Source organism: Dromaius novaehollandiae, chromosome Z (assembly GCF_036370855.1).
Source record: "Dromaius novaehollandiae isolate bDroNov1 chromosome Z, bDroNov1.hap1, whole genome shotgun sequence".
Taxonomy (NCBI): Eukaryota; Metazoa; Chordata; class Aves; order Casuariiformes; family Dromaiidae; genus Dromaius; species Dromaius novaehollandiae.
This window is the reverse complement of record NC_088132.1, coordinates 78,923,968-79,165,065: the sequence shown is the minus strand read 5'-3', so window position 1 is coordinate 79,165,065 and position 241,098 is coordinate 78,923,968. Positions and strand designations below refer to the sequence as shown.

Below are 241,098 nucleotides of genomic sequence, written 5' to 3'. Positions count from 1 at the left end.
GTCCTGTTCAATGAAAATTTTTAGTGCAAAGTATAATAGAAATAGGAGGCAGTTATTACAGTTCAGCAAAGATAGAGTTTACCACCAAAAGAAGGAAGAGATTAATCTATGCTTGAGAGAAAAAGCTGACAAGTAAAGGGAGTAGCATTTTTAGTGTAGAGAAAGGTAGACATTCCATGATTTGCTATGAACCACTGAACAGCAGATTAATCTATGTCCTTCTATCAGGAAGACTGATGGCTCTCTGTTGCTCGTTAATACCAGATCCTTTTTCATCCAGAGAGTTGTCTTTGTGATGTGCATTTTATGGCTCTACAACTTTCCAAGGTTACTCTATTTATGGTAGATAATAATTTGCCAATTTTACTTCTGTTACTTGAAATAACGATCATTCTACCCTAGAATCACAAATTAATAGCCATCAATATCTACTAGGAATACTTCTAATCAATAGAAATAGAGTGGTAGCAGGGGGTTCTTACAAGGGTAATCTTAATTTGCTAATTTGGTCTTGTTAGATTGATCCAACTGGCAAATATGAAGGTGAAAAAAAATGCTTAACAGAGAAACTATTTCTAAACGATTGCAGAAGTTAAATAGAAAAACAAAAGTTAACAAAAAACAACAAAAACAAACCCTTTTTTTGGTTATTGTATTCAGCCTGTAACAATATGGTCTGTCTTTTTGTCATCACTCATTCTCACTGTTACACGTTGTAGCTAGATCTGGTTTTGGCAGCTACCTGATCATGAACCACTGAAGTCAGTTAAAGTTCATCCATTAACCTCACCAAGTTCCTCATGTAGAAAGATGAGAAGGTCATCTGAGCAAGATGTCTTGATAGCAGTGTTGGTCAAAGCTTACATTTGTCTTTCTCTGTTTCTGGGATCAACTTTAAATAATCCACAGAAGAGCAAGGGCTTTGGAGACTGGAAGAAAGCCTTTTTCACCAGCTGTCAAAAACCACCTGTCTGCCTTCGTAGCTTAACCCAGTTAGACTTCTTTTTCCTCAGAAATCCTTTATCTTTCAATTTATTTCCATAGATGCTATGCCAGCACCCACAGTAAGCAGTTTTTCTGTAGCAATATAAAATACCATAGCTTAGTTCAGCATTCACCTTATTTAATTATTTATTTATTTTTAACTAGAAAATTGTAATTGTCTTTTGGGTTCAAGTAGTAGCAGTGGCTGTTTTTGGATCTCACTGTAAGTGGATTTTTAAGTCTAGGATAAAATTACTTGTGCCTAAGACTATTGTCTACCTGACTTAAATCCAGACATTACTTTCTCTCTGTGTATTTAAATAGTGTAGTTATTAAAGAAAAAACTCTTAAAATACTAAATTCATATTGGATATTAGTTAATCATGTTCTGTAGAAGTGCCACTTGTCAAAATAGTATCTTTTTATATGAGTCATATGAGCACATTGAAAGTTTTAGCTAACTTCTGAATCAGAATTTTTTTATGACATGGAATGGGGGTTGATTATCTGTGTTCAATCAATATAATGTATTTTCTAATTACAAAGTATAGCATAGAAGTGCTAGGTGCTTGGATCCATTTTGTAAAAGTTAATATAATTATGTGATTCATCAGCAGTCCTCTAAAGTAAAATAGGACCTCTCCTCCCTCCCCACCCCCAATTTGTAGCAGTAGTATTGTTAAGGTTTTGATACCAAGTTCACTTTGAATAGAAGCTTTAAGACCTTTTTTTATAAATCTCATTGAAGCCTGGAAACACCTCCCCCCACAAAATATGGAATGAACATATACATATTAGAGTATACATTGTTCATAGCAGCTTAATGAAAAATGAATACAAGGAAAATAATGCAAGGTTAAAGTCATTTAACTTTTTCTTCTGATAATCTTGCTTTTTGCTGGGTTTTTATATAGTTTTTAAAGAAATTAAAAAGACTCTGTGACCTGCTCTTTGACCACCCTGTTATGCTTAGAATAACTTTATACACCAGTCTTGTTTGCTAGTGTTGTCCATAATGCACTTCAGCACTTTGTAAGGCTTTTGCCTGCATCTCCGACAGGTACCAAAAGCAATGTATACTTCAGCTTTGTCAGATGTCTGTTTTAAAGCAAAGCTAAATGATGACCTTAATAATAAAAAGCCCCCCAAAATGGCTCTTGGATGTCTAATGTGTAATACTAGATGTGCTGATTATGTGAAGAAGTCCTATAATGTTATTATAAAGGTGTTAACTAAGGCTGAATGCATGGCTTTGGGGCATATTTTGCTTCTGGGTTCAGCTGGCTAATGTTCATTGCTGTTTCTGTTTTTATAAAAAAAAATTAGCTTCAGCCAATCAGAAAATATTTTGAGTTATAAACAAAATTCAGCTATTCATACAGAAGTACTTTGTTTTCAATGGTACCTTTTATTATTTTTGTGAATTTAGCCACTAAACTAAAAAAAATCTATTGTTCACACAGACCTATTTCTTGGCATTTCTCAGAGGTAGATGTGTTAAACTAATAAAGTACTGGATTCCTGTGTAATCTTTTCCAAATTTGTATTTCAATGACCAGTAGCTTTGTGTTTAATATAAAATTGCCTATGATTGAACAAGACTTTCCTTCAGTGTTACAGTTTTCAGTGTTGTAATATCTGGGATGGATGGACTTTGTTTCGTTTGCAGCATTCACTGCTGTTAGATTAAGTCCCTTCTTTGTTATTTATGTATAGAATTGCTCTCTTGTCAGTTTGCATCATTATTAGCATCTCTGTGGAGAGGATACCTGTGCAATAAGGATGCTTCCCCAAATTACTAAAGTCACAACTATGAAGCTCTTTCTTAATCCAAAATCTACCAGATTTCAGAGTTAATTTATGAACTGAACATAGGTGAAACAGGGCTTTTTGTGACACTGTATGGGACATAGCTTGTCTAGAGAAGCTCATAAACGAGAAATAAATATAAGGTTATTGTTCATTTCAATCTATAGTAATTCTTATACAGTTGAGAGGAAATAGGATGTTTTCTGTCTGCTGTCCAGAATGAACTAAAACCGCTTGGGGTTTCCTAAGTGCAGTTTACAGATGATTCAGAACTGAGGTTCAGCAAATACAAGTGCTTCTGCTAAGAAAAGGTTATCTTGCCTAAGCTCATCTCTTCAGAGCAAAGGAGGTTGTCGGCATTTTTAAGAAAATCTATAGCAAGCTAAAGTCCATGAGGGATCATAGATTTAATTTTAAGCAGCTGGGTAGTCTGAAAAATCTATTTGTTTTAACAAAGGACAGAAAAATATGCTAATACTCAGGGATAAGGTTTGACATGGGGGGCCGAAACCCTACAGCAGTTTATAAACCAAGCCTGCAAAAAAATCAATGACTTAGGCCTAAGTGTTCAAATCAGTGTATGTGGGTCTTAGTCATATGAATCCTAACAGTCAATAGGATTTCCATATATCCCCAAACCATGCTTTGAAAATGCACTTCTTATCCAGAGCCTTCTGAAGCTGATGGAAAATAAAAAAAAACCCCTTGATTTCACTGGGCAGTGAATAGGGCCCTTATGAGAAGCGTATCTTTTCTAGGCAGCATCCCTGCAAAATCCATTACAAGGCAGCCACACAAATACTTTAATAGGGAAAGAAAGATTAGATAGTTTAAAAGCAAAAATGACAGGTGCTCTTCCTTGACATATGAGGAAGGATTCTGTTAATCAAAGGGTGTTTCCTAGTCCTGTACGAAAGTAATAATAGATATTCAAGAGTAACAAATGTTGTACATAAGGCAACTAAATTCTACAGATTAAACACTGGCTTATAAGAACCTTCTGTATTTTCCATAAGACAACAAGAAAGGGAACAAATGATACATATTTATGAGGATGTAAAATTCCTATTTGAATGAGATAAATTCTGTTTTTGATTCTGAGAGTTAATTTTTTTTATTGCTGTTGTTCTAGGGAAAAAAAATCTTTGTGCATTTTTTAAACTGTTTTTCACTTCTGTTTTACATAACAAAAAGCTTGCACGGAAATACTGTGTTCTTGCAAGTGTTCGATGGGTTCTGATTCTTACTACAGTATACCAATTGCTTTACAGTTCATGGAAGGATTTGTTGGGAGGGTTAGTAGGAAGACAGTGAGAAAAGATATCTCTTTAACCATTGTCCAGAGAAGTTCATGGCAAAGGAGTTGCCATGCTTGTATGGTTCCCCTGGGTATATCATGATTGCATCCAGCACCACTTCTGTAGCTTTGTGAATGGTGATTCAGTGTTTAAAAAAGTCAGCTGCCCCACCACTGAACCCTTGAACACCTAACAGTACATTTGGCTGATGTATTTTTCAATGATCAATTATTGCCAGGTTAATGACACCAGGTCTGTTTGACAAATTAAGTGTAAGGTCATTGGCATATAAATACAGTTTATGTTTTTTTCCCCCAGCATTTGTAACCCTTACGGATTTGTTCCTTCTGACTGAAACAGCCAGAGGCTCAACTGAAATAGCAAAAAGCAATTTGAAAGTGAGGGACATTCCTAGTGAGTGCCTGGGGTTAACACTGAATGAGTACTCAGATAAGATTAAGAATTAACCACTGCAGATGTATGGACTCCATCTGGGAAAGCTGCATTCAGAGGCAAGGAGAAAGAGCCAGAAAATGACTGAGAATCTTAAAATGAGACATAAGGGCATGTTTTCTTGTATTAACTGCAAACATCTACATATGAGTTAATTGTGGTCATCTCCTACAGTCTAAAGTTAGATCAGAGAAATCCTGTCTCATGTTCCTATTTCCAAAATTGTGTTTCAGGGTACTAGCATCCAAGCAGCAACCGTGCTGCAGCTGGAAACAGTAGACACCACCTTGAAACCAGCCCTGGGACTGGAACAGAACAGAGGCCTCTTTCCCTTCGTGTGTCTTAACCACTGGTAAACAACTGTTTTCTCTCTCCATCCATCACAGTTGCACTTGTATGTGAAGGAGGGGGCTCCTTCTTCTCAAACTCTCATACTAGTCTATTCCTTAGGAGATCAGTTTGAATCCTTTCAGATTTAGGAAGACTCCAAGAGCTCAAGACTCCCAGTTCCTAGGCCAACATTTCTAGGTTCTGTTGCAGAGTCTGATACAAAAATATAAGTAGCCACAGTGTCCTCTCTATCTCTGCTTCCCTTGTTTTTGCTGGAAGGAGAGACCGTGAAATTAAATGTCTTGCCCCTGAATGAAATTAGGCTCCTGAATCTGTGCATTTATTGCTTATAATGGAAGCTGTCATAAAGAAAATAAGCTTGTTTGTCAGGAACTGTAAGATCTTGCGGTGATGGTTTACAAGTGCACAGTCAAGATTCTGCTAGGGTAATCTGTATTAATTAGGGTTATGGATTTACAGGAGAATGAAAAGATCCATTCCCACTAACATTTAGTACAAGTCATGTCTCCTGGGCAATAACTGTCATTACTTGCTTTTCGTGCATATTGTTCTTCTTTGTTATGTAACATTTTTCTTCATTTGTACCTTTTGAATCTAAGCCCCTCTACAACTCTCATAGTAAACTCCCTGCTTCCCCCTATACAAGGTATAATATTTTATCTTAACTTTTAGGCAACTGTCTTCTTTCTACATTCAGCTCTTCCTGTAGATATACTTCTACAAGGAAATTAGTCAAGTGTATATTAGTAATAAAAATAATAGTGATTCCCCTCTTGTAGATTCTAGAAAGCATTTTGTCTTCCATTTCTTTTATTTAGATTTTTGGATGGATAATCTGAAGATACTAGAATATCTTGTGTAGCACTGAATGGAGTATTTTGTAGTGATCATTTCCCTGTCTCCATTCTTTATCATATGCAATTCTTTAAACATAATGATATAGGTAAAATAGGATTTGCACTTTGAGGGATGTGGAGGAATATACCTGTAACTTTTTTTTAGGCTATTTGCACCTTAGTTCTAGACATGATGGAATAAACAGGCATTGAGAAGGGGGACAAATGGAGTAGGTATAAACTGGCTCAGCTGAGACAAAGTGAAGTATTTAAATAAATGCGAGAAAATAAACAAAAAGCAGATAACTTGCTGTATATCTGAAACCACCTATACCAAAGGTGATGTAAAGAGACATAATAAAAGGAAATCATGTGACAAGACGAAATCAGATCCTGGGAAGGGCAAAAGTCAACAGCTGGAGAGAAAAACAGAAAATGACTACATTCAGACAGTTAGGTGTGAAACCCCAGAAGGGCATAGTAAGAGCATGTAAGTGGAACTGAGAGCAAGAAGAGGAGAGGGACCTCTGCTGTGAGTCTTTCTGCATATTCTAGTAACTTTAAATTGTGGTGGCTGTACAGTGTGGATAGCCAGGCAAGAATCTGATATACTAAGGTACTAACTCAGTAGCTGAGCTGATTTGGATCTGAATAGATGGGAGAAGAGCACATCGTATTTCTTTTATTTGCTCAGAGCTGTATTAAGAATTTACTGCCTAAGTGTCTGCTGAACTGCATGTTGGCTTTTTGTTGTTTTCATCTGATGCTACCGAAAAATGATTCATAGGAAGAACTGGAAGGCACAAGGGTGAACACTGACCCAGACTTTGAAAAGCAACTAATAATTTGGGATGTCATGATTTTTGCTTTTCTGAGCTTGAGCTGAGACCTGAATTGAGAAGCTTCCTGTACCAACACCATGAGCAGTTAGATGAAGAATAGTCAGTCCCTGAACTCTTTATTCCCTATATTTTTGCCATTATGTTTAATGAAAGGAAGGAATGCAACTTTCTGGGAACTCATTTTCTTATATGACTACAGAGATTCAAGAGTCATTTGATGCCTGTTTCCTTCATGATGGAAGGAATGCTTGCTTTCATCTGGTTAAGTGGAATTCATTTATTCTGCTTGAATGCCAATCACTGAAGGATTTTCGTTACAAGTCTACATCACATTTTATGCCTTCTATCATCATGTTATTTAATGCACATTCTCTACACAAGGAAATAATGATGCTGAAAGTGATGTCCAGCTTATCCCATCACCATCATTCATATCCATGTCACCAGTGATAATAAAAAACCAGACTTCCTGACAAATCTAAGTTATCGCAGAGGAGGGGGGAATGAGGAGGGGAAGCCTGGTACAGAGATCATTTAAGGAGTGCAGTATCCTTATCATTATCTGAAATGACTATAGTGAGTGTAAATGTGATTTTTGATGCAATGCAGGTGGAAAGGCATGAGTCTGTAGCTGTATCTATGTAAACCCAGTAGAATATCATGTCAGGAGTGGTGATGAATCCCACAAAAGCTAAGGAAATATCCTGTGTAAATAAAGTTTAATTGCTGGGTGAAGCTTTGGAGGTCAGCTGAAATGGGGATGAATTCTGTGAGATTTACATGCTGCCAAGGTTAGGTGGCAGCTGGCTGAAGTATTATCTCGTTCTGAAAGCAGATGCATTCTCTTCCTGGGTCTGCCAGTTCCCAGTAAAATACTACAACTTCTAATATTAATAACAATGCTTTAGAAACCATGAGCTGGTTTCTGGAATTCAGGGCTCACCCTTACTCTAGTGACCGAACAACTAGGTCATATCTGTGTTCTTGTAGTTCTGCCCTATCGATCCTATTTTTCTGCACAGTGGTAAACTTGCAGTAGAGCAAATGGAATCTGTCCTGACTCATAGCAGCCAATATTTAGTGGGTTAATGTGTTCCCCTGGAAGATGTGAGCTGTATGATTAAGTTCCTAACTCCTGAGCTGCTGAGCTGGAATATACTTCTTGTTCTTTTTCTCTCACACTCTTGATGGTGCAGAGTGCTGACATTACTAAACAGAAGTGCCCCATACCTCTCTTTTCCCTGCATTGCTTATGGACTGGAAGTAAAGGCCTTCTACTATGCAATGGGAAATGTGGTTTCAAAGAGGTTCAGAACTGTAACGGAAAAAAAGGAGGCTCTGTGTTTGAACAAAACTGGTAGAAGCTATAATGGCATATTTTTAAAGAAATCGCTTCCTTTGGTGCATCTTAGGTCCACTCTAATCATGTTGCCTGAATGGAGGTACTGAAGAGATATATCTGGAGCAAAACAAAAATGTGGAGTTTTCAAGTTGCCTTGTCATCCTGACTATAGTGTTTCAGGCCTCGATTAACACTTTGGGAAACTTCTAAACAGGCCAGGGAAGCAATTATTTTTCAGTGGCCCTGGGATTAGGTGGTGTTGGATACTGATTTTCTTACCTGTATGCATCTGTATAGCATTTAGGTAGTCTGGATTTTTAGCTATGCAATAAATACTTTCATTCTTCCTTTCTCTCTTTCTCTCTCTTTCTCTCTCCCTTTTGCTCTCCCTTCTCTGTCTCTGTATTCTCCTTAATGAGCCAAAATGCCAGTATTCTTTCCAAGTAAAGCTGGAATTTTGTTTCTGAAATCTTAATTGGAGGGACTGTTACCATTCCCACTGCAGCAAGCTAAGAAACACCAGTGCTAACACCAGTTTACCGTAGTGTTTCTTCTGCAGATAGCTCCCAAAGTCCTTTGCAAATTCTGGTTAGTATTACTAGTACTGTTCTGTTGATTAATAGACATAAATACAGATTTGTATGCTCAACCAGAGTGGCAGTGAAACATTACAGGAGTGTTGCTATAGGGCACTCTTTTAGCCTTCAAGGCATGTTATTTAAAATCAGGGTTTGTCATACATTATGTTAGGCCATATGCTCTGACTGCTCTGTGGATACTGTTCAGCTCTAGTGCATAGCCTCCAGTGTCAGATGTAAAATGAAACTCCAGTTTGAAATCTATACCTGTCATGTTTTTGTGTTTTCGGGTCCCTGAGCACTTCAGGTAATTCCAGGGACACCTGTTTGCTAGAAATACTTAAAACAGCTTCAGACTTTGAGTGTACTGTATAGGCTTATGATTTATGAACATGTCTGCCTGTCCTTATTAGCCATTTTTAAGTACTTGAAGTAAACATGCTATAAATTTGGAACTAACTGTTTGTGGACACTAAAGTATATTTTCTTGAGGAGAACATGATTGTGAAGTGTTAATATTTTCCTCTTGTAATAATTAGTGGCATGTATTGGTTTGGCTGGTCTTATCCCAGAAGAAGATTAAAGGAAAATGATAGCAAATGTGGCTTCACATTACCTTAAAAGTCCTCCAGATTTTTCAGAGCTTTTCTGAGTGGTTTCCTGGGGTAGATTTTTTTGGTCTGAGGGTTTTACTAACATATAGTAGTCCTCTAGGACTTCTAGCACTCTGTCAAGCAGCCAGAAATCAAGAAAAGGGTTAAGAAAAGTCCGTGTGACTCTCCATGTGCTAGAGACCAAAATTCTGTAGGAATTACTGTAGTACTCTCTGCTACCAATTTGTTTCCATTGGTTTTGTCTCAAAGCACATCATAAATGCCATTACTGAAATAGGCCATGCAATATTTTTGTGAAGTGGAAAGGTGCTCTCCCTTTCAGCTCAACAAGGAAAATGAGACACCTAGCGCTAAAGCTTTTTTAGAAGCAAAATGTAAACAATTATGCTTTTATTTTTCATTTGATGGAATCAGACACTTTGCAGCTTTCTGCCACCCTTTCTACAGGAAGCAATTTTTCTCAAAACTCTGTGTTCCAAGCCAATATTACATGAAAAAATTATTTGCAAATTACTATATTTTTCTTTTTTCTGCAGAATATTTTTTCCTTCCTTGCAGATGGAATTAAATGTATACCATTTTCAATACTTCATAAAGCACTTTTTAAGCTATATTAGATTCAAAACAGCCTCCCCTACCCAGATCCAGTTTTATCTCATCACTTTTTCCAGCTTGGTTGAATATCTGCTTCTGCTAGTTCTTTGAAATTTATGAACTAATTGGATAATCCAAAGTGGTGAAGAAAAAAAGAATTATTAGGTAATTACCTTAGTAATACTCATGACATTTCCCTGTCCTTCCTCACCCTACTTCTGGCTGCTTTGCTTACTTACTGTCTGCTGAAGTCACACTAAGGCAGTAACCCTAGTAGCAAGCATGTAGCCCAGGAGAGTGGATCTGTAGAGTGAATCACCTCGTGCTAAGGACCTAACACCCCCACTGTACACATTTCAAGGGAAGATGCTTCAGACTGGCTGTATTTTGATCCTGCAGAATGAATAGCCCCTACTGCCTGCAGTGCTTCTGCACATCTTCCTTGCTTAGTGTAATGCAAAATGAATGTCATCTGCACACTCCTAGATCACACCATGATAGGATCCAAAGCCTGGTTAGTGATGGCAGTCAGATGATTTGCTTCAAAAGTATACTTCTAGTCCAAACTAACGTGCTAATATAGATTAATCTTTAAAGTAATTCACAGTTGGACACCATAAAGACCATGATAAAAAGATTAGTTCAGGTGGGATCAGAACCAGTGCAGTACCATGTTTATCACTGACTTCATGGTAAGCAAGGTAAGACCAGACTATAAAAATCCCAGACATGTCTCCAGAGTCTGTCTGCTGTGTTCTGCTGTGGTGGTTAAGGTCAGAAAAGCTACGCTTGGTGACAAGGACAGCAAGAGCAGAAGGCAAGGTTTTTCCAGCTGAAAATACAGAGGAACTGATTACACAGGAAGCGTAAAAGCAAAAGACAAACACTTCAGAAAGCTAAAAATTGTAGGCCCAAACAGAAAAATCATGTAAGCACTGTTTGGTAAATTCAGATGTGCTTCTTGTCCATTTTCTGACCATTAATGTCACTGGAAAAAAACAACTTCATGGGACTCTGGAGTATGCTTGTTGTCAAAACTGCGTGGCATAGTGTTTATGAAGGCATATCTTCTCCATCCAGATGGGGGACTGGCTCTCATCAAAACCTGTCTCTTGTGTCAGTCTCAGCTGTTGGTTTTGCACAAGTTGCGTAGATCTTATGACCTTATCATCTTGCTGCAGATCAACCTGCCTGTCTGTCTTCACTCTATCACTTAGGATGACTTATTAATTGGATTTTTTTTTTTTAATAAGGCAATATGTTAGGCCATGATCCTGTAAGCACCTACTCCAACAATTAGCATTAATTCTTGCAGTTAATAAATGAATCATGCTAATGAAGGTATGCAGAATCATACTAGCTGGAGGCCTGGCACTATGTTTCGCCAGAAGGTTCAGTTTGACAAGTAAAACAGTTGCTCCTCGTTCTCTGTAAAGTTTTCTGTTAAGCAGTTTGTTGGAATATGAGATCAGGAACTGCTTCTGCATTGGGTTAATGAAACCCTGACTGTTGATCTGAAGCACAGTACCTTTTAGATTGCTCCAAAATCTGGGATACTGGAAGCCTAGCAGGTCATGATATGCTGTACTAAAGCAACATATTAACAAAGTATGTGCCCCTTCTGACAACAAAATGGGGAAGGAGGGTGGAGGCTAGAGCAGAAGACTTAAAAGTGATTTTGATAGCTTGAAAGAAGTTTTCTAGGTTGAGCCTTTGAGCCTCTTTATTCTGTTCTCCATTCCAAAAAGACTGCCAAGGAGAAAAAAAGAGAAACCTAGGGCAGTAAGATGCTACTAAGAAAGTCTCATCCAAACTTGACCACTGTAAATACAGACTTACTTTAGTTTGAATTTTTGGGTTTTTTGAAGGACTTCTGAGAAGTGATCATTCTCAGATGTACAGTGCTTTCTCAGAAAACCTTTGTCTAGCTTTCATACTTACCTAGAGGATGCATAGTCCTCATTCTCCCCACTAGAGATATGTAAACATACACCAAGAAAACATCAGTTCGAAAGTCTCCTGTGATTATGAATGATTTTGAGGAAAGCAGTATGATGCTGTCAGTGATTATCCTGGAGGATATTAATTCATCACAGAGACCTCCATTACTGGTCATGAATTTTAAGGAGAGGAATTAGAGCCCAGATAGTTTGAAAAACTGCATGACCCAGACCACTTCCATTTTACTGAGTCTGGGGTGTTTCTTTCTTCACATAAACTAAAGCCAGAGCCCAGGGAAAAGAAAGAGAACCTATATTTTTAATTGCTGAAATTTAGATGTGTTGGTCTAATTCTGTCCAAAGACAGGGGGAAGCAACAACCTAACAGACGAATTAAATATACTTGTAATACAGGGTTCACTGAATCCTATGCAAACAAATAACACGGTAGTAGATTAAATAAAGATATAATTTCAGCCGTGAACAGGATGAGTTTCTGTGATTTGCACACCAGAAGGATATGTGAAAGAAATTTTATAATGATTATGTACAATTTTCACAGAAAATACAAGTACATTAAACAAGAAAATGTTAATAGCTGAAGATTTGCATATGAATGAAAAAAGCAAGCAAGTCACAAGGAACTGCCTGTACTGTCAGTGGTTTAAGAAAGAAAATAGAATCCCATCTGAAAAATAGAATGTGATTAGAAAACTTGTATTTGACATTGTTGTCTTTGGTACAACCGAATGCAAGGCAATCACTGTGTTGTGAAGTGTATTGGTAAACAAACTGTGATTAATTGGAAAAGCTTTGACAGTATCAGTCTTAATTGTCTGCCTTTAATTTAAGATTTCCAATGATTCAGAACTCTAGAAAATCAAATCTCCTTAAGTTCCAGTGGGCTGTCAATTAAATTTGACTGATTACACTCACCCTTATCCTATAAGGGTAACCTACAATTAATTGCTATACTGTGCAAATTGCAGCAGGACAAGAATAGTTTACAGACTTAGGCAAATGTATGGTAATGTTCACCCTTGCTCTCCAGACACCTGAATCTCAATATTCCCAATGTCCTTCCAATGTCAGACTTTGTGGGTTTTATGGGACTCATTATAGTGTGTTTCTGTTGCAATTGGAGGATTCTTCAGCATAGTTCATGGCCTGTACCTGCCAGATTAATCACTATTACATATACATGAGAAAAAAAGTTGTGTAGCACCTGATTATATGAATGGGATTTATAGAAAGATTTTAATCAGGTAACCCAGTCATTTGTGCATGGAAATGAACACTGTAGTGAGCACAAATAGAAAAAAAATAACTAGAAAGTTGAACATTCAACATTCAGCAGGTGTAAGCAATGTACTCCAATAGTATTAAACAAGGATCCTCTGGAGCTAAGTATAGACTCCACAAAACCTGTGTCAGACAAGTCTTCCTTAGATTTTTTTGTAGAAATCAATGAAAAATGTGGAATAGGTGGCAGAGAAAAGGTTGTTAGAAAATAAGACATAAATTGTGACTATTCCATTTTGCAAAATGAACAAAAAGACAAAGTTTGTGTTGAGAATTTTCATGATAATTCTGCAATACTGGGAGTATAGATAGACACGACATAAAAATCCTAATCAAACTTATTTTGACTCTTTAATGGATTCAGGTAATAGAGTTATTGTCAGTGATGCTTTCTGCAGGATCAAATGCATTTACCTTACTAATTACTGAATAAGCAAGATGTCAAAGATAATTAAGGAATTACTAAGCTATGCCACTTGTTATGTAGCAATTACCATAACTGTTAGATATGGCAAAGAAATAATCTTTCTTACCTGCAAGTGTATTTACAGTATCTCAAATCCATCTTTACAGTAAATGAATCCTTACCGTGGTATTTTGCTTTCCCTTTCTGTTTCTTTTGCGCTAACAATTTTTTTTCTGAATCTGTATTTCACAATAATTGATATTTAATAGAAGGATTTAACTGTATTTAATGAGGTGCCTGATAAATCTAGACACCATTTACTCCAGGCAAACTGGGAACTACACTGCCTTCTAAAAGAGCAGAATGTCTATTCCTTTATGTAAGAAAGTAAGACATAGCTATGCTCTTTATTTTAAAAGAGAGGCTGATTTAATAAAGAATGAGAATGTTCTTTTTCAGGGTAGAGGATAATCTCTTTTCAGGGTAATCAAAAGGAGTGATGTGTTAACAGAGCTATCAGCTTAGTCATAAAAGTGGTTACCTTCTTGACTCCTCTCTAAAAAAGGAAGAAAAAAAGGAAAGAGAAGAAAACCTTCCAGTTTAAACTTACACAATTTTATAGATTCCCTTGCTGAAGCCAATGTATCTCATAAGCTTTCTGGAGAATGAGGAATTTAATTATTGTAGAGAATAGTTATGGTAGAGAAGCAATAGTTATATGAGTAGTTCAATGAAATATAGTTGTATGAATAGTTTAATGAAAGCTTTTCCAGTGGTTAAGATGCCAAAGGACACTCTTTGACAGTATTGATCTAAGACTGGGCCTTTAGATGATAGCATGAGTTGTTATATTGTCATTGAGGTACTTAGTATATTATCTACTAAAGCAGTAAGCAATGTGGTTATAAAATAGTTACTGCTCAAGAAAGTTTTGATATTCATTTAAGCAGCACAATGCAGGAAGAGAAGGTATAATAGGAGAGAAAAGGCAGTTCATTCTAATTCCGTTAGAATGTACAAGTCTTTGAAGTCATTTAAGTGTAAATGAAAGTACGAACATGAGGAGTTGAAAATCTTTTTCCACAGAAAAAGATGTTTGGGTTGATTTGAAACAGACCTTAAATTATAACTAAAACTGCATGGAAGTAAAGGACATCTTGAAAAACAGCCTAAGTAAGAATTAGGGTTAGTTTTTCAAATTAAATTTTGTAAGCTTCTTGCCCAGAGATTGAAGGGATATACATACAAAATAGAAGTGCAACCCTGTGCACATAGATTAGCAAACTTCATATTTGTAAGATGAGGATATTACCAGGATTGTCCTGAGACAGTACTGAGCTACTGAAGGATTCTTAAAATATAGTCAAGCCCCTGGAAAAGGTATGTCTTTCATCTGAATGGTGTTAGGGACTTGGCTGGATTCCAGCATTCAAGAGTCCTTTACAGTCTGTAGTTAAGTGGAAGAACATAAATTCCTCTGATCTCTTTGTTAGACTTTGTCTAACATAGTATTTGTGTGCTCCTTCCCATTAAGGATCCATTATTGTCTCAGCCTTTTCCTTTTGTTATACCGTCAAGGTACCTCTACCACAACCAGCTGCGGCAAAACCAAGGAGAATAAAGTTTTCTGTTTAGCCCTCTAGCATGAATAACTGTGGCTATGTTTTCCAGGCACATGAGCATGCCTACAGACAGCAAAATGTATCGCAAACTGTTTCACAAAGAATAGTTGCTATTTCTCTCTGAACCTGAGTGCAGTGCAGGGGTTCTGATCCTCAGGGCTTTTGTGTCAGAACTCTGGATTTGATCATATGGAAATAAAAAGCATCTGGGACTTGAGACCCAACCAGATGTGGCTCCCATTCAAGTTTTGTTCATGGGAAAATCAAGCAGGACATTTGTTGTTACTACTTTGTTCTCACAGGCAGCAAATTAAATGACTTCCAAATGATAGCATTCTCACCTCTTGGAGCCCTGGACCAATGTAGCCAGTAAGAAAATGATACAACTTAACACCAGTTGAATGCATGCCTGGAAATAATGTCGCAGGGTAATTTTTTAAGTCTTGTTTTAAAATAGTTCTTTTTACATTACACCCTGCATGCATGTGTGATTGTGTATGTGTTGTACATATGTATGTATACATTTGATTCCAATTTTCAAAAACATCATAAGGAAAATGTGTCATTTGTGGATATGATGAGGTGGAAGTTGGAAGGTAGATGTGTTTGTTAACATTAGAGTATTCCTTGTCACCAGGATGAATTTAATACAGAAGATATATTTCTTTTTGTACACAGACGTATTCAATTTATCTTCATCTCAAGGTATGAGCTCAGTTGCTTAAAAGAATTCTTGTATAGCCCTAGCTATGAGACTTCTCCATCACTAAGTAAAGATGAATTGTCAAAGCACCACCAATGGATAAGATGTATTTTCTTTCTTAAAGTGACTGTATTTCCAAATAGCTAAAAATTGAAGTACTAACAGCCTCTGTGAAATGCCAGGCCCTTTAGAGTTAGACTGGGTACTTCTGGAAAAGTGGCATAAGTTAACTTTGTTAAACAATAAGAAATAATGAGATTTAATTTTCAGTGTAAAATTAGCTTCTGTCAACAACTTGTCTACCTGGAGACTTCTACTTGATTATATGCTTTTAAAGTTAGACAAACTTAAGGTTTTCAGCTTTCCTAAAACCCTCTTAGTCCATTTACAAGCTTTGTTGACTGTGGCCTTTTGGGATTTTCCTCAATACAGAATTTATAACTCCATAATAACTTTTCAGATACATGGGTTTTCATATGTATGTAGCTCATAATTCACTTGGCAGGGCTTAAATGTAAGAATTCACCTCAGATTTGTAAAATGTAAAATTTTTCATGCAGGATTCCTGCTGTTTTCACCATTATTTTTCCATGTGAATTCAGTCCATTTAAGTAGATTGGAAACTGAAAATAGGTAGGATCATCAGAATTTCAGAACAGATATGAACTGAATATTAAGAGAAACTTTTAATCAAAAAAGGAGTGCACTACTGCTTCTGAAAATCAGTGTATCTGTAATCATTTTTGTGTCATTTCTTATAACCCATTATTCAGCCCATTAGGTAACTGAATCTAAGCCTCAGTTGCTCTGAACTCCCTAAATCGTCCTTTATTCAACATAGAAAACAATATCTCCAGTGGCAGATTTAGCTAACCAAAAGTCTGAATTTGGGGGAGTTACCTGTCATTGATATTTTAATGGAACTGACTCTATTTTTCTCATTGTCAGTAAAGTTAATCAGCTTGATTATGCACTTAAGAGATTATTATTAATTGCAACAGATTTCAAGAACTGCACAAGTACTTCTGTTCAACCAGCATAATACTAAAAAACAGTGTGATTTTTAGATGAGAACTATCTCATCTCTGATCCTAGGAAAGTCTAGGACAGAAAAATTCAAATTCATCTATTTGGTAGTTCCCTGATGAAGCTCAAGCTAATCACTGTAGGATTAGTACTTAGGGACAGCAAAATAAAAAGCATCTGAATGCATAATAGCAGATCAGATTCAAGATTACATTGTATGTCTATTGCATTTTGGTTGTTGTTTCTTTATTCTTTTCCCCCAAAGATACACCATTTGACATTTCTAGGCCTTGGTTCATTGGTATCATTCACATGCTTGAAATTAAACATGTTCCTAATTAGAAGGAAATTGTAAACCCTGAAATCTAGGTGAATAATAAACAACTTTTTGACAAATTAAAGCATTAATTCCCTTTTTTACATCCAGCATCCAGGAAGACTACTGAACTCAATATTAAACTGGAGAAATATGGAAGCATTACATTAAAGCAGCTGCCCACGCTCTTGGCACTAGAATATCATCAGCAGTATCTGTAATAGAATATCAGCAGTATCTCCTGAGATACTTTAACAAGACAATGGAGTAATTTTGGACTGTGAATGAAGTTTTAAGAAGTAAGCTTAATGAAAAGTTGCCTTTTCCAACTTTTGGGAAAATGGATGCACACTAAACAAGTAAAAATGCTCTTGAAAACTGTTATTCTGCTTGTATCAACTATGTCTAGATAATTTGTAGCTCCAAACAGGATATATTCATGTCTTTTGAATGAGTTGTTAATATGATGTCCAAGTGAGGAGAAAAGTGCTGTAGACTCCTGTGACAATATGCTGTCTTTTTTACAATGTCCTGGTGCAATTTATGGATGGAAACCTGAGCAAATTTTCTGGCAGTGTTGAATTCAAGTGGACAGAAAACACATGCATGAGAACTGAATGGTGAACTAGCCTAGAGAAAGGAGAACAGTGGGAAAGTTATAATGATATGTGATTTAATCTAAATACACATTGCAAAAATAAAGAAGCTCTGTCCATTCAATAGGTGAGCCATGTGGAATATCTCAAGGCTGAGAAAGACAATTGTGAACTAATTAAGATCTACTGCCATGATGCAACTGTAGAAAGTAAAAAGAAAGTCCCAAACCTCTCTGCCACTGTTCTTGAATACATGTCTATAGAAGAATTTGCATATAAATAAATATATATATGGGGAGATTGTGGTGTTTTGTCATATGTCTCTGGTGTGAAGAAGCAGTGATGGTCAACTAAAAGTCTAACAATGACTACAGTATAAAGCATATGACAAAGCTGAAAGAAACTTTTTTTCTCTTTAAGTGCAAAGACTCAAGGGACGCAAGCATTTCCATGATCCATAAACTCCCTCAAGGTGACAGTCAAAATGAAAGAATCTTCTCTTTTCAGAAACCAATATGACAGGGATTACTTGAAGAAAGAAAAGAGTAGCAAAAAGCTAAAAGTAGGAAACTGGCACAATCCCAGTGGATTGTGATATGTCACTGAGAGCATTCAAGAGCGGATTAGACAACACTGAAAATTTAGCATCTTTCCTTTTTGATTGCCTGTGTTTATTGTAATTATTCTAAGCTTGAAATGTGTACTAGTAGCAGTAAATCCATATTGCGTAAGACTTGAAACAATAGTGTGGCCAGATTTAGGAAGTACACTTCAAAATGGTTACGCAGTGGAGAGTAACACAACAAAAATGAGAGCTTAATAAATGACCTATGAAGGAGGATTGACAGACTTGCTTTACTGTTGAAAAAAAGTAGTTATGAACGAATAAAAAGACACTGGAAGGCCTGGAAGAACAACATTCACTCTTGTTCTCTATATTCATTGTGTTCATTTACATTCACTAGTTCACTATTTAAATATGTGTTCAGTGTGTTTGTTCACTGTACCTTTTCATAATAGCTGCAGCAGGTAGGATGAGCAGTGATAGTCTTACTGTGTAGTAAAGAACATTTGCATTTCAAAGAACTTCTTAATAGGATAGTGAGGCAATTCATTTCAGTATTTAAAAAAATCTGTGTAGTTTCTCTCACTGGAAGACTTTAAAATAAGGTTAAATAAGCATTTTTTCAAATTATTAAGGTGGATTTCTGGAGTGGGACAGGGATGAACAAGATGACTTCCTCTGAGCTCATCTAACCCTAGATTTGTAGCATTTCATATTATATTTGTGCTTATCATTTTCTTTTTTAGCAGAGTCACTGGAAGATGAATGGATTTAGAATAAACATATATTCATGCTCACAGAGAACATGCTTATGTGAAATTAAGACTCTAAGATCTTTAAGATTTGCACATTCTGGATATCAGTGTTGCATTTAAAAATATAAAAGTCTTATCTATGAATGTAATTAAAATTCAACAGAAATCCATAAATAAACTGCAATCATTAGTACTTCTTGACAGTAAGATCATAAATCATTTGTGAAACCTTATTGGAAACCCAGAGAAAATAGCTTTTTCCATTGACATACTCTAGGATGTGACCTTCAATGTTTCTGTTCAAGAAGTTAAAGAGCAGTCACTTGGAAGGACTCTTTGAAGTTACACTACTTGAATTTTCTCAAGAATGTGAGAACTGCCCCTATTTCTAAAGCCTACGCATAATATTAGTTGCATTGTTTGACCTGTGATAAACAAGGAGAATATGTTCCTCTGAACTCATAGATGAACCTCCCCTCCTTGACTACAAGACTGGAAACCCAATGTTTATCTGTTCTGTTACTTGGCGGACTTTGAAGTCGTTTCACATTTTCTATTGGTAGTCAATGTTTTGTCTCTTCTCCTTTCATTTGCTATTGCCACTCCACATCCTAATAAAGCTTAGATTGAAATGCATTGCAGCAGAGGCAGGGGACAGTATGTTGTCTGACACTAGGGATAGAAATAAGAACTTCAGAACAAAAGGCTGAACAAAATGTCTTAACAGCTTGAGCTAAAGAGACAGTTTCAAGGTAGGAGGTTGTCAAGAGTTCTGTCAAGCATAGTGAGGGATCTGTGATGCAGTGACTCATTCTACAGGTGAGTAATTTGGAGAGCATAAAAATGATGGGGATTACCTAAGGAAGTCTGAATGTCTGTGGCAGATGGGTTGTAGAGCCACTGGGTACTTCTAGTAGAAATCTGAATTACAAAAATGCAGAGCTTCTCCTGTAGTGTGTTGAAGGTCCCTTAGCAATATAATTCAGAGGTGCTCAGCATATTTAAGAATGAATATGTTAGATCTGGTAATGTAAAATTTAAGCTTAAAATTTTTGAAGTCCCCTAGCAATTACTCTATCATTCTGGCTTCACTCAGAACTGATCAAGGTAGGTTAGCGTGCCAAATGCAGCATTTCTCAGGAGTATATTTCATCAGTGCTCTAGTGCTGTGCAGTAATTTTTGCATTAGCACTCTTTCTTGTCATAGCAGCACTTCAGCAATTCAGCAAGGTAGGCTTATTTGTTTTTTTTATAAAGGATGCTTTTTACATTTCCTCTCTGCTATGCCTAATATGTAAACATGCGGGACAAAAGAGTGGTCAGTGTTTCCATAATGGAATGGCCCCCAGTGGGCTCATGCATATTCCCTTATTATTAAATGGTTCAGATGCCTTTAAACTCTTCACTTACTGGAGCACAAATCAGTCAAGATTTGCATTTTGCTTGCTGTTCAAGTTTTTAAACTCATGAGCTCTCTCCTTAATGACAAGAATTTTTATCCAGGTTAATTGATAAAATCTCGTCAACATAAAGTGCTCTAGGAAACAATTTCAGAGCATTTACATGTTGTATTAACATCTCATTATTTTATTCAACACCCCCAGAGCAAATGGGGATGCAGGATGAATGGAATGTGTTTTCTAATGGTATTCTCTCCAGAAAAAAGCTCATCTACTTCTCTTCTCCCACACCTATCTATATGCTGTCTCCTGCTTAAAACCTGGGCCTGCCTAAAGATCTGAGCATCTATTTCCATATATCTAAGATCTATATCAATATTAACATTCACAATATGAATTCAAACAAAGCAGTTCCCAGATTTTGAATATTGAATGCCTTCAATGAACCCCTTTTTTTAAAAAAAAGTGATTTTTGTATAGCAAATTAAGAAAGTGAAAAATAATCAGAAAACTGGCTATATGTTCATAAACAACATGTAAGCAGCAATAGAGTCCACATTTGTTAAATAAATGATTCATTACAGATTAAAACCCCAAGCTTATTTCCCACTTTTGTAGCTGCTCTTGTTTGCCGGAGGACAGTTTTCTATGGATTTGCATCATGATAAATGTATCCTTGAAACAGGGAAAGAAAGACAGAAAGAAAAAAGAGGACTGGAGTTTGTTGTGGAATGAAACACCCATTGTAAAAGCTCTAGTATCTTAGGATCTACTGTAGTATTTTGTATTGTTTGCTCCTATAAATGCTTCCATAAAGCATTTGCTCTGGTGATATTTTTCCTATCATGTAAGAGTTTCAAGATGAGTCATTTCAAATCATCTTAGTATTAATTTTTTTGGCAGCAGACTGAAAGCAAAACCTTGTACTTTTCTGCTTAGATGGGAGAAGGAGCACTAATTGATGTTACCATAAACTGGAATGAAGCTGAAATACTCATCCTCCACTACTAAAATAAATGAAATTAGGGCAAACAAGCTGTTTGTCAATAGGAAGTTATGATGACAAACACTTAGAATAAATTCTGCATTATGAGTGGGAATGCAGTGTCTCCTTTTTAGGTTCAGGACAAATCCCTGTCAAAGTGGGATAGTTAGGAGTGTGTCTTTGTCCAAGTGGTTATATTATGACTTATTTAACTGTTCAATAAATATGAATGTTTTTCTTTAAAAAAAGGTATTTAAATGGTTAATCCCCAAACTATAGATAGAAATATTTAATCCCACTCTTCTGGACATACAAATATTGTCTTCATTTTTCTACATTAGCTTGAAAGATAAGGAAATGAATGGCTTTTTACTTACTTCTCTCTTTTTCTTCTCCCTGCTGTAAAGTAATTCTCTTCTGTAGCCCACTTTACAGCTCCAAACAAACAAACAAAAAATTGACTTCATCAGTTTTATCTGGCAAACATTAACAGCAGGAAAAAAAAAGATTTTAATCTATTATATATACATCATTTTCAACAATATTTTTTTGAATATTTTACTTAGGCTGTCTTTTGAGTCACCCACACAACCACCCACTTTCATGACTCTTTTTAATGTCAGCCAAGAGTTAACTGCCAGCTTTTGGAATAAAAGCTCCTGAGGAGGAGGTTGCTATGTCGATGGGAGATCACCAGGAAAACCCTTGCTTCAAGGAATGGTTTTAGGTAGCATTATTAATCTAATCTAATATGTCAATACTGAGCACTTGAAGGCGATTTTAATGAAAATGAGATTCTAATTACAACAGGGATTTACTGACCTACCTGACTCTTACTGCTGGAGTTCAATATATAGGCATCATGTTATTACATTCAGAACTTCCTGTTTAAGTCCTATTTTAGTCTCTGAAGACTAAATCCTCCTGAATCCCAAAGTTCACCTCCAGGTATCAATATAGGCACCCAGCCATGACAGTACAAAGCTCCTCAGAGCATGATTATTACAGAAATCTTGAAGGTCAACAGCAGTAGACCCTTATTCTCGGGAAGCGCCCAGAGCACAATGGCTCCCTGTCTGCCCTCTTTTACTATATAGCCCCAGGGTGAACGGACTGTGATACTTTTCTTCAGTGTTTTCCCTGGATCTGTTTGTGTGTGGCTTAGGAAGTTCTTGTGCAAGAGGTAGTGGCTGTGTATTTAACAATCCATTTAACAACGGATTTTTTTGTTTGTTTTTCTGTATTTAAATTCTTTTTGACTGTAAGTTAATTCCTACTGTCCCAAACATCAAGCAGTAAGGAGTTCCTAAAGTCAGTCATGGCTCTTACAAGAAGTCCTTTGTTTGGTGTTCAACCTGGCATCTGTCTATTTCATCTGATGTTTCCTAATCTTTTTATTAGGAGAGAGAATAAGTATTCATGTTCTGTTTAGCTTCTCCATTCCAGTTATAATTTTATAAACGTACCTATATTGCTTTTCTCTTTAATCATGTATTTTCCTAGTCCAATGAACTGTTTTTCATACAGGTACCCTTCTGTACCTTTTCCTTCCCTTTCTCGTTTTCTTTAAATCATGTCCTTAATAAGGCTGTGATTTTTGTTTAGTTTTTCACTTTCTACTTTTAAATCTGGATTCCTGTGTAATGCCATATGTTTATACTCCATGAAATAATTGGAGGAGTGGAAAGATGACAATCATAAGAGGTATACGGCTCCCAAGCCTGATTACCAGTCGCTTCTCATGCTTCCATTTCTCTGTCTCCCTGGTGGTTGCATATGTTCTGTGAAAGCCCTACGCTTTTCAAAAGAGAGCAAGCTTTTGCTTTCTGCCACTTTTGCAGTAGTTGCTTTTCAGTCTGCAAAAATACTGAATAACAGTTAAAGCTGAACAAGTATCTTTGTAATTATCACATTCCTTAAAGGTACTACGTCCAGTAAAGGACTTCTTCAAAAATCAATGAAGAGCAATGATCTTTTGTTGTAAGTTTTCACTGCATAATTCTGATGCATTTTCATGATGAATGTTGTTCACAAACTTTTTGCTTTATTCATTTGTTATTTATTTGGACTGACCAAGTTTGTCAGAGAAGTAACTTAATATTACTGTGAAATACTTACAACAAAAAAATTTTTATTCTCTGCTTACACTGATATTTTTGGATGCATTATTCTTTCCCCCCCTCTCTTCACACCCAACCCCCTTCTGAAATTCTGTAAGAAAAAAAAATCTAAAATACTTGGCTTATTTCTGCAAATAACGGTGCAAACTACACTAAAAGAGAATTGATTTGGGGACAAACCTAACCTTAGAAAACTTCTCTACTTAGCAGTCAGCTTCATGAAAAAAAAAGACTTCTTTAAGTTGTTCCTCATTTTGCTTGTAATTATATTAAATGTAAATCTAGCAAACTTGATGAACATAGGATAAATAGTTAGCTCCAAGGTGGCAAGGAGGTTGTCTGGTAATTTTTTATTATTGTTTAAAATTCAAGCAAGTGCTACATGGAATAACAAGCATCATAATTAAGAAATGTGATCTATTTTCTTTTTCCGGAGGCTCTGCTCAATTTGATTCCAATGACACAGCAACACCCAGAGGTACCAGGGCTCCTGAGCCTCACAAAACTGCTTCTGTCCAGGAAGAGAAACACAGAGAATGATACAGAGCTGGGAGGGGGGAGAGAAAGATTTTTATTGGAAGCTGTTAAAGTGGTTGCTATGAGACCTTCTTCAGCTAACACAGGCACAGCAGCGAGTGTGAGGCTGATAATTCGTACCTCTTGTATTATACCTTTCCTTTACGCTTTTTTTTTAACACAGCTTTTATAGTTGTTTAAGATCAGAGCAAGCACCTGTCAGTTGCTTTTTTCTTCCCTTCTGCTCTTTTCTATTGCCTCGTGCAAGATGGAGCTAGAAAATGAAATGATCAGCTCCTCCAGCAATTCTTCAGCAGGCTCCAGAGAGTACAAGGTTGTGATGCTAGGAGCAGGGGGAGTTGGCAAAAGCGGTAAGTTTCAGCAACAACATTTTGGGGGAGAAAGGGTGAACTGGGAGTGTAAAGTTCAGAGAACAAGAATGGTTTGGTGAGAGGTTTCCTTCCTCTGTCTGTTGCACATGGCTTGGATAAAAGAGTCTATAACTGGGGACTGGGGCAATGAGTCAGCTTAATTTGTTATAGAGTGAAATGTTATAAGCCTTTTCTGTTTCTTGCTTTGTTTTGGGTTTTTTTTTTTGCAAAACCAAGCTTGGCTCTGTTGGCTATGAGGAAAGAGTAGTCGGCTTGCTGCTGTTAGTGTAATGCTTAGTTCTGCCAGCAGTCATGTCACTGTAGCACTTTGTGAGGGGTGATGGTTTGCTGGATAGTGTGAATATAACTTGTTGGCCTGCCAGTCCTTCTGTCCAGAGATGAAACTACCTGCAAAGTCAGCTCTGAAGAGCAAAGTGAGGAGGATGCCTACAGTGGCTATTTTTTCTTCCCCACATCTTTACCTGACTTTTTGGCTGAGTGTCAGTATGGCTCAGCTGGTGTTGGTCTCCCCTACAGTCTGGACAGTTATAGGATGCATATCTGAGTCTCACCTCAGGTGATAAGGTAGATTTGCAGCATATTTTAATATCACTGTCCAGTGCTGGCAAGATACTCTATTGTCTGACAGTGGTATCTCTTCAGAGGAGTTATTATTTTCTCTGGACAGTGTTTTCTTTTTCCCAGATACTATCACCTTTTGATTTATTCTCACTGACACTAGCATTCCTTTGCTGAGCATGCAGTGTCTGTCTCAGTAGCCAGTATATTGAGCTGGCCACACAACAAACCTATAATTACATCTTCTGGAAATTAAAAAAAAAAAGAAAAAGAAGAAAATAAAGTAGTCTAATACCTCAGCCTAGATTCCAAATAAGTTTCAGGTCAGGTAGGATAAATAAACTGTGACACTAAACTGTGGTAACTGTAAAGCTCAAACAAGTTTTGTTTCCTATTCAAACAACAGGACTAGGTATAGATACAAAATTGTAAGTATTGCGAGTAGATATAATTTCCCCTGTATATTCATAATCTCTGTTTTCTCGTTACGTTCGGCTTCAGGTTCAGGGCCATGTCTTTCAGTGAAAGCTATTTCCTTTCAGTAGTACCTTACCAAGCAAACAATATTTGCACAGATGTTATGCTATGATCACTATATAAAATGAGTGAGAAAAAAATATTGGTTTGCTCAGAGTAACTTTCTGCAATTTCAAATTAACTTATCCATGGTAAAGCAGATATCCAGGATGTGTCAGCTGGAACTTTCAGCAAAATGTCACTTGTCTCACATTTTTTTTTTCCTGAGTGCATCCAAAAGATGGCAGCAATTTTTTCAAAACATATTCTTGTAAGAAATATGTCATTTTTAGGACTCATTCAATGGAAAAAAAAAAAAGAAAGACACTACAAACTATGCTATATTCATAGTGTAATTGAATCACAAGGGACACATTTTATGTACACATTGAAGAAACTTCAGAGTTTCCATTTAAGAGTTTTAAAGCACAAATTAAGTTTATTCACATCTCCTTGGTCAGAAAACCTTAGCTTATTATTTTGTGTGAATAAAACCTTCAAAGATGTGGATTATGCAGTGTAATGGTATATCTCCAAAGCTGAGAAAGACCAGATCATTGTTCAAGAAGACCTGGGTGTCTATATGGTCTGGAGAAATAAAATGGCATGATGTGAATAGTTATGACATGCAGTGGGATTAATGAAGAACTTCTGTGATAAAATAGCTGAAAAAACCCCACAATTGACTAACAAGAGACCGGAATAAATGGGGTGGACAATTCATCATTTACTGACTGTGAGCTTCCAATGTGGTTTGCGCTTTAAATATTTCAGAAGAATCCTGAGACGGTCCAAATGATAGGATTTCAATAGGAATAAGGAATAATTAATGTCACTTTGTAAATCATAAATTCATTTTGACTATTGTTTAGGCAGGTCTAATTTAAACTGGATTAAAAGCAGAGAAAGGCCTGGATGACTGTCCTTTTCCAAGATGAGCTCTCCTTTCCTGTAATAATCAAGATTCACTCTGTCCAGGAAATTACAAGTCCAACCTTAAAAACAAGGTCAGGGTAGAATAGGGATGAGAGATAAAAAATAGTTCAATTTTTAACACAGAGTTTGGCAGATACATGAAATGCAGGGTGATATGTTGATAATACTCTGGCTTTCTTCTCCTTCCATCTCCCTTCTCCCTCCCTTTCTGTAAGGCATGAAAAAAACAGTAACAGCTGGAGCTAAGTTGCTGAGTGGGAATCCTCTTTTGGATGAAAGCTTTTCAGGTCCTCCTTTTGCTCAGTATTAAATAATTCATGTTTGGGAAGAATTTTCCTTATGAACCAAGCAGCAAAATTGTCTGAAGATTTAGCCTGGATGTAGTTCACTTCTTGGGATCCTCTGGGCAATTTGTTCTTCTGTTTCCTACTCTCTTCTGCTCTCTCCTTGTGGCAGTTTGTACTGTATGTCTTGAAGTCTTTGCATTGAAAACTGTGCACTTGTTTTAACTGGGCTGAGGGTGATGATTGTATGTGAAGAGTGTGGAGAGGAGGGAATAAGAAAGGGAACATCAAGAATGGAAGTTCTTTGGACCTTGATATCTATTTAATACTTGCTTTGGGGTTTCAGACTTGTTCCTTGCGTTCTGTATTCCAAGATGGCAGATAACCCAGGAGGACAGTCAGTCTCGTGTTATTGAGCTATTCAGTGTAGTAGAAGTTTCACAAGAATTGATAATTGGAAGATACACTGAGGACATCAACATCTGATACCCACCACATTCGGAATACTCAGAATATTGATATGTAAACTGCAAAATGATTTAAGAATTGTGGCGTAAGGGTCCTCCCATCTCAAACTTGGTTCCGGAAAAAAAAAATCTCTGCCTGTGTTTTGCAGAAGGAAAAAAAAAACATGCTTCTGAACAAATAGGTAAGAGTGACATTTAATTAAAATGTACAAAGCTATATGTAAATTGGCTGGGAAAGTGATTTCTGTATCATGTAATTATAGATTATAGATTCCCTAGCATGAGTTATCCCTTCAAAGAGTTCTGAAAATAGAACTATTTTGGTTTTCAGAGCAATATGCTAATTTATTATTTTGTGTAGGTTGTGGCTGACATCAGGCACTTTGCCATAGCTTTGATGCAAGATAAGACCAAAGTAAGGATCTAACCAGGAATAAAAATAAAATAAAGTAAGCTAAACTAAACTAAAATTAAATTAAATTAAAAAAACAAAACAAAACAAAATAAATATTGAAGAGCACTTGGAACAAAAAGTAAATTTTCCACTGACTTTCATTCGATTATAATCCATGCTAAAACTACGCATCTCTAATACTGTATTTATCTTTAATCTAGAAAAAAAAAGGGATTTTGACATTAGGTCTTCTCTACTTTGTTCACAAATCTCAGGTCAGACCTACGCCACGTGGACTGACGCCTAAGAATCTTTGTGGTTTTGAACAGGTTTTGCTTACAAGTACCTTCAGAGCTCTGTCTGGGCAGTGAACCTAGTACTTTCATAATTTCTAGCCAAACAGTGCAGCACAAACCACTGGGCTTAGCTCTGTTTTTCAATGTGACAAAAAATATACACAAAAGAGCCTCTAAATCCTGAGGCTGTTCATTGCTAGCTTATATTTAGCAACACTAATTACACTAATAATAATAATTAATTACTACATACTCTGCAAAACATTAGCAATAATTAACTGAGGAGGTTGTACAATGACTACCAAAAAGAACAAACAAATTGATGTACTTCGACACGTGAATAAAATGGAAAACCTCTGTCTCACGAGGAATTATTATTACCTAGGCATCCTTCAAATGCACATCAGATTGCTTCGTAATCTAACAGTACTTTCCTTTCCTTTACTGGATGAAAATGATGTTCTGTTTTCTTTCTGGTACCATTTAAAGTTGATTCATTTATGGGTAAAGAAGATCTATTGTTACTCCTGAGAACTGTAATTAGATGTTTATCCATAGAACAAGCAGAGCATAGATGCAAAATGAACTTGTGCTATCTGGCCTAAGAAAGTTTCATTTCAGATGAGAAGAGGAATTATTAAAAAAAAAAAAAAACAAAGCAACAATTTTTTTTTTCTCAGAAAATTATTTTTTACCTTAGTGACAATGTGCTTTTTCCCGAGATTTATTTTTCAAATTGATTGCCAGATTATTTTTTGCCACTTAAAGATTTGAAAGGTTTGTCAAACAATTACCCCGAGATTTTTAAAGCATATTTTTTTTAGTTTTAATAGATATTTTTTATATAAATTTTAGATATATTTTTTCCAGGCTTCAATTTAAAGGGGAGGGGAAAGGAGAAGGAATTAAGAAAATGGTTTTCCTATGGGTGTTTTAGGAAGAAGGCAGAGAAACCTGTTTCTCAAGCTGATCTGAATACAGGTGTCTTGCTTCTCCCATTCATTTCCTCCATTTTTTTGCTCATGTTGCAAAAATGCCCTATTTTATGAGTGACTCATCCCATTCATTTCAGGATCTTCTGTACAAAATTGGTGCCATAATGTATTAAAACAGCAATCCTTTTTGCGTTAGAGGAACTTGGGTACTAAAAATAGGATTAATCCTCAATTTTCTTTTGTTTGCATGATCAACTGCCTTTTTTGGACCAGTTTTGCTTATTCGGTACAAACAGACCACATTCAGTGCTTATCAGTTTCAAGTATGTCCTCATAATAAGAGTCTCAAGTAAACATAGATAGCAAAGTTATTTCTTACACTATGGAGAGCATCCTGGAGAACTGGCTCAGTCTTGCTGTTTGTTCATCCTTTGGAGATAAGCTGGCTTATGATCCAGGCTACACTGGAAAAGGGTGAAGAGCAGAGCTAGAGATTCATCTTGCTTCAAAAGAGCTCAGATTGGGAAGGATCATTTAGGTCCGTTGGTCTTCTACCATTGCAAAGCTCAGTATTCTAAGACAAACTTCATAAATTGATCAAACAGTTTCTTGTTTTTTTTTTTTTTTCTTCCCTAGCACTTAGACCACAAGGCTATGCCACAACTTCACTACTTTAGTTAAATCCTTCCTTGTCCAATTTCTATCCATATTAGTCTGTAGATAATGTATTGTACTTGTACTGGTTTTATCCTTTCACATAAGCATAAATTATTGTGGATCTCTTCATGAGATCATAGGACATAGCACAATAACTTCCATTCTAAATTAATATCTGTTTTTCAAGTATGCTGGATCAAAATGATCTCTGATGCAATTAAATAACCTCTTCATGGATGCTTTTCAATGTACATGTGATATACAATGTACTTAAAATGATATTACAGTTGTGATAAATCTTTCATGTGATAAATAAGAGCCAGCTCTGTCCTCCACAGACCAGCATGCAAGGTCACTTATACTTTTTAGCCAGTTTTGCATTAGTATATTATCGACTTTGGCAGTGACTAACTTTTCTACGTGGAAAGCAACTGGCTCTCTATGGGTGCTTTTTTGAAAAACACACCAATTCTTGCTCATCACAAAAATCTTCTTCTATCTTTTCCCCACCCAGCACATTTTCCTTTACTTACCTGCTGGGAGAACATAGTGGCATCATACTCATGAAATGTCAACTAACTTCAGTTTAAACCGCAACTGAATTCTGGCTCTACCAGCTTTGGATTGAAGCAATTCTTTTAAGCTTTGAAATAAACCTTGAGAAGTCTAATTGCAATGATCACAGAGTGATGTCGCTATTCAGCTTTCTCAGTTGCTTATGACATCCTCCATGAGCTGACTCAACTCGCCATCCCATGAGAAAATTCCTTCTCCTCTAAAGGAAAAGTGCAAAGTTTTCTTCTGTGTTACACTCAAAGGATATGAAACACATCAGAGCCAGCATATGCCAGGGGATGGTTGGCAACAGGATGAGAAGGGAGATCAAAGATTTCCATCATTTGATGGACATGAGATTTTAGGATTGCCTGAGCTGTGTTTGGAGTTGTAGTTTTTATCACAGTCAGGTATAGCCGTGCAGTATCCCTATTGAGCTACTGATATCAGATAGCGAAGGACAGGGAACATAAAATTTCTTAGGGGATATTTCTCTGCTTCCTGCACAAATAGTTAACATCTGGGCAAAGTCTTATGTTTGATCTCCAGTGTGGGGCAGACTTTGTGGAACCATCAGATATATCTCAGAAATGTATTGCCAGCCAGAACAATAGAGAGCAAGGGAAATACTATCACAGTCTGGTGCCTGGTATGCTCTTGGTTAGGTCCTGCTATGTTTCCCTAGATGTCTAGTAAAGATCAAGAGAAAGAGTCTGACTTGTTGTCTTATGATTCAAACTGATATCCAGGAGGAACCTGGAAGATTAAGTTATTGCTCAGTATGAGTTAAGGTGAAAAATGGTAGTCCCTTGAGCATTTAGGTGTGCTGTGAGTTACAGTTAAAGTGAACTGTTTTTTTTTCCTGCTTGCAAAATCAGTTTAAGTATAGTTTTTGGTGTCTAATTTGGTGCTGCTTCTCCTATGGCTGCACCGAATTCCCATCTTTCCTAACCTGAGTAGAAATTGGGCCACTAGTGTATGCATTAATAAATATACACATCTTCATCCTCCTGAAAATAAATGTCCATTGTGGCTAGGATGGTGTAAGCTGGGAATTACAGTCATTGTAATAAAGAGTTACAAATTTTGTAATAAGAGTGGTGGTAGAGTAGGCTGTATTTTCTCCACAAATAAAAGGCTTGTACAGAAGGTCCACTGAAGCCAGAGAAGCACATTCCTGAGTATCTGCAGCTTTCAGTTTTTTGCACAAACTGCACTAGACACTGGAGAATTTGCAGATGTGGAATACCGATATATCTGTGATCTTTAATAGCAAACTGTTCTGATGTTTCAATTACCTTCATAGATAGGATACTGCATTTATTTCAAGCTTGATTTTGGGTAATTTTAACTTCTAGCCATTTTGTCTTATCATTCCTTTGTTAACAAGATTGAAAAGCTCCCTATTCTCTTACTTTTCTATCTGTCAGTACCTGTAAACAGTGATTAGGCCACCCCTCAGCCTTCTCTTCAACAGACTGAGCATCTGAAACATCACTTGACAAAGCTTGTTTTCCTGCTTAGACCATTTTGTAAGCTTAATTTGAGCACCGTAGTACTTCCACATCAATTTCTAAATGTGAATTCCAAAACCTGACATGCTGTTCTATTAGTGGTCTTACTAGAAGCAAGATTGCTGGTTTCTACCTAATGTAGTCCTTTTCTGTTCCTCTAGGAATAACATGGGCTCTTTTTGTTCAAGTGTAATTCACAGAAATCATGTAAAGGGAAATACCTTCAGTAACCCTTCAGTCTTTTACTCTTTCCCCCAGCACTGCCACCTGTACTACCACATCTCTAGTGATAACCTGAATTCTGCATTTCCGTATGCATTATTGTGTTTTGGAAGTATTTTGCTAGGTTGTGACCATTGAAGCAGATGATTCAAATCATTCTGTACATCTCTGATATTCCTTGCTTGTCTTTAGTGTGTTAGTTATCCACTTGGCAGGGTTAAACACATTCCTTATTCATTAATTTTCTTGACTATGGGCAAACCTTGTGGTCAGAATTATTTGCCTTGGGGAAATAAGCTAATGATGTTTTCCTTATTTTGCCGATTCACATAATCCAATGACCGGAGGCATGGAAGATTCAATTATGGCTCTTACATTTAATAGGATGGTTTCTGCATGTGAGTACCAACTGGTTACTAAAAATGTCTGCAGTTCTAGTTCCTTCAATGCCAGAAACAGTCTGGTAAATAAGAGAAAGTTCAGAGAAGACCAACAGAGATGATAAAAGGGCTGTGGCAATACGATTTATAATCACAAATGACTATGACAACATTCAAATAGCTCTGCTAAGCCCTAGGCCTTGTTCCTGTATTGTGTAGCTTGCACACGTGTAAAGTGGTTTAATGTAAATGGGACTGGATGCAGCTGTAATGTGAATGGTTAGTCTATTCAGCTTCTACCACCATAACATCTGGATGATGAATACCTACTTGGTAAGGCTAGCAAGTGAGCTGGTCCATGTCTACGCCACTTTGGCAAATCAGATCCTGAATACCAAAGAGCACCCAGACAGTGCCAATATGGGACAGGGAAAGTTATGATATATGAAGGTTATAAATATGAAGAAAAGAAGGCCTGTTTGCAGGAATTTGAGAAGGAGAGAGACCAGAATTTCTGATAGAGAGTAATGAGTTAAGTGTGAATTAAACTTAGAATGCAGAATTGTTGTACAATTAGATAGGTAGATAAGTATTAGATATGTTGTAGAATTAGAGTGTAGAATTCCTATAGAGTTAAATATGTATGAGATCTTCAGGCACTCACTTCCTATGCTTACTAAGAGCAGTATATGTCCTTAAACATTTGCTTAAAAGCACAGTGGAGCAGATTTTGGAATAGTCTTTGAAGGGAAGAGGTTGGTGAAAGTTGTATTAGTCTAATTATTATATGCTAAGTTAAGACAGAGCAATACGTCCTAGAGATTGACCATGATGGGCAAGTACATCTGAACAAAGAAGTGTTTACAGTCTTCAATCTCTCTTATAGAGGAAAAGGAATACTGTCATGCTTCAGAATTGGCAAATGTCCTAAAAATCATCAGGACTTGTGGCTGAGGCATCCTTACTAAGCTACTACTATTAGTAGTAGCACTACTAAAGCTGCTAGTACATATGACCAGTATCTTACTTTGTGTTCAGACTGCTTAAGAGACATCCTAAGGCTGCTCTCAAGGCTAAACTTGTTTGCTGTGCTCTACTTCTGTTCTGTTGTTGAAATACGGATTCACGGATTCAGGATCTCCATCTAAACGTCTTTGGTATGAACTGTGATGTCAAATGATTATAACACATGGAAGATTATATTAATGAATCTGCTTTTCACACACAGATTTATTCCAAGAGGGTTTTACTTGTACAATGAGCATTTCAGTGAGAATTATACTGCTCTGCTTTTCCCATTCACACTGCTTGCTATTAGGAGATAGGAAACCTTTTAGGCTGTCCCCTGACAAGAAGAATTGAACTATCAAGGACCCTCTCAGCTTCAACCAGACACAAATCTGCCATTTGAAATGCCCAGATCTAAGTCTTGAATAAGGGAACAAGTACTGTTTCATGACAATGACTGGGCATTGTCGGTATCTTTCCTGTAAACAATCTGTTGAGGCAGCCACAGGAACTACGTTTCCATTCCAAGCCATCCCTGCTGTTGAGCTGAGCCATCTGCAGTATTCGGCACATGCTATCTGCTAGAATTTGGATGAGATGAAATCCATTAGGGACACTTGTCAAAGCACAATTAGAAAAGGCTTTTTTTTTTTTTTTTGCTGTTGCTTCTTTCATCTCTTCCATGTTTTCCATTTAAAGTCCCTTCATTCCTCCACTAATCCTTTTCCACTTTTAATTTGTTCATTGACTTTAATTAGTCTGCCTTTATGCCTCCAAGTCTTTGTGATTTTTTCCTTTCCAATATAAAGAGAAGCTAGAAGACTCATCATACTCACACAGCTCCACTGACAGGTATTGAATGTTATTGTATACACAGTACAGCATCTCAGTTTCACAGGTCTTGCTGTCTTGGGAAGATACTTTGCTGCAAGCTAAAGCCATTTGCTAACACATTACCCACCCATGAATCAGATCCCACCAGAGATACTGGCTAAAACCATTTTGTTTCAAGTTGTCAGGAGACTACTCAAAAGAAGGGGAGAAAAGAAAATCAAATTTGTGCTAAAGAATATATTAGGAGTTGCCAGGTTGGGCTATTGTGATGCTGGCTTCCAAAAAATGTGTGTGTTCAACTCTGTTACCTATTGTAAAGCAGTGCTTTCTCGATCTTTTCATTCAGGTAAGAAATGAGAACTAAAGTAATTATTAAATGGGATGAAAAGTTGCACCCACAAATATTTTTAAATTTTAAACAATGACTTCCATAGGATTTTGCTCAGTAAAAGCTGTAATCAAACAGCTGAGAGACTGATGCATCTGGTTCAGCCTTAGCTTACATTGACTACAGTTGTGAGAAAAGCTGTCACTTAATTTCTTTCCCTGCAATATTTTTGAAATGCTATTCAGTTTTATAATTCTACCTTGTCTATTTGCAGATGTGTAAAATAAAGGAAACCTAGCTGAAATTCATATTCTCTGTCAGATCTTGTGATTCCTTTAAGAGCTTTTCATTACTATCCTACCAGTCGGATAACAGCATGTTATAGCACACTGAACTTCTGCCTGCTGATCAGGATCTGCAACATCTTCATAGAAACTTCTCTTTAGAAGTCTGAAAAATATGTGCCATTGTTTCAGAGTTTTACTCAGAATGCTCAAGACCAAAAGCAAATGTTGTCAGATCCTTGATTATTTTAAGTCACCAGAGTAGTTTCTTAAATCATGCAAAATGTGAGGCAGGATCTAAAGTTTCCCCTTTCCTTCTCTAAACTTTTTTTTGAACTGTCTTAAATAGAAATGATGTTCCTTCCTCTCTCAACTTGACTAGAAAGTAATCATTAGGCATCTTCTGTCCAGGGAAATAATCATATTTGAGTCTCCTGGTGAGGTGGGCATTTGTTCATTCACACAAAAGGCCCAAGAGTCTGCCAGAGGTCTGCTTCTTACGACATCTGATGTCATAGATTGCTTCTCCATACAGCCGAAGAATGCGCTCCTGTGCTTTACGAGGTGTCCTTATACTTGCAGTTCTTCTCTAGAGACATTTTCCTTCTGTACTGGGAATAGAGAAGGAAGAGCAACCTATCTTAATAATCAGGTGGTCCCATAAGCTGCAGAAGCCTGTTTTCCTGGCTTATTTTCATTTACAGTAGATGCCTTTGTGAACTGTACAGCTTCTAGTAATAGCTATGAATTTGCATCATAATCTGTCTCCGTGGGGACTCCCTTTACTGATCTGTTTTTATGAAAGTTGAGCCAAAGTACTATTTTTAAAATCTCTCCTGTATGAAATTTGACTGAGATTTTAGAAAGTCATTAGATGTCTGACATAACAACAAGCAGTACATTCACAGAAGTCTCCACTTCTTCAGAAAACAGGCTCAAACTGACAATCAGCTGGGATATTCAAGGGTAGAGAAGTGGTTGTATAAAAAAGGGGAACAGAAGATACAAAAGAAAAGCTCAGCAGTGGGTAGGGGGAATGGAACAGAAATGAAAGCTAAAAATGGAGAAAAAGAACTTAGGTAAAAGGGCATAGGAAAAAGGTTAAGAAAACAGAACACTGGAAAAAGATGAGCGAAAATGGTAAAGGAGTAATGGGATAGAAGGAGAAGGGAATAATTATCCTGCAAAGAGTACTGGTTTCAGGCTCTCTCTTTTTATGGTGCTTGTCCCATTAGATGCTGCTGGCCCACTGTTATACCTCGACATCTCCTGCAGGTACTCGTAGCCAAAGAGGGTACAGGGGTCGTGTTAGTGCATTTCTCTCCTGCTGCTGTGACTTTTTATCCCATGTTTCTCACTCACTGACTTTCCAGGATGGGAAGCTGGAGAGGCATCCACACGAATCTTCCTGTCACAGCCTTTTTTTCCAACCCTTCAGGTGCTGTGAAAAAACTTGCACCAGACATAGACAAGGCTGTGTAAGTCTCACATTAATATGAATTTATGGGGTGCTAGAGCAGTGCTTCTCCTATATGTAGTTGTTACGAGCCCCAGAACTGAGAGGAGTTTGTGGGCCCCAACCATAGCAATACCCAGCATCTCCTGAAATCAGTGGGAGGCCCAGCATTTGTCACTCTTCTCTGTTCTTTGAAGAATTAAATCCTTCTGCACCCCAAACCCTCAGGTAAAATAATGAATCACAGTGGTAACAGAGATATATTTCACTCCATACTGGAGTGAAATAAAAATAGGTTCTGTTTTTCCCTGATCTGGGAAAAATGTCAAGATGCAAAGCAAAAATGCATGTATTTCTCTATATGTTTTCTCTTAGTGACTCAATTGTTAAGTTCACTTTCATTCCCTTAGCTTTTATTTCACTTCACGCTTGTCTATAAACAAACAACTATCTCCCTTGTATTCAAACGTGGACAAATGGCTGGAGGAGGAGAAATCAAAACAATGTGCCAGTGACTATAAACATTTCTAAATACACATTTCTCTGAAGCATATTTAAATAAAATTTATTTAAGTGTAAAGTAACACATATTTTCACTCTTTAATGTAAAAAAAGTTATTTTCCCCTGACATGTTATTCAAAGAAACGTTGCAGAAAGGTCTGCCAAACCCAGTGAGATAACCACTTTTTACTGATTGACAGTGACAATATATTTAAAGAACAGAGTTATTTGGTGACTGAAAGTTTTCATTCCGCAGTGTCATCTACTTAAAAAGAACTATGGATCTAACTAGTTTGTAAAGCTGTATTGTTTGTTTCTAAAGCATCACTATCCCTGCTGGATGAGTATTAGTATTTTAAGTTTCAAATATTAGTTAAAGCGATTTGGGTTGTTGGGTTGCTTTAGGGTGGCATAGCCTCCAAGTATTTAACAGGTCTCTGAATTAAGTATTTCTTCTTGTTTTATGAGCAGCAAAAAATGCAGAAATTGGAATTGTTGTTCCAAGGAGTTTTTAGCTATTCCTTTTCTTACTCTGGGTGTCTCCAGTGAAGCTGATACAAATTGTAGGCAGTGAATACTTTATAGGATTGGAACTCTTGGAAAAACCTTTTGCAGCACTGATGTTGATCTGTCCTCAGCAAATAGCAGAATCCGGAGTGGGAACACATTAGAGAGACTATAGTAGACGTGATTACTTAGATAATGCCCAAGGTACATAGAACACTGAACAACCTGCAGTATGATGAACATTCCCGAGAGAATCAAAGGCTTCTCTGGCTCACAGTTCCACTTCAGTGCAATGGACAAACACCCTGAATAATTCTTTTCACATTTAGTGTATAATCTGTTGATAAAAAATCATTAAGTGATTCATGGTAGAATTGTTCGCACTTGCTTCTGAGTTCTAATTCCTTCCTTCCTCCCACTTTGCTCCCTTTTCTCCTGCAGATTCTCAGTTTAAGCATATGGTAGAATTTATGCGGGATGTGGTAAATGTAAAACACCACCTGTTTATGTTAGTGCAGCGTATGAAGTCTATGCTATTTTTCATAATCCTTTCTATCTTTCTCATAAACTTACTTTAAGTGTATTGACTGTTAATAAAATATTTTATCAGGAATATGGCAGTGTTGAAGGGCTTAGATTGACAAACTTGTGAAATAATTTTTCTGTTCCTACTTTAAATTTTTTATATAATTTATTTCTATATTTATTTTAATTTGGGGACATTTAGCATATGATGACTTTCTCATAATGGCACAGTGTTAAAAATTTACCTGAGCCTTCTGTCTTCAGAGCCATCTCAAGTTAAGCTGATAACCATATACATATTTGTTTATGTTAGCATTAGAAAATCAAGATAGGATGGGCCTTAGTTGTTCCATCAGTGTCTACTATGTCATATCTGTTCAGCTCAATGATTATTGCCGGTATTGTGGAGTTTATAAGAGCTGAAATGCAATTTGTGTTCTGTGCTGCCTCACATATGACAAAGAAAAATGGCAGCTTAATGCAGACTCTTTGCTTGACCTTAGCGGTAGAGCAGAAAGAGCACAGCTCTTTTCTCTGATCCTAAGGCTTCCATCAAATGAGCACATCTTAATGGGGAAGCCACTCATACAGGAGTGGATGGGGAGGGGAGATAAACTGGCAAAAATCATGCAGTGGAGGAAAGAAACATGCATTTGTTCCTGACCATCTCTTTGAAATGATCATAGACTGCCTTGACCCCTGTTTTCCACCCTACCCTCTCAAATTCCTGTGTTAAAATAGTTAAGGCAATACAGGATTAAATGGGGTGGAGCAGAGAGCAGGGAAGAGGTAGGAATTGCTCCAATAATTTCTGTAGTGTTGGGGAAAGTATCAAATAGTCCCGAGTTCATGTTATAACAGGATTTGAAGGACAAAGAACCTCAGGTGTGTATGTAGGGGGATACTTGACATGATAAATGTCACTCTGGCTTACAAAAAAGTTTCTAAAGTTTAGAACATAAGTCTTTGGCTAAACAATTTGTTTATCGTCTCACAGAGGCTGAAGGGAGATTTAATTGCTATTTGTAGTTCGTGTCTGTGACACCATGTTTATATCATATTTTAACTACATGCTGGTACTGCCATGTTCTAGTGTTTTGTTGAGTTGCCACTGGGGGCCACAAAGCCAGTGGGGGCCATCATCTTTTTCTTTCTCTTTTCTTCTTGTTAATTATTTGGGCTGTTGAAAAACTGTCCTTTGTTACTTTGCTTCCTCACTTTTCTTAGAAGCATCTGAGGTGGAGTCTAACTACAGATGGTTGTCTCAGGGCCTGAAGGCATTTCTACATATGCCTTGAACATATAGGATTTACAGTTTGCTATTGGCCATCTCTGCGGTGCACAGACAATAGATTAGAAATATCTAAAAAGTGCCGGTCCAGCTGTCCCACATGTTCCTGGGGAGTACCAGGGTTGAATCCAACTGAGTTGTAATGCTGGCACTGGTAGTTCTTGAAGGTGTTCTCACACAAGAGGAAGTTTAAGACTTGCTACTTCTTTGCAGCTGAATAGAGGAATGCTCTGTTTATAGCATTATTGAATCAGTATCGGCAAAAGATGGGTCAGTATCACTACCATTCGCTGACACTGTTGCAGTACCTGTAGTTCTAAGGAGATTTAAATTTTGAACTTTCTTTCCTGGAAGGGATCTTGTGAAGCCCATGCTGCAGGTCATCACCAGCCAGTATTGCAGATTTCTGCACCACAACTTCAATTCTCAGTCTCGGAGATCTCCCCACAGCACAGTATTTGGAAGGTGCTCTGAGAAGCTAGACACCTTTTGAAGTCAAAGACTATTCAGTTCAGCTGGTCTGTTACAGCTCAGTAACTGAGCCAATATCAACCATATGTAGAAATCAGCCACAGTGGAGCATAGCTGAGACAACAGAATGGGTCAGCATCTGTCTGTAAGGCAATTTCAGTGACATACAGGATAGACACTAGTAGCAGGAATCTGATAATGCAGCAGTGCTACCTCCACACTGCAGCTGTAATCAGCTCCGATACAGGCTGGGATTTTCAGCGCCCAGGTGGTATTTCCAAAGCATAGTAGTTTCTTGGCCTCATCAGGATTCTCGGCAAATATTTTTATCTCCTGTGCAGCAGAGAGTGGCCGGTTTTGAGTGGTGATTTCCAGAGATTATTAGCACACTTATCAAAGCCAGTAGTAGCATCGAAGTACTCAGTGGACAAAATTGACTGAAGTGCCAATGACAAAACAGTGATTTAAGACAGGTGAGGTTTTGTTCCTCCTCCTTTCAGTAAAGTTAGTTTGATAGGCATAAATACAATTAAAAGAAAACAAAAATAAAAACAAACTTCTTTTACCCCCTATTTCATCTGATCTAATGCAGTACCTATGACTGTAGTTTGAGGCTGCATAATTCCCTACTGTAACCCAGTAGATGTTTCAGTTCTTACTTATTTTTAAAATCTCTATATATGTATTGATTAGTTTTTGGACACTGAAAAGGCACACAAAGTTTAGGTAAACTAGTGTTTCCCTGGCAGCCATAATCTAGGTCTGAAATTTAATTTTCAGTTTTTGAATACATAAATAATGACCTCATCTTTTAGTTACAAATTAAAAAAAATTGAATTTGCCCTAGCTGCATGATGTGTAACAATCAAATTTATTGATATTGTGGTGTTGCAGATAGTTCACATGCTGAAAGAAATCTGAAAGATATTGCAAGCATAATACATGAGTAAATGTAAATATCTATAAAGGCCTTTCTCGTCTAAACATTCTATTACCTCACACTGGAACATGGGGCCACTCTGCCACTGATCATGTAATGCCTAAAGCTTTCATTAGAACACAAAATGAGCGCTTTTTTATAGTTTTCACATTTTATACTATGTTTTGTGGTCTCATGTAGAAGGGAAATGAGAATCGGGAATCAGAGTGCTGGTGCTTTTGCATGTGTCTATGAGGGAATCACCTCATCTCACTGCTTCTGTTTCCCATCCCTAAAATGGGAACAGAGATATTTGCCTTCCTTTGTAATGAGATTTTGGCCTTAAAATGGAGACTATTCTTTTAAAGCTGTTTAATAATATACCTTAATAGATACTCAAACCACAAGGGGTCATCATGTGCAGCATAGTTCTTTGAACTTTATCCAGGAATTTCTTCGGAGTCCATACTATCTATCTCGATAAGATAACTAAGATAATATGCTAAACAGTAAGATAACTTCTGTAAAGTATCACAGCTAGATGTAATGATTAAAGCAAAGAGAATCTATAATATGTTCTGGTAAAATAAGCAGTCACTGAAATCACTGTGTATCTCCTCAAACAGAAGAGTGACTATGAATCTATCATCTATACTAAGTCACTTGTCTAAATGTTTAATGCTCCCCTTTAAATTGAAAATGTATAATCCAGTGATTAGTGTTGCATGTGTCTTCCTCAGGCCATAATCCACTGCATATGTGAGACTATTTCAGTCCCCAATCTAAACAACTTGTTTCTTTTAGCTCATGCAAACTCATGAATTTAGCTTTGGAACACCCTAGTTTAATACCAGCAGTGGTCAATACAGTAGCTTTCACATGCTCAAGAGGTGAAGCTTCCACTTGTATGCCTGTTGTGTTTCACTTTTCTTAATGCAGGTTTGATTTCTGACTTTTTTATTTTCAGTGAGGAAAACAGTAAGCAATTGCTGTTTTCCCGAAATCTTTATTTTTTCATCCATTTTCCAACTGAAACATTTTAGCTTCTACATATGATAAACGTGTGAATCAGTTATTATTTACAGAGAGTTAATCTTGTCTGCTCTTAGTACCTTAAATTTTTGTAGAGTGCTTTACAAAGCTGCTATTACTGCAAATTTCTATAAGGATCTCCTAAGTGAGAAGCATCATCACAGACTACATGTCCAGAAGAAATATTTCAAATCACATGGTAGCTAATTTTTCTAGAAATGTAGGTAGAGTTGAAAGTAACTGAAAGGATGCAGAATTTTGCTTTGCTTGCATTCAGGCAAAGAATTCTTACCAGATAAGTACTTGATATTCATAGTTTTGCTGAAGCATGTAGAGTCAGCAGCTTCAAAATGGTGTCACCGTATTTAGAAAGTTTGGTGAAAGATGAGTCAGTGCTTCATGGAGCAGACATATCTTCTGACATCAGCATCACTCTGTCTGCTGTGCTTCTCACTTTCACTGGCACTTGTTCCTGATTGATCTTTTGTTCTGTGCCACTTGATTCATCACGGTCAGTGATCCAAGGGCATGAAAAATGCATCCCATGACAACAAATAGTTTGTAGTTTATGGTATTTCTTTCCCTTTGTATTCAAGCCAAATACTTTCTCCAGAGAGCAGAATGCATACGCATATAACAATTCTGGTATTTCTACAGAGACAGCAAGTATAATTCCATGTCTCTATTCTCCCATGCAAAAATACAGATAATGTGTTGCAGAGCTGAATTATCTAAATAATGAGAAAAAGTAATTGGCCTAAGGGAGGGGGCTTGTACAAAGGATAATTCTGCCCTGACACTAAGTATCACTTAATACTAAGTACTAAATTTCCAGAAAGAGCTATAGACCTATACACTGAACAACAATTTGCCTTTTGAGGAAACTTCCTACTTTAAACCACTTAGCCAACGTAGATAAATTCCAGTTTGTGTTGATGTCTCTGTACCTTTATTTATTATTATACCTACTCATCAGCAGCATTAAAATTTGACCTTCTGCAAGCAGGTTGTCTCTGTAAGGTTCACTTCTATCTAAACTTGCAATTAAGACCCAGCTTCTTCACCAGTTTTCAACTAAAACAACTGAAGTGGTATTATAACCATAGATGCTTTTGAGAATCTCAGATGAAACTATACCAGCAGCCAAAGAAATGAATCTATAGCTCCCAAGTCACAGGACAGAGTCTTAACCCCAGGATCACCTTTTCTCTGTCAGAATGGGAGTCCAATTTGCACATTATCAGGCCTAGAAATTATATTTCATAAATGTCATCTGATGCCTTTATGTTATCTCCTGTAAGACAAAGTGACATCTGAAACAATCAGACAAATGAAATGAGAACTTTGCATAACAGACAGATGATATGTAATTTAAAATATCTAGTGGCTGACTATAGTAATTGAGCTGAACAAATTACTTTCCTGAAAACAAGTGGTGGAGTCATCTGGTGCAATATGAGTAAATAACTAGTGCACATGTGTCAAAGCTGAACATGTGGTGCAAATCTGTGGTAAGGGAGCCCAATCCGTACACCTGCTTGCTCCTAGACTCTGAATACTCCACTTTTTTGTCCAGGCTTCTTTCTGCCTCAATATATTTAGGTTAAACAGATAAATCCTGTCAGGTTTTTTTTTTCTACTGTGCAAGGAAGAAGCATTTTTTCTTTACATTTCAAAAGCTGTGTCATATTATGATGCTGGTGTGAGTATACAGTATAGGATGGTTTATGTCATATTTTTTTGCCTCATACTTTTTACCTCATGCTACGTCTCTCATGCCTTGTAAGAAATAACATCCTTTGGTTATTTTCTTCACATATATTTTTGTGCAGAACTGCTCACGTTTTTCATTCACAAACACCAAATTTTCTGTAAGTCCTAGGAGAAACATTTCTTGGAAAATAATTGATCTGTACATGTACCTTGCGTATGTTCAGGGAGGAGAAAGCGATGTTCTTAACGTGGCAGCTCCGGAACTGGCATGAATTTATGTAGTTAGTGATTAGTGATGCTACATATCAATTCCAATTCTAACTGACCAGTGCTATAATCAGCATGAGCAGTATCTCAGTAAAATTTCACAGACTTTGGACTGTCTTGTTCAGGAATCCATATTTAGTTAATCCAGATGTAAATGGATACTTCACTAGGAGGCTAAATTTTCAAAAGCAAATGGATATGATGTTATCCCTGTCACTTTCCTCTACACGTTTGGCTCCAAAAAGAATTAGGCTCCAAAAAGAAAAAGAACCAGGCCAACAAAATGAGCCATATAGATTCAGATTAACCACTGACCTATGTTTGAAGATCTGTCCAAACAGGCATGTTTGGTCTATTTGAATTCTCAAAGATAGATCAGTACTGTCAATGTATTTCCTCTTGCTTTCCCATTCTTCATCATCTCAGTGATACCTTTCCCTCATTCATTTCTTGGTACATTAGTACAGACAGTTCCATGCCCAACAGTCACCACAATCAAGATGTTCTCATTCAGATTTTTTTCTTCCCTTGGTAGCATCCATGCACCATAGTCAGCTGGTTCAGGAAAACATCATGCAATACTTTGGAGAGCCCCTGAAAACCAGTGTTTTAAAATTGACATTCAAAACAATTTGGGATCTCCCTAGAGTGTCAAGAATTCAGTTTCTATTCCTCCACTAGACCCCATCTCAAAAATAAATAAGTAATTAAAAAGAAATGGATTTAAGGAGCAATTAAAGGCTCAATTTGTTGCCCTACAGCAGCTATTGGACCAATCATATGTATTTCACTTACTTGCTTTCTATATCTTGTCCTGACTAATCATATCAGCCCCTGACATTCAGTGTATAGCCAGAGCTCAAGAAGAAACCTGGAAAAGCTGAGGCCCTCTGAACTGGAAGTAATATAGAGAAGAAGGATATCAGTATTTCTTCTTGCCCCTCGTCACCAGATAAAGCTACTTAGCGAAAAGATGGCCTGAATGAGATCAAGTGTGTGTGCTGTTAAACATGATCTTCTCAAAGACTCCAGAGAAGAGTGGTGCAAGCCACCTAGTATTTGCAAGCCTCCAGAATCAAAGCACATGAATTCTACTCTAAATCCTATTCAGTTGCCTACAGCAAAACATGTGCAGAACATTAGGGTCAAGAAGGTCCCTTTATGAGACAGAGATTGCTATCCTCAATCCCTTGAAATATATAAAAATAAACTAAAAACCAATCTCTGATAAATGGTGTACATTTCAAAACTGTTTGCGCAGTTGTTTGAAAAATAGGTCTTTGCAAAAATCAATTCAGTAATTGCAAAATGCATAAAAATACACTGTGCACCTGTCTTATTATCCACTTGAGAATATTAGACTTTCTGAGGAAGAGAAAAAAGACACAAACTTTGAAGGTAATTCTTTTAAAGTAATAATGTAAAGAATCAATAATATGACATTCAGTGTTAAAAAATAAATTGGAAAGGAGACTGTTATTCTGACTATCCAGTGAATGGCCAAATCAGTCTGACTGAATGTTTGAGATGGTTGATTGCCCTTTCTGCTACATAAAGTTGTGGCTAACATGTCAATCTTATCCAAAGCTAGTTGAAGTTAGGGGCAAGATTCATGTTGACTTCCCTAGGCCATAAACTAAGACCAAATGCCCACCTTCTCCATATTTACCTGTGCCACAAATTTTACTAATCTGTAGCTTTGTCAATTAATCTTAATCAGTCCTCAGTTCTGTTTTTTTTTTCTTTGCTGTGATAAAAATATGGCAGAAATATTACTGGATTTTGTTATTGTCCCTTGTATGATGGAGCCAGATAAGAAATGAGTTTCAGGTTTATGTGAAATTCAGTGGTCTTCAAAAAACTCATTTCTCTCTTCTTTCTTTCCAAGTTGTACAAAAATGTTGAAGAAACTCAGCTTGGTACCTCTACTCTTTAAAGTTCACTTGAAGTAAAAGGAGTCAAATTTTTCCAGCTTTAAAATATAGCAACAGAGGAAAATTACTATTCAGTCACTGAGAATTCTTCTTTGGAATAGTAACTTGATAAAGTCCATTTAATACTTTAGGTTTTAGGTCCTGATTCAGAAGTCTTCCTGTTTAGGAAAGGACTGACAGGTGAGCTCAACTTAGGCATATTTTGTGGTGGCTAGAGATGGGGTTTATAGATTCCTTGAGCAGGCATGTTGTGCCCATACTCAAAACCTGAGAATCAGTGGAAAAATCCCTGTGGGCATCAATAGGCTTTAGATAATGTCTTACTGTGAGACCTTACCTACCTTAGAGTAGATATTGCAGGAATACTTATCTGTGTCTCGTTAAATGCAAATCTTTTAAATTGTCTGCCAGCACTTTAAAGTGTAGTTTCCACACCCATAAGAGTACACTGTCAGTTCTCTGCAGGAGAGATGGTCAAACTGCAGTCTTAGGCTTTGCAAGAACTTGAAATGTTTTTCCTTTCCTTTTCCAAGGTTTGGCTTGGGTACATAATGGTGGGAGAAAAGGGACTGGAAAATAGAGATACCGGGATAAGATATTGTTTTGAAGAAACACAGAAGAGTATAGAACAAAGCTGAGCACAGCAATAGGTTGAAAATGCAAGAGCTAGGATTTCTCAGTATTCACCCAGCAAACAAATTGCTCTCCTGTAATAGGAGGCTGTAACTTGGAGGGAGTAATTGTTCTTGACATGTGTCCATTAAGAGCAGAAGATACTACTTCCAGATACAAGCACAACAATATACTGCCCTTTTGAATTAAGCACTTCAGAGACTTCTGTGCAGGCGCTCTTCTGGGGGGAAGAATGTATGACCTTTTTTTAATACTCTTCTCCAGGGTAACAAACTGAAGCAGTAATACTCAAATCAATGCCTATTCTCATATCTCATAGATATGAGATCATAGATAGATATCTATGAGATATCTATCTCATAGATAAAACCCTGGGGAGTCAGCTCTATTATTAACATAATAAAGAAAAGCCAGCATTTACATGAAGACAAAAATTAGATAGGGATTTAAAGAAGATTTCAATGGACAAATTGAATTAAATTCTAATATTTATTCTCTTTTTCAAATGATCTTTCTAAAGACTAGCTAGCCTCATGTGTTCATAATAGCCTTTAAACCATTCTGATATAGTATGTTGAGCTACTACATCGCCCTGAAAAGGTTATTTAATATTCAATATTCTTTTTCCTTTGTCTTCTTAAACAGATTTTTTTAATGAAGAATGTAGATGTTTGTTTACCAAAGTGTTGAGAAAATGTTTCACCTTAGCAGCATATAAATATAACACATCATATATGATATCCACATTCTGCTTTTGGTATACCGGTAGTTATGGTATCATATAATAATGAGGAGTGAAATCACAGTGAATACTAAAAGCAAAAAGTTGGATGAATTGCATAGATTTGTTTAAAGTAAACAAACAGGAGAGACCAGTTTGCTGAGAGCTTCGTTCTTCTTTCATAAGAACATGTTGTTTTATTAGTTTGTGTTAAAACAGAGATAGAGTGAGAGAGACAGAGACTGACAACAAAAATGGCAGGGATGAAAAATAGCTCATAGATGATGCTTTCAGTGCCTTTTCTATTTAAGACACATTTATATTCTTTTATTTGCAATCTTTAATAATTGATTCCTATTCATATGTGTGGAAATGCAATAAGGAATGAAGAAGAAAAGATTCTGCTGAAAGGAAGTAACTCAACATAGATCTCCTCACTCCCACTGTACTTCTCTATATATTGGACCATTCTTCAGGAAACAGCTTCAAATGATCAGGTTTTGATATATAACATATATAAAAACACAATCTGAATATTTGATAAAGAATCCGCTCTCAGAAATATCAGGGTTATTGGGGGAGTAACAAGACTGTCCTAGCAGAAAAGAATTGGGTTAACCAGAATGTTGTGTGTTTCAATATATCCCCACAGAAATGTTTGTTGGATACTTCTTCAGTGTAAACCAAGCATAAATTGTGCCTTCATTCCATTTTGAAGCAATAGATAGGCACCCAAATGAAAAATCCCAAGAGACATTTTTTTCTCAGGCAGACATAGTGCCTACCATTGACTTTTCTGGTTAAGGGATCTGATTCAAGAAACTTGAAATCAGGAGATAGATTCCCTTGATTTCAAAGGACTTTGCAATTAAGTTTATAAAAGGGCAGTGCTACATTCTTACTATTATGGATGTCATGTGTCGGTAAAGAATGACATGTAAAATCCTTCCTGAGTGTGTCCTTTGCTGGGGTAGTCTTGGAGAAACATTGAGTCTGTGAGTCCCAAAAGACATAGATATGAATGAATTTCATATTCTCAGGTACTTCTGAGATGGTCCGGAAACAGATATGTTTGAACAGGTATGTTGAAAGCCATTGAGATAGGGTATTAAAGGCTGACATTTTGGGCACTGCCACTTAAAGTGTCATTCAGGCCTAAACTCTCTGAGAATAAAGCTGATTATGCTTACCTAAGTTTAAAGTCGGTAGAAGTTCTACAGAAATAAACATCAGAACCTTCATGCTCTTTTAGATCTATGCTGGCTGATCTACTTATGAATACATGTTCATACACAGGTTGTACATGAGTATTGAGAGGTAACCATTGGACAAAGAACTAGTCCTAAATTATGGCTTGGGACAGGGCATCAGCCTATGAGTTAAAACAGTTGAAATCTCTCTAAAATCAGCTTAGCATCTAAGCTGAGTAATAATGCAACTGTGTGATTAAAAATAGTGATAGTTGTCCAACTACATGTGACAGAAAGCAAAAAGATTCCTACTGTAAGGTACTCAACACAATAAATGGAAATAAAGTCAAGATAAACTCCTACTTTGCTAACTTCCATCTCTGTTATTCAGAGTATTAAATGAAGGAATATTTGCCAAGTGATTTTAGCATGACTACTTTATCTTGGATGTTGCAATGTAAGGGAAGTACTATCTAATCACTGAAGTATTTAATAAGTAGTAATAAGTAAAAAACAGAATTATGTTTCATATAAATAAAATGGCCAGTGATAGCTCTTACTATACTCTCAGGCCCAGGTCATCCTTGTTGGCAATAAATCTGCTCTGTGTGAGCCAGGAGCAATTGTTATTTTCAGCTGATTTCATCCCTCTGTTGAAGTGAATTCCACTTCACCATTCTGTAGAGAATTAGCAGATTAGAGTGTTTTGATGAACAAGCTAGAGCTAAACTAAAACTATACTAACTGGCAGCGACCAGCCCTTGAAACCAAGGTAACTTTTCTTTCTTATGACTTATCCTTTTCTTCCTGATCAGATATGCTAAGGTTGCCTTCTCTTTCTTTGATTCGAATTTACCATAGATTAAAATGATTCCTGTAAAAGTCAAGGATTTGCTAATTGCTTTATGCGCAATGCGTTTGTGTTTTTGATGAGCATTTTTGTAGTATGGCAGGAGCCCTTGTCCAGCTCTTGGTCTGCCCTGCTTTAAAACTTGAATTTTTCATTGTGAAAGGGAAAAAATTTTTTGAGGTGTTCAGGAGGCGAGAGGGTGATATTGCATTTTCCACTGCTTATTTCATCTTATCATTGAAAATTCAGCTTGCTGACAGAGATGTATTAGCTTCTGGCATGGATAACCAGCACAGAGCTCATTAACCCTATGACTCTAGTATCTGGGACCTTTTGGCCCAGAGCATAACCATGGATGGCTCTAAGCTGCTTGTGTTTGAAAGTAGCTTTGCAGGCTGTAGTCATTTGGTGCTGAAGACTTCAGTGATGTTTTTTGTATACAGATCTAATGAAACAGTGCCTGTCTGTGCATCTTCTGTTGTCTTCAAGCACCTAAATTATTCATAACTCTTTTTAATGATACTTTTCTTCTGAAATGTCCTAAGTTTGTATTTTTTGGTGAAAATGTACAACAATGAGTATCTTCAAGGGGCAACACCAGCTGGTCTTTTTACTTTTTCAGAGTAACTATTTCTCTAATTTTTTTTTATTCAACTAAACTCTGTATAACAACAAATTAATTATCACAGGAATTATTCTTAAATAATTGTGTAATAATTGTTAACAGAACACATCGGTAAGATTCAAGAATAATGCTTGGGAGCTAGACTGCCTGATTTGTAATCAGTCATCTGTAAAATAGGCATAATTATACAATGCTGCACACAAAGGATGTTAACATGTAGCAATGAGCTGTATTGTGTAGGAGCTAGCTACTGCTGTCAATACGAGTACGGCAAACTGGAATTTTACAGATATGTCTCCAGTAATAAAGATACAGCATGAGTTTTCATACCAGTAATTGCCAGCTAAATCATAGGTAATCTACAGCATTTGGTTATGGGCTTGTTGATATCTGTTTCCTCAAATCTGTGGGGGTTTTTTATGTTTAATATTTTCAGAAATTCATGTGTTGGTTGAATCTCAAATGTAATTCTTGGAAAGACTTTTGTTGTTTCCTATAGACTGTGAATTAGGTTCACAGTTGTGATTCAAAAGTTTTACGATGCTGATTGCTCACTCTTTGTATAATTGAAACCAAACTGAGCTAAACACTTATCTCCTGTGCTGTATAAAAATACCCTGCTGAAATGTGAGTGAATTACCTCTAAAGAGGGAAGATAATAGAGCAAATCCTCACTGATGCTATTTCCAGGCCCATGGAATAAGAATATAAGAATAGCCAGCAGAATTTACCAAGGTCAAATTATTCTTGTTCAACCTGATTGCCTTCTTCATGAGCTGAGTGTGTGTGTGGACAGGGATCTGATCTACTTGAGCAAAGTTTTTTCATGCTCTCCCAGAGCATTCTTGTACTCAAACTGCTGAAATTTGGACTGAATGAATGAACCACAAGGTGGGTGAAAAACTGGCTGTACTATCAGACGCAAAGGGTAGCAGTCAATAGTTTGAAATCTAATTGCTGCCTGTTAAAAGTGTCATTCCTCAGGGTTTGATACTGGGAGTGATTCTGCTTAATATTTTCATAAGTAACCTGGACGCTGGGGTAGAATATACCTGCAGCAAGTTTCTGGATGACACCAAATTGCAGGGAGTGGTTGATGGCACTGGAGGGTATCACTGCCATTCAGAGGGACAGCAGCAAGCTGGAGGAGTGGACCAACAGCAACCTCATGAAATTAACTATGTCAAATCCAAAGTCCTGTACCTGGGACAGAAATAGTTCTGTGCACTGGGACAGGCTGGGGACCAACTGGCTAGAAATCAGCTTTGCAGGAAAGGAGCTGGGCATTGTGGTGGACAAGTTGAACCTGAGTCACCAATGCACTAGCAGGAATGAAGGTTAATTGCATACTGGGTTGCATTAGCAAGACTGAGGCCAGCAGTTTGAGGGAAGTAAACATTTTCCTTTATTTGATATTCAAGTGGCTGCATCTGAAGCACTCTCTTCAGTTTTAGGCCTCCCTAGTACAGGAGAACAACCTAGACTGAGTCCAGTGGAGGGCCACCAAGATGGTCAGAGTTTGATGTACAAGACTTATGAAGAAAAACTGAGGGGGCATTGCTAGTTTATCCTGAGGACTTGAAAGATAAGGGGGATATAATTACAGTCTTTACTATTTAAAGAAGGGCTTCAGGGAAGATGGAGTTTTCAGAACAGAACAGCAAAAGGACAAGAAGCAGCAATCACGAGATTTTCAAGGGAATTCGAATTGGACATATGGAAAAAACTCTTCACTGTCGTAGGGGAACAGTCCTGACAAAGGTTTCTGCCAGAGGTTAGGGAATCTGTATATGTGGAAATTCTTGAACAATCTTATGTAGCTCTGAAGCTATCCCTGCTTTGAGCAGGGTATTGCATGAAAGACCTCCAGAGGTACCTTCCAATCTAAATTATTTTATGATTCTACTTTAAATAATAAAATTTAAGATCAACAACCTCTGCTTTAAATGTAAAGGGAGTTTGTTAGCAGTTCTTTTGGATTGTCATGCACAAACATAGAAGAAGAACAGGGAAAACTGCTTTTTGAAGCAATTTGTTCAAGAGGAGGAGGTGAGTGTTTCCTGATGTAAAGAAGAGTCTATAAACCCAAATGTGTCTTTGAACAAAACATTTTACCTTAGGCAGCAGCAAGGTACTACAAGTAGGAATATACTTTCAATTAAATAATATCTAATAGCAGCCTTCCTATGGCAGTCTTCCTATATTTAAGTAGAGGTTATTGAGAAGATGAAGGTGCATGGCGGGAGGACAAGAGACAATGTTATAAGTCAAACAGGGGAAATGTCAACTTGTCACAAGAGAAAAAAAAATCACTGTGAAGTGCTGGAACATGCTATACAAAAAGGCTGTAGAATTTCTTTCCTCAGAGGTTTTCCAGACCTGATAGGACAAAGCCCCGATCAACTTCAGGAATGTGGTTTGTCCCCGCCTGTGTGTTGTTGTCCACCTATTCTTCCCCTTGGATATACCTCCTACAATGAAGATTCTTCACATGTACTGAGAAGGAAGAATGCCACTCAGTTATCTTGTGGGAGACCAAGTAAAGTGAAATGTATGAAAACTCATCTATGGATATTATGGCTCTCAACAGAAAGATGTTGCATATCTTCACAGTAGGCTTTTAGGAAGGATCTGGGATTACAGTAGCCTTTAAAATGATCCTTTAAAACTCTCATGTACATTAAACATGAAATATGTTAATTTTTTAAAGATAAAATGTAGCTTAAATAAACTGGCTTAGCTAACTCATTTCTGGAAGATTTGTACATGGTTAAAATGTTCAGATACTGCAAATAAGTTAAAATGTCTCTGCTTTCAGTCATTTAACCTATCACTCTCATAAACAGGTTTTTCATTATCTTCCAAAAATTGGCCTTTTTTAGTTGTTTTATGATGTGTTTCCCAAAATGGAGCTATCTATCATCCCCAACATTTTGAAGTCTTGGCCATCCACAATTATGCAATTATCCTCAGCTTGTTTAGCTCAGTGGGGCTGAAGATTTTACTTCTTTGATGTTGTCTATCACATCTTGTAAAGAAAATGGTCATGTCATTTTTAATAAAAAGATCAAAACCTAGAAGGATCACAGGAATAATTCGCAAAACTATAAATTATTTTTGTTCTATAGGTCCATGAATCTTTCACACCATCTTCCTTTTGAGATATTCTGAAGGAGTATGAACAACCCAGACTAATCATAGGCTAAGACGGGGACAAACTATAATCATGTAGTGAAGCACACCTGAGTGGAAAATGTAAAGTGGATCAACTTACAGAGTACAATTCCTCTTTATAGCACAGAAGAAAAGTATTTCTTTTGTCCATTTGGTTGGGGAAATTCATTCATTCTTGGGGGCGGGGAGGGAAGAAATCACAGCTATGTGCAGTGCTCAGCTCAGCTATTCCTAAGCATAGTGCAGGTGCTGCCAGCCCAAACTAATGGCCAACTACTTTCTCTGTTGTAACCTTTTCCAAAATAGCCACGTGGTTGCTAGCAAATAGTAACTATTGTATATGCTGGTCTACCTTTGGACTGTGTAACTAATTTCTTAATTTTCTTCCTACACTTTGCTGCTTATACTGCAAGAACTCTGGACTTTCCTTGGGGTGAATGGAAGGCAGGTGGGCTCTAAATCTTCTCTCTGTGTCCTCCCTCACACTACCAGCTTTCTCTTTCTGTTGCGTACAAATCCTCTCTTTACTGTGTGGCTTTTTATTTCATTTAGTACCAAAAACCTTTAGGCTTTACAGTCTCTGTTTAAAAAGAAAAGTTCTTACTATGCAATGGCAAAAAGACTATTTAAAATAGGAAAAAACTTTGCTTACGACTTCTGAGCATCATTGAGAAAAGTGGCATATTTTGAGAATAGGCACTTACCTAAGACATGCTGTCTATATTTGCATGTGTGAAATTTTCCATATTTTGTCTTTTCATTACTTAGTTTTTCAGCATTGTTTTTTCCTCAAAGTACAGCACACTGTGTTGACTATAAATCAGATAGCCCTGTGATTCAGTCACATCAACTGCATACACAATAAAACTGACAGTCAGACAAATGCTTAGCCATCAGACATAACTTGGTCAACGATTCTATTTATGCCAATCAATATCGGATCAATCTGATCACCTGTAAAACAGTCCTATATATCTTTTCTCCATTGATTGATGTGCTACATCATGACAGAGTAATGATGGAGGGCAAAATGAATCAGCATTGGCATATGTCATCTTGTATTGCTATTTTTAATATTGAGATATTCATCAAAAGACTTGCTGTATTGTTATATATTTTACCATTTATCTATTACTTAGGTTCTTAAAAACAAAGTTGAGTTTGGAACATGATTTCCACAATGAGGTTTATGGCCACAAGATCTTGCATGAATTTGTATAAAACTGATACATATCCACTTCCAGATATATGATACGGTATTGTATGCATTAAGAAAGTCTGCTATTTCTTCATTGTTTCCTCCTACTTTGTTTCTTACTATGCACTTGTTATGTGTCATCTTATTTTCAGGCTGTGAGCTCCTTGAAGACGAAAAAGTAGTATTTTTTTCTTGTTTTTGAAACTCCAGTCAAGTCAGCTTTCAGATTAGGGTCTCATCTCTTTCCTGGAAAGGAAGTGTTATTAATAAATTTAGAAGAAGATTATATGAACAACACAAATACGCACACTCAAGAAAATAACAGACAGAGAAAAATACAGATTTCACTGTACTGTTTGTGGTGCCCACTGAAAAGCTATCGCTGATACTTATGAGCAAAATTGTATTTCTGTTCTGCATATGCCCCAATCCATTTACCTAACTGCATTAGAATGGCTTCATATATTGTTTGAATTACCAGCAAACACCAGTCCAGCTATGTCCACTCAAATGCTAAGCTGTTTGGTGGTATTGATTAGCTATACCCATCAGGCATACAGAGTTCTGTATACTCCAGAAAGTAGTTCATACTAATATTAGGCTAAACCTGCACATCCAGTGTCTGAATACTCACGTTTTTTGATAAAGTGGCCAATAAAGCAACAGCATGGCAGGATATGCATGAATGTGTAGTGTGTTCTATAGTGTGTTTGGAGATGCTTTAGTGTGAAAATTTTTGTATAGGTATAAGACGTTAGTCTTATAAGCACCCATAATATGATTATATTTAAAAGAAAAACATCTTAAAGTGGCATGCAGAAATACAGTTTTCTGAAATCAGTGAGTACCTTGTTTTGAAATGTATTTCAGCATTAAAGTGAGAGTGAATGAACTGAAGTAGGAAAGCAATCACTCTGAGGATCATGTGCCTATCTTCTGTAAATGCCTCAAGAGGGACAGTGCTATCAATTCTGATGATGCCATGTATTCTTGCTAAAACTGTGTCTTGTTATTTAATTCACATGTTATGCTGAATAAAATGGCATCATTTAGTAATGGGAAGTAAGAAAACATTCGTCCTCTACAAAAAAAAAAAAAAAAAAAAAAAAAAAAAAAAAGAGCATGTTTGTTGGAAATGTTGCAGCAATGGAAAAAAGAATAATGTTTAGAAAGAAAAAAAACTTTTTTTTTTTTACCTGATTCACCCTGAAAAGGCTAGACTGTAATTTTCAGTATATATGTCCTAAAATTTTGTCTGTTCTGATTCTGTTTTCCGTGGTTAAAAACTGTTTTATAAACTTTCTTGTGGGCTGAAATTCTCCATGCTTCAGAACTGACTCTGCAACACACTTAAGTACACATTCAACTGTAAGTGTATTCCTAAATCCTGCTGAAGTCAATTTTTTGAATAAGTGATTGAGTATTCCATAATTAAATCCTTTAGCAGTTTTGTTGAATAATCCCTATATCAAAGACCCTTTCCAGGATTAGGCCTTGCAAAGACCCAGAATTTGTCCAGAATTCATCCAGTTTTGAATTTGTACTACAGGTTTATCCTGATGTTGCTTGGGACTCGTAATTGGAGAACAAATCATTTAGTTATTTCAATATGATTGTGGCACAATATATATATTTTTATATATATATAATATATATTTTTAAAGCTTCATTTTTATATTGGCCATCTTGTTACCCATTTGCTCCACCACTGTTCTTTTCAGTTTTAACTGCCTTTGCCCTTTCCAGCTTAAACAACTCTCCCAGTGCTGACAACAGTTGTCTCACTATTTTGCAGCAGATATGTGATAGAAATAAAAGGAAGATTTCTCTCCTTACTTAAACACCTATTAACACTACACCCTCAGTCATAGCATAAGGACCTAATAACTCTTCTAAATCCATATCAGTGGCTGCATATAGACTTTTTTCTCCTCTCCAATTTCCCCTGATAAGAAAAAGTCTCTCCAAAGCTAAATATCTACCTTATGTTTACAAGAAATTTTATCTAAGACAGGCCTTTTATAATCAGCCTATTAAGTACAGTGTGAAAATCAGTCATTCTAGTTCTTGCAGATTCATCTGCACTGTAGTCACATGAAATCTTTCTGTTTTTCCTCAAAATAGTGTCACTATTTTTATGCTGACTGCTGATCATGATAATTTTGCATTGGAGTAATTCCTGTAGGGCTCTGCTGTGCAAGGAACTCTGCCTGCAAAAGTATGTCAAATAAATAATATCTAAATAATACACAAGGTATAACAAGTGGAGGAAAAAGGCAACGACAAGACTGTAATGCTAAGCATAGTAAGCACTGGTGATCCTTCAGCGGCTGGATAGCTTTTGTTGTCAGGTAATTTCTTAGGTTGATGTTGTGAGAATACTGAAAATGTTCAGAATTTGAAGGAACAGGACGTGTGGCTCTTTGCACAGAATTTTACCCTGTGAGATTCACTTAACTTTTAATGTGTATCATATAGGTGTCTACACCTAAGTCTAACAGCTCTTACATCCAAAGGAGAGAATAGGAATTCTAAGATAGGATACAGCAGATTTGTTTTATCATTCGTTCAGTGAAAATGAGAGGTATCACATATTAGAAGTGCTTGTTTCTCTTGAGGGTGTGAGGAGTCCAAATGGCTAGCCCTGGATGCTGTCAAAGATTGGTCAAATAAATCTTGCCCTTTGTATCACTGTTGGGAGAAACCCAGAAAGCAATGGTCAAAAATGCAATATTATCTGCAGCATGATTTTTACTCTTGGATATTTTGTTTCAATAAACACAGATGGCTTAAGTGTTCTCAAAACTCAGTCTGAAGAGCTGGTATCAAATTCAGACAGAAGTATCTCAAGAAATGGAAATATGTAGGTAAAGGAAATGTAGTAAGCCTATCCCAGCTTTGCTAGGAAAACCCAACAACTACAAAAAATACCCAACAATTAATAAAATCATAATGGATGGTACATTTTTCATAATTTATTAAAAGGGCAGTTACAGCTCCTATGAGCCAAGGTCCCATACAAGTGTTCTTTAGTAATAAGTTTCCTTTACAATGCTGTTCCATTTTTTCTTAAGATGAGAAAACTGTCTGATGTCTATAAACTACTAATCCTTTAAATGAAAAGGTGGCATTTTCAGGTTGTGATGTTTTGCTGTTTATTGGCAGTCTCATAGTGTGAAAGTATGACATCAGCCTTGCTTTTATATGTAACTCTAACTATGGCATCTTCTATTTTGTGACATCTACAAAGAATATCTTTAGAGTTATTTTTCCATATATGTCACTGCAGCAGTAATTCTTAGGCAATCATGCTCATTCTAGATATATGTAAAAGAAGAAATTCAAATATATTTAGTAACAAGCAGTGCATAGCTTTTGGCTCCAGCATTAACACTGATTTGCCAAGCGAGCACTGTGAGAAAATGAACAGGAACCAAAGTGGATATTATGTTCTGAAACATACAGCAAAGGTTTATAGCTAATGATGAACCATCTTCTGCTGTGCTAATATGTCCTTCTCCAGGCAGTGTTTTGATAAGTTGTTGTGTATGGCAAATCAGAGAGTTTTCTTTGTCTCTTTTAAGTATTTGAAAATCTGTTTTACCCATTGGTCGTGTATTATAAACTCACCAGAGACTGCCAGCATGCTTCCTACAAAATAAAGTTGTTGATGAATAAACTTAATGGTACACAAACTACGAAATCACTGCACATCTGTCATTGTTTATAGCAGTTACTACCTTGACACAGCACTCAATGAAAATAAATCTTGTTGACTTAGAAGGCCTGTATTATTAACTAGTAACAAGCTACTATGGCAAGTTCTGTCATAATTTCAGACTGCAAAAATGTACCTTGTTCTTTACTTGCTGATGTATATAGCTCTGTAGATATAATGACCATTAAAACCAGACACAATTACAGACAGCCTACCTGCACTCTTGCTAGGACTGAAATAAAAGTGGTACGCCATTGTTCCAAGGCTAGCAGAACAGTAAAAATATGTTTAGTTGGAATTCAAAATGTCGTTATCCTGGGACTTTTTTCATTTGTTTTATGAAGCAGTTGGGAAGTATGACTTCAAAGGACCTTATAAATGAACAAATGGCAGCCTGTGGACTATTCAGAGGCTATTTCATGTCAGTAGATGATATTGTAACTGCAGATTTGCTTTCATGTGTATTTCGAGAAATTCTGTGTTGAATCCATATATTCTACCCAAAAATACAAACTTCTCTGGGAGGTATGTAAATATTGTAAGTAAAAGATTGATGGTGATCTCGTTCACCTGAAATTCTAGTATTTTCATTACCGTACAAGATATATTCTTTAGTTTTCAGTAATCAATCTATTTGTTTCCCATATGAATTTATATTCTGCAGTAAGTTAAAATGTAAATTTTACACTTTCCCAGATGACCAAATAAAGTAAAATGTTTCCATTTCATTTATTATAAAAGGCAACTTCATCATTTTTCATTTCTTCTAATATTTTTCATAACATCGTGTCTTTCTTTATCAGAAAATGCAATAAGTAGATGAAACTGCTGGCTTGTGAGATGGAGAGTGCCTTTTTAAGGAAAAAGAAAGAAGTTTCCTATAGAGTGAGTTGTGTTAGCAAACTGTAATGGACTTATTGTTATTACTGTTAGTGTACAATTTGTGTATGTTCTACAGAATCTTAAAGGAAGACATGTTTGTGGGTGGTGTCTCATCAACCCTGTTTTAAGCTCCGCCACCATCTTTATCCTCATGAGGCAGACAATATGGATTGCTGTAGTAATATTGGATTTGAAGACAGACAAGTTTTTCTTTTAGTCACATGGTAATGGTCTCCCATTCTGTCCTCTTGTGCTGCTCTGAATACCCTAGTTTACATCTCTTTTCAGTAGCTAGTGGTTCATGGGGATTATGGCAGTGCAAAAGTAAATAGTCTGTGCCTCTGGAGTATGTGTGTATACATGCTCTGTGTGTGTCTTTATATTTTTGTGTGTGTGTGTGTGTGTGCTCGCGTGCGCACGTGTGTGTGTGTGTGTCTGTGCATGTGTATTTATTACCATTTGGGCCATATGTCCTCTTTGGAGCTACCTTTACAAAGGTGCCAGAGCATATGATTAAATTGTTATTTATGATAAGCACCCTTTTTCACTCCGGGGCTAACATTTCTGTATGCAGTGCAAAATTGGGCGAGTAGAAAAAGTATGATTTGTTGTTCAATGATGCTACTAGCTACTTATTCAGTATTCATCATTTTAGATTTTTGCAGCATCCATTGCAAATTAAACCATATGATTAATGCTAAAGAACTTCAGATAAAAAATGGAATCCACATTTTTCTCTACATTTCTTGAATATATAAAAGGGATAGACCCAAGACAAAAAATGTTACTTCTTTATGATTTACTAATATGCAATGTTCCATACACATAGTAGTTTCAGCAGTAGTTAAAATAAGTGACATTCTGATGTTTAGAAACTGAAACTCAGACTCTTGTCACCATGAAGTACCATGCAAACTTCTGGCAAGTGTGAAATTATGGTAAGGGATAAGAAATCTGACCTTTCTCCTACTTGTAGTCTTCCTTGCACATCCAGACATTTATTTCATGATGCTGCAGCATTGCATTGGTAAAATTGGAGTAAAAATAACTTTTTTGTGGAAAAATTGTGAAATTATGCTTATTCCCAGACATGTGGTTGAAACTGAACTGCTGTTGATGGCCAAGGCAAAGCTCATGTATGACTTTTTTGAGGCATTAAACAAAACTTAGGTAATGTTCATGGAATGGAACGTTGTGTTGAAGGGAAAATGAGTTGTGCTGAGATTCTTGAATAAAAGGAGTCATAAAATTTTGAAGAAGTTTGGTCACGTTTAGAGGAAGTCTGAAAAGATTTTTGAGTAATCAGTTTGGGTTAATGTAAAAATTAGTATAGAAGACACAAAAAGGTTAGTGTTTCTTAGTTGTTTTTAACTCCTGAGTGAGTGTATTTTGCAAGGTTTCTTTCTGTGCGTTTTCTGCATGGGCCACTTATAATGAGAGGATGAAGTTTGTCACTTGAGTTTGGTCTGTAAATTGTCTCTTCCCAGAAGGGGTCCAGCCAGTTGTGCTGGGCCAGATGTTGACCCTCTCCAGCTGAATTCAGAAGTTTTATCAACGCCAAGAAGTGCAGAATCAGACACTCTCTGTCAGAAATCACTCCAAAATTCCAGACAGTTATTGTCTATCCTGCTGTTAAGGAAACATGCCTTTGCTCGCAGTCCCTAAATGATTTTGTACCTGACTAATAGCAACTTCAGCATTTTTAAAAAAATTACCGTGGGTGATAACAAGAAAGTGTGTAGGTCTATTAGGAAAGAAAATCCTGGAGGTAAAGGTGACAGCTTTACGGCACTAGCCCTTGCCTTATTTGCAGTAACTCATTTTGTATATAGTGTTTCATATTGGTGAAGCCAAGGGCTAGAGCTATTTGTGATTTACTTCAACCCATAAGGGGGGTAGTAGTATCCAAGAGGGCAGAAAATAGGTCTGTTGATTAGAACAGTAAATTAGGGGAAGAGGGAAAGACAGAGAAGAATAACTGGATTCCACGGACATGCATAAACATTTCATGTTGTTTGCTATTTGTTACTTGGCTTCCCTATAAACTGTGCTCTAGGAGTCTTTAAACCAATAATAAAGCTTTCTTCCTCTTCACACTCCCTGGATTATTTATCTCCCTTTGGTTAGTCAGACCTTCTGTTTGTCTAACCTCTGTCATGGAAACAAAAGCAAAGTTGTTTTGTTCAGAGTGCTCAAACTGCCAAGAAGGCAAAACTGTCCTCTGTGCAGCTGTGCAAGCGCTTGTTTTTGACACAGGGGAAAAGGAACCCTATATGTGAGGAGATACACTTGTCTTTTTTTATAGCATACTGGATTTAGTTCTTCAAAGTAATGCCCTGAAGGACCATTGGCCTCCGTACACCAATTCAAAGCCCATCATATATGTCAGTCTTCCTGAGATATAACATGTAGTCTTGATTGGAGATTTTAAGAAATTCTGTTCGGTTTCATGATTTATTTTCTCCAGCTTGTTCATGCTATAATAAACTAAATAAAAAAACTGTCAGTTTTATGTTGAGCATTTTCTAAGTGCCACTATTTTCAAAGGTCATTTTCTAAAGTGCCACCATATTAAACATTTATCAAGGTGATTTATAGGTCTGGCAGGGTATTTTAATATTTAGTTCCTCTGAATACTTAGTTTCTCTAAATAGAAATCTATTAAATATATAAAATATAAAAATACAGAAATCTATTTAATATATTCTAATCTTTATTTTCTAAATATTTAGTTTCTCTGATACTTAGTTTCTCTAAATGTTTGGATCTATGAAGAACTGTTTCTCATTTGATTTGATTTGATTTTCAACAGTGTACTTTTGCTAATTCAAAATGCTAATAGAGAAACTCATTGCAGATTGTTGAATTTTGCAAATTAGCAGATTATGGCAAAATTTGGCAATTCACATCAGCATATATTTATTTGTATACACACAAATAGCTTCTTTGTCTTAAAAGTGAAGCATGCACTCCAGTTTTAGTTGGACCAGAGCCGTCAAAAACAAACATGATTGAAAGTTGTGCTGAAGATCTATCATAAAACATATACATTTTCATATACATATATGATTGACAGTCCTAATTTTGTTTAATTCACTTACACTGTGTTCTGTTTTTATGTTATTTCTGCTTTCTTGATTTTTGTCTGCTATCTAGATATCTTTGTCAACTTCAAAAATTATTGAAAAAAATGTTAAATCAACATATTGTTTGATGTTTCAGTGAGTAAGGAGAAATACGAAAATCCTTCTATTGTTTGAATGTTTCATTGAGTAAGGAGAAATACCAAAATCCTTCTGAGAAAGGGAAGGAAAGGGAGCACTATTACTTACAAAATAAGATATATTCGTATGCACAGCCACTGGCTTTACTAGAGTGAGCATTTCACCCAATATAATTTTCTCTGACAAGGAAAATGTTAAACGTAAATGCATATATTTTAAACATAAACACAGACCAGTTGTATGAATTTAAAAAATGTCATTTTGCCTTTCTGTAGTATTTAGTTTCATATAGCTCTTTATATAGTACAACTCAAAACTCAGGTTACAAAGAAGAACAGTCACTGCGCCCATTTTACACTTGAGAAAAATGAAGCCTACAGAAAAAAAGTGAAAATCCCAGAGTCACTCATAAGATCTGTAGTTCCTCAGCTCTTTTTTGATGAACCGTCTAATGTGTTATATCACTCTGATGAGAAACTGGAAGGTGAAGTCTTTTCGTAGGTATCTTTTCTTTTACTTTTTAACCTTTAGCAAAAAATAGTCTTTATTTATATTAACATATTACTGCCTCATTGTTAGAGACCTTCTGAGGAAAAAGGTGATTAATTGATTAAAAAGTCTGCCTGAGAATCAAGGTCTCTGGAATTCCATTATCAGCTCTGGTTTAGTCAATAAGTGAAATCAACCTATGTTCATGTTGCCAGCAAATAATTTTAACATGACATGCATACTATGAATTTGCTTGGGTTTAACGCATGCATAGGTGTTCATTTGAAGATCCTATAAATGTTTCTTTTTTTTTTTCTTAGTTGACTGTAACTATGGTTGTCCAATTCAGAGGTATCTTCATTGAAGATAGACCGTTGGTGCAAAGGAACTTCCGGATACAATTCAATAGTCCACATATAAAATTTAGGTGCAGCACTGTGCTCCAGATGTGATTCTCTAGTCTAGAAAGTGCCTAAACCATTGAACACGAGCAGTAGGAAAGTATGTGCTGGAAAAGATCCCTTTATACATGCTGCTGCTTTCTGTTGGAGATAAGGTGCTAAACTAGACAGACCTTTGGTCTGACCCCATAGAGAAGCCTTTATGAACTTATCTGAGATGGAGTTGGATGGCAAAGTTCAAAAAGGATTTTAAAACCTCCAACAAAAGATGTTATTATATTTCAGACTTCCTACTTTCTCCCTTCAGTTCAGCCAATTTATGGATACTTTCAGTAAAGCAACTTCCCACAGATAGCTGTGTGGTAGACCTGGATGTTTATATGTCTTTCTTTCTTTGCAAGAAAAGGCATTTCTGAGTTTTTATATATACATATGTATATATGTATGTATGTATGTATGTATATAAAAATCACTTGTTGATTCTGTTTGTACTAAAACCTAAAAAATTATATTGTGCTTTGTAGATTTTTTTTCTTTTTTTTCCTCTTTAGAAATTCATCAGAATATCAAGGTGTGAAAATATATTTGCACCAAAGGAAAATGTGTGGGTAGTGAATATATATGTGTTTTTACAGTAAGGGAAAGTAACCACAGTCATATATTAATATCATTTAGTGAAATTTCAACCCAAATGAAGTCAAAGGTTTGCTGCTAATTTCAATGGAGTCATGATTTCACCCGTTTTAATTTCCGTTGAAAGATATTTAGCAGTATTTTATTTGACCAGTGCTTCTACTCAAGAACATTGCAGAAAGAGCATTGTGGAAATAAAAGTCAAATTGAACACTTTCCATTGGTTTCAGTGGATGTTGGTTCATGTCCTGCAAGAGCAGTATGGAAGGATCTCTCAAAGAAAGAGGTCAGAAGCTATAACACGCATGCCATTTAAAACTAAAATAAAACCTGTACTAAGTGAAATACCACACAGGAGAATATTATTTTCACAAAGAAATGGCAGAGATTATTCATCTCTGTGTGCTTAGCTGAGTGCTGTAGCAAGCTCATATCCTCTCTGAATCATGAACAAACAGAAATGCATAAAGCACATTGTACAGTGGGCTGGACGTGGACGGATACTAGTATTAGAATGGTGTTTAGTGTTAGAGAAGTAATGACCTCCTATGTAGATTTTATAGGATAGGCTTAACATAACTTTTTTCTGCTTACTTCATTTTTGTTGCATCCTGTTGTCTTCTGGTTATAAATACTTGCCATTTAGCCAAAGACTTTGCTGACTCAAATGCTGATGACGGATGAGTCATTCTGTCACATTTATATCACTGCGAGTACCTTCAGAAAAGATCTGATTCTCCTGTTTTACAGTAACTGTTGACTCATTTCTGAATCAGCATAGCACTGTGTCATCAGGCTGTTGGGAATACCCTCTCCTCCACTGAACCCTTAAAAGTCCTCCCAAAGCCTTATTAGCATACATAAGGAAACATAGTTCCAGTTCCTATAAGCTAAAGCTGTGTGCTTGCTTTGTGTTTTAGGTAGTCATAAGAATACTGGGTTTTGCACAGGTGCCTCTGCTGATTCCCAGCAGAGTCCGTTCCCAAAGCTGAGAATCCCCAGTGCTGATCTTCGGGGAACTCAGTGATGATGTCACTGCTCCACCAAGGCCAAAGTTCAGTGTAAGAATTACTGCAGGGACAGCGACAACATAGATCCCAGTTCTGTAATGAAGCAGATGAAATATAGCTCCTAACCTGGCACAAAAGCAGATCTAATTATGGAACAACCTTCTAGAGTAATCAGGAAAATCCAGAAATGGCTAAATATATCCAGGTCTTTTCTGGCCTGGGTAAGAAAATCTTTCTGTTTTAAAAAGATCTTTCAGTTTAAAATAAATAAACAAATTTTTTAGTCCTCACTCCCATCCCAATTTATTTCCTTCCCAATTAAGCTCCAGAAATCTTTAGCAGAATTTTGACCTTAATATGAAGGGAGATTCCTTTAATCCACTCTGTGGTATTTTTTTTTTTTCCTGCTGTTGCTTTTGCATGGAAAGGTCTAGGGTCAAAAAGTTTCTGTGCATCCATCAGGCTAAGCTGATACATACAGCATAAACCTCTAAGACAGCTAGATCCTCTAATACAGCAGAATAGGTGACAAGAACATCAAAGGCAGAAAGTGCATTACAAACTACATGGAAGTAAATTTATCCCAGAAGGATAAAAGACTGGGACTCAGCCCATTCCAGGGAGCCGACGTATTTCAAAGCTGGTGCTTGGGTCATGAGCCATCCCCTTCCAGCTATAGAGAAAGAACATCGCAAACTCCTCCTGTGTCGCTAACCTTAACATTTGCTATTTATACTGAAGGTACAAACCTAAATAGGCTAATGCAGACTTTCTCTGTGAAAATATAACCAGCCCTCTAGAACTTTTGTATATGTGTTTTGTAGCTTTCTGACCTTTACAGTGTCACATTAATGCTATAATAAATCACCTCTTTTGCTGCCTGGAGTGCTACCTTTCACCCCCAAATGTCTTCCAGTTGTCCCCATTGTCAATATATCATCATAATGTAGCGTGTACATGTGTAAGGCAGTATGAATGCCCTTTTGTCAGATGTAAACTTCCTGTTGGGAATGTGCTATGGAAAGGGTACTATGTATTTTTTCATCCTTTTAAATACAGTGTAGTCTCTTCATCTGCACTGAACACTTCTACTAGTTACTCATATTTGCAGTGTAAGATGTTTGATCTCATGCCTCCTGCTTTTTTTATTCTGGATAACTAAGTTTCCTTAGATCAAGAAGCACTATTCTTTCAGATCAACTTAAGCATCTGAAGAGGCTAGGTGATTCTTTACCTTATTCCTTTCCATGTCTTTAAAACATTGCTAAAACCAATGTTTAGACCTGTAGGATGCTCATTTCAGTGTGTCTAAAATCTGTAGAGGTCAGATCCTACCAGCTGAATTTGTAGGGTATCTCAGGTGTCTTGTCTCTCAGCAATATCCAGAATGCTCTGTGAAGCAAGTACCAGGAAGAGTCTTACAGAGGAATTAGAAAAGCGGCATTCTGGGCTAGGAGCCACCTAAAGTCAGCACACAAAACCTGTAGCTGTTCAGAATTTGCCAATACAAAACTCTGAGGACACGGTGTTGCTGGAAAACAGTCTTGTGCTCAGGGTCACGTGCAAGTCCTGTCCTCTTGGATTTACACTTTAGATCCACCTCCAAATGACAGATGCTTCTTTCTGAAAGAATAAACAAGGCCTGCTTGTCTATTCTGACATACACTTGGCAAAGGTTTCCACCTTCACTTAACTGCTAGCTAGTTACAGAACTCATGTAGGAAACATATTCAGTTCATACTTCTACCCCAGTGAATCACACCTCCTGCTCCCTCTCCTGCTAGAGAGTTTCCTGACACCTTCTCACAAATGAAGTGATGGAGACATGCTACCACCACCACTGGAGCGAAGCCATCGTGTACACCTGAAGCAAACACCGGAAGCAGGATTCTTCTTATCGCAAGCAGACTCTTTCTTCCTCTCTCACCCTACCAGTAAGAAGATCCCCATCTCTCTTCCCTGCCACCTCTTTGACTATGGCAGTGCTGAGGGATTTAATAGCTATTACCTCCTTGCTGCTTCCCTGGCTCCTGGTCTGAAGTGAGCAAGCTCAGCACAATAGCAACTTCCAATTGCTGTGTTTCTGCTTTCCCAGCTCGTAGCACCTCACTTGGGATGGATGCCCCTCTTGCAATGACCTTGCATGAAATCCTACCACTCTGAGAAGATGAATTCAGGATCTACTAGACCAGGAGAGAATGTGAGTATCACTCAGTTAGTTAGTGCTTAAGGCAAAGGCCCTCAGACAATGGAATACCTGTATTCCACTAGCTGCCCTGAGGGCTGTTTGTGCATTTTACCTAAAGACTATTTCATATAGCCAAACTGTAAATCGATAGGTGTTCATTCTCATGCATTTATAGGATTGCAGCTAAATTTTATATTTTAATACAAGTGTAAGAGTATTAGGTAAGACTGATAAATCCAGGAGTTGATTTATAATGAAAAAGAGTGGTGCCAGAACTTTAGAGGCTTATTTCAACAGTTTCTTAGTAATATTGTTACCTTTGTGATGTTCACTTTCCTGGCCTAAATCTGTTCTAGAGTGGTGCTACTAGTAAAACAGTTTCCTGTTCCCAATGAAAATAGCTAGTTATCACCAATTCAAGACTTTCTCAACTGCTTGATTTGCTTTTTGGATTTATAATTACTTGGAGGAAGCTCGAAGGAGATGTCAGGAGGGGAGTAAACACATGAAGAGCCAGTCCTATCCTCTGAAAATTCTCATAATCCTATGAAATTTCTCCTAATGCAATAAAAAGGCTTTAAGAACTCATTTTGGGATTAAGGATAATGTGCCAGATTTGACTTCATTATGAAGTGTTGTCTAATTAGGTGAGAGAACTTCATTGTTGAGATTTGACAAGAAAATATGTTCAGTTCAAAGTCATATCTATAGTGAAGAATACTTTTTAGCTCATATAATACAAATCGTGTGATATTTATCTCCAGTAAGATAAATGTAAATTTAAATATATGAATCACAAATAAATTGTTGGGGACAGTGTTCTGGGAATAATCAAATGTCTTTGACGAATTTGGATTTGCAAGGGATTTTAGCAGTTTCCTGGTGACAGTTCTTTGGCTTTATAACTATCTTCAGAAATATCCTCAGATGTACCTGTTTCTCTCTTAGGGTATTTACTTCAAGTATGATTTAAACACTATTTTTTGTCACTGGAAAATATTTCTCTGACTTTAAAAGAATGGATGAGAGGATTTCTAATCTTAAATCTGGAAATTTGTCTACATTTTAAGCTGAAATAAAAAGCCAGCATTTAAGCTTTCACAGGAAATAAAGATCATGAAAGTGATATTTTAAGATCATAGAAGTGATCTATATCTAAATCATATATTTATAATATATGTAAAATATAGGTAATATTCTGTAAAATTTCTAACAGTTAAATCAAGAAGTCAGTGCTTTATTTTGAGTAATTTTGATGCCATCCATGAAAACGATAATTTTACTGTTACTTGGTTTAGTTTTCTCTCCTGAATTCTATCCAAATAAATTGTGCCTTGATGAAACATTTATATTTCAATGAAAGTTCATTTAGTGGCATGAAACAAGTTCATAGTTTTAATCATCAATGCCTTTGAAAAACAGATCTGACTTTTGGAGAGAGGGACACAGATGGTCATTGTTCAGATCAGCAAGGACAAATATGCACCTAAACACTGTTAAGAGAAAGGGAATTACATGCTAATATTATCTGAGAATCTGGATGTTATTCTCTGACATTCATTTTATGCTAAATGATATTTTCAGAAAATCTAGCATTGGTAAAAAGAAAAATAAAATGTGGAACTGTGTTTTTACCAAGAGTATAACTTCAATGTGGGGTTAAATGGAAGAGCTGTATCTTCCTCTTTGAAGTGTCATCAATTTTCCAGACCATAGGTTTGAAATACAGAAAAGTTGGTACTACATTACAGAACAGCGAATATGCTCCCACTCACAAGAAAATGCAGCTGCTGTCACTGCCAATTCATCACTGCTTGACATATGGGGTATAATTTCACATAGAAGGTATCACAGGAGCTAACCACTAGTTTATGTTAGGAAACCTGCAAACAATGTCAATTTAGCACTACCTGAAACAGCAGTAAACCAAGTCAGAGCATCTCAAGTTATCATTATATAGAAACATGTCAGCAGTTAAAAAAAGGAAGAGAAATATATGCTGTTGCTGAGAGGTTTCTTTCCATGGAATGAGATAGCTTTATCCTTTTTAAGTCTCTTTTATAGTGAGCTAATAATACCTGAGACTCTGGTAGCTGCAAGCCAGGGCATTCCTGTCTAAAGAACTAACCTATTTTTTCTTGTGTTTTCTGTACTTCATTTATAAATTTAGGAGATTTATCCATTGACTTTAATGGAAGTGTGTCTATTTGTAGCACTTGAGGATTGGCTCTATTGTCCTCTGAAAGAATATGTTTTAAAAATCACATTAAACTAGATTCTGGTTTAAAACCTTTTTATGTCATTACATTTTGGATTGCTCACTAACAAAATGCTTAAGGTACCATAGGATTTTCTAGCTGAAGTACGGTAGAAGACACATTAAGTTTTCTCACTGTTTTTAACCTAATGGAAGAAACACAGTGGGAGAATGCACTAATAGCATTTGCCAGAAGTAATTTCTGTTTATTAATGCATCTTGTCAAATCTCATAAGCTGAGCAGGGTAGTAAGGGTTCAGTATTTTTGTGGGATACCTTTTAGGTTGGTGTCAAAGATATACTATGGAAGAAATGGTGTTTAAGTGCTAGCAATCTACCTTATCATTACTGTTAATTTGTATTACATTACAATGATGTCTGTTACGCAGGAAATAAATACAAGTTTTGTCTGCTCCCCTGTATCCTTAAACACTGAACTATATTTTTAACATGATTTTTACAATGCAGTGCATTCTGCCTACCTATATTGCACAGGAATTGGGTTTGGATGTAAATATTAATGCTAAATGGGAATTTTTAGTAGAACTGTTTTTCACTATAAGTTGCTGATTTGGAAGACATGCAACTTTTCTGCAGTGAAAGTGCTTTTGCTGAAGGTTTCCTGAAAGTTTCTCGAGTTAGGATGAATTTTTTCTCAATTTCTTTCTTTCTCTCCTTCAGGCCCTACTGGAGGAAGCTAAGTATTTGTTTTTGTTCCACTGATCACACTTAGAAGGGAAATAGTGAGAACTCATGTCTTTACACCTAATGCTTGTGAGAAAGAGCAATTTGAGACACACTCTGAGATTGGTAGTTTCTCCTCATTCATCCTGGGTGGCTCCCAAGACAGAATAACTTTTTGTTTGTTTATCTTTTTATTCTGTTTCTCCCTATTTGCTGTCTAATTCTTGGCTTTTACCCTGGGGGCAGATATTGCCACAATATCAAAATTTCTGCATCTAGTCGTTGCTTTCCTTCTGATACAAAAGAGTGAAAAAAAATTAAAACTGAAAATTCTCCAAGGGCAGCTGTTCCCTATCTTACATTATTACCATGAGCTCCACTTCCACATTTTTTGATTATAGTCTGCTCTCACTTTAGGGCATAGAACATACATGTGAACAAGCCTTCTTCTTGCTCTGCAATCCAAACAACAAAACCAACTCTCCTAAACCAAACACTATAAATGCTCTTTTTTGGTTTGGTTTTGTTTTTCTCTTGAGACTTACTTTTAACCTAACAATTTAAAGAGTGTTATGCTTTTTTAACAAGGGAGTCAGGGGTCAGCTGGGACCCTCTGGAGTGAGAGAAAGATCACAGCTTTCCTCATAAGAAAGTGTGGATACTAGATAGCAAATAGGATACAATACAGTGAGAGTCAGAACTGACAGCCACCAGCTTAAGGAGGGGTTTCTATGAGGAGCAAGCAGGAGATGGATAGACCTGCGAAATAATTTTCTGGAAGCCACAGAAGCCCGTGCAGTGCTTTCTGCAGCTCAGAAAGTCACTGGTTAACATCAGCCAGGTCAAAGCAGAAGGATCTATCTCTATAAATTCAATGGAGAGGGAAGAATTTCCTCTTTCTTTTCTGGCTGTACTGGTAACTCTGAATTTTCTCTATATAAAATTTAAGTATCCTAGTTTTTTTTTCATTCTAAAAACACCTGACATTTAACTTAAAAGACTTAGGCTTTCTCTGGAGAGAAAGCTGTAGGCAGATTCATCTCAAATCAGTGTCTCATCCCAGGTCCCCCAGATACCAGGAAGGGTGTACCACATACAGTTCTGACTGTCATTCTCCTCTGCCTTCTTTGTTGCATGTAACCATACAGTTACTGCTAAATATTTGTCTGCAGTTCTGAAGTTAAAAGGACAAGTTATGCTAGTTCCCAAGAAACAGTCATAATTTGTAACCCAAATGGACCATTATAGCAAACACCTTTTGTCTTTTCAGTTGTACATGGATAATAAATAGTAAAAGAGAACATTTTCTTTTTTGTAGCAATAATAATTACATTAGACTGTATTACATTGTTATATAAAAAAAAGTGCAGCAAATGTGACTTCCTTTTTATCTATTCACCTAAGGTTACTAAATTACAAATTATATGCAGAGTCAAACCTTTCATAAGGATCAGTGAACAAGTAAATATCAAGAAGTGAGAGGATTATTACCTGGAAACAATTTCTAAGAAAACTAGCTTCCAGAATGCTAATATTGGATAAGTTACTAGCTAAGTCTTGGGTATGCATGTGTGCCCATCTCTTAAGTCAGGACATCATTTTGTTTAACAATTATGCTGCATCTATAGATAATGGGATGTCGAACTTCTCACTTGGAGGCAACACCGTGAATCTGGTTGATATCAGTGGAGCACCAGGAAGCACTTGGTTCCGCAAGGGCTGTTATCTGTTGTCACTGATGCTAATCTGGTTGTTAGTCATTGAGCTCTCATCATAAAATGATATGGTACCAGCTAACTGTCTCATGATGATATCTTGGTTTTCTCTGACACTCTGCTTGCTATGGACTTTAGCTTAAGTAGTTGTACAAAACACCTGTTATCTTAGGAAAAAAACAGTGTAAAAGCCATGTTACATTGGCAGGCTGGTGTATGCAGTAGATCGTTGTATAGCAAGCTTCTGTATTTTTCTAGTATACCAGAATGAATTTAACACAGAGAAATAAAATTAGCTTGCCTTCATTTCACAGCCCATGTTCAATAAATAATACATTGTATACCTAAAAAATTAATAATAAGTGCAGCTCACAGACTTTGCAGTAGTCCTTCATGAACCTGTGCAGCAAAGCTCTCGTCCTATTTTTCTTGCAGAATATAACAATGTAAAAATGGCTGTACTGGGTCAGAACAAAGGTGCCTTTAGGCTGCTATCCCGTCACTGAAACAAGGCTGTAGCCCATAGTAGATGTCTTGAGAAGAATGTATGAACAAAATAAAATACATTAAAACTTCTCCTTGAGCATCTTCACATCCTCCAGTGATTTGCAGAGAAGGGCTACTTAAACTCGGGGTAAAATCTTTGAGTACATTAGGACAATTTTTTTCAAGAATTTTTAGAATTGTTTTTAATCAAACAATACCCTTTACCATTTATCATGTCACAGACAATAATTCCCAGGATTTAGCTATACTCTATGTGAAAAAAAATATATTGATAGATACTTATTTAGTTGATAGTATAATGCTCTCTGTACCTTGTACTGTGACAGAATAAATAATCATGCTCTATTTAACATAAACCTCTGTAATACCCCACATTGTCCATTTCTGCTCTTCTCATTCATCTTTATCTCCCAAATAAGTACCCCTCAGGGATTCTTCTGGTAGCACAACCTTCAACTACTGTATGATATTCTAGGCCCACATCTAACTCAACATGCAGCTAAACAATGTGAAAAGGTAACCCCACTGGTTCCAATGTGAGTTTTTCACATACTCATGTTCCTCCAGATAAGGGTTTTAGTCTCCGTCTAATCCAGTTCCATCTCATCACAGAAAGCTGCTGGTTAGGACTATCTTCTCTCCACCCATGTCAAAATACCTGTATTCCCTTTGACATTTTAGATGTCTTTCAGCAGTTTCGGTTCACACTGGTGTGAAGCACTTGGATGTAACAACATCAATTCATCATTCTGACTGCTTTTGTTTTGGTTCAGATGACTATTGCTGTCATTTATTTTAAAATGTACTGTGAGTCAAATGCAACATTCATAGATAAAAAGAAAAAAAAGAGGAAATATCCTTACCATACCTTAAATTCAGTTGTCCTTTGTGACCTGGAAAGCCGTCATCTGATAAAGATGTCTGCTATTCTGTAAGACCTCATTGTAAATGATAGGAAAAAAGATACAGTGCAGTACCTCAAACATGCAACACATTTTCCTTAAAGCAATAAAGGGTGTAGATGATATGGCTCTGACTATGTGAACTGTGTATGAAACTCTCTCAGATTCTTTTTTCCTTACATAAGTATATCGTAAACATAAGGTCATTTAAGTTATCCGTGATTATTACAAAACAATGTTTTCCCTTCTCCCTTCTTTAAACTTCTCCCTGAAGAGCAAGGGGCTTTTTATGAACATTTGAGATCAAAAGCGCATAGTATCTTAGGAAAGCAACTGCTCATTTCCATCGCTGATTTTCATTGAAGACCTGGTTAAAGATGCTATCTATATTAAAATATCATACATTAAATTAGAATTTTCCCACATGAAATTGAGAATATGGTACAAAAATCTCCAGAAGAACCTTCTGTGTCACTGGCACCAGGCATCCTTTAACTGATGAAGCACCTTAAAACTGAATGGGTTTCTTGCCTCTTCCATCCATGTGTGAAGTTTATTTCAGAAATCTACTTACCTGGTGGATAGAAATCTTTTCTAATTTCTAGCCTTAATTTGTTCTAAGCTAGCTTCTCCCATTTATTTTCACACCAAAATTGTCCTTTAACTTTAATTGCTCTTCTTTTTCTTTGTTGTCCTTTGCTACTTGTCCTTACTGTCCTTTACTATTTATTATACTTGCAGAAACTGAACATACATGAAATAATTCTCAGAATAACTATTTAGAATTCTTTTTTCTGATTTTTTTCTAAATTTTTCTAATTTATTCTAGCATTGTTAGTGTCTCCAGCCATTTAGATTTGCTCCATTAGTACAATTCAACTAGAAATGATTTTGAAAAAAGTACTCTTTGCCTCTTGCTGTTCCTCATGAATGTGTTTGCACATTGTTATTACAAAGTCTATTTGCTAAGATTCAATGGGCAGAAGAATGATTGCAAATGACTTCTTACCTGACAAGTCAATCTTAAAATTCAGGAATGAACTCCAGAAAGGTTAGTTATAGTGACGTTTGTCATTTTTCCAAGCCAATGAAACAGAAGTCAAGGTTCCAATATTCAACCATGAACATTTGAAAAGATGATAACCTGAGATCATGTCAAGTTGAAACCATCAGAAAGATGAAAATTGTTCAAACTATCCAGTGTTTCATAGATAAAAGAGTAGTAATAAAATGTTTGTCTAGTTGCTGAAATAGTTAAACTTCGATTGACTATAATTGTAACATTTTTACATATTTAGTTATATGCAAATAACTTAACAAAAGAATAAAATCAGACATGTTTAACATACCCTGGCCATGTTTCTAAAAAGTAATTTAATTTTAGAAATTGATAGAAGCAAGGATGTCTAAGACTTTTAGCATATTTATAGCTTTTTCATTTCTGTGACCAAATCTCTTCCTATGGTACATAGTTTGTTATCATGTTCTGCTGTTCTGCTTTTAGACTCTGTAGTTTGTGTCCCACCTTCTCTATGCTAACAATATCTATTTTTTTTATACCCTTTTACACTGGTATCATCAAAACCTCACTGGTTTATGAAAGCTAAACTAAAGATCCACTGGGATAGGAATTTTATCTGTTTAGGAAACTGAACTGAATGAACTGTATGGAAATACACATTTCTAAGTTGCAACTACTGTGATCGTTTTCATAGATATTTAGATTGTAGGATTGTAGGATGAGCGAAAGGATCCTTTTCGACATGGACTAATTCAGGATCATACACAGTGCCATGGGGAGAATATGAGTATGTGAAAATTCTTGGGTGAACAGGGAGGTGGAGGAAGCTCAAGATGAGATAGTCGCATCACGGATACTATTACTGTAAAGACTATTGTGTAAGCTTGCAGCCTATTATGCCGTCTTGAAAAACAGGTATAGGACAACTCTGGAAATTATCGGTTAAGACAAATTAGAAGGATAGCAGGATTCTACTATACTGGCTCTCAGAACTGTGGATATTGAAGCAGCATTTTTTCTACAAGTCTGTGTGTCCTCACAAACACAGATTTTAAAAAGCTGATACTCCCTTTTACATGAACTTTAATATTGTAGCACTGGTTAAAAGGATGTTTTCAAATAAATAATGCAATCTTAGCCTATTTCTAAGTGTAGCATTTCATATCGTGAGGTAAAGAAAATATTATTACGAAGAGAGTAGGAATTATATAGAAAATAGCTTGTAAGACTAAGTTTATTATTCATAGAAAATACTTATATATAATTCAATACCAACAGAGGTATCACGTATACACAGATTACTTGTAAGTATAGTAATGTAATAGCCACTGGGAAGTAATTGACATTTAATTATGGTTTTTAGTTTATGAACATTAGATAAGCATAATTTGAAACAAATAAAATGGAAGTTTGGGATCTGAGCCCCTCTTTTTAGTTTGAAAACACAAAAGAACTTTAAAGTTACATAGTTACTGATGCATATCAGACTTACATTTATTCATCTGAGGCAATCTGCATTTACTTAGCCACAGAAGGGTATAAAGAAGATGCTATTCATCTGAAACAATGATCCTTTTACTTATTGTAGTTGCCACGTGATGTACATGTCCCATTTAAATGGAATGATCTTCACACCGTTATAAAATATTCATTAAAAATTTTCAGGCAACTTGCGATTCAAAATGTTTCACAATATCTGCTGTGGATTAAAAGGGAGGGTTTTTTTTTTTACAATAAACATTTTTTAACTGGCTCCATTTTTGCATGTATATGTATTTATTCAAATAGCAGTCTTATCCATCTATACTGTTTTAATATACTGCCTTGAACCCACATTTTGCTACAGTGATTTGTGCATGGCATAAATCAGGCTTAAAGGCTCCTAATTTATACATCTGTAAAATTTTGGAGCATTGTTAATTATTTAGATTTCCAAGGGAAAATGGTCTGCAATGTCTGATGATGGTTTGGATGTTAATTTGAATGGAAAAAAGAATGGTAGGTAAGGAAAAAGAAGGGACCAAGGAGAGTATTTTCATAAAGCAGCATGAAAGACTCATACCATTTTCCTATTAGTTTCCAAAATTAATTCACTCTGGAAAATGACTTTGGAGCTGATGTTAGTACCACTAAAGAAACCCATATATTTCAGTTGAGGCAGCTGACCTGCTGGGGAGCCCAGACAGATTTGGTATGAGCAAGTCTAATTCCCTAGGCTCCAGCTGAGTCATGTGGGTTTACGCCAGCAGTGAATGAGCCCATTTTGGTCTGGGAAGTGTTCTACCAACTTCTGACCGTCATTTAGAAACTATGGACTAATTTCTGCATGTCTGGCAGCCCAGTCTGTGGAATGTCTGGTAAATCTGGACATGACTGTTGTACACCAGATGAATTGCATTCGGCCTGATGCTTTGAGGCTTCCTCGTCCTCACTCCTCGTGTTACTAGGTTTGTTGTTAGAAGCCAAAATCAAGGTGTTCCTTTCCTTTAGGAGGACTGGGCTATTATGTCTGCTCTGAAAATGCTTGCTGCATTAATGTTCAATAGGGTTTTACAGAAAATGCTATGGAAGCTGCTACTTTTTATTTTAAAGAACACACGGGAGGATGGGTTGCAATTCCCGTTATACTCCAGTTTCCTCATTTTACATTATAGTTTGGCGATTAAAAAAGTCCACTCTAAAAGTGAACTTCAAATCCTTCTGTCTCATCAAGCAAAACTATATAACCTGCTTACTGGAGAGGGTACTAATCCCCTGCAAAAGATGACAAGCACAAAGACAACGTCAAAGAGGTTCCATACCAAGGTGGTTAGGAGAAGATCTGGGGGCCAGACCCCCTCAAAGGATTGTTACTCAAGCAGCTGTGGGACAAAATGCATGTAAAATGGAGCTCTTCATTTACTGTTTCCCTAGGCAGCTGACCGTAAGAGGCTTTCATTTCATCATGCTTAGTGCTTTTGTGAAAACCATTCTCAAATTGTGTACCTCTCCAGATTCATTTTATACAGAGCCAATTCAGCTCGTTCAGAGCTCTGGACTGAGCCTGCGGTCAAGCATATAGAAATCAGTATTACTGCACTTGACGCTGAAAGACCTAAATTACTCTTCAGATCTGCCTCTAAATCACTGTGTGCAACCTAAGTTGCTGTGCAAATTTTAATGACGTGTATCCCCACACAGTGTTCTGGAAGATAGAAGTTCTACTAGTCCCAGTGGCTAACCTTTTGCACATTACAGTAAAAAGTCAGTATGATGCTTCTGAATCATTTCTATCCTTTTAGTTCCTGTGAATTTTATGAGGATATAAATGATGTATTGATTTGGATCCATCTCCGGAAAGAGGAAAAATGTTTAGCATGAGTTCTGGGTCTCCTCCTAGGATTCCAGTTTCAGTTGTGAAAACAGATTTTGCGATGCGAGCATTGGTCCAAAAGGAAACAGAATCAGATCAGATAGAGTGGTTTGCTTTTAAGAAGCTTGGCAAGAACAAACAGGGAAACAAATGGAATTCATTTGTGGTGCAGGCCCTCAGAAAGCTCTGAACGTGTAGGCATAAACCATATGAACAGTGTCTCTTCTAGCTGCCTCTGTGTCTCAGAACAAACTAGGCAAATAACATTAGGCATCAGTTTATACTTCAGAAACAGTTATCAGATGGAGGTGCCTAAAAATCTGGCGAGATTAAAAAAAAAAGATGTCCTGGAAATGGAAGTGTCCAAACATACTTAACATACTTAAAAGTAATGCATCTGAAAACAGATAATATAAGAAATGTCAATGTCATTGCACATAGATTTATTCACCTGTAGTATGTATAGGCTGAATGAGCTTTTTCTACAGCTATCCTCTCTGAGTTACTATGAATTTATAATGCTGCTCCTGAACATTTATATTTGTCTACACTAAAGATGCAATAATTTATTAACATGGTAATAAATGTTTAATACTCCTTGTCTGTATCATTTTATAAAACTATCTAGTTAACCCCATGATTCTTTAAAATGAAAGGACAATACTAAACAAAAAAAAAATGCCATTTTTAAAAAATGGATAAATTTATGCACAGAATTTTCAAAATGTGGAGTTTTTTGTTCATAACTTCTGCTATTCAAGGTGTCTGAGATATTCAAGATATAAGAGAGAATCCCATGTTTGGTTTAATGTGTATGGACTGATAGTTATAATTCAGGTGGGATTGGGTTACTTTTTTTTTCTTTTTACAAGTGGCCACGTAGCATCCGTATTGAAAATTTAATGCAGACATTAAAAAAACAGAAGTTATACCCCTTTAAAAATCAGGAAATTGGCTTAAAATCAAATGGTATTTTTTAAAATATATGTTAGGTTCTTATTTTACTTCTGGTTTCTGAGTGATTAGAATTCACCCATTTCACATTTGCAAGTTCTTTTCCTCACAGCTCTTGGTGTTGGGGAGGTACTTGTACTTTATAACTGAGCTGAGATTAGTATTCAAACACTTAAGGAAAAACGTCAGTGACAGCAGAACTTCCCATGTTGTTCTGATAACTGATGTACTACTGTGATCTAAGCGAAGCCATAGTGACAACTTTAATAGTTGTCTTCCAAAAAGTCTGTTCCATGTTCGCCACAAAGGCAGTTCACTGGCCACATATAATTTTTAAATTAAGGAGTTCTAAAAGAAGTTCTGAATCTTATTTTTTTATCCTAATGTATTATAGTACTCAGCACAATGAAGATATGATTCACAATTATGATTGTTTTGTGCAGATATCAGCTAGAGAACCTAATTAACATTAATTAGGCTGGACTATGATGCAACTGGGCAAATACTATAAAAAAATTAGTTTAGTTTAGTTTAGATTTTTCTCTAGAGACTCTAATGGGTTAAGAGTTTTTACAGAGTGTTGAAAAGATGTAACATTTTAATACAGAAATTGATAAATGATATTTTAAAAAAGAAGAAATTAAGACAAATTACAAAAGAAATGTTTAATTTATATTATTTCTATTTATCTATACTTAGTTATCATTGTAATACAACTGCATTTTTGCAGTTGTAGACATGGAACATACTTTTGACTCACTTTCTAAGCTGATATTTTGATAAATGAATTCTCTGCTTGTTCTTTTGCCTGTTGTCATTTAAAGACATTTTTCCCTTCCCTTTGTCTTTCTCCTATCCAGCAATGACAATGCAGTTCATAAGCCATCGGTTCCCTGACTATCATGATCCGACTATAGGTGAGTAAAGATTATTCTGTCCTTCATCCCTTTCAATCTTTCTGTCTGTTTGAGATACTCTGGGGTTAGAAGCGAGATTTGTGAACTTTAGAGTAAACCTTATTTGTCTGATGACAATTAGATTGTGTCATGGTCATACTAGAGTCATTTGCTCCTGAAATGCTTTGTACGAGATCTCTTTTAACAACAGATTTTTGGTTTCATGCTCAATAACTAATATTGGCTGTGTAATTATAGTCACAGAAAAGAAAAGAAAAATCTCACAAGATGGAAAACAGTCTTTCAACATACTATATTTAAATAAGGTAAAAACTGACCAATCTGGAGGGGGGTAGATGGAGTTTTGTTATTTTCATACTGCATGCATTTGGAATGCAATGAAAATCACCTTCTTCAGACACTAACCGCTGCCTAATGACTGTGTTGCTGAAGTACAATGGGAAAGTGAGCTGGAAGAGAAATCTAGGATGAATTCTGATTGACTTAGCTATATTTCTATTTCTACGTCAGTGGCTGTAGCAAAACTATATTTCATTAAAAAAAAATCAAATGTTTTTCCCTATTCTAAATGAGGTACGAATTTGGAAGATATAAACAGAGTAAAAAACTGAGTAATTTTAATGCCTTGAACAGCCCTGGATTCCCATTCTACTGTATTGAACACCATCTATTAACATCCTAATGAACTTCCTTTGGATGTACAAGCATCTGAGTCCTGTAACGCTAAACTAAGGAGGTGGATTTGGAGTGTTTGGGTGTATAATAGTCTCTACAGCTCTTTAAGAAAGCTATCTAAGGTGCTTTTTAAGGAGGATTAAATTAAAAAAAAAAGTAAAGCCCAGATAAGAGGCAATAAAAAAGAAAGAATATGACTCTGTTTTACAGCACTTGGGATGGTTTGCCAATGACCTGAAAAATGTAGGTGCCATATACAATATATCTTGACAAAGGAGGCGGACAAGAGGATCTTGAAGAATTTCACCATTCACCATTCACTCAAGAAAGATGATGACTTAGGCTTTGCATAGAGTATATCACATATGTTAGAAGTGTGTTTCACCTTCCCAGTCTGATAGAGAGAATGGTTACCTTGAAAATATCTGTCTAATATTTGTAATTCCTGTCATATAGTTAGCTTCCATGTTGTGGATGTCAAGAATGGTATAACCTCTATAAAATTACTGCACGGCTAAGTAGATCAGCCAATGGTAGCATTTCTTTTAATTTGCCCTCTCTATAGTATTCCACATTCCCTGGATATTAGCTCCTGGTGAATGGCGATTTTTAATGAAGAAGACAAATCTATTTATAAGCTGTTCACACACACAGGAATTTTATAATCATTGCAAAATCATAAAATAAAATTAAATGTACGAACTCTAAAGAAGGCAAAACTACAAGGGCATTGCAACCAGTTCATTTGTTGCACTCAGGAAAAAAAATCTAATCACATGTAATTGGAAAAGAGGAGAAGAGAATTAGTAGTTACTGACACCATTAAGTTATGTACATACACCCCTCTTTATTATTAACTATCCACCTGCCATCTATATTTATCCATATATTGTATCTTGTCAGAATCTTAACTTATTGGTCTCTAGACACTACCACAATATGAATAATAAATAATCATAAAGAGAAAGAAAGCTTATGATGCATTATAAGTACACACTACAGGAATGCCTAGAGGACCTAATCAGGATGAAGGTCTCCTTGAGTAAAAGGCAGCTTCTACACAGTAAAACCAACACTCTAAATAGGAAAAGAGATAGGGAGATAGGAAAAGGGATGTGAAATTTTGAATTCAAATTCACACAGCTTGCCAGGGGCAGAGCTGGAAGTAGGACTGTGAATTTTATCCATTCAGCACTTCTGTGTCTCAGAACATGCCGAGGACATCCTGAGACAAGCCTGTTTTCTATTCATGCTTCCAAATATGTACTAAACAGCAGGGTATAATCTTGTGCTACAAGTACGTATGTTTCCTGTTGGGTGTATTTCTGGTATGACCACTCAAAATTGGACAAAAAACAAATAGAAGGAATCATTTGTTGCATGAAATGTGATAACAAATATATTTAAAAATCTCAGTACCCTGAAAAAATTTATACGATTGAAATTACCATTAGTACTTTTCAGATATGGGTCTCAAATCGTAGGATTCATCGCACTGTTTTTTGTACAGGTAGGCATACTGTAGGTATTTTCCAGATGTGTACTAAGATATTACAGTTCAAGAGAATTTTCTGGGTTGGCAGAAAAAATGGTGACCCAGAATTAGCGTATCCAGGGCCAAGGCTGTATTGATAACAGGAGTTGCCTGAGGGGAAATTATTCCTTTAAGGTTTCAAGGAACTAGCCAGTTGTATGTAGCAGAAAAGTTATCATTTTGAGCCAGAACAGTGATCTGTCTAGTCAGAGATTTGGTTTTTTTCACAGTAACTGAGCAGCAGATGTTGAGGGAAGAAAATAGAACCAGGTCATGTATGAAATGAAACTTTACATGATACACACTCCCATTTTCCAGCAAGTGGCAAAGCACAAAAGTGAACATAGATTTTCAGCTATGTCTGAGATCACTGACCTCTCTAAAAAATCAATATATTGCCTTTCTTCTGTGTCATGCATTTTAAGCCCCTGTTTAATTTCTCAGCAGTTTGTATCCTAGTTCTGGAACTCATGAGCTGTCCTAAACTTTTCTGGACATACTGCCCTCAGATGCATATTTCTTTGAAAATAACATCTTCTGCCTATGGTATTTTAAGGCATTTTAAGCCACAGCAGTTTCTGTGAATGACACTGAGAAGGTGATATTCTGTGGAAATAACCAAAATATTGTATTATGTGACAGAATGATAATCCACAGATTTCAAATATTAACCAACCTGCTTAGTCTACTATGCTCCAGTTAATCTTTAGGGTACGGTCTATTATTTCCTTTGCTTTACATGGGCATAAGAATCTAATAAGTGCCTGCATGTTTTTCCTTAATGTTCTTGCACTAGCTGCACAATTCTCTATGTTTGGGGATGGGGTGAGAATGCTGTAGCAGTAAGCACTGTACTTGTCCATGCAAATTTAGCCTTGATTTAAGTGGGTTAGTTCTGTCAGAAAGGATATTATACCTCCCTGCATTGTGCTGAGGATTTTCCTGAGACATGTACTAATAGAACTAGGAGGAGGAGAGGGGGAGGGAAGGTAATTGGAGGTACCTTTGTAAATAACCTCATTGTCTTTCAAATCTGAGAGGCTAATCACTTTAAAATTTGGAAGAAAAACTTCAGTAACCCCAGTGACTATTAAATGAGTATAAACATTTAACTTTTTGCTGCTTATTTAACTTTTATAACCATTTAACTTCCCCATTGTTTTGTCCTCTTTTTGACCTCATACTGTACCCTGAAAACAAGTATAGTATTCCTTGTTATACAGACATTTTTTGATATGTATTATATAAGCCTATGGCCCAGTTTAACTTTTTGCTCTCCACCTTAAGCATTGACAGGGGAGTGGAATAATAATTTCAGCTGCTTTTTCATCTCTAGATTCTTGTGAACTTTACTTGCATCTAATTAAAGAAGATGGGACAATGAACTATTCCCAAGGTACTTGAGGACAGAACTGATATAATTTGGTTGATACTGTAGGTGAAAAGCAAAACCAAACCAGGTTCAGCCCATACAAAAGTGCCACAAAACCCTCTTGTATGATCAGTTTGTGATTATTAGGATCACACAGAAAACCTGGAACCAGGAAACTAATAGTTGAAATTGTAATAGCTTTGCTTACACTTAAAAATAAGTGGCTGCCAACTGGTTTTCATGTTTTATTTCATAAAAGTCCAAATCTTGTTGATTCTAAACAATGCTTTCATGTTATTTTTTTGGGTATAAAGGACACATTTTATGTACTGATCTACTCCTGGCTCCATACAAGCATACACTTGGGCAATTCACTTCCAATTAGATGTTTTTCCTCATTTTAGGGAAATATACTTCATCTCTAAAGCAGTAAGACAGTGGGCTTTAAGGACAGTCTAAATATGAGAATATGTTGCTGTGTTTTACCTATTCCAACACAAGGCTATGGTGAAAACTTCTTACTGTTACTGGCCAGAGATGCAAACAAGTCATATCATTTCAATATGCTGCCGAATGTTCTTCCCCTTCCCACTTCTGCTTGCCTCCAAACACACACTGAAGAGCTTATTCTGAACATTGTGCAGTAATGATCATGTATCATTAAAAATCCAGAGGTGTTTTTTTCCCCCCTTTTTTTGTCATAGACCCTAGTAATAGGGATTTTCCTTATCATCCCTTTTCATTATGGTTAGAGATTATTTTACTTACACATTAGTTTTTTGTTTTTCTGCAGTGACTTGTATCTCTAGCAATATAGTAGAAATATACAATTAGAATATAATGATTCTTTGTGCTTACAACATCTTTCTCTTATCCACTGACATTGGAAATGTTACTGGAGATCTTGCTGATCTTAGAAAGTTGCTGCTAATGTGAAATAATGCAACATATTTATTGAAAGGGTATTTTGATCACTACATTATAAGATATTATAGGTATATGCTCATAGACTTGTAGTATTTTTCAAATACATATACACATTTTGAACATGCTAATTTTGATCCTAAAAGAGCTATGAAAGTAGATTTAGAATCATCTGCATGTTTTTCTCCCATCTGAATTCCAGACTCCTGTGTTTGTCATTTATAGAGGGAGTAATTATACCTTTGAGCAACTTGCTGAATGTTGTGGTGGACAGTCCAACACTGGAGATTTTTAGAGACTAGTTCGAGCATTTTTTTGAGGGAAGAGGCTGCTGTTTGTTCTCTGTTTTTCTGAGTGGTGCATTTTTCTTACAATGCGAATTTATTCAGAGAAGTCCTCTGATTATTGACCCTGTCAGAATAAATGATCACAGTAAATGGTCCCTTCTACTGTATGAAACCTCTCTTTGTCTTACCTTGTCATAGTTTGGAAAAGCTGATAAGATCTTGAGAAACTCAGAATGCTTGACATTATATACAAATATAAATACATATACATACACTTAAATATATGATTAGGTGTTTGTATATTTGTTTTAAATATTGAATAAATCTGCTAACAAAGTTGCTGAGAAGTTAAAGGATATCTGAAGTGTTAATTTTAATGTTGTCACTTTGAATTTAATTCCACTTCCAGATAAAGCAGGAATAATTTCTGTATTTTAGGCTTGCTACAGCCATTCCAGTTCAGATTTTCGAGCCAGGAACATATTATTTTTTGTAAGTAAATGGGGAGGGGAGGGGGAAAAATTCTTTTAGTATTGGACATTTGTGGGCAAAATTTCAGAGGTTAGCACTTCATGAAAATGAAATGATTTCAGCGCACATTTAATATTTAATTGCAATCAACAATGGGAACAATTTCCAAATGGCAGTGAATGTGATCATTTTCTGGAGCAAATGGATAAGAGCAATTTACACTCCATACATGCTTTGGCAATATCACAGGGAGTTAATGCAAGTAGAGTGGCAGGAAAAGGAAGCATGACATAGTGTGGCAAACTGGACAGCCTCCAAGATGCTCATTAGCCATGTGACTAATCTTAAAATGAATACATAATGCAAACGAGATGCGAAAGCAGCTTCCTGTTTTGGTGAGATATCACTGCATGAGATTGTGTCAAATGAGCAGTTGAGGGCATTAAGGCTGTGTCAATGTCACACTTTAATTGAAATGGGTGTGGGGTGGGAGGCACTTTAGCATTAAACGCATGAATTTCCATGAGATTTCCTAATGTAGTAATGCATTCACCAGTGCATTAAATAAAACACATTTGAACTCATCTCTAATAAGATGATGGAAATGTGTGGGTGAATTTGAGAAAAAAGATAAAATGTGACTGCAAATATTCTAAGCTTATATAATACATCCCAAAAATGTCTGTATAACAAGGCATATTATACTTGTTGTTGGGACACTATAATGAAGAGGACAAAACAAGGGAATTAAGATGCCATTAATAAAGATAGAGTGAAAGAAGACAGAGGTGGGACGCATCTACTAGATCAGGCGAGAAGCCTCTTACCAAAAAAGTACTGTTCAGATTCCTTTTTAGGATACATACAGATTTTTTTAGATCATTTCTACTATGGTCTAAAATGTGTATGTTTATATCCCATCCTTATTTTCATTCTCATTTTCATTTTCCCATAAAAGGTAATATATTTGTGCTGGACTGAACAAGATTTCATGCATTCAAACTGGATTTGAAGTCAAGAATTATTTTTTGTTTTACAAGTTTCGTATAATCTAGAGCTAACCTGTGGTGACTACTTTTCATTTATCATTCTTCATACATCATCTGGCCCCCTGTGGATATGATATGACACAGGACCTATGGAGGCTGCATGCCTTTCTAATATAGATACTGAAAACCAGGCAAGATACCTCAGAGCATATCAAATAGCAACAGTCGTCTGTGTGTGGGCCACTGGATACAACCTATATTTCCATTAAGTATAAGGGGATCTTAGATACCTACCTCACATGTAGACACCTATTTTGTAGTGGTCTAAAGTTTGATGCCTGAATCTGAAGCACAGACCCTTCCATGGTAGATGATCAGAGCAAGAGCCATCACAAATCTTGATGGTATCTCTATGAATGTCCAGATAAATGTCCATCAGTGAAGGGAGGAAAACACAGGATGAGGGGGCCATGCAGAATCCTTGTTATGGTGGGCAGACAAAGGAGAATATCATCATTTGTGTGGCATCATGCGTGCTCCCATTGTAAGGTTGAAGAAAAGTATAAATAGAAAAGGAGTAGCATCAAAGAAAGTAGGAATGCAAGAAGCTCGTAAGCTGTTCCATTAGTTTAGACTACAACAAGGCAGTGAAATTGTCAACTCTCTGCTTAATACTATTATAACATCCTTCTATGATGGGAAACAAAGTATTTGAAGCCATGGAGGATAGAGACTGGAAAATCCTAGCAGATCTTTCTTTCTGTAGTGGAAAAAATTTGATTAAAAAAAAAAACCCTCCCATTTCCCTCAGAAAGAAATATTTGAAAAGGTGGTAGTTTCACTTTAAAGAACAGATTAATGATAGTTCGATCATCTCTCCACAGTTTTAGCTATATGCATTCTCAGTTCAAGGTGGTTTGATTCTTTGTTCCTTCCTCTCTTGGGAACTTCACTATTTTCCCCATTAATGAAACAGTCCAGACCCATTCTAAATATGCTGTGTTACTTAGATACATGATCTATAGCCCTGCTGTTAAACTTTCTTTTTCAGGACTTTTCCTTGATACACCAATTATTCAGACTTAAACAGTTTGCAGACTTCATGGAAGAAATAACCAAAGCAACCAATTAAATTTCTAGGTGCTTACTCAAGGTGAATCACATCTAAAATCCTGGACACACACTTAGAGTCTGCTACATTTTTGTCACATATTTTCTTACAAATGCAACTCATCATACAATTATTTGAGAGCTGTTTACAGCAGGTGACAGCTACTTGTCACTTAGCATTTTCAGAGGCTGAGGGAACAGTGCTTAATCAAGTAATTTTGCCGTGCTAATACCTCAGATATAAACTATACCAGACAGGCAAATGCAGTCTGTGTCTTTCTAGTGAAGGCTGGAGTAGATGGCCCAGAGAGCTGTTCCTACACCTGTCATTTTCCCCCTATCATTTCACCAGTACACTTGCTCAGAGGTGGGAGGTTAATCAGAAATCCTTCGCTAGCATTTAGGTCTGCAGTCTAAGCTTGGAAGTGCAGTTGCCTGTCTGTGTCCATCACTCATGCCCTTAGAAAACATGACGTGGCAGCTGTGCTGGCAGATGCACTTCAACCACAGTGCTACCAGGCAGTAGCTTCACCTGTGAGTATCTGCAATATGCTATGACTTCTCAGGGGGCAAAATACTATGTAGAGGAGACACGGTGTAGAAAGAACTTACTTCTTTATCCTGAACCAAGAACAAGGAAGGATGCATGAGCTATCACATCTTAGGAACAAACTTCAGAGGCTCACAACTGATTTTGATATTACAAGATGAGGTGAACCAAATCTAACATCTCATTCCTGCAGAAAAGCAGGAAGTCCCACACCTGTCTCCCCTTCTCCCAGCCTTATTGGCTACATTAGACTCCTTTCTGAGCTGATTCAACACTAGTCCAGATGAAAACTAAGCCACCGCAAAGTAAAATGGTTGTCGACCAAGTTAGTGAGTTGAATCAGTTTAGCAAACAATTTAGCAAGCTCCAAAAGTGGTGCAGGAGATGGCATAGAACCACGAATTGGGGGAACATGAGGATAAGTGAAAATGAAACAGGAGAAAAGAGACCTTTTCCTTTTGGGAGAGGCAAGCTGTGAAAATGAGTCAGCCATCTCACCCTGCTTTTCACTCGGACACCAACCTCTGAGCCAAAATCCCTTCTCAAGCTGATCTCTGTTCTCAAAGAGAATACGGATAATTATTGGTGCCAAAAGTATAGATGGATTCAAAAACCATTTAGGAAACTATTGGAGGAAAAAATCCATCAAGGGCAATTTAAAACAAAGATTCTGTTTCTGGCTCAGAAGGGCCCTTGAGGTGCAAATAACTGGAAGCTGAGAGAGCATACCAGGCAAGAGTCACTGAATGGGCTTCCTTGGGCTATTGATCACTCTCCAAAAGAGGAAAATAGATTAGATGGACTGTTGATCTGCTGTGGCTTTACTCTTTATATTCTCATTTAGAGCCTTTACCTGCTATAAATGACATTAATTGATACTCTAGCCAGTGATCTGATATTCCTTTCTCCCCTGTTTCAGAAAGCAAGCAAGTGGATGAATGACTCCTATACTTCCCAAATACCTCTGTTCAACAGCTGCCTGCCATGGCTGGAACAGGCAAGAAAATTTTCTGCTGTATGGTGCCATGAGACACATATGCTGCATGGTCACATGGAAGAAAGCACCCCTACCTCTTAACTGTTAATGATTCTTACTTATTATCATCCAACCTCCCTTAACTCTCTTTATGTTAGGATTAAGATACATTCCTGCTTTGGATACCTTCTCTTCTGCAATGAGAAAAGTGTCAGTGGAGGATTAAAGCATGGTGTATAGCCACTGTATTCCTCCCAGATACCTTATAGTTTAATGGTGTAACTGCTAAACACAGAGAGAAGAAAAATAATCAAAACCTGTTTATAACAGTGTTCTGTGGCAGTTGCTGTTCTGAAGCACTAGTTAGCCAGACTAAAGTCTAGGGAGGAGAAAAAAAGCCTTTTCTCTTAACTGTGACAAAATCAAAGGAATTCTGAGGTATATTCTCTACTACTGCTGCTACTGCTGCTTGCTGCTGCTGCTGCTGCTGCTGCTACTACTACTACTAGTAATAAGGAAACAACTAGATTAGAATCCTTTTATAATGGTATTGGGCATATTCAGAATATAGAAAGAGTTAATCAAAGATAGAAATCTTTATTAAAACCTTTTTGACTGTTCTACACAAAATAGACTGTGGGTTTTTTTCAGATCAACTGCGTACAGGAAGGGAAACAGCCTGAAGACCTGTATCTCAGCAACTTGTGTTTTTGCTTTGACTCAATGCAAAAATCCTCCCCTTCAGCCGCTCTGATTCTCCACTTAATCTATTAAACTGTAGTAGCAAAAATTGTTGGAGAGTACTTCTTTTCATCACAGAAGAGCTTTTTCTCAGAGGTGAACTCTCAAGCCTTGCTTCAGGCCTACACTGATACACCAAACACTGACCGATTATAGAAAACTGGGACAATAGCTCTTCCTAGGTTATAAGCTGCTGTGCTCTTCTTAAGTTATAAGCTGCTGTAGGGCTTTTAGTAGAGTCTGATATACAAAGTCGCATTGGATCAAGCCACTCATGTAATCTGGGGAATTTAGCTCTTAATCTACAGTTTAAGTGTGAGCAAAATGTCAGTCTGGCTGGTGAGCTTAAGGCAGGTGAGTTTATGTGTTTATACAGAACTGCAATCTGCAGTGAAGTCACACTTGGGTCTCTAATTCACAATATAAATATACAGACATCCTGGAGAATGATTCATCTCAAACCAAAATATACACCTTAAATAGATCAGATGAATAGTTTAGGTTGTTAGTCAGAGCTAAAGCTGGGCAGAATTCATCCTATCCAAAAGTATGTGGCAACTGAGGAGAAGATTCAAAGATCCTGTGAACTAGGTGACTGAGGTTGGAGTGAACACCTAAGCCATTTGTGCCCTTAGCCCTCTGGTTCTTTAAGAGGTATCACAATGCACATACAATCATGACAAATATGGTTGGGATCATGAACTTAAAAGAAGCTGAATTGAAGTGAAACTTGCATCCCCTTGAATAGGATCACAATTGGAAGATGTAGTTTTCCATTCTCTATATATTATGATTTGTAAAAATACCTCCTAAAATGATTTATGAATTTGGAGGAGACATTCATGGTGTGATATCCTAGAGGTGGATGATTTATCTAGCTCTATTCAAAATTCTTCGTCACAGGACAAATGTCTCCATTAACCTTTCTTTCACAGAAGCCGGCAGCCTTCTACATCTTACTAAATCCAAGGCGCCATCCAAGCTAATAGCCACGCAGATATAGTCAACTTGTTAATTACTCCCCCTGAAATGACAAGAAGTGAATTCGTAGCTGTCAGATCCTCCCACTTGGTAGCACAATCACGGACTTGAAAGAGTAGTGAAATTGCTACCTGCTATTCTTGTTCCCCAAGATAAGGATACTCGGACTCCTGTTAATTATCATGTTTTGATTAAACAGGAGTACTTTGTTCACTTTGTTCATGTACATCTTTGAAGTAAATGACTTTTTCCTGGAAGCAGAGAAAGTAATGATATGCCTTTATTAAATATTAGTAGTATTATCTATATTGTAAGTGGTTTCTAACAGAAAAGCAAGTGCTACAGCAACGGTTTGCCTGAGTTATCTTTAGACCTGATTTGCAAAAATATTAACGTTTGTAAGGAATCATATTTTCTTGTATAGAACTGATTCTGAAAAAAGTATTCAGGACACACATGAATAGTCTTATTCACATAGGACAATTTATAAGCAAAATTTAGCCTGCTTAAAGGATTGTAATCCAAGGTCTGATGAAGCATGGAGTGAGTTTTCTAATCCAAGGTCTGATGAAGTGCTGAGCGAGTTTTCTGGGCAGCAAGTCATAGCCTTTATAATTATTTATATAAACTTATTCACTTTTGTAAATGCTTGTAAATTAAAATCATAAATGGGGGCTTTGTTGAAAACAGTATTTGCATCACTACTGGTAGTGACTACATTGGGCCAAATTACTCAAACAGGCTTTGTCAGTCTTCTAGGCAAATCTCTGCTGTACCTCAGCATCTCTGTCAGAAGCCCATTTTTATTGATAGAGGGTGGCCTACTCCACTTCCAAGGGACTCCTGTATTTCACAGTATGTTGTTACATCATAGAGCAATCAGCTTCTCCATACATATGTCTATGAGAAAAAAGGAAGGGGTACACCTTGTTTTCTAGACTTCATCTTCATTATATGAATTGTAGTTAGAGCTTGACCATAACTCTTATGATTTTGCTTTTCATGGGCTCTTGTGAACATGTATTTTGCTTTTACTAATAACTGGTCTTCTTCCCATCATGAATTTCAAGGAAAAAAAACCTGCAACTGGAAAACAAAATATTATAAATATTATAAATAGTAAATATATATATATATATATACCACTTGTACAAAAATAGCCTGTGTTTCCATAGCAGAAGACATCTGTATTGAATTTTTTTTAATTTTCAGTCAGCTCCTGGCCCTAAGTCTTTTCAGGACTAGATAAATAGTTTTATACATTTCTGGTACTCCACATATGGATCAATTTATCATATTGTCATCTTACACTCTCAGATACTCTCAAACCTTTATGCTTCTCTGTGTTTGCATGCGTAGATAAATACATACATAATTAAACACACACACATGCAGACACACATTATATATAAGCATATATGTCTAACCTCACTATAGTAAGACACCCCCATAAATGCTAGTACTCACAATTAAAGGATTTGTTTACTTGTTGTATCAGAATATTTGAGTCTGAACTGAAGTAAAAGAAATATGATTGTTGTATCCGAGTCAATAGTGTGAAAGTTTTCTCTTTACCAAGGACAAGTACTAGTGGAAAAGGTGGATCTTGTTGGTCTTGTTACAAATGGTGGGTGTGTTTAGTTGCTTTCTATGCTACCATAAACACAGATTGAAAGTGTTATTTCATATATACTGTAGTTATAATGTATTTGCACTGTGCAAAGACTTCTGTGTCCCCATAGCAGAGAGGTCTGACTTTGTGCGGGGTGCTGTACAACTGCAGAATGTAGCAGTCAGTGGCCTTGCTATCCACTTAGGTCACACATGCTTAACCTTATTTGCCCAAAAGTTGATCTCACCTTGAATTTTCTATTTGATGTTGTGTTTTGTCTCCTTCCTGATGAGGACTTGTAGATGGAAACATCTCCCTTGCAACTTTCTGTACAGTAAATTAACTCTTAATTTTGGTGCTTCTTGAAAGTGAGCCAGACCATTGTTAGCTGGAAGTGCAAAGTCATTGTTTTCCCCTTTTCCAACAGGTTTGTTAGTAAACAGCATGACAATAAAGAGCCAATGGGAGAAGACAAAACAGTTCTGACTTAGATTCTAGTTCTATCAGATTTCTGTTCACACACACCTTTTAGAGGACAAATAATGCTTCTTTTTGTGCCTACCACAGACTAAGTGAGATTAAGTTGCTTGTGCTTCCCTTGCTTTTCAGCAGAGAATGAAAGGGTACCACAATAATGAAACAGCAAGCTGACATTGAAGAAGAGATTCTTGCACATGTCTATAAACATGACCACAAAAAAAAGGAAGACAGAAAGTGCAATGGATAATGCATTTCCCAATTTGGAAGGCACTGAGTGCATTTCAGGTCACTGAAAAAGCTGTGGCATTAGTACCTGATGCTGAAAATCAATCAGGCTCCCTGAGCAGCTGTCTTGCCCTGCAATACACAGATCTGAAACATTAAGCAGCCCAATAAGAGGGAGAAACTTAATTTGAGAGCAGCTGTTTTAAGACAGATATATAATGACATTAAAAGAAGCACTGCGGTGAGGTGAGAACCAAACAGAATGCCTATTAGGCTGAAGAAGCTTTTAGTTTTATTATTGAAACCAGACGCAGATAGCGTACAGCCAATGGCAGCTGGAGCCTAAGTTAGGAAAGGAGTGGGACCACAGTATGAAAATGAAGATGGCTCAGTTAAAAAGTAATAATAATAAATAGTCAGAATGCATAGGACTCACTGGGCCTAAACTCAAACCTTTACTATGCTGCAATAATTCTGGATGTTTTACAAGTAATCTAGGTCCTGTTCTTCAAGGTGTTTAGGCACTACTACTCATTGGCAGTAGCAGGATTAAGGGCATAAATTCACTGAGAACATGGGCATAGTCTGGCTATGCTTCTGCTCTCCACTGAAGTATTAGCACTGATTATTTTAGGAGGTCAAAATTGACTAAAAATTACAAGGTGTTCTACTCTTCTGTTTTCAGACTTACCGAACAGAAATATCTTAAGATATTTCTATTTGGATCTTTACTCTTTAAAATCATAAAGTATTTTATGAACACTCAAGGATTTGCTTTTAAGTATCACTGGAAATATAGGAAGGTCTAAAATGGAACGTGGTAGTTATTTAAAAACATGTCATAATGCTGAACGAGGGCTAAATAAAGGAAATGGAGAATTGCATCTTCAGTTGAGATTAGTAAGAAGAGCTGGAGAGCATAGCAGTAATATGCATTTGAATTTGGCAAGGTCATTTGAAAACAACATTATAGAATCTTTTCTGAAGACATATGTGGCCAAGACCTTGGTTTAATATCTTATCTGAAAATATGTTTATGCTAATCTGAATGCTAAAATGAAAACTGAAATAAAGTGCTGTGTTTCTCATCATGTAGCTCTATGTATAATGAATAAATGTATGAATTCCTTTTATAATAAGCACTTAACTTGACTAATGCTTTGTTTTCTCTTGTATTATTTTAATTTTCCCAAGGCCTACACTATATTCTTTTAGTAAGAATAATCCTAAGAGAGAGAGGTACTAACTACATCGAATGCTCCATCGATTTTCTGCTTCTCTTTCACTGAAATATAGACAACAGCAGAGATGCCCAAAGTGTGTGTAGTTACTGAAGAAACAGCTTCCATCTGTGGGTTTTGGAAGGCAGTGGTCATCTTTTCTGTGCTCTGTAAACCATAAGCAAGATTCTTCTGCCTGGAATGATGTTGTTTATTATAAACAAGAGTAGGCAACTTTTGCTGATAACACAAAACTGAGCAAAATCTGAACGATCTGACAAAGCTACACAAACAGCAGCACAGGGGCAAAAGCAGTTCAATGTTGAGAAATAAAAAGCAGCCAGTACTGGAAAGAATAGCCTGAAATATTCGTAATTGCTGGTATAGTAAAGAACTATGTAACAATATGCAGAACAGGAAATAAAATATGTATTTAAGTATTGTGACTACTAGTCTGATGTGATGTGTACATTCCTAATTTTGCTACTTGCCTTATTTTTAAGGACAGTTCTATCTATATGAGTATTTTCAGGGTACAAGGTAATCAAATATCTAAGTTCTACTGTGGCCATTCATTGCTTATCATGTGTGCATAGCTCATAGGAAGGCAGCCTCTGTGACTTGTCCTTGTCTGCAGAATGCTGATAGCAATGCTTACCCAAATTATAAGACAGTCATACGCCAGGAAAATAATTATATGCAAAAGGAAATCATAAGACCAATATATTTTGATGGGCAATTCCTATGACATACAAATTTTTATCTCAGACAGTTAAGTCTCTATCCATCCACTCCCTTCTTACTTAAAAAAATCCTTGTTTTAACTAGAAACAACACTCACCCACCCGGATTCATGATCAGTCCTATGTTCAAAAGCGTCTCTGAATTAAAATGCGTATGTAGCTGATAATCTGAGCATACCAAGAGCTGTGTCTCCTGCTGTGTCTTTGGCACACAAGGAGAACAGCAAGAGGCAGAACTCCAGGTGCGACTGTCTGAGCCTGGACTTCCTTCTGCTGGATTGGCACCTCCTTAACCAGATAAAACATATTTTGGCTCATCTATATGTGAGGGAATCTGATTGTTTTTAAGTGCAGTTAATAGTGCACAAGAGAGAGAAGGAGGGAGAATATTTGGTTGGAAGGAATATAGGCAAAATTAACTAATGGAAGAATGAGGCGACTGACCTAGATTTCAGGGACTGGAATATGTCTCATGCAGATGAAAAGTCCATTCCAGCTCCCCTTTAAGTTGTATGCCATCCAAGTCTATTTGTCATGAAGCAGTTACCTGCTCATAGCTGAAAAAGCTGTTTGATATATTTTTTATGAATCTAGCTTCTCCAGTGCTAAGATAATTGATAGCAGCACCAGCTTGCATTAATTATTGTTCTTCTGTCTTCAGAATGATGTCCTTTAAAAAGGAAAACTGAAAAAAGAAAATGTATTCATTTTACAAAAAAGACAAATAAAAATTTCTTTTCACTAATTCATTTTAAAATATAATACTGCAAAGGACAGTAGTACAATTAAGAAAACATGTTTGAAAAATACATTTCTTCTTGGTTTAAATGAGATATTCATTAAAGCAGGAGAGAATTAATAATAAAAAAAATTGGAGCCAAGCAGCAAACAATTGGGGTTCTATCCGTTGTTTTTCCCTTTGGAAAATAGAAAATGTTCAGTAATAAATCAAGCCAAATAGTATAGTTTTTAAGGTGAAAGTTTTACCTGTTTTCATTCCAAGTTTTTACTTTTTGTAGAAAATGAAATTCTTAAGGAAGCACTTATTTTTATATATGCATATATATATATATACACATACATATATACACACACATATATATACATATATATATATAAGGAGAATAATTTCCCATAAAAATTAAGTTTTGTCAGATATTTTAACCATACAGCTCGGAAGTCAGCTATTTATTATGCAGACAGTATAATTTTTTTAATTTTTTTTTTGTTTATTTCCTTTTTCTCTCTGATACCAACCATGTGCATGTACTATGTACATCTCACAGCAATGTCAATGAGCTCCATCCTCAATTGTTTCTTATAATATCCTATCTATCTGCTGCATTTTAGCTTAACCTAAGTCTGGGACCCTACAATTAGATTCACAGGAGACTAATAGTGAATTCAATTTTAAGAAATACAGAGGGCTAATTATTATTCTCTTCTTTTGTGTGTGTGTGTGTGTGTGTGTGTGTGTGTGTGTGTGTGTGCCTCATCTTAGTGCTTGCTGAAACTCCAGCCAGGGTTTGGCCTTTTATTAAATTTTAGAAAGTTCAGTCCTTATAGCTGTAGGATGTAAAATCCAGAAACATGTGGTTGAACAGCTTCCCATTAACTTTACAGGGAGTGTTATATAAATTAATTAGGTGAAAGAAAATGCAATGAACTCATACATTGTAAATAGTTTAAATATACCAGAGAGCATTTGTAATAATACAAATAGCTTTTAAAGACAGCACATTAGACAGTAGGCTTGCTAGTGCTCCTGATAGTGACTTTCCTGTTTTGTTTCAAATAGATTCACATGGCATTTCAGTGGGACATCTTCAAATTTGTTCTTTGCTGTCTATGTGTAAACAATATGTTCCTCACTGATCTTAATTCAGAATTTCTCAGTTCCTTTAGTGTGACCATAATGCGCACTATGTCGCCTGGACTATAGAAGACTAGCCACATTGTAGTCTGTTTTGAAATCCTTTAGGATAGGTGCAAAGACTCCATGGTTTCTGATTAGCAGCATTATAGTTACTTATGAAACAGAAATACATTGCCTTGGTCCAAGGGATCTAAAGTGTTAAAATCAACATATTGGCATCTCCAGGATGTTTTTGTTTACCACATTTGTGCCTTCTTCCCATAGTCCACCTAAGTCAGGTAAAGATGTTATAGATAATCCCTTACTCAGCTCTACCTCCATTACTTCCTGAGATGAAATCTCAGTTTAAAGCAGTTAATTGTAGACCAAAACCTAATCAGTATAGCATTTTATCTCTTAGTTTGTTTTCTAGGTCCACATGGTATGAGATGGAATCAAGATTTTCAATCTGGGCATCTTTCTTCTACCTCCTGCACTGGAAATACTAATTGTCTGAATAGGCCAGGACATCAGCGAATACGGAGAAAATGGAAAGATAGTGCTTCCCAAAAGTCTGAGGCTGGTTGTGTTTGAGTCTTAACAAGCTGATAGGTTATGGCTGGGATGGCCTCGCAATGATCAGCACTCTCGTATGAGGTGTGGGCTGCATATAGTACTTCCCCTGATAAATCTGAGCATCCTCTTAGGTGATTGCCATAAGAAAAGTGTGTGTTCAGTCTTCCATTTTTTTCCCATTCAAATACAGGTCAAGGATACCCCCACTTAGCACATCCCAGCTGAGGATACATTTTAGCTTTTCAAAATTCTGTCTCGTATCCTGCTTTTTGCACATATGCAGAGAGAATATTACAAATGAAAGTCATATCTCCTTCCTGTTTCATCTCTACATTTCTTGGGGCAAAGACAAATCCCACAAATAAAACTCATGTTCCAAACACAACTGCCTAGAAAATCATGTAAGTTAATGTGTTTGGTCAATGTTCAGTAGAATATGTTTCACCAAAAAGAAAAAAAGTTAGCATATTTTAAGAATGAAAATGAGATCATGATTCTGGCAGACCTTCATAAAGTGTTTTGGGGCCAGTATTTTGACACAACAAGGTAAATAAAAATGGCACATAGTTTTGCATGTTCGGTGCTATCTTTGCAAAGGAAAAGGACTGTAAACACAGTCTTATAGCCTTGTTCCAGCTTTTCACAGTTAAAACTCTACTGATTCCAGTGGCATGGTATCAGGGTACACCTGGAGTAGCTCAGCAGGGAATTAGACATTTAGATACCTGCCCATTTATTTACTGAAAGCTATGACTTATTTTCACAGAGGCCAGTGAATCTTTTAGTTATAACTAACTCTGGACTCCTAATTCATTTCTTTAGCAAATAAGACAGGAATTCTCTAGATTCCAGTTCATTTTTGTCCAAGTTCTGTATTTAGTTATGCAAATGTCTCTCTGTAGTAACTCCTTTGAAGCTACTATGTTAAAACTTACATTGGTCTAAGTGAAGTGAGAAATAGGACCACAGCACATTGGCTTTAGGGTATCCAGCTGCAGAGCCAAGAGTGCAAGCTATATTTATGTGAGTTGTATGTTAATTATATATACATTAATGTAATGCAAATGGGCACCTATCTGCATGTCAAGACATTTAGTAATACTTTATAGCATTAATAATATTTATATGAAGGAAATACCAGTATTTGATTTTGCATATTTTCGTATATTTTGATTTTCACTTTTGGTTAAAAGGTAAGAGTTCTACTACATGGAACATTATCTTGTCATAATAGATTGCTTAAACTGTCAATAACCTAATTCACTATATACAGTCCGTTTTTGGCATTGGGTTTCCTCTCCAAGAATCCCAAGAAAGAAATCCATTGACTGAAACATATGCCAGTTGGAATGCTATGCCCTGCTCAGCAAGACAGTGTATCCCACATTTAATTAAGCCTCTGGGTCATCTTAATATCAATGGAATTAGATATTCATTTAAAGCATGTCATGTGTCAAAGTAATTTACTGAACTGAGGCCTAAAAGAAGCAGGGGATCCATGGAATTTAATGCATATGATTATATTATTAAAGACAGCCTGCTATTGAGTACGCAGAAGTGGGCAGAGTTTAGGCCATCCAGAATTCTTCATAACTGAATGCTTTACTTTGCCTTTTCTGTAGATGCAAGTGAAGTTTTTACATGCTTTTATAATGTGTCATGTAATGCGGTATATGTGTGGACAAATTTGAATATCCTCATAATTCCTGCTACCTGCAACATAATATCATCAAGAGCCTAGTCCTGATGGTTCTCTGGTAGTTGGCGCTTACAGGATTGAGCTATCGGATGGGCCCAGCCATATGCTCATGCTGATTAATGACACTTCTCGGATGCATTAAATGCACTTGTCTCCACTTCATGCCTCACTGCACAGCCGAAGCATAATACCAGTCACCCAGACCATTCAAACTGCTTTGCATTATTGTTTAATTAAACACGGATAATTTCTAGGACTATTTTGAGTATAAACATGGCCTGATATCTAAGCTCCATTTAACCTTAGGAAGGAAATACAAATATCGAGAGGGGAATGAAATAGAAATGTGAGGAAAATAGTTTATGCAAATATTAGTTCACCTTTTTTGCTTTTCTCCTTCCAAATTTAACTTGACAAAATCACGAGCTAAGGGAATGGTCCACCAAGCACAGCTTATCCCTCCACTCCCCCCCAGCCCTTATGAGTGTGAGGACACTGATTACAGAATTTATTAAAAAAAAAAAATCCATTTGCATACTCTGCAGAGATATACCGAGGCTTAATTAATTGCTCTAAAAATCTGATACAGAAGCCCCCCTCAGCCAAAGGGAGATTTTCCCAGTAACTTGGACAATGTTTAGCTGAGAACAGGAGTATTTGCTTGAAAGCTTTTGTGGAAGTATGACTGAAGTAAGTAAAAACCACCCTGGTGCATAAATGAGCACAAGACCCCTGAAGCTTTGTGAATTAAGCAGCACCTATAGTCTTTTAAACATAGGCAAATTTACTGCTTTAATATTTGAGGCTGTGTCACAGAGAAGGCTAGATGACTTCCCTTTTGCTTACGCTTTTCAGCATTGGTAGGATTTTGAAAGGTGTCTCTTTGACTTGAAAGAAAGCAAAGTTAGGTCAGACTGGAGAGCTTTTGAAAAACTTACTCCACACTAGCAAAGCTGTTTCATTTTCAACTCTCTGAGCCACTGCTATGCTTAGCAATACTGCACTGTGTTTTTCAGAGGATGCCTATAAAACTCAAGTCCGAATTGATGACGAACCAGCTTATTTGGACATTCTAGACACTGCTGGACAGGTGAGTAGTTTTCCAATATAAACCATTCCACTAGAGATAAAAATAGATAAAAAGAAAGATCTTAACCTCAGATAGATGGGTCACAGGGCTAGAAACAAGCTTTCCTATTCAAACACAAAGGGAGCAGTGGCAGAATAACATTGAAGAATTAATAAAGGAGAAGATTAAAGGAGTGCTTCAGTGGTATAATATAGCTTCAAAATCTGACCAGAAGAGACAGACAGAACTGATCAGCTAGTAGGTAAAAAATTATTTGTTTCTTTTCCTGTTGTATGCAGAAACATCTGTCACAATCATGGAATGAATGACTGTTGTTCATTTGTCTTAAATGTTTTTTGTTCCTGCTTTTCTATATATAATTGGAATATCCTGGTGTAGTTAGAGATCAAGTATTTTGTTGCCATTCTTCTCCCTGCATTACATTTTATCATCAAATGTTCACCCATAAGAAAAGGTCTTACTGCCAAAAGCAACATACAGTGTACCTATAATATGTATATGTGTGTGTATGAACGTCAGTGAAGGAACTACATTTTTTGCTTATAGTAAGGCAAAGGAAGGAGTTAAATGCAAAAAGTTCTTCTACCTGATTCAATTTACTTCCTTGCCCTCTTAAAACTTTTCTAGCATTTAATCAAAATTTTGCAGCAGGTTGATCTTTTTCTGATGTGTGTCAGGTTCTCTTTGAAGGCTTTGATAGTTTCATGAGATCACTCTTTTCATAGTTTATGTGCACCTTGTACAAGAATGAGTCAGTCAACAAGTACCATATGTCCTTAAAAAACATATTTAAGAAATAAAAGCCTAGAAACCTTGATCTAGGCTGTCCAAATATCTGAGCGTAGTTAAGCTGGGCACTGCAAATTGTGGGAAATGCAATCATCTGCCAGGAACTGGAACAGCATCAAGTTATGTAAGGTCAAATGTAGTTCAGAGGGATTGTGGTCTGCATGAGTTTTACTTGTGAATGAAATATAGGCCAATTTCAAAGTGAACTCAACACAATTTCAGGAATCAAAAGATGCCCTGAGTTATTCTTCCTTGACCCAAAATTGTATAGTCCCAGCAGTTAACCGGGGATTTGCTGCTGAGTCTCCTCTGAAAGTGATTCTCCAGAAAATCTAAGCTAAATTTCAAGGCAACACTCCAAAGCTATGAATTTACTTGGTCTAGAATTTGTTATTAAAACAGGCCCAGAAGTTTCTTATGCATAGTAGACCTAGGATAGCTTCAGCCATGATTTGACGTGCAGGGGAGGAAGGAACACCACAGTTGCTACTGATTAACATGGCTGAAATTAGGTGTATTTTTTATGGAGAAGGGGATCTTCTTTGCTGAATCAGGAAATCTAAGCCTAGTAACTTCAGCTGTATATTGTCATTAGTATGCAATTACTATGGGAATTATATTTCTAGCTATTTACTCTTGTAAAGCTCTGTATGTTTAGGAACTTTCTTTGTTATCCTTTGTTATAGTTCACTATTTAGGTCCACTAATTCACTATAGTCTGATTTTGTAGGATTGCTAAAATGCTAAAAAGTAAAATACTTCTTTATCTAGCGATCAAGAGTAATTATGAATCATAATTTATCTACTCAGCTATTTGCTAATGGAAAGAGGAGCAAAATGCTCCAGAGGATTTCCTTGTCCTCATAAGTGCCTTCCCAGTTTGCTGGTGTTTTATTTCCCTGGAGACTCTGAGAGAGTGTAGGATTTATTCTCTACCAACCATAGAAACTGCAATTGTACCTTTCATTCCATGGAGGGTACGGAAGGTACAGACCTCCTTACATTGTGCTCCCACTCATAGAGCTGTGCAGAGATGAGCTATCTGATCCCAAATTTGCAACTGTCATGCAAATACCATATACACAAAGGAAACAAAACAGTTTAAAATGGAAGCAAAGAATGGATGATGAATAAACCAAAAATGGGTAATATGCTCTTATTTTGAGCTAGAAAGGTAATGGGTTGAGCTGAGGAGGTAGCATGTTGTAAAAACCAAGAGGAATCATTCCTTCAACTTTGATATTTTCCAGGTATTTTTGTTACTAGAAACATTAAAGTTGTGCTGTTGAAAAAAATTAGAACCAGATGATCAGAATTTCCTTCTCTTCCAAAAAAAGTCAAATCACCCCTTCTTTTCATTAGAATTAGTATTTTTAGGGAGAGGGGGGACATTTGATTTTCTGCCAGCTTCTTTTAAACTGAAAAAAAAAATGGAGGTAAATGGTCAACCGCTTTGAAAGATTTTTGGATTCAGATTAGAAAGGGAAAAAGTGTCATTGTGCACTGACCTTTTGATAAGTAGCTGAAAATACTAAACTTCCCAGTTTGAGGAAGGCTCATCTTTTGTCAGTCAAGTCCATTTTTAGGAAAAACTCCTCAGAACACAGTACAATTTTTCTTTCTGAATTTTGTTCATATTAAAACAACTTCACTCAAACCTTATTTTCAGATTTTCGGGGGGAATGTATTGCCAATATTATGAATTTTATCAGAACTGCCAGCTGTAAAGCAAGTAGAGAAAATCAGAAGAATGTATACAGTGAAAACTGGTGATAAGAACAGTTGAGAAAGGGTGGAGAGTTTTATTTAAGTTTTGTTTCAAGAAGGGACCAAAACATTTATAAAATTAGAGGCCTAGAGCATGTAATGACAGCATAATGAAATGTGATGCAGAGATTTTGGCACAAGCAGAGGCCCCTGCCAGTAGCACCATACTCTGTGTATCAGCCCACGACATTGTACAGCATGGGTATAGCTATACTGCTTCAAGCTCCAAGTTGAACTGATATGAGAAAATCTCTGCTTTAAATTTCCCTTTACTTCCAGTTCTGGACTATTATCAAAGAAAATGTCTCAGAGGTATAGGTGTTCTAGAAGGAAGCTCTTCCCAGTTTCCTAGGCACCTATTTTTCAGAAACTAATTATCCTGGATTTAGCTGTTTTTTCTTTGCAGATGCTTGTTAGGCTTTTTGAATTTGCTGCCTCTCTATCTTCACTACACAACTCCAAAAGAAATCAAGGCCTAATCCAAATCTCATTGAAGTCAACAGCTAAAATAGCCTGTTTCCTCACAGAGGGCTTAATGTTACTTTCACTCAAGTTCAATCTGAAACCCTCCTATGACTTCAAAAAAACCCCAAAGCATCTAGTTATGCTGATGATGGTGTGCTCTGTGATAATCTCTGTTGGTTTCATGTGAAGTCAGAGATGGTGTTACAAGTTCTAAATCATCTAGTGGAAATCTCATTTGTCTCTGGGTGTCCTCACAGTCATGAATACTTCATCATCAACTTTGTATCATGATTTTCATCTCTTTAGAAGATCAAGTAGCTAAAATTGTAATTCTCCCCTATTTAGGAAACACAAGAAGTCAACAGAGAAACCAATTGAGCTTAATATATTTTGTCACTCTTCTATAGAATATGTTTCACCAAATATTATTCTCCTTTCCCTGCTGCACATATGCACTAACAGTCAAACACTGACCAGATGTTTTGATTTGTTACTACTTAATATAATTGTATTATTGCCAAGTCCAGACTGGAAAATACACATCTGATTTCTTATCTGAAACTGGATACATATGGCACATGGAATAAATATCAAAACTTTAAGTGAAATCTGCAAATGCAAACTATTAACTGTAAAGACAGCTCAGACTGTCTTGTTTGACTTTGTTCTTGGGATATTTCTTCAGTAACTCTCCCTTGAAACTCACCCATGTGCTTCTCTCTGTCCCTTAAGACTTGGGGAGAGAGGGAAGGTGTTCTGAAGTTTTCCTTCTTCGATGAGTCATAAACCTCATCTGCTTATACACATAATTGATTTAAACTAGTATAAATTGTTTGACTTCTAGTATACCTGTGGGTGCAAATGAAAGGACATTCAGCCCTCAAGTCTTTTATTCCTTGTTCAGTTCCCTTCACAACTGTCATTACAGACTGACAACCCCCAACTGCTCCAACCAGGCACAAAAAGCCTCCACACGGAGTTATAGAAACCTTTTCTTCACTCGTTTACGCTTTCTTGTTCTCTCTTCTAACTTAAAAATATGTTGCTACTTCTGGAGCCCAGTTTGAATTCCTCCTTGTGGAACATACACAGCAGTTATCTTTTCTGCTGTATTTATAAACTGTTGACTGACACAGGAGCTTTCATTCTTGCCCCAGGTTTGCTCCTTATGACTCATTACCCAACCTCCATATTTAGACCTCAAGCCAAACTTTAAAAGAGCATCAGACAGAATTTCCTTCACTGAAAAACAATCTGAGGTGACCCAATGTAGAAAAGGCAAACTTGCTTTCAGACACAAAGCAGGCAAATATGCAGAAAAATGGATTTGTGTACCTGTCAGTGATAGTACATTTCAAGATTATTGCACCAATTTTTGCTTGTTAAAATGTGAGCTTTTTATGATAAGCTTAGTGCACCAGTATATTTCCCAAGTGTGAGTCAGAGACTTGAAAAATTGGTCTTAAAATGTGATGGCATGTCATTTCAGGGAGATTTTCCTTTGTCTGGAGCTGTGTGCACATGAATTCATTTTCAGGCAGATGCTTTCAACCTGACAACAGCAGTGTGCTCTGTAGTGAAATCCATCTCTCAGATTGCTAGCAAATCACAGGACATGTTTATCCTGCCAGCCTCCAGGACTATGATTTTTGCCCCCTGCTTCAGGCTTTGAAGAGGAACCATATTAGTCCCAAGAGCCCTTCAGATAAGACACACTTTCTCAGACTAAACACTATAGTCCGATGACTCACTCAGACTGTTATCTGAGATCCTTCTGCTTATTATCTAAACAAGCTGCTCTGTAATCCTGAATCAATGGAAGTCGAATTTCAGACTAAGCTACTGCAGCTTATCTCAAGGAAATGTAAAATGCCTTTTTGGCAGTAATTATATTTTAATGGGCCTTTACAGCTTGTACTTTTAAGAGGAAAATAATTTTAGTGCACTTTCTGCTATGTACTGTAGTGAGTGAATGAAATCCATTTTATTTTTAAGGCATAGTAGTGGTGAACTCAGTAGCAAACATTAATACAGTGTATTAGATGAAGAACATTAATTTTATTTTCTTTTTATTTTTTTTGTTTCACAGGCTGATGATGACATATTCAGAAAGTCAAATCATAGTGCTCAAAACTTGATTGATTGCTTCTCAAGTCAAGCTGTTCCCTTCTTTATAGGGGGAACTAAAATCACTCCCATGACCAGATCATTTGATTTGGGAAGGGCAGATTTTGAAGAAATTTTTATTTGGCACAGATATTGAGTGAAAACAATGTTCCAATATATCATAGATTAAATTGCAGATCTGACTCCAATTTCCTTCAAATTCTTGGCAAAATATACTTTGGCTTCAGTGGGAAAAGATCTAGGCATATACTGTGAAAAGAGAGTTTATTAGCTTAGCAAGAACAGGCAACTAGCAACTAAGATTCCTAGTTTCCTGTCCTGTCCCTGTCAATGAATGAATCATGGTGTAATAAAGGATGAATCAGTTAGTATTTCTAGTCCTACATTTATCTTTCTCTCAAAGAGGTATAATAACCTGTTGTAAGGAGTGTTTATTTAGGGTGGACGTCAGGTTTTATTGAGTCTAGAGGTACTGATTTCCTGCCCCTCACTTCCCATTCCTCTGTAGAAGAGTTAGTGCAAGCGGTTCCATATTGCAAATGGAAGAAGACTTTCCATTCTTGTCCTTTCTTTTTCAACAAATTCTTCTTTTTTTCTTGAAATCTCTCTCTCCCTCTTTATCTACTTTTTTCCCAGAAGTAGGTAAACATCTAGTGATATTGCTGGAAGGGTTTGGTTTATATTTTTTTAATAAAATAAGAGCATTTTTAAAGAAGAAAATACTCTATTACAAACATTGATAAAAGTAGCATTTTTTTTTCTTTCCAGATCTTTCCATGTGGTATTTGCTGTTTTCTATTGTATTCTGGTGTACAGTGTACTAACACTACATTTATAAGCAAATCCCATATGATTAAACTTATCCAGGTCTTCCACAAGCCTATATGATTATGTAAACATGCCTTTTCTTGTAACATTACAAACCATATTTTATGCTTTTTCTTCTCACTGTTAAATGACATTGAAGCCCTCGGAAGTCGACTTCCAGGAGACACTGGGTATGCTCTAAGTGTGTCCTAATTTCTTTATACATATGTGAATGTGCTAGATAATCCCATAGGGAATCCCATTTTACAAAGTTTTGCCCATCAAAAGCCACTTATTATGAAGGAGCTTCACATGGACCAGTGATTCCAGCAAACAGAAGATTGCTTTCTACCTGTAGCAATTTTCACAAAAGTCACATTAAAAAGACATTTCCAGAACTAAAAACTTGGCTTGCAGGCTAAGGAAACAAGTGCGTGTAACAACACCACCTGGTGCCATTTGACTTGACAATAACAAAAGACCAAGAGAGGAGCCTTTTGCCAAGGAGGATGTTCTCAGGCTTTGGATTGGTGGAAATGGAAAAGTGGGTTAGCCCAAACAACCATAACTCAACAAAACTTGTTTGTGTTTCAAGCTATTCTGTAGCTCTTGGATGCTACACCAGTACATTGAATGATGGTATCTCCAGACAAAAAGAAGAAAGGAAAAGAAAAGAGCAAGAAGTTGCATATTCAGTTTTTATCTGAATCATCCAAAACTTTGAACTGCAAAAGTGCATGAGGAATCTGTCAGTAAAAGGCATTTTAAAGATATTGTTTTTACTTCACACTAGCAGATGTGGAAAAGCCTAAAAACAAAAGCCATCTTTCACAGTTGAAGTTCCAGCACGTACTGCAGAACCTGTAAGTGGCATCTCCTAAATAAATAAATAAATAAATAAATCAGTAAATATTTCTGTTTGAACTTCATTGCTTGTCACTTCTCATGTTTAATTTTAAGAACACTCTTGCAGCTATGCAGGTCCATAGAAGAGGAAGTGAAAAACAAAGTTGAAATTCAAGAAAATAATTAATGAAAATATGGAACACTTTTTTTTTTTTTTTTTTTAACTGGATATGTTTCCGATGTGTATTTTTCTTGCTTCCTCAGTTTGCATAGATTTTTGTGCCTGGTTTTGTTTTGTGCCTAATGGCTAAGGAGAATAAATTTTTGCCACAGGAATTCCATGCCATTACCAGAACAGCAGGATGATGTGAAACAAACCATGCCAGGCAGCAATCTTTCCTTCTAAAAAGACAAAAACCGAAAGCTCATCAGTAGATACATTGGCTGTGCCTGTGTAAGAAATCAGATCTTCTGTCTTAGTTACAATATGACATTTGACTTACACCTTTAAACAAGCTAAAGAAGTCAAACTCTGCTTGCAAAATTGTAGGCAAGCTGTGTCCTTGCATAGGACAGTCTTGGTATCTCTCAGGAGCTACTCAGCATCTTTCAGGATCTATTGATCTAAGCTAGATACCTCATGACTACAGTTTTGGACCATGGTCTTTATTCTCACAGCTGTTTTCTGAAGAAATGAAAACCATTGTCCTGTTTTACAGGCAGACAGGCAGGCTGTGGGTCCAAAAATGGAACTTCATTTCGTTAACCTCACTGGAAGTAAATTATCTTCAGTTAAACTGCCCCTGATTTACTCTGAAACTTAGCTATCTTGCTAATGGATATGTGTATGCTGAGTGAAGATCAGTTCCATAAAAAGTTAGATATTAATTTGCATTGTTAGAGAAGAATTGTTCCCATTGAAGTTTCTTATCCATTCATAAGGAAAGGAAAGGAAAGGAAAGGAAAGGAAAGGAAAGGAAAGGAAAGGAAAGGAAAGGAAAGGAAAGGAAAGGAAAGGAGAAAGGAAAGGGAAGGGAAGGGAAGGGAAGGGAAGGGAAGGGAAGGGAAGGGAAGGGAAGGGAAGGGAAGGGAAAGGGAAAGGGAAAGGGAAAGGGAAAGGGAAGGGAAGGGAAGGGAAGGGAAGGGAAGGGAAGGGAAGGGAAGGGAAGGGAAGGGAAGGGAAGGGAAGGGAAGGGAAGGGAAGGGAAGGGAAGGGAAGGGAAAGGAAAAGGAAAAGGGGAAGGGGAAGGGGAAGGGGAAGGGGAAGGGAAGAGAACATGGCAGTTTCACTGCACTGAATCCAAGGCACATTGTATTTTGCCCGGTGGCCTAATCTGGCCTAATGTTTTCCCCAAAAATGCTGCTTAACATACAGTAGAACTAGTACCAAAGTCTAGGGTCAGGTACTATCACTTTGCATTCTCTGATTTCATTAGTTTCTTTGTGTATGCCTTACCTTCTTCCCCTTCCTGTCATCTCATCTCAAACCCATTCTCTCTTCTATGGGAGTTGAAGCCCCATCCCCAAATTGGAATAGCATCCAGGGGAGTGGAGACCTGCCTACCATCCTCTTTCTGCATTACAGCTCTACCTCTTCAGATATAAGACTATAGGGTGAAATTAGGGACATTATGGGTGTCCCTGCTGAGAATATCCCAAAACATGTTATTTCTATAATTTCTACTATTTCTTTCTCACTTCAGGGAGGGAGTTACTACATCTGGTAACTCTCTTTGTTATTTTGGCCTTTACTTGATATTATCTCCGTGTCCCACTTTTCAAGCAGGACTTGAAAACTGTCCCAACCGTGCTTCAGGATATATTTCTTCAAGATGACACTTGCTCTGTTCCAAGTCATTTTTTGGTGGCAAGTTTTAATGATTATAAATGCGAGGATGTGCAAGGCACAACTGCCATGGCTTTGGTGTGTGTGCTCATGGCACAAGTGCCATGCCATGCCATGCAGTAAGTGTAGGGGTATGGGACACACATCATATCTGGTGATGTGTGTTTTGGTAGTCCCAAGAGGGACTACCCTTATCTAGCTTAGGCTATCCAAAATGTAGACTTTTATATCTTAGCTGATCATTTAGATTGCTTTTATAATTGCTGAAAAGAAAGAAGTATTTCGATGGCATAGTTTCTCTCAGTTTAACATAAATGTTTAAAATAAATCAGACACCTTTCTGGGCTTGTGTCTTTTCATTGACTATGAAGGGAGTTGAGGCAACTAAATAAGATATGGGCAATTGTATTGTAAATATCTGGAGTTTATTGAGATGTGTCCTATACGCTAGTATTGAGGCAGGACCATCTTTTAGTGCAGGATAGCTACACTGCATATGAATGTACCTTGGGCACATTTTATGAGCTGTGCACAGTTGAGGTGGCACATGTTCCCGCTGTTCCAGCTAGGGCTCTGTCTCCACAAGCCCCCAGAAGGTCACTGAGAGTGGCGTTCTGTTGGACATCTGTAGATGCCAATCCAGTGACTATTTTTGTGCACTTAATTCTGCCTAGCTAGCTCACTTGTACTGGAAACATTAGTGCAAATGCAAGGAAAAAAGAATGGTAGGATCTCCTTTGTACTGGAATAAATCTTTAAGCCATAGGGACCTGACAACTCAGGCCTTTTCTGTCACAGTCATACCAGATTTTAATCCTGTGAGCAATACAAAATCAATGCAACTATAACATAACTGTTTTGCATTTATATTGGTGATGATTTATGTAGTCCCCAGGGATCACATCCTTCAGATAATCACTGAGCTAAATTTCAGTGGCAAGAATGAGTCCACAATTGACTAAATACTACAGATGTCTAAAAGAAGCCACCACACAGCTTGCTTGCTTCTTTTTTCTTTTCTTTCTTTCTTTTTTTTTCTTTGATTCTTCATTCAGATTGTATCTCTGGTGATGAGTAGGGCATGAGGGAAGGGCGAGAAAGTACCTATGTTGTGAAATTTTTAAGGTAAGCAAACTTGTTATGGAAGTCATCATGAGAGAATATATATGCAAGCCAGAATACCATTTGCAGACATTTATCAGAGCAATGGCATGTCTGACTCCGTAGACTTGTGCTTTACCTCTGCAAGGCTGCACCAGCCTCCATGAGGAAGATGGAAAGTCAGCAATCCCCATGTAAGCTGACAAGAGCTTGTTGGAATCCCTGGTGAGCCCTTGCTTGCAGCTGCAGTCATTACCTCTTCACTAGTGGGTTGTTGTCTTTTTTTCCCCTGCTGTTTACTAAAATGTAATTACCGAGCTATTAATTCTTTCCCTTTACCATTTATGATGCATTTGTGATAAAAGGTGAAAATCAGCCTCATTCTTTCTTGCATACTAATGAGGAGGGGGAAAAAAGTGTTTTACGGGGCACAATAAACTAAATGCAGTTGGGGGTTTTAGAGATGGTTAACGATGAAGATTGCTTCAGTGCATGCATTTAAGAGAAAATTACTAAGGTGTTTTTCCCTAAGGAAGAAGCCATTAGCATCAATATGAAAGAAAAAGACAGTTCTATGAGTTAGGACTGTAGTACTGAGGCATTTATACTCGCATTGTGGAGAACTGATATGGTGATTTCATCCATATTTTGGGGTGAATGGAAAGTCAATATGAACTCCCAGTGATGGACTGTATATATTCATTAGTGGATATGACAAGCTGTTTGCCATTTTTAGAAAAGCAGGATTAATAAAGCTCTGCTTGTAGCACAGGTGCAGCAAACTGGCAAATACATTATCACCTGAGGGCAGGAGGGCAATTAGAGTGGGAGCATCAATGAAGAGAAGCTACTTCTAGAGAGAGAGTCAGAGTGCCAGAGCAGGTTATTTAGTAGGTCTTTAGTGGGAAAGGGGGTTGTTCTGTGGTGTTATTTTTCAGAGTGCTGTGTTATTTTATTGGAAAATTTTTCTGATTTGTCTTTTTTTCTTTATTTGTTTTTCCTTTACTTATTTTTTTCTACAAGATTGATGTGGTTCAATCTTACTTTAAAACCTAGCTAAGATGTTTAATTTCTGTGACTAACAGAGCACTAGTGAAAGCAGAGCAGTGTGTGAATACAGAGCAGCAACTGAATACAAGATATTCTGCTACTAGCCACTGGGGCTGTGCAATAGCGATCCCTTAGTGTTCAGGGTGTGAAGATACGTCTCCACTTGCCTTTCATAAGACTTAATCCTGAAGTGTCTGTGAATGGGAGCAGTACTAGATATGATGGGAAGAAGTATCATAACTGGAAAGCGAAGAGGAACCTGAACCTTTAAGTCCTCATTTAGAAAAAGGCATGAATTCACAAGTGATAGAAAGAGATTTCTCACAATGATTTAAAGAAGCCAGTATCAAACTAACACCACAAACTCTGGTGGCTTTTAGACATGGTGAAAATTTACACTTACCTAATCAAAGTCTCAGACCCATCTGAATGAAGATGAGGCTAATGCCCACAGGAATGAACCTGGTATAGTAACTTAGATTAAGAAATAAAGACTTTTTTTTTAATTAATTCATTCTTTATTTTCACAAATTCAAAGGTTTATAAAGTCTCTCCAGCACTCAGAGATTAAAGATGTATTAACCAGTGTGGAGGAATCTATCTCTTTCCAGGCAAATCCATTAGTCTTCTTCAGAAATAAGCATGAATTGAGGTCTAGTGTAATACCAGCTCCTGTCTAGGATTGAAGGCCTTTTATTAGAGGGATCAGATTGATGCTGAAGAAGGTAAGTGTGGAAGAAGAATAGGAGAGGGAAATCTATGAATTTTTCAGCCCAAATTTTGCAAAATTAGGGCAATAAAACCATGTTTGCATTGCATGTTCAGTCTGAGCCTTACCTTGTTTTTTAACTTGTTGACTATCCATTCAGTTGACACGCTTAGTTTAGAGTGTCTTCTTCCCCATAGGCCAGGTCTTGAGGTGCTGAAGAGTCCCTTTCATTTGATCTACCTGGGTGAGCTTATCTCTTCAGTTTTCAAAGTGTGCACTTGCCCTCAGAAAACCCTGAAAAGTAGCAGCTAAGAAGTGATGCTACTGTTTGTCACAAAACCAAAAATCATACCTACATTTTCCAGCTCAGATTGCCTGTCATAAATATTCTCCTTCTTCCTGTCTGTTTCCCTCTCCAGATAAATAAAGTAGTTTAAGAAAGTGGAGAAATGGCCAAATAAATAGGCAGTGAGTTCAGCAGGGTTGATGTTGCTGTCGGTTGCCCTCCAAATTACGGATTAATTTCAATATCCGTCTCAACTTTTTATTTGTTCTACATTCCTAGAGTTAAGGAGAAGCTACTGATTTTGTACAATGTGGAGTTCATAATATTGCCTTGGAAGGCTGTCAGATTAAGTTCAGAAAGACATTAGTCTGCTAGGAACATGGACTGCATCTTTCATGTTATCTTTGTACTGTTCCCATCTTCTGTGATGTGCATTTTGTCCCCACTACAAATTCAAAGAAGAAGAGGGATATTGCTGTTTTATAACAGGATTCCTTGTTGTAGTTATAAGGCAAGAGAGACTGACTGATCATTAATCAAGGGACTGATTATAATAATAATAATAATATACTTCTACTGCAGGCTCGTGGGCTAATTCTCGTTTATACTAATCCCATTTTGAACTGTTTCTGGATCATTGCTAGAGCAGGCAAAAGGGATCTTGAGAGGGGGGTTGATATACAGCTAGAAGAGTGTGGAGACTTAGTGCAAGGCAGAATCAATCTCTGCCTTCCAGTATTTAAGTCAGAGCCCTGGCATTTTCTTTAGTCTGTGTCTGAGCTGTCCGCAGCTCTCCTCCTTCCTCTCAGTGATGTGGCAGATGGTTTCGGGTGGCACAGGTGGCCTAGTACCACCTGCTGCAAACTTCTTTCTGTACATTTTGCTGTACAATCCCTTTTGTCTGTGCTGTTTGCAAAGGATGACTGGGAAAAGGAGGGAAGCCAGAAAAGTGAAGTGATAGGTTGCGGATACCATTCAGTGCTTTTTTTTGTTTTCTGTTCCGTCATCATTGGTAACCTGTAGCTGGTGCATGGTAAGGTTGTGCAGGCAAAGGTAGCAGGTTTGAAACTTTGATATCTATTTGTTATCTCCTAATGTACCTCATCTCCTGCTGAGGAATAGCACCTCCCACTACTGCATGCCATGATGGGAAAAATCATCTATTATGTCTAGGTGCTTAAGTATTATTTCTTCCTGACCTAAAGAACTCCACTGGAAACACAACAGCCTTGCAGAAGCCAAATGAAAACTTAAAAATGAACAGGAAGATAAATCTTATTATCCAAATGTATGAGGGATATGACTGAGTGGGGGCTGTGGCCCATATGTAGGTCTCAGAGTGCGGAACAGGCACTTAGTCTGTGCTAATTCTGTACAGCTAAAGTAGAGAGGGAGGTAAGAGGGAAAGTCATCCCTGATGTCTTAAAGACGTCTCTCAGGATGGAATGAATCACTCTCTGGAGCTGGTCATCTCTGTTGACTGCAGACAGCAATTTGAAGACTGATGTAGAATAGGTGCCACCTGTTCATTGGCAGAAGTCAGATGAAAAAAGTCCTGTCCTTTTTGTCTATATTAGTAGCTGAATGGTGGTGATTCTAAGATGTAATAGCCATGCAACTTCCTGTCTGGAAGCTTGCTTATTCTGAACTTAACAGCTGCAGTTTTATTGCTACTTGCAAGAAAAGAAACTTTAAAAAGCTTCTAAAGGCTACTTGCTTTTACACACAAAAAGATGACTAAGAAAGTAGTAAAATAGCAAATAAATATCACAACACTTCTCAGTCATTGTTATAAACTTTCCTTAGTTAAATGTTTCAGAAAGTAAAGGAAAAGCACAGTTCATGATCAAACTGTGACAGATGAATGATATGTAATTCCAGTGAAGTCAGCTGTGATATTTATTAACAGAGATTTTATTAACGGAGAGATAAGGGAGGATTGCACTTTGGCTTTGAAACAGCATTTGCAGCTAAAAATTAACTTTTCATCATCTTGGAAATATCTTTCCTGAGACTGAAGAAATTTTTGTCTCATAAACAAATTTCTGAATAAAAACAGTGTATTGGTATATTTTGATGTGCTTCTTTTATGATATATGACATATAGTTTTGATTCTCTCACTTTTTGAAGGATTTATTTTTCCACACTAAGTTTCCTGTGTCCTTTTGGTTCATTTTATCCTTGTTTGTTCATTGTCATAGACGAACAATATCCTGCCTGTTTCCAGGAACACCCCCCTGGTGTTCACTAGAAATGTAAAAAAAGCCTTCATAATAAGAATGACCCCTGTGGTAATCAGGGAGACAGCTTTGATTAAGAACATCTGTTAGCAGATTCCCGCTTCTAAAGTCAAGCAGAACATAAGACAAGAAGATACAGAAAGTGGCATTTCTCAAACTGTGAGGATGGCCTCCCTGGGGACGCACTGACCTCTTCCGGAGATACAAGCCAAGATCGTAAAAAAACAACAGACATCAAAATGTGTGGAGTGCGTGTGTAGTTTGAAAAACATGACACCTTTGTTTCTGAGGTGCTGCATCTTTAAATTTCTAAACACTACACTTCTGAGGAGTGCAGACAAGCACTGCACTTCTAAGCACTGCACCACATTTCCTCCTCAAGCATACCACCATGCATGGAAAAGAGAAACATACAGTGACCCCCTGTATATTGCTTATGTCCTTTTTTATTATTATTTCTTCCCTTCCCCTCCTTCCTCTCTTATCCTTTACGTGCTGACAGGGCTGCCTATTGCCTAACGTGTAAGACTGGGATATGAGACTTGGCTTCCGTTCTTAGTTCTGCTGGTGTAAAATGGTGATGTGGAAGAAGTTATTTCATGACAATTGCTATTCTGAGCTGGGCAAAAGTTTTTCTATTTGTATGGAAACAAAATGAACTTAAAAGCTAATTAAAAAATACACATCTTGCTCTTTATGAAAAGCAGGATAAAAGAGGATAGATCAGGATGACAGAGATAAAGCAGGGGATGACTATTTTCTTCCTCACTAAGTTGTTCTCTTAAAATCTAAGACGAAAAGAGGGCATTGACAAGCAGGGACAGCCTCCCAAAGAGGAATATAGAAGTCTTTCTTGGGTATGAACAGATGGGATTAGGAAGGCCAAAGCATTGCTGGAGTCGAAACTTTTGAGAAATGTGAAAGGCAACCAAATGGGTTTCCAAATGTACCCTGGTAACTAAAGGAAGAACAGGAAAAATGTGGGCCTGCTGCTGAAAGGAGTGGGTGGCCTAATGACAGAAAGGACTAACACATGCAGGACCTTCTTTACCCCAGCCTTTACTGGCAAGTTTTGATACTAGACCTCCCACGTCTTCATGCCTAGGAGGAAAATTTGAGGAAGAGATATACTACCCTTGGGTGGGGGTGGGAGTCGTTTGGGAAGAAGTTAGTTAAGCTGAGTGAATGCAATTTGATGTAGCTGGATGGGATGCATCTCAGCATGTTGAGGGAGCTGCTTGATGTCACTGTGAGGCCACTGTCTTCTTTGAAAGATCAGATGAGATGGCTGGAAAAAGGCAAATGTTACATCCATTTGGGAATGAAATAATCATGGGGAGATTTTCTTGCCAACTTTCTTGAACAACACATTGACTTACATATTGTCATACAAGGATAAGTATCAGCTTTTTCTGCAATCAATTTTATTTATTAGAAAAAGAAAAGAAAGTTATGCTGCCTTCTTTCAACTTTGAAAAAAGTTTTATTCTGTTTCAATCAAAATTTGCTTCTATTTCTGAAGTACAGCAGTAGGAAGACGCTTTTGTTTCAAAAGGTTTCTTATCACACTTTTCAGTTAAGTCTTAGTCATAATACACAAGAGAATGTTATAGACTAATGTCAAGCTGCAAAGTGTTACAAGCATGACAAATCTTCACTTTAATTCTTAGAATTGATTTCATTTTGAGGAGGTGTGATTTCCTCCTGTCTATTCCCTTTGGCATTTACTGACATGGAAATGTTTTAGTTTTTTCTCCTATTAGTAACAAGTGGCATCTAGTACCATTCCTGAATAATTAACAAAAAAGCCACAATAATAGCAGGAAAAAATTGAAGAAGATACTAGTGTGCCAGTTGCACAGATACGTAGTTGCTTCTTTTAGAAGAGAACCAGGGGAAATACAAAAATAAAAGCATCGAGCAACTTCCAAAACCTTTGGTTCCATCTCCATCTACCTCTGAATTTCCACAAAATCCAGGTGAACATGGATTTATGTTTTGGTTCTGCTTGCTGTAGAGATGCTTGTAAGCTGTGAAATCTGGAATAGGACTTGAACTAAAAATTGATCAGAGAGATTTAATTACATCTTAGTCCTGTGTTTTGTGTTTAATATACATATATTATTGCAAGGGTTATATTATATTTATTGGGAATTGTATTTATTCTTTTTCTCAATATATATTATTATGTTGGGGTTCTTGGTAAACAGAAAAAAGGAGCATTTGGGAAATCTAAGAAAGGGCTCAAGATGGACCCAAAGGTTTTGGAGATTGTTCAGTGTTTTTATTTTTATATTTCCTCTGTTTCTTTTATATTTAACCTTGACTCTATAATGAGCCATCATGCCAAGGGAAAAAAAACTATTAGGTGAAAATCAAGGTGAAAAAAAAAAGAAAGAAAATGACTAATTGAGTTAACAACAACAAAAAATACATGTGGGTGTCCCCAGTCCACTTTGCATATGATAATTAGTGCATGCAAAAATGGATCACTGCAAGCATGACACTAAAGTATTTTGGCTGTTTAGTGTAATACATCAACTGAAATAACATGTCATAATAAAAAAATTGCAGAAGTAAATTGATTCAATCCATGCAGTCATAATTATGCCCAGGTATGAACCAGAACACCTACATAGGTGACTCCAACTCAAGAATGTCAGTGGCTAAAAGTGGAGCACTTTGTCCCTTTGGAATGATTCACGGTGCATAAAACTAGGAACCCAGACTTCTTTGGCAGTAAAGCAAAGCCATTAAGCATTCCTGGGGAGTGATCCTGGGAGTCTGCATGGTGCAGCAAGTGACTTAGTGCTTAAGCAGAAATATGTGTCTGAATTCCTTCTTTGTTTGCCCTTTAGGGCTATAAATGAATGTCTAAAGTTAAGAGCACTTCTTAGAGGTGGATCATCTCACTGAGCAGGGCTCATCTTTTGTAAAAGGCTGAGCAAGATAGTACAATGTTATAGTAGTTGACATATGAAAGCCTTAACCCAGGAAGAGGGGACATCTGGGCTGGGATTTAAGTTCCAGACCAATATATCTACTTTTAAGTGTCTACATGGGAGCTACAGGCTTGATTTAGTTGTCTAAATGCTCAGCTCACCCTCAAATACGTAAGTATTTTTCATCAGTAGAAGCAATTTGTAGTCTGCTAATTGTATTGACTGGTTTTCCATTAAATATAACGGGAGCTTAGATACCAGCCTACAACCGCACACAGGCAACTAAATCAATAAGCCTTAATCTGCAAGCTTAACTCTAGGTGAGGTTTCCATTGTCTCTCCAGCCTGAGGGGATCCTGGCCCTGTTCAACTCCTACAACAGAGGAGAGTGTCCTTCTAATCAGAGGAAAGAATAGTTCTAGGTGAGGGATGCAAATAGAAAATAAAATTGGGGGATAGGTGGAGAGATCCGTGTTCCGGCAGGAAAGCCTAGGATCTGGGGGAAATTAAGGAAGAGAGAGTATGTCTCTGTGCTTAGTCATTAACACTTTCTGCTGATAACTGGGAGACTTTGGGTCTGGTCTCTGGTTTGGTATTGCTTTGCTTAATCCAGTGGCTATCTAATGTAAATGGCAGGCAAAGATCTGAGAACAAAGACCAGCTCTCCGTTCATTTTCTTGCCCTAACCAACAGACTGTAGCATCCTTCTTGTCTGATGTGTTCTGTGTTTCTCCCCACCACTACCCCACTTCTTACACATCCAGTTTCAACAGGATGGGGTAGAGCATGGCCTAACCCACACTATCATGTAGCTCCACAGTTAATAAACTCTCCTGGGATGCCGGTGGTGTTAGCTTAGACATTCTGAAATTCTGAGTAAGTCTCAAAGCAGAATCCTACCCTTAAATTGCCTATTAGTCTGCTATTTTGGAGCTTAGTCTATTAACTTTTTCCCATAGCAGGTGAAATATTTGGAATGATATATAAGAAAGCCCTTGGGTAAAAGATACATCATGAATAAATGATAATGGTCAACACGAAAGTCTATTCACAGCAAGCATTATCAATCAACATGAGTGACTACTGAAAGAGATTTAAGGCCGAGACTTTTAAAACAGCATGAGCGATCCATTTCCCTTCAATTTTCAGTAAGAATTGAGGCTATATATATATATATATATATATATATTTAAAAAACTGAAACTGTTTTAAAAAATCCTAGGCTAAATTCTCAACAGAGTAAAAATTTCAGGACTTGATATTGTATGCTGCTGCTCCTAGGAATGGTCCAACATTGATATGTGTATTCCTTGCTTTATCAGACCTTCCTGCATCTTAATATCTCTAGAGAACTGATTCTGTCAGGAGAATTCTGATTCTGACCGACTGTTGCCATGACATTGGGTTATTGTGGGCTGTGATCAAGAAGAGCAAACAAGCTTGAAGAAGAAACTGGCTTTAAAACATATTCTCAAGCCACAGTATCTAAGACTAGGTTTTTTTTAAAATAAAACTCATTTTTCTAGAGTGTGGCACTCTTTAAATACTTTTTAAAAAATGTAATGTTAACCAAAAATGTTGCTCTGAAAATAAATACATACACAAATAAATAAAAATGCAAGAGTAGAAGTTTTGAGGTAGTTCTCTCTTTATTCAGAATTGTTCATTTCATTTTAGTGGTATTATCCCACACTGAATTGAAAACCGCAGCTTCTCTGGAAACATTTAAAAGAGCAGGTTTTTTTGCAGATTACATTCCTGTTTTTCTAGGCACTATTCCAAAGCTGGTGGGAGTCAGTGAATGTCTTTTTGATGTTACTGGGCTTTTGAATCAAGTGCATAATAAGGAGTTTGTACCTGCCTCCTATCCCTAGACAGCAGTATAGCTCTTCTTTTACACTTGTTAGTATCCGTTGAGTTGCAAGTCATCTGCGTGTACCAGAAGTGCTGTAGAAGGTTCAAGAAATATATAAGACAGCATTTGCTATATGCAGGAACCAGTACAGGAAGTTGATATTCTTAGAGGACAGATTCCTCTGAGGGGAAAAAGGAGTAAATGTCCTAAAAGAAATCCTGGTGGTGTATTATCCACGATGAGGAGCGCCAAGAATGCACGAGTGTCGGCAAGCAATATTTAAAACATTAAAACAATTATTTGGGGAATGGGGAAAGTTTTCAGGAAGTCCACTGTTTACAGATGGATAATTTTGTCTGCCAAATTGCTGTGCATGTTCTTATTCCACAGGCAGAATTCACAGCCATGAGGGACCAATATATGCGAGGCGGAGAAGGCTTCATTATCTGCTATTCCATCACAGACCGCCAATCTTTTCAAGAAGCTGCTGAGTTTAAGGAACTCATTTATCGTGTCCGGCACACCTATGACATCCCCTTGGTGCTGGTGGGAAACAAAATAGATCTTGAAGAGTTCAGACAGGTAAGTGACTTCTCTGCTGTTTTGGGTTCGTTTTCCCTTGACTACCTTAGGGATTTCTGTAACATATGTTGTGCAGTACTACTGAGAATTAGTAGCACAAAATGAGGTTTAATCAAAGAGCAACACGCTAGGATCAGTAATAAATAAAGCCTTAGCAGTACATTTGATTCAGATAATATGGATCTTTAAGTAGTCTTAGCCAAGCATCCAAATGTTCTTGCTTTTTACTTGTAAATGAATTCCACTATTTGGATGTTATTTATCTATTAAGTGTAGAAAAAGATTCAGCCAGGATCTTAGTGATAAAAAAACTGTTTTCTTTGGAAGTTCCATTAAAGCCAGATTTTTTTCTGTAAATGTACAATGTTCAGTTAAAGTTTTCTTAAGCCAGACTGAAACCAATTCTAGTTTAAGATAAATACATAAAAGATTATTTTTGCCTGAGAAGCCAGTAGTTGTGTTATTAGAATATCCATGTAAGAAGGTGAGATGCAAGACTCCAGCTGGCACCACCCATACAGCAATAGATTTCTTTGACTATGAGGGCATTGACTGTGGCTTTTAGAATTTGGAGTAAAATTTTCTCACCTTTCCCATTGCTTCTTCTCCCTTTCCTCCACGTGTGTGTGTATGTATGTGTGCAAGACAGTGAATGAGAGAAAGATCATCTTAGAAATGGCTTGGTTGTGAGCTAATACAAGATGGAAAATGTCCATAATCTTAAGCAGAAACTTTGAATGAGGAATAAAAAAGTTTCTGTGTGGAAGTCTAAGAGGCTCTTTATACACACGAAAGTTGCTTTCAAATGACTGACTTACCTTCTGTTCAGACATATGTAACAGCTTAATAAAGTGGTATTTTTCAGTTCATTAGCATCTGTGCTCACATGATCTTATCTCTCTTTTACCACTTATCCTGTCACTCTTCTCCGCCTTTATTTATCTTCTTCCTTTTGCCTTGAGAAAATCCAAGGCAGTGTTAAGCCTGAAATCAGTTTTGAAGATCTGATGAAGTACATTTTAAGAATTTCACATCTGTTTCCAGACCATTGACTTTCTCCCTAAATCAGACTGTGACAAAACCTTAATGGTGGCAATCCAATTCTAGCTTAACACTTAGCTTGAGATCTTAAAAAAAGCATCATGTGCAGCATTCAGCACAATATGTGTAGCTCCTGAGATACTTTATATACGAGATGCGGGAGGGATGTGGATTCATTTGTTCTACTGAGAGAATAGAACATTGCACCTGATACCAAGAGGGAGTATGATGTTTTTATCTACTGTTATCTACAGATCAGGTTTCCAGCAACATTATTTGTATTCATTAAGTGATATGAAGGCTCTCTTCCAGTTATCTTTGGCAGTATCATTTTCTGATCTCATGTTTTATTGGGCATTTATATTTTGATCGCTGTCAATGCAGATAGTAGACAAAATATGCAGATCTCTGACATAATTGTTTCTTGTTAGTTAGTCTTCTGGATTCAAAACTTTTAAAGTTTTGGGACTGAATTAAACTTGGACATCGAAATCTCTGTTTACTCCAGGAGACTTAAGATTTAGATCTGAGTGTTTCAATGATTGCTTATGCCAGTATTAGGCCAAGAAAAATCTCATGTTGAGCCCCTTCTGCTATAAGCACTGTGAAAGATAGCCCATCAGTTAAGCTTTGAAGTTTTGGAGCCATCTGTTAAAATATTACATCATTGGCTTGGGAAAAGCAACGGCTCCAACAGCAGTAATTTTGTATATCTCAGAATAAAAAAGGCTTTACTTATTATCAATTACCTATCTTATAAAGAGTCAATCAAATATTTCACCTATGTGCTTCAGGGGACAGTTGAAACAAAAGTGCATGCCCAATTTAAATGTTTTCCATACTCCCTAATGGTCTTGTCTGGTATCCCAAACAGGAAAACTGATGTGCATGAATGTCTGCGTTGAATATCACAAGTGACCCTCAAGACCAAAGGGCATAAGGAAGCTTTTGATAATGATAGTAAAAATGAGAGAGAGAGTAGAAATGAGAGAAATGAATCTTTGAGATGTGACAGATGCAATAAAATTGTTATACATTGTTGTCACTAAAGATCCTGCCTAAACATATATAAAGGCAATCCCAAATCAAGGTCATAATTAGTTTAAAACCCTTTAATGAGCCAAGAATTAGGTCTTCAGAACCTTTTCCTCCATAACTATTCTGCAACTGTCAATAAATGCTGCAGTGTTAGAAGAACATTTTTCTCAAATGATTTGCCATCCAGATTTTGAGCTATGGAACACCCTTACGTCAAAGACTAGTAAGATAGTACAATTCAAATCTGCTAATTTGAATAAAGCATTTGAATATGACTATGTCTACACAAGCAAGTAATGTGAACCAAGAGGAGTGAAGCTGTAGAGTAAAACAGTTTACTCTGAGAAACTGATGTCTTTTTTTTTTTCACTTTGGACTAGCTCTACTCCAGGACCATTGACTGCATGCTCAGCTAGTGCTGAAGTGTATGAGATATGCTCCTGGAGCATCTCTTCCCCTTAAGTTTCATCCAAAGTGCAGGTCATGATCTCAGAGACCAGTCCACAATTCAAAGCAAAGCACACTAAGTGAAGTTGATTAGGAGATTTTCTTCAAAGTGCCCCACTGACCCAGGCTGAAACACTAGTGTGTGGGCAGTCATCTCTGTACCCAGGTTGAAGCACACGCTAATGGACTCCGGCAGCAGTTTTGTCATGGCTGGGACCTGAATGAGCACTCTGTGTTTAAGAAACAGTGAGATAAATTGTATCTATGCTCAGCTGCTAGGTTAAGCAGTACTGAAGTAACTTGATGAACTGGAGGAAGGAAGAGGGAAAGAAATCTTTTCAAGGTCATGTACTGTAGTCATGGCTTGATTAATAGTGCTCTGATAGTCAGGAATGGAAGACAGCTGACTCTGGGATGACAGACAGCAACGAGCTGACAATGTACAGCATCAAAATGTCAATGTACAGCTTGAACAAACAGTAAGGTACACAAATGTATCCGATTAAAACTACCGAGAAATAGTAGGTAAGCAGAATGCAATTAACCAGATCGGAATTTGGCCAGGGCACCAGGACTAATATCATTGCTTTGTTTAAAGACATTTTTTGCTATGAAATTAATTAAAGCTACTGTAATATTATTCATAGTATTTGGAAACATAACATTAGGTTCAATACTCTGACATCATTTCCATTTAATGACAATTCCACAACAATCAGACAGGCTGTAGGAGCTTGGTCAGACAAAACTCTTGTTTGAAATGCGATCCCCTGTACAATACAATTAATGATGTATGTCGCTTGCCTCAAATCTATCAACAGAACTACAAGAATAAAACTAATCTCTAATTAAAATTTTGTGTAAAGTGAAACACTACTAAAAACCCCAAAAGATAAGCTTATTTTTTAAATAATGTTTTTATTTTCTGATGGTTTCAGAGAAATTATTGTTGTCTTTAAGTACATCTGTCATTTTTGTATGTCTTAAGAAATAGCTTTATCTGTACTCCTTCTTAAAATTTTTTTTTACATGTATCAGCCTAAGGAATAAACACTTTCCATTTTCTCTGAAACAATGCAGCAACTGTGGGGAAAAAAAGATTGCTAAGTCATTATCTTGATGTGTGCATCCATTCTGGTTGCAAGCTTCCCTCCAACCTCCATTCTCTTCCACCCATTCGTACTGTGGCTGCATCCTGTCCTTTCTGACCTTGTTCCGTTTTGGATAGTAAATGCACATGAGTGGCTGAGGCGTTCATCTGTGTTCAGTCCTTGTGTTTTAGTCCTTGCTCTAAGGACCTTTTAAATATTTCATGTATTTTATCCCATAGCTGTTTGATGTAAAAAATAGAGCACTAAGTGCCTGATTAGATACCAATCTAATTTCAGTGCCTTCTTACATTAAAGTCATTAGATTAATACAGATAGGCTCTATATGTGTTTTAAGTATCATTAAAGTATAAGAAACATTTAGGACCAGCTTACAAAGTGCAATAGATACTTCCACTTCAGCTAAGCTTTGTCACTTTAACCCAGACAAGAATCTGGTTCCTAATGAGGTTTAAAAGCTATCTAATGGATAAATATTTAGTTTATACAATTAGAACATATTAATCTTTAAAAAATGCAATAAACAACTGGTCCAATTGGACTCATGCCCTGCTAAATTTCAATTTTTAGTTGAAAAAAATTTTAAATAAAAACATGCAGCACTGTTGGATTGTTTGAAAAAAATTATCCAGAAGCCTTTGTCCACTGACCATTCAAATATATTGCATTCAGCAATTCAGTGGGGAGCTACATAAGCTTTTTCTAACTGGAGCTCTGAGCTCTGAGCTGGAAAGAATAGATACTTTCTAGCAGCTTTTTCAAATTTTTCATGTGGACGTTAGAAGCCCTTTGGAAATTCTACCTGTATAGAAATTGCATAGTCTTCGTGAAACATTTTTTCCTACATACTTTTCTTGGACCCCCAAAGGAATATACTGTGGGCTCGCTGGAGTCCGTAGATAACAGGTTGATATCCATCTAGTCTAAGGTTATGAGGGCAGCTCACGCTTCTTTCAGCTCTTGGCCTCTCTGGGAAGGCTGTCATCAAAATTGTTAGTTTTGCCAGTACAGTCTTGGTCCTGAGGAGAAATAGGCACTTGTTTACCGTTCTACACCCGAGCTGTCAAGCATTTATCTGAGCAGGACCAATGCTTTTGAAAGCATTTCCTTCCTCTCCTTCCCCCCTCCCTCCTTCAGTAGGAACTTATGAAATCTTTCTTTAACATGGAATAGTGTCTTATTTGGAGTGCTAGTTAATTATAGGGGTTTTCACATTCATATTCACATTCTAGGTTTTATTAAGACATATAATTTTCAAATCAGGATTGCAGTGGCTAAGTACATTCTCATGATCTGGACCAGCTGCCTGTAGAACATTCTCACTTAGGTAAGGTTTTACTGTGGAATTTGCTCAAGGTGGCCTGAATGGTTATCAGATACTGTCAGTATCAACTTTTAGATTTCTTGTTTTGACAGTTGCTCAGTTTTTCATGCTGGCCTCTAAAACCTTGAAATATTTGTCAAGTCTGAGACAGCTAATGTTCCTTTTTTTCACTTGTTTTGTTTTTGTTTTTTATATGAATAACTGTTCTGTATATTTCAAACATTGCCAGTCTATACCTTCTGGTGCCTGGCTGAGACACTGAAAATACTTATAGAATATTATATTATGTTTTGTTTTATTTTATTTTATTTTCATTTTCTGGTACATGACTAAGAAACACTGTGCTAAACTTTCTTTTATTCATATAAACCATGTAATTGCAGCATTCTGAACTTCTTATGTTAGCATCAGGATGAAGTCCTTCACTTTCAGGATAAAAATTGCTCTCAGATTTGTAAATGTTCTTCACCACAAGCAATTCCATTTTCTCTTAAAGACATTTGGGTGGAAGAGTGCCTCTACAAGGGACTCTTGATTTTCATTTGTCAGGCCAGTGTGCTACACAGAGTGAAAGCTTTCATTTTTCTTCTCAACTTTCTATTTTCAAGTCAAGGGATATGCATTTTCTGTTATTTACTGACAAAGAATAGTCTACATTTGAGTTACCTTTACTCATGTAGAAGTGATGAGACCAAAGGAATTGGCCAGATTCTCTATGTAGTCAATGGAGAAAAATAGGAACTATCACTTATCTTAGACATATATCATAAAATGAGATAAATATGCCCCTGAAGATGCCTTTCTCTCTGTTGACTGTAGAGGAAGACAGTGACAGCTAGGTTTGTTGCCTTTATACAGCAATATTTAGGTGAGAGGAAGTCTAACAAAATTTTTCGTGATCATCCTTTCATTGAGAATCTTAACTTACTGATTTGTTCTGTTGTTGTTGTTGCTATCTACAGACTAGACTTAAAACACATTCATCTTGCCTATGATTTTTTAATTGAATAAAATCTAATTAATAGTCATTCTTATTAGGTGATGATCCCTTCCAAAGATCAGTGAGGTGTGATCTTACTATATTTCAACTGCATGCAGGTAGAGTTACCCTAAATAACAAGGACTACAAAGGCCTAGCAGCATCTTTAATAGATACAAGCCAGAGAAGAATACGGCAGAATAAAGCAAGTTCTACAAAGCTCTTTGTGTGATTTATAAATGTTGGGTTGAATTTTTAGATGAATTCATTCATCCATCTTGATGTCACCTTGACTGTTCATTTTCCATGGACATTCATGCAGTTCCATTTTGCTAGGATGAATGCATGCTGAAAACGAATTGCATTTGAAAGGAGCTGCCTACATATTGCCTTTCCCATATGACATAACATCATATTCTTCCTTTGCTCTTCAAGTTCTGACTTCAAGTTCTGAATATTATAAGTCATTTTTGCTGTTTTGATGGAGCTATGACAGTTGTCTGAATATTTGGAACTAAAACCACTGAAGTTATCGGGATGTTTTATTATCTTAGAAAACTGTCAAACCTTTGATAATCACTTTCCTACATTACCAGAAATATGTATCTGGATTCTGTCATGTTCCTCTGCACCTCTAATTTCTATTTATTTTTAATTGATTTTTATTATGTAGAAATTTCTTTCATACACTTCATCATCCTGAGAAATCTTCCTTACATCATTTAAATAAAATCTTTCAGTATTAAAATATATTCCCCCAAAATGTGTATGCTTTTCTATGCCAAAACAATTGTAGAAGTCAATTTGGCAGTTATAGTTTCTTACAAGGAAATTCTATTATTATGAACTTTCTTTTCTCTAACAGATATTCATTTATACATAGTTTACCTCTTTGTCATTACAATGCTTTTATATTTCAGAAAGAAATATGTGATTATATTACCCAGGATGCAGTGAATGCAATCAGACCCACAGACAGTTGTAATGAAACTGTTGGCGCATTTCTGGATTTGTAATTGTGTTAACCTCTAGTGAAACATCCAGTACGCCCTGTAATCCTTTGAACACAGAGGAGAAGACATTTGAAGGGGGCTAAGATGCAGATAATAAGCTGCTCTGTAAAAGAAGAGACAGCAGAGAAGCAATAGCTGAGCTTCAGAAAAAAAAAATTTATAGCAGAAAGGCTGAGTAGCAGGACTGGATAGCCAGAGATAAAAACAGACAACTAACTGGTTGTAACCAAAGCAGGATAACACTTTTAGTGAGAGATCTATACTAGGGATGGTGCTGCAAGGTCAGATATTGTATGGGGATATTAAACAGCAACACTCTTTTTCTTTTATTTTAAAAGTTTCCCAGTACTTCCTACTGCTTTTATTTCACTATCCTCCTCAGAAATTTTGTCCTCCCTATGTACCAAATCCACACTTTGTGTGGCCACGTTTTGGCTCCTGTGGGAGAACCTTTTGGAGGAGAGGTGTGAAGCTGCAGAGAGCGCCTCTCATCACTTGTTGTCTTCATCTAGATTGCCCCTTAAGGTGAACTTTGGACTCTTGGACTTGTCTCTTTGATCTGTAAATACGGAGGTTAATTGTTCTGAAGACTTTAATGTGATTTTTATTTTTCATTCATTTCAACTCTTCTAGAGGAATCTTTCTTGCTGACTGAAATATGCAAGTGCAATTGGAAAACTACCTACACAAGCCTACTGCAAAACAGCCTAATGTAGTACTTGTTCATAAGTAAGTTCCGCATGCTATCGGATACCTCAGCACTCTCAGAGGGAAACCCATTGGTTATACAGTGACCACAGAAAGAGGTACAGCTTGCAAGTAAATCCACAGTGGTATCATTTTTTTGATGGCTGGTTAAAAGCCTGTGCAGATTCCTGTGCTGGAAAGCAAAATTTTTGAGGAAGCTAATTGTCCCTGAAGGACTTCCATAGCTCATTTTTCACCAGCAGAGAAAGGGGGAAGGAAGGAGCTGTCTATGACTCACACTCTGGTTCCTGTCCTACTCTAGGGACAGTGTTTCATGAATCTGATTGCAAAATTGCATTTTGTTCTATTTCAGTTCATTTGCTGCGGTCTTGATTATCCTGTCTGTGAGTCTTCCTTGCACATTGTGCACAGGCCGGGCATCAGCCTGACCTTGATGCTGAAAGGGAAGAGGCATGAACATACCACATGAGGCAGTACTAATTGGTGGACAGTTTTGCCTTTCCACCATCTATGCCTGAAACAGTATGACCTCCCATCTCTCAAGATTTATCCTCTCATTTTCTCCACAGAGGGACATGTATGTAAAATAGAATGGCATGCACTGGGAAGGTATCTTTTTAATACACATGCTGCTATTTTTACATGAGTGAAATCAAGATGTCAGCCTAACTCTTACAGTTCCAGTTCAGGAAACTATTTAAGCATACACTTAATTAGAGTAGAACTAATGCATGTTCTTCAAGTTTATCTGTACTTGAGCAAAGATGCTGTCCTGAAACTGAGACAGTAATGAGCAACTTTGTAAAAATGGAAGTCCCTTGGCAAAGCAGCAGATTCGCATAAGGGGCAACATTTACTGAGTGCATTATTTATTTTAAAAAAATGTGAATTTCTGGTAGCAAGGATAGTTTCCTGTGTGTTTTTGCAGTAGTAGCTCAAATTCCTTAAGAGAAGAAATTTTGCCAGAATTTAATTACAGCCCATCATGGTGTCACAAATAATAAGAGCATGACCTAGCATTTAAAGGAAAGAAAACTAATCAGTTTAATGATCTTATTTTTTTAAAGACTTGTTTGTATTCTTGTCTTATTGACTTGCTTTTTTTCAGATAAATTGGTAAGTTAGAGACATTTGTTTTTAACCAGATCTAACAGCTTGGCTAAGAATAGCTGCATGTTAACTTCACACACTGTGATGCTGTTTAAGCTGTGCAGTCATGACAGGCAAATAAAAAAGAACCCCAAAACCGCTTCTCAAAAACAAATCTGAAAAAGAAAAGGAAGTGGAAAATATCTCTGTCTAATCTGTCTATCTATTTCTATCCATTCCATATCATACAGGAAACCTCCAATCTCTCAGTCATACAGTATCCAAATTTTATGTTACAGAATCTATCTATTAGCTTCTAAATATCTGTCTAAATAGTTTGATATGACATAGCTAATTCAAGAAGATCCAGGAAATTGCCTATGATAAAATGACATTAAAAACATGTTACTACAGTTGCAACTCAAGATGTCAAACGTCTATAAAATGTCAGAATTCGGGTTTCTGTGTTAAAGTCATGAACAGCATTAAGCATGCAGTATATATTGATCAGAAGCCCAGACCCAGTCTCATAGCTAGGGTATCTAATATTTTGTTTATTTGGAATTAATTACCAGGACATCCATTTAGAGCACAGCACAAGTTTTGTGTCTTGAAAAAGGAATAGGATGCAGTGTGAGGTGGTTACTGTGGCGTGGTTTATTTTAATATATGTTGTCAGAGAATGAATGAACCCACTCAGATGAAACATTTCATTCCTCACATGCCCTGGGGAGAACTGAGGTGACACGAATGTGCAACCAATCTGATTTTTGAGTTCAACACTACTTCAGAAAGGCTTGTGATATGGTTTCCCATAGTATCCTTGGTGCCAGATCAGGAAGGTATGGGCTGGATGAGTTGACTACAAGACGAGTGGAAAATTAGTGGGAGCACCAGGGTCACAGAGTACCAGTCAGCAGCTCAGTGTCCAGCTGGTGCCAGGTTGTGAGTGGTGTTTCCCAGAGGTCAGTATAGGGATTGACAGTGTTTAATGTCTTGATTAAATGGATGATGGAACAGCGTGTATCCCCATCAAATTCCTGTTATTTCAAAGACAAGAAAGGACTGGAATTCTTTGTGTCATTGCTGCATTTATTTCATCTATTGCTCAGGGAATAGTCTCTCTCTCTTTTTCCCTGTCTCATTTTTACCACATACTACAATCCAAAAGATTAATAAGGAGAAAAATAATATGTCTTGTCAATTTTTTTAATTGTCTGCTACTAACACTGTCAAAAATGTGCAGGTTTTTATACACGCTCATGTGTATCTGTATGTTTTAACATTATAATCTAGCATCAACAATGTGCTCAGTATAGGATAGGCGCCAGCACCACAGGGCACCCTTTGGGTGTTCCTGTCATATATAGTTAGTCACTGAAATTTGGAATTTGTTTTATATCTCCTCTGAGGTAGGGGGGAAGACAGTGTCTTTACATTTAATGGCGCTTGTCATTACTGAAACCATGGGACAATTCTTCTATTTCTTTTCTAGCTGTGACTCATACAATCTTTCTTTTTTCCTTATTATTAAAAATGTAACATTTGTCTTTTTTTCCATTCACTTCTGCAGCCCACAATTTTGGGGAATTTTTGAATCTGAGAAGTGCATAAAATATGACATTTTTTCCTCTGAAATCCAAATAATATTATCCCAGACATTCTGAGTCCTACTCCACTATACTAAACTATAAACTAAAACTATAGACCAAAGCTAATCACCTTCCGATCATTGTACATTATTGTTTGTGTCAAACCATATAAGAGAGATTGTCACAGAAATCTTGATCTGTCTCCCATTGAAGTCAAGCAAAAGACTTACACTGACTTCAGGCTGAGAGGTATGACCAGATTCTCATAATTATCTATCTGGGCATTTTCCCTTAATACATTGCATACTGATACAGGAATGTGGGATTCAGGTGGTGATCTTGATTTCTTTTGCTCTCCTTCTTAGCATCTCATATGAAGGAGATTGTGCAGTTTTTCTGTATTTCATGAAAAATGTTAAATATGTTATATGTTGGGAAGGCTTTTCAGGTTGTTGTGTGCTTGCTGGAGTCAGAAAAGAAGGTGGAAGAGCAGGAATTTGGAAGAGGGGATAAAGGAGATGATCTGCACATTCCTTGGGGTGAAATGTGTATTGAGTATTAAGCAGACTCGGTTGCATCTGACTGTTGATTTGGGCTACATAGCTGTTTAGCTACTTTCCCCACTGAAGAAGAGATGCTAATGGGGAGGTTATATTCCCTTTGAATCCCATTTTCTCTCCCTTCTCTCTCCCCCTCGTGATTTCACTGATGATTGTCTGTGACTGCAAGATCAAGTCACGTGATGCAAGTTGTCCCTTTCTGCATATTGATATTCCTAAAAACAGGAGGAGGAGAGAATTGAACATAGTTTAATTCTGAGAGTCTGCAATTGTGACAGTCCCTGAGATCTATGAGATAGGGAATGGGAAAGGGAATGGGAAAGTTCGAGAGATCATGGATCAGCAACACTTTGTGGTCAGTGAGACTGAAGCCTGGAAATGTCAGGCAGGACACGATGGTGTCGAACACCTGAGACATCAGGGCAGACATGGTGGTGAATGCAAAGAAAATCTTTCTTGAGCCCCTGAATAGTGGCTGTATAAGACTTTAGAAGTATCTAATGCTATCACCATTCTGAATTTTGACACAAAAAGCATTTCACTAACACATCTGATGTCTTCCCTCTTGTGTTAGGGTTTTGCACACCATTTGATAAACATTTAAGCCTTTGAGGAGGTGGAAGCTAAAGGTGGGGAGGGCTCATAAATTAATTATTTGCTGCTTTTCCTATCTGGAAGCATGTGTTTCAGTCTTTTCTGTTTTACTGGGAGAGAAGCAGTATCAGAGAATTGTGTGTAAGGTTTGTTCCTTAATGAAAGGTGTCCATGCAACATGTTCACAAATCCATGGAAGTCAGTTGGATTCTGTCCTTTGACCTCAGTGACATCTGGAGTATGAAGCCATGTTTAGACAGGACAGTGATAAAAGTGCCATTATACTTGATTCTAAAATTCTTTCCTGGCAGACTTAGCAATGGGGGGGGGGGGGGGGGGGGAGTTAACACTTACGAGAACGGAATTTCCATCTATGCCAATGTTCTTTATAACGGAGGTGCAATTAGTTTTTTAGAACAACTGGAGAAGCTTACACTGTCTATACCACTGTTACATGGACACAAAGTGTGTTTCATTCTCCCGGGCTGTCAACCTAACACCATTCATGCCATTTAAATTTACCACCAAAAAAAAAAAAAAAAAAAAAAAAAAAAAAACAGAAAGAAAATCCTACTTTTACTAACCATAGTACAGCAAAATAATTTTATTTTTGTTCTGATTGCCTGACACTTTCAATATGGAGTGTCCATAAAAGAAAAAATAATTGCTTTTTATGGAGCACATGTAAAATGGCCATAAGGGAAAGAGAAGATAATTAATATAAATTTTCATAAAAAAATCTATAGGATAATTCTGCTAGGAATTTTTTAATCCTCCTGCACACTTAAATTAAAGGCTTAATGGTATGCTGAAGTTATACAGCAGTATCGAAGTCTTCTTTATTTATTAATTAGCAAGTTCCTTAAACTTGTGAATAGAGTGTCTGCTTTTCTCATGAAGTGTGTTTCATTAAAGTAAAATAGGGTTAGGATGGCTATTTTCCTTCAAAAAGCAAAAAGAGAAGCACTAGAAAGCTTCATAGTATTGAAATCTCTGGCAGAAAATAGTTGTATAAAGATGCCGATATTAAAAGAAAATTAACACATAGTAATAATAAAAAATATATACTACATTAAATTAACTAGTAAGCTATTACTAAGAAACTCCTCGATGCCATTTTGCATTAAAATGGATTAAACCTTCTGCTTTTTCACTATATGGCTTTATTTGTCTAGATGGTGACTGAAAATAGATTGATAATTTAGGACATCTTCATTTTTCTATATTGATGAGAGTATCAACCACAGCTATATCATGTCTTTCTTTCTCTGAGTATGATTCCCATTGAAATTCTTTCTGAGATCTCAATAAAGTCAATAGTGTTCTGCCTTTACCTGCTTCCATGTCTGTGGTTTTATCCTGATGACTAATATAGCAAAATGAACAGATTTTTTGATATTTGTATTCTGAACAACCACAGAAAAGACTGAAAATGATGAGGTGACTTTGAGTGATTGAAATGTGGGTACCTAAAACTGAGAAATGGGATTATGACATTAAATTTAGCTCATTATTTATATCAGAATAAGAGTGATGGTTACAGAAGGTTTTCAGTCTGAACATAATGCTCCCCAAAACTTAGAATTGGGACTTCAGTTTTTGGAATTTCTCTAATAGTTCTAATTTCAGAACTAGGGTAGCTTATAAAAATATTAGAAATGAGAAGTTTCAGAACAAACTGAAAATATAAATGGTAACAAATCATCAGGAACAGATGATAGTCACCCAAGAGTTCTAAAAGTATTTGAGCGTAAAACTGTTGAACCATTAACTGTGGCTAAAATGGCATTAGTACCAAAGGAATGGAAAATGGCAAGTGTGATGCTAATTTTTAGAGCATACTTCACAACAGTCCAGGGAGCTACAGACCAGTAAATCTGACTTTGTTGAGCAAATTGGTTGGTGGTATAAGAAAGAACAGAAATAACAAGCACATGAATAAACATGACTTTAAAGGCCAAAGTCATCATGGTTTACATAGAGGTTACTCAGGCCTCACAAATCTTTAAGAGTCCTTTGATGAAGTCAACAAGCATACAGGGAAGAGGGTTCCAGTTTTTACATTTTCCTTGAATTTTCAAAGAGCCTTTAACAAGATCCTTTACTTAAGGCGTTAAGCAAACTAAGTCTTACTGTATAACAAAAATATATAACAAAAAGTATACTCTATAACTGTATATACTGTATAACAAAAATAAAATTGAATAGGCCTGCCATGTGTTAGTAAGCATCAAAAGGATAGGAAACAAAAACAAGAATAAATGATCGACAATGAACAGAGATTATCAATGTAACTCCATATAGGTATAGACATTCCTGACTTAAATATATCTGTTAGTAATTTGGACAATATAGGGGAACATTTTTGATGTTACTTAACTATTTTAGCTAGGTTAGTAAAAATGAAAGTTGACTTTGATGAGATATACGAGTAATTCTTAATATATTTAAAGGCTGGATGATAAGATGAAAGATGAAATTCAGTGCTGAAGATTGGAAAGTAGTAAAGGGAGAGCCATGGTCATAAATACCTGGCAAGGGTCTGTAAAAAAGCTATCACCACTGAAGAAGGAGATTTTAGGATTATTGTAGAGAGATTGATGAAGCTATCAGCTCAATGCTTCGTAGGAGTCAAGAAAGAAAACTGAAATATTAGCAAAGGAATAAAGAACAGGAGAACATAGCAACATGTCATTAAGCATTGCTTAAATACTGTGAGGAGTAGTAGTGTCCATTCAAAAGTGTAAAAGTAGGTAGACAAAGATAATCAGGGTTACTGAACAGCTTCCATATGTGGCTATATCAAATAAATTGTGATGTTTCAGTCTGAAAACAGGGAGAATTTTGACATGGTGAGAAAGTGGCATGGGAAAGATAGACAAAGAATATTCACTGCTTCTCACAATATAGGAACTAGTAAGAATTAAATTATAATCTAATTAAGCAAGTTTATGATAAAAAAAATGAAGATACTTTCCTGCACAGTGAATAATTAAGCTACAGAACTCATCGCTGCAGGAGTTATAACTATAAGAGGTTTTTTGATGGATCAGAAAGGTAATTCCGCCAGCCATGCAAAGAATATTAAAGAAAAACATGAAATCTCCAGCTCAAGAAGTGCCTAAGCCTCAGATTCCCAGAAGCTGCATGGATATACTGGGAGAAGTATTCTCTATGCTTGGCCTGGAGGGATAGGTCTATCCCTAAGCAAGTTGCTGCTGCTGATCATAGCACAGTGGGCGAGATGGAACTGTGGGCTGATCTAGCATGGCTGGTCTTCTGCCGTAGCATATATAGAGAATATGTAACATTCAGTTTGACTGGGCAAACACAGGTCTTATGAAAACATTCATTTACATTAATATTTACATTTGCATACACTCACATATTACACATTCAGATGTACAACAATATTAGCATGTTAATGTAGGATAATCACTGCACTTATATTATGATCATTATATGATTATTATGTAATCATTGTTGTTATACGATAATCACTGCCTACGATGCATGTCACTTGCTTTCCTCCAAGACTCTTTATTTTTTCTTTTTTCTTTTTCTAACATATTTGGTTTTCCAAGAAAAACCTTCGCTTAAAGCAGAAATCACTGGATAAAGCTATTTAGTATGTGCTATGCAGCAGTCCAGAACAGATGACCCCCAGAGTCCCTTCCTTTCTAAAGTCTGTGAATCTTTTAATATTCTTTAATATTCTTTTAAAATTCTTTTATTTGCTCTTTAAGTGCAGGGATATTCCTAATAGTAGTCACGTTTACTAGAATAGTTTCTGGAAAGGAAAAGCGAAGAATCTTCACATACTGACAGCTACTTCAATTCAAACTAGAGGTTTCCAGAAACTTTTCTTACATGTGTGATTGTGTTCTCTAATTAAATATGCATATTAAATATGCACGTAGTATAGGAGTCACGAGAGAATCAGGAATGGTGTCAGAGACAGAGCCCAGGAATCCTGACTTCTAATCATCAGATCAGAACATCAAATAATATTGTCTCCCTTGTGCATGATTATATACTTTGTGTCATTTCACAGCAGAAAATGACAAGTAGTAAGGGGTGGAGAGATTCACTGATGCATCTGTGGAGGCAAGCTCCAAAGCCTAAGGCTGACATTGCCTTTCAGAATAATTTTGGCTGTGAGAGTTTGCAAACAGATGTCAAGCTGGGGAAAAAACTGATCAGCAGTGCCACTAATTTGATGTCCTCAATGCTTCACTAGCTGGATGATTTCCCATCCTGGACTACTGGCCCATTAAACCTGTCTTTTATTGCATAGCCATAAACTTGAATGACAGAAAATAAATAATTAGGACTAATCAAATAGAAGGCAAAAGATCTACATGACCCCATTTGTCTAAGATAGCGAGGGATGAATTGGAATCCAAGGGCTAATACAGGGAAACAGGAAAAGTGTTCATTTTCTGTAGCACAGAACTAAGACATTTATAGCAATGTTGGGAAAGTACTGGATTCATAGATAGAGCTATTATCTCAATTATCTGACATATCACGAAGGCAAAATTAAGCATACTTCCTGTGCTGTCAGATTTACATTCACTTTCCTGCCAACAAGAAGACCCTTGATAAGTTTGCACTTGAAACTCAATGTTTAGTGATGGGGGGGATCTTAAAAGATTAGATCTGTGTTTACTTTAAGTAAAAATCCTTGATTTTTGTTGCATATTGAGAGCTGATTGAACTTTCTGAACCAACGTTATTGAACTGAAAACCTTGCAAGTTCAAGGTTTCACTCTCCAGAATTTGAAATACTTTGCTGACATGTACATCTAGAAATAAGGATGAGCAATTTCTTTGTCTTTCCTTTTAGTAAACTGTATAGTGTCTATTTTTAGTGTTGCTGCTTTGTATAGGGCCTTCTGCAAAGACAATGAAATTCATGTAGACTTTCCTCTGTATACTTTAGTATGTAGCCTCAGTAAGTCAGAAATTATTCTAGTTATTTGCTACAACACTACTGCTCCTTCAGTCATGTGCTGAGAAATAGTAAAGAAGGTCAGCAGAACTGGATCATTAGTATCATATTGCATAGTGAGCTGCATATCGTTATAACATTAAAAAGATAAAAATGTGTTTCATTTTCTTTGAGCTGCACCTTTGACTACAGTGTCATGTTAGGGACAATTGTCAACTGCCATTTCATTCTCATTTCCAAAAGCTGCAAACAATGTCACTGCATTCAATTTTTCAGGAAGATCCTATATAATTTCAGTTGTCGTATTATTTTGGTGTGAAATACTGTGATTTTAAAAGCAGACTACTTTTGCTGAATAAACATTAATATTAGTCAAAGTTTAGAAGCTGTTTCTACCCTTTCAGTCTATCTACTTATCTCTCCATGCTGCTTTATTTTCCTAATATTTACCATCCTGTAAACTTTTTATCTGATAAACTCCAGATATGTATTGCAGCTTTTATTTGTTTATTCAAATCCAGTATGATTTCCTAAATCATACTAAATAATTGGAAGTATGCACAAGATGTACTGTCATGTATTGTAATATACTGTATCTCACCATTTTTCATTTTACATCCTCTCTTGAACTAAGAGCTGGAAATCCAGTCAAGATTCATGACTTGGACCTTAAAAATAAGTCTAAACTAGTAGCCTGGAATTTTAATAAGCTGTGAAATTAATGCCATTACTGAGACTGTGCACTCTTAGATCAGTGTCTGACTTTGTGAAGTGTTTTTGTGGTATCTATAGCAGAAAGGTCTTACAGTCAATGTAAATGAGATATCTATGATAATATAACTGTTTTGTAATCTTGTCTCCTTCTCCAAAAATCTCAAGGAGCAAATGGGCTTCTTTTGAATGAACTAATATTTTGGATCTCCTGTGATAATTACACCTAGTAATCTTGTTTCTGAGTCCCATACATTCTGGTAGAATCAGGAATCCTCCAGAATCTACACAAGTCAGTTCAACAAAAATAAGTTTCTTTCTATGTATGTCATTCATACAGTTCCAGATTCCTAAGATAGCCTTGCCCCAAGCATTAGGTATCATTGGCAGATTAAGCGAGGGTTTTCTGAGTGGCTTTCTTGATTTTAGACTCTTAGTTTGTGTCTAAATGGTAAGGTGTTTACCTTAATTCTTACTTACATGTCTGTCTGAGTTACCAGAACAAAAGTTACCCTTTGAAACCAAATCAGGAGATGTCAGGAATAACTAAAACATGGTCTTTTAGATCACTTTTTGGGGGGGTTGTTACCCAGCTTCTGCCCAAGTCCTATTTCAGACAGGCACGTGGGCAGTGTGGCTTTTCCCATGATTGATCCACAAACTTTGTTCTTGTGGCCTGCATTCTCATAAATTTCATTAAGAATCAGTAAATAGCTGGGGCTGTTTCACTGGAAAAGATACACTTCAAAAGCTTTCAACAACAACGGAGCATTAATAAGGAAACCGAATAACCTTGTCTTTAATTTCTATTAAGTTTCTAGTACTTCATTTTATTTTTCCTTTTAATTCTTTTACTTTGAGCCTTCTCTTGTGTTTGCTTCACAGAAGCATCATTAACAGGCAGAGCCTGGAAAAAAAATCAGATGATTTCTTTTTAATAGAAAAGAAGATTAATTTGTTGTGCTGAAGACAAAATAGCATTTTAATGATAATTAGGAGCATATAAATAGATTTTAATAAGAAAGAATAATGTACTTTTGATAACCATTTTACCAAGATATTGAGGACAAACTACTAATACATTGGCATCACTGTTTTTATGAACTCATTTTATTTCAATTCCTGCTGTCATACAATACAGCATCTTTGAATGTTGCAGAAGCATATAGAAATATAGGTTTCTGCACAGAACTGGCTAGGAATATTCAGTGAAAAATGTCTAGACAATTATGTAAACTGTTGTGATTCTTGGAAAGCAGAGGCTAACTAAGCATTTAAGTTTTACTGTGATATTTTTATTATTATTATTTCACCTTTAATGGAGGCTATTTTGTGTGTGGGTGAACCAGAAGATTATGTTGTAGCTAGCAAGAATGTTAACATAATTTTTGGTACATTGTGTTAATAAAACAAGTGTAATGAGCCATAGTGGTGTGCAATATCAGGTCAATGTGAGAATTAAGCTGCAAGTAATTATAATCCTAAGATTGGTTGTATTCTAATTATCCTATGGCTAATAGTACAAAGATGATTGGCTGAAACCAAAATCATTTGGGCTGGAGTAGTTTTAGTATAGATGAATATTAGCTGTTACATTGTGATTGCGCTTCCGTGAAATAGTATGGTCATTTACTTTTCAGTAAAAGAACAAACCCCTCAAAGAAGTAGTTATTTCTTACTTCTAAATCAAAATGAAATATGTTGCTAGATTGTGAGAAGCAATGACACAAAGTCCCTGCATTTATTTAGGTTTTATGGTAGAAGTAATGTTAAGCAAATTTGTATTCCATGCATCTCAGAAGGCAAGAACATGACTGAAAAAATGATCCCCATGGAACTAGTAATTACCACAGAGAATCAGTGGATGGATGTAGTTATAGTCTGGGCACAAACTGGACGCCACTCTTGAACGCAAACTTGCTTCATACACAAGCTGTTTGAATGCAAGCTTATTCTCCCAGCTGGGAACTTTACGAAAATTTCAGGGCATGCTGAAGAATTGTGGGGGAAGAGTTGGGATTTGCTACACCTAGCACATCACCACCTGCAATATAAAGGGACCCTCAGAAGTATACCGTCATTGGGTAGGATTCACCTCATTTACCCTAAGATAACAACAGTACAGTTGTCTAAATCTGATCTGCTCACCCATTTGTCTGTTGTTAAAGAGATGCTTTACAGATTTGAGAGATGCTTTGTGAGATGAGATAATCACTTGTCCTGTTTCAGGATCTTTTCTAGAGGTATGGTAAGTAACTGTCTGACACTGACTATTTCTTCTTGCTGATTATAAAAAGGTGCATGACTGATTCAGACTTAGAGGCCTTTGGACACTTCAGACACTTACGATTGCATCTTATATAATCCATCTTCCTGTAGGAATATCACATGATTGAGAGGAGGCAAAAGGACTAGCCACTTGATGCATCACTGTTGTATGCCAAAATCATGTGTTGGAAAACTCAAAGGTATTAATTAGTAGGAAACCTCCTTCATAATGCTCTCCAGATGAGAACAACTAGACTACCCCTAGCCACAAATGCCCTGCACTTCACATCCAGATACAGAGCACATGGGCCACAAAGTAGACTTTGTTCTCTTTCTGGCATATAATTTTGGAACTAGAACAGAGGCAATGAAAGGGATAATAAATTGAATTAAATTAAATTAAAGTTATATATGGATAAGAAATATATCCTGGGGGATATTAGCTTGGGACCAGGGGAATGTCTGACTTTCAAAAGTGTTATATGTCCTGAGAGTCATACAGATTTAGTAACCAAACCAGTAGGGCTAGGTAGAAATTTTGCCAATGAAATGTTCTTTCAGAACCATTCTACAGAAGTCCCTACCCCATCCTCTGTAGCAACTGATAGACTATCTTCATATTTAAATTGTTGCTTTAATCCAGTATGTAAATTTCTGTTTCATATATCATCTTCACAACAAATAATATTCTCAGTTTGTATCAACAGTAGAATTTTCAGCAAATTTATCCCTCTTTCTCATTGTAATTTATCAGTGAACAAGCTTTTCCTTGCATGAATCTCTTTATTATTCAAAATCTCCATAAAGATAAGAATGCAGTTTGTTTTAGAGATTGTTCATCAATTTTCCTCCAAGATTGTTACAAAGAATACTAGCTCATCATAATTTGCAATTCATGCTGCTTAATGGATTGCATCACTCACAAGTTTCTGGTTCTGCTCTTTGTTTATTTCCCCATTAAGAGACATATAAGCAGGAGCCGAAGCAGAAGCAGGCATGCGTGCCCCTACTGCTGGGGCCTAGGGACATACGTCCTACTCAGCTCCTGTCTCATTTTAAGAAGCCTCACTATGGAGATTACCAGCCAATTCCCTCCATTTTCTAAGCTGATGAGTATGCAGATAATAAGTTTTCTAAAAGCGAGGAAGGTATTCACCCATGAACAAATTCTTGTTCTTGAGGTAAATGAAAGATCGTTATGTACATCAGTGACTTCTGTTTAAAAAACAGCACTGGGCAAATTACTAGTGTAACTGCCAGAGAGCAGGATGGGCCAGCTGCTCTGTAAGGGCAGGGCAGCTGGGAGCTGAGCATGATAACAAGGCCGCTGGAGGCAGTGGCCTCACTGACACGGTGCAGTCCCACAACGCCCAAGTGAGGTGAGCAGAGCCAGTCCCATGCCAGGAACCAGGGTTGGCCAAGAGCCCAAATCTTCAAACAAGTTTGTGGTGAAGAGGCAAGTCTGAGGTCAAGCCAGGATGGTGAGTCAGTAAGTCAGGGTGAGGATCAGGTCCGGTGACAGTAACCAGAGTCAGCTGCAGTCCAGAGATCCTCAAGCAAGTCCATAGGGATGAGGCAGGTCAAGCCAGCAATTCAAGCCTGTGAGTCAGGGTCTGGATCAACACGGCACACAGCCATGCATGGCCATGGCTGCCACTCAGCTGCAACATACCTCAGACAGGGCTATCAGAGCTTTCTGCAAGGGCGCTCTTCAAGGCTAGATGCCTGCGACATTTTCTAAGCTGACCCTGCATCCAGCAACCAAACCTGAGAAAGATTAGACCAAAGAGACTTGCTCTTCCAGAGAGACTGAATGGAGATTGTCCCTTTACCTTGCATCAAGTTATGGGTAAAACCAGATTCCAAAGAGGAATATGCCAGTCCCAACTTTCTGATCAGTTTTTGGTGTTCTTCAGTTCTTTGAAGAATGTAAAATTAGGGTACATTCTCTTAGCATCTTAGCATTCAATTAATGAGAACTTCTAATATACAAGTGTTGGAGGTGAGGAGAACCCTCAGAGCACTTCATAACCAGCAGGATCTTGGAGGGGTTTCATAATGGCTAGTGAAGCTTAGAAGAGGATCTTAATCATCTGAAGTCATATCGTCTGTCTTTCCTCTATTCTCAAGCATATTTAATATGATAGAATATAAACAGTCCAAGTAGTACATTATAATCACAATCAGCAGTAATTCAGACTGTGCGCTTGGGGCTTTTGGTTCAATACTAACCAGGTCTGTGTAAAACATATTTGTTTTATGGTTTCACTTTCCACATTTGTAATGTCTAGGATTGTTTCCTTTTTTATGGCCATATTTACTTACGTTTGAATGAAAACCTTTGCAAAGAAGTTATAATTTCTGTTGTTTATAGTGGTGGGTATATTTTCATTGCATGTACCTACGAAGTGAGCTGAGTATCTGGGCAAATACTGTGAGAGTTAGGCATAGTTTTGCTTGTTTGTCTCTGGAACTATGAAAAACCATCCAGAAGGAATTTTTCTTCTTTTTTTCCAAGTTATCTTCATAATCACAATTCTCTCTGAGATTTCTATCTCTTTGGCTTAATAGTGTCAATTCTGGTGTTTTGTGGATTTTTTTTTTTTTTTTTTTTTTTAGACAGCAGAAATGGAATTTGGAAAAGATCTGAATTAATAACTAATAACTCTGGCTGCACAATTCCATTTTTCTGTAACTGTCTTAAAAGATATAATAAGATAACCCATTAGACCTTCAGGCACATCATATTTAACACAGGCTCACAGGAATACATCATTTTCTCTACAAGGAGGGTTACTTTTCATATCATTTCAAAAAAGAAAACAAAACAAGCAAAAATAAAGCAAATTCTGAAGTCAATACTGCATGTTAAGGGCTTTTCACTGAGGTAGAACTAGCACTTTGTCATATAAAATTTAATTCAGGGTAGTGTAATTACTATTACAGAGTTCTCACAAAGAAAATGGTAGCAAAGAGTCATTTGGTTTTACTACAGTTACAGAAAACCATCAGGTTTTCAACATGAGAGGTCTGGGTCTCCTATTTACTCTTTTCCTCGCTTGCACCCCAGACCACTCTCTTATATACACTCTATCAAAGTGATAAACTGTAAGGATGTAATCAGCTAAAGAAATATAGCTATGTGTGGTTGCACTAAGCAGTGGGTTGTCTACCATTTATGAAATTACTAGTAGCAAAGATCTCCCCTCTCTTCTCTTGAATGATAAGAAATAAACAGAACATGTCTAACTGTGCAGTTTCAAAGTGACCCAGCTCACTTTGGCTATGAGATAGCTAGACAAAAGCTCTTCTCTGGAAGTTGTATATTTTCATCAATATGACACTATGTCCCACTCTGTTAACATCTCCAGTTAGCTTCCAGGCGAATCTTTATTCTTTCACTTCATGCAGCTGGAGATGAACACAGAAAGAAGCTGAGGTCTACCTGAGTAGGCATATCCCCTACGTTCTGCTCATAGGGTCAGATCTTAAACTGGCATCCATTAGCATCATTTAGGACTGAGACTCATTTCTCCTAGCTTTGTAAACCTAAAATGTAGAATTCTGGAGCATGATGAATGACATCCTAAAGGGGATCTCTAAAAGAACCACATTTGAGAATGTTCCTTTCTTTTCACTGATAAAGGGAAAATAAAGTCAAGATGACTAGCTCAGATGTAAGATTATTATGGTTTATAGCAGTTGAAAATCTCATCTATCTTAACTATTCTTAAAAGCTAGGTTATGTCCATATGAAACCCTAGTGAAAATGAAATTCACAGCAGCCCATCTGTCAGAGTCTACAGGTAGAAATTGTTATTTTCTTCCTTGTGTTTTTTTGTATTTGTATTTTCAGATTGTGTGTGTGGTGTGTTCATACAAAGCAGCTGTAAGAACACGACACAATAGGTGTTTAATCAAGGGCATCCATAATAGACAGAGATGAATTAGGGAGACTCTGAATGGTATACAGAAACCATCTGTTAAATGGGATCAGAAATAATAATATGGTAAATTGGAAATCTTTGTGGCTGTTTTCCTACCATGTGCGCCTAGGTATTAAGAAGAACAGTTAGGAAAATGCTATTCATTACTTTTTTTTTCCCTATAGGGTTTTCTTTCAGTGTCAACCATTAGCTGTAGATAGAAGCAGTTTTTAGGAAAAGTCCCATAGATATGGATAATAGTAATAGTAATAATAGTGCATACTTGTATTAAGTCTAACATTTGGGAATCACAAGTACTTAAAATATATAGTGAAAACTTTCAAAATCCTAGTGACAAAGCTGAATAATAGAACTAGGAAAACTTATGCATCAAGTAGAAGAAATATTAGATTTATCTGTTAATTTTTAAAGTGATCCTTGAACTTTCTGAGGTTTGTGTGGACTTCTAATAAGAAGAAGATTTAGCCAGTGAAAACCTCCCTTCCAAGCAACAGATTTTTCTCTTCTCTGAACTGTTTGTGATATAGTTGTGCAAATAATGATTATGTTTCTTTATTCAGTGGATGAAGGTGAATAAATGCTTTAGAGCAACCTTAAATGAATGCATTTTTTAAAAAGTTCATCCAACCAAAAGTGTATATCAAATGAGACATTCTTACCAAAATGGAAATCGTTGCATTTGCAACTAAAGTAAAGCTATGGAGATATCAGTGGTGTTTCAACCTCCCTGTCATCCCCTTTGCTGCTCATAGTCCTGGTAGGATCCCTATATGAAACATGGATGACTTGTATTCAGATTCTTTCTTTGCTCAGTTCAGAACAAGACCTTAAGATCTCACACTTTCCACAGCGACAAAATGATCACAAGGATTTTTTTTCCGTTACCAGAATATACTCTGAGCCTTGGATGAGCCTCAGAATAGCTGTGTCTGAAGCAATACAAGTTCTTCAATAATCATGAGTTTATGTACTAACTAAGTAATATTTAATTTCATTCCATTCAAGTACATATTTGTATGACTCTCACTGGTACATTGTTTGAGTGGTTTCCTGGAGTACAATAAGCAAAATGTTTGCCATCTGTCACATGTGGCTCATTCTCACCATAAGAGAAGTGATATATGATCAGCTGAGTGTTTTGTTTTATTTGATTTTTTAATACTTTCTACTATATATTTATCTTAGAAAAAGTAATTTAAAGAAAAAGCATCTTGATCTTGGAGTGAAACAAGAGATTTCTGTCAGCCTTAGATGCTAAAAAAAAATATTCCTAGAGTTAGTTTTAAGAAAAATCCTTATTGCTTCTGAGAACCAGAGCCCTTATTCAGGCATTTCAGATAATGTTTCAGATATTCTAAACCTAGGCCACTAAGTACCTTGGAGATCATACCAGAGATTTTGAACTCCTCTGGTAAGCTAATGCCACATGCTAGGAACCAGGTCTAATGTAATCCTGATACAAGAAAGGTGTGCAACACATTCCATACTGATCAGAGCCTAATGACTGATGACTTCACATAAAAATTTACTGCGTTATAAACATGAAGTGGGAACGTGAATTTCAGCTATGAAAACCTGTCTGTCCCTTTACAAAACTGATTTCTCCAATGATCAGCGTGTATGGTCAATCAGAAATCACACAGATTTGTTTAACAGGTAGTCCGATCTGTCAAATTTAGTGTATGAGATGGGCTGTCAAGTCTTTGAATGGCAGCTGTTACAGGGATTGTACACTCAGTGGGTCGTCACTTAGCTCTTGGGTAGACTGAACCTTGAGATTTAGTTACAGTTAGAGATATTCTTGAAAACCTAAATGGGTGAATGGTAGGAAAAGTTTCTCACTGTCTACAACAGTGAGAAAGCAATATAAGCGTACTGCTTCTGGATCTGTACTATTCCTGCCCCCAACATATAGATTTACCAGGTATTTCAAAGCTACCTCAACGCTGTTTTCTGAGGGAGCTACAGAACAAACCTAGTTGGCTAAAAGATGTGGGAAAAGCTTGGAATTTCTTCACGTCAGATGTTCAAAAATGAGTGAAGGGAGTGGGGATGGGGAGGAGGAAGAGTCATTCATAAATAAAAACTAATTCAGAAATGAGAATCTGTTCAGGAATCAGTGAGAAGAGGCCAAGAAACAAATAAATAGAGGGAGAACTGCCAAAAGTCATATTTTTTAGATCTTGAAAAAAGAAATTAAAGCAAACAGTAAAAAATACTAATCCAAGATAAAAGGCAAAATAATATGAAAGGAAGAAGTCAGATCAGTCAGTCAAAGGCTGTGACTGATATAAAGCACCCAAAAGTTAAACTAGTACCTTGTTTACGTTTTCAAGGAGCTTGTGTTGAAAATGAGCAGTGGCAAGATGTGTGATGGAATGGAAGTGAAAATTGCCACAGTCAGGGTGGAAGTGAATCTTAAAAGTTTAATATACTTAAATCAGAAGAATCGGGCAATGTACATCCTAGAATTCTTGATGAAATAGAAGATGGAATTGCAAGTCTAGGTCAAAAGGCTTTTAGTAAATATATTAAAATATAGGTTTACTGGACGACCAAAAGATAACAAACATGGTGTCTGTATTTAAGGAAAAAGAGACAAGGGAGAAAGCTCTATACACTTACGAGAATAATAGTCTGACTTCAATTAGTGTATTTAAGAAAGTAGAACATTTTGAGAGATTCACAAAATGGATTTACTACAGCTACATTATTTGAGGATCTAGAAAACACAGTTGTCTTTAAAAATGTTTTTTGTTTTGTAAAACAAATTGTAGTAGATATTCTACATATTAAAGAAAGATATATTTTCTCTGTTTCCTTTTTTATTTTTTTATTTTTTTGCCTAAACCTCAATTAAATTACAATATTAAACTGGTTGCACCAGGAATCCATTAAAGATTTAGTTACCTTCTGCAGTGAACATTAAGAAGCTATTACTCAAATTCTATTTAAACAGTTAAAAGGAACTAAAATGTATAGGAAAGATCATTACATATCATGAGCTAATTTTCTAATGAAAGCTTAGCAAGTGATAGATTATTTAAGCCTCTCAAACGTTTTAGTTTCCTGCTCAATAATTCAGAGATGATGAGACTGGGGTTATGTTGATTTATAATTTGTTACCATCAGTTTTTTCCCAGGCAGAGAATGCTGTAGTACAGTATCTGGCCTCATTTTATATTTTCTTTGAAGTTGTGTTCTTCACACATGAACTTGAAAGGAAAAAATAACCAGTCTCCAAACTTGACCCTGTTCCACGTATAATTGAGTTTTCTGCTCAAATCACCTAAGACAGGGAAAAGAGGTTTTTTTCCCTCCTGCTGATTGTTTCAGGATCTTCATTTTGGAAACATCTGTGGCTACTTTTGTTCCACAGTGAGCAATTATTTTATAGTTCTCAACACACTGTTTTTTTCTATTTGCATTTTTGTAACAGAACAGGTGGGCATTCACCTTTTGCATAAAGCGTTATTGGGTAGACACAAATGTGGGAAGTGGAAAACCTGTATTTCAATCTCACCTTAGTCTTGTGAGTTTTTACAGACAGTTACCAAGTTTTAGGAGAGTTTACTGATGTCTGATAAAGCTGGGCCCATTGCAGTCTCAAATGCAAAATTTGAAAATTTGAAATAGGAAGTGTGTAGAGTCACAAATAAATTTTTGCTTAGGAACCATCTACGCTGGTATCTAGGCTGTGTTATTTCATTATTCTTATTATTTCCATGACACATTTAATTATATAATTCTTTGAGGTTTTTTGTTTGTGCACCACAGTTTGCACAAGGGCTTTTCTCCAAGACCACTGGGAGATCAAGACCATGTTATATGGTTCTAGAAAAGCAATTTCCTTATATTTGCACGACAGTTTTGATTTCACAAATTAATAGAGTCTTATGATGCTCTACATGTTTTTAATATATTCACCCCTCAGTTGGATACTTTCTGTTTTTAAATGTCAAGTATAATTTTATTTCTTATCAATCAAACATACACGTAGGGTTTCATTTTTAAGTTTCTTTTTCCTTCCCTCATAGAAATCCTGTGTAGTTCAGCTCTTAAAGTTATTATATCTCGCAAAAGAACACATTTTTAAAAAATACTGGTGTTCAGTTAGTCAGTCTTAGTAAGATTATCTACTTCAGGTAGTCACTGTGCATATTGTTTGTTCCTATTATTATCACCTTCCTGAACACACTGGATAGGTTGCAGTGTACGCTGCAACACAGGGAAGGGAACTCAGGAGTGCACAAATTCAATCCATGGACTCCGTGGAACACTGTGCTGACATAGTCAACTTGGATTTTGCAAGGCATGTTGCTCTGTTAGCAACAGATGACTTGACTAAATCAGGCAGAGACTGTGGTGATGCAACTCTATTGCTTCTTGTTTTTGTGATAGAATAGTCACTGCTTTCTGTGATGCTTTGCATGGGGTAGGTCTTTCCATCTCCTCCATTAACAGTCAGTGTTGATCATATTACTGTGTAACAGTAACTAAATTAGCACATTACCATCTCTCTCAGGTCTATACCCTTTTCCATGTCTTACTCATTTTGCAATCAATTTTTGCTTCATTGATTACTATGTTACAGGGCTCCAGTATTAATGGAAGATAACTGTACATAAATACAAGTAGCTAATTAAGATGTCAGTTCAGGGAGCTCATGAGTGTAGCATACAGCCAGTGTTTTTCAGAATAACCCATTGTACATTGCTAATGTATCTTTTGAGCACTTCTTTGTCTAGAGTTGTTCACATGTTCCAGACTTATATAGTGTCTCCTATGGAGTCAAGGGAAAGAGAAAATGCATCTATGGAAAGGTGTGAAAGAACATCTTTCTAGGAAGTACCAACATTTACTGATAATCTTCTGTCTGCTGATCCAGAGGATACTGTCTGGCCTGTTCTCACTCTTTATCTTATGTAGACAACCTTTGGCAACTGTAGAAGGCTTGCTAGTGCAGAAAAAAACCCCATGACACTGCATTCCCTCATCCTCAGAAAATAGGCAGAAACCACATTTCCACTATCGTATTTCTAAATAGCTGTTCTTCCGATGAATGGCTGGAGATTTAGCCTTCTAGATAATAATACGGGTTAGTTATTCCAAAAACTTCAGTGAGATTCCAACTACTCTTCTATTTGATAAAAGAATAATGGTAAAGAACAGAAAAAATGTGAAATAAAGAGATTTTCCTTCTCTTAGGAATACAATCAGAGCCTACACAATGCAAAAGAAATTCCAATTACTGCATCAATGATAAGAGTAGAAAAGCTTGAATAATTAAATGATTATTGTGTATAGGAGTTTCGATGGGATTTGTAATTCACAAAACTTTTTCAATTATTTAGATTCATAAGGTGGAAAAGAGAAAATTGAAAAGCAAATTGAAAATCCCATTAACCACTCCTGTTAGCCATGCACCTACACAGACATGTGGCTGGATTCCTTTGTAACTGCAGGTGTTTTAAGACAAAGGGCATCTGCAGAGAAAGACTGCCAGAAAAGCACAGTTGGGTTGGGAAGAAGCATGGTCTATTCATGTGATAGAGGCCAGGGAATTAGTGAAAAGCTCAGAGATCATTTTAAAAGCTCTCTAACCCAGTAACAAATGTTCCCTTGGTTGCTAATAGTTCCTCTGGGGCCTAGTCCTGCCAATATGTTTATTTGCTAGTTTGCTGCCTATTACAGTGATCAGGTATGGTCAGAATATTTCTGCATGACTGGATATTTTTACATTAACTGGGATTTCAACTAAATTTTTTTAAGTGTTCATTTACTCTCAGAATATTGGTATTTTATTGAAAAATTATACACCAAAAAGTGAAAAGAATTCCATTTATAATACTTTGATAAGAAGCTGGATTTTCTGTGAAAAGCTTTTACAAAAAAATTGAAAATTTATTTGGAAACAAAGCCATATATTCTGACCAGCTATAGTTATGACTGACTCTTGTTATTTCGAGCACTGTAAATATTATGAATTTGACAGAAAGCTCATCAAAGTAAATGAAAAGACTTCCACTGACTTTCATCATACCCTGAGTCTGGTAGTAAACAGCTTCACAGTCAAGCTCAAATATGTTATAGCAATCAGTTAATTATACCATGTTCATATTTATTGTTTTGTTGTCTGGCTGATCTATGAAACATATTTTGATGAGCTGATGGATAGATTTCTGCCATCCCAGGTTTAGACTGATACCTATATCCTTCCATAAGGCTTTAATATATGTATAGCTTTTTTTAAAAAATAATACATTTTTGCTCATCAACCCTTGTAGTAACTGGGAACATTTCCTCTGATACCACTAGACATGAGGATGAGAGCTCATATATTTTGGTAAGCTTATAGCTGTATATGCCATAATAGGTAAAATACCTGGGTCTGTATGGAACTGTAGCAACAGAGGGGTAAAAAAAAAAGGGAAAACATATACCAAATCATAAAAAATAATTTGCAAGGGGGAAGAGACAATAAACAAAATTAGAATAAGACACTTTGAGTTCATGCAAATCTATAATCCTGCAGAAAAGAATTTGATAATGCTTTATTAACCAATATGAAATGGGATGATGGTACCATTAAAACTTTAATGGAGAGTCCTTTGCCTTATAGAAATCATCCTTGAAAGTATACTTGTCCTCGGAGAATCTAAATGGTGAGGAACTTGTAAACAAAGAGATTGGTAAACAGCAAAGTTGTAAAAGCCCGTCACTACCTCAGCAGAGAGAGAAAAACAGTGACCTGAGGCAGCAAGAGCAAAAAGTCACTGGTTATGTTATACTGACACGAAAAACAAAGGGCCTGATTCTTTCCTCAGAATGGCTTGGGATTATGTCCCCTGACTTTAGTGGGGCTACTGCAATTACAGAGAGAGGAGAATCAGGTGCTAGTATGTCATTCTTCAGGCTTGTCAGTCTGAAAACTTTCACCATCACTTAATTTTTAAAAAGTACAAAAATAAATGTCTCTTTTAAAACATTAAAATGAGCTGCCGACAGTGCCTAAAGTCTCTTACCAAAATTTCATCTTAAAGCTTTATATAGAATAAAAGTAGAACCATCTATTTTGTGTCTTTACAAAAAATGAGAGCTTGGATGATTGAGTTTTATGATGACTTGAGTTTGCTCCCTTCAGTTATAACACTAATTACGACCTGGAGAGGGACATTGATTAGATAATGCCACCCAAGCACCGATTCTTAATGATGCAGAACAGGAGCCTCAGAACTAAATTATGTTTTCAAAAATCTCTATGCTCACAAGGCCTGTATATCCCTACCCCATCAATCCTGTCTTTTCCAGGTTGATGCCAGGAATGATTTTGCTTCATTATTGTAATATGGAGGAAAAGAAGAGAAAGAAAAACAAAGCGCAGTATTCTTGCTGTGTGTACAAGGGGAGATGCTGTACTAGAGGGAGCCATAGATAATTGCTTCTTTCCCCTTCTCTCACAATTTAAGAAAGAAGTACATATAATAATTCTTTATTTCACGACAAGAAAACAACTTAATAAGGACTGAAATAGCTTACATAGCTTAGCATATTACGTGAATGCTAAGGGCCTGGGGTAATAAAAACCCTGGGCTTGGGTTGGGGCCAGTAGATGCTATTGCAATGCTGTTTCACTAATAAATGTTGGATTGACTGGCCCTTTTCCAGTTCTCTCATTCACCGTGGCTTTGTTTCCTTCTAGATGCTTTTAATTCAGTTTATTTTGTAAAAATATAATTAGAAACTTCTCAGCCATCTGAATGGATTTATGCACACTAAGAAAGAGCTACCAATTCTTTAGTTGCACACCACAGCTGCAAAAACAGTCAGACTTCTTGGGGGAAGGAGGAGGGAAGATCTACCAAAGAACACGGGATCCCTTTTAAAAAATGCTGAAGGTGGAGGCATAGAACTCATATAGAATAAATATGTTCTTTCCTCTTCTCCTGCTGGGAACAATTTCTCTTTTCTTCAAAGCAAAAGGTTATATTAGTCCACATGGTTTTGCTTTGAAATGCAAAGTAAAGGAGCCTTGCTCTAAGCAAAAGCCTCAGCAAAAGTGTGCTCTACTTCTTGATGGTATTTTTTTTAGAGTGACTGATACTTATACTTTTTACCATCACTTCTTGTGCATCTAGAGAAGATTGCTTTACAAAACAAAAATAAAATTATAAAATTACAGTTATAGCTTGTCAAATGACAGTGCCAAGTTCATTATAATTTAACAGCATGTCTTTTCTCCCTTTACTGTGAATTAAAGAATCCGTGAAGTGTAGGTGAATGTATTTCCAAATGGCAGCTAATTCCTTAAATTGGAGGGAGGATGACTTTTAGCTCATGCCTGCCTATGTCATATTAATAAATAAATAAATACTAATTAATTAATAAAAAGAAGACTTTCAAAACAGGTGAAGAAAAAATATCAGATGAAATAATCTATCACCTAAAACTGAACCTTAAAAGAAAACAATTTTCAAAGAATCCATTGTCTATTTAAAAAACATAACATCAATTTTGTTGACATAAAAAGGATCTATTCTTGATTTGATAAGTAGTTTGATTGATAGTGTAAATAAGAATGAACAGATGAAAAATGCTGTAGATGTATGATTGCTTTTTTTAGTTAATACAGCTTGGAAAGTTGCCTGAAGAGGAATATATACAAAATAATGTTAAGTGTACATATAATTTAAGATATAGAGATATGTACTTTTAAATGAATTCCTTCTTCATTTAATGTCTTTTTTAAGCACTGGTAGAAAAATTCAAAAAAATTGTCATGACAAGGATACGGTATATATCTCTACATGGTATAATATACAGATCCCAGAGCTAACATAAAATAAGCAAAATTGTGGAAATGAGAAATACGGAGATAATTTGGAGGCCAGAAGTGCTTTAGTTGCTTCTGGAAGGCACTGCGATCTATCTTGTTTAATTAGACACTGCTCAGAATCTTGATGATACAGCCATACTGTTTCGAGCTCGGGAGCTAACTCCTAGGATCTAAGACGGGTGTTTTTGCCTTGCAAGGTATGTGTCTTTCCTGCATCCTAAGCAGTGTTAGCCACTGCAGAGAGAAGGGGCGCTCCTCGCTGCTACCAAGTCATGATAATGTGGCCTTTGAGGCAGACCACGCTCATCCAGCCTTCTGCCTCTGACAGTGCCCAGAAGCAGAGCTTAAAGAGGTAGGAAAACAAATAGTGACCTTTTTTCAGGGATACTCGCCAAGCCCCCAGCATTTTCTGGCCCAAAAGCTTCTTGAGCCAGAGGTGGAGGGTTTTTATTTATTTATTTACTAGTCCTTGGTGAATTTTTCTTCTAGGAATTTACCTGATCTCTTTTTAGGCTAATGTAAACTTTTTAACATTTGAGCTTCAGTTCTGCCATGGATTGTAACTTATGAAAATAAGTATCTTGTTTTATTTTTTGTTTTCTGTTTGTCTTTTGAACTTGACAGTTTAATTTTTATTCTAGTTCTCATGTTAGGAAAGGAAAATATCATTCTCCATTGTTCCTACCACCCATATTTTTATAAATCTCTATCATATGGCACTAGTAGTGCCAAAGCACTAACAGTGCTAACATGAGATAAGCTTGACTGTGCAAACAAGAAACACAAAGATAGTTTGGATCCCAGAAGCAGTGTCATTGCCGCAGCAAAGGATCCAGCTCTTCAGGAATGTTGATGCATGCCTTTTTAGGGCAAGTTAAGAAGTATGAAAAAATGTGCATTCTAGGTTTCTCAGAAACAGAAGACGACAAAAATATAGTCTAGTTGTTAAGCTAAATAATGATGTATGAAATGTAAGGTTATAAATACGAGGTAGTTAGCTGTACCTATCTGGAAGAGGTACTCTATAAAGAAAAAAAACAAAGCAGTTTCTGGTAGACTATGTCAGGAAAGGTCTAGTAAGAAATGTAAAATTTCATCGCAGAATACTCTGTCTCAGTGTTCTGTTTCAGAGACAAGAAACACAGAAATTAAAAATAATGTATTACTTTCTGTTACAGAGATGTGATGAAGTGTAAGTAATAGCTGAAATATTAACAGAAGGCCTTCCTCGGGGCTGCATACCATAAGAGTTCTTTTCTCTTTTGAATATTCAAGTCTTTCTAATTCCTCCTTTTCTTTTCCAGCTTCCTTTTTCGTATCAGGGCTTTCATTTCAGATGTACATCTTCTTTCCTTTGAATTGCCTATTTCCAAGCTAATTTCTCCACGGTTTCCAAAATCTCCATTATATGTCCCTTCAGCATTCTTCAGCATTCTCGTCAGCAAATTTTGATGTCTTTTTCTTCCTTCTTATTCCCATTTTGTCATTTTTTTTCTGGTCCTTTATTCTGTCTTGCTCCCTCTACCATCTTCCTTTCCTCTTCTATTTTCCTATGTCCATACTCTTTCCCAGCTAAGGACACTCCTATTAAACTCAGCAGTGAAGGGGAGAGGGGATTGCTTTTATTCCTGTGAGAACTCCAAGTCTCTGGAGAGTGGAAGTCTTTTTACTCTGGTTTTACTTCAGAAATTTGTTATCCACATCACAATAGTTACCAAATCACTTCTATTCCCTTCTGAAAAGGGGCTAGCAGGGGAGCAGATGTTGCTACTGACACCATAAAAGAGAACAGAATGGCATATATTGTGAAGGAAAATCATCCTCAATGTAAGAGGATCTAACTTTCATTCAAAGTAATAGGATACTAGTCTTTTTACTCAAAAGGTCATTTTAACTCAAATCTGTAAACAAACTTTTCTGGAGAAGAATGAGAGGCTTTCATTGTAATCCTCCAAGAAGATCGAAATGTTACCAGTTACTTGTTTTATTGGTGTTTTAATGCAATACATGTCACAAAAGGTTACCTTTTCATTTCATATTGTTCTCCATATTATGTCATGCTTCATCACATAATGTGCTGTCAACAGACATCGTAACAAAAGACAGGCTGATGTGGTGTGACAAGATGGGCAGAGGTCACTTTGATTCTACACGATGTAGTTTTTCAGAATATGTCAGTGATGTCACAATCTTAATATTTTTAACCTATCTGCTTTCATATTATTTTGTATAGTTGAGCCATCCTTCCACTACCTTATTTTGGTGATAAGCTCTGTACTATTCTACTGTATTCCTCTGAGATGTCTAAGGTATTTAGGGTTCTGATTTACAAGGATCCAGGTGCATAAATCCCTTTAGTCATTTCAGACCCCTCATGGGAGTCTTTGAATACTTGATTCAGCAGAGTTTTCAGAATTGGCCTTATTTCAGTAGTACCTTACCATACTTCTTGCAAATATACAGAGAATTTGCCTTGCTTGTGTCCATTGATTTCTCACTTTTATTAGTCCCACCATCTACTCAAGGAGTAAAACTCCATTAAGCTTGGAATCTGGCTATAGACTCTTGGATTGCGGCACCACCTTTTTTGGTGATGGGACTAATTAGTTCCCTTTTTTTTCTTATTACTTTGCAGTTTATCATGAAGTGTGATCACACCACCTTTTTGGTGATGGGACTAATTAATTCCCTTTTTTTTCTTATTACTTTGCAGTTTATTATGAAGTGTAATCATGTGTTCTGTAGCTATAGTGTTTCCAGAAAAGGGGGAGGAGTTATCTACTTGTGGCAGTTGAGCATATTTGGGATTAAGAAGTTAAAATTATAAAAGAAAAAGAAGTCAGGTTTCTAAAACAGGGGAATAGCTATTAGATAGTAATGGTTCAGTTATCCAGCTAAATTCACTGGAGGTCTAGATTGCTCTACACTTCCATAGAAATAGGCATGAGATAGCTATCAAATGTTTTTTTGCTTTTATTTATCTACAATTAATGCTCCCTAGTCAGGCTGCCAGAGAGGTATTTTAGAGGAAAGAAGGTAAAGGTGAGAACAACCACTTAAGAATATAGCCAAGGAGAAACATCATTTTTCAGCTGTGTGATCATTACAAGAATGGGTTAATTCTGGGCTAGTTTTCCTCTTTCTAGTTACAATCTATGTCAAGTGAATAGATGAATTTGTCCCATTTTCACTTCTCATTACAAGGTTTGTCATGAAAAGTGAGTTATCACGGGATTTTATTGCCAGATATATTTGGTGAATTATGACAGTGTGCTGAGGACATTTAACCCCTTTCAATATAGTGTTCCTTGACTGACTAACTGTTCCTGAGCATGGAAGGTGGTACACATGAATTCACTGCAGTATTTCTTTGCATACAAAGTCAAAGATGGCTCTTTTCACCAGAAGAAACAAAGCTCAGTTATATTTAAGTGCACATGATGATCAAACAATGCTGTCCCTATGCAGAAGTCTTGTGAAATTAAAGGAAGATAAGCTAATGCTCCAAGCTGTAGTTGCAGAAGTGCTTAGCATACTCAGAACATTTGCGTTGTGAAAGTAATTGCTCTCACCTTGCTTCAGTTCTGACCTCCAGGATGTTGTTTCTCTGCAAGGTGTTTGGTCCTTTGCCTTTGTGTTGAAAATGTTAACAAGGACAGGGGGTGTTATTGCTGAGGAGAAACATGTTGGCATTTGATGATTTTCTGATAAGATCATATGTCAAGAGGACCATCACCTTCTATTTTTCTACTGCCATCAGAATACTTTGCAGAATATTATCCAATTACAATAACTATGAAAAAGGGGCAGCAGAAAGCAGATGGCACATTTTAGCAGTCTAAATATATCGTTTCTCCCCCTATCATTCATCTACAGCTAGGCCTATTATTTTGAATTTTGGGGGAGTGAGGAAGGGAGATTTGACTTTGTGTTAGGAATGTTCAAGGAGCACCTCACACATTACAGATAATTACCATATTACAGATAATCTCTTCTCTCTGGTAGTAATGATAATATCAGCCATTACATTAAGTCTATCAACTTAAAATACAAATAAGTCATAAATATCTATTAAATGTTGCTAATAACCAAGTTACAGGACAGAAGGGAGGAATGTATTCCCAATATAAATGAAGGCCCTGTAAAGCTGCACAGCCACAGAAGTGTAATGGAAGCACACTACAGTAGCTAGTGCCAACAAAGGAGCTCAAAGCCACCTTGGCTCCTCAACAAACATCTGGAACTTTGCTATTTTTATAGCATCTGCCAATGTGTGAGGGAGGATGGGTAACATCATCTTAACACAGCTTTACTGTAAGACATGCATCTGCTCCTTGTCTCACAGAGAAACTGCAAGGGATCAGAGCTTTTGCTCCATCATGTGAGATGTACATGTGAGGTGCAGAGTGAAGGAAAGATACATAGGATATTGGAGCCCATGCTTTAATCTAATACCAGGGAATAGACAGAGGACTTCAGTGCTGAAAGCAGGAGCTTTCACAGTGAAAGGTAAAGAACATAGCTATAGCAGGGAAAAAAATGGCCTGTGGCCTGTTCTCTGGCCCTCAGGCCAACTGTCATGGCTCATGCAGATATGTCCCTGTTACTCTGTAAGTGGTTTGCCTAAAGAATGGACAAGTCCTCTCCATCAGCAGAACTGTGTTAACATGCTGGGGAAATCTTGCAGGTGCTAGAAGGACTGTTTACCTTTGGGATAAGGAGAGAGCAAAGAGGAGTACTTCTTAAAGAGTCACAGGTCCTTTCATGAGCTACTTGAAAGACATAAAATGTGTATGTTACTCTCACACAGACCTTTGCTAGTTTTTATCTGGAGAAAGTAGAATGAGTGGATATGGATCATTTGCTTGGATTTTTCCGCTTTTATGAAACTATCTGAAACTACTCATGCGAGCAGTCCCACTGGCTTTGCGGGAGTAAGTTCTACTTTATTAAAAGTCACAGAATTGAGGTCCATGAAGTGTAGTCAATCAGTATGATAAAATGGTTGTTGCAAGGAGAAGGACCAGTAATTAGACTTGCAGCCCTACACAAGAGAGAGCATCATAATCTCTTTAATCAATCCCAAAGAAGTGAATAGCATGTGCAGAAAGTTTAATGTATTTTAATCAAAAGCCACAATCATCTAAATCTAATGTTATAAAGATGTTATCAGCCCCCTACAATACTGTCTGCCAATTGTGCGGTGTGTGGAGATATAAACAAATCATGTGTAAAGGCTATTAACACATTTATCATGGAATGAGAAGGTCTAAAACTAGATTTATGTCTAGTCAAAACATTATTCCTTACAATACAATCCATTAACTGTGCATAAACATGTTCAAGCAATTTAGATAATGTGGGTAATGGTGGAGCAGACGATATCAGTACCCCAGGGTAAAATGATTCAGAGGCTGGTGTCATTCTGAGCATCATGTCCAGATGCAAACTGACTATTTGTAATAGCAAATTAATCATGGAAAGACAAAAGGATGGGGTGACAGCCATCACAGGTACAGTCATGTTCTAAAATCCAGATTTATCCACACTGACCAGTCTTATCATTTAGTGAAAAATGGGCAGAAAAAGATGGGAGGAGGAAAGTAACTTTGTTTTGTTTCGTTTGATGTTGGAACATTGTAATCCTTATTTCATAGCACCTACTCATGCAACTAATCCTGATGAAGTTCTTGGAACCACATTTGTAGGTAAACACTCACCAACTTCAACAAAGAATATGTAATATGGCCATAGACTGGCATCACTAAATAATCAGGGTAATGTGCTCTGGGCACCCAAGGGGTGAGATCTAAAAGCAGTAGCAGCAACAGAATTAGAATTTGATTTGTATATTTGTGGTAATATTAGCAGTAACGTTAGAATAGGTACAAATTCTTCTAAAAATGACTTTTTGAGAGAGTCAGGAAGTTGCACATTTGCTTGATTTAAAGCAGTATATCTGATTTGAAATCATCTAAACTGCTTTCAAGACAGTGTACATGAACTGGTCTTAGGAATAACTACGAGATGGAGGACCGTATTTCTAGGATGGTAAGCTTATTGTCTTTCTGTTTGTGAGGAGGGACTTCCTGATCCAATTTTAAATTACTGAAATCATAGTTCTTTTACATGTTTTCATTTTGGATTATGTTTTTGATTCTAATTGACTACACTGTTGGGCGTTCTTGGCTAGGATCACAAGGAACAGTTAAATGTTTCCTGTATAAAAATTCATGTGCTGTCTGTAGAAACTATGTCCCAGGGATTATTTTATCAATACTCTCTGACTGCAGAAGGAGGAGTGTATATGTAGGAAGCTGCATTAAACGTGTTTTATATTATACAGCTGACTGGCTGCTGTCTCTTGGTGATGAATGTTAATACTACATTAGACTGAAAAATTAAAAATCAGAAACATTTGTTGAAATATAAGATACAAATCTTAAGGACCGCTCGTGATTGATTTTCTGCTAGTGATCAGAGAAAGATTATAAATTATTTTTACTATGGGTCTTCATCAAGGGCCTGATTCAAGATTGCTTGGAATCAGTATATGAATTGCTTCCTCCACTCCATCAGATATTTCAGCACACTTTTGTTTAGGTCTGTGAAATTTTGTGTCCCTCATCCACAGAAGATTCAGTAACTCAGCAAAAGTGTTGAAGCTTAGAGTCTTGCCTGTCTGTTTTCTGTTGTCCTGGCAAAGAAACAATACTTGGATTTGATTCTGACCTCAAACAGCTAAATGGGGCCTGTTTATTTTCAGCAGTACCCTGCATGATTTATAGGGGTTATTTGGGAACATTGCTCTCCATATACCAACGAAATGGAGCTACACTGAACATAATCGTGAAAGAACCATGTTGTAACCACGTCACTTAACTCACTTAATTGCACAGGAAGGAATTTAAAAGGAATGATTTAGTATATCATCGAAATTGCTCAAATCCCAAACTTTGGTGAATCCTTACTCCTATATGGGCTTTCAAAGAAGTCAAAAGTAGTATGTTTTCCCCCACTTCTTGGATGATTATATGCCAGACTGTAATGTTTATTGATCACTGTTCTTTTATCACTTTCCATTGACCATTTGTGTCCGTAGTTGTGCGTAAGGACTATTGATTGTGTAGTAATTACCCTCTAATGGAGGTCAGCTAAGGTCACTGGTACAAACTTGCCCTTCTTGATTTTTGTTAATTTAGTTTATTGGGATTTTGTTTTTCTCATTTTCAGTTTTGGAATTGATTTCCTTTTTGTGCCTTTTTATAGTCCATGCAATATTTAAGTTGTTTATAAGCTGTGAAGAACCTTCAGATTTATCAGTTGTCTAAAGATTATTTATTTCTATTGTTACTATGTGCTAGTCTGCAAGAATATGATATACATTTTTGTGGGTAAAATCTAAAGTGGAAATAATTAGTATAAGAAATGCAACATCTTCAGAAAGACTGTTTTTATTCTTTTCCCTTTGGGACACTGGTAGACTGTAACTCAGATTGGAACTCCTCTCTGGAATGCATAATGAATTTACCTTCTTGTAGAAGCTACTTGAGTGTGAGTAGGATGGAAGTACATTTGAAAACCTTGGTCAGAAGTTTAATTTTGGTTTTATAGTCACAGTAGCTGAGCCAGCACAGAGAGTGGGAGTATTAATTTACTATTGAAGTGTAGGTCCACAATGAATTATTGTTCTCTGCAAGCAAAGAAGTAGAGAAGAAACTGTGAGATGGGGCTATTGTTTGTCATGCTTTTCTGTTATGTCTTAAATTGAATCTTGAATTCTTCCAGGCAGAGGTCATATCTTCCAGTGCACTTCGACAGAACTGTTGGGGTCTAATACATAATACACAATAGGGGGCTGATGCTCATTTAGGTTGTCTTGGGGATGGCATAGCCGCAGAAGTAATAATGAGCAGTAATAGAGTTGATTCAGTCATCAAATTGCAACAAACCTGGGTTACATTCAAACAGACAATTTTGGAGGAAAAACACACTGTTGGCAACCACGTTTATTATCTAATATTTTGCTTTTTTAAATGCTTCTGTGTTTAAGTCAATTTTCATGCCCACATATATACGGGAAGCTTTTATTGGTTTCACACCTTATAGCACATATATATCTGAAAAGTCTCCCAAAACTGCTTGAATCCCCCTAAAATGCTTTTTTGCATAAAATATATGATACTTTTTTCCTTCTCTTGGTTGCTTTTTGTCTGACACTAAGCTATGAACATGTTCACATAAATACTGAAACAAGTGGGATGCTAACTATCAGCTTCTCTAGGCAATTTGTAGTGATCCTGTTGGTAATGTAACAAGAGACTAAGCAGTTTGAACATGTCTCTGGGAACATACAATCCATATCTACAAATTAGGAGGCACACATTTAAAATTATCCATTGTATAAGATATTAATCTGGCACATAGAGGAAAATGGAGCAGATCATTTTGTTAGTAAGTATTCTTTGATCTAAGATGCAATTAGAGATGTAAAGTCTTGCAGAAAAGTTTGAGATGCAAAGTAAAGACGCGAAGTGGAGGTGCATCAGTAGAGATGCAAAGTTTGCATAAAATGTGCTCAAACATTAGACATTTGAGTCTCTGCTGTCTGTAGAATGAGTTTCAGAAAGTGCTTCTTTGTTTCAGGCTTTGTGGACTTCACAGCTACTGGCATTACCACTCCAGCTTTGGAAATCTTAAATTCCCAATGGCTGTTGTTCACACTGACCTTTACATTGGCTCATTGTCCGTAGTTGACATGGGTCAGGCAGACAAAAGCTGCTTTTGTCTTGTCAGTCAAACTGAGTTCTTCCTAATTTGTCCTTTAAGGCCATGTCATGCCTTTTGTGAATCTTTTGGACATGACAAATCATATGAGAATGCGTTTTTTGTGAAGGCCAAAATGTCTCTTATAAAAGCTATGAAAACCACTTCAAGTGTTTATTGCTGGTACTATGTACAAAACAAAGCAAAACAAATCATGATTCGTTTTTTTAAAACTGTTTGCTAGCACAGAGGTTCACATAGCTAAACCACTGTAGCCCTAAATAAAACTGTACCATTCAACTTGCCCTATTCATGTATCTAAAGATACAGTTTTACCATGGTACGGTTATGCATGAAGGGCCACATTTCTGATCCCCTGAGGACAGCTACAGATCTAGAAATAGACAGATGATTTTAGCTGCTAAAGTAAAACCAAATTCCTCTAGAGAGAGCACATTAACTAGAAACTTTGCCCACAGCTACATGTTTTCCAGACCAGAGCTGATTTGTGCCTTGCTATTTCAAAAAAGAACAAAATTAGTGTATGACTCTCTTCATTAGCAATCTGATCCTTGTCTGTTGTTACATAACAGTCTTCTGCAAAAACAAATCAAACATGCCTATGGGATATTTTTCAGATAATAAAGCAATTCTTCATGCCAAATGCATGGGCCAGAGGTAATATTGTTCATTGTGGGGTGGTAGAATCAGACCTGTACATTTTGCGTAATAGTAAGATGCTGCTACTTAAGTTTAGTTTCAGGACTTGATGAGCTCTAATGAAAGTAATAATATTATTCCTGAAAAAAAAAGAAGGCAGAAACTTTAGAAACTTAAGTAAATAAAACAAAAGTAGAAATAGGGAAGAGATGAATAAGTAAGTGCATGGTGTCAGAGAGCTACTCAATAGAAGGAAATGTCATCTATAAAATAAACCAGATTTTATTACACTGAAAATGCTTTCCAGTTGTTGTGCTTACATATGATGTCAGCTGACATCCTGGCTGTAACAGTTTTTGAAAGGAGCTGAGAATCAGCAAATGTGGCTGAGGTCAGCAGTTCGGAACTTCTCTTAGGATTAGGGCTGAGCTACAAAGTGGAATGTGTCTCAGCTTGCTAAGTGGTTTTGAAAAGATCAGCCCATGATGCTGGCTAACTGTAAATTTCCAGAGTGATTTATCAGTCTCATTGCATTGTCTTTCATTAGTAAATTAGTTTACACTTTTGTCATATTAAGAAAGTAATTTTAAAATGCTCGGGGTGAGATTCATCCCACTTCATTAACAAAGTCTAAAAATAAGCTTCTAAACTAATTTGTTTTTGTGGGCCCTTTCTATAATCAATGTCGATAAACACCTTCAGAGAGCTATTTCAACCCATGCAAAAGTAGAAAGTCAGTGTAGGTGGTGTGCATGACCAAGGAGTGTCTCTCTCTCTCTCGAGTATAAAAGGAACCAGTTGACAACCAGTTGAGTGTTGTTTCCTGAATTCCAGGTGGCTAAAGTTGAGAGACATTATCTGATTTGTAATATAATTTCAAAATATTCGCGTCACCCCCTTTTTTTTCAGCTGAACTGATTCAGCCACTCTGACCTTTTCACTTTGTCTTCAACTGCAGTTTTCAAATGGAGCCTTGTTCATTTTATGATCTTTTACCAGATTATCTTGAGCATGCTTCTAAAACTCTAGATTTTACTTAGGAAAAAATATCTATTCAGCCTTACCTATGAGTTTGATGTAGTTAAGCAATGAAGAAGCTGATAACTTCTTGGCCAAAATGACCATTGATTTTGAGGACCTTCAAAAATGAAGGATCAAACCCTATACTGGGTCCCCTAAGTTCTGCCCAGCTGAAAAGCATATTAAATTTTGCCTGGTCTCTCCCCATAATTCTTTTTCTACTTGCATTTACTGATGGAATAAGGACAGCTAGAGGACTCTTGCCTGAACAGCTCATTCAGCAATATTAAGTGAACTTTGTTTTATGTTCAGACAGTTTAGCAATGATGCCTTTTATATGACTAATTTATGTCAAACATGTCAAGACTGTTTTTTCAGATGCACTGCATCTACTATGGCGTCAGCTAGCTGCTGTTCAATACAGAGGTGCATATCTAAGTGGACAAAGTATTAAATATATCTATCAGGCCTTAGTGTTTCACTAGAAGCAAAGAAATGGCAACACTCCAATGTACAAAGTGGATTTTTTTGAGAACTTTTTGTAATCTTTTGTCTTTCAACATCCTGTATTGTAACTTTATTTTATGGTGCAAAAAAAATCAGCTCATAAATTTACTCTCATTCAGGCAGGGGAGGAGACAGAGCCTCGTGAAAATTTGGAAAGTATTATGAAATGAGCATGTTCCAATTTGTAAGATAGTTGTCAAATGGCATTTATAATGATGTAGTCATTGTCATGAAGTCCAGGGCTATATTCCAATGACTCAGCTGTGAATTATATTACTGGACCATGGTTGCTTTCCTAGCCATGATTAATATTTGCAAGAACACTGAAGTGACCTAAAGGCTTAAGCTCCATCTGTAAAAAATTGTCATACAACAAGATGAAGGCTTCCAGAAGAGAGGTTTTTCAAAGAGTATTAGGTATTTTAAAATACCTAAAAAAGCATGTGCAAGCTTACAGAATTTTTTAAAAAAATCTGATCGTGTTAGGTGCTTAATTCACACTGAGATGCCCATCCCTCACCGATCCACGATGAAAGGAGCATTTCCATAAGACCCAGGGAACAACAGACACAGAGGAAGAAGAAGAAGTAGTTTATTCCTTCTTAGCTACTCACATGACATTATAAAACAATGGAGGACTTTATTATCGATGTAATGCTAGATATCAAAACGTAATAAAACAGTGCCATCAAAAACAGCCTGAGGAACGCTAGGTCCGTTTTTGGTACAGTGCCTCTGAGACTTCCCTGATGTTTGGAGTACTGTGTCATTCTTCACAATCTGATGCTCTTCAGACTAGTTCTTCCCTATTGGATATAACGTGGATAACTTCAGCATTGGCTTCAAATTATGCCTTTGCTCTTTAGACCAATGTGCTCAATAAATATGCCATTAAAATAAGCTACCTCTCTTCAGCACTGAATAAAATATTTCTCGTCAGTATGGCTTTGGCTGTTGCAACACAATACTGAACAGAACGCATGAATGTAGTGTATGCATTACCCACTGTCACCTTCTGTAGGGGTCATCGAGGTTGGAGAGGTTTCAGAAGCAAAGGATTAAAATGAGACAAACATTGTCATGTGTTTGTGCGCTGCATTAGAAATTATTGATCCTTATGACCCATCTTAGATGCAGATACCAAATTAGAATTCTGGTATTCTGAAGCTGGTAATTTTTTAGTGTTGACAGTCTACCAGATAAAAAAATCCTCTAGTAGAATAAGAATTCCTACTTTCTTTTGAAGCAGGTTCCTATCACATGAAGTATTTTCATTAATTTGCTTTAGAAACAAGAGTCACATACAGATCCGCAAGGGTAAGGGTATCTAAAAAATTTCCATATACTGGCTTTTCAGTCTCGGTAACATTTTCTAAATCAATGCAAGGTTAGTTTTGTTTTCTTGTTTGCTTTTCTTTAGGAAATGACATCAAGATAATTAGACTGTTTAGAATGCCTTGTTTTCTTAGATTTTGAAAATTGTTTGACAGTAGGAGGAAGAGATCCACATGTGGAAAAATGCTTCTTGAATATTTTGGCCCAATTCTTCATTTGGCTTGAAGATTTTCCATTCTTCATATATATATATATATTTTTTACCAAGTTCTACATGACTGATACTTAGGCAAATAGCTACTTGATATCAATATCGATACACCAAACATTTGTCAAAAAACACATAGGAGAGAAAATACAAGAGAACTTTAAGACCTGTCTCAGTATTTTGCTGGTCCTATAGCTTTGGTACTAGGGCTGTCAATCTGACTGATTTCAGCAATCATTTTTTACAGAAAATATGAAATAAGAAATTTAATATAATCATTTAAACCCTAAGTTTGATTAGAAATGCTGTTATCTCCTATTCTTTCCCCATTCCTTTAAAAAATTTCTGGAGAAAAGAAAAAAAAAGAAAAAAAATGGGACTGCCTGAAAGATTAAGAAGTTTTGGCAAAAAATTAAAGACAAAATATTTTTACTTTTACATGAAACGTACTCCCTGTTTGATGGTAAAGGATCATGGTTCTAATCTTGTGGGAGGAGATTCTGATCAGGCGATGTGTCCCATTATGACATTCACTGAGAAATAGGAGGATTTTCTTTTATTTCTTGTAGTGTAAAGTAAGTAGAGCTCACTTATTCCTTTCCCAAATAGCAAAACATATATGAGGAATAGGCAGGAAATAAGTTTCAAGCTGATCTATAACTCCCCTATTCAATGTAGAAAATTTGAGTGGCTAAAAGGCTATGTAGGAAGGGTAAAGCAGTTTACTGTTGTTGTAGATGAGCAGAAAATTACAACCCCTGAAAGCAAAGAAGAAATAGGAAAGATGTTATGATTTAGATGTGTTATGGTACTTCCTAGGGCTACTCCTGGCTAGGTACTACTCATACATCACCCCTTGCTTATGGCTATATATGAAGTCAAAACAAGAAGATACTGTAAATTCATGGGGAGAAATCCTAGTCCCATTGAAGTCAGTGAAAGGAGTCCCACTGGCTTAAATTGAACCAATATTTCACACCTGGCATTTGCACAGAGTGTTGGGAAGTATCCATTCCAAATATTTCATGCACTTAAAATAGCACAGACAGCATGGTGAAACAAGGGTGTATCTTATTCATAAAAATGGCAACATTGTAGTTATGTGATGTTCTAAGGTTTTTTTTTTTTTCATTTTTTTTCTTTGTGTAGCTTTCCCACTTATTAAAAAAAAAGAAAAAAGATTTAAAGTAGTGTTAGCAAGAGGTTAGTCTCAGAACGTAATTTAATATGAATATCATTATTAAAATCCCACTGCTTCAAATGGATTTTTCAGATTAATAAATCTGCTGAGATATAAAATTATCTGATTTATAACTATGTATTAGTAGACCTGAAATGTCAGTTATTATCTCCCTGCTTAATGCTTAGATTGTTATATAATTTTATGCAGCTTCTAGAATAGGTTCAAAAGGAAAAGAAAAAAGAATTTTCTGGCTACCATTACAATTAGATTTCCAGCCCAGAGAACAACACTCAAGGTTACATTTTCTCTGATTAGCATAATCTGAAATAAGATATCATAGTGTTAGTAATTGGCATGGTAAATAGTTTCATTTACAAGAGTCATTTCTTGTTTAATGGAAGCCCAGAAACTGGATACATCAGAAATAATTTATAATACAAAGACTTTGTTTCAGCAGGAGTCTTAGTCATTGTGATGTAAATTCTATTAATAAACTGAAGACAACCTATTGTCTGTAAAAGAACACAAAGATCTGAATCCTAAAGGTCATATAGTAAGTAAAACTGCTTCATGGATAAGAACAAAATCTTGACCTGATGCTGGGCAGTGAGAACAAAATCACTGGCAGTGCAGTTTTTTGGTAGTGATGGATCATGGGGTTAGTGACTGCTAGAAATGTAGTTGTTCTCATAGAGTATGGAAGTCAGGAGCCTGCTTCTTACTGCTAGAGATCCATTCACACTGAGAATAAGCAGAAAAACCTCTGCTGCACTGATTAATTCATAGTCTGCAAAATTTGGCAACTGACTTTGCTGGAGCTCTGAATTTATCCTGTTCTTGACATAACCCTTTCTTTCAGTCCTCATTTCCTTTAGAGAAAATATTCTCCTTCAGCACCTGTCCTAGTTTGCTCTAAGTTTAGTGCACAGGGAATAGAGCCCTTGTGTAGAAAATGTATAAACTCCTGATGGGATTTCTATGTGCAAATTTATTAGATAAGCAGAAAGTGATTCTACAAACAGTGATTATGTTCTTCACTGAAAACTATTTTCTCCCATACCAACACTACTAGGGTTTCCACATCCAGATCAAGAGAGGTGAGCATCACAGAGGGAATGTGGCTTTTTTATTCCATATTCCATGAAGACTCAGGACACTTCCTGATGGAAACCCCCCTGAAATGTGATTTCTGAAACCCTTCACACACCCATATTCACACACAGGCATACACACATACCTATTTCACCAATACGTTGAGAAATAAGGTTAGCTTTAAGGATTTTATTTTTTTAGATAAAAGCAAACAAAAGAGAAAAAGAATAACAAAATGAGCCTTAGGTTCTCTTCCTGTAAGGAAAGATCATCTATACTGGTATTGCAGTTAGCAAAATCAGCTGTGGGACTAGCAGGAAATCACATTAGCTGAGAAGCCAGCATCTGGCAATGATTGATATAAAATGCCTAGCTCTCACTTTACCTTGCGTCAGTTACTTTTTTTGGTAACTGCATGATATTAACACAGTTAGAAAAACATAAAACTCGGTGTTGAATGTTATAAATCTCTCCCTCTACCCTGCTCACCTCCGGAGTCAAACTATGCAGAAGCTTTTCTGTAGCCTTAAGGCCAAGAACAATAGCCAACTTTGCCCCTCACTCAGGCTCCCCTTTAGACCAATTGTCTTCTTGTTGTCTCTGAATTCTCTCTGAATCACCTTCTGCCCGTGCAGAACATGATTCAGATTGCTGCACTCAACTTCTCTGACTGACCTCCTGGAGAAGCCTCACTCTTTCCGCTGGCTTAGGAGATCACTGAGCCTTTGACTTAAATGCCTGGAGTCAATATATATACATATATATTTATATACTCCTTTGAGTCTTCCCACACTTCCCTTAGAGTCAATGAAGAGAAACAAACAACTGTAGATATCATGTTGTCCTAAATTCATTGCAGTGCCTAAGGTGAAACGGAATTAACCCTGGTCTTCCTCGGGAAAAATTCTCGTTGCACCGAGAAAGAGAACCAACTGATTTAGGATTCAGGCTGTACGTCAAGTATGTAGTCGGAAGCATTCTGCCCAGGCACGGTTAATTTTACATCTTTGATAATAACGCTAGTGAAAAACTCTCTTCTAATCACTTCTCCCACTCATTTCACAGATATGGCTAGAGCTATCTTTGTTCTATTTATATCACATCCTCTTTATATTAATGTTCTGCTAGGCTCCAAGAATATGTGAGGATGTTTTCTATCCCCTCCCAGAATGCTGTTATTCCATCTGCAGCAGGTACTCTGTGCCACATCTGAAACCCCGATTCTCAGAGTTGTGACATTTTCTCATATAGCAGAAAGCGAGAGTTATTGAAAGTGTTTTGGTTTTTAGCTCTTACTTCACTATAGTCTATCAAGTAATTTTTAAATTCTTCTTTTAGTGTTTTAATTTAACAGTGAATCTCATATCTAAACAGAAATTTTGGGTTAGGGACAAAACAAAGCAAAAAAAACCTTTCCACTCCTTCATTCTCAAATGTAACAAACTTCAAAATATTCAAGGCTTCTCCCCATGTAAGGATGCTGTTCACTAGAAAAAGAGCAGCATTTAGGACTTCAAAATATATACATATATTTATATATATATATATATTTCTTGGTATCCTAGGACTGGATCATTGGTAGTATATCTGGAAAATGCACAAGAAAACCAGTTATGACTATGATTCCACCCCATTTTTCAAACCAGCAAAGCTTGTATCATTTGAATAAAGTATTTACGCTTTTCACTAGAGATCTAAAATAACACCTAGGCAAAATCTGAAGCAATATTAAATGGGTGCTAATATTGCAATTGGACAAGAGGCTCATGTTAATCTTCCCTAAAAAGCAGATGAAACTTAATTCCTCACATAAAGCTAATTCTGTGGTTTCCTGGTTCCTGTGGGCTGTACTAGCAGATGGTATCAGCAGTATCCCTTCAGCTTTGGCTACGAGTCAGCTTTTCATTTCAATTTGTCTCTTTTTAATTTCAGCCATGGGCACTATATACAGTAACTGCTCAAGTTAGTCAAATACTTATTGCAAAATACCATTTGTGGTGAAATTTAATGTCTATCTACTGAATAACAGTTTGCAGATACCTTTTTTTTAACTCTGCATCCAGGTACAGATACAGAAAAAATTCACATGAACTTCCTTCATAAGCTACCCAAGGCAGATCCATGCCGTGCCACAGAGCATTCATCTTTCCTAATATTTTGGATATCTTTGGTGGTGATACCTTTCAGGTTCCTTTCCTTATTAGGAGTGGACCCAACTTGGTAAGGCTTAGATCCTTGTCTCAGCTTGCAGCTGAGGAAGAACAGTTCACCGCCAGATTTGTATTTTCTCATCAATAGAGACATTTCTCCAGGAGAATTATGTCTCCCTCCTACAGCCTGACTTCCCCAAGACTTGACCCATATTTTCCTTAACCCTTGTGACCAATCTGGGCTCTCCTCCAAAGCAGAAGTATACATCTCTCAAGGGTGCTGGTGAATCTGCCAGGCACTTTCCCCTTCTTAGCTTGCTCGCTGTTGAATGAAGGCAGACAGAGGGATCAAAATGAATGGAATGAAATTTTCCTGGGTGGGTTTTCTTTCTTCATACAAAATAAAAATCATTGTCAGAAGCCTCTCTCTCTGCTTTTCCTGGACAATGGGAGAGAGGATCAAAGGATTAGAGATGACAGAAGAAATTATCTTTCTTCTCTTCTTCTCTACTAGCTAGAGAACCTCTTTCTATGCATCCCCACATGCAGTAGGGAGGTACTACTACAGGAAGACTGATTGTACAACAGTACAAGCATTATTAATATACAGTCCAGTATAATTAGTAAGAATGTGGAAGATCTAGCTAAGAAAGTATTTCTGATTTCTGTAATAAGATTGGGTAGATAGATGGGCACAATTACAATTGCATGGAAAATGTGATGTGATATTATATATAATTATATACAAAAATGAATATATGAGAAAAAAGCATTTTATTAGTGGTCAGTTTTCACCTAAGCATGTTCTTTGGATGATTCTTTGGATTATATACATAAAATCATACATAATAGGTGGTCAGAGACTGGGAAAGGGAAACATAAAGCTGCAGAGATACAGAAATATAAGCGATAACTTAAGGATATCAATTTGTATCTTTTAATTTATTTTCTTGGTCACATGTTGAGGTTCTTAACCTTATTCTGCAGTAACTGAATTCAGTCTCACTGTTGGTTTTACTGATGGGATTATAATCTGCTATAGTCATTATTAAAATGATGTATGTACAAATAATGAATGTTATTAGCAAATGGTAAAGTCTGATATTTAAATAACAGAAAATATTTTGTTTGATAGAAGAAAAAGGTTAATTTTAGATGATAAAGGAAATTATATATATCTTTTAATATTTTTCATCAGGATGGTAACAGTGCATTAATAAAATTCTGTCTCTAGACTTTTGATAAATATAATGCCATGTAAACCTTTTATCCTGAAATTGCAAAGAGTATATATTATCTCAATGGCTTTAAATTGCATTAAAATGTCCAGTGAGATTAAAATAATAATGTATTTCTTCCTAAAGTAACAGCATGAACTGAGTTCTGTAGGACTGTCTTTATATACATTCCCTAGTGTACGCTGTAGGAACTTTTAGGAAACAGAAGAAAAAACCCCTACAACTTTCTCTTATTAATTTTAACATTCTTTTAAGTGTAACACTGCCTTTGTCTTGGTGACCTTCATCAAGTATTTAGCAAATGTGTCCTTCCACATAATCTTGGTATGTGACTGATGAAACATTAAAATGCTGTCAACAGTGGTATATTTATGTTTGACTACAAATTCATTACATTCCTTAGAAATGTTGCCATTGTACACTAGACCATTTCTATGAAGGAAAAAGAAGAGAAAAGTCCCTCCCATGTTCTCTGGGTAGGTATTCTGTCTTGTTAAAGGCCTGATTTCACAAGTGCCAGGTGTCCTATGCACCCATGAAAATATCCGGGTGTGGGGGAAGCAGGGGGAAGGAACACTGGATGGGATGGACAACTAACTGCATTATGTGATTATTGAGTGAGCGGACAGATAGCACTTGCTTTAGGACTTTGATGATGAGGGGCAGTTGAAAGTATCATCTTCTTAATATCAAGTCAGTGTTTATCTGCTTTGCTGAATCAGAACTATAGTTGTTATTCATGTACCAAGGAGGATGAGGAAGGAGAATTGTTTAGGTAAGTGCAAGGGCAGCTGATTGTAATGATTAGCTGTGGTGATGATCAGCTTAAAGCATGCAGATAGGTAAAGATAAAAAGGGTTAAGAAGTGGGAGGATGAAACTGAGAAAAAGACAGACTGAATATCAAGAATAAAGTTCCTAACATTAAAATCTATTGGTATATGAAATTATCTGCCATAGGAAATGATAGATATTCTATTTTTAAGTCAGTGCACACTAGACATGATAAGCTATTCATAAACAGACAATAGTAGAAAAAAAATCTTGTTCTTACAAGCAGAAAGACAAAATAACCTTAACAAGGCTTTCCAATTTTGTAATTTCCTTGGTACTATTTACAAGACTTAGTGGCAGATACTGTAGAGCAGTCTGTCTGTCTGAGATTTTTAATAGGTTGTTTTAATAAGCCTTTCTTATGATTTGTATTTCTGATACGAACAGCAATTACCCAACCAAGTAATGAGACTCTAATGAACATGTCTTTCCTAGATTACATTAGAAGTTCATCAGAGAAGCCTGATAGTATTGTAAAACTAAAATGTTTTTTTCTTTCTGTCAAGACACATCTGATTATTCTACTAAATACTTAAATATATATATGTATATACACATGAAAAATATTTGCTATTTTCATTTACCACCCACACAGAGTATTATAGATTTGATATAGAAGAGGAAATTAACCTCACTTCTGCTTAGTCTGATCCAAATCTACACATCATTATATTTGTTTTGACTGCAGGGTTCATATGGAAGTATCTCTCTCCTGTACACCGAAGGGAATTTTGCTTAGTGGAAGTAAAGGTACAAGTGAGGGGAGGGGAGTTTCTTCTGGGATTCCTGCAGCAAGGAGGTCCTCTTCATTGTGAAATTCAGCAGACATACACCATGGATCCATTCTTACAGGATTATTTCTGTTTCATTTTTGTCTGATTTAATGTAGTCTTCAGGATGGGGTCAAAAACCCCTTTGGATCCTGAACATGCAAATTTAGATGCATACTTGTGACCTACTTCTGGCTGGCATTTTTTTGCCTCTGAGGAGTGCTCAAATGGAGGCGCAATACGCTTGTCCTCTTGGACTGCCTATGGTGTGGTGATCAGGGATTGTAAGACATGTAGATATGAACCCCTGAAGTTGAGGAGAAACTTGAACCTACAACCTAAACTTAAATATTTGAACCTCAATTCATAAGTGAAAGCTTGGTGGAATAGTGGATAACGCTGAGAATAGGGCTTTTTTTTCTTTTCTTCTTTCTTTTTTTTTTTTCTTTTTTTTCCTTTTTTTTTAATCTAGGCTGTTTGGAAAACAGCCTTATTCAAGCATCATGAATTTGCATCTAAATGCAAAGCTATGGACGACCTAGCTACAGAAGGGGCCTTCAGGGGAAAATAGTCTGGAAAAACATTTCTGAAAAGAAAAATTGGAGGACCTAAAGAAGCATATAAACTTGAATTCTGAGAACAATGCAGTGCATAAGGGACTGGCAGTATACAAACAAAGATGTAAAAAGGAGAAGTGGCATGATGATTTACCTCTGCTTGTAATAGGAATGATCAATAGTCCTGATTCATTGGGCTACGTATCAAAATTTCCATACGACAAAGCATCACAAATCATGTACCATATACCTTCAAGGGACAGAAGGCTAGGGGAAATTTCTGAAGTAGTTTACTGGCAAGAAGGGAGCACTGCTACACATCCTTTTATTGACCTAGACACATCCTAGAAATATGTATTTGTATCTCTTAGTAGAGAGGGAGTCTTGTAAGACTAGTTCTGATGTAGAGATCCCCATCAGAGAGATTAACATGCAATGAGAAGAATCCCACCACAAATGACTCAAAATTTGTCATGGTAACAAAACTTAATTTAAGCCATTAGACAAGAATTTACATTTTATAGGGCAAATAATAGGGCATGCTTTGAGTATGCAGCAGCATCCTGACTTCAGCTGCTTAAGGAGAGCATTGCTAGTCAGGCAACAAAATAATACTGTGAATTGTTTTACTAGGATCAAATTTAAAGGCATTTTTAGTCATTTTGGTAAGATTCCATTTTTTGACAGATTATTTATTAATTTACTCATTTGTTTGTTAATTTTAGTATGTCCTTTTCTCTCACAATGTGTCCTATGAAAATGGAGAGAAAACAGAGGAAAATTAATGCTGTTAATCAGAAGTAGGTTTTTCTTCATCAAATCTACATTTCCCTAAACAAATTTTATTTACATCAGATTACTTAATAACAATGTGGTCATAATTTTAGATTGTTTCTGTCATGTGAGCTGCTCACATTAGATGGTGCTTTGAGCTCCAGGTCGATACATTCTTGTGGCTTTGAGGTGTTAAATTGTTAATGATGGGTATGCTTTTCATGCTAAAAAGAAAAAAAAAGTTAAAAAAATATGAAATCCTAATGAAATAGGAATTTTTATTTTCTCACAGCTAGTCAATGGAAACCTCATGAAAACAAGTACTGCTAACTCTCCTGACATTGCTGAAAAATAAAATGATCTGTACCTTGTCTCTGCCAAGATTCAGGGTTTAAAATAATGGTTCAGCCAAACCACTTTGAATGAGGAGAAACACAAACAGCAACAGCAAAAACTTATGTTCCCTCAATCCCACAGAAAGACCTCAGAATCCTAGCCCAAGGGCCCTAAAACTTCTCTTTCTGGAACTCAGTTTTCTTCCCCATGAATTAGGATTTACATTCCCTGAATTCAAAGTAAGTAATTACTGAGATAAACAATTCAGGAACAAACCTTACCTTGCAAATTGATGGCTCCAGATTGCTGGTGAACAATGACAAATGATGACTCTGCTCAGGATATGTTTGCAAACAGAAAAGTAGGAGAAGGACTACATGCATCAGACACTTAAATTGCACTGAATAATGTGACTGGTTGTAGTCAATAGGAAGTAGAAAACATTGGAAAAAGGAATTAGTGGTCTCACAGAGTGAAAAGAATGAGATAGAATATGAGAGAAAGAAGGGCTATAAAGCTTGGGAGTGGATGTGGGGAAGGAAAAGTTTGAAACATGCAGAAGAATAAGAAGAGCAGCAGGAAAGATACAAGAAATGGGAGACACGTGGGTGAGAGAAGGGCAGTAAGCGCTGTTAACTTTGATAAGAAGTCACTGGGGCTGTATCTTCCCTGCATGAAAGTGCAGTGATCACTTAACTAGCAACAAAAAGAAGTGCAAATGCACCTTGGGGCTGGAAATTCACATTTGGAACCAGATCATTTACATTTGTACCCTCCATCAGGAAGCTTCATATCCCAGGCACAGTAGAAGTGAAAATACCATGGCTATCTCCCCCATGAATATACAACCTCAAATGCCACCATAGTGCCAAATGAATCAGTGATACCAACAGTATAAAACTCTCAGGTGAACAGAAAATATAGAATGAGGGAATTCATAAGCAAAAAATGTAGTTCAAAACTAAATATTTTCCTCTTTGAATGCATATTTTGTTGACCAAAATACATATTGACATTTTTATAAAAGGGGAATATGTTCTTCTCTTTTAATTTATTTAACCAAATATATTTTTTTCAAAGAGTTCTAAACATAGTTGACATTGTGTTAGTTGATTTTTTTTCTGATATGTAGCTCATACAGTACCATGTACCTCATAAATTTTTAAAATATTAAACATTGGTAATTTGAAAAATTAAAGTTTGAAACCATTCTTGTAATATCCTGGCAGTTTTACTTTGTTTCATGGAAAATGAATGATGAGAAAAGTTGTGTTACTAGTGAACAGTGCTGCTGAGTGCTGAGCTAATGTAAATCCCTCATTTATGTAAAATAAAGGGTGAAGAGAGATTTAAAGAGGGAGCTCAAAAGTGATACATAAGAGAAAACAGATTTCAAAATTGACCTGCGTAGGATAAATGGTGGCATTACTCACACAAAGCGCACAGGGAAATGGATTATCTAAGAGAAAAGCAATAACATAGAAGATATTTAATAAACTTTCTGTGTTCATCTCAGTATTTTTCCACTCAATGGTAACAATAAAAAGAACAAGGAAGCTTATGCAGTAGATCTCTGAAAATGTCAGTGTCTTATTTACACTTAGTACAGCATTTTCTTAATTTCATTTCTTCAGTTTTCTATTTCATTCTATCTGGTATCACTTAAAGTGTGAGTTCTCAGGGGCAGGGGCCATCCATCCACTTTGTGTGTACAGTGCCTTGCACAGGTAAAAAACTCAAACTGTGGAACTGGACATCGCTATTAACTGTTGTGTTACACATTGTCAATAATCATAGTCACACAAGATCTTTGAAACAGAAATCTTTAATTTGAGGGGCAAAGTTTTGTGGGATATTTTTGTCCTGTTAGCTGAACTGATGTCACTAGGATTTTCTCTGAGATGTTGCATATATGTTCCTGAAAATCAGGATATAGTTCTTCAGCTCTTTTTACCTCACGTAATTTCTACATTTGGACCACTGCTGTGTTTTACTTGCTGTTTGTATCTGAACCATTGCTTTGTTTTATACAGGCAAATTAAACTGAATATGTCAAAGCCATACATCCCAATAATCTCGGTAGAAGTGAACCAAGATGCATGATACTTACTACTGCAATAAATTAACAAGATTAATGGGAGATTTCATCTTACATTGTGAATCCAAAAACATCCATCTCTTTGTTCACACTAGATTAATTTTGTTCTTTGCAAGTGGCCCACTCCTAATTTTACATGCTACACAGATTATGAATAATACCAGCGACTGTAAATTTCTGATGCAGCGCTTTAATGGGATGTTCTTTATGATCCTTGTCCTCTGGGAGTTTGTTTTCAAGTCTACCTTGAGACCTGAAGGGCTACCTTTATCCAAATATGTATTATGTAAGCCCACTTGTCTCCAGTTCTGCATATACTTACCTTTTGTGTTCAGATTCAAAGCAGATTTACATGGTGGAAAAACAAAAAAAACCCAACCCAAAACAAAACAAATAAAACTCAGAATATGAGAACCACTGTAGTTCAGGCATCTTGAATCTTGTTGCTCACTCTGCCACTGTGAATGAACCATTTAAGCTCTGTATGTTGAAATATAGTTGAAGCTAGTTTTTCTCAACTGGAATAAAGATGTTATACAGGCGTTTGTCCTTTGGGAAATTACCTTCGGGACAACTTACAATTTTAGGTATGTGCAATTTATTTTTCTAAACAGAGTAGTATAATGAACTACTAGAAAATATATTATTTATGAATGTGTGGCTAATTTAATAAAATGTAACTTTATTTTATTCATAGAATCACTGAAACATAGAATCATTGAATAACAGAACAATTGAGGTTGGAAGGGACCTCTGGAGATCATCGAGTCCAACCCCTCTACTCAAAGTAGGGCCAGCTAGAGCAAGTTGTTCAGGGCCAAGTCCAGTCCAGTTTTGAATATCTCTAAGGATAGGGACTCCACAACTTCTCTGGGCAACTTGTTCCAGTATTTGACCATCCTCACAGTCAAAATGCTTTGGCCTATGCTTAACTGGAACTCATTCAGATTCAGATATATAAATAATAAGTTCAGATGGAGATAAAGGTAGGAGCAATATAATTTTTCAGTGGTCAGTGCAATTTTTGAGAGAACAACATTGATAATCTTCCTTCATCACTCCAGATGATACTGCAATTCCAGTCTATTTTAGTTTAGAATGATATTGCAGAGATGATGGGATAAAAAGATATCATTATATTCTTATATAAAACCCATGCCAAATCTTTAATAACTATGTGAAAACTCAATCAAGTTTAGGTACTATACATGCTTTTACTACAACACAACCTATATCTTGAAGAACTTGAAAATTAATAACAGTTCTGATATACACCAAAGATACACACAAGTGTGGTACAAGCATAAATATGATTTATAGCAGATTTATAGATGAAATCTAACCACAAATGGACAAGAAAGACATATTATTCCTATTGCATAGATGTAGAATGGAGGCACAGAGGCACCATAGAAGTTCATCACCTCCCACAGTCATCAGTAGAAAAGATCTGTAAGCTCGAATCAAGTTTAATACCTGTTTCATTTAGTAGATTCTGCAGTAAAATGGAGAAGAAAGGACATTTGTAATAAGTTTCCAGTCTAGTATATTCTGATCCAGGTCAAGACTGTTGCATGTGTTATTTTAATTTCTCCCATTACTTAGTTAGCCCCTACAAGTATATTAGATTTTTCACATAGATATATTCTGTCTTCTTTTTCCTGTAGAGTAGATGTTACATGAAGTATAGTGAGTGATAGTAATAAATGGAAGAGAAGGACTGGAGCTTCAAAGGCAAAGAAAGTCACATGGCCACATAGATTATCATATGAATTTCTTGACTGATTAAAGACATTAAAAATATTACAGAGTATAGAATCTCCCTAGCTTTCCCCCTCTCTCCCTAGCTAAAGAGCTTTCGTATTCCTTTCCCTTCACTTCCTTCCATCTGATTAGATTGAAAAACAAATTACTATTATATAAAACTCAAATCAGATGTCAGTGCAAAGGTTTCCTCATTTAGCTTAAAAATCCCAATTCACAAATGTGTTCCAGGAATCAGAGTGGAAAACTAAAAATTCCCTTTCTGAGATAACGATCTTAGAAATTTATAGCCACTGATCTCTGATCTAGAAGAAGATATATTTATTTATTTTTATGTCATGCAATTTTTATTGGTGACCCAAAATTTTTCTTTCTTACTGCTGAATACATCACTTGTAAATGAAATGCAAATACCTACTCACAAGGTTTCCAGCAATGTTGCAACAGAATTAGAGACAAACCTTAGAAGGTGATGTTTTCATACAAATGAAGGTTAAGAAACTCATCTGGAACCACTTTAAATTCATCATCATTGATTTCCCAAAGTCCAAAGAACAGCATCAGTATGTACTGTCTGATATTTGGGATTAACGATAACAGTCCAAAGCATGAATAGCATATGGGTCCAAATTTTACAGTATAACCTCATGACAGTGGCTACATTCATGTGTGTTCATAAAGATGCAAATAAAAATGAGAAGTCCACTGTCTTCAAGTGAGATTTGGTCATCCATTTTTTTAGATAATTGAAATAACATACATAGTTTAGGATGAAGTCCTTGTGATTTCCTCAGTACTAAAGAGGAAGCTTTGGTCCTCTACAGAGCAACTCAGATTTTAGATGTACTGACACCTCTTTTGTACAGGGAGCAAGAGATGATTATGGCATTGAGGTAGTTAAGTGCTTAAATTTCATGGGATGAAACCAGACCTTTGTATTCAATACGTATACTGAATAAGGAAAATTCTCAATTTTTTGTTTGCTAGCTCATTATTCCTTATCTGAAAAAATAAAGATCTGAGGTTCATTCTGTGTCCAGCTCTAAAGTAGACAGAAAAAACCCTCTCATATGTAAGACGGAAATATGGAAGTTCAAGCCTAAAATGAAAATGAGATCTTCGTAAAGAAAGAAAGAAAAAGGAAAACAGTGTAAAGTAACAATGTAACACCAATTAAAATTAAGACACTTAAATAACAGGTTGAGTATTCCTAAGGTGGAAGAGGCGTTTTTGTTTGTTTCGTTCTTTACTATCTAGGTGTTTTTTACTCAACGTATTAAATTACAAGTATTCAAAGCTATGTGAACTTTTATATTCAAACAAAGCTATAGCAATGTTCATGCTGAGTTTCTCTCCCTTCTGCTGTATTACAGTCTGGAAGACAATGGATAGTATTTTATTACTTCATTGTTATCCTGCAAATAAGAGAATTGGGGGAGTGGTATTACATCCCAAACTGTTCCCAAGTCTCTAGTAGGATTCTAATTTCACTCTTGCCCTTTTGGGGGACACAGTTTGCTTATAAGGGTGAATTGTCAGGCTTGGAAGGGAGGACTGGAAGTGCTTTGGGGAACTCAGGTTATCTTCAGTCTGGTTTGAAAATTACCATTCTACAGGATAGAAGAAAAGTCATTTTTCATATCCACTTTGGATAATATATAACCAATCAAAAGATAGAAACCAGAACCTCCAACATTTCAGTAAACTCCAAATTGCTTTCTGTTTAGTTAATTTTTCACAGCTTTTCATTACCTTGCTTTCCATTTTCTCTCCCTTTCTTTCCCCTCCCTCCTCAAAACAAAAGAGAAATGCTTATGGAAGTACATGTGTGTATGCATGTGTGTTTGAAAAATGCCAGTAGATTGCATTTTTAATAAAGACAGGTTTGCAGAATTCCTAGAATATGTCAGAGTTTATATTTAAATAACATCTTTAAGACTTCCAATACCTGTATCATTTTCTAGATAATCTAAAGCAGAGCCTGAATCTACATCTATCTTGACCTTCCTCATATATTTCAGTTATTTTAATGCTTTTCTTCATTATTTCTCATTATTTACGTAATAAAAAATGTTGGATAATTTGGTTAGGTGTCCAGAATAAGGTTCTCACTCTGGCTCACTGTATGTCTTAGAGAAATTAATGCAATGTAAAAGTAGGGGTGGACAGTATAAAATTCCTGTAATGTGGTGAGAAGCAAATGCTTTTTTTCTGATGCTGAAGAAAACAGCTTTAATATTGCTTCCCAGACACCATGCAAACCCTGAGGGACTGGGTAAAAGACTGAGATCACTGAGAACGCACTGGGATCTGAGGCAGGTTGGTGGCACACAGGGCAGACTGCAGTAGCTTCTGCATATTAGAGAGGAATTCAAAAATACTTATGTTACATCCATCCAGCTCCATCCAGCACAAAGCTACCACAGCCACCCTTGGACTCAGTCCTTTGCCTAACTTGTCTTGGATACCTAGCACAGCATTTTAATGCCAAGTTTGACATTAAACTCATTCAGCTTGAAATTGAACTTTAAGCTAGTGTTTGTCCATCCACATTCATTTTAGCTGTAACAAGCAAAGCACCTCCTGAATCACGGTATCACTGTAGTATATGTCTTCCTAGGAGAAACCGTCAAGGTGCTGTATTTTCACAACATATCATTTGTAAATTGCTTGACAGTTATTTCTCCCATTATTATTTATCATGTTTTACTCCTCATAATGTTGAAAAAAGGGTTTCTTTTCTGGTTAACAAGGTATAATAACAAGATGTCTCTTGATAAATGACAGGATATGAATCAGGGTATATCACACATTGTGAAGCATTTTCCCATAATAAAAGTGCAACAAATAATAATTCTATCAGCTTTATTGGATATTGGTTTTTACTAGAGTTGCTCAGACTCATATGTTAAATGGATCTCTTAGAGCAGCCATCAAATCCAGTATAGTTGTAAAATGCACATCTCTAAGCCTTCAGCACCTGCTCTTACATAAGAGGGTGAGTATAAGACAGAAGTACATTGTAAGAAGGCCATATCAAGCAGGGGAAACAGCTGACATAGTGTACCAAAGGAGTGAGGGAAAATGTTGTAGATGTACTACTGTCTCCCTGTTTTTTGACTCCTAGAACAGCTTTTGTATCATCCTGCTATTGAACTAGAATAGGTCAAAAATTGATTTTTTTTTTCCATCTCATAAAATATATATCATCCCAGAGCTGAGGCCTGCAGGACACACATTACTATGAGAGACTTAAAGAGCTCAATCTGTTTGCCTTATTAAAAAGAAGGTTGAGAGGTGACTTGATTGCTGAACTTAAATACCCCAGGGGGAACAGAGATGGGGGCAACAGCAGTACTAATGTTTACTGTATCCAGCACAGAAACAACCAGCAACAGCTGGGAGCTACATTCAATTATAGTTAAAGCACATTCATATTAGAAAGGAGGCTAAACATTTTCAGCAGTGCTTCACCACTGCAACATGCTGTCACAGATGCAGAGCTTCTCCCTCTCGTTTGCGTTCCCACCAAAATTGGATACTTTCCTTTGTTGATGCTTTTTAATACGAGGTACTGAGACAAGTAGAGGAGAAACCAAATGAAACACTATAGTCTATATTACTCTGGAGGAGGTCAGATTGGTTGAGTTAATTGTCCCTTAAAATCTGTAAATCTATAAAATGCAATTAACTCTTCTACCCAAAAGTGTGTTCTATATATTATGAGTGCATTCAATGACTGTGGTAATGAGAAAAATGCCAAAGTAGATTATATGCCTATTGGTACTTTTATTTCTTCATCTCTGAATATAGGTAAGCATTACAAATAAATAGGTGCAATCTGAGGCTTAAAGAGTCCAAAATTGTGAAAGGTGTGGCAATAGAAAGAGCTATTTCTTGGTGTTATTATTGTTATTGCTGCAAGCACAGGGACAGAGGTTAAAATTCGCCACATTTGCCTTTGTGGGAGAGAGAGGCTTTTGCTTTAATAGAAATATCTGCAAGTCTGAAAAAACAGATCTATGGATTGTGAAGAAACTTACTCAGACTAGTTATATAAAATAAATGATTGCGGATTTCTTTCAGTGACAAAGAAGGAACTTGCTTTATATAAGCACAATGGTACATAAAACACCTTTTGATGACTGCTCTATCTGATAACCACAATTACTTACAATAGGAGATAGAGGGTGACATGTCTCTGTGTTAGCAGAACTCACCAGCTCCAAGGATGATCTACTTTACCTTGGAGATACAAATCCGTTTCTTCAATATACTTTTTTCTTTTCTTATGCTCCATACCTCTATATATCTGAAAAGATGGGTGTGGCGGGAACTAAGCAAATCAGAACACTGTAGTAGAATACACCACAGAGACAGCACAAAATAAAAAGAAAATACAGTAAAGATGAAATCTTTTCTGGTAAAAGACTTGAGATAATACTGTTACCTAATTACTTCTATCATTTTTAATTTTTTGTAACATGCATGACACCACATGGAACTGGCCAGATATGAGTGAGTGTCTTTTTAACCTTTGTTTGGTTGATTAGGTTTTCTTTGGGTGACTGATGACTGTCATTGATTTCAAAGTGACTCTGATGATGATATATGTGTGATATGTGGCTTGATTTTCAAAAGCACTTCTTATTGGCCTGGCTCTAACTCTTACAGGTCAATAATGCAGTTCCAGAGGGAGTAGAGCAAAGTGACTGATGAGTAAATGAAAGAAAAAAGCAGTAGATTTGAGGTGATTCTTTTGTGGAATATTTTTAAAAGCATCTGCTATTCAGAAAAAAATATAGAAGCTGACTTTTGAAAATTAGGATCTGTCAGTGATTCTCTAGACATATGCCAAACAATGTAGATACTTAAAACAGATACTCAGTTTTGAAAATATCAACAAGACATGGAGAGAAAAGGAAAAGGAAGATACATTCTCAAAATGTATGTTAAGTTTACTTTAATAGTGAGTGGACGTTCTGGTCGTCACAGAGCTGAACTCGTCTTACAAAAATTTAAGTGAAACTACATTATTCACAAGCCATATTATTCTGACGGATGGCTAAACTTGATAATTGTCTTAACAACATGCTGGTTTCTAGCACAAAATGAAAGAAATTACATTACTGAGACTCTGTTAGGCAGACTGGTCAGTCGGTACATTTATGAATCTCTGAGCATCATGGAAGAGCATCATATAGTGAGGAATACCAAACAGATTATATTGCCTAGTAACTACTTAATCCTTTTTAAATTTACCTTTCAAAAGATATGAGTAAATTTAGGCCTCATGGAAGCAGCGAAACTTACTGAAACATCTGTAATCAGGAGCAGTTTGGAGAACTGCTGCGAAAACTTCCCAGCATATAGCCTTGCCAGTACAATTCAGTCCTGAGCCTAGTGTAATGCCTAGCTTCTTTCCAGCAAAAACTGCCTAGTCTGCCAAAGTCTGCCAATGTGTGGTGGTTTCATGGTACAGTCTCAGACGAGATGCCAATCTGTCTAATCCTGTGTATCACCTATGTGAAACTATCTTTTAATAACGAGAAAATACTCCAACAGACCACTTAGTTCATGGTAAGGTAGACAGAATATCAAAAGAAATGGAGGCTCTATGCTTAATTCTACCAGTGAACAGGTATGACATTATACTATGCTTTTTCTGTGGTGTAAGGTTACAATCCCAGCTGGAATATTCAGCTTTAATACAGCTTATTAATTATAGTAAAGGCAATAATATGGATGAAAAAATATTTTATTTCCTCCAATCTACTCCTCATTATCCAAATATGCTTTTATACTTACCTTCAGGGTTGGCACATTTGCTTATTTGATATTGGCAGAAAGCTGTGAGCTAAAAATGAGATGTGCTATATAGCTTATTAGATGTGGTATACAGAAGTATTATAGAATAAAAAAGTTACAAATTTACTCCCAAATTCTTGTGTGTTTTCCAGCACATCCTGTGCATCCTTAAATATAATGTTCTTTTTAAGTTCTTTTTAACTTAAAAAAAAAGTTTTACCATTTATGTGTCTCATCTCTTAAAAAAACCAAAATATAGCCTAGTAGTGGCCCAATTAAGGCTGATACTGTGACATAACATAGACAAATAATATCCTTAAATGACTTAAATAATAACTGTTGAATTTATGTGTTGTTTTGTTCAGCCATTTCTTATTTTATTTGTTGTATAATGGAATTCAGCGTACTCTCTTGAGAATGACATTACAACTGTGTTGCCACAGGCAAGGTACAAATGCTTAAGGGAGATAAAAAATAAATGCTAATATTTTACTGATGTTAAAAAAAAATGTCAGGTCAGGAGCTGTGTTCAGTGCTTTTTCTGTGTTAAAAGAGTAGTTCTTCTCTATATGGGACAGTTACAGTTTTAAACACATAGATTTTATTTTTGCGTGTTTTAGTGTTGGGGAATGTGACAAAGTAGTTTCTGACAGATTGCCCTGAGCGTATATCTGATCTTTCCAACTGCTGCCTCTACGGTTCACTGAGAGGAGATCAGAAGGCCTGAGGTTGGCAGGTGGCAGTGCAAAGCAAACAAACGAAAGGGTTGTCTTTCACAGCTTTTTTTTTTCTTTTTTTTTTCCTCCTTATCTCTGGCTTCCAACAGTTTGGCCTGTACAAATCCCCATCTGCTCTATCCCCATCTCCAAAAAATGGCACTTAGAAGCAAGTCTGTGCAGTTAATTCGTATAGAAACCTCAAGGCATTGGATTATTAGAATTATAACTGTGCCACCTCCCAGCACAGGTCATGAACCAGGGCCCCCCATCGTGCTAGGAGCTGTACAAAAGACCATTCGCAGAGTGAGGTGTCTGGAGAAGCACAGCTTCATGGCTCATTTCCATGGAACATTTAGTGTCTGTCAACTCAGTATTTTCGAATAGAACGGAATGCCACTAGACTATTTTCAATTCATTGTACTCGCGAAGTCATAATTGCACATTAAAAAAAACAGGAACAATCATCCAACATTTCATAAATCAGCCTTTTTTCCACTGTATTCTGTATAACCATAACAGATGGGTTAGTTGAGATGGGCCAACAGAGATGTGTGATTTACTGGCAAAAAAATTGTGACAGCTGGATTGCACACACATCCACAAACACGTGCTTAAATTTAAATAACACTTTAGAGAGGAAGAGTTTGATTCTGACCCCACTAGTTGGAACTGGATCTACCACCCAACAAATTTTACGTATTACCCTTCTGTTTGCTGATCTTTACCATTTTCATTAATGACCTACACATAAAAATGCAGGAGTGTACTAACAAAATTTGCTGATAACACAAAGTGGGAGCATTTTCTATCCAGAAGAGACAGGATTATTGCAGAGGAAAAGCTGTATGACCCAGAGGAGTGATTGAAGTGGAATTAAATGTAATTGTAAAAAGTGCAAGGCCATGCCCTTAAGGACTAATAGCAAGACTGTTTGCTGTAACACATCAGCTGGAAGGCAGGAGGGAAAGTCTTGGATATATTCACCACTTACAGGGTGATTATAAACCATGGAGTTCAGGCAATTTTCCCCAAGGAAATGTCATTTCAAGAGGTATTTGGAGTGATATATGCAACAGAGACATGGAAGCATCAAAGGTATTACAGAAGATACAGGTGAAATCTCAACTAAGATTAGTTGTGGTTACTTATGCATGATGATAACAAACTCAAATTGGAAGAGGTGCTGATAATGTGTATCAGGATAGTCCTACCATGGGAGATTAATAAGAGCTTGTTTTCTTTAGCCTAGGTAAATGAAAATAAAGTGATAAAAGCACTGTATATATATTGATAAGAGGCAAAGGGATATAAAGAGCTGTGGGGAAGACTATGTATACTTTATGTATATAAAGAATAGTGAGAGGGTAACATCAAATGGGTATTAACTGACAAAGATCACATTTTGTCTGGAAGTTAGGAGATGGTTCCTAATTGTCACAGTACAGAGATTGCAGGACAACCTTTCAGTAGGAATGAAGTGGGGCACAAGCTTCTAATCTTTTCTGTTTTTGAATGAAGTTACCTATATGTCTGTCAGAAAAATTCAAGTACTGAAATAATGACAAGGATCTCTTAAAGATCTGTGTCATTCTTGTGAACATCCTCCACAGGTGCTAAGGTGTCTATTTCTCTAGAGTGTGTGAATAATTAATTTCATTAAGTTAAAATCAAAGCAATTGCTCCTAATCAACTTTAACTTGAAATTTGCAGCTTCCGATTTAGATCCGAAGACAAGACTGTATAGCTTAAAGCTTTTCCATGTTTTTTTTTTTTTTTCAGTTATATCAGTTGATTTGACAGATAAAGTATTGCATCTTCATTGTTTTCTGGATTATATTAATGAGTGCTAAAATTCTAAATACAGTTTTTCATAACCCCATGACCACCACTCCTAATCAGTCAAAAATATAAATCAAGTTCTATGACTAGGATTACCCTTAAAAGCCTGAGGTTGTTATCTTCAGTAATTAATTTTTGTTCTTTATTTTTATTCATCTTGTACTTTGTTTTGTCTTTGGTTTTTTTTAGGCTTTGGAATAAACTTCTATAACATCTGAAAATAATTGCTCTAGAACTACAAAGCTACAAACTTTTAATTAACAAAGAGGGAGAGAAGGAGGTAGAAGGAGATGCCATAGTTGGCATATTTCACTTGACTTTTTGTGCGCTGGGGAACAAAAATAGCTATAAATTCCACAAAGTTAATGTTTTAACTGTGGCTACATGCCATTCTAGTTGCAACTTTTCAAACCCATTCATTTGCGCATACGAAGAGCCAGGGACACTTAAGCAGAGGGAATGTCTCTGTGACATGCCTCATGTTCTCCTGTTAATGCACTCAACCTGCTAACACCCAGCTCAGCTCACTTCTGTTTTAGTTGTTCCCAAGAAAGTTGGAAGGGCAGAGATCATTACTAAAGACAAGAAAACTATTACAACTGAGGGGGCAAAGTTAAACATTTGTATGGTCTATGAGCAACCCTATTGATTTCACAGGACTACATGACTTACAAATGCACAGAACACTAGTAACAGAACAGAAGGTGAGGCAACATCAGATACACAATCCCTAGAAGACTAAAGAAATTGAAAACTGTTAAATCCTAGTGCAGATGAGCTATAGTGTAATTTTCATTTAAGCGATTTACTCATCCCATAGGTATAGCTTTTCTGCAGCCTGCAGTGTGCCCCACCATCAGATTATGGAGTGCAAAGTTCAGCATATGTTCCAGAATGAAAGCAATATTGAATACTGGATATAGATCAAAATAGTTTATCTTTCACTAGAGACATCAAAGAAATGAAACCACTGCTGTAAATGTCAAATCTATGTAGGAAAGCAATAGCAAACCAACTTTTTCATACATAGGTTTCCTTGTCCAGAGCTGCATATGAAAAGGTACTGTCATTCTGGATTAAAAACAAATATGCTTTTGGATCATTTTAAGCCATCTGTGGTCTAAGCTGTTCCCTTCCTTCACTGACTCCCTCCACCTTTATTTTTTATTTTGTATACTCAGACATACCACCTGTTCAGAGATGGATGACTGCTTGTTACCAAACTGTTTCTTTAGAGCCTGAACTGAGACATAATAGGAATGTTTCTATTTACCGCAGTAATTTTGGCTTATTTGTTTAACCTTGCCCATATGGCAAGAGAATTGAATACTTCTACTGTCTTTTTTGTTTTCCCAGGCCATGAGGTTATGTTTTGCCCTCCTTGATAACATATGGTCTACCTTGGTTTTGGTTTTTTTTTTTTTTCAATAAAATATCAGTTGGGACAAGAAAAAAGTTTGGAAGTATCTAATCAAGCTATTAAAAATAAAAGATTAATTTAAAAAATGAAAAAAACAAAGCAGAAATCCACCAGGTGGAAAATTGAAATAGTTACTCCAAATCTATAACTATCAAAAACTTCCATTCCCACTGGTAATTTTTGTCTTTATGTGAATGGGATAGGGCAATCTTTTGTTATGTTTATCTCAACTCATCTATTGCATCTTCATGTAAACTATTCCTTGAGCAACCTTGGATGACAGCTTCAGTGAAGATGAAGTGACAGGGGGCTCAGAGAGTGGGTACACACTCAAGTTCCTGGATAAGACTGTACAGTCTATGACCATCTCTGTATTTTTAAATACCAATACTTGAGCTAGCTAGTTTAAAAATAAAGCAATTATGTTCATATATGTTTTCAATCCCAGTTTCCCTGCAAAACATGGTTGATATATTTATTATGCAAATCCTCCTGGAAGCCATGTACAGGCACAGGAAGGACAAGGAGGTGTCTGGGAACAGCTAGGAAGGGCATATCATGCCTGACCAAACTGATTGCCTTCTGTGAGGAGATGACTAACTCTGTGGATGAGTGGAGTGAAGTGGATACCCTTTACCTTAATGGGGCTTTCAACATGGTCTCTCATAGGATCCTTCTAGCCAAACAGGTGAGATGTGGTTTGGATAAGTGGACTACAAGGCAGGCTACCAGGCTCAGAAGGTTGCAATGAGCAGTATAGACTCCAACTGGCAGCAAATTACTAGTAGCATTCCCCTGAGCTTGATACTGAGGCAACATTGTTAATATTTTTATTAACCTGCTCAGTGGGGCAGACAGTATCCTCATCAAGTTCATGAATGGTATCAAACTGAGTGGTGTGGTTGGTACACTGGAAGGTAGGGTATGTACTCTGGGGAACATTGTTCAGCTGGAGAAATGGTCTACCAGGAACATAATGAAGTTCAACAAAAACAAATGCTAAACCTGCACCTGGGAAAGATAACCTCATGCAGCAGTACCAGTCGGGCACTACTGGAGAGAAAGCAGCTTTGCAGAAAAGGACCTGGGTATCCTGGTGGATGACGAGTTGACCATGAGGCAGCAATGCACCCTTGCAGTGAAGAAGGCCAACTGCACCCAGGCTGTGTTAGTAAGAGCATAGCCAGCAGGTCCAGGGAAGTGTTCCTCCCCTTCTGTTCAGCACTTGTGAGACCACATCTGGAGTAGCCTGTCTGTTTAGGGCTCCCAAGTACGAGAAATACCTTGATGTACTGCAGTGAATCTCCAGTAGGCAGCAGAAGTCTACCAAGCTGGTCAGAGCACAGACAAGTTGGTCGGAGCACAAAACATACAAGGAGAGGTTGAGAGAGCTAGGTTTATTCAGCCACAAGAAAGGGTATCTTGCTGTCTTCAACCACCTAATAGGCAGAGTGAAGACAGAGCCAGATTCATCTCAGAGATGCACAATGAAAGGGTGAGATGCAAAAGACACAAGCTGCAACCCAGGAAAATCTGATTATATATGAAGATTTTTTTTTTTTTTTTTTTTTTGCACCATGAGGGTGGTCAAACACTGGAACAATGGCTGAGAGAGGCTGTGGGATTTCCATCATTGGAGATGTTCAAAATGACTGAATGTGACTGGTCAAGGTCCTGAGCAATCTGGTCTAGTTGGACCTGCTTTGAGCAGGAGTTTGGACTAGATGACATCCAGAGGCCTCTTCCAACCAAATTATGCTATGATTCTCTGATTTCTCTATGGAAAATGATTTTTTTAAACAGTATTTGTGGTGTCAACGACAGTAACACTCTCTTCTATGTGAAATGGGATTCACATTATTTTCTCTCTGAGCTTGACTCACAGATATCATACCTGTCTTCTTATTAATATTCCTTACATCGAGTATAACAAAACTTTACCACAGGCAATTGGCACTTTCTAAAACATTTAATAACACCCATTTTATTCCTAAGGGTAAAAAAATAATGGGGTGATAACGTGTCCTGAATTGCTAGTGACAGCAACTGTTAAGGCTTCAAGCAGTCACTGTTTTTCACCAGCTGTTGCTTTAGTACCAGCAATTTTCTTCCCCTAACTCCAGACTTATTTATGTATTTTGAGAAAACAGACATTAGGAAACTGTAAGCAAACTTCTTCAGTGACGTCAAATGAAATATTGGATGCCTGTGTTGTACTGTTATACCTATGTGGTTGAGTTACATTTTCATTCTACCTGTAATATGAACCATGATTATGCTCATCCAGGCATGCATGATGATCTCTTACAGTTCTAGATTTACCTACTAGCTGCCCTGATTATCAAGGATTATATATTGTTAATGTTTCATCAGCCAGACTAGGTTACTCCTGAAAAGCTTTACCTTTCTTTCTCCCCCACCCCCAGAATAATTTTTATGTTAGTTGTTTCCCCTTTAGTATTATTTGTATATTAATCTTAAATTATTAACTGTTTTCTGTCCTTTATTTTCCATCTTTTCTGTCTGGGAGAAAAGAGAAGCAGCAGTTTACTTGGCTTGCTGTACTCCACATTATGACACATCACTTTTCCTCTCGGATTTTCTGCAAAGTCTTCAGAAGAGGCAGGAGGGCACTTTGGCTTGTGGTGTCTGCAGTACATGCACTCTCTTTTCAGTGCTCTTCAATGCCTTTTCCAGAGTCTGGCCAGACTTCAGGTTTGAACTAGCCAGCTGACTAAAACACAGGAAATAAATAAATGTCAGAAAATAGCTGTAATCCACAGAGGAGCTGATGCTGAATGCCTCCTGATATCAAAGGGACTTTTTAAAGCAGTGTTCTGTCAGCATCCACAGCCAAATTTCGCTGTAAGGCCAACATTTTCTGCCAGGTATATTGGAGAGGCTTGGGCTAAATCCCAGCAGCATTTGTAAGCAAATGCATGTGTGTGTGTATATGCATTTTCACACACGCCTCTAGGTAAATTGTGCTCCATCTCTGTCAGCAGAAGAATAAAAAGCCTATTACACTGGATAAGAATATGAGTTCATCAGCTGTAATTGTGATTAGGGCTCCCAGGGTGTATTAAAAGAGTGTCTTTTATACATATATATACATAAAAATATGTGCATAACTGGATAGATACATCATGCATTGAGGAGGTTAAACAGATACTTCTAGCATGGGCTTTCTGCCATTCTGTTTTTTAAGAGTCTGTTCTCTCATTATACTCCCAAGCTAGCGTAATACAGATGTAATCTGTGCTTCCTCCCCAGCACTGTCCTTCCACCTTCATCTCTTCTTGTCCCTCCACTGTTTCCTGTTCTCTGTGGCAATAAATATGAACTACTTGGGCTAGCATCCCAGCTGACCCTTTAGGTTTCTTAGTCCAAAACTAAGATTCTAGGAAAAAAAAAAAAAAAAGCTGATTAATCCTAGACAGTCATCATTCCTTAAGTTTCTGTTAGTAAAGTCTCTCAGATGTCTTGGGGATGTACTCAAGAAAGTTTGGGGCCATATTCAACACAGTTAAGATTCTGCCAGCTGTTAGTTGTTACCCCCCCCTCCCCACCACACACACACACACTTTAAAGTGTTTGATCTCCCATATAAAAATCAAACCACAGAGGCAGCAAATACAGAAGGGATATCCAAAAATACTGCCTGCTGAATGGGGAGCTTGCCAATAGGACAAGCTAACCACAGATAAATGAACAAGTTATCACGGTAACTACCAAGTGTGCGTTCTTAGCCTGCAGTAAAAGTGAGGTAATTCGAGCTGGGTTAGCAGGCAATATGAGAGCTTGTTATGTCTAATTAGTTAAACGCATTCTTACAGCTCTTCCTACCCACTGGCCATTTAAGATTTTTAATTTTCCTCCTTCAGCACATTGATTTCTTATTGTTATCCCCTTCATATGCAGTTCTTCAGACTCAGGATTTTATTATGCATCTTCCATGCTGGCAGATCACATCTTCCTGGGACCATGAATGGAGCTAAGTAGATGCCCTTTATGCAGCTGTCATGTCCATTTTAAGGTTCCTGTGTCATGGGACACTTTTCCAGTGTTCCTGTGACCAAGAGAAGACCCTTTGCTTACCCATAAGCCCTCTTTTCAACATATAAAAAAGGAGCTAAGTAGCAGCACATCAGAGAAGCACCTATGAATTTTCCATAGTTAATTCATATTCTGCAAAAGTGTAATATTTTGCCTCTACTGATACAGACATGGGAAAGATCAATGTCATTAGTTTAATAAAGATACTGTGCAAGTGTCCTCCTTAACAAGATGGCTTGATAAAACCTTCCCAATAAACTCCAAAATTACTAAAACCTGAAAATTAAATTACAGATTTCAGGAAAATACAACAACAACAACAACAACAACAACAACAACAACAACAACAACAACAAAACTTGTTTCCTGAAACAACCTCCCCCTATCATTGCACTAACTTTCACTTTGAAAAGCAACTCAAGTAGTAGGTGGAAAGGTGAAACATTGTTCCGTAACTAGTGCATAATGGCAGTTTGATACCTCGTACATTTGCAATGCTTCCTTACTTCAGCAAAGGACTTCTGGAAAAAAAAAAAAAATCCATTGCAGTCCAAATCTCTATAAACCCATTATAAATTCCTTCCCTGTCTCCTTTCTGTAGAATACCCACTTCAGCAGACGAGATAGAATCGCCAGATCACAGCATATGAGAATTGCGTGGAGGGGGAAGGGAGAGATTTGTTGTGAATTTCTTTTCATTGCCAGGAGCTTAGTATAATGTTCTCTATCTGCTTGGAAGCTGTGTCTAGGAGTATGTTTAGACATGAAAACTGTACACCAGAATATGTGCATTGCACTCCACATAGTGTGAAGCAATATGTGGTGTCAGGACACACAACCCTATCTATCTGCTGCATTTGGAACAGATATCTTTGTGACCCTTTTAGTCCAATGTTGGAAACCACATTGAACAAGATATTTAAGCATAAAGGGAACTTTCAGCACTTAGGTAGTTCCACTCATCTAATTATATGTCTTAAAATGACACATTCAACTGGACAAACAGTTTGGATATGTTTGCTCAAAAGATTATACAGATTCAAGGGTGTGAATCACTAATATTTTTGTTTTCTTTTTATTTACAGTTCTCTTTTGTGATTGTATGTACAAACACACACAAATAAAGACACGGCTGCTTCTGCCTTTCCCTCATTTTCTGTGTGGCTTTCCAGACTTTGCTCTCATCTCCTTCAGGTTTTGAGTCTCATTCCCCAGTCTTCAGTAGACAATGCTGAAAATAGCATGCTGAAACCAGCATCCTGCTCTGCCTTCCTCACTGGCTTCTGCTCTGTTTTGTTATCTTGCCATGTCAATTGAGTGCTCTCTGAACAAAGCATTGCTGCTGGAGGCGATATTTATTCTATCTTCAAAGTAGTGCTAATATAATGACAGAGCGATTTTTATAGGATATTATGTTTTTATAGAGATTTATTCAGTACTCAGTCTGCTTAGCATCTCCATCATAATCAAGAGCTGAATTCAAGTGACTAGTGAAACCTGAATATTTTAACACATAAATGAAAATGGCCTATGTAGCCTAGAGAGAGAGAAAAATATTGGGAGCTGGCTATACTTTGTGCCCCTAAAGCAGTAGACATGACTTTCAGTGTTATAATAAGTAAGAGTTCAACACTTCTAATTTACCATTTACTTTAAAAAAAGTCTGAGAAGTCTAAATAAGCAACATTTGCAGCTTCCTTTACATGAAAATCTTTTGATAGCCATCTGTTCTTAGCAGATGATAATTAAGAAATTCTTTGTTGAGGAGAAAAAATTGAAACAATTTCCTCTCTTGTGAACCTAAAACCACAGTTAATTCCTTGATTTTTTTGTGAATGTTCACAGGCTGAACTGATGTAGAAACGTCCTCTTTTTGTCATCTTATGACCATCTCTATCTTCTGCTGAGTGGTGCAATCAGAGTACCTTTAAAGATGATGGACAATTTAGAAAACTGTCAGATCTTTGAAAAACTGCTTTGAGCAATTGACCCTTACTTGTTCATCTTGAAGACTGATGCTAAAGATTTAACACTCACAGATTCTCTTCAAATTAGACCCAGAGCTATCTCTGACTGATGCAAGATCATGTGGCTATGAGCATCCAATTCAGTCATGTCCTCAGGCCATCTTTCTGGAAACATTTCCTAGTACAAAGTTGTCTTATCTCACTCATCAATCTTGCCTTTCACAAGATAAAGCCAAAAGAATGCAGTCTGTAGTAAAGAAGAACAACTTTAGAGCCTAACCTGCAGACAGCACCCTGACTCCTTAGTGATATTTACTTGAAATGAGATGCTGATCTAATTATTTAACATTTAATCTGTGAAATAATGACGTAACATTACTAGAAAGTGTAAACACTAGATCTGGGAGCTTCCTGTGTTTTGCTTGTTTCATGCCTGTCTAGGTAGCCACACAGAAATTTTTTTTCTTTACTCAAAAGAACATTAGCAAGAATGTTGCAAAAAAGAACTAAATTACTTGTAGGCAGAACTGCCCCATTAAAATGACTTTGTGGATCCAAAATGTGGAAAAACAGGCCAAAAGGGAGGGAATGGATTTCTCTAGTAGGCAGAAATCTACCTTGTTTATGCTGGGCAATAAAACAATCTCCATCCCAAAACATTCATAAACAATTTCAAGAAATAATGCAAGTGAGAATCAACATGGGATCTAGAAAATTTTTTTATAACAAAGTGTGAGAGAGATTCATATAATGAAAAAGCTAATAGTGGCTTAAAGTCTTTATATAAGAACATTAGCAATGACCATAGCAGGTCAGAAAAAATGTCAGTCTGATCTAACAGTGGCCAATAAGAAAAAGTATAAGAACAAAGCACTGATGTTTCGTCAGAATACTTTCTTAGCCTTAACAATTTGCAGTTCATTTGGATCAAATGAAACTATGGTTATTCCTGGTTCAGAACAGGGAGTCTAAGCTTAGTGTTTCATGTCCCAACTTAGTGACTAACGAGCTGGGGTGCAGATAATCTGCAGATGAGTCTCTCTGGTTTTGACTAGAAATTTAATTTTTTTTGAGACTATTGTACAGTTTTCCTTAAAAACTGTGCAAAGTGGTTTTACAATCCACACTCCCCATCCTCCATCCCCTAAAAATAAGCCCCAAAGCTTATTGCAGAACTCCCAGACAATCCTATTATTTTCTGCACTACTAAAGCTGAGTTTTCCAGATGGATTCATTCCTGTTCATATGCAGAGGCCAGTTAAAGAAAGAGAAGGGAAGGAATATCTGAGCAGGAGTGCTGCCAGAGGTTAGAACAGCTGAGGGCATGAGACATATCAGTACCGTGCCCTGTGCCATTTCGATGCCATTTGGATGTCCAGTAGGGCATAAGTTTGCACAGCAAGACCACATCTTCTCCTTCACCCACTCTGCTAGTCCTCCCTACCCTCAAACTTCCACTTGACCTGGGGATCCAGTGGTTAATGGTCAGTCATTCATGCTATATCCCATTCTGACCACTAATAATTCTGAAGTGTGAAATCAGTAAAGAGGATCACAAAGTGGCAAGGTAGGATGGAAAACATGGGCAGTCTTATGAGACACCAGCTTTCACATAACTCTGGGAAGGGAGAAGGAGGAACTGAACTAATTGCAACAGACTCACAATAATGATTAATTGTATGGCAGCTTTTATCTCATCTAGCCTTGTAATCTAGAAAACCAGCAAAGCTGAGCATGCAGAATTGCCTGCCACAAAGTCGGAGTGAGGTTTGCTCAACTAATTACTTCTGAAGACTTTCAGATGGATTTAAGAGCAATGGTGTTGACATGAAATTCTCCTCTCACATTTCTGCAGCAGGTTACTCATTTGCTGCTCAGGCTGTTGAAAAGCGGTGTCTACTTCCCCAAGGACTGAGGAAAAAGTGATGTGCACATGTTTTGTTGAGTGAAACATGCAGAACTTTGTCAGGTAAAACTAGTTGTGAATTCTAGTGGAATTTTGGCCAAAAGAAATTGGCAATTGCAGTTTAAACATTTGTGAATTTGATGATAGGTAAAAGTTAAAATGCTTAATTTTTACATTTGCAGAAGGAGAAGTTTCAAGATAATATTTTCAAACAATAATTCACTTTGAAATGAAATTAAAAATCCTGACACAAAAGAGAAGGCTTGGGTTGAAGGAATGAAAACTGGAATGTTTAACCAACCCCCAGTATTTTTGTTTTACTTTAGTAATGTGCACTTTTTAGATCTGAAACATAGTCATATTGAATGTTTGGCCACAAAGAGGAAATACTTGTTACTCACAAAGCCTAATCTTCAACACTTCTTTCATCCTGAATTGATTTCCACTTGATCTTTTTCCCCCTACTTTCAGGAATGTCATTGTTCAGTGGCAAGGATATGATAGACAGTTTATAAATGTAAATATCTGAAAAAAGAGCAGAAGGGTAAAAGGGCTTGGAGCATTTTTTTCTTTTTTTCAGAAAATATTCCATGACAAATATTATGTGAACAAATAACAACAGTGCTGCTTGTCTTGAAAAGACAGAAAGATTGATTTTTCTTTTCTATCTGGTTCTGCTCAGGTTTTCAAACTCCAGCTACTGCTGTAATATCCAAGTATTTCAGCTTTGACCTGAACAATAGTATTTCACACTTGGAAAGACCCTTAAACCAGCCTGTACAAAGCCTCTGCCACCATGTGTGTTGATGCAACATTTGTTTGAGGAAAAAATAAACAACTGTCAGAAATGACATAGGTATAATAGATGTGCTTTTGGTTAGTGGATTGGGCTGAATGTTTCTTAAAACAGCAATCAAATACTTACAGTCAAAGTGCTTGACTCTAGGAAAGGAAAGTGGCAACATAAGAAAGTTCAGTTCAAGCTCCGCTAGACCCAATCCTACCTATCAAAATATAGAGCTTGTCCCCGTCCAGATTACTGGGTAGGTCAGGGACCACCTATATTTTCCTGGTACCTTAGACAGTGAGGAACTATGACTAGTAAAAATTGATCAATCCTGATTGCTGTTCATCAGTACTGAGAAACCTCTCAGGTGCTAGGTGGGGGTTCCTTAGGCATAAATTCAGAACTGAAATTAATAACAAATTGTCATTCATGTCAGATAAGCAATACCCAATTTTTGCTCCCTTTCATAGTACAGGATGAGATTCACTCGGATTATTTTTCTCTTTCTCCCTTGTAAGTTTTCTCTTATTGTAGACCCAGGATATTGTCAATACCTTTGATCTCTCAAGCTCTTTTCCTGTGGCATGTTACCAGTTTTGAGCTTCTGTATTATGTTTGTTCTGACATGCTGCAGAAAGGGATTGTGATGGGAATGGACATGGACTTCTGTATGGATTCTTCTGGAATTTCTGCCTCTCTCTGATTCATGACCTGCTATTCAGCTGCTTGTTTTCCAGAATGGGGCTCCTGCTGGGGTATGGCTTCGACATCCAGAAGTGAAGGGAGGGGACAGGGATCTTTCTTAGATATCATTCAGAGTACCCGTGGCTTCTCGTACTCCTCTTTTTAGTTGCTATGGTACAAATAGGGCCTGCTGATTAAGATGCTACTTCCCTCCCTATGTTTATAAAAAGTTCCTAAATCATTTACAGCTCATATAAATTACTGCCCATCAAAAATACTGTCTATACAGTGCTTGATCAAAATCCACTGGAATTCCTCCTATTAGCCTCAACAAGATTAAATGAGCACTGTGCTGAGCAACTTGTATCCCCTCCTGGCTCTGATTTGTGAGTGAGCCCCCATGTCTCCCGCAGCAACCATTCTCAGAATGAAGCTTTTGGTCTTAAATTACCACTCTGTTTCCCATCGCAAAGCAAATGAGGGCTGCCAGGATAGAAGTCTATGTAACTAATATGGAGGTGAATCCTTGCAACCATTAGTACTTCACCTGCAGCCTCCAGACCTCTCCATGGCAACCTGGAGCTCCTAATCACTGGTGGACAGCTGCAAAAGCCATCTCAGGCAGGCAGCGCTAATTCCCAGTCTTGCAGGGTGAGATGCACACGTGGAAATTCATTGCTTTCCTGCGTGATGACCAACACTGGCTCAGCCAAGGTGATTCTGCTGATTCTGCTAATACAGGCTCTCTGAATGAAATCTACTTTAAGATGCTGCTGCTGCTGCCTTGACCAAAGGAGAGACAAATCTAAACAGAAAATAGGCTGATCCTGATGGAGACTTTCCAGCTAATGACAATCCAAGGGCACAGATAGACTATTGATCTGTTTAGTTGTTTGTGCTTCTCTTCTCAGGTCCAGATATTTTTATGTTCTGCATATGGGGGCCAGTGATTGCCAGTGCCTACCCACCCACTCTCTAGCCCCTGTGGCTTTGCGCTGTCCTTTTGGTTGTGCAGGAGCTGACCTTAGTGGGGAGCTGGCTGTCTTAAAGATGGCATCTCATCCATCACTGCTTTCACGGGCTGTCAGCATTGCAGTTAATCTCACTTGTAATTTTCCAAAGGAGGTTTGCAAAAGCCACAAACAGAATCTTAATGCTGTAAAATGCTGTTTGCAGACAGAGAATACTTCCTGTCTTTATGAAGCTTTGCTTCATTCCAAAGCTGCGTTCCAGCTGCCCTGGACTATCTAGAGAGGAAAAAATCCCAAATTCAGCCTATGTTCCTGTGTGCTGTCCACAGTTCAAATGCTATAACTGGTGTACCTTCCCTCTCACCTCACGCATACCAAATTGGACTCTCAGAACCATTCACTTTGCAAGGAAGATGTGAGAAGCCCATTCATTACCCCAGGGTTCACACATCCTGCTCACAAGGCTCCACTGCCCATTTCACTGACTTGTCCTTCAGGCAATCTTGCTCTTCAGTTACATGGCGTTCTTCATGCTGTGCTTCTATAAGGCCTGATCCAAAGCCCCGTAGGCTCCTGCGGTTTTCAAATGAAGGTTGGATCAGACACGAAAAGCTTGTGCCATCCCTTTACTCTTCATCTTTCATTATCTTCACTACCTCAGCCTTCCTCCTTCATTCTCTTGTTAAGGTTTACCAGTGAAAGAATGAGCTAAATTGGAATCAATATTACCAGAATTATACTCAGGGAAACAATGCCAGATTCAATCACAGAGGGTTACTCTGAAGACGAGATATAAAGCTATATTTCCCAGATATATATTCAATAGAATGACCTCACTCCCTGACCTATCTGTCCGTGTCACGCTGACAGATCGTATCTTCCTGTGGAAGCTGCGGTTTGTCAACAAGTCTCTGAGCTGTGCCGATTTGGGTTGGTTTTCTGTGATACAGTTTTTCTTCTGGCAATAAGGTGTGAACAATGTAAATCCCTAGAATTATGTGGAACATCAGTGACCTTATCAAGGGCTTCATCCCATGTTTCTAATTTCATAGGTGTCTAGTCTCTTGGACACATTACAAACTGAAAGCAAAAATGTGTATTTTTCCTCTAAACAGGTCTCTATACTTACAGTTTCTTCAGCAAACAGATTAAATTACTATACTTGTATTTTCAGTGGTGCTGGAAGCACTAGCTGTGATTATGATAGCATTGCACTTCAGAAAAGCCTGTTTTCAGCCTTGAAGCTAAAAAACTTTGACTAAATGGCCTGAAATTGTTTATGCCAGCTGTCCTTCTCATGCTGAATTACTTTGCTTTGTGAATTAATTATTTCTATTAATGACTTTAATGTTGTCTCCATAGTTTGGCAGGAAACTCTGGAAACACCTTTATAGAAAGCCAGACAAATTTGGCCAAGTTACAAGCCTTTGCCACCAGCCACACAGAAGATGGGAACAAGTTTTTCTATACTACTTATTTCTCCTGAGAATGCTCCAGTTCTTACAGCTTTTAGTAGTTGTCTTGTCTTTCATTATGGAGCTTAGCATGTTTTCCTTGCAATTGTTCTTGCTTGAAGGTGGGAGAAAATGTAATTTTGATCCTTGAAAAGAAAAGAAAGAGGAATAGATGGACAAAGACTGGAAAACCATGGAGCAAAGGGGAATGGCAATTTCTGATATTTGAGTAGTGCTGTGCTTGCACTCTGATTATATTTGCAACCTTACCGTCCTTTTAATATAAGGATGTTTCAATTTTTGTGGATTTTTTTTTCTTTTAGGTATTGAATGTATAAAATCTTCACTGAAACTGCAGCTCTGCATAATGGTTTGCTCAGAACTGCGGTATCTTTAACAAAATGAAATAAAACAAAAAATCCTCCTTCAGCTAAAACAAGGTACAGCAACAGGAAAAAATGATTAAAAAGTCCAAAGTAGACTAAAATAGTCCTCTATCCAGGCAATCAATTTCTCAATGGTGCCCAATAGACATATTGAATCACACATTTTGCTTACACAGCTGCCCAGAGAAAAACAAGGACCATATTGCTACCCATCTCCTTTTGCTAAAGGTTGGCAATTATAGCAGTTGGAAAACAATAACAATCTTTCATTGTGTCAGTGAGTATTATTCAGGTTGGCATACAACCTCAGTGCTTACTCTTACAATATTCTTAATTAAATTAAGATTAAAGCTGTAATGTAGAGGAATGATCCTCTTGTTGCAAAGTTTGTGACTCAGTGCAAAGGTGCTGGGGCACAATTCTGTGGTCTGTGTTATGTAGGCACATAGCAGGTGTGGACATACTTCCAGGATGGAACAGACTGATGTTCTGCTTCATCCGAAAACCTGTTTCCCACTGTGTCTGGCTTTACAGGTAGATGCAAAAAATACAATAATGTGAGGTCATAATCTGATCATTACAGACATTTTCTTCCTCATGGTAGGTATGACAGGGTTTGCTTATACCCTGAAACATTAGGGTTTATATCTCTAATAAATTTAAATGGCACACTGGCTGCATGAAGCTAGGAATAAGAGCAAGATTCATTTTGCAGTAGGCAGTATCAATTGAGACTTCTCACAGCTGAGGATTTAGGTTGTTCTTTACAGGAATCTCAAACAGCTTTTTCATCTAATTTTCCACATGGTTTGAATGTTACTCAAATAATCATGGTATTCAAATACTGATAAAAACAAAGGCTGGAATTTCCAACCTTGAATTTGAATACACATCTTATGTTTCATCCATAGAGTTTTATATTCAAATATGGAGAAGAAAGGTTATTCTACTGGCTGGGAAGCTAGCCTGAAATTTCAAAGCTCATAGGATTCACTCATTGTTTTGCTGTAGACTTGCTACTTCTTGTTGGGTGAGCTTCTGAAGTGCAAAAAATCCCTGAAGTGGGAGGAAATCATTATTCTTTAGGATAAGCATCTACACTCTATTTAAGCCACACAATAATCCGCATACTGAGCACCGTTCTTAGCAGACTGATGGATCAACCACCAAGAAGTAGCAAATGAGGAAACTTTAGGAATAACATGCCCTCTTCAAAACTTAGGCAAATTAAAGAAAGCTGCCTCAGTTCCCTCTAGATTCGTAGTAATTCCTTCCCTTAATTTTTCTCAAAAAACAAGAAAACATTTCCTGGATGTTCTCTGAGAGTAGTAAGTACATTTGGCCACTTAAGAAAGATGAGCTGAAAAACAAATGTATTTTGGATCTTTGTGCAGTTCAGGCATGAGCTAAGTGATAGGACTGCAGGCCTGTCAAGACCAAAACACTTCAAAGCCTATTCGGAAATTCACGTACCTGAACAATTTTAAGGTATGAAAGTTGCTGTGTTTAAAGAGTCAAGTTGCTTACAGGATTAGGTGAATGGTAAATAGAGCTTTTCCAGGACCATAATTCTACTGAAGTCTTTTTGGCCATCAGTTCCAATCTATACAGTAAAGGTATTAGCACTTCCAAACCTCATATGATTACTGCACTAAAGAAACGAAATGCTTGGAAAAGTCGGTGCATCAGAATTAGAGAGATATGGTGGAATGCATGAATACTGTCACTATACTCTTTTCAAACATCTCATGGATTCAGACTGATCTTTTCACTCATGGATCTTGTCTATGTGGTATTGTTAGAATATTTCCCTGTTAAATTAAAGATTGGTGAAATGCCCCAAGAGTGGCACTCCAGTGGTATACAGAAAGTCAAACTACACATGCTGTAATGGTGTCCTGTTGATTAGCTGATATTTATGGACCTTTTATTCCTTGTAGGTTTCGACTGAAGAAGGAATGAGTTTAGCCAGAGAATACTCCTGCTCCTTTTTTGAGACTTCAGCTGCCCTCCGTTTCTACATTGATGACGTCTTCCATGGACTAGTGAGGGAAATCCGAAGGAAAGAGTCTTCACTGCCCATGGCGGAGAAGAAGATGAAGAGGAAGGATAGTCTATGGCGGAAACTGAAAGGGTCACTGAAGAAGAAAAGGGAAAGTACAACTTGATGGCATTTTCCTGTGAGCTACCCCTCAGGAGCTGACCACAGTAACCTGCAACAGTTCAAAAAGGCAGCATTGACACCGCATCTTCCAGACCAGGTCCTGGAGTTCTTTTCCGCCAGCCCTCATGCAGAAATAGCTCCCTGAAGGCCCAATTCATGGTTGCCCTGTCGCTCCTCTGTATTATAAAGTCACTTAGCATACCCTCTTATCCCTTCTCCCCATATCTGAGTGGAGATAATATTATGTTTTTCCCTGTAGTCCCTGGCTGGTCTTCAAATGCTAGGAGTTAAGCCAGCATCCAGGGCAGAAACAGCTTTCACCAGCTCTAGAACAATGGATGCACTTATGGCCTCCTCTTTCTCATGCATGGATCACTTCACCATCCCAGGAATGAATACTATTGATTTCACTGGAAATTTTCACAATTTAAGGACTTTAGAATTTGACCTGCAGCTTCGCATTCATACGTAGATTTAGGGTTAGACTGTGCTCAGCTGTTATGTATATGTGTATGTGCATGCACGTGTGAGAACTGGGCTCACAGGGAACACCAGGGGCTCCCGATTTTGATCCTGTAGAGGCTCATCCTCATCCTCTGCTTTCCATTAGCATGAAGGCTTGGCAAGGATAGCACAAGTCAAGCATTGCTAGATGTTCGGAAGGGTGCAGGGCTATGGCTCTGCCTCCTCAGCTTATTACTTATCAGAACTGGCGAGCTACAGAGGTGCATTGTCCCATGGACATGCAGTGCATTGGCCACATTCCCACGGCCCACTAAGGAGTGCACAAAGGCATTATCCACCTGATAACTCCCAGAGCTCCCCCTAGAACAGTGCAGCTCTGTCCCACCATGTAATAACATCTGTGATGTAGCAGCCAACCCTCTGCTTACTACAGAATTGTATCAGGCCAGAAACCATTTCTTTCGCAGTCCTTGACCATCCAAGTGAATCATTTTAGCAATCAGTTGGACAGGTCTTTTAAAAATTCCTTTTTAAAGCTGGCATGGAGTAGAATATAGCCTCATTGACTTTTCTTTTTTTTTTTAACAGACTTCTCCTTTTAATATTGACTTTATTTATAAATTTTACAATTAAAACATGCACACATTGTGTCAAAGAATAAAGATCATGACTTCCATGAAAATGTACTAGCAATCAGTGTCATTTGTGTTTCTTATGAGTTTATAGCTGGCTTCATTAGAGAAATACGTATGTTCCCTACTAAATTTTCTCTTTTTTTCACTTTTCTTCTAGGTATTTTGTAGGATTTGGACCAATGAATTACATTTTGGAGGGTTGGGGGTGGGAGGCAGCCAATATGTTTTCTTTTGTCAAGTATAAAATAGATATAGTTTTTGTGAAGAATTCCAGCTCATTAAAATCTGGTATTTTGTTATCCATTTACCTCTCTTCCTCTCAAAAAAACTCCACTGAAATTTTTTGATTTGTCAAAAATTTTCCATCAAAACCACCACATTATTGTATATGGTTAAATCATATGTGGCTGTATTTCTACTTTGGAAAGATTATTTCTGAGGAATACAAACACAAATGAGGATTTATGGTAAATTTTTTGTTTGCTGCCCCCAACACCTGAAGACTATTTATATAATTATAATTGCTATTATTATTTTACCTGTATTGCCACATAAATTTTAGGTCAAGTTTCCTACAGACAAAGAGATGTGCTTGCCCAAAGAGTTTATGAGGTAAGTATCAGTGCAGAGACAACAGGAGGCTGCACTGAACAGATGGCAACTACGAGACAATAAATAAGAAAAGGAAACATCTGTGACTATCTCAATACTGCACACTGAATAGAGGGGAATGTAGGTGTCGTTCCATGCATAAGAGACCATAGAAATAAGTCCCTTGAGAAACCTTAAGGGATACCTATTGGTCTTTTTTTCAGGCCTAAACTTTGAGACAACTGAAAACCATTTAGTTTTGACTAGTATGTCATTTCACCTGCACTACTGAGCGGCATATTATATCAACCCTATGCTTTGTAGTTTCAGGGGTACCTTGCTTCTGGTCAGTTTGCAATGCAGAAAAAGTTGCAAAAGAAAGTATAGATACAGTCTGAGATGATGTCTTACATGAATTAATAAATTAAACATGCGTTGGACTGTTATCTGGCATTAAAGTCATCTAGTACAGAGCAACACCTTTCCACACTATTAAATTTTCTTACCCTGCACAACAGGATTACCACAGACAAACTACCTGTTGGAAGTGGTCCTTGGACTATGCCAAGTCATGCACCATGCTCAGGAACTGTTTAGGAAAGTGCTAGCTGATACAGTATAAAACCATGCTAGGGATCATCTTAGCAATTTAACAGTATAGATGTTGAAGTTCCTGTGCTCAGGTACATCCCTCGGTATGTTTAAAATAGCAGTCAAACTTTTAGGTGTACTAAGCACACTAAACCTCCAGGTTCTGACTATCTCCACAGCTAGCCCATACATGCCAGATATTTGGTAGTAGGTTAGGCACTTCAAAAAGAATGAGGTGTCAGACCTTCTGAGGCACTTCTACATCACTGAGCTTCAATCAGGATTTTTGGGCAACTGAAGAGGTATAGGGCAGAAATGCCTGGATTTATCTCACTCCATTTCAGTCATATGAAACTTAAGAATGACATCTAGCCATTAAGAGCTCCTCTTTGGTCAGTAAGGAGAAAGGGGTTCCTCTGGTTGGTGATTTTTCCCATCTAGATTGGGTACTATCTTAGCATGGGATGAATCACCTCCTGAAATGGCTGTCTGTTTTCAATGACTATATGTTTTTAATTAATGAGCAGCTTGGTTTTAAGTCCTAATTTTGTGATGGCTAAGTTCAGGTGTGATAAATCTCATTGTTAATGATTTGTCTACCTCATATCTGTGGCAGAGAAGAGAAGGATGCTATAGATTGCTTGGCACTGAATCTTGCCTCTGAAACACCTACCATCCTTTATTTTTAAAATGGCAATGTCATTCTGATTTACCATCACGCAATTCCTCAATAATCTATAATACTTAACCTCAGTTAATTGAGCAGAGCTTATGGAGGTTATAGTCAGTGAGGATAACATAAGTCATACCTGAAAAAGAGGCTTGGTGCAGCTGCTTTACCTAATTAATCATTATGATTCCATCACAGAAGAAGGTTGTATTTAGCTGTCAAACCTAGCTGACAGAATTAAAAATCAGCAGCTCTGTGTGTAAAGACTTTTCCATCTCTGACTAGTCCCCCTGTCTCTCCTAATCATGTCTGGAAAATTTCAGGAAGGAAGCAGATCATTTTACTTTGCTATGTTGCCTACAATACCATGAAGGTGGCAGCTATAACTTACTCCACTGTCAGACTGTGTTGCAGTTGGGCTATAATTCAGCTTCTTCTGTGAGTATAATTAAAGCCAACTAATAAATAAAATAAAATAATACCTCTTTGCAAATATATCCATGGTGTCTTTTGCAAATACATAATATATGGCAGTTAATTACCCTTCTTCTCAGCTTTGGCAGCTCACACATTGTATCTGACTGTGAAGTAATTGGGGAAAGCTGTAAGTCAAGGTGGAATATTCACAGTATTTAAGTTTTCCTTTTTCACATGTTCTACATATAGGCCCTAGTCCTTAAGCACAGAAACCTTCTGTGTTCCCTCGCATTGTCAGCTTATGAACTATGGTCCGTAAGTCTGATGTCTTTGTAAATGATTGTAAATCATTTATTTACATGAAAAATATTGTATTTGGAGACTGAGTTGTAAGAATGCATAGCTAGAACTCAAAGAGGGAATATGCCTGATGTTTGTCACGTTTCTATATAGCTTTCACTCTGATCCTTTCTTAGACATTTCACCCTTCCTTGGATCATGGCAGATAAAACAGACAAGAATCAAAAGATGGCCCTCTACAGAATTTAGTGTCCCATGGTGTTGGATAACACTCCACGACTGCCAACACTTTCTCCCAAACTGAAAATAAAAAATTTTATAATCTCTGTGAACCAGGCTGTGATATCATTATAAGCAAAATAGCTGTTGGTGGGCCTTCTTGGCTTGTAGAAACAGCAATCAAAGGTGCCTGCTGCAACCACCTCAACAGGTGATACTAAGAGGATGACACCAATCTGTTAAAAATCAAACTACAGACCACCAATTCATTTCATATAAGCCATTCAAAATTTACAGTCTGCCATAGGAATTCACCGTTTTTTTGCCTGAATTTGTACTAGCAGTTGAGAGATGGATGTCTGTCATAGACAATTATGCTGATACAATGCAATCAAATATAGCCATATTTAGACATCCCCCTAAGGGACTCTTATTTGTATACAATTGTGCATCACCCACACTACTCATTGTTCACAACTCTGTGAAACATCCCTAAAAATTAGCAGAGAAAAAGCAAAATTGCAGAATGTGGCTTTAATTTAGTATTAAAATCTCTGTTCTCCTAAAATTAGATGGCATTTGAACAGAGCAGAATCTTAGACTGGTTCTGATCAATCTCTCATTTAGCACCATTTCTAATGCGATCTGTCTCTTCAGATGTGGAACTCCTTAGGATGTCTGCTTGGTAAAGTGATTTGTAATGGGGATGGCATTGTCTCACAGATGCTGTGAAAGTCACCCCAAGAGGCATTGCCCTGAACCTCTAGGCTGATTTATAACTCCCTGATGCTCCTAGTTCTAAGCCTCCTCAATTTGAGCTCTCCAATTTTGTTACATCGCTCTGAATTATGAGGTTGTTTTGTGATGAGGACAAATGTCCACTCGAGAGCACCAAACTCATTTCATGATCTGAACTCTTCCCCCAAGAGGTAATAAAGACAAGAACATCCAAAGCCATTGCATCACCTACTGTATATCTTCTGTCAATAGATAATTAATGTGACAATGAGATTTTCCCATTCTAGCACTTTGTCATGCATCATATTTTTCACAGTGCTTTCAGCCTTACAACTGTTTCAACAACTGCATGACCAAGCTCAAAAGAAGCGTTATTTTTCATGGCTGCAGTTGGAACAATATTCCAAATAAAGAACAGTGTTAGGAGAGTAAAGCAAAGCAGGTCTTTTGTATTAATAATCAATTCATTACATCAACTTCTTTTATATAAAAGAAAACAATATTGTTTTACATGGATATTTTAATTATAATTAATAGAAGATAAAGGTACTCTATTTCAGGTCTATTTAATTCAGTGAACAAAAGTCTTGTATTTCTCTGCTTTCCCTGCATTCTGCAAAGAAGATATTTTGGATTCCTTGTCTTGGAAAGAATCAATAAGGATGGAGGTGGTAGGGAATGACTAGTAAATTCAAGATTTGTTTTTTTAAATTATGGTTGTGTGAAGACTTTATTTGGTCCCCTTCAGCATTCTACCCTGGTTAAGATTCCTGGACTGTCTTTCAGTGTTTCTTCCATTAGCTTCTCTGCCACCCCAAAACATCAAGGCTGACCCCTCTGTTTTAAGTTCCATCCAGATAGACTTTGCCTTTTCCCTTTTATTTCAGTTGTTCTATTGCATAACTCACAGCAGTATAAACGATGGTCTCAGGTGCTTTTGGCATACTAAAAACACTGCATCTTCTGCCTCTGTCATAAACTTCCCATTAATTTAATGTATTTACTAAGCAGAATGAGCAATATCTTTTATGACGAAGTTTTGTGAAGACACTCAGCTTTCTGAATAACAAGCTGAGGGTTCCTGCAGACTGTCTTTGCCTCCAACTCTAGACACTGCTGACTAATCACAGATGCCTCTTTTTCCAGGACATTGAATGAGTAAGCACTTAAGGTAATCAGCCAGTGTAAGTGCGCAGCTCTTCTGAAGGCAATGGAAAATCTTACAGTTGATCCACATCCATTTCCAGAAAAGATTTACACATTCACTCTCATGATGATGAATATCCTTCAATCTGGGAAGCTGAGGTTTCTGTCCCTGAAAACTTACACTTGCCATAACCCAAAGCACAAGACAATTTAAGGAAGACAGAATAAACAGGATGTTAGTGATAAGAAAGACAGGCAGAGGCAGTAGAGAAGAATCAAAGATGACTAAATGTATGAAAATCAGGTGAACGGGGCTTATTCCAGTCTTCTCTCTGGATGCATCTTAATGCCTTCTAGAAGAGAACAAGAGTACATATAATGACAGAAGAAGACACAAGACAAGTTCAAGAAGTTTGCTTCAATTGCACATGTTACAGGAGTTTGAGGAAGGGATTTTTTAACAGGAGCAGGGTCATACTAGAAGAAACAGAAGTTTATGATGATTTGCCTTGTCCTCAGGATGCTGAAATTTGGCTGGTCTGTAAAGTGAAGGGAAGGGGTGAGAGAAATTACAGTACTACTGCAGTGAATATGCAAGTTAATTTGGGAACACATTTTAATAATAAAATGATGGAGAACAGGTCAAATAATGGGAAATTAAGCAGGAAAAAACAATACCAAAACCCAGTGAAGTCAGTGGAAAGCTTGCATTTCCTTCACTGGAAAATACATCAGGTTTCTAATGAGAATCTGACTATGGAATAAGTTGTCCCTTCACTGAAGCTTCTTTGGATACTTACGAGAACAAGTCTCTCTGTGGTGTCTGCTGACTCCCAGTGCTATGTATGCTTTCGAAACTGAAAGCAGCTGGTTTCAACTGAACAGTTGGTGAAAAAGTAGGATGCTCAGCTCTGTATTTTGGAAGGAGAGTAGCAAAACCTCATTTAAATGCCTCATAACTAACATAAATGATGGAATGATAGCTCCCTGCTGAAGATTTTAAATGGTACTTCAAATATGTGGCTTCATCTGGGAGAGCAGCTACCAGTTTGCAACCAGTGCATACAGAACATTCACTGCTGGCTTTTTCCCTCCCACTGTTCTCAGACCAGATGTTAATGAAAAATGTAGGAACCTGGTTTTGCTCTCCTGTTTAGTTAATAAGGTGTTCACCAAATACTCCTAAGTCTTTATCTAGCAAAACTGGATGAGATCCAAGTTATCAGAGAATACAGCAGGGATGTCTTTACGGAGGCAGATGTTCAAAGGAGTACTTTGAAGAGTTCTTCGACCTATGCAGAGTTGATTATCATGGTGTGGATGAAAGATCAGAAGAAAAATAGATGAAACCACAAAGCCTAGGAGAATATGCTATACTTGCCAACAATAAACTTCAGAAAGACTTAACTTATAGAAGCTGTAAAATATTGCCGTGATAAAACATCTGAGCCAGGACAGACCTCCAGGGATTGCTGAGAAATTTGAGAACAGTCAGTACCACATCAGTTCTTTCACCTGATAGAGACTTTTCAATCCACTTGCCACTGACTGATAAAAATTCTTATCAGCAATCGCAGTGATTCAGATAGACAGGAAAGGAAAAGACACACTGTGATGCAAAAGCATCTTCATTTTTAATGGGTAAGGCATTCTGGCCAGTTTGCAGACTGTTTACCTGATGTCAGATTCTGTAAATCAAGAATAGGTCTGAAGACCACTGTTAAAAACTCTTGGGATACTAAGGAAGTATATCAGTGCCAATAATTTCACTGATCCACAAATGTCTGTGATGATCTTCAGCCTGACGTTAATGCAAACTGTCCTCCTTGAGCAACATCTTCCAGATACCATACATAAACTGCAGCCTGATACTCATTCATTGCCATATGCTTCCCAAATAAAGTTGTGTTGATATTGGGTGTTAAGCTGCAGGCTCTGCACTAGCAAGCCTGCTGTTGGGCCCATGGCCAGCAGTGTGTCTCACTTTAGAGGCAGAAGCAAACAGAAATGGAGCCTGGATGAGGAATTCCCCTTGTTTCATCCATCCCTAGGAGACAGGTTATGATCTGCAGTTTGCCTTTAGGCCTTCCCTCCTAGGGATGGATGTGAGCAGGAACACTCACACAATCATTTCTGGAAAATACGTATGAGAGGCAGATGTAGCTTCCTAAACCATTCCTCAGCTGTGCTGATCAAACAGCAGGAGAATGACAGGTCTTCTTGACAGTTTTTTTCTGCAAAAAATGTCAAAATGCTGGAGTTAAATAAAATGCTTTTTATATCTTTGGAGGTATACATATTCTTTTCATCTTATAAAGCAGGGCAGGCACTATCTGACTGCTTTGTCATTAGAAAATACATATATATACTAAATAATCTCAGAGACACACAAAATCATACGCAGAAACACACACATTGTTTTCAAGCCCCAGAATTTTATTTGCCGCCATCTACCTTGTAGCCTGTATCTGAAGGAAAGCTAAGGTGAAAAAAACAAAGGCATTTTTCTCATCCACGCCTTTGTGCCTTTGGAGAAAAAACAAAGAGGGACTGCATTCTTCACAGCATTACAACTAACACCTACAGTTTGTCTTTTATGATTGCCTCACTCACTTGGCCTCTTTCAGTTACTGTTTTCCTAAACATACACACCAGAATGTTCTCATTTTCACTACAATGATGATAGAGAAAGCTAAGAAAATTATCTTAAATTAGATGTATAACTTTTATGTGGCTATATTTACATAAAGGAAGTACTAAATTTGTGCAAGGGATGGTGGTTGGGCTTTTAATAATTTATAGTAAGTATGAGCAGGCTATCAGCACTTGGTGAAGTGCTTTTCTGACTTGTATTAGTCAGAAATTCCCAATCTATGTAATAAAAGTAGGCCACATGAAGAAAGAGAGAAAAAGAGAAAGAGAAGGCTGTGAGGAAGGCTTTGGGGAGACACATTAATCAGTAATAACAGAAAGAAATCAGAAGTAAATACAGATTCAATATTTGGCTAACTTCCAATTGGCGAGATGTATTTAATGGCAGAGAAGACTTCCAAGGGAACAGGTAAAGGCCTTTACATTTAGGTCATCTATATTTAGACAAGATAAAGCACTTTTTTGTGTCCTACTAAGAAATATGCTCGCTTAATAGATCATTTCTCTCTCCAGCTTTCACATTTCTACAGGGGGTTGCTGTGCTGCTGATTACAAAACATTGACTGGATTTGAAAGGAGCATGAGTATTATTTATCCAGAAACAAATTGTATTTATCTTTAGAAAATTATAAGTTGAAAGGGATAAGAATCTACTTTATTCTGTTTCATTCATAGTTTATTCTTTGTGGTGTTTTTTTGGTTACATTTCTCAGTGTAATCACTTGTCATGACTTAGGTAACATGACTAGCATGTATACCAGGTTTCCTTCTTCTTGCAGAAGGCAACACTCTTGGCAGAGTCTTTTTTTGGTATATTTCGTATTGCTTTATTTTAATTACAGATTTACAATATAGAAGAACATACCATCTGTTATACTGTGGCCAACCAGATATTCTGCTTACACCTGAGGCCAAAACGGAGTCCTAGGAAAGAGGATTAAAATGTATTATGAATATATATATATATACACACTCTCTCAGACACCAGTCATCAGAAACTTCCTGAATCACAAGTTCTTTCTGTGAATTTAGTGATCCTCAATGGATTTCTCTTTCATGAACTTGTAGTGGAACTCTTCCTTTGGGTCTGTAAACTTTTACATCCACAACATCCACTGGCTAGCACTCTAAAATTTCAAGGTAGAGTCAATGTTTCTTCTTTTGTGAATTCTTAAGGAATTACTTCCCCCATTTGAGAACAATCTGCCAGACTCTTTCAGATAAGAAGATAGCTCCAGGCTATGCTGCATAAGACCTTCTTCAGAAACCTGAAGGAACAGGAACAATTTGCTTTCTCTTTTCCGATGACAGAAAGGGTGTTTTAACAGTGTCATTAAAACAAGTTCTCAGCCTTTCTTTGGACAATATCTGTAGAAAGCAGTATTCAGGGCTTGATTCCACTGCCTAAAAATAGGCTCTTATTGGCATTTGAGAGATCTTAAGGTGTTTGCAGCATCCACGTCATGAATATGACACAATATGAGATACCCTTGCCCTTCTGCAGCTGCAGCTGGAAGCCCTGCAGGAAGCCCTGGGCCATCTCAAATGGCACCAGAGTTTCTTGAGCAACCTAACCATGACCCTTGTTTCAGAACTGGATTTTTTGAATTGTGTATCCAGGGCAAGTTTCTTCAGTTTTGGCTGAACAACTGCATATTTGAAGGAGGAAAGATTTTTTTTTTTTTCTATTAAAGAGGTGCTGGCTATTCATGAGAATTTGAGAAACAAAACAAAATTTTAAAAGAAGGCCTACTCTCATTTGTTTCAATTGCAAAAGCAAAATCAGAATTTGACTATTACTGTAAACACTCTTTTCTCCTCAGATGTTCTATCATTCTGGAACTGTGAGTTTGAGGATGGCAGTATACAGCTGTTCCACTGACTGGAACTGAATTTGTGTTACCTAGTAACACAGGTCCAGATTCAGAAAGGGATTTAACAGGCTGTGTTGAACATGAGTGCCCTGAAAAGTTAGCAGTCTGATTCAGGATGAATTCACAGCTTAGAGTTTACACATAAATTTCCTATGTACTGAATATAAAGAGAAAAGCATCTAAGAATGGGATTCGCTGGCTGGGAGTCCCCCAGTATAAAAGACCAAAGAGAAAGAGTCTGTTGTGAGAGACACACTTATCCCACTCATCTGTCTGGGTGTTAAGGGACTATTAGGGGATGTTGATATCATGGTTTGAACACCTCAGGCCAAGCCAGTCACATCACTGCCAGTCACATCAAGCACTGTGCCAGTGAAGCAGACTATTAGAACCTAACCGCTCAAGGGACATTCCTCATCCTTGAGGAGAAATGTCACAACATGACTGACAGCCATAAAACTTACCTTTCACCCATCCCGCCATAAAAAGATGTCTCATTGCAAACTACCTACTGGGGATGATTCCTGGCCTGTACCAATGTCCAAGATGTTCCAAAGTACTGACTGTGGCAAGTTGTGTTTGGCCTGAATGAGAACAGATTGAGGTACCACCCTCAGTATTCTCAGACATATTAGATATATACATTTTACAAATATGTTCATATACATATGTAGATGCACACCTCACTATACATGCACATACTCATACCACTATATAGGTAACTCTGCACCAAGCCTGGGCATATGTCTTGGCCCTCTGTAGCCATTTACTGCTGCAGGCATAGCCACAACCTCCTGCGACTGAATGTAGTACCCTGCACATGTTAGGTATGCTCAGAGCATTGGGAAGGGTTTTCTGGGAAATTCTGGTGCAGGCTTCCTACGCTGTGATGCAAACTACCCTAGGTTTTGTTCTGTATCTGCTGGACCTATTTTGGAAAGTAGCAAATGCTTCAATTGCTATTGTAGCGTGCTGGTGTTTGACTGAGTCAAGATACCGATTCCTGTAGGAGTACACAAAAGCAGAACTTCAAACACGCTGATGTTTTGTAGTGAAAGTGTGGTGCCTTAAGATGACTGCTATCTTAAGACGACTACTAATTTTCTATGAAAAATTCTTCTCAGCTGCATTTAAACTTTACATTCCCAAATTCTACTATAAAGACTCTGGGACATGCTGCCTCTCATGCTTTTCTGCAATACAAGTAATCACTAATGAAAAATCTGCAATTTCCTGCCACGAAAGGAGCTAAACTGTTCCACATTTGTCTCAGCAGCTGCTTGAAACAATTCCGAGTACTGTGTGTGATACAGAAAAGTAGAGCAGGACCAGTGCAGCCAGCAAGATTACTACTGGCATATTTTCAAGACACTAGACTATGTCAAAGATGTTTATGTGTGTTTTGTTGCCTTGTAAATATAAAAACAAGTTCCCGAGAATTGTGGCAGCTGTTCTGAGATGTGATAGAAGTTCAGCTTCCATGGGCCATGAGAAAGAAATATGAACAACCTTTGGATTCACAGGGAAAATGAGTGCTATTGAGCCTAAAAGAACCAATCCACTGAGCAAACTCATAAAAAAAAAAAAAAAAAAAAAAAAGGAGAAAAATGCTTCTGTGTAAAACAGTTACTCATTTACCTGAATGGCATCTGAACTTTAAAGAAGCTTGTCCTGTTCCACATCAGCTCTAGGTAACTTTACATGCTTTTTCCACTTACATTTATTTTACATTAGTCCTATTTTCCTCATCTGATCACAGAAATTGAAAATGAAGCATTACCTTTTCAGGTCATATAATCTGCACTGTAGGGATGTTTCCAAAACCTTCCCTGAAACATATGTTCTAGTGCTTTTTCAAGGTCAGTTATAAAATTATCAGGAAATTCATTGGACTGATCACTTTTCATAGAGGACAAGCCCACAGCCCAATAAAGTCACCTTAATGGGAATTCCTCCTCCTGATTAAAAACAAAAACAAAAACAAAAAAACCCATCTACATAACATGAAAGTCTCAGAACACAGCAAAAAGACTTTTTAAAAAAATTCTAAACTTCTTTGGCAAAATAGGAATTAACCTGAAATATTCAGGTTTAATCAACTCTTGATGACTTGAGAACCATTTCAACTAGGGAATCCTTGGTGAAAAAAGAGGGTTTTAAAATTATTTTTTAAGAGCAGTAAATTCTTTTCCTGGAGGCTTTCCCTGGCTATACTATATTCACTGAGGCTTTCCTCTGTTTAAACATAGCTGCAGTATGCACTATTTGGGATATCTATAGTACAGGAATTCAAGGCCATAAATAATTTTATACAAAAAATACATACATTTCAGCTTACTTATACATAAAATGAATACAATAACTACAAATCTGTAACTTCTTGATAGTAAATAATGATTATGATTATTAAAAGGCATTTTTTTTTGTACTTTGTTTTCAGTTCAAGTTTTATTTAGTAAACACTGAAGAATCATTTTCCTGTTTCCTTGAAGGGAGTTTTTATGGCAAACCTAACAAAAAAATCATCAGAACTTAAAAGTTTTGAAATAAACCTTCAATTCTTTTCCTTTCCTTTGTTTTCTCTTTCCTATTTTTTTTATTATTTAATCCAAGATGATCTCCAGGAAAGAGAAGAAGAACTTGTCTACATATTAATAAGGGCTTTGTCCTGACAGTCTTTCTTTATGGCAGTCACATTGCCCATGCTCTTACACAGCCAGGTAGGGCTTAAGGCAATGGTACTGCCTCCTACTTTGTGCCAGAACTAATATTCAATGACCCCCTTGGTGAACCACAACAGCTGAGCCTGTGGAGCAGAAATGTCACCCAGCAAAGCACCAACAGCAAAATGATGCATTTTCTGCCTGTTTAACACCCAAAATCTGGCAGGACAAGGAGGAGGGCAGGTCTACAGCAGTTTTAACTTGATTAACTCCAATCCTCTCAGAAATGCAGCCTCAGGCCCTAAGCAATTCTGTGCTTGGCAAATGCACTTAAACATTAACAAAGAAGAAGAAATTGTATTTTTTTTCTACAAATAATTATCTGCCTTAATTAGGCTTGTTAGAAATTTGGCTTAAAATATAGTAAAATGACAATCTGAAATGCAAGAGAAGTGTGGAAGCTAATTATGAAGCTCTTTTTTTTCCATTAGTGATATTATATATCTTACATTTTTATAAATTGTCCAGGAGGACAGCATAGCTATTATCACACACTATCCTTCAACTATGACATCTAGAGTGTAACTGACTGAGTTTATAATGGATCTTCCACTGCAGTAGCTGCATTTTCAGCTTCATATATTGAAGGAAAAAGGAAGTGATAAAGCTGAAGAGGGTCAATTCTCTTTTTTTATTTTATTTTTTACAATTCATAGCTTCTGTTCAAAACAGTCTCTGTATGGGGGACATCACTCTGTACGGGGGCAGTCAAATGGATCCAGCAGTAATGAAATTTTTCTCTTAAATTTTTTGACAAGAGGAGTGGAGTTAGTTATAATGAGAATGATAACATAAAATTCATGGGAACTCCTGCTATTTGTAGAAAGACAGATGCATTTCTCTACTAAGTCAGATGAAGGCCCACATATCCCACTGTCTTTTCGCTAAGAGCACATGATATTTTGTTAAATACTATGAGAAAGAGAATACGCACCAAAATTCTGTTCGTTGCTGCTTGAAAACATCTTTAGGAGCCTCCTACTTACAGCAGATGATAGTTTGTTGGGTATTTTTTTTCAAAATGCACATTAATATATTTCTGCATTACTTGATGGCATCTGTAGTTTTGCTAATGAATATGAGAAGCTAAATTACAATATGGCTTTCTAATTTAAATTTTATAACCAAATGTGATACCATTTTACAAAATATTTTAGTTTTATCACAAAAAGGAAATTTGTGATAGAAAATATGCTTCAATCCTTTCTTCTTCTTCTTTCTGCTGTAACTCATGCATGCTAGTTAAAAAGAAAAAGACGCTACGCATCCGTGGGCACACAATTTCTACAAGTACTATGAGGTGATGGAAATGAAAAACTTCTCAGGAAAAAGCACACCCACACACGTCAGATAAGTCCTCAGCATTGTTAACTGATCATGCAGAAACTCCATGTGAATCTTGCAGTGCTGTGGTAGTTGTCACCAGTGCGTATGCACACTGGCTTTGTTTAAGTATATATGACATGTTCAGGATGTATGGATGTGTGGTAAGTTTTAACATGGTCTTGAAAATGTAAGCCACCAGGAAGGGGGAGAAAAGGATTATGTTGTTAGGCTCAATCATGTGTTATTTCTCAGTGCCCAGTTATAGAAATGAAGGAAGAAAGCTAAAGCTGACAAAGGAGGTGAATCCACAAAAGAGGCTGGAGCAAAAAATGTCTGCTCTGAGTTTTCTTGATGTGGGAAAAATAGCAGCTATCTAAGAAAAAATAAAATAATAGAACAACAAAAAGGATACATATAACCAAAGGTTGAAGGCATTATTTGGAACAAATCAGACCTCATACGACAAGGTTTTACTCACAGTCTCCTAAATGAGGTGCCCAAAGTGGGTTTCTAAATTCTTTATGCAAAGTGTAAGGAGCGTTGGGAGGTGAACAACAGGATTTACAGTCCAGCACCGATAAATAATTGAGTTAGCCAACAGAAATCAATGTTCAAGGGTAGTGGATGATATCCTTATTTCACAATCTGGTACTACTTGAAAATCTCAGTTAGACACCTTTCTTGGACTAGTGCGTTCCTCTGTACTTAGGTATATAGAAAAGGTTATTTTCTCTTTAAAAGTAGCCAAAAAAGTAGATTAGGACACTAGTTGAAGATCATTCTTTACTCAATACTCTAAATAATTAGTGCGTATTGTAATCAGTGCAAATAGTGGCCTACCAACCTCATTTCTGGACTCCTGTCAGCCTGCAGACTTCAAAAGCATTTTCTTACTTCTTTCTGTAATCAGCTAGCCAGAAAACAAGCATTCTCCACCTATCCTACAGAAACACTATCATACTGCAGAAACGAATTCAGGATTCCCAGGCTGGAAGACAGACAGTTCATCCATCCATAGACCCGAGTTTATGCATCTGAAATGGCCTCTGACATTTGGCATCTTAGAAGTCTGGGCATGTACTGAATTAACAGAGCTATGAACATTACTACAAATTAGATGTTTTTGGACTCTTATGCAACTAAGAAGTCGGGCAGAGATTTTTGGTGCATGAATTTAGATGCATGCACGTCCCTTCAATTTGATGTTAGAGGTGGGGTATTTTTACCCTCTGTTTCTCATGTCTTGATTTGCAGTGTTTTGTTTCTATCACATCGTTTCTGTCAAAGTTTAAAAATACATTATCTGGATGAGCATCCTTCTAAATGAAACAGCATAAACAATTAGATATGCAGATGAAGATTAGTAATTTCTCGTAAGTATGCTGCTGTTTGCCATAAAAATTTGCTTCATTTTTATTAGGTCTCTGCTGCAGTGAAGAGACTGACCAGTACTAACAGTTACATAAAACCATTATCTCACTGGAACAGTAGAAATAATGTTGCCAAGGTGATGCTGGGTTTTGTGATATTCTAAACATGGTGAGAAAAAAAAAAACGACATAATACAAAGGCTTAAATCTTGCTGGGCATAAAGGCTATAATTCTTCCCTCAGCTGAGAAACTGGGACTTCCATTACTATGATAATTTCAGGTAAAAGGGCCAAAAATGATTGTTTTTCCTACACTTCAAAATAAAAATTCTTGGACAGCCTGGAATATCTTAACATAGCAGCAGGTTTTTATGAAGATAGTGCTAGTTAACATATTTGCATTACTATATGTTTCACATTAAAAAAAAAAATCAATTTATATTGGATTCAGATCAAATCAACCAGGCAAGCTCCCAGAGAATGGGCCGTTTCCCAAATGACAATAATTTCATTAGTATACTTCCTATGGCTAAGCCAACATGCTAAACCAAGCACTTGGTAGAAGATTATGTTGTCTAAATATTTTGTGCTCCCATAATAAGGGTTTGATAAGTGGTATTTGGTTTAACTCTGTTTTTGCTGAAGTAAATAGGTGATTTGTCATTGATATCAGTATGAAAAGAATCAAGGCAAGTGTTTTATACAGCCACACCCTACAAAGCTCATCTTTGAGTGGCTAAATTTCAAGGTTATTTTCTATTTATCATCCATCTTTGAAGTAGCAGAGCTTGGCCACAAGTGGAAATAGGACAATGCATGAGGGGAACAGCAGCTTTGAGGGAATAGAAGAAAAATCTCAGGTTGCCTGGCTGGATGCTAGGCTAAGCACAGGAAATATATTAAGGAAGGAAGATTTGCAGCAGTCTTGGGATATTTTCACATCCCTTTGCAAGATGAGGCAAAACCAGTATGGGTGTGTCTAACTTAATGTTTATGACTGCCAAGGTCAGAAAGCTTTGCAAAGTCTGCTACATAGAAAATCCATCTAAATTTTCTGTATTTCATCTTAAAGCCTTTATCCCAAACTCACCCTTTATTTCTAAATATCCACACTCTGAGGATCAGATCATCTGGACCAATTCTGTCCATGTTTTGTTCTTGTTATTTTTCCTCTTCTGGGTAAAAAATGAGTGAATCCTGAGGAAGATGGTTAGGATTCATTGTTCTCACCAGCATTATTATCGTTCTTTCCTTAACTTTTTAATGCAATTGTTATATTTCTGTATTCATCCTTTTGAGGGGAAAAATGAATACTATTTAGAAATACTGTCTCCAACCACAGCAGATGGCTAAGTAATTGCTTCAGTATGGTTCTTTGTATGATGGGGTTCAGGTGTGTGTCTACATGTGTCTGTGCATCCTTGTCATGCTGAGCACCTACATGTGAGAACATACAAGGAATTTTGTGGGGGAAAGGAGCTGGTTTTCAGCTTTGTTTTTTTCGTCAAAAACAGCCTTTCGCAGATGATATATGTGGCTTATAGTCCTTAGCTGTTTAACATCCACTGCTAAATCTGCCCTCATGTATTGTCAGATCTGGGAATAGGAAGGCAAAATACTAATGATCTTAAGTCATAGATGCTACAACGTGAGCAGTGCAATAAATCTTTTCCAAATAGTTTTATCATTTCACTCCATGCAGCAGTTCTGCATATTTTCTGATAAATTATTATAGAAAATTGGCATCTATTTGAAAATTCTGAGCGTGAATACAATTTATTAGAGCAAAACATCATAGTAATTAACAATAAATCGAAAAATGCAGAGAAAATTCAGCTTTCTCATCACCTCATCCAAGCAGACCAAGATGCTGCAATCCAGAAACACCCTAATACATATTTTACTCTCTTCAAGGGTGATACAAATAATTACAGGGGATCAGATCTCTTAGGACTTCCAAATTTCAGCTTCATTTTGTTGGGTCCAAAATGTTCAATAACCTTGATTAAATGCCAGCAGGGGGTCTGTGTCTAAGGCATCACATAATAAATCACTCTTACAGCATATCCCCATCTAGAACACTGGATTGATAGGACTGCCGAGAGTGTGCTGGGTCCCTGGTTTGCATATTTTTTCAGTGGGGCAAGCAGACTCTGCTTACACCCAGTCTACACCCTGAGTGTGTCTGGCCTTTGAACCAGGCCTCAAAGGAGGGAAAGGGAATAGAATTACAATTCCCATGGAGGACCATTGTTGTGTTAGTGGGAACCTCAAAATCTTGATTTCCTAACACCTCCTTTTTTTCCCCCTTCCTATTTTGCTCTTTTTCATAAAACTTTACAAAAATACTTAGCCAAAAGCAAGGAAATTTCCACTGCAAACTAATTTTGATTGATAAATGTTAGATTAACTTAAAAATATTTTAATATAATGTGACTGTTTCTAAAATAGTAAATTGAAATGAGCTAAGAAACATTCATAGGCACTGGAATATGATTTTTTTTTATGCTACTAAATTGACAGAACAGTTACCAAAATGAATTTGGCCTGTTCCAACCAGCACTTTCCCTAAAAAATTCCTGGCCATAATTTGGCAGTTAGAATAGTTCAAGGACCATTCTCTGTAAACTATTAACATGCAGTTTTTAAAGTTAAAGCAATTATTTCCTGGCATAGACGTGGGATATTTTACTCCACCTGACCTCCATGTCCTGGAGCATTCCCATGCACACTTAATTTACTAGTATTGTCTCTGATTCCTTTGTTCTGTATTCTTCTTGACTTTAAATCTTTCTCTGTACCTACACTTTATCATACAGAAAAAATAATACTTGATCTTGTAAGAAAACAAAACCCACACGAACCAAACAAAGCAAACAGCTATTCTATGAGGAAGGACCAGATCTAAGGAGTCTCTCTGTCCTGTAGTTTTACATTCTGATGCTACTTGATGTTGGTAATTAATTTCTTGATTTCTTTCATTAAGAAAACAGAAGCAGGAGTTGAAAATTTCTCATATATAAATCATTTTTATGGTTGTTCCTTGTGTGAATTCTCTGGTGTCTATGAATAGCAAACATTTGGCAGGTTTTCTCTCTTCTCCCTGCCCACCTGTTTTGATGAATTTTCTTAGAACTTCATAGATCTAAGGTGCCTGCTCTTTGTCAAATATGGTTAAAATTTGACCAGTTGATTTATAAGTTATTAGAACAGCACTTAGACCAACTAGCACATAGACCTGTGTACACCTGTATACTTGTGCAGAGCTGTATCACACAAGTCTTGTTTTTTTCAGCAAATCCAGTCAAGGACAACTCCTCGTACTATCTTTTACCTATTTTATTCAAAATCTTTTCTTCCAAGATGATACCTTTAAGGATCTCATTAACTATCTGCATAAAATTAACATGTTGCTGATGAATTATGAGCTCCTCTTTTGCCTGTGGCCCATAAAGCAACAATTAAAAAACAAACAACAGTGGAAATACTTCACCCTGTCATTTATCTTCCTGTGAAGGTCCACAACTGGAGCTCAGAAACATCTTTGACTTCTGATCCTGGATAACATCATTTATGAAGTTTAATGATGTAGAATATAGTGGAGTGAACAAGTAACTTCATTACACTGTTGTACTCTTAACATCCTATCACAGGGCTATATAGAGATTTGTTATGCTCTGCGACTGCAGTGTTAACATGACTCATTTCAGCTTCTTGGAATTATGTCTGTTTTGCTGGTGCTCTGCTAACAGTGATGAAATCATATGCAGAGATGCCAAAATCAGAGGATGAACTAACATTTCATTTTGAGATAAAAATTTCAGAAGATTCTTGAGATCACACACTGAGACCAGCAGTAGTAAATTAATAAGAGTAATATCCATCATCAGTTGGATCTATATACAGTATAGCTCTGGCAAACCAAGGATTGTAAAGTATTTTATAAACAATTAATCACATCTCACTGCACTGACTCTGTGGAGTATATGAAAATTATTAACCTCTAGGTTTCACATGGGTGAATAGGCAGGCACTTTAATTTCTCCCCTCCATAGCAATACACCCTTGTGTTCCAGTGTTTTCTGAATTTTCGGAAAGGTTCCAAACTGCAAAAGAACTTTTCTTTTTCTTTACACCAAGCCAGTTGTAGTAGTCCTTAGTGCAAAGAATGAATACATACAATTGCAGCAAGACATCTGTGCTGATTATTACTGTAGAGCTGCTGCCCTATGAGAGGGAAATACTTGTGGTTATAAGTGTAACCCTTGTTTCCTTCTCTCATTTACAGATATACAAAAGTCTGGCAGTGCTGTCGGGATAGTCACTGGACATTTAAAAATTTTTTTTGGAAACTAGAAGGTTCTTAGCTTTAAAAGGTTGAGAAACAATGCTGAAGACACTGTGATTCTAATCTTTGACCTTCTACTACCTACTGTGAGTAACCCAGAACAAGTAAATATATTTTTGCTTCTACTTTCTACCATCTTCATGGAAAGTTATTAATTTTCTTTGTTAAAAAAATAAAATCTAGCTACTAAACAGAATAACCTTTTGTTAATTGATTTGTTGGTTAATACTAACAATAGTTACTCCAACTGTTGTTCCATGCCTATGTATTATCACTTTCTACAAGTCACCAACCTTATACTTTAGAGAGAAACTAGGCCAAATACTTAGAGGTCACGTTGTCACTGTAATAGACAAATGGCCTTCAAAATAGCCACTTTGTTGAGACGCTGAATACTGATGGTAATTGCCAATTCACATTTCTGATATCGCAAAAGAGGAAATAGGCTGAATGCGAGGGAAGATCAGGAAGGGATGGATGAAGTTTTAGTTATGCTGAGGCAGGATCTTGGTCGGATATATTCCAGCAGGTGCTATATCCTGGCACATAGTGTTTCTGAATTTCTTCTAACACACAATTGCCATTTTTTCTCCCAGGAAAAAATGTGTGCTCATTCATAGGATAGTGTATACTCAGAGAGTTCAGTGCATTGCACCTGCGGGGCACTTGCTAGCTAGTTGTTCTTTCTGTGTTCAGTCAACCTAAGACATCCATGACGCACAGATCATTTGTGGAATATATTCTGTAGGTCTGACATTTCCCAGATGTGTCAGACTAACTGTGAAAGTGCTTTACAGAGAGTTGTTTTTCACACATGCTGTGCGTATGTCCCAGATTCCTACATATCTGGCAGACTTATCAAAGAAATTTTTTCCTCCCAAGGAAAATCTACCCAAATGGTAGAATCTCCATTTACATCAGGTGAGAATTTCCAGGTAGGGAAAATACAGGTCCAGAGAAGCCCAGACATAAGGCTGTGCCACAGTAAAATTCCTATCCCCACTCCACACCTGCTCCTCCTCTTCCAGAGATCCTATACACTTCTGGGGCCCATCAGTCAACACTGCTCTTTGGGAAAGGATGCTTATGTGCTTCTTCTGCCTGTCTCAGATTTTGCACACACTGGATAAACAAATGCCACACTTCTCAATTTTTACTTGAATATATTACAGAAAGGACAATCTTTGAAAGGAGAGCAATACAATGAATGCTACTCTCTGCTTTATAACAGGTGAGGAGTAAACTGAGATGCTCTGCAACTAAGCATTAGAAATGTCCTGGACAAAGGAACCAGAAAGATGAAACCAATCTAGGTGGATTTTTTGAATGAAAAACCCAGGTAGATCTGCTCAGAGCCAGTAATACCAGCTATTAGTGGGTATTAATCATTGAAATGGTCCAAAAAGTCCTGACCAAGGCATCTTGGGGAACTTGCGACAACAACTGATGCTTTTCCCTGCCTTTTCTGTGTTCCCTGTAACAGACATAGAGATTGAAATTTAGAAGACTTTCTTTCAGGCTTGCTTTCTGGAATTTTATCTCATGGATGTACAATGTTTACAATGATGACTCTTTACACATATGGCTCATAAACCTCCTACATAACAGTGTGTTTGCTCTTTTTTTTCCCCCCACTGCTAGGTAACTCCTATCTAAAGTTCTAATGTGTCTCCACATTGTTATTTTCTGCTACTGGGTCAAATCTGAGTAATTTTCAAATCCCAATAGGATGGCCACAAAGAAGAGCACTGCCTGTTTGATTATGCCTTCTTTGGCACACACACTGTGTCAGCATTAAACAATTCTAGAAAATATGCACTGTAGGCTTGACATTTATTGTATCTCAGTGTGTGGCTGTCTGTGGTTTTGATGGTTTTCAAACAATGGTATCTGAGCCAGATTGCATGAATAGTCCTGTGTTGAACAGCAGTAATTAGGATGTCAGTTGAGAGTTTTAAATGAGCTTTCCTTAGGCATTCAATGGATTTATGTATGTATCTGGTTGTTTCTCAACTTCATATTACATGACAGGAGTGACCCATATTTTCGTATCAACAGGATATGACTACATGTTGAAAAAAGAGCAGAAAGGGAAAGTAGCACAGAGTCCCAGCCATACTCTGCTTAAAACTACTGTTGCAAACAAAATAGGAAAATAACACGGATTCACTTAGGGTAAGAGAATAGCTGTAACTGAAATTACTTGCTTCCCCTCAACAATTATCTGTATTTCATGTACTCTGTGCTCTGCTGCTGATGCTGTAGTAAGTATAAAACAATAAAACTCCCCATGTAGCATCTAATCATATATACCACAAACCATGCTGATGCATATTTACAAGTTTAGTAAGTGCTGAGTCCAAAATAGAAGGAGCACTTTGCCTTTGGAAAGGATGTTTGTTGTGAGGTTCTTATTTATTCAGCCAAATGAGTTGTTGCTGAATACAAAACACTTCATATAGTCACTAGCCAAAGATATGTTTGTTAAAGGTTTCATACCATCTCACACCTGCAGCTGGTAAAAGTGAGCCACAACCCAGCAATCAGAAGACTCCGGGATCAAAGAGATGGAAACAGGGTAAAGGGAGATAGAGAGTGATAGAGGAAATTAATTTCTTGTCTTTAACCATTTGATTCTTTGACTCATTGCAGACACACCATAGCACTATATAGGTTTCATTCCAGCTTTGTTCACTTTTTGGTTAGCCACAGGGGAAGCAAAAAGCCTAAAAATATTATTTGTTTTTTCAATTGTGAAGTTAGTTTTAAAGCAGGTTGTTTAGTCTCTGAACAGTTTGTCTTAATCTTACATAAACCAGAAAGGATGTTAGGAAGTGGTCTATATTTCCCATTAGGACAGCTTGTGAGGCTTAGATTTCAGGATGTCATCTGAAAGTTTGCATACTTCACTGAGAATAAGTTCTACTACTTCACTTTACACCTTCTAGGATGGGCTGTGAGTCATCTCTGAAGACTTGTATTTATGGCTCCATAAAGAACATATCTGGAATCCCAACCATGATCAGGGAAAAAGGTATGTGGGGATAGTTACTGTAAACACATATGAGGGAAATTAAAATAAGAGAGGACCAAAAAGTAGCACTGGCAAATAAAATATTTTCTTCCTTTTCTTTTCTCTCTGGGTGGAAGAGGCAGGGAAGGAAGGTTTTCTGATAACCAAAAGCTATATTTCAAAATTTCTTTGAAAATCTTCCAAGAAAGGTAATCTATGAAAATGTTTATTATTTTCTTCTAATTTTAAGAGAAAAAGAATCCACATTTCCCAAAGTGATCTAGTTATCATCCCTGGTTTCTGATGCAAAAGTGAAGCACAGAGGGATTAGCCCAATGTCACAGCAAAGGATTTCATTCATAGCTTTCTCAGATGCTTTCTCAGGAAAAGATTGGGAAGACCTTCACTGTGGCCAGGAGAATAGATCAGAAAACCTTCTGATGGTCTGTCCTTGTTTTTCTCTCTTTCCTGATATAAAAAATGGGGTCAGTCTGGCATTTGGATTTTTAAAATGTCTCCAGTATATTTCCCCACCTGCAGATATAATGGGGTCAGGAGACTGAGGTTATTACTATTTCTGGAAACTTGCATTATCCATTCTAAATATTTTAGGAATGATCTCACTGAAATCTTAATTTTCATAGTGAAGTGACTTTCTCCTTACATATTAATGAAAAAAACCTGAAGGGAACAATACCGCATAAAAATCGTAAACTATATAAAAGGGACTCTTTATTAACGTGCACCTGTACTCCTGTGGTTGTTGTGGACATAACCTCACCTTTTGTAAACGTTAAAATAGCACCCAGAGAAAGAATCTCTTCAGGAAGCAGCCTGGTTATAAAAAGACTGATTCTGCAGCCACATCACAAACTTGGCTCTGATCTTACTTAAAACAGGGGTTTTTCACTTTTTTATACTCAGTGTCGCTTTTATTACAGTGAATTTTTTTAGGTTTTGTGTTCTTGATCCATTCTACTGTAAACTAATTTAAAACTACACCCTGTAAGCACCGTTTGTTGTTGTGTTTGGGGTTCTACATGTGGAAATTAATGAGTTAGCTATAAATAAAATAAGCATTAAAAATGAATATGAGAAAAATGTGTTATCTGAGTAGAAATGCTTGCTATTCTGTGATAATCAGGAGGTACTGAACACCATTTGGAAGAGTTGTGTGGAAAACAAATTTCCCATCCAATGAAGTTTTTTCCTCCAGTCTTTATCAAGACTGCTTCAAAAGCTGTCAAATTTGCTATGAAAAATGAGGATGAGAGGCTTGAATCTACCCTATTAGCTAATAGCCCAACCATCACCTGCCAGCAGGAAAAATGTTTTACATTTTTAGTCTGCCTTTTACAGATCAAAGGTTTGAACCTTCTGATGCGTGGTACCAACTCTCTAAATACACGCTGCAGAAGAAAGAGGTTTCTAACCCTCCCAGCTGGAACATTCCCAGTTTGCACAAACAGTTACATATTAATTAGAGATGGAAATTAAACCTTGATCTCCATGTAAGATAAGGTTTGAAAATTACTTACTCTGACATTTTTTATTACTTACTATTACTTAGTCTGACATTTTTAACCTCAATTCCATTCTGGACTAAAAATTTCAAACTGGAAAATATGTTCCTCCAAATGTCTGCTTTTTTACAACAACTATTTCTGACCTCTGGTACGTGTGTGTGTGTTGTGCGTATATGAGCAAACACCACTCAGCAACTCTAAGTGGAATTTTGAAACCTCTGTGTCTCTCTGAATATGTTCTCATGATTTAGATGTGCACTTTATGCCTGTTTTGAATTAGTTAAAATTCCCACTGTTCTGGTGCTTCAAATATCACTAGGCGAACATATTCACCTGGAGGTTCAGGTTCAGGGATGTTCAGCTGATGACAGCCCTTTGCCACAGCTCTCTCAGGCTCCTGTACAAAAGGAAACATATAGGGTGTCAAGAGGCAGGAATCAGTAGAACATACCTTCACAAATCAACATTTTCACAAGTACGATTAATTTTTACATAAGCCTTTCCACAGTCTGAGATTAGAGAACATTGTGTACTGAGTCTTTTTGAGAGTCTTTTGCAAGATCACATTTTCATGTGCAGCTGTAAAAAGGCACTCCTAATCTAACAAAGGGACTGTGACATGGGACAAAAGTGTTTTAATGCATTTTTTATTGGGAATCAATAAATTTGCTGGTTTTTCATTATGCTTTTGCTTTGCTAGGCCTAAAAGTACCAGTTCAGTGGAAAAGGTAACTTCTCCCAGCACACTGGGACTGCTGATCTTAACCTCCTCCTGTGTGGAAAAAGGCTTAAATTGACTTAATTATTTAACATGTTCTTGCTGACACAGGCTAGTAAAAAGATCAGTATGTTAGTGCTCCTTTCTAGCACTTTCTTTCCAAAAGCCTTTAAGAAACTTATGAATATTTAAAGCCCCTCAGTCAGTGCCAGGGAGATGGTACCATTAACTGTGAAATCAAATGCCACTAGTTGTATGTGCATCCCAGAGCTGCTTAAAACCGCACAGAACTACCTTCCTGAATGGCTGTTGCCTCACACGCCAGCCTTTATGATCAAGCACAAAAATACCTTTTTTTCCTTTCTCTCTCTTTTCTTCTTTTTGCCCCTCTTTTTTCCCTATCAGAGAAGGAAATGGACCACACTATGAAAGAATCAGCCTGTTGCCATGTGTATTATTTTTGAAGTCTAGTATCTGTTCAGAACTGTGTAAATGGGCCCACATTAAAGCACAGGAATTGTAAAAAGTATTCAGATTTTTCAATACGGTGAAATTTTGTTCATTCAAAAGGGAACAGTAAAACTAGCTGAATTTTCTATTCTTTGTACATAAGAAAAAAAGTGTTTTTTTGTTCAGTATCCAGTATGAATTTGATGATAAGGTAGGAATGGCTGGTTTATGATATGTCTGTGTTTAATACAGAATCAGAGAATCACAAAATAGTTAAGGTTGGAAGGCATCTCTTGAGATTGCCTAGTTCAAACACCTGCTCAAAGCAGGGTCAGCTAGAGCAGGTTGCTCAGGGCTCTGCTCAGTGGGCTTCTGAATATCTCCAAGCATGGAGACTCCACAGTCTCCCTGGGAAACCTGCTCCAGCGTTCAACCACCCTCACAGTAAAGGTGGATATTTTCCTGATGTTTTCATGAAATCTCCTGTGATTCAATTTGTACCCATTGCTTCTTGTCCTGTCACTGGGCACCACTGAAAAGAGTCTGGCCCCATCCTCTTTATTCCCTCCCCATGAGATGTTATATACATTGACAAGATCGCCCCAAGCCCTCTCTTCTCCAAGCTGAACAGTCCCAGCTCTCTCAGCTTCTCCTCATACAAAAGATTCCCCCATCCCTCCATCATCTATGTTGTCCTTCACTGGACTCATGTCAGCATGTCCAAGTCTCTTTTCCACTGGGAAGCCTGGAACTGGACACAACACCCCAGATGTCCCCTCTGACTAGAGGGGAAAGATCACCTCCCTCAACCTACTGGCAACCCTCTGCCTAATGCAACGCAGAATACCATTGACCTTCTTTGCCACAAGGGCACATTGCTGGCTCATGGTCAACTGGTTGTCCACCAGGACCCCCAGGTCCTTCTCTGCAAAGCTGCCTTCAAGATGGTCAGCTGCAGCATGTGCAGTGCATACACACTGTATTGCATCAGCTTTATATTTTACTTTTCTTGTCTGTCACTTAAAATGAAATAAGCTGAATAATCCACCATATCCACATGTTTAAAAGCATCAGTATTTGCCATAGGTGGTAAGTATTCACATTAGCTTCTATAACAAAATAACCATTACTATGTTTCTGATGGAAAATTGGTTTTGATGAAGGGCAGTTTCTTCACTGAAAATATCCATTATGCAAAAATACCATTTTTCTAACCCTTGTGGCAATATTTCAAATGAAGATGAAATAGTCTTTCTGAAGAGCAAAGGTGACAAAGTCGGTAAGATTTTGAATTGCATTCTGGATATGGTAGTTTTATTGGGTTTTGTTTCCACACGTTCACTGGTTGTGGTATATGGAGGACTACCTGTTCAAGAAAATACCACAGCCAAGGCATCAACTGTTAATTTTCTCACTTCTCTAAAAGGGTGAAACAATGAAAATTATCACTTGGTAGGACAGCCTGGCCCATAAACATGGCATAATCATAAGGAATTCAAACCATATTAGGTAGCATGGATCACTTAAAAAAAATTTAAAAAGTGACATTTTCAAAAATCTGACCAACTCTGTTATTTGTTTAAAATTAAATCTTAAACCTATTTGAAGATGAATCAACATTATTGTGGAAGTTTCATTATTTTTTCATTAAAATATTAAGGGTTTTTTAATCTGTAAATCCAGGTGTTAATTAAAAAACTGTTGTCAAAATGATAGATTTAAAAAAAAAAACCTTTCCTTTCAATTCTAACTAATCCTCATAGAAGACAGGAGCCAAGTGAGTTAATTTTTTCAGGAAAATAGCAAAGCCTGAAGTATGAAAAAGTCTGCCATAAAAATGGGAAAAGAGAAGCAGCCGTCTAACAAGGTCCCCAAGGAAAATGTTTTCCAGCTCAGGTTTTGAAACTTACAGACAATAATATAATAATATATTTATAGGTAATTAATATTATTCAATAGACAACTGATATTATAAACAATAATCTCCAGAGTTTAGTGCTTGGGAAACTGTGAAAGAGCTGTCATGAGCTTTAAGGTATAGTCTGAGTGTCCATCTTGAACCCACTGGAACAGAGAGCGAGGGCAGGTAACAGCATACCTGCTGTCAACACCAGGCAAAGGTATAATGTGGTTAACTCAAAATCTGATAGTATTTGACTCGCAGCCCAAATGGTTGGTGATATGTCCTCTTTGCGTGAAACAAGTTTTCACACACACTACAGTGATTTCAATTGCTCTGCCATTTCAGAGTGCTAAGGCTACCCCTCAGGAGACCCATGTAATTTCATTTAGGATAGCAGCATGGTTAGATCACCAAACCACAGTGCTGGACAGTGGTGGCTGGTTACCTCACCACATTGTTTAGGAAACAATACACAAGTTACTTGATCTGCCAAGTGACTCAATTTCCCATGTGCAATATTCACAGTACCATCAAAGTTTGTGTTGAGATTAAACAAAGTAAAGACTGTGAGATGCTTTGATACAGCCAAGTATGTGAAGTTAATAACTCATCTTTTTCCCCCTTTAAAGGAAAATTAAAATAAAACTCATTAAAATAAATGTGCAATAAATAGGAAAAGGAAATATTTTACAATGTTCAATTGTGCATTGAAGACCAGGTACAAAAAGTGAGATACTAGAATTTCTTTCTCTATTTCAGACTCTCTGCACAGCATACAGTAGTTTCATAACCCATGTGAACAGTACTACCAGCACTGTCTTCTAGGTCCTGGGGGATGCTTTTGATCTAACAAGGCATTGCCATTATTAGAAAGACTGTGGTGTAACTACAACATCACTGCACTCTGTCAATTTAGTTTTGCATGAATCACTTGGCTCATGACACTCTAAATGTAATACTGTGCTACAGATAAACTAGAAACAGAATAAATATTGTAAGAACAAAGCTGTCACAGAAATACACTCCGAGTGTTTCGACCCCATTCAAAGGCCCTTCACCATAATTGTCTCTGACAGAAGGCTCCTGTACAGTAAGTACTTTAGTTGCCAGTGACCTTAAACACAATTATCATTAGCCTTCTTGTAATACTGCCTTTCCCTTGAACTCAAATTACTGTGCTTCTCAGATGGTTTTATAAAGATAGTTCAGTGCTGCAGTTAGCATAATTCAAGCTGCTTTAATCAATGCTGTGTCCTTTGTAAATAAGACTGCATTTTGAAATACATGCTGTAATAATTACATCCATAACTTGTTAAATTTATTGAGATAATCTTGACTATAGTGATTTGAATTTTTGTTGCAAACAAGCTGCAAGTTAATAAACAGATAATAATGCATGCTGACAAATATATTAGTGCCAATCCTAAAGCTGGATTCTGCTGAAGCAAAACATTTGAATAATAGAGCCACAGTTCAGAGGCAGGAAAGCTACCTTGACTTGAGAGCCTAACTTACCTACCATCTCTAAACCCTTCTAATCTCTTCTCAAATGAAAATAAAAACACGCATCTTTTCTTCCTTTCCGTAGAAAGTAACTAACCTACATGGCTTTGCCAAATGCTGACCAGCATGCAGTGAAAGAGCAGAGATCCCAACATCACTTCATGAGAATTCACTCTCTGACAAGCAGCTGTGGCAGGTAACTTACTATAGAGAACCTCTCACAGGTGTAAATCAGTGGGGGAAAGGCCTCTATAAATATCTTTAGATACACTTTAGAATTCAGTAATTGTAAGATATAGAGGCATGAAAAATAGTGAGAGATAACCAAGGATCACCACAAACCCGGTTTTCTGGCAGTCATCTCATATAATCCCTTTCATGACACAACCTCCTCTTAAACAGGTAATATTTCTTGTTATTTTTTTCCCCAGAGGGGTGGTTCTTTCCTGAATCTCACCAGTTTAATTGCTAGAAACCTTCTTCTAATTTTCAGCATAAACATACTAATGTATTATCATTAATTTTCATCTCACCATTGCCTGTTTGCATAAATCTTTCTTCTCCCTTCCTAGTATGCTGCAGGGTACATTTTTCACGAGCCAAGGGCCAAGGGTAGTCAAAGGCTATATTTAAGATCAGTAGGAATGTTATTAAATTATTTCCTTAGAGATTTAACTGTTATTAATGAATTAATTAGTGATTATTGCAAAACTAGTTTTACTCTAAAAAAAGACATAACAGCCAGAGGTCACATTTATGTGCTACTAGAAAGTAATTGTACAAAGTATCTGCTTCTGCTTTGCTAAACTTAGTGATATATTGTTAATTTGATTGGTTTTATACTAAAGTCATTTATTAAAATAATTTAAAAAAATAGCAGAAATCCTTGTCCTGACTGGTCTTGGAGAAACACCATTAATACCTGTTCTCCAGCAATATAATTCAGTTTTCAAAAAGCTAACAGGTGCCTGGGTAGTCAGCTCCTTATCCATCATGCAATTAAAATATTCTTCCCTTTCTTCTCAAATATCACTAGCATTTCCTATGTGCACCATATCAGATGTTTTACTGAAGTCCAAACAAAGGACATCTAACATATTCCCTGGAGGAAATCAATTATCTTCTCAGTCAAAGATATCCAGCTAGTTCAACTTGGTTCAAATGTGATGTTAAATATTAAAATAAGGTTTCTTTCTATGTCCTTATTTGTTAAATCTCTGAGGGCAAGTTACCAGGCCTATGGCCTGGTATAAAATATGTAACTTTTCCCCTTTTCTTAAATGCATGGCTATTTATTTTGTTCTCAAGTCATACTGTACCTTCTTTACATAAGTAAGGCATTTTGCATTCTTATTTATCCTGAGAAATATATGCAGAAGATTGATCTTTTCTACAGTTAGCCTCACTTGCAGACTTATTTAGTGCCTCAGATTCCATCACTGGCAATTTTTAATGGAGATTGGATGTGTTTTGTTTTGTTTTTTCTCCCTAATAATTATCCTCTAATTCACACAAGGGTCAATTCAGGGAAAGTCTATGGTCATTGTTAATACAGGAGGTTTAAATGAGATGGTTACAATTTTCCTTTCTGTCTTTATAACTTGTTAACATGAGTTTACAGTTCTTCTGTAACCATCAAGTCTTTGTCTGTATCAGAATGCAGGCAGGGACACCCAGCACTAAAAAATGATATCTGGTGATACAGGATACGTGATACAGGAAAATGCTATATTTCAAGTTAGACATCTACAAATTGAGTACTCAAAGCTGCCTTTTTTTTTTTTTTTTTTTTTTTTCCTCTGGAGAACTTGTTGGTAAACTTCATGGCCTTTAGATTTAAAATATTCTGGTAGCATACTCTCCAGACATTATTCTCAGTGCAATGAAATCACAAAGGTCAAAATTCATCGGCTAGAAAGCATGTTCCATAAGGGACAGGCTCACCAGGTTACTTGAAGGAGAACAGCACAACATTCATTGTTTTTGTTTTTTCCTTCCCCTTTTTCCTCTGCCATTCTTAAAGTTAGAAGCAAACTTGGATCAAGTATTTCCAGATGGAAAACATCCAAACATTATTTGTGAAGGATGAATTTTAGCCTACAAAAGCAGATTCTTGAACCTCTGCCATCTAAGCATATGCATGAGATACTTCAATAAGGAAGTCCCTATCTATCATTTACCTGCACGTGGCTAATGCAGAAACATTGTACTGTGTTAGTGTAGCCTACTGAAGCATCCAATTTGCATCAACTCTTCCAAAAGTCTGGGTGATAAAATGGTTGCGCTGTAACTCTATTTTATTAGCCACGTGGGTTCTAGTCCCACTTCTCACTGAAATGACTTAATGTTCTCTCTATGAAGCTGATAGGTGGTACTTTTCTCCTAAAAGGAGCACCAAGGAGAATTTACTTAGAATGAGGCTTGTGATGGAAACAGAAAAATTACCAATAGGAGTAGAAAACTACAACCTACAAACAATAGGAACTAAATCTTACAATTTCCTGACTTGCAGTTTCACTCATCTTCCCTCAGAGAAAGCTTTTTCCCTCACTTCCACTTTCTCATGGGTTCGCTCTCCCTGCTTGCTCCCTAAATGACAGAAGTGCCACGACTTTTCACATCAGTATATTAAAGCTCTCCATTTATGGGAAAAGAGCAAACAAACAAACAAATCCCACACCCTTACCAGAGCAGAAAATGCTACAATCTTTCATTGTGTCTTCCTCAAACTGAAGATCAGTATAGAGTAGAGAGAGCCTAAGAGAGGCATCAGTTGTGATCCTCCTACTCTAATTTGATGCATTCCCAGCAGTGATTTAAGACCATACAGCTTGATTAAAAGCTAGGAAGCAAAAATCATTAAAAACAGGATAATATATATATATACCCTTTCTAAAGTTTCATGGTACAAAAACTCTTCTACGTACCAATAGTGCACAAGAAGCCTTTTATTACCACAGCAGGCTTTCCTGCCTTCTGAATTTTCCTGCTATGGAGATTTTAAGATCTTTTGCAAGACATCCACATTTCCTTATTCACCCTCAGGTCATGCAGTTAGTTACAACTTCACTTTGGACTCATCTGCATATATCAAAACAAACATTATCATTGTCACTCTCTCAGATTTTCTTTTGACTTTTGACGGTCCTGTGGAGCTATCAATCAGCACTATCAACCTCCTCCATGGGTTTATTCCATACAAAGAACAAGAGAGACTCAATGTCTTTGTATAAGACCAAGGCACACTTTCCTATCTAGCCTTTAAATGCACAATGACCTATGGAGAGGCTTTCAGAGAATCTCTAATTAAATGAAACAGACCAAGAGAAACAAGAGCTTTTAGTTCTGATGTTAAAATCCAGTAACACTTTTAACCTTGAGAACATTGCTTTAACCTGACATCAGAAAATCATCATAAATTGCATTTCTTACAGTTTCAGAAACCCCCAGGAACCAACATGGGAGAAAGCAGTGCCAGAAAGAAACTGCATGGTAAACATGCCCCTGGAGTCTTGGAATACTAACACGAAAAGAGAAGTAGGTTTAGGAAAGCAGACTGGTGCATGAAGGAGAGAAATTAGAAGTGCCTTCCCATACAAATATTCACATTCCTGACTGGAAGCTCCTGGGAAGTTAATGAGAGTGTCTTCAACAGTACACTTAAAATTGTATCATGCACAGTTGTAGAAAACTACAAAAAATAATAAAAAATAAAAAAAAGTTATGGTTATGATGATCATGATTAGTATAATTACTGTTGCCTCAAGTGTGGAAAAGAGAGAGTAATCAACCCCCAAAAGCTTAAATGCCAGTCACCGAACAAAAGAGACTACTGATAAGCCTTACTTAAAATCATACAGGACACTAGTGAGGCTACTCACTACTCAGCATGTAGCTGTCGAACTCTTCTCAGTTTTCTACATCAGGTTTAAGCTGGTTTCAAGAAAGTTAATGAAGTGTCTCCTTATGTTGAGCTTTTCCTAAGTATGTGAGGCAGCATGAGGAAATAAAACAAAACAAAACAAACCCAAAATTGCAGTAAAAAAGGTGGGTGTTTTCCTGATGTTTTAATGAAATCTCCTGTGATTCAATTTGTGCCCATTGCTTCTTGTCCTGTCACTGGGCACCACTGAAAAGAGTCTGGCCCCATCCTCTTTACTTTCCCGCTATGAGGTGTTAATACATGTTGAAAAGATCGCCCCAAGCCTTCTCTTCTCCAAGCTGAACAGTCCCAGCTCTCTCAGCTTCTCCTCATAGGAGAGATGCCCCTGTCCCTTCATCATCTATGTTGTCCTTCACTGGACTCATGTCAGCATGTCCATGTCTCTTTTCTACTGGGGAGCCCAGAACTGGACACAACACCTCCGATGTGGTCTTGCTAGTGCTGAGCAGATGGGAAGGACCACCTCTCTCAGCCGGCTGCTGATAGTCTTTCTATGCTGTTGGCCTTTGCTGCAATGGCACATTGCTGTCTCCGTGCAACTTGTTGTCTACTAGGATCCCCAGATCCTTCTCTGCAAAGCTGCTTTCCAGCTGTTCAGCTGGAGGTTATTCCTCCCCACTTGCAGGATGTGGCATTTTTCTTTGCTGAACTTCATGAGATCCCTGTTGGCCCACTTCTCCCACCTGTCAAGGTCTAATGTAAAGTTTATACTAGATTATTAAAATTATAATAGTGCATAAGATAATCAGACATAATGGTGGTCTTTTGGTGTGGAAATCGTTTTAGTATGGTCCTGAATGCAGGTGATAGTTTTATGAAGATGACCATGAAAATACATATGATGGGAAAAAACACTACCATTACCTACCAGTTAGGATATGTGATTTGCTTCCAAATTTAAAGGGAGAAGCCACCAGCAGCAGATTAATGCTGCTGGGTCCTCTACTAGAGTCCAAATCAAAAGGCCATATGTCTGCTGGGGAGAGTTCAGGTGCATTTGGCTATGGCAACATCCTTTACGTACTTTCTTCTTTTTTCAAAGCACTCTGTTCACCTTTCAGGAGGTAATGTAGAAACCAGTCATGCCAGTTTTATGCTTGTTAGGATCCCCAGTGCAAGAGATGATACTGTCATGAAAGGAGCACCTCTCCTTTTCACACTGGCTCTGGATTGTTAAGGGCAGTGATACAAAGCCATGTTTTTTACAAGAATGTGATCAACATCATCATCATGTTCTGGCATCTTGTTCCTGCTCTGATACGCAGCCATGTTTTTTACAAGAATGTGATCAACATCATCATCATGTTCTGGCATCTTGTTCCTGCTCTTTATTCTACCACATCCCTCCTAGAGTCACTGCAATGTTTATTACTCACCTTTTGTACAATTCATTATTTTTTCTCTTGCTAGCAAATGAGATTGTTTCTATCAGTGCTCAGTCTAAAATGTCTCTCTTGGGCCTTGAACCAGTTTTTGTTGACTACAAAATCCTGCTACCGATTTTCTCTGTAAACATCTTCCTTTTTACAGCTCAAACACCTCTTCTCTCCATTCACTTTCACCTCAAATGCAGTACTCACTATGTAGCTCTTGCTGATTGAATACCTTCTATCATTTTTTTCCTTACTCTTTTTCCCATTATACAAGTAGCTGTGTGGGCTGTATCAAAGCGAGCTCAATTCCTGAGAGCTTATCAAACTGTTAATGACACACAGAACACAATGCTTTCCTAGTGTTTTTTTTCCACTACACCTACATTTTTTATTCCATTCAATTCTCTGATGCCCTTCCTTCTCTTGTCTCTTTCTATGCAGTTCACTGTTTACCATATCTGCAGCATCTTTTATCTCTTTGCCACTTTTTTTTAGCTTCCTTCTTCCTATAGTAATCTCACTGGCATGGCTTGTCTTCTTGAGGCATTGATACGATTTCTTTTTAAAATCTGCTGCATATCCATTTTTTAACACATTTTTTTGACAATTTACAGCATCTCTTCCTTTGGGCTGCATGTGGTGCCAGAACAGCTCAACTATCTTCTCTGATACACTTCTTTTTTTTATATATTTATATTAATTTTTATTTTCACTTCACTATTTTTCACTTGTCCTTATTCCATTGAAAATTTTACTTAAATCAAAAATACCTGGGATGAATGGGCCATATCTTTCCACTCTGATAGGAGTCTGGATTGCCAACCATCTGGCTTAGCTTACAGAGAAAGAATCTTTCTTTCTCTCTTTTCTAATTCACCTTGTATTCCTGACGGAGCAAACAGCTAGTACAATCCAGTTTCATCTTTACTGCCATCCCTTGTATTGCAAAAGATGAAAAAAAATCCCGTAGTTCTTCAGTAACTGCATAGCAGCTTTGAAGGATTTGAAGATTCTGTCTCTTCTGTAACTGCTCAACAACCAGGTTCTTGCAGACCGCTCTACTGGATGCACTGTAACAAACTGTCCTCTGTCCTCAATATCAGCCATGTAATTACTTGCATGTGAGTTAAACAGCTGTGCAAAAAGTTATTCCCATATCTCATATGTATCTTTGTCTAAGTTGGAATAGTTGGAGTATTAAATCCATAAAAAATTACTAGACACAGTTTCAATCAATAGTCACACAGTGGAAAATCAGACTCATTAATCATGTAATGAAATCACAGACAATCGCCACTTTGTAATTAGTGCTGTTCTGTATTGGCAAGTCAGTGCGTTCTTTAAGTTCCTGGCACTGTAGGGTGAGTATGTAAATTGTGCATATTTGTTTATAAAGCATATACATGTATATGCTGATATGTGGTATAGTTTTAAATCTCTGTGGCTAGGGTTAGACTAAGGTTCAATTATAGTAAAAGAACAGAAGTTCATTTCCATTGAAACTGAAGAAGCAATCAGGCTGCTTTTTAGGACTGGATCCTTGAATCTTTTGCTCATTTTCAATACCAGTAGGTACCAAAACATTTGTTCCTGTTTACACTGGACCAAATTTAAATCAAAACTGCTTTGTACCTCTGAATAAAAAGGGTTTCAGCAATGACAACCAGTATTTTCTATTTGTATTTTCTTTTTCACTTCCTTCTATGGAAAAACGTAAAATGTTGAATGAAGAATTGCTTTCTAATCTTAGCCACAATCTAAGATAAAGCATGGAATCTGTAGCTGGTCCTGTGATTTCATTTAGAATCTTTAAATTATTATAGAAGATAATGCTGATTTAAAAGAGGCTAGGAGGATTTTTACCCACTTACAATTTTACCCATGAATTCTTCATTGTGGAAATACATCTTCGAAATGGATTATTTGTTGACTTAAAAGTTACCATAAAGATTTTCATTCTGTGATTTCTATGGACTCTTACTGGCTTCATTTTTTTATAAAACCTATTGGAGAGTTGACTCTTGTCATCATAGTTTGAACTTAGCTGTCAAAATCTCTTTGAAAAAAAGCAAATTTTTTTCTCTGTGAAATCCCCATTTGCTGTATGTCCTACCCTCTGTAAGCCAAGATGAGTCTATCAGTCTCCCTTCTTCCTGCAAGCCCAGCAAGGATCTATTTCTCCTTCTGACTGAAGCACGGTAAGAAAGTTTCTGTACAGTTTACAAGGTCTACTCGGCAATCACACAGTTACAACACTGCCTTTTGCTACATGAGAATATGTTGCTTTTGATAAGTGCTTAGTCTCTGCTGCCAAACCGAATGCAGCATGCTTTATTATAGATTCCAGCCAAGTACGCATTTCATCTTTCCAGTTCACTCACCAGCACCTTTTCTTTCAGTTTTGGTTCAGTAACACTGCAGTTCCTCAGTCTGTCTTGCCACTTTACATTCAGCTGTGTTTTCTGGCTAATAACTGTCACACCAAATCCCAGCTGTGCACTGCTCCAGCAGAAGGAAAGAGGTCTGCAGGGAAGGCATTGCCATGAGAAAGCAATTTCTTCCTTCCCTTTCCCCCACCCCAGACCTCCACATCCCAGGTCACTGATTTCTCATATCAATGGAAACCACTCTGCAAAGGCTCCAGGTCTGGTGCACTGTCTGTCTCAATATTAATTTAATTCACTCACCATGTTTTATGGGGGATGCTGAATGTTTCTTATTTTCCATACCCAAGAGAAAACAAACAAACAAGCAGGCAAAGACACACCAGCACAATAAGGTGGATAGTCAAGTCTTTGTTCAAATGTAGGCTCAGATGTCCTGGGAAGTCTTTGGAAGTGCAATGAAAGGACACTTCGTGTTCCTGACAATTTGCATTCTAAACCTAACACAGCAGACACAGAGGAAAAATGAAAATAGTAAGAACTGTATGAGAAAACAATAAATAATGAAAATATGTATACTGATACACCTGTATTGCCAGAGCGATCTTTAGTCAGCAGGTCACTGTTTTGAGCTGCATAAGCACAGAATTTGGGGCAGGGAAGGGAAGAGAGGGAGTTACTTGCCAGAAAGATAAGAGATCAGTCTTTTTTATTGCAATTCTGTCATTCATACCAGATCTATTTCACCAAGAAGCATCAGGAACAAAGTGAAAAAGTAGCATTCTTGTGTAGGCAGCTCAGACAAAAAAACTACAGGCCTCACTCAGTCACTGCCAAGACTCCCTGCCCTGCACATGTGCTTGTCTTTGCCAGCATTTCTCCCTGGACCCTGGGATGCTGGAATCATTGGGATGAAGTGAGAAGGCTCCCCAGGTGTAAATCTTACCAACCTCACCCTTGAAAGCCTTTCCCTGATAACTCACCTTCCATCTCTCCTCAGGCCACATTCAACTCAGCTAAATATACATGCCTCAAACCAATCTAAGCTCCTTGTGTGAGCTTCTTTTTACAGTTAAGATATGCACTAGGTGCCTCTGTCTAAACATTAAGTCTTTAGTTTAAAATAAGTGCTTTGGTTCCCTCTGTAGTCAGCCACACTCTTAATTTTACTAATTTTTAGAGGTCTAAAATTATGTTAGAAGAATCTCACCCTTTCTAGACATTCTTTCTGGCAGATTTCTCAGGTATGCTCAGCGGGATAGTTAAGAGTAATGCTTTCTAAATAATAAGAATACTATGGTATTATTTTTAACAATTTAAAATTTTTTTTTTCTATTTGTAAAAGGTCCTAAGGAACGCAAAACACTTAGAACTGATTAAAAATTGGTCCCTGATTCCCAAGATGTAACCAACTTTCCTTCACCTTTCTTTCTCATATGTCACAAGAGCACTGTTTAGAGTTTTCGTGATCAAATCCTAGATCAACAGAAACCAGCTCGTCAGCACTGAAGCTATTGGAAATACTGATTAGCATCATATAAAGATATGGGCCTCTAGATGTTAGCATTTAGAGTAGGTCTATCAGTCGGTAAAGAGAGCTTGAGGATTTTATTCCTTCCTGCCACCATAGTGCTTTGCATTTTTCAAAGTTATTGGGCGTTGGGTCTAGCTGCACATACAACTATTAGATTGCACTTGGAGGCTTCCAGTTCAAAACACATGCTGTGCACTCACAGTTTGATGCATCTGTAACTGCACAACATTGCAACTCTTTTTCTCATCAGAGATGAGTGCTCCACGCTGCTGAGAGACACAATTCTCCCACCTCTTTGCGTTCTATTCCCAGCAAACCTGCTCTGAGAACCTTTGAGTGATGACTCTCTGGACGGGATGTTCTTATTTTTTCTATTGATGAAGTCTTTCATAAAGTCATTTGATATAATTGTGAATGCATTTATTATGACTGTGTTTTTAAACTTTATTTAGTTCTTTCATTAGGACCACAGACATCAGTGGGGGAGCTGAGGCTCAGCACTAATGCAAGGGAACACAGTTCTATTACAAATGCAGGAGACAGTTAAAAGATCTTGCAAGGGTGGCATTCAGCATTCTCAAATATATTTGAATTCTCTTGCATCTTCCACTTCCCCCCTTTCTCCACCATGTATTCTACATTGCCACTGATCTTTCCAATCGAGAGAAAACTTGACATCTGAACCAGAGAAACACAGTATCTGCATTAATTTATTCTATTCTCTGCATGGGAATTGAGCCAAGCTGAAGGATTTCCAAAAGCCTCTCTCCCTCCCTTTCTTGTTTCTTCCTTGTTTTTTCCAGACAGCAAGTTTACAGAAGCAGCTCTAAAAGCAATGACTGAAAGGTTTCCAGAACTGAACCTATTACTACCAACTGATTGTATTCACCTGAACAGAAGCTATAACACTGATATATGGTGTCAGCAGTAAATATGTTAAGAACAAAAAAGTGCTGAAGAAAAAGGTTTAACATGGCTTGAAAATTTTTTGCCATCTGTCCACTGTGATAAGGTCACGTCCCTTAGAGCTGGTTGGCTCCACATTGCAATGGCTGTGATTAACGTTAAATGAACAATTTGAGACTGCAGTTGTTGCATACTTGTGATTGTGGGGATTTAAAATCATCCAAGCAAACCCTACATACATCCAAAATATATTTACGTTGTGGGTCAGTGCAGTTAAAAATATGCCTAAACTTCTTCCTAATTAGACAATTAATTCTCAAGTCTGAAGTATTAGAACTGACATGCAATTAAAAATATATTCTCCTCAGAGTTATATTTTTTAATCCCATCATTGCAGAAAACTTTCCTGTCATGAAGGATATTTTATGAAGCTTTTGCTTATCACTAATGTCGAGAAATGTTCACATATCATTCTTTGCAACTACCCCCATGAAAACATATTTGAACCTTCGAAAATTCTTGACTTGAATTTCAAATAAACACCCATTTCTATAGTCATTTCAATGTTTCTTTCCTATTCAAATGAAAAAGCAACTTTCTTAACTCCTATTTATTCATTAGAAAAATTAAATTAAAATCTCTAAGTCATAAGAAGAAAAAGAGATGATACACACATTTATGTTTTCAAGAAGGTGATATTCAGGAACACTAATCATCTGACCTTTTATTTTTGAACTCCTGCATGTATATTTTTTCAGTTGAGTGAGCAAGCTGTGATAAGAGAATTTAAAAGGATAGAAGGCTGTGTCTTAAAACTGCAGTCTGATATAACTGCACACACAAAAATGTACACGATAAGATGAAGACAATTTGCCACACAACTACGTTGAATGTTTGCACAAAGCTGAGCTTTTGAGCAACTTAATGGTTCTATTTGCACACCCAACATCCTGCCATGTATACCCACTCCCAGCATTCACAAGTGCAAACTACACATGCTTGAGTCTATCATTATTTTTTTTACAATTAAACACTCATGGTTGTCTCACATTCAAGTGTTCAGATCAGATTTCCAACTGATATAAAAACAGACTAAATCCATGGCATTTTGCAAGGAATTTGGTGCTCACATATGCATCTGGAATTTGGCCTGTACAGTTCTCTGTACCTTCCAAGTCATGTTATGTATATGTATATAAAGACCACTGACACACAAGCTTTCATCTTGTTTGCCAAGCTATGCCCATTCTTAAGAACTTCCTTCCTTCTTGATCATTACAGGCTTGGCCAGTAAAGACCATTAAAGTCGCAAAAGTTTAAGCTCTGTGTCAGTGGTCATAATAGGTGTAATCTTGGGAGCTTTAGGAAAACACAGCCTTATTCTTCTTTGTGACCAAATGTACCATAAAGGGAGATTTATCTAGATGCTAATGATATCTGTTATGTGCTTTAGGAAAGGGACTGGGGAAAGCAAGCTGCTCATTCAGTGAGACATTATCTCTACTGGCATTCTGACACCTTCGATAAAAACAGCAGCAGCATGACTATAAAACCTTTTTTAAAATCGCCAAGTTTATATCAGCAGTTAGCAGGAGAAAGCCATAGACATTCATCTTGCAGGACCTTGCTGGCACTTCTGATTTCCTCTGAAAGGTTTTAATTGAGGTCATCAGGTGCCATGAAATTTAGCATAAATACAGTTTAGGAGAATTCAGCTCTGTTTAGGAATTATGCAGTTAGCAGAATTGACTGGGGCCCTTTTGGCCCTGCCAGACCTTTGTTCATTCAGGGGTTTAGCAAAGTTAGACACAATAATGTTACTCTGTAATTGATGGCAAATTCTGCTTCAGCCTAAATCAGCTCATCAATTAAGTGTGACTTCTACAATCTTGAAGGACTGTCTGGTGTGTAAGATTTGTCTCTCTCTTCTCTGCCACTGACTATCTTTGTAGCTTTAGGTAAGGCACTGAACGTCTTGCTGTCCCAATTTCCCCAGATGTTAAACTGGATAATCATGCTCCATTTGTCAGTTTAGATCACTAAAGTCATCATTGACCAAGGAATATCACTTATTGCATTTATTTTCAGGATCTACAACAACAGGTGCATTCTCAGAGGAGGATGGATAGCACAGAGGAGGGATGCTGTGGACAGGGCAGGGATGAATGCTTTTCCTAAGGACTATGACTCCTGGTCTATGAAAAGCAGTGCAACATTCGC

At 37.0% G+C, this 241,098-nt stretch overlaps 1 protein-coding gene and 1 long non-coding RNA gene across 2 annotated transcripts; both read left to right on the top strand.

Annotated features, from left to right (window-relative positions):
* Positions 1 to 24,097: 24,097 nt before the first annotated feature.
* Positions 24,098 to 200,707, top strand: LOC135324659 (GTP-binding protein Rit2). Its single transcript, XM_064501370.1, has 5 exons — positions 24,098 to 24,324; positions 78,319 to 78,375; positions 98,412 to 98,485; positions 117,707 to 117,898; positions 199,337 to 200,707. The coding sequence occupies exons 1-5, from the start codon at positions 24,222 to 24,224 to the stop codon at positions 199,562 to 199,564; spliced, it is 654 nt and encodes a 217-aa protein (XP_064357440.1). The 5' UTR covers positions 24,098 to 24,221; the 3' UTR covers positions 199,565 to 200,707.
* An 18,710-nt stretch (positions 200,708 to 219,417) lies between these two features.
* On the top strand, positions 219,418 to 232,236 carry LOC112985110 (uncharacterized). The gene is made up of 3 exons (XR_003259663.2): positions 219,418 to 219,711; positions 222,574 to 222,659; positions 232,173 to 232,236. It is a non-coding gene; the product is annotated as an uncharacterized LOC112985110 (long non-coding RNA).
* Positions 232,237 to 241,098: the final 8,862 nt, after the last annotated feature.

Coding starts and splice junctions, on each gene's coding strand:
- LOC135324659 (XM_064501370.1), top strand. CDS start 24,222: ATGGAGCTAGAAAATGAAATGATCAGCTCCTCCAGCAATTCTTCAGCA. Junction 98,486..117,706: donor TTCTAGACACTGCTGGACAG/GTGAGTAGTTTT, acceptor CTTATTCCACAG/GCAGAATTCACAGCCATGAG. Junction 117,899..199,336: donor ATCTTGAAGAGTTCAGACAG/GTAAGTGACTTC, acceptor TATTCCTTGTAG/GTTTCGACTGAAGAAGGAAT.